This window comes from Pezoporus occidentalis, unplaced genomic scaffold (genome assembly GCF_034315485.1).
Source record: "Pezoporus occidentalis ecotype Australia unplaced genomic scaffold, CSIRO_AGI_Poc_V1 ctg92, whole genome shotgun sequence".
NCBI classification, from domain to species: Eukaryota; Metazoa; Chordata; class Aves; order Psittaciformes; family Psittacidae; genus Pezoporus; species Pezoporus occidentalis.
In genome coordinates this window covers 2,816,219-3,098,245 of record NW_026916284.1, presented here as the reverse complement: position 1 = coordinate 3,098,245, position 282,027 = coordinate 2,816,219, and the positions used below count along the sequence as shown (strand labels likewise).

The 282,027-nt window shown below is 43.3% G+C and overlaps 12 protein-coding genes and 3 long non-coding RNA genes across 31 annotated transcripts; 11 read left to right on the top strand and 4 right to left on the bottom strand.

Moving 5' to 3' along the window:
* Window positions 1-4,936: 4,936 nt before the first annotated feature.
* Window positions 4,937-95,640, bottom strand: LOC134156951 (uncharacterized). Its single transcript, XR_009962141.1, has 6 exons — window positions 95,536-95,640; window positions 84,694-84,791; window positions 52,631-52,810; window positions 14,199-14,269; window positions 9,943-10,025; window positions 4,937-5,160 (listed from the first exon to the last, which is right to left on the bottom strand). It is a non-coding gene; the product is annotated as an uncharacterized LOC134156951 (long non-coding RNA).
* On the top strand, window positions 32,571-68,317 carry NGF (nerve growth factor). Of its 3 annotated transcripts, XM_062605396.1 has the most exons (4): window positions 33,367-33,451; window positions 38,482-38,648; window positions 64,311-64,452; window positions 67,436-68,317. In XM_062605396.1, the coding sequence occupies exon 4, from the start codon at window positions 67,448-67,450 to the stop codon at window positions 68,165-68,167; it is 720 nt and encodes a 239-aa protein (XP_062461380.1). In that variant the 5' UTR covers window positions 33,367-33,451; window positions 38,482-38,648; window positions 64,311-64,452; window positions 67,436-67,447; the 3' UTR covers window positions 68,168-68,317. The 3 variants fall into 3 exon arrangements, with proteins under 3 accessions (XP_062461378.1, XP_062461379.1, XP_062461380.1); XM_062605395.1 differs by lacking the exon at window positions 38,482-38,648 and having other exon boundaries at window positions 33,321-33,451; XM_062605394.1 differs by lacking the exons at window positions 38,482-38,648; window positions 64,311-64,452 and having other exon boundaries at window positions 32,571-33,451.
* A 5,366-nt stretch (window positions 95,641-101,006) lies between the features above and the next one.
* On the top strand, window positions 101,007-125,669 carry TSPAN2 (tetraspanin 2). Its single transcript, XM_062605619.1, is given in 9 exon segments — window positions 101,007-101,130; window positions 102,682-102,784; window positions 115,232-115,329; window positions 115,755-115,829; window positions 116,356-116,457; window positions 117,590-117,664; window positions 118,343-118,426; window positions 124,449-124,551; window positions 124,996-125,669. Coding segments are annotated over 9 exon segments (1,383 nt in total). The 5' UTR covers window positions 101,007-101,061.
* LOC134157097 (uncharacterized) lies at window positions 119,594-121,725 on the top strand. The gene is made up of 2 exons (XR_009962179.1): window positions 119,594-120,230; window positions 121,449-121,725. It is a non-coding gene; the product is annotated as an uncharacterized LOC134157097 (long non-coding RNA).
* Window positions 125,670-127,793: 2,124 nt separating the features above from the next.
* On the bottom strand, window positions 127,794-135,380 carry TSHB (thyroid stimulating hormone subunit beta). Of its 3 annotated transcripts, none has more exons than XM_062605398.1 (3): window positions 132,895-135,380; window positions 128,803-128,965; window positions 127,794-128,106 (listed from the first exon to the last, which is right to left on the bottom strand). In XM_062605398.1, exons 2-3 carry the CDS (start codon window positions 128,962-128,964, stop codon window positions 127,864-127,866), a joined length of 405 nt encoding a protein of 134 aa, XP_062461382.1. In that variant the 5' UTR covers window position 128,965; window positions 132,895-135,380; the 3' UTR covers window positions 127,794-127,863. The 3 variants fall into 3 exon arrangements, with proteins under 3 accessions (XP_062461382.1, XP_062461383.1, XP_062461381.1); XM_062605399.1 differs by lacking the exon at window positions 132,895-135,380 and adding an exon at window positions 129,788-132,845; XM_062605397.1 differs by lacking the exon at window positions 132,895-135,380 and having other exon boundaries at window positions 128,803-132,845.
* Window positions 135,381-136,095: 715 nt separating this feature from the next.
* SYCP1 (synaptonemal complex protein 1) lies at window positions 136,096-159,177 on the bottom strand. Its single transcript, XM_062605401.1, has 31 exons — window positions 158,941-159,177; window positions 157,940-158,021; window positions 157,728-157,774; window positions 156,263-156,427; window positions 152,648-152,715; window positions 152,398-152,471; window positions 151,513-151,571; window positions 150,577-150,646; window positions 149,888-149,961; window positions 148,838-148,946; window positions 148,464-148,558; window positions 148,142-148,326; window positions 147,789-147,856; window positions 146,677-146,738; window positions 145,900-146,004; window positions 144,883-144,986; window positions 144,490-144,607; window positions 144,175-144,245; window positions 143,440-143,521; window positions 143,266-143,328; window positions 142,878-142,940; window positions 142,161-142,223; window positions 141,450-141,566; window positions 140,683-140,793; window positions 139,940-140,032; window positions 139,197-139,271; window positions 138,830-138,889; window positions 138,512-138,691; window positions 137,411-137,554; window positions 136,989-137,075; window positions 136,096-136,905 (listed from the first exon to the last, which is right to left on the bottom strand). Exons 1-31 carry the CDS (start codon window positions 159,046-159,048, stop codon window positions 136,762-136,764), a joined length of 2,946 nt encoding a protein of 981 aa, XP_062461385.1. The 5' UTR covers window positions 159,049-159,177; the 3' UTR covers window positions 136,096-136,761.
* Window positions 159,178-159,208: 31 nt separating this feature from the next.
* LOC134156946 (bile acid receptor-like) lies at window positions 159,209-169,622 on the bottom strand. Its single transcript, XM_062605393.1, has 11 exons — window positions 169,220-169,622; window positions 165,213-165,337; window positions 163,690-164,058; window positions 162,927-163,067; window positions 162,206-162,345; window positions 162,006-162,110; window positions 161,812-161,911; window positions 160,771-160,899; window positions 160,145-160,264; window positions 159,629-159,742; window positions 159,209-159,519 (listed from the first exon to the last, which is right to left on the bottom strand). The coding sequence occupies exons 2-11, from the start codon at window positions 165,274-165,276 to the stop codon at window positions 159,281-159,283; spliced, it is 1,521 nt and encodes a 506-aa protein (XP_062461377.1). The 5' UTR covers window positions 165,277-165,337; window positions 169,220-169,622; the 3' UTR covers window positions 159,209-159,280.
* LOC134156952 (uncharacterized) lies at window positions 159,219-174,098 on the top strand. Of its 4 annotated transcripts, none has more exons than XR_009962144.1 (4): window positions 159,219-159,268; window positions 159,956-160,117; window positions 163,618-163,706; window positions 172,987-174,098. It is a non-coding gene; the product is annotated as an uncharacterized LOC134156952 (long non-coding RNA). The 4 variants fall into 4 exon arrangements; XR_009962145.1 differs by lacking the exon at window positions 159,219-159,268 and adding an exon at window positions 171,074-171,220 and having other exon boundaries at window positions 159,855-160,117; XR_009962142.1 differs by lacking the exon at window positions 159,219-159,268 and having other exon boundaries at window positions 159,855-160,117.
* A 1,684-nt stretch (window positions 174,099-175,782) lies between these two features.
* Window positions 175,783-181,357, top strand: SIKE1 (suppressor of IKBKE 1). 2 transcript variants are annotated; one of them, XM_062605696.1, is made up of 5 exons: window positions 175,783-176,052; window positions 176,125-176,230; window positions 177,169-177,311; window positions 179,435-179,548; window positions 179,928-181,357. In XM_062605696.1, exons 1-5 carry the CDS (start codon window positions 175,894-175,896, stop codon window positions 180,015-180,017), a joined length of 612 nt encoding a protein of 203 aa, XP_062461680.1. In that variant the 5' UTR covers window positions 175,783-175,893; the 3' UTR covers window positions 180,018-181,357. The 2 variants fall into 2 exon arrangements, with proteins under 2 accessions (XP_062461680.1, XP_062461679.1); XM_062605695.1 differs by having other exon boundaries at window positions 176,122-176,230.
* A 418-nt stretch (window positions 181,358-181,775) lies between these two features.
* On the top strand, window positions 181,776-198,614 carry CSDE1 (cold shock domain containing E1). 2 transcript variants are annotated; one of them, XM_062605391.1, is made up of 20 exons: window positions 181,776-181,898; window positions 185,838-186,249; window positions 187,114-187,312; window positions 188,058-188,167; window positions 188,518-188,610; window positions 189,148-189,245; window positions 189,406-189,487; window positions 189,817-189,945; window positions 190,103-190,228; window positions 191,065-191,277; window positions 192,355-192,495; window positions 192,585-192,743; window positions 193,336-193,443; window positions 194,300-194,475; window positions 194,833-194,945; window positions 195,616-195,735; window positions 195,949-196,127; window positions 197,058-197,221; window positions 197,701-197,833; window positions 198,401-198,614. In XM_062605391.1, the coding sequence occupies exons 3-20, from the start codon at window positions 187,114-187,116 to the stop codon at window positions 198,446-198,448; spliced, it is 2,391 nt and encodes a 796-aa protein (XP_062461375.1). In that variant the 5' UTR covers window positions 181,776-181,898; window positions 185,838-186,249; the 3' UTR covers window positions 198,449-198,614. The 2 variants fall into 2 exon arrangements, with proteins under 2 accessions (XP_062461375.1, XP_062461376.1); XM_062605392.1 differs by lacking the exons at window positions 181,776-181,898; window positions 188,518-188,610.
* A 1,215-nt stretch (window positions 198,615-199,829) lies between these two features.
* On the top strand, window positions 199,830-203,978 carry NRAS (NRAS proto-oncogene, GTPase). Its single transcript, XM_062605681.1, has 5 exons — window positions 199,830-199,982; window positions 201,176-201,354; window positions 201,808-201,967; window positions 202,847-202,970; window positions 203,392-203,978. Exons 1-4 carry the CDS (start codon window positions 199,872-199,874, stop codon window positions 202,964-202,966), a joined length of 570 nt encoding a protein of 189 aa, XP_062461665.1. The 5' UTR covers window positions 199,830-199,871; the 3' UTR covers window positions 202,967-202,970; window positions 203,392-203,978.
* AMPD1 (adenosine monophosphate deaminase 1) lies at window positions 202,848-219,830 on the top strand. Of its 4 annotated transcripts, none has more exons than XM_062605678.1 (15): window positions 202,848-202,970; window positions 212,840-213,014; window positions 213,473-213,638; window positions 214,447-214,615; window positions 214,823-215,042; window positions 215,470-215,599; window positions 215,879-216,073; window positions 216,269-216,400; window positions 216,494-216,657; window positions 217,157-217,283; window positions 217,520-217,683; window positions 218,181-218,301; window positions 218,778-218,951; window positions 219,073-219,183; window positions 219,667-219,830. In XM_062605678.1, exons 2-15 carry the CDS (start codon window positions 212,842-212,844, stop codon window positions 219,820-219,822), a joined length of 2,202 nt encoding a protein of 733 aa, XP_062461662.1. In that variant the 5' UTR covers window positions 202,848-202,970; window positions 212,840-212,841; the 3' UTR covers window positions 219,823-219,830. The 4 variants fall into 4 exon arrangements, with proteins under 4 accessions (XP_062461662.1, XP_062461664.1, XP_062461661.1 ...); XM_062605677.1 differs by lacking the exon at window positions 202,848-202,970 and adding an exon at window positions 209,055-210,012; XM_062605679.1 differs by lacking the exon at window positions 202,848-202,970 and adding an exon at window positions 210,516-210,955.
* Window positions 219,831-220,604: 774 nt separating this feature from the next.
* DENND2C (DENN domain containing 2C) lies at window positions 220,605-242,346 on the top strand. Of its 3 annotated transcripts, none has more exons than XM_062605668.1 (19): window positions 220,606-222,536; window positions 226,047-227,041; window positions 228,843-228,991; window positions 229,541-229,653; window positions 229,987-230,154; window positions 232,653-232,749; window positions 233,440-233,484; window positions 234,668-234,849; window positions 235,894-236,003; window positions 236,444-236,513; window positions 236,858-236,935; window positions 237,756-237,896; window positions 238,736-238,884; window positions 239,268-239,445; window positions 239,750-239,791; window positions 240,668-240,773; window positions 241,192-241,431; window positions 241,736-241,822; window positions 242,168-242,346. In XM_062605668.1, exons 1-19 carry the CDS (start codon window positions 222,513-222,515, stop codon window positions 242,197-242,199), a joined length of 3,006 nt encoding a protein of 1,001 aa, XP_062461652.1. In that variant the 5' UTR covers window positions 220,606-222,512; the 3' UTR covers window positions 242,200-242,346. The 3 variants fall into 3 exon arrangements, with proteins under 3 accessions (XP_062461654.1, XP_062461652.1, XP_062461653.1); XM_062605669.1 differs by lacking the exon at window positions 220,606-222,536 and adding an exon at window positions 222,574-223,108; XM_062605670.1 differs by lacking the exons at window positions 241,736-241,822; window positions 242,168-242,346 and adding an exon at window positions 240,350-240,366 and having other exon boundaries at window positions 220,605-222,536; window positions 241,192-241,345.
* Window positions 242,347-242,466: 120 nt separating this feature from the next.
* On the top strand, window positions 242,467-245,016 carry BCAS2 (BCAS2 pre-mRNA processing factor). Its single transcript, XM_062605452.1, has 7 exons — window positions 242,467-242,625; window positions 242,718-242,810; window positions 242,893-242,963; window positions 243,055-243,216; window positions 243,563-243,613; window positions 244,000-244,080; window positions 244,588-245,016. The coding sequence occupies exons 1-7, from the start codon at window positions 242,533-242,535 to the stop codon at window positions 244,715-244,717; spliced, it is 681 nt and encodes a 226-aa protein (XP_062461436.1). The 5' UTR covers window positions 242,467-242,532; the 3' UTR covers window positions 244,718-245,016.
* Window positions 245,017-245,965: 949 nt separating this feature from the next.
* Window positions 245,966-278,732, top strand: TRIM33 (tripartite motif containing 33). 3 transcript variants are annotated; one of them, XM_062605638.1, is made up of 20 exons: window positions 245,967-246,428; window positions 254,131-254,249; window positions 254,351-254,498; window positions 256,728-256,860; window positions 258,965-259,081; window positions 261,620-261,734; window positions 262,792-262,938; window positions 263,452-263,569; window positions 263,859-264,103; window positions 264,348-264,512; window positions 265,379-265,579; window positions 267,090-267,222; window positions 268,343-268,406; window positions 268,694-268,853; window positions 269,242-269,588; window positions 270,089-270,212; window positions 270,938-271,012; window positions 271,772-271,924; window positions 273,646-273,696; window positions 273,779-278,732. In XM_062605638.1, exons 1-20 carry the CDS (start codon window positions 245,996-245,998, stop codon window positions 273,989-273,991), a joined length of 3,261 nt encoding a protein of 1,086 aa, XP_062461622.1. In that variant the 5' UTR covers window positions 245,967-245,995; the 3' UTR covers window positions 273,992-278,732. The 3 variants fall into 3 exon arrangements, with proteins under 3 accessions (XP_062461625.1, XP_062461622.1, XP_062461623.1); XM_062605641.1 differs by lacking the exon at window positions 264,348-264,512 and having other exon boundaries at window positions 245,966-246,428; XM_062605639.1 differs by lacking the exon at window positions 273,646-273,696 and having other exon boundaries at window positions 245,968-246,428.
* The last annotated feature ends 3,295 nt before the right edge of the window (window positions 278,733-282,027 follow it).

Sequence of the window (282,027 nt, the reverse complement as noted above, 5' to 3'; positions counted from 1 at the left end):
ATAAAATTGAATAAATTAAAATAAATTGTGCAATAAATATTTCAAGCTAGTGCACAACGAAATACCTCATCTGGAGTCCTGTCCTGTGTTCAGCTCTGGGGCTCCCAACTTCAGAAGAAAGACCAAAAAAAAAGCATTGTGATAAACATAAAAATAGAAGTCAAGTTCTGACCGGGTAACACATCTGATGTAAGACAAAGAATTCAGACAGACCCAGTAATCTGCTGATGGTTCTTTCCCTCAAAACAATTACTTCATTTTTCAAAAAGCAGCATCATCTGGCCTCAACATCTAAACTCGACAAGCATTTTTGCCTGCTGGGGTTTTCCAGGGGTTATTCTGACTACTGATAAAGCCTGCAGTGTTATGAAGTCACATTAAATGAATTCAACAGAGGGCATTAATCCTGGCAAATTACTTCCAATAATTAGAAAAGCCCAGCTGCAGCAAAGGCAGACAAGAGTTTCCATTAGAGAACAGAAAATGCCATAATATAACCTTCTTTCTCTTGGACCCTACAGCTTAAGGAAGGTTTTCTTTCTACTGTGATACAAGAAGACAAGAAATCTGCAGAGGGACTTACTACAAAGGAATATAGTGACAGAACAAGGGGGAATGCCTTTAACTGACAGAGGAGAGATTGAGATGAGCTCTTAGGCAGAAGCACTTCCCTGTGAGGGTGCTGAGGCGCTGGCACAGGGTGCCCAGAGAAGCTGTGGCTGCCCCATCCCTGGCAGTGTTCAAGGCCAGGTTGGACACAGGAGCTTGGAGCAAGCTGCTCTAGTGGAAGGTGTCCCTGCCCGTGGCAGGGGGTTTGGAACTGGATGAGTTTTAAGGTCTCTTCCAACCCAAACCATTCCATGATTCGTTCTATGATTCTATGCCTAGTCTTCCCTATTAAATTATCTGTAAGTGCCTGGGATGATGGGTGAAAACACAACTATTCTTTTGGAGAACCCTTCATTCTAGCTGAGGGGGAAGGTATAGGAAGAGAAGAGAAATATGTAGCATTGTTACTAGCTTTGAACTGTTGTCATTGGAAGTTAAACCCAACTGCTTACTTTCCTTGTGCATATTTACAAGCTTGTATTTTTGGCTGAGATGGTGCCATGTGCAGTAACATCTGTACAGCGTTAAGGTTGGGAAGAAATTCATTTTGCATTGAGGCTAGAGACAGTACAGAAATAGGAGAAATTTCCACAGATCAAAAGCTCCTGTTCTCCCCTGTCCACTTTTGGGATGTTTCTCCCGTATTTCATGCCTCCAATCAACTGCATTGAACATAGTCTTCTAGTCAACTGCTTCCAAGTCTGCTGCAAGACCAACTTTTCACCTATTCCCATGTTCTCAGTCTTTACTCTTCCTGACACCAGCTTGAACCACTAAAGATAACTACTATCTACTGCCTTCAGCATTTGCAGCCACACTGATTCTCCTTCCTTTTTTGCTTGCACGTGGAAAACTAATCTCTGTATTCTCCTAAAAACAGTTCCCTCATTTCATAAAAGATGCATCAGATAGACCTACAACCCTTGCTTAGATAGCCCTTAGTTTTTCTTACAGTGACCATGTTTTAGTTACTTTATAAGTGAATTTCAGGCAGCATTTGCATTTTGATCATTTACCATCAAAAGCCTATTGAAACATCTCAGCATATCAGCAGAGACTCTGTGAACAGCCACCCATGTTATTTATCTTATTATTAGAAAATGCTTTTGAAACACATTTAGAGGAAGTCCCCATTTGAAAACTCCCTTGAGTAAGTGTGTGCTTCTCTGCTGAGTTTCTCTGAATTAGCAAGGATAGAGAGTTTAGCAGTTTAATAGACTTCTGTATTAGTTCCTCTGGATCTTTGAACATGTAATCCCAATTTGGATATCAATGTGACAGATTATACCATGTCAGTCACCCTCCCTTCTTTTTGGACTGTCAATAAAGCACAGCAATACTACTGAGCATCACCACTCATACTTTGTGGCTTTGGACAAACCTGTGTGGAACAAATTATAAAGTGTGCAATATGACAGACCAAAGCATCCAAGAGAAAAGTCCTGAAGTCTTACATATGGCATCAGAATAGCTTTTCCAAAAGCATTATTGGTGGGGCATGTGCATCAGGCCCTGTAGAAGAAAAAGCTAACAGATTTATCCAAATGCTTTCAGGAAATGCCCAGCTCCATTCACCACTAAGCAGTTATTTCTAAACTGGCAGCCTGAGAAGAACCATTCCTGGTTTATGGTAGCATTTTTCATTCTGATCACCAGAAAGTTTGTGCTGAATGTTGAAGATGGAAACAAAGCTTTAATTGAGGCAAATACGGAGAGTGCCTCATTCATGAGAGTAGGAGAAAAGGAATCAGGAAGTTGATATGACATTTCACAGGCATGCAAAGCTCACTGAATAGCAGTTCAAGAGCACTTTCCTGAACTATCCATAGTAAATTGCCTGCAAACAGTCTATTCAAAGATGTCTTTGCTCTGCCAACATAAAGTAGCTATTCCATCAGTAGTTTAACAGTAAAGACATACTTATGATGCATCCAGATATCGCTGACTGCATTCAAGTGTCTGTCATACAAAACCACTCTTGAGTTCAGCAAGGCACTCTCAGGGACAGCAATGTTCTAGTTGTCAAAGGCCAGCAATGACAGCTTCATGTCACTGCTCTGTGCTGAGGAATTTTTCCATCCAAAGCCCTAGTGTTGACTGAGAGAGTGGTACAGAACCAGCTCTTCCAGCTGTAGAAGTAATAGGTTGAAGGCAACAACCTCTCTGTGCTAAAAAAAAAAAAAAAATGCTGTGACATGGCCCTCAAATGACAGAATCCACCTCAACAAAAAATCACTAGATATGTTCTGTAAGACCAACTCCCTAGGTTATTGCAGCTTTCAATGGAAAATGGAAGCTGATTGTCACTAGGTTCTCTTCCAATCCTGAATAATTACAGAGATACATCTAGAAATAATTACAGAAGGTGGTTCTAGCATGGCAAAACCAAATATATCCCATGAATTCACTCAGTGAGCCTGAGGCAAAGTGATCAGGATAAGAAGAATGTGTCTTAGGCAGCATCTTCAATTCTCCAATCTCCAAGCACAAGTGTTTATGAAAGTCTTTGCTTAAGCTTCTATTCTATTTTTAACTCTTTAAAGGGCTTGCTGCATTCTGTATCACTACAGCCACATTTGAACTTTCTTGACACACTATTGTCAAGTGCATTGAGAAAGAGGTCTCTTTGTGTAAAAATGTATATTTATGTCTTCATATGCTGTCCTCAATGGGAATTATCTACATTAAGGGGTTTGTACAACATACAATTGAGTATCTTTGAATAATAGAAGAAAGATGTAAGAAGTAAATTGTGGAAACTTGTGGGTGTTTCATCATCCAGTTTGTACCCAGAATTACGAAATCACATTCAATTCAGTTTGAATGCCTGAAGATGGCCAACCATCCCATGTCACTGGCATGGCTCACTGTCAGTAGAAAATGTGGTTTGCAGCACTGTCAGTGTCCATAGCAAAGGCTCATTTTTAAACACTGGATCACTATACATGGCCAGTGAATAAAAGGTCATTGGAATTTCAACTTACAATTCAATCAAATAATCCCTTCTGGCTATTTAAGCATTGAAAGTTAGAAACATGAATAAGACCTTGTATTGTGTAGAAAAATCACTACAGCATAGCTGCCATGAATTTGAACTACTTACTTACATTCATAGAAATGTAATGGAACCTTATTTGTGTTTGGTTTTGGGATCATAGGAAAACTCAGGTTGGAAAGGCCCTAAGGAGGTCTCTAGGCTCCTGCTTGAAGCAGGGTCAGGAAGAAGGTCAGACCAAATTAACCAGTTTGTGAAAAGGAATTCAAAGCAACCCCTAAATGAAAAGAAGGGGTAAAATATCCCTTGATTACACTACTGCTTCAATGACTGTAAAGAACTAACCTTAAAAGAACATTTTCAGCAGTCATTTGTCACCTACATTAAATTATTTGGTTCAAATTATTTAAAATTCCTTGTAAGGAAGTCATATGTATTAACAGGAGAGTAGAGTGAACATCTGGGGAAAAACTAGGAAATACAGCTTGCTATTATTTGTGACACTCATTAAAATAATCCAATGCTGACACATTTGAAAAGTGATCTTTTTCCTTTCAGTGTTTGGATGACAAAGTACTGCTTAAAACATTTTTTTCATTTATTAAATGCTTTAGAGAGCATCATGAAGATACAACAGAAAATGAAAGATTCCTCTTCATGACAACTATTACTTTACAGAACAGCTGTTTGGGGAAATAATCTGAATTCTGCTGTTTCAAACTGATGTGCTGTAGCAATGTGTTTTGGAAACGATGAGCGGGGTGAGAACCTGCCTAATTTGTAGTAGGCTCCTTTTGACAAGCATTCCAAGGATTGCAGCATCAAAGCATGAATGAGAAAGACTGAAGCATGTTTGCATTAGTCTGTTTAAACACACAGCCAGAAAAACACCAGTTTTCTCAATGGAAATAAGACTGTAAGCCTAAGAAGTAGGAAACCAAAGAATCTTCTTATAAGGGTGCAGAGATGGATGCTAAATGCATGTGGAGGTATCACATCAAATAGTGAAGAACATCAGTACTGCCTCACTATACACTAGTCCTATTGCTTAACCCAAGTTACTTGCTTTCCATCAGCAGAGGTTGAGCTGTGTATTCTAGAATACAAAAGTTACTCTATTATATAGTTTCAGCAGGCTGATTCCCTGCTGGAAATCAATGGATGACTCAAATCAAAGACAAAAGGCAGCTTTGTGTTAAAGTCTTGAGAGAAATGTGCAACACCCTACTGCCCAAGGCACTCACACACATTGGAGCATCAATAAGTTAACTTGAAAGAGTGCAAAGGGTATTTTCATCTTTGTTTTGCTCAACAGGAGCAAGTGGCACTATGTATGTTTAAATAATGCATTTATTCTTTCCAAAAGAAGTTCAACATTCATGCAGATACAATAAAGCAACCTTAACTGAGCAGCCAGAATTGTGTATTCCTTCCCTTGGATGTTGATTTTGCAACCAGTAGTAAAGAACTTACACTCAGCTCCAGAAAACTCCTTTGTTGCTGCAGGTACTTCTTTCTTTCTGGGAGAGAGATGATTCTTTGCGTACTTCCACCCTCTGAAAACAACACACACAGAGTACAGACAGAGAAGCTCAGAGAGGGTGAAAATATTTCACTGACTTGTTTAATTTCATTTGTGACAAATACACTTCAAAACCCCCTCAGTCCGATTTTCCTCAGTGAGCTGGTGTCTGCTGCTGGCTATCACAGAAAATCCACTCACAAGAGCAAGGAGTATACTCCTTTCATTTCAAAGACCTTTATGAAATGGGACGTTATATTCAGAACTTTAGATGAAAGTGACTGAAAGGGAATGACTGTTTCTTCTCCCAAGTGTCATACACAAATAAAACACAACACAACAATTTTGTCCTCTCATTACTAACTGGGATGAACCCTTGGGAGATGTATCCCAACATATTTCTTTATGTGAAAATACCTTTGTTACTGGGAATTAGCTATGCCTAGTTATGCATACTAACCTAATAATATATGCATACTAACCTATAATAACTATGCCTAGTTATGCTGCCTAACCAAACAGTAACCAGATTTTAATTCACCAAGAAACTTGGACTGTGTTATATGTAAGTTAAAGCACCACTACAGCTTGCAAGAACATGAACTAACCTGTTGAACAGGATACTGCATCATGGTGCACGAAACATCAATTCCTATCCCCAATCTGTTCTCAAATACACACGTGCATATGGAATGAGTAGATGTAACCTCACTGCTGAGCCTTGCAATAAACATTGCTAAATTTTATAAGAGATATATGAAGAAACTTCTTTTACAAAGTAACTGTAATAAGCAAACTTCCATTTGGTTTCTATTTTCAGACAAAATATGTTTATAGGAGCTATTTCAATTCACCCATAATCTTCTCAGCACTAACTCCATGCAGTGCTTCTAGCTGTTGTATAAAACCCCAACCAAACAGACACGAACACAAAACAAAACCACTTGTTTCTTGCTGTAGATGATGACACGGGCACTGATGAAAAAGAATCAGCCAGGCTGGAAAAGACCTTTAAGGTTAAGTCCAACCTTTATCACAGGACCACAGATACTCAATACATTTGGTGCATGACAGTTGGCATAGCAACTACAGACCACTTCATATCATTTTTAGTCCAGTTGGTACTAGGGTTACAGAAAGCAATGGGCCTTTGGGAGTTTGGTATGTGCTACTGCGAGTGTGTACTGGTAAACTACTCTGTGCCCCTTGTTAACATCACCTATAACCACGTATTTATTCTTATAAGGGATGACAACAAAAGGAGCAACATCGCTGACAGAATAAACTTGAGCACTGTAATGAAAACACTGCTCTTTTCATTGTGAGTTTTGTCAAAAGCCAATTGAAGAAATCACTTGTACATAGCTCAGAACATGACGATCAGCATGCTGGTTCATCCCAAATTGCTGATGAAATTTAAACAAACTGGCAGGTTTTTCAGGAGGTTTGCACGGATCCAGCTTACCAGATCAGCTTCAGCCCATATTAAATACAAGGCTAAATTGCTTTTTCCACTAAACTGATCTGAACATAGGCTATCAATCTAGCAAGTGGCCAGTTAAAAAGTGTGTTTTCTTGAATTAGCAGCCACAGGCAAACAGTCAGCTATGGCTGGATAGTATTTAAGAGTAAAAGACATTCAATTTGTCCTGAATTGCAATGAGCTTACAGTCTATGAATTTGTACAACCAACACAGAAGACCATGATAATATTAGCACAGCCTTTTGTCTCATATGCACAGTGGTGACCTGCTTTGATAGTTATTTTTGGCAAGTCGCATCTAATCCATAGTCTGACATTAGTAAATTGACTCATAGCTTATAACCAAAAAAAAATGGGGTTTGGTTACATTTCTGCATAAACATATTTTCATTTTTAAAGGTTGGCAAAAGCTTGTTTAATACTGACATGATTAACTACGACACTGGCCAGATTCTTCTACATCCATACTTGCATTCTGAAAGTTCCCAGGTTTTATTTCTAGCCCTTACACTGAAACTAGCCCATGGCACAATCTGTCACAGCATAGAAATCAATACAAACTGATGCTCTGTTTGCCACTTCCAGTTGATGGTCCAGGGTGTACCGTCAGCATTGACCAGCAAAGGACAAAGTAAAGGAAATGCGCTTGAGCATCCAGAACAAAGAACCTGCATGACTGCAACTGCCAAAAACTACAGAATAAGAGAAGCAATCTGCCTCCTGCTCATACCTATTGCATACCCCTTTCATCCAGACAGACCTCATGCACATTGCAGAGAACTCCTCTTTCATTAAATAGCTCTCTCACTTGACCATGCTCATTACTGCATAGAATTAGAGCTAGCGCTCAACTAGTTTTTCCCAATCTCAGACATTTCCTTAACTACATCTTTGTCATAAGATCTAGTAATATATTGTTGGTCCCTTTATGCACTGGGAGCTGCTCTAAGGTCTCCCCAGAGCCTTCTCTTCTCCAGGCTGAGAATGCCTCTCTGAGGGCTGTGTAAATACAAATCTGCCACCCAAAGGTACTTCCTACCCTGAACATGCCTTAAATGAGTTTTCCAGCAAAGCTGATCATTTCCAAGTATGCCTGCTCCTTCCAGCTACAGCCATAAGGGGCAACTAGAGCCATTCAGTACTTATTGGTAAGGGTTTTCAAGCATATGGCTTAAATATTACCTCATTCATACAGGTAGGTTAAGTGAAAATACCAGTGCGATGTTCCTCAGACTTGGACCTTCAAAAACCTGCTGCTAAGAGACATGCTAAGAGACATCTCAGACTTTAGAACACACAGATACAGAACAGATGTTCATGAAAAAAAAACCTGGTCAGGGAAGCACAAAGGGAAGAACAGCTTCTCTGTTCTGAGGGGCTTTTTCCTTTAAGTGTTGGTCTACTGCCTAGTCTCTGTCAGCCTAGTAGAAATCTACGTGCCTTATATGGTTTGTTCTGAATTGGATGGTTCTTTTCATGACTTTTCATGACAGATCTCTTCATCCTACAATCACATACAAACATTTTCATGTAATTGTCCTCATTCATTAAAATCTTCCATGCATACGAGAAATCTCTTTGGCCGAAGTTTGCTGTGAAAATCTTCACATGGAATTATTAATACTTGACTTAGCATTTTTATTTAGTATACTAGTATAGATCCTAGTACTAGTAGCTAGTTTAGTAAATAGCATAGATCCTAGTCTGGTTTAGGAGACAGCACAACTTGCTTAGCACCTCACCTTGTTCTGTCGCCTTGTCCTTGAGTAAAATGGGTTCTGATTACTGAGACTGCTGCTCTGCTGCTGGTTTTACGCCCTTTCTGGAAAAACCCAGAGAGGGTTAAAATAAGCCTGGGAAGGGAACCAGACCCTGATAGGCCAGACAGATTTCCCTCCCCCCCGCTGCACCCTTTTTAGACTTACAAATGGCAAAAAGAAACTCGGAAAGTCTTCTGCTTGTTTGGCAGCTAACAGGAAAATATTTCTGTTTGCACTTAGCAACACTCTGAATCACAATTTGTAGTACAAAAACAGTTTACGCAGCCCGTTCTTTTACTCCAAGCTCTCTACAACAGTTTTACTCCAGCTTTGCGCCTTTTAGAAATCTTCAGGGCTGAGAAATTTTCTAGAAGACTCAAGGAAAGATCTCCACAGCTTCCCTTTGGGATACTGCTCTTTCAGAGGATCCTGCTGGTTTTTTAAGAAATAAATTCAAAGGAAAGGCAGATAGCAATAAAAATACCCCCACAAAGAACACGGGAAAGTGGAAATACCACACTTCTGTGAAATGACTGTAATATGTTGGAGTTTTTGCTTTATGATAGAAAATTGATATTTACTATCTGTACACAAAAATAGGAAATTATTATTTTCAGTCTCTAATATTACACAGGAAGGATTTTTTTAATCATCAGCTTAATCCATATGCTTATTAAAAAGCATAAACTAAATTATTAATGTAGAAATGCTTGATGTATAAAGTTTTACCTTCTCACAAATGTGGATACCCTCTAAATTCCCCCAGTCTCTCCTCTAATGTGGCTTAGAACTAAAGCAAGGAAGTGAAGATCTGACATTGCTTCAGTTCAATAGAAAGACATTCATTGTGGATCCTGATCCTGAATATATTGTGTAACTGTCTGAAAACTTCTTGCCTTATTAAAACACAAAGAACAGTCAAAGGAAATAGCTGGTAAAACAGTTTCAAGACATCTGCCTAGAATTTTTCATGGTAATTAGCTCAGTTCATAGACTTAAAAAAGATTCATTAAATACAGAACAGTAACATTCTCTACAGTCATAAAATGATAGCTCAGCATTTGTAAGCGCTCATGAAGGCATCTTGCCCTCATCCTAATTAGATACGGGAGTTTAAAACCTTAAAAAAAAGGCGGGGGGGAGGGCAATACCTACCATTGATTTATGAATTGTGGCATTTTCTATTAGACTAAAATAATGCAAATAGGCTTTGAAAGACATAATCCCAATGGCAGTTTCTGTAGTTATGAATAAAGGCTGTCCTAACAACAGAGTTGGTTTTATATTCTGGTATTCCACTCGAGTGTCTATCTCCTCAGTTTAAGGGATGTGACCTGAGGCCACAGTCATGATAGTGAACTATATATAACACTGGCAATAAAACAAGTACAGAATTCCTGTAGGAACTGAAAAAACAAATCCCATATGCATACACACATTAAATTGGCATGCTAAGTCTACTTCATGAGTCTCATGCTCTACCTTTTGTAAGATACCAGCATATAACTGAAAACTTAAGCAAAGGTCCACATATGGTTTGTCAAAACATACATTAAATCAATTGTCTGCTTACCTACAAGACACACTTGTGACTGTTCTTTGGTCATGAGAATGATTCTCTATGGGCCATATGAATCTCAGGCTGATGACAAGAAGCTGCACATGTGCATAATGAGACCTGCTGTTAAAGGACAACTTCCCACTGGACACAAAGTGCCGTGCTGTGAGATCTTGTACTTTGGCAAGCTCAGTCATCAGTGAAATGGCATTTAATTAATATTTTTTTTAATCTAAAAGAGTAATTGGGTGAGCAGAACCCATCAGACTGAAAGCTTCCCATTGCCATAAGACAGAAATACACTTAGCAGCTATCCTGAGAGGAAACTGGAAATACCATGGCATTGTGCTGTAGTAGTTACACATCACTCCTTTGGAATTGCAGAACTGAGTTCAAAGAGACAAACTGCTTTGTTCTACTACTGGAGGGCAGGGAGCACAAACTTAGAAGACAATTACACAGTATTTGTCACTAAATCAAACAGTGATTGAAGTGGAAGCACTGGGAGCTCCAACACTCAGCTCTCTATGTTGGGGATTACTGCAGAAATCCCAAACATAGCACAAAACAGGTGGATTTGCATCAGTGAGGTATTGAGCAGGAGTTCATTACACTTAAGCTGCTCTTAAATCCTGTGCTCTGATTAAGATATAGCTTGGGTACATCTTGTCATGGGTATGGGCAGCTCAGGCACTGGTAGCTCAAGGCTGTGATTGGATCAACGATCCATTTGGCTAAACTGGAGCAAAAGGAGTTGAAAGAGTCACTAATTGTTTACCTATGAAAAGTTATAAAAGGGGAAACTGCAAACAGTTAAACAAGTAAAGAGGTACTGAAGAGAAGTCAGTAAGACAACTGAAAGTGGATGAACTTCCAAAGGAAGCAATGAACACATGTAGCTGACAAAGCACTCCATTACATGGAGATTATTTCAATAGTGGTATTTGATTTGAAAGAATGAACAGGCAGGTCTAACTCATCTCTCTACTAATGTTCATCTAATTTCTCTCTCTCCTCTTTAAGTTGTATCAGTCTGACATTTCAAATATCGGTGCTCTGCGTAAGTTCCAGAAGTAACTTGTGCCAGTGGGAAGGGAGACATACAGCATCTGAATGAACGTGAGAGAGCTTGATCCACATTTCAGCCTCGTATTCTTTGCTGAATGCTTGCTGTTCTCCTTTCAGATCTGGAAAGCTGCAGATTGACATATCTCTGGATTTTTTATGTTGTGATACTTTTCTCCTAGGATCTCTGCCCTGCTGGTTCTGGGAAACTTGTGACCTCTGCATTTTTAATTAGAACTCGTAACTTTTTCCATAGCAACATATTATGATCTCACAAGTACAGAATATGTCAAATTGAACAACTCCTGGTCAAATTAAGTCCAAATAGATATAAATACTGAGCAGCAACAAGATGTATGATACGGCACAGTTAAGAAAAAGAAAACAGACAGCAAAAGAGAGATGGAAGTCTTGGCTTTGGTTAATCCAGAAGTTTGACCTTAGTAATTAATGAATTGATACAAATAGAATAAGATTGCAAGCTGAACTGATTTATATGAAGAGTTCTTAAAACTAATTTCCTCGCATTGCGAACAGATAAAATCCAGCTGTCTGATTGGTGTGCTAGGGCTCACGTGAGACAGAGGAAATGAACTAGTCTCAGGAAATATTCTAGATGGGGACAAAGCATTACTCATAAGGATAAACAGTATAAGCAGGCTGTGAAAGGAAAAGAAATGCTCTGCAACAAAATCTGAGCTCAGATCTTAACAGACCCAGCAATAATGCAATTCAATATGATGGGTTAAGAAAAAGAATAGCATAATACAGCACTTACAGATGTATTTTTCAAAAACATTTATGATACATACCTTGCATATGCCAAAAACTATTTCCTTTCATAAGAACAGCTAGGAATTTTTGTCCTTCAGATACACTATTTACGTGTTACTATAATTTTTTCATTGAATCATGATTACAAACCTTTTTTTTGGTATTACTTACCATCCATGTGAGCTTTTGAAATGTATTTCAGTGTCAGCAGGGACTTGCACAGAACAGTACTTCCTGTCACCTTTTCCTTGTCATTACCAAGAAAGGCATTACCAGATTTCCTCTCTAATATAAAGAAGTCTCAGCCAAGAAGAATATATTTTTCTGATTAACCAGACTTCTGCTCACTTTTCCCACAGTCAGTTACTTGTGTTTCCTTCTCCTGCTTTAAGCTAAGATTTTTTAAGCTAAGTTCTGGTGTCCTCAACATGGATCTGTTGGAGCAAGTTCTGAGGAGGTCACGAGGATGATCAGGGGACTGGAGCACCTCCAGTATGAAGACAGGCTGAGAACATTGGGGCTGTTCAGCCTGGAGAAGAGAAGCTGCATGGAAACCTCAGAGCAGCTTCCAGTGACTGAAGGGGACTGCAAGGATGCTGGAGAGGGACTCTTCATCAGGGACTGTAGCGATAGGACAAGGGGTGATGGGCTCAAACTTAAACAAGGGATGTTCAGGTTAGACATAAGGAAGAAGTATGAAAACAGAGTCTCCTCATTATTGTCCCAAACACTTAGGAGGGCTGATGAGCCTGAGTTCAACCCCTGCAGGACTTCCTGGAAATCTGACTATTTACTCACATTTTGTTGCCTACTCTGAACGATTTTCATTTCAATGTGCAAGGACCACGAAGATGATCAAGGGCTGGAGCACCTCTCCTGTGAATACAGGCTGAGAGCACTGGGCTGGTTCAGCTTGGACAAGAGAAGGCTCCAGAGAGACCTTACAGCAGCTTCCAGTGCCTAAACAGGCCTCGGAAAACCTTGAGAGGGGCTTTGGACAAGGGCCTGTAGGGACAGGGCAAGGGGAATGGCTTTAACCTGCCAGAGGTGAGACTGAGATGAGCTCTTAAGCAGAAGCTCTTCCCTGTGAGGGTGCTGAGGCGCTGGCACAGGGTGCCCAGAGAAGCTGTGGCTGCCCTATCCCTGGCAGTGTTCAAGGCCAGGTTGAACACAGGGGCTTGGAGCAAGCTGCTCCAGTGGAAGGTCACCTTACTATGGCAGGGGTTTTGAACTGGACGATCTTTTAGGTCCCTTCCAACCCAAACCAGTCTATGAGTCTATTATTCCATTATTCTACTCATTGACCATGACACCTTAGCAGTTTTAGTACTGAAATACATCATTCGTACATCATTCCATTATTCTACTCATTGACCATGACAGCTGTCCTGGGTTCAGCAGTAGCAGTCATGTTTCTCCTTTGTGGTAGCTGGTGCAGTGCTGTGTTTTGACTTCCAGCCTGGGAGCAATGTTGGTGAAACCGATGTTTTCGGTTGCTGCTAAGTGATGTTTACCCTGACCAAGGACTTTGTGAGGCTCATGCTCTGCCAGGGAGGAGGGGAAGCTCTGAGGAAGCAGAGACAGGGCGCCTGACCCAGGTTAGCCAAGGAGGTATTCCATACCACAGCACGTCATAGCCGGGGTGGGGGGTAACTGGGAGTTACCCGGAAGGACACAGGCTTCCGGATGGGACTCGTTTCTTGGCCGGTGGTATCGTACTCTCTTCCCTTGTTATTTTCTCTTATCATTGTTGTAGTTGATAGTAGCGGTGGTGATTTGTGTTGTACATTGGTTGCTGAACTGTTCTTGTCTCAACCCGTGGGAGTTGCACCCTTTCGATCCTGCTCCCCGTTCCTCTGGGAGCGGCGAAGGGGAGAGCCCCGGTGGCGGGGGGGGGGGCCTCGATTGTTGTCAGCCCGGCACCACTCACTGGGAGTGAGTGAACAAGTTGCCTGACTGGGTTTAAACCACGACAACAGCTTAGCAGTTTTAGTACTGAAATACATCTTTCATTTCAATATAATTTCAGACTAGGAAATGTGATAATGTTTTTATTTGGTTTAATTAAAGTGCATTTCCCACTCTCAGGCTTTAGCATAAACAGGAATCAATTGTTCAGTAATAACTCCATGACTTTTCCTCCAAACAAGCAAGGTAACAAGGTAGCTTATTCCCCTGTTCTGCAGCTCTGTCTTCAATGCTAAAGGCTTCTGTTGAAACCTCAGCAAACTGCAAGCACAGAATTCGAGTATGCTGAAGAGAAGTGTAAGTAGGGAGTGTTCACTTCAACCCAAATTGATTGTAGGTTTAATTTATGCAGTTGCATTACTTACAAAACTTATGTAATTAAACACTTAAGCAAGAAAGACGCGTAGTAATGCATGTAGTTATGGTCTACATAGCAACATGAAATATTTATAGCTGTGTAGCACCTGTCACCAGAATGAATTCACTTCATGGAGACATCACGCTAAGGACAAGTGAAACTTTACTCAAAAGTCCCCTAAAACAAAGAGAAAACCCATGTGTTAGCAGGAGGTTGCTTTTGTCACTAACTGGAATAGTCAGTTTTGTGTTCATAGTCAGAGAGGCTGAGGAATCGTTTTTACTGAAGACAACCAGGTTTACAGCTGATGGGTAAATCTGCAGATTGCACCACGTCTCTGAATTATATTTTGTCAGGAAGTGGAAACTAATGGTGTTTCCTCAGAGAAAGGAACTTCTATACCTCCACAGCCTATATACTATGGCAGAAAAAAAGGGGAAGGGCAAGCAGAAGGGGAATAGAGGAGAATAACAGGAGAGGAAAATGGAGAGCAGTTGCGGAGCTCCTCTGCGTTCCCTGCTCTTACATTCAGTGAGGAAGAGAGATTACATAAAGATTATGAACTTCAATTCTATGCTGTAATTTTACATGTATTCTTGTGAAGCAGCTAAATCGTTAAACAATTAAACTGATGAAAAAGAGTGATATCAAAATTTACCAGTGTTGCCAATAATTTCCAGGGAAAAACTACCTCAGCTGACGTAAATAATCAGAGTTCTGTTGAATTCTGTGTGTCTTCACCTTCCATCTTTCCAGACAATTCTAAATCAGTGATTGAAACAGGAAACTTCTGTGCATTTGATCTCACGTGGAATTCAGAACCATGGGCTAAGATCAAATGTACCATAATGTGGGGAACAGGCACTCCCGTGGGAGGTTTGACATCTCAGCCTAACAAGCAAAGACTACCCAAAAAGTGACAATCAGGCAAGAGCATATCTGAAATCTCACAGCTCAATGGGAATTGAGTATTTCACTCAGGTCTGCATGGAACCATGCAAGATTCACAGCCTGGAAGCACTGGCTCAAGAGCAGGCACGCGCAACTTTGCTTTCAACTTTCTCTAAAGCCCCATTCACTGGAAAAGTGGCAGTGAATGCAAGTGCCTGCACTGCAGTCACTGCACTCATTCCTTACACCACATTGGTTCTTACTGCACCTATCCAAGAAGCAGGAGGCACAAGTGAATTTCTTCTTTCTGTAAAAGCACAATAACCCACATCTTCCATCTTCTGAGAGAGTGTTGTAGCTGTCAACCTGTTCTGTTAAGAGTAGGCATTACTGCAGAGCAAAGCCAAGTCCACCCCATTGTTTCTGAGGACTTTAACCAACAGGGCAGCATTAACCACATTCTGAGAACATTTGCTGGATGCAGTCCCTTGGGATCACGAGAGGAGATCGTCACATTTTTAGCATCTGATCTGATTCACCTACTGAGAAGTTCAGGGAAGGCAAGCACTTCATTTGAGAGCCTCATGGATCTATGCACTAACCAGCTAAGTCTTTCCAAGACTGCTGTGTCTCTGGGGACTTCAGTAGCTTTAAAATAAAAGAGAAAGATTACAACTGATAGTAGTGCAGCACAGACACAGAGGTTTTTCCACATTGCTATTTTAGGACCAAATTTAGTCCTCAGACTTTTCTGCGCTTTTGAATCTTTATTTAAAATCTTTCAAATATGAAAGACCACATACAAACGCCACCTGCTATCTGGGCTGGACGGGAGGTGATATTTTTGGCAGCACTGAGTTTTTAAAGAACTTCTTATATCCAAGATTTATTTTGTAGTTCTGTGTCCGTGCCCTCTGGGAGTCTTGGTCTGAGAACTTTCTGCCGTGGTTTCGTTCAGTATTTTAATTAACATTCAGTTTCTTTCTCATGTCATGGAGTCACACTCCTCCCACCACCCACACCCCAACTGAAGTCTGGGTTTCTTTACTCCTTTTTGGAGAATTTACTATCTGACACGAATTGCCTGAGCCTCCATTTAACCATCCTGGTATATATAAAGCGTAAAACTTCAAAACAATCAAATGAGCAATAAAGGTGAAAGATGGCACTATCTGAGAATAAATGTTACATTGATGGATCAGCTGGAAACATTTCAGGAGCTGTATGGAATTTGTTCTCATTTCCTAGTGGCAGTCAGTGATTTTTTTTCCAAGGGAATAAATAGGGAATTAATTGCTAATACTAGAAGGCTAAAACATATCCATCTATCAAAAAGTGATCTGCTACACTGCACTTCAGTTTTGCAGAAGGAAAGACACTGTTCCTCAGGATATTAACTCCTCAGAAGTGCCACTCTGTACTTTCTTTGTTCTTGCACGTAAGGATGAGTGCAGGCTTTAAACAAAGGCAATCATCGTTTGTTTCTCTAAGTGGAAGACACTGCAGAATTCCCTTCATGAAACAGCATATGGAAATAAGAAGCATAACCTCAGAGTATCCAGTAAAAGGAACAAAAATCCACAGGGCTGCAGACCACAGAACTGCTTCACCCACAACAAAAAGATGAAAAAGAAATAGACTCCACCAACCTGTGCTATGTAACCAGATATTTCTATTTCAGTCTGATCCTTTTTGAAGAGCCAAAGTTGTACTCTAGGCAAGAGGCTTGTCCTTTACCAGAAACAGCATCCAAAGAAAACCAGAGAATGCTGTACATCAGGTTTACTACCCTTAAGTTTTTTAATTGCTCTGACTGCATCTGAAATTACTCCATGTTTTACACTGCTTATTGGTCTTGCTTTTAAGAGTTTCAAGTGACAGTTTAATACTGTGAAATGTAATTGCAATTGTAATAAAAATAAAAGCTATACTTTCAAAATGTTGCCTTAAACATCTCTTAACAGATGCTGATACTTTGCCTTAAGGTTAAAATGCATGCATTCAGCGTCTGTTACTGAGTCACCACGACAGAGATTAGATCATTATATTTGTGTTTAGATTATCTGCTGTAAACACATCCGTGTGACTGTCCTGGGATTAATTTGATGAAGTATGATTTGACATCTGGGGACTGTCATCTTATTGTTATCTGCTCCTCACAGGGTTTGTTGGCAATTCCAGACCTACCTCCCCTGTCCAACTAAAGGGAGGGAAATAAGAAAACGGAAAAGGTCAGACATCTGAAGCAGACTTCACCATGCACTTAATATTTACATCACAAGAATGAAGGGAATAACTGTAACTGCAGGCACATCAGCTAAAGGACAGAAGCTCTTTTTCCTTTGTGGTGCAAGCACCTTCTTGCACAGAATCTGGCACTGATTCTTTTCCCAACTGCACGACATTTATTTCCCATTCTCTCCCAAGATGCCAGCAACCCAGCCTCTAGCTACTTTGCTAAAACAATTAGTTTTGACTTCCCTTGCCAGAACTGTTGCATCACATTCTAAACACTTGCTCCTCCTACTGTGATAAAACTTCAGGCAGAGAAACAGCCATGTGCTGGAGCAGCTCTGTGGTGCTGGGGACACATACAGGTTTACAGCAGTATGTCTGCTAAATCACTAGGAAACCAAATACTGCCAAATTTTCAACCAGCCTTTACTGGGACATGGTATTAGCCCACATATAATTAAATGCAAAGATCTTCTGACACTGAGCTATTCAGAGAACAAAATCTTCTTGAAACTACTGGACCCAAATAGGCGGACTGTTACTGGTATCTTCTTTCTCCTGATGCCAGTTCCAATCTTGTTGGCAGTGGGAGTATAAAACATTTGTAAGTACAGATTATTATAGCTGAACGGAGCTTGCCTTCCAGCAAACTGGAAGCTCACCTGCCTGCCATGAAATCCAGGGGCAATCATGCTATGTATGTCACTTAGGTAAAACTGAACCCTGAAGTCTGAAAACTGCAATATTCTGTGTGATTCGGACTCCCTATCAAATATCCTCAGCTTCAAAACCCCACTTTGCAACAGGAGGGTTTTGAACAGGAGCTCAGTTCCGTATGTGGTCAACCAACCCATGCTTCATTCAGAGACCTTTTACCTTTTAATTGTGACATTTTAATGTGGGCAGATGACACATCTGGATCCTTTTGTTTTGTTACTTGCATCCACAGAGCAAAAACTGCAGGAGAACATTGTGTGCCTTTAACAGAACAGGGTGGGGATAAATTGTGGCTATTATAATTATGCTGATTTAATGTGGGATTTTTCGTATGTATGAATTTTCTCAGGTGTTGTGTAGCAGTTCCAAGGGACAGCCTGAGACAAGTTGTCTATGGAAGTGTTTGTAATGTCAGCCAAGTCCATTCTCCTCATTGCATGAGCTACAACAGAGATAAGCAAGGTCCAGGTCTGCAAAGTGATGCACTTTGGCTGGGATACTGAACATTACATTTCAGTGTCAGCTTCATAAAACTTCAAATCATAGAATCACAGAATCGTTAGGGTTGGAAAGGACCTTAAGATCACCCAGTTCCAACCCCCCTGCCATTTGAACTTGGCATGGTTAAAATCTGAATGATCTGTCTCTGCTGTTTCTTTTCTAGTATAGTTTCCAGTGTGGCATAATGGCTTTAACAGTCAACAGAACCTGACACATTGTAAGGGCTCTAATCTTCACTTCCTTCTGCAGTTTTACAGTGCAAAACCAAATTCTGAGGTGCTTATGAAGTCCACAAGAATAAGTTTTAATACAATGCATTAGTTTCTCCCCATTCGATTCTAGTGAGGGCAACAGGATTCCAGGAATGTGCTTGGTCCAAAAGTTTCAATGTCACTGAAACCCTAATCTTTAGAAAACACTGGAAGATGAACTTTGACTGTACAGACCTTTAAATAAAAATAGCATTCTTATTAATGTATTCTTCCCAAGTGCCTGCTTCTTCCTAGCATGTTTCCCATCCTAATACTGTATGTTTTTGCAGCTGGCAATTGACATTGCCAATGAGCCTTTATGTTCAATGTTATTTAATATATTCCCATCAGAAAGCTATTTTTACTATATAATTTCAGTATCTTCTTGAAGTGTCTTGCATATAATGTTCATATTTTAATTTGCATTTTTCCCATAGGATAAGTAGATAAAGATTCAAACAACAGTATTGAAAGAATTTCAGCTTGTTTGCTGAAAGAAGGGATTTTATAGAAACTACTTTGTTTTACAAAAAAAAAATGAAAAAGTGCAACTTTATGCTTAAGATGGCTATTACTTGAGATAACCAAGACAGCACCATCATAAAGGACCATTTGCATTTAATTTTAGATGCATGGGAAAATAATATGCTCAGTTATCATTAAAAATGGTAGGATTTATAATGATAAATCCTTACCCTGAAAAGTTCTCAGAATATTGGCCCATTCTATACAACAATCTCTTCAACAGCTACAACTGGCCCTTTAAGAAGCAGCTTGCGTGGAGCTCCTATGAAGCCAGGCTGAGTGAGCTGGGCTGGTTCAGCCTGAACAAGAGAAGGCTCCAGAGAGACCTTACAGCAGCTTCCAGTGCCTAAACAGGCCTTGGAAAACCTTGAGAGGGGCTTTGGACAAGGGCCTGTAGGGACAGGGCAAGGGGAATGGCTTTAACCTGCCAGAGGTGAGACTGAGATGAGCTCTTAGGCAGAAGCTCTTCCCTGTGAGGGTGCTGAGGCGCTGGCACAGGGTGCCCAGAGAAGCTGTGGCTGCCCCATCCCTGGCAGTGTTCAAGGCCAGGCTGGACACAAGAGCTTGGAGCAAGCTGCTCCAGTGGAAGGTGTCCATGCCCAGGGCAGGGGTTGGAGCTGGATGAGCTTTAAGGTCCCTTCCCAAGCCCAATGGTTCTATGATTTGCCCTGTGATTTGATAGTAGGTGTCTTTCAATGTATTAATGCAATATTTGTAAGCTAAACCTTAGAGGTTATATCTATATACTATTCAGTGGTCTCACAATCCTTTCTAGCTGTTCATACATACAAAATTCAAACACCTAGCAAGGTGGAATCAGTTCCATCTGAGAGTACAGCAGCAACTGTAGGCTACAAATGGTTCAAGACCAGGTTGAACAGAGTCTTGGGCAACCTGGTCTAGTGGGAGGTGTCCCTGCCCATGGCAGGGGGTTGGAACTGGATGATCTTAAGGTTCTTTCCAATCCAAACCATTCTGTCATTCTATGATTCTTTCCTTTACACTTCAAATCTACTTTGCTCATGAAACTGTAATTGGCATTTTGTCCATATCACTCTCAAAGGGAAGTTCCTGATGACTGGGAAAAGGGAAATATAACCCCCATTTTTAAGAAGGGGAAAATGGGTGGCCTGGGGAATTACAGACCAGTCAGTCTCACCTCTGTGCCTGGCAAAATCTTGGAGCAGATTCTCCCGGATGGCATGCTAAGGCACATGAAAAACAACAAGGTGCTTGGTGACAGCCAGCATGGCTTCACTAAGGGGAAATCCTGCCTGACCAATTTGGTGGCCTTCCATGATGGGGCTACAGAACTGATGGAGAGGGGTAGAGCAGTTGATGTCATCTACCTGGACTTGTGCAAAGCGTTCGAAACTGTCCCACACGACACCCTTGGCTCTAAACATGAATTTGATGGATGGACCACTCGGTGGACAAAGAACTGGTTGGATGGTCACACACAAAGAGTTGTGGTCAATGGCTCAATGTCCAGCTGGAGACCAGTAACGAGTGGCGTCCCTCAGGGATCGGTGTTGGGACCGGTCTTGTTCAACATCTTCGTCGCTGACATGGACAGTGGGATTGAGTGCGCCCTCAGCAAGTTTGCCGATGACACCAAGCTGTGTGGTTCGGTTGATACCCTGGAGGGAAGGAATGCCATCCAGAGGGACCTCGACACGCTTGTGAGGTGGGCTGATGCCAACCTCATGAGGTTTAACCATGCCAAGTGCAAGGTCCTACACCTGGGTCAGAGCAATCCCAGGCACAGCTACAGGTTGGGCAGAGAAGAGATTCATAGCAGCCCTGTGGAGAAAGACTTGGGGGTGTTGGTCAATAAGAAATTCAACATGAGCCAGCTTCAGTGCGTGCTCGCAGCCCAGAAAGCAACCGTATCCTGGGCTGCATCAAAAGGAGCGTCTACTCTGCTCTCGTGAGACCTCACTTGGAGTATTGTGTACAGTTCTGCTGTCCTCAACATAAAAAGGACATGGAACTGTTGGAACAAGTCCAGAGGAGGCCACGAGGATGATCAGGGGACTGGAGCACCTCCCGTATGAAGATAGGCTGAGAAAGTTGGGGCTGTTCAGCCTAAAGAATAAAAGCTGTGTGGAGACCTCATAGCAGCCTTCCAGTGTCTGAAGGGGGCCTATAGGGATGCTGGGGATGGACTCTTCATTAGAGACTGTAGTGACAGGACAAGGGGTAACAAGTTAAAACTTAAACAGGAGAAGTTTAGATTGGACATAAGGAAGAAATTCTTTCCTGTTAGGGTGGTGAGGCACTGGAATGGGTTGCCCAAGGAAGTTGTGAATGCTCCGTCCCTGGTGGTGCTCAAGTCCAGGCTGAACAGAGCCTTGGGTGGCATGGTTTAGTGTGAGGCGTCCCTGCCCATGGCACGGGGGTTGGAACTAGATGATCTTAAGATCCTTTCCAACCCAAACCATTCTATGATTCTATAAAGCTCGCACAGTGTGGGATGATTTACAGTGTTGAAAGAGTAGATACCATTTCCATAGGTTTGTTCATATGGACATAGCTCCACTGCTGCATTACAGTAAGATCTAAATTTCTTTTCTGCTATAGTCTATTAAATAAGCACAATCTGTCCCTTCCCCTGGACTGAGAAAATTTTTTATTCACAGACAGCCAGTATAAAAATACTGTGACCTCTTTACCAATCTTCAAGCCAATACTTTCTGCTGAATTGGAAAAATAATCTTATGTGGCTACAGAAATAATGTTTGTGTTCTATCAATGTTGTTCCCACCCAAGGCTGGATTATCTGTTTCACATCCATTTAAACACAGGAAGGTTATGACAGGGCAGACAGCAATCTGGACTTTATTGGCTGGGAAAACTGACCTCATAAATCTGATTTGATACATCTGTCCTTTCGGCTGTCTGCATACATGCCCATGCATCCAGTTGGCCATGTGCCTGCTCGGTGGTAGATCAGCTTCTGTGGCTACTGCAGAGACGATTTTCCATTCCCCCCCCCCCCCCCCCCCCAATAATAAACATACTGAAAGAAGTGCAGAAAGTAAAATATGTTTATATAGTAGCTCTAAGAGCTTAAGAGAGACAATGTACTGTGATGATCAAGGGTCAGGAAGCCAGTCAAACTACCTAGGGAGATGTTGGTTATGTCTATCTGCTTCTGGAACCAGACATCAGTGTTACTCTCATTAGCACACTTTGTCTATGAACAGAGTACATCACAATGTTGCAGGCCATCTAACACTTCAAAATACCAGACTTCCAAAGAGACCAAGTTTCAAGTAGGGAATGATCAAAACTAGTGCTATGTAACTACAAAACAGGTACTATGATGCAACAACTACTTCAGGTAAATGAAGTTGCATTTACTAGAGCGAAACATTCCAGTTTGCCACGAAAGACACCTAAAGTCTGTTGCTCTGCAGCACAACGCAGATACATAATGGTGAGTTTCTTGCAGGGAGACACTACTGTTCTGGGCATTCCATGATTTACAACTATCTGTACAAGCTTACACCATTTGTTGTCCATCATTTAATATAATTAATGAATAAAAGAGAAAGAAAAAAATCAACCTAAACCCCACATTTAGAATCACAGAATCATAGAACAGTTAGGGTTGGAAAGGATCTTAAGATCATCCAGTTCCAACCCCCTAATTTCATCCATTGCCTTTTCAAAATTAAGACTGTCAATCTATAAAAAGTCCCTGTACCAAAAAGCAGTTTTAAAACAGCTCATACTGGCTCAAGAACATGTTTTCTTTCTGTTCACTTCCACTAGTCTCTAGGCACTCTGATGTGAAACTTCAGAAGTGCTGCTATAAAACTACTTGGAAAAGTGACACTATATGATAGAAGTAGGAACAAACTAAAAATTGAATATTGTCATTTAGAACGCTTCTCTCCCACCTTAGATTTTCTTTTTCAATAGACACTTAGGTAACTTCATGACTGATAAACCTTTCTGTTCCCAATGTACGATTTAGTTGCTAGATGCATACAACAGCAGTAAAATATAGACCTAAGAGGCCTGGCTTCTTTACTGATTGATGCTTATTTCAGGTACTGTTGTTTAACTTCACAGTGGGAGAGCAGATGATTAAAAACCAGATTAGCCTCCACACTATGGATGGATTTGCAGTCCAGCTTAGAAGGAAAGCAAGTAAGAACAGGCTCATGCTATTGATCCAATTTTCTGCTATGAGCTGTGAGGATGCAGCAGTTAGATCTGATTTTACAATGAGCTGGTTCCCAACAGCTCTTGTAGTAGTGCAGGGTAAGGTAGGAAAATCATGGGAACAATAGCTGATAGAATAATCCACCCATTGATTTCTACTCCCTGCTTATGTGCCCTGTGTTAATTGCACGTTGTGGTTTAGCACTGCTTTCAGCCTGTGCTTCCTGAGTCAAGTAGAGTACGAAGTAAAGCAATGGGAAAAATCAAATTCTTGAATTTAGTCCAAATGGAATTGGCCAAAAATAGACTCAAAGATTTGCACTGCAAATTTGATTCTGGAATGAAGGTTGGGTTGGTTGTTTTGTTTTGTTTTTTTTTTTGTTCTGGTTTGGGTTTTAATCCTTTTCACTCAGCTCTTCTTTGCAATAAGGGCAATGTGAAAGGAGAATGCTGGGAAAGAGAAATGTTCTTGTTCCCAGCAAGCAGGTTAAAATATTAAGGGAGGTGGAGGATTTGAGGAACTCACTTCTGACACAGAAGTCACAGAAAAAACTTAGCAGGGTGGGATGAGCTGCTGTCAGTCACCTCTTCCATAAATACTTTCTTTGCCAGTCATGCTAGAACTTGGTTTGCTGTCTCTCATCAAAGCACTACGTAAATGCTGATAAATTTAATGCTGGACATCTAAATGCATGACAATGTTAAATATAATCCTAAAGGGATTAGGGTTAGGGTTAGGGGTTAAGGTTAGGTTAGAAAGGGAGACATTTAAAAATAGACAATAGCTCAGTTCCACTCCAGCACTGGGCAGAGCCTTTGCATGCCCTGCCTTCCCCAGGTTTAAGTTAAAATTCAGACAACTAATAGCATTTCCTGTCACACTGGGAACATCCCTCTTTCTTCCTGCTTTACCTGGACAATACCTTTAAGAATCTAGGAGTTCAGATTTACAAATCTGAATGATGATTTGTAATGATGATTTACTAATACTATGGATGATCAAATCCAATTCAGTATCTCCCTATTCTCCAGCATTTCATGCAAGCCACAGGTAATGAATGCCCTGGTAAAAAAGTATTTGGTTTCATTCCAAAAGGACACTTTGTGACTGTAGAAGTTTTCAGCAGCTCATGTGGCTGAGGAACTGACAGTCCACATGTAAACAATAAATACATGATGGAACAAAACCCCAACCAAAAGCTTTTCACACTGACCACAACATTGTACAAAGACTTAGGACCAGCTAAAAAGCTGCATGCATTAAATCAAGCTTAGAGTGAATAAGCAGGCACTCTTTGAATATCCTTTAATTTTACCTGGACCTCCAGAACCCCTTAGGAGCTGTCCTTCTTTATAGGAAAACATTAAGCATATGCATTACATGAGCTTTGTAAGTTTGAGTTCTGCTCTTAATATAGTAACACAAATCCTAGGTTAATTTCCAAGCAGAATTACTTTACCATTCTGATGGCTTGCATTTGGAATGATACAAATTTTGGAAAGGCTTAATGGAATGACGAATGCAACATAAAATTGGATTTGCATGTCCTGAGGAGAACAGTAAGAAAAGGAAACCCCAAAATACCAACTCCCCCTTCTTACATAATGCAGAACAGTTTGAAGATATAACGTGGTTCAGCATTTCAAAAGAATCACAGCATAGCGAGGAGAATGATGCCAAGACACACAGGAACTCATACAGCACCAAACCTTTTACACTTGGATATTCACAGAGAAGCCAGGCATGATGCTACGCACAAGGCAGTTACACATCCATGCCTACTCACTGACTCCACTGCATGGTCTCTCAGATTACAGAATGAGGCAAGAGCCTTTAGCAATACTGATTTATCTGCACATTGTTCTAAACATCAACCATAGATAGGATGGACAATCAAAATTCCTTTTTATGGCAATGACCGCCAATGTCTTGTCTTCAGGTTTGGAAAGAGGATATGAGGTGTGCATTGCATTAAGAAAAGTAGGAATAAGATTGATATCCAGGGTAGAACCAGTAACTCACTCTCATTTGGGGATCTAAGTGGGGTTCCTCCTGCCACCCAAAGACAGCCCAAATGAGTTTCATAACCTCAGCTCAAGATGACCTGGCCAAAACACGTCTTCTGCCCTTGGTTCCAGAACATTGTTATTGAAACACTCTGTACTTCCCCAGACTCAGTGCAGTGCTGGGAAGATAACAAATCCATTGATCCAGGCACAAAATAGTGTGCAAATCTCGTAGTGGTGATAACTGCTTCATCCAGTTCTTCAAGAGCATGCAGAGTAAGTTTTTGTTTGCTGAGCACTACATGATTACATTATATAAAGCTGCTGCTAGCAGTATGAAAACAATATTAAAAGTTTAACTAAGACAATGTGTTTCAGAAGAATTTGCTTTCTTTGGAGCTGGAATGTCCCCATAAAAAGGCATGATCTGTACTAGACTGAGCTGTCCAATGATCTGCAAATGCTGCACATTGTGTCCTGGAGTAAACCCTGCTTTCTTCAAGCCCAAATTAGTTTGGATTACTCCTGTGCATGCAGAGAGCATTTTCAACTAATGCTAAAACTACATGTCTTAAACCTGCAGTTTGATCTGTGGGCTTGACTTTCACAGATGCACTTTCACTTTATAGTACTGCATGTCTAATGACAATGCCAAGGATACCGGGTAGGGAGTGTGTGACCGTGTACCTGAAAAGCAGAGCTGGTTCCATTTTCAAGGCTTGATCTACTACCCTGATTTGGCAATAAAAGGGTTTGGTTTTTTTCCCCAGATTCCTCCCTCTTTCTGCTAGCCTGCTGAAAATACTATTATTTATGCAGATCTGTGCAGCATACAAAATACCATTCAGAGTTTCTCCCTGTGTCAATACAGACTCATAGTTACTAGCAGCTTCCTGCTTCTCCCACAAGCCTCTCTCTCCCCACCTCACCTGGCTTTCCACCAGTACTTCACCCCATCTCTACTGCAGCAGAACTATTAGTAATTCTAATACTATACATAGTACTATATATATATTAAATAGTACTATTTCCTCTTAAAGTTTGTATTGCCAAGTCTCTCCCACCTCCCTGTTAATACTTGTGGTCTCACATTAGCACACAATGAAAGAAAGTCCAGGCTGCACAAAAGTGAGTCAGTTAAGATCTTCATTCCTGTTAAAGGCTGAGGTATTTTAATTTTGCAGACTCTGAGAAGATTTACCCAGCAATACAGAGATGAAAGAAGATGAGAAAATGTCTGTATTATTGAAATCAAAACCCAGTGCATGAGTGTTACAGCCCTACCAGGGATTGACTTCAGGACTAGTTTTCCTCATAGCAAAACTGAAAAGCTGTGCCGTCATTCACTTTTCAATTTGGAATAATTCTCACACACAGAACTATGCCTTTTACTGCAGAACAACTTAATGTACATAAGCCCTTCCACACTGACACAGATCAAAGGTAGTTCTAGCCTGGCGTTCTGTCTCCAAGTGTCCAGAAGATGTGTAGAAAACAAGTACAAGAAACAGGGCAACTGCAGAGCAATTTATTCCTTGATATACCCTCCCAGTTTACTGCCTTTTTTAGTAGTAAAACCAAGTTGTAACACTGGCAGAGTCCCAGCTTTTTAGACTTTCATCAGTTCAATTGTTGCTACATAATTCAGAGTTCAGGTCCTGGAAGGCAAATATGATATAAAATACTTTCAGAGCATTACTTTAAATACAATCATTTGCAATTCTTTTCAGCCTTTTCCCAAAGCCTCTTCAAGATTTAACACTAAAGGCAAGAAGATACTGGACACAGAGATGGTGAAGAGCAAGTCCATCCTTGGAGTCTTCTTGTGTCAGGGCAGGATCCCCCCAACTGAGCACATTCCTTAGGCTATTTTAAAATGTCCCACCCTTAATGGTCAAATGCATCTCACTCCAAGTTCAATGTTAAGCCTATGATTCCTAATTTCACAGCAGGACTTCCTACTACATCTTTTTTATCTCCCCCAGATAGTCTGTAGGGACTAAAGCTGAGCGGAGAAGCAAGGATCAGTCATAGACAAACACTGATATTTTTCCTTTGTGTGTGTACACATATGTATGTGCTTGGGTATGTGGACATTTTCACATACATTTGTGGGGATTGCCTATGGGCCAGAGTCTGATAAACAATGCATTCAATGCAGCCACACCTCTAGCAAGCCCTGCTGCTGTATATGAAGATTCAGCAAGCCTGAAAGAAGGAGAAATTGTGCTATGATCACGTGTCATTTGCCCACATGTCATTTGCCCACTAACATGGCAAAAAGGATCAGATTATAATACTCACTCCCTGTGGATATAAAATCCCTGAAGCATCTGCTAACTCCCAGAGGTCATAAGCAAAGTATGGCCATCCTGGCAAATTATCCTCATTATCTCAGCACGCGTTATGCACATGTGATGGAGCCAGACTCTGACAAGGAGCCATAGTTTCTATTAGAGCATAGTACAAGAGTGGTAGAGAGCAAGAATATGAGGCTCGTTTCATAGATCACAGCAGAAAGAAATCATTCTACACCAGAGTCTGTACTCTTCTCTGGTCCCAAATCCTCGGCAGCAAAGCAGAGGAGCAGTGGTGGAAGCCATGGCCTTTCAGGGAGCGTGCAAATCACAGCCTTGCACCTGGACACACAGGTGGTATGTCCAGACCTCCTGGAGAATGGCCTCATTTCATGCTGACACTGGATGAGGGAGTCTTTAAACAGCTATGAGCTGTGCTGACAGTGCTAATTACACCCCAGAAGAGAATACCACTGTCAGACTCTGTGGATCTTAGAAAGATTCATGCTAGCACAGTGTTAGTAGTGTATAACCTGTCAAAAAAAACCAAACCAACCCAAATCAGGGAAGCATGTGCATTACTAGCTCTTGAAATGCCCGTCACAGAGAGGAATATGAAAGGGACACCAGATCATGTGTTCATTATGAAATTGCACTGAAGGAGCTTTTGTCCCCAGAGAGAGACCTCACACAAAAGTCCATCCGCACCTTGTGAGCTCTGACTGACAAACTCCATGGTTTACAAGGAGAATTCAGACTCCAGCCCAGGTCTGGTTCAGACAAGTGCAGAAAGACACATACTAGGAAAAATACTTCCAGCTACTAAGCAGTGTATCTTAAAGCCTCTTATCCTCTTGCAGAAGAGCATGGAATAAGCATCTGAGAGCTGATTTTCAAAATCCATAGTTCTTTTATCATTTTAAATAGCATTTACGCTCTCATTTGACCCTCACTGCCAACCAACAGCTGAGTGTCAATAATAAAGGCCTTGTGTAGTCCGGAAGCATAAGAAACATAGTTACTCTAGTTAGTTATAGTTCCTCTAGTATCAGTATAGTTACTCTATAGTTACTCTGTCTTTCCAGGCAAAATCTCTGCTGAATCTGAAGAGTAGTATAAAGTTTTTCTCATAGCTCTGCTCTGTCTCTATGTCACTGCCATTAGAATCATATCCTCTACAGCAACACTTAAACAATCAACAGACATTTGATTTTTTAAGCTCAGGCTTTTGAGATGTTCTCATTTATAGTAAAATGGTTTCTTTCTATTATATAACTAATCACAAGTGAAAGAAAGGCTGCATATCACTTCCTTTATCCATTCCATAATAACTGAACATTTCTAATCAGCACTTGGTTTGAATTGTGGTATATTGGAAACACCTCATGTACAAATCAATGTTCTAGAGCACCCAGGTTATATTCTGTATGTATGGGGGTTGGACTAGATGAGCTTTAAAGGTCCCCCTTCCAACCCAAACTATTCTGTGATTCTATGATTCTCTGTATTATCGATTCAACTGTGAAGCCATGTGGCAAAAATGGTTATGAAAATATTTACAGGAGACTGAGTCCTCCAGCAAATCAGTAATGAACTTGTTTGTCTGACCTATTTGCTCATGACCTATAAGTGAATGTCTGCTTTTTGCTACAAACTTGTATCATACACATAACACTATCAAGTGATGCTACCTATACTAACAAAGTAGACCCTTTAATCCCTGTATCAACTTGTTCATTTTTTGTAACCCAAGAGGAGAATCTGCATTTTGATTATTCCTTCCTACTTCTTGATTAATTCAGGCAACCATGGTTAAGCTTCCTCCAGATGAGTATTAAGGGAAAAGTTTAGTATCTCTTTACATTCAATTTAGCCCTAGGAAGAGAGGTCTGAGACATGTTGATGCAGGATAGCTATGTTCTATTTTCTGGAAACGTTTAAAATTGGAACCGATAAATATTCCTTTAGGTAAAACAGACACTGTCTCACAGTTTGAATGGCTCATCTGAGATGTTTAAAGCTTTCCCTGTATTCACACGGAAGCTAGTGATCTAGGGGAAGTGGGTTATTCTTGATACACCTTTTTTCATGTAGGGACAGTATTACAAGGAAGTATTGAATGTAACTGTTTACACACACAAGGTGTCTCTGAAGACAGTAAAACTTGTTAACCTTATCCCATCCCGTATACTTTCATGGGATCTCTGAAAACCATTGTGCTCTGTGGGCCCCCTTCTCAGTGACCTGACACATCTCCAAAGTGTCAGGATTTAGGAACAGCAGCTGTACACACCTGTGCTACTTGCAAACTCACAAAGATTTCAGAAGGAAATGAGGAATTTCATCATTTGGGGCAGCTTGTTTTCTCGAAGAGTGTTGCTCCTAAACAGAAAAGCCCAGCCACTTCTTCTCAAGTGCCTTCCCTGAGCCTTTCAGCAGCACAAAAAACACTGACTCCGGGAGGAATCCACCTTCAGTCCTCAAGCCCTCTTACAATCCTGAGCCCACCATGAGCATAAGGCCCTATTTTCCTACATTGTGCCCCCTCCACCATCCAACTTACCTGAACAGAAATGCTGATGCAGAGAAAGAGACTGTGATGATTCACACTCTTGCTGTTGTGGGGCTCAGTGTTAACTCCGACCTCAGCTCAGAGGTCAGGAGAGTGCCAAACATTTTCCCAGTAGCCATCACTTCCAACAGTGCTGCTCTTCATTTTGGCTGGAGCACTTTTCTTTCCCTGCACTGTGCACTACACGGCAGTACTCAGGCACACACTGGACAGATTGACTCTTAGAAGGAACTGGAGATACTGTTTAAGGAAGCCCATACAAGAGAACATGGGAGACTTGAAATTATTGTAGTAGAAGCAGAGAACGAAGTGGACGCAAATCTATAGAGAACCAGGGTCCATTAGTTCTGTGCTCACAGAACTCTTTATGCAGATTCGCTGATTCCAGAGCATGTGATATCACCATAGAATCATGGCATGGTTTGGATTGGAAGGGACCTTAATGCTCCTCCAGCTCCAACCCCTGCCACGGGCAGGGACCCCTTCCACTGGAGCAGCTTGCTCCAAGCCCCTGTGTCCAACCTGTCCTTGAACACTGCCGGGGATGGGGCAGCCACAGTGCCAGTGCCTCACCATGCTCAAAATAAGGAACTTCTGCCTAAGAGCTCATCTCAATCTCCCTTTTCCTTTCTCAGTTTAACATTACCAGTCTCTCACTGTGTATGCAGTGACCCACTAAAGCAAGAAAATCCTCATCTCATGGAGGATCACAGTTAAGCAACCACTCATGTAGTAAGACTTTTCTCTTTAAATCTAGTTCAGACCACTGCTAAAAGAGAAAGACCTATGACCTCTGTACAATGCACATCTCAGAGTACAGCAGTCCACCTGGAATTAGGCATTCTTCTGGCACTGAAACTGTGCCTATAGGGCAACACCTACACCAAAAGCCAGGAATGGTGTGTGTTTGGGCTACATGGGAATAGAAGAAAAGCAAGTGCTTTTTCCTAGGGATTATCCCAGCTGTTTGGCTTGCTGCTGTGAACTACCAAGGTACAAGAAGAAGGTACAAGAAAAGGATTTCTTCAAGACAGAAATAAGTGCTCATGATAAAGATTAAGTACAAATGCAATATATCATTGATCACTGTGTCTAAATGAGGTTTTGTGACCACAGTTTTAAGGAAAAATGAGGCAGCTCTTGCCAAGAAATCAATTGTAGAGATGCTAAACACAAGGGAAACTTTTTAGTAAAGGGAAAAAAAGCAAAGCATGTCTTTTTATATCTCTGGTTTGATGCTCTTTGCTGCACTCACAATGGGCTATAATGTGCTTTCTGATTTTCCAGCATGAAGTCCTAATCTGATGATATTCTAATGAAGCAAGACAAATGCCCAACACAAGAATAGCCTGGCAGTTCTGCAGTAAAATATGAAGCTAAAGCCAGAACCTCAGGTAAAAGTTTTACAGGCTGAACTTTCAGAAACTCTGATGGCTGGCTGTGTAAATAAAGACATCACCTTTGGCCCATGGCTGCTGTCATGCATGAAAAGCAGTTTTCTGTTAGAAAAAATAAAGCACTCTGCATAGAATCATAGAATCCCAGACTGGTTTGGGTTGGAAAGGACCTTAAGATCATCCAGTTCCAATCCCTGCCACGGGCAGGGACACCTTCCACTAGAGCAGCTTGCTCCAAGCCCCGTCCAACCTGGCCTTGAACACTGCCAGGGAAGGAACATTTCCCACTGGGATGCAGCATTTACTCCCGGCAAATTGGGAAGGTAATATTAGCATTTGCATCAAGCATTTTGTGCTGCCATTTCCTGAAGGATATTTCAGGCAATTTTAAATGCACATCACTTCCAAAAAACAGTTGAGCACTGGAGCCAGTTATCTTTTGACTGGAAATAAATTTAAGGTTTGCCAGCTAGTTATAATAAAACATGAAGATGTGCCTGCTTCAGGTTTAGAAAGAAGCATAGCCGTGTGGTAAATAAGAAGCATTATTACCTTCAAGCTACTCTGCCTTCTTGCTCTACACCTTCATGTAGTACCTTCCACACATCCTTCGCTTCCCCAGAGGATTAAGGACAAGGCTCTCCCTACGGCTGCCCTCTTCTGGATGGAATCAAACAAGTTCCATGATTTCCACACAGATAAAATGCTGTGTCTACTTTTCAACAGAGGACGATCTAAATTCTTTCCTTATGTCTGTGTAATCACGAAGGTTACACTATGCCAGAATGAGAACTACGAAATTCTAAGCGGCTGCTTCACAGTTCCCTACATAGTTAGCCAATATTTTTTTTTACAGTTTTTAAACAACATTTTTTTTTTCCCTGGCATCTTAAAAAATCTTTGCTTTTCCATTTCTTTCCTATATTTATCAGTGCTTATAGACCACACTGCTGTTTCCCTGTAAAGTACTTAATTCTCCTCCCCATACATAATAGGAAACATTTCCATACCTCTTTGTTGCTTAAGGTAAGCATGTTAAACACTGAATATTATGTCTGGAAAGGTTCTTATATAATCTTTTCCTCTGCCCAAGTCAGGGTCAAATATTTCTTTGCTACTGTAGATCAGCGTTTGGCTGACCCTTGTTACAGCCAGCTGATAACAGGGACTGCACAGTTCCTGCAGGGAACCCAGTCCACTGCTTCACCAGTTAACTATTAGTGTTCCTGCAGGTTCGTTTATAGACTCCTCACACAAGTAAATGCCTCCACAGATGATTTTCAAAAGGACCCATTCATCAGGGAGCATGAAGTTTCTTTCTGTGAACTCTCATCTTTAAAGGACAGCAAGGATTAAGATGCAAAGTAGAAAGGCTGAGGACAAAACTTCCCTTAAAGAGGGTTTCAGTTCTTGACAGTGGAACCAGGAAGTTGGAGGTTTTCCTCAGTATTCTGTATGCACAGTCATACCAGTGCACACTTTGAAACTTTCACTGCACATCTGTGCATCACTGCATGGTCTAGGCACCACGCCAGAGGCTGAATTCCTGCGAGTCCGTGCAGCTCCCACACGTTTACAGCACTAGGACCCAGAGGGAGCTTCATTTCTGTGAGTCAGTGCAGCTAGCTGAGCCCTGTGAGCAGTGAATGAGGCTGGAAAGGCAGAGGGAATGTGAATGGCTCTTCTGGCTTGGGAAAGTGTCCACAGACTGGGGTGCTACGGACAACAAACCAGCTCGGACAACCCTCCGGATTCCGGGTACTGCCGGCGTCCAGTGCCGCTGCTCTGAGGTGAGTGCCCCACAAGAGCCAGTGTTCAAAAAGCAGGACACGGCTGTTGCACCAGTTGTGGAAGTTTGGGATCTTCAAAATTAGCCAATGTGGGTTTGCTGTACAGTGATTTTTACTCTCTTGAGGAGAACAGAGCAGATGGCTTTGAAATACAGAGTGCTCATTTCTTAAAAATAGCATTTACAAGGAAAGCATGGTCTAGGGAAACTGAAAATTGCATCTGCTAAAGCAGGTTAAACAGCACATATATCTGGAAGGTGTTCATAAAGCATTTGTATTTAAGCTTAAAGCTCAAAAACCATCTCTAGTAAGAACAGCTTAATCTTAGAGAAATGTAATATTACTCTTACTCTTTTTATCCAGGTATATGAGAATTTCTTTTTATTTGTATCATACAGCAGTCACACCTATATGAAAATTCTTTACTTTGTTCTGAATATTAAAGCTTACTTAACACTTTATTTCTTTTTCCTATAGCATAATTCTAATCTAGATAAGAACTCCTTTCTTTCTTTGCTAATATAAATAGGAATTCTGGTAAATCAAAGCATGACTGGGCCAAGGCAGAAACCTTTAGCTATAGGCAGAGTAGTAGATCACTAGAGACTGTATCCTCTAGGATGTCCACTTGGAAAAGCTTACAAACTCTCTGCTGCCTGCCAGTGATGAAACTGATAATGTTTATTGGTTTATGCCAGGTTGTAACACTGTTTTATCTGATGCACCAGGCAGAAACAAAAATGAGGACCCCAGTCAGGGAGATGGAATTTGTGTACTGAGAACAAAAAGTGTTTGTGCTGCAGTTGCTTTCTTCACTTTAAATTCTCCTTATATGCTCAAGAAGTTTTGGGAAAACAGCAAAGTGAGCCTGCTTGTCAGGCTGGTTTTTCCAAGTTGTCACAACTTCGAAGCTGCACTGTAACTGTTAGACAGATAATTTATGGGTGTTTTCATGCATTAGAGTATCACAATAAAGTCTTTTTTTTAAAGGCTTTTTTTTTTTTTTTTTTTGCTAAGACAAAGTAAAATGTGACAATTACCTGCAAAAAGAGAAAGGAGCAGCTAAGTTGCCTGTACTTTCATACTCTGCAGCTCTGGGCTGTTTCAGATATTATGGAAACCAGGCTTTTTCAAATTACCCTGACAACTACCATTACAGACATTCATCTGAAACTCAGGTTACAATATTTTCTGCCCTTCCACAAAGAGGTTACAGTGACAGAATGAAGAACCATATTAACTGGAGTGTTCACTGGAGAGTTGTAAGTAAGATTTGGCCTTTAAATATATTAGTAATTATAGATACAAATCATTTTCTAACAAATCTCAGCAAGGACTGGAGAGGAGCCCTCCTGATGAATCTGTGCAGTGGAGTAATCGTGATTTCACGTCTTTACCAATCCCAGCCACTTACCCTAAAGGGATCTGTCAGTCTCACAATAAGGTAGTAAAGAGAGTAACTGTGGTTTTCTTTTTGTCATCCGCCTAGCTAAGCAGTGTCCATTTTCTCCATCAAAAGCTTAAATTGTCTTTTCAGATGTCTTCACTTAAGTTCAGTAGAGAATTACAATGAGCACAAAGGCTCATTCTAACCCATACCCTAAGTAAACAGTTGTCACATAGAAGAACCAAGCAGTCTATTTAATCACTGTAAGATGTAAATTTAAAAGATCACGTTAGAAAAATACCTAAAATAGGTATTCAGGTTAGCATTTGCAAATGTAAAATGTGTTTCTTTAATGGGATACTTAGAACAAGGCTCAGATAGAACACATTGAAAAACTAGATTATTTCAATCAATAGAACAAGTCCCATAAATTCCCCTACTGCTCCATGGCTTTGGCCATCTAAAAATGTTCCTTTAAATGCAAGTTCTATCAATTAGTTTTGTGATTCCTTAAGAAATGCTTTTAGGATTAACAGAGTATTGAACACATATTAATTAGCATTAATTGAATTACATTAAAAGCATGTGGAAAAAATACTGCTCATTTTAAGAAGTTAACATAATTCTGCCTTTTTCTTAGTCTATATTCTAAGAGCAAAATCTGCTGATAAAAAATAAAGGGGTAATAAAATGAATGCTTTTATTCCCAAAGATTCAATATTCTAAGCCTGGAAGTCAATCCTGGATTGCTGGGTTTAGAAATATTTGTCTCTCCTTCAAATCTGAGCCCAGCTAAAGCCAGTGAAACTCAAACTGGCCACAGCAACAATGACATCTGCTGGCAAATGCCCTCTGTTGAATGGAAGTTTCAAGGGCTTATTCAGAAAGTGACCACGAACTAAAACATTAGATCAGCTGAGATACACTTAGAGAAATGCAAGATCACACCTCTGCCCAAGAAACATGCCCCATGGTAAAGAAAGTGAAAGGCACGTGTAGCAATGCTGATCCAGCTGCATTGCTCACACAGCAAGGAGGAAACTCTTCCTGTGCTGGGTTTGACTTGACCCCGGTCAGAGAGGCTGATGTGTTTAAGAGCATTTCTATGACAGAAGCTCTGGGATACATGTTCTATGGGATGCATGTGGCTTGCTCTCCTGACACAATGCCCTTTGTGCAGCTCTGCCAAATTCATGGAATATTTGCCTGTGCATGTGTTATTTACACCCAAAATGAACATGGCCAAGCAAAGCAAAATCATTTTTGTTGTTGCCAAGAGACTGTAGTAACGTCATGTGGGTTATGTGCACTCTTATCTGCCTGGTTCCACTAGTCTAAAGCTATGGAACTTGGTGGAAAGAAAATCTCAGACTGCTGACATAAACCTATACTGTCCCCAAATCCTGAACACTAAGTTCCAGTCATCATTTAGAATCATAGAATCATAGAATCGTTAGGGTTGGAAAGGACCTTAAGATCATCTAGTTCCAACCCCCTTGCCGTGGGCAGGGATGCCTTACGCTAAATCGTATCACCCAAGGCCTCATCCAACCTGGCCTTGAACACTGCCAGGGATGGAGCATTCACAACCTCCCTGGGCAAACTATTCCACCTTTCCTGTTAGGGTGCCTCACCACCCTAACAGGAAAGAATTTCCTTCTTATATCCAACCTAAACTTCCCCTGTTTAAGTTTTAACCCATTACCCCTTGTCCTATCACTACAGTCCCTAATGAAGAGTCCCTCTCCAGCATCCCTATAGGCCCCCTTCAGATACTGGAAGGCTGCTATGAGGTCTCCACGCAGCCTTCTCTTCTCCAGGCTGAACAGCCCCAACTTCCTCAGCCCGTCTTCATACGGGAGGTGCTCCAGTCCCCTGATCATCCTCGTGGCCCTTCCCTGGACTTGTTCCATCAGTTCCATGTCCTTTTTTATGTTGAGGACACCAGAACTGCACACAATACTCCAGGTGAGGTCTCACAAGAGCAGAGTAGAGGGGCACGATCACCTCCTTCGACCTGCTGGTCACGCTCCTTTTGATGCAGCCCAGGTTACAGTTGCTTTCTGGGCTGCAAGCGCACACTGCCAGCTCATGTTCATTTTCTCATCAACCAACACCCCCAAGTCCTTCTCCACAGGGCTGCTCTGAATCTCTTCTCTGCCCAACCTGTAGCTGTGCCTGGGATTGCTCTAACCCAGGTGTAGGACCTTGCACTTGGCATGGTTAAACCTCATGAGGTTGGCATCAGCCCACCTCACAAGCGTGTCGAGGTCCCTCTGGATGGCATTCCTTCCCTCCAGGGTATCAACCGAACCACACAGCTTGGTGTCATCGGCAAACTTGCTGAGGGCGCACTCAATCCCACTGTCCATGTCAGCGACGAAGATGTTGAACAAGACCGGTCCCAACACCGATCCCTGAGGGACGCCACTCGTTACTGGTCTCCAGCCGGACATTGAGCCATTGACCACAACTCTTTGCGTGCAGCCATCCAACCAGTTCTTTATCCACTGAGTGGTCCATCCATCAAATTGATGTCGCTCCAATTTAGAGCCAAGGATGTCGTGTGGGACAGTGTCGAACGCTTTGTACAAGTCCAGGTAGATGACATCAACTGCTCTACCCCTCTCCATCAGTTCTGTAGCCCCATCAGAGAAGGCCACCAAATTGGTCAGGCAGGATTTCCCCTTAGTGAAGCCATGCTGGCTGTCACCAAGCACCTTGTTGTTTTTCATGTGCCTTAGCATGCCATCCAGGAGAATCTGCTCCAAGATTTTGCCAGGCACAGAGGTGAGACTGACTGGTCTGTAATTCCCCAGGCCATCCATTTTCCCCTTCTTGAAAATGGGGGTTATATTTCCCTTTTTCCAGTCATCGGGAACTTCACCTGACTGCCATGATTTCTCAAATATGATGGCCAGGGGCTTTGCAACTTCATTTGCCAGCTCCTTTAAGACCTGCGGATGGATCTCATCAGGACCCATGGACTTGTGCACGTTCAGCTTTTTAAGATGGTCTCAAACCAGTTCCTCTCCTACAGTGGGCGCAAGGGCTTCATTCTCACAGTCCCTGCATCTGCCTTCCAAGACTTGGGTGGTTTGGTCAGAGCCTTGGCCAGTGAAGACCGAGGCAAAGAAGACATTCAGAACCTCAGCCTTCTCCAAATCCTGTGTAGCCAGTTCTCCCGAGAGCTTCCTGAGGGGGCCTACATTCTCCCTAGTCTGTTTTTTATTTGCTATGTCCTTGTAGAATCCCTTCCTGTTATCTTTAATACCTCTAGCTAAGTTTAATTCTAACTGGGCCTTAGCTTTCCTAACCTGGTCCCTATCTTCCCGGACAACATCCCTGTACTCTTTCACTTATTATAAGCCTCTTTTTTCAATTGAATTTTCCTCAGGAGCTCCTTATCCATCCAAGGAGGTCTCCTGGCCCTCCTGCTGCACTTCCTGCTGCACCTCAGAAAGTGAAACATGTAAGGGTGAGAATGATGACAGCCTGGAAAATTTTCCATATTTAGAGAAACTATAGAGCTTATGATTTCTACGTTGCATTAGATGTGTTTTTCAGCCTGTAGCATTGCATAAAGAAACACTCCAATGACACAGAACTTCCTCTGTGTACAAGTAGGATTCTCCGTCCACAGATCTTGCTTCTGTGAGATAATTAAGTGCTTGCAAACAAGTTCTGATGTACTGGAACATCAACACCTGCCACTTGGAAACAATTACTGGGACACATGCAGAGGGATGAAATCCAATTTAGTGGATACATAAATGAAGACGTAAGATGCTGACTGCATTGGCAGAGCTGGTAAGTCACTGAGGATGCAGAGTTGGCTACAGCAGTTCACTAGGCAGCACATCTCTGAATGCATTAGCCCCAAGTGAAGCACACCCATGTACACCACACTGCCCAGTGCTCTCATTTATTTAGAAATGAGAGACAGAAAGAAGAATGCAGTACTTGACTACCTTCAGGCATAATCTCTGTGTGACTATATTCACGTGGAAGACATTTAGATTGTACCACTACTGCACAGCAAGAGAAAATATGCAAAGTGCTGACTGGTATTTTGAGCCTTGCATACAGCTATTAAGATGCAAATTGCTATTTGCCTGTAGAAATCATACATATATATGTACAAGACTTGTCTGGCATATTATTTAAATTCAAAATGAAAATAACTGCATGGGGGAGTTTGAAATAACATGCTCAATGGCTTTACTGCCAGCTTCTGGAGCTTCACTTGAATTTCCTGTGCCATTTTCCAATGAATGAAACACCTTTAACTTTTTCTTACCTTGAAAACAGCATTTATTTCCCAGTAAAGAGCCTTTCTTCTTTTTCGCCTAAGCTCTTGCGTTCACAACAATGCTTTGAGATTTTATGGCACAGTAGCTGCCATTATCAGAGAACAAAAATCAAGATTGATCAGACACACGTTTTCTGTTGCTGGGATCAGTTTTATCACATTACTATGGCTTCCACATTACCTAGAGATATTCCCTGGAAGAAACTGTGAGATGGTGACAACAGAGAGCAAAAATAATAGAATCATATAATGGTATGGGCTGGAAAGGAGCTTAAGATCATCCAGTTCCAACCCCCACTTCCACTAGAGCAGCTTGCTCCAAGCCCCTGTGTCCAACCTTGAGCACTGCCAGGGACGGGGCAGCCACAGCTTCTCTGGGCAACCTGTGCCCGCGCCTCAGCACCTTCCCACAAGGAAAGAACTTCTTCCTTGTATCTAACCTGAACTTTCTCTGTTTCAGTTTGAACCCATCACCCCTTGTCCTATCGCTACAGTTGTTGATGAAAAATCCTGAGGAACTGCCTGTCCTGACCTTTACAGCCCAAACCCTAACACAGTCTCCCCTCAGGGTGACAGTCCCTACAGATGTTCTCTGGACACAGATCTGATCGCTGTCAGAAATCAAACCTGCAGGAGCAAGGCCACTCTGTGTAGTTCAAGACATTTTTTGTTCAGAGATTTTCCAAAACTGAATATTGAACCCAGACCACTAAAACTGATTTCAAAACCAACTTTCCCTAATTGATGTTCCTGGCTCCAAAATCAAATTTCCTGTTCCCACAGGGTCCATAACAATGTGCTAATAAAAGATCAGATTCTGCTCCCATTGACTTGCTATGTATCAAAACTCTCATTGATTTCAGTGGAAAAAGATTCAAGCACAAAGACTGAAAAAGTCAAACAGAAGGTTAAGAGTTTGACTTTGTTTTGGGCCTTGGTTTACATATTATTGCCAAAATCATAATGACCATTTCTGTGACGCAAATACGAGGATCTTTCCAGGAATAAAATCAATGCAATGAATGAATAATCGATTAACTGAATCTGTTCCTTACACTATGTCATTTAGTTTGGAGTGCCCTATTTGTGAGAAATAGTGCTGCCTTAAAAAGTATGTGACAAAAACTGATTTAGCTCAGTTAGTTCTTAACTGCTCTGAAAAGTAATAAAAGGTTAGATTCTTTCTAGCAGTTCTGACCCACAATGAGGAAATTAGCCCAGTATAAGTACAGCTGGTAAGCAGATTATTTTTTTGACAACTTTCTATATAGGCTAAGTATGGCTTTGCTAGTCTAAAAATTACTACTTTGAATCATTCCTATTCTGGATAGTTTCATATTTTGCCCTCTGTACTGTGTAGGTATAAAGGTGACAAATTTTTTTGTGGTCTGGTTCACTGATTTACTTCGGTGAAGCACTTTGGTTTGTTCTTTACACAACCATATGTGATCCAGGCTTTTAAAAGGAAACTCTTCAGAAATTTTGGGGATGGAAATTCACCAAACACCTCATTGCTATGTGTTCTTTGATTACAATACATTTAACAGCTCTGGCTCACACAATATGTGGGGGTTTTCTTCTGTTTTGAAACATATCTTTCCCTTTTTTTGTTTGAAGCCTTTATGTGCTGGATGACTCAGGTATGGAAAAAGACCTGTGCTTGTGCACAGAGCCATTTGCCCTGTGGTGAATGACACAGCCTGCATTTTCTGAAATGCATCATTTCCTGCCCATTATTTCACGATCTCTTTTTGATGCTCTATGTATGAGCTCCAGAGCAGCATTTACGGTGCGTGTATTAGCACAGCCATCCAAATTGCTCATTTCAACTATTCATTGCTTAACACATTGCAAGAACAGCTCGAATTCTGATGAACTTAACTATAAATTCAGCCCCACTTAGGAGCTGTACTTTCACTAATCATCAAAATAATCATATTGTGGCCTTTAAGGAGGGTCAGCAGGTCACATCAGCTGCTTGAGTCAGTAGGCAAGAATGAACTGTCACACTGTGCATGGATGTCTGGTCACTGCAGGTGTGCATATTCCTAACTTTCTGGTGCTTTCATATTTCAGACTGGAAAATAACACTTTTACACAGCAGCCTTTGAACAATTTTCCCTCATTAAGAATGGGCAAGGAGGCATAGAATAGCCATCTCTGAAAATGTACAAGTTTTTCACCTTATTTAGATGTAGGAAGTGCATTTTCTAACTGCAGCTGATGGACTGTGACAGTGCTCAGCCTGCAGACAGCTGCTCCTCAGACAGTTGTGACTTCAGGGTTTTAAGCTTGAAATGGGAGACCTGAGATGAGCTCTTAGGCAGAAGTTCTTTACTTTGAGCGTGGTGAAGCTTCAGCACAGGGTGCCCAGAGAAGCCATGGCTGCCCCATCCCTGGCAGTGTTCAAGACCAGGTTGGACACAGGGGCTTGGAGCTGCTCTAGTGGAAGGTGTCCCTGCCCGTAGCAGGGGGTTGGAACTGGATGAGCTTTAAGGTCCCTTCCGACAGGAACCACTCTGTGATTCTATGATATGACTCATAGGACAACTTGCTTCAGGGCAGAATGTTCTACAAAAGATAGGGCATTTTTTTGTTTCAAAAGCAGCTACCAATTCCCAGTTTCACTGTACTTGTGCGTCACATTAAGAACCCACTTAGCAGATTCTGAAGCATCTGAAAATCAGTATAGAATTAGGGAGCTCAAGAGCTTTGGAAATTTTATTCCAGGAACTGAAAATTGTGCATTTAAAAACTGAGATACCCACAGGTAATGTGTTCTATCAGGCACTTACAAAGTGCTAAGTTACACTGCACTCCTTATCAGCTTCCTTTTACATTTCTGGAAGCCCCTAGGAAACAAACTATACCTGCTGCTTTTGTGCTTAAATTTGTGCCCCTTTGTTTCTAAGGTTTTAGTAAGTTAGAAATATTCAAAAGAAATGCTTTCTAATAATTCACATTTAGTAGAGTTTCATACTCCATTCAAATTTTACTGCTGTTTGTCTCAAGGAATCAAGCACACTGTGATTGATTCCTTGGTGAAGTGTTCAAAACCTATGAGACAAACACACATGCATGTAACCTTAGGGGATTTAAACGTTTTGAATTACATTTACACATTCCTTCTTTTGAACTAAGCATGCAAGTGGATATAGGGCTTGTTGCGTTTACTTTGTATAGCTACAGTCCATTAAATTTGAGTGATTTTTGGATTCTTTAGAAAGGCAATGGATTCCAAAGCGACCACTGACTTTATTCTGGTTTGTATCAAGCTTCTATAGCTTTGTTTGGTTATAACTTCAGTAACCCAAGAATTGTGTTTCAGAAGTTACAGCTTTCTTTCCTCATTAAGAAAATCATTTAAGTCTTTTATGGTCAATGGATACAAGCTCCTTATGTACCAGTAATAGAAGAGGATATTCTGCATCCAAAGTTAATAACCTAGAGGATATCTGAAGTTTTCCACGATTTTCTCTCTTTTTTGTGTGTGCTAGCTCTTTATGAACACAAGTAGAATTATGGACACCACGTACAGAGTCATGTTTGACAAGTTTGTTCAGATTGCTGATCACTAGGAAATGTCACATTTGTACACTTCCATTAGTTTCTGATCTCCTAAGAATTCTTAAGTAGCAGGAAAAGTAAATGCACAGTTCCATCTTTTTTAATTATTGTTACCACTTTCACACGTCTAGAAAAGGACTATGCCTTCTGCAGGACTTTCAACATGGAAAATACTTCATAGCAACAGACATAAAGAAAAGTTTGTTAAAGCAACAGTGTACAGAACAAACCAGAAGTCAGTTTTACAGGGTTCCCTGAGATGAAGGTGGCCTTCAAATACTGACAAGTATAGCATCTCTCTACATCACTACAACTACCTGAAAGGAGGATGGAGCCAGGAGATGGCTGATCACCGGTCCCAAGGAACAAGTGATGGGACAAGAGGAAATAGCCTCAAGCTGCACCAGGGGAAAGTTAGACTGGAGATTAAGAACAATTCCTTCCTCAAACGGTGCTCAGGCATTGGACAGGCTGCCCAGGGCAGTGCTGGAGTCACCGTGCCTGCAAGTGTTCACATACCGTGTTGATGAGGACTTCAGTGGCAAGGGTTAGTGGTGGCCTTGGCAGTCCTGGGGAATGGTTGGACTTTATGACCCTGAAGGTCTTTTCCAACCTGGTTGATTCCATGACTCCATGACTGCATGATCAAAGAACAGATCAAATTGGATGGGATATCAGGAGGTCCTCTGTGCATCTTCCTGCTAAAGAAGGATCTCTGTACCATTTACTAGAGGACTAAGACTGGGAGTCAATAACAAGCAGCAAACTTTCTGCAATATTATTTTCTTGGTAGATGTGCTCAGTGCAGAATTTTAGGGATGAGCGGGGTTCATCCAAGGTCTTTAAGGAACTCGGAACCAAGGAACAGCATTATGGTTGACATTCAGTCTCCTAGGTAAGATTCAAATTGGCTTCACTATGAAGGATGACATCCATGTGATAACAGCCTGTATTTATTACTGGTTTAACACCTAAAAGGTTTTCCACATGAGAAGCCACTCATTCTTTCTCTCATTAGACAGTTTGGGGTTTGGGGCTTTGGTTTAGGCATTTCTGGTTTGCTTTTCCTTTCCAGCTGGCTGCAGTCCACAGCCATTAGCTTTGGCATTTTCTCTTTTTATCATATATTGCCTTTGACCAAGAATTCAGGTTAAGTACTTCCATCACCTATAAAAAGGATACCTTTTCACAGGCTAGATCCTTTCCCCACTATTTGGCTGCTGTACTGGGGATTAGGCCCGGTTCCTCAGCTCTTCCCACTACCATATTTTTGGACTTATGCGAAACAGTAAAAGTCCAAAGGGGATTTAAATCATGGGCAGATTCAGAAGGCTCAGCTGCCTGGTGCCTCTTCTACTGCAAAAGCTAAGTGCACCAAAGGGAACCACCAGATGACAGGCTCAATAATGACAGAGAGCCATTGCTCCACACCATGGAATTAAGCTGCAGAACTCCCAGCCCTTTGCTGCTCAAAATGTACATTGACTCAAGGAATAGGTAGACAGGGACATGGATGGGAAATACACTGAGGATTTTAAACACATAGAAAATCCTGCACAGAAAGCTGCTCATTCAAAAACTGCAGGAGAGGAAAGTGATTGGAAAAGTACCACTATATGCTTATGTTTCTCTTAGACACTTCCAGAATTTGCCTCTTCAAGGAAACAGGATTGACAAGATTCTTTCATCTGGTCCATCTCCGTCATTCTTACGTACTGATAGTGTGTTGAAGGGGTTCTCTTTAATGGGGAATGCACTGTGATCTTTCTTCTGATCACAGTGTTGGCAATTTTATCAATTTCCCTCAGCAAAACTGACTGCACTACTGCATTTCTTACCTGTAAGAAAAGGTACACAAACCATCAAGGGAAATAAATAAGAACATAGGGAAAATAGCCTCTTTATCCTGTTCTGTTTTTACCGTGCTTACAGTGTAGAGCCAGTCATTTTTCAATCAACTATGCATTCAAGGTTGTTTTATACTCACTTCTTCCCCTAAGACTCCAGTCCTGTAAATAAGGCTGGTATCCTCTGTTCATCTATGGATGACATTCTTCTGTATTCCTACCACCGGCTGGCTGTTTCATAGTGTTGTTTGCTAAGATTACCAAGCAATCCATAATGCTCTACAAAAAGGTTTTTGCCTCTTTTTTGTTTGTCATGCTTTTTGTATTACCATTAACTGCAAATATAACTTGTTCCTGCAGGTCACAGACACACATGTTAAAAAGCTCGGGGTCTGCCCTTCTCTTTTCCCCTGGGTTCATAATTTTACTTCAGTTCCTTGTATTAAAACCAGAATAAGAAGAAATAATGAAACCTTCTTCTCTGTGGTGATCAGAGTTTCTGGCATGTACTAAATTTGTAACCATCTGCGAGGTTTGAGTAACTTCTAGGACATAGAGATACACATGTCTAACACAAACTCCCTAATCAAACAGACCACTAACACCATAGCTTTTATTCTGGTCAGGACTTCCACCTATCCTACATTTTAATCAAACTTGTAGAAACATTATTTAGAAAGCTAGTAGCTTTAAAACCTCCAGCCTTCTGTGAGATGTGAATGGCACTCAAGAATTTCAAGGGTCATTGCGTCAAGGGTTCACAAGACAGTGTAATTTCATAAGTGTCATTTCCCTATTAAGCCAGACTAAAACCAGGTGATGCTCTGTGTTGCCCCCACCTTGAAGTCTGCACAGCAACTAAGAACTGTGTACTCAATTATGCTTTGCACTTGTGTACCAACTTATGTTTTAGTTACAAAGATGTCAAGCCACACAGCCTAAGCATGCTTTATTTTGCATGTCAAGGACCCATTCCATTCCTCTGCTTGTTATTGGTGTTTCTTATCAAAGCTCTAAATATTCAACATCTATTATTTTGTTCCACCTGGATCCAAATCCTCCAGCCCCAATCATTCTTGCCAAACTCTCCTCTCATTATTTTCTCAGGCACAAGCAGTAAACAGAAGAGTGCAAAGGTTCACTGCTCAGCCTCACATTCCAGAACACTTTATATATGCCAAAAGTGTGAGTTTCTGGCTTTGCCAAAGCATGCAGAATCACATCACATGCATTAGAGGGACTTTGATCCACCAGCTCTCCCTAGATGTGCATTCCTGCACTGTAAACTGCCTTTGTGAACAGCGTAGTGCTGTGAAGGGTTGCACTAAACACCACTTTTTCCCCTCCGTGCTTCAAAAGAAAAACACGTAGCCTTTTCCTTCTCCGCTCTCCCACTCCTTCTGTTCTATTTGAAAGCAAAGAAAGTAGAAAACTACTTATGAACTACAGAATTTCCTACCTTTGTTCAACATTTCAAATTTGCAAAAGCATTCAAATCACAGAATCACAGAATTTGTTTGAATTCAGTCATCTGAATTCAGTCTTCAGCACTGTAACCAGGATTGTTCCATCACTTGAAAGGAAATACTTTCTAAGAAAATCACCCATTTCCAATGCCACAGAAAACCTGATGTAATGTTGTTCAGCAGATTTAAAGTTCATCTCTCTATCTTTGCAATAAAATTTTGCAAAAGCTCTTTTTCAAGAGACATCTATTTGAAGTGTGACATTGCACACAGAAAGTAGGTGCACATCTGATCAAAACTTCCCTCTGCTTTCCATTTTAAGCTGGCAGAAAATGATGTACAAAACTTGACTATCTGCTTTGAACCTAATATTCACAAAAAAAAAACCAAATAAAACAGAAAGATTACACAATATGTACCTTTAAAAAGATTTTTAAGTCAGAGACCTGTTAGGCATATGTTATTAAAAAAACCCAAAACCCAGCCCAACAGTTATTTTCCTTGTGTTAAGCAACCTAAAATTGTCATGTAGTCATCATCTGATGAACAGTGTAGTAAAAATACGCAAATACCTAAAAAAAATCTACTCCTAATGCTATAATTATGATAACAATCTGTGGAGTACCATTCTTGACCATACAACATAGCCAGATCACATCTGGCTACAAATGTCATCTTTTGTTTCTTTCCACCATATGCTCATGCATACTACCTTCCAATTCGGAATATAATTGCTTTCTTGTCACTATTATGCTTGGACTAGAGGATCTCCCTTCCAGTTTTACCACTTCTGTGATTCTGTGTGATTCTGTGTGATTCTGTGATTGCTCCTGACAACTGATTCAATAGAAACCAGCATTCCCAAGTAATACAACAAGATGCACATCAAATATCCAGACAAAGGAAATACGTGGTTACAGTGTTAAGTGATATAATGACAATGAATTTCAAGTATTTCAGGTTAATGTAATTAATATTGGCATACAAAACATGGAAATACCATAATGGTGTGGGGAAAGAATTCTGCATTTTATTATGTTTTCTCTGTTCTGATTAATGACTAGACAGCAAAGACCAAAATGGTAGCAGACAGCTCGCGTATCACCAGCAGGTTCCCAGCTGACAAGCTGTAGGTGCAGTATATAAGCTTTAGAGCACATGTGCCCAGATTCCTTACAAAATGCCAACACTGTTCTTTGCAGGGTTGAACATAAAAGCAGAAAAAGAAACCACTTACCCAACACAGAAAACCAGAACTTAATATTAGTATTATCAACCCTGTGTGAGTTAGTAACAAGTTTTACTTGTTAGTAAAAGGTGAATTTCGAATGAGAATTTACATCCCTTTTGCATCTTCCCCACTCATGTGGGGGAGCTCCAAATTCCCTGTTGCAGGTGCAGCATGGACCCATGGCAAGGCACAAAGCAGAGGAAAAAAAACTGCAAAAAAAGAGCTCTGACAAAACCCTTTAACCTGCTTCTCCTATTTCCTGCAGCTTTACTTCCCTCTTTTCCCAGCAACGCCATCATTCAACAAATCATGAAGTAAAAAGGAAGAATCTTCCATTTCCAGCATTTTTATTGAGTGAAGCCTTATTGGCATGAGATAAATGTATCACCTTTATCCACTGGGGAAAGAAACAACCAACTAAACAAGAAAGAAAAGCAATTGCTTACTCTTTAATGACAGCTCTTACCTAAGGTTCTACCACCTGCTTTGCTCCATAATATAGTAGAGCCAGATGGGAAACTGTTTAATCCAGGTGCATGGTTGCAGCCAGATGTCTGTGTTGTAACTTTTATCTTTATGTGGCTGGTATAGACTACTGTGTCATACTGGGTCACAAAATGAGTATGAATCCATGAGCTGTGACATGGTGTTAAGGTGTTCAGTGTGCTTGGAATCTCTCATATTACAAAAGTGATGGAATAGCTTCACATGACAAATACCAAATATTCATCAAAGCAAGCAGTCAGTAAAGCTGTGCAACCATGTGGGAGCAGTAAAGAAGATGAGTCATTTATGGATGTGCTGATGATCAGGTTTTCATTATTGCACACAACCTGGGGCACATAAGGAACTAGACACGTATTGAAACAATCACCGTTAATTTCAACTAGATGAACTCTTGCAAGAAAATTTAACATAAGCCGTCTTCAGCTCCTATTTGAAACATTTTTTTGCTAGATGCAAGAAACAAAATCCACAGAAATACCCTTTGGGGATTAACTATCTAAAAATAATAGATGAAAAAACCTACTGACTTATCTCTAAAATACCCCTTTTCCCTTCCAGGCGTGATTTTTGCCACTTGTAGTAATATCTGCAAGAGGTTTTGTAGGTTGCTATTGTTTCTCTTTCTAAAATATTCTAAAAGCCTGTTTTAATTCCTAGAGGCTCTGCAAATTATCTGTCCCAGAAACAAGGCAGCATTGCAGAATCATTCAGAAAGAAGAATGTGAGAGAAGGAAGGTGCCATTTTTCATCTGTCAGTCTATATACTGAAGTGGAACCTAATGCAAACCTGCACAATGAAATAAAGTTCCTCTACTCGGAAAGAGTCATAGTGAAAATCTTCAAATTAAGAACATCACAAGTATAGGACAAGAGGGAACAGCCTCAAACTGCACCAGGGGAGGGTTATACTGGAGATTAGGAACAATTCCTTTACCCAAGGGCTGCTCGGGTTGGAGTCACCGCCCCTGAAAGCGTTCACACACCATGTACAGGAGGCCCTCAGTGCCATGGGTTAGTGGTGGCCTTGGCAGTGCTGAGCAATGGTTGGACTTGATGTCTTGAAGGTCTTTTCCAACCTAGTAGACTCCATGATTCTCTAAGTGTTCAGGAAGAAATTAACTGCTTGACTGAGAATATCCCTGGCTTTTTATTTTATCTAAAACACATGAGTGATATTTTGAAACATTTGATTGAACTCAGTCACTCAATCTTAATTTGGTATTTTGAAACATTTCATTGAACTTGCAGTCACTCAGTCTTAATTATGGTTTGGCATTTGCCTCTGTGTAGGCTGATCCATAGGGAACGCCATTCATACCAATCCTGAAGTAGAACAGGATGACGCAGCTGATTAATCAACTTTCTTTTCTTATTAAGAAATGAGTTGGCTTCCCCAACTAAAATGATCATTGCCAAGCTCATGCTAGAACTCACATGGTTTGGGTCACCCCTAACACATTCTAGGAGAAGGAAATTAGCCTGTACAACTGATGAACACAAAAAGCAATACTGCACCCACGGTTTGCTGTCCAGCATCAATTCCACGGCATTTGTGAGAGAAATGTTCCTGTTCCTGTTGCTTTCTGATCAAGATTTGTCCCTAACTTGGAAGCACAAGCCCAGGGCTTATGGGTTCTGATGGTGGTATCAACTGCTATCTAGACAAGTAGGTACCAAAACCAGAGCACCTGTAGTTTTCTAAATAGATCTAGCCAATTCCTTAGCTAAAGCACAGCACAGGATCTGCAGGTGAGCCATGTCCCTGACTTCCAATCCAGAAATTTCCTGAATCTATTAACCAAGTCAGCAGAAGGAAAAAAAAAACCTACTTGTAAAAACCTTAAGTAAACATGGAGCTATTTTTCCCTTTCATTAATAGGTAAATTACAACAGAAAAGCAGCCACTCTACAAGCACAGTATGTGATCACTGTCATGAAATGCCTTCAACATAAATGGACTTCATGACAAAGTTAAGCAAACCTCAATTAAAGGCACAATGCTTTGAGACAGAAACAACCCATCACTCTCCCAGCTTCCCACTAAGTAGGTCTCCAAGCCTGGAAATGTTGCCAGCTATGGGGAAGTTTAGAAAGCTAATGACAGTAAAAATAGGATTCACTAGAAACTGTAATTCTGACTCCAGTAAGCATTGCCAGAGGCCTGACATGAAGAAACAAGTACTATTTCAAGCCGACTGCAAAGCCAAGGGAAAGATTAACATCTGTCAGAATCAGCCACAGATGAGATTGTTATTGATCCCTGAATGTCACAAGAATTTAGAAGGGCTAAAAGGAAATAAAAAATACTCATGCATCTGGGGATTTGCTTTGTAAATTCAAATACCTTTCCCTGCAGTTCAGCTGTGTATTTTCAAATTGCTGCGTGTGAGGCAGCTCAATGTTATAAGAAGAGGTACTTCTTCCAACTTATTCACTGTCAAGCTTAGTCTTGTATGAAAAGAAGGGACAAGAAGCAGTTCTGTTGCTGCAGCAATCACTGCAGTTACTAGTCTTCAAACCATTGATTTTTTGTGTTTAGGCCCTGTCGCTGTGGATTTTGTTTCTGTCTTATCCGTGTCCATCCCTAATAACAAGATTAAGACTTCGCTCACATTCTTCTAATTAAAATGCTGTAATTCTGAGAAGGGATTCCAGGTCTTCTTTTAGCAGGATAATCAGGGTATCTGTGAGTTCAAGTTAGCATTTTTTAACATCTAAGTTAGCACAAAGATGGCACTCTTCCATGCAGGCCATAACTCCTTATCCACAGTGGTTTTAACAACACACTCCATTTTATAGCGGTGGTAGCAACAGCACTGCATACTACAGAGAGCTGCTACGCTGCCTTGAGCTGATGAGTTTACAGGTTTTGAACTTGCCATCCTTCTCAGTAGTTTAAGCAACCAAAGGCTGTACACATTTTACCATGCTAAGAACATAGATGCATTAGTCTGCAACATATTTAGAATCAGAGAATGGTTAGGGTTGGAAAGGAACTTAAGATCATCAAGTTTCAACCCCCATTTCCCTTACTAAACTGGAAGAAGGAGGATCTGAACTTCAAGCTGTATTGCACTTAACCAGCTATAGCCTTCAAATATTATTTACAAGTTATTATTTCTGTAGCTTCTTATTCCTACAGCAAGTTACCATTCCACAGCTTTCAGAAGTGCCTCTTCCCACTCCAACTCCTTCTCTAATATCTTCTATAAGGGATGTGATACAGAACTAAGAGAAGTTTTGGTATAATCGGCTTCCACAAGATTGTTTTAATCAATGTAGGTGAGAAACCTTGTTACAACCATTTAGTCAGCTGTCGTGGGGTTCAGCCCATTTGTCCTGGGTTCAGCCCATTTCCAAGAGCTTACAAATTCAGTCTATTGATGGAAATAATAAAGGTTCATACCTAATATAATAATAACTAATATAAAAAAATAACCTGATTTAATAGGTGTCCCTGCCCATCTTCCAACACAAATCATTCTATGATTCTGTAGTAAAAGACAGCAAGGAAAATAATACACTGGTAAACACAGTAATAGTGATCTTCTAATCCTGGACTACCTTTATTGGAAGTCCCACATTTCAAACTCTGCCTAGTGGGGAAGTCAGTGAACCCCATGGGAAGGTGAAGAGTGAAAAGTGTAAAGATGTGTGATGACATCAGCGATTAGCATTGCTTTGCTATTTAGGCATTTAGATTTATTCAGATTTACAACAAGGCCAAAGAGTTCTAGAAGGAGTGGTAGAAGCATTCAAGAGCACAACTGAAATAAAAGGGATGCCTCTTCTCCATTATACTTTCTGACTACAGCAAAAAATGTATTCAGCAATCAGATGACACCAGCAAGCAGAAAACGAACATGTAAGAACCCCACAAATGTTCTTAACATGAGTTGCCAAACTGAGACTTTCAAGAATTGTCAAGGCTGACAGGTTAGTCCAACTCCCAGTTTCCTGTTCATAAGCAGAAGCTGCTGAAGCCTGAACTTCATTTAAACTTCTTTGCACTTCGTTCTTTGCTTAAAGAATTCCATATAAAGGAAGTGAAAAGTACACGAAAGGATCAATCTTTTCTTTACAAGCACTTTTCTGTTTTAAGTGTATGACCAGAGCTGCTCAAAGACACAGGCATTTATCTCAGAGACAGCTGCAGACTCCCAGCCAGGGAGGACATCTTGCACTCTATCACCAGTCACTTCACTGTACATTGCACAGATTGCCAGCAAGCTTTCTGTGAGGTAAGGATGTTGCAGAGTGCTCAGGCTCCAGAGGCCACTGGTTCAAGATTCAGACATTTATATTTCACCTAAAGTGTCTGGTTAGAAAAGAAAAACCTCCTGTCTTAAAACATTCACAGCAGATGCCTCCCCTCAAACTCTGACATAATACAAAGACAGAAAACTCCTACTCACCCACTGCTCACTGGGTCTGCTCCCAGAAGCCCACACAATACAGCTAAAATATGGACCCAGTTCAAGCTCTCTTTGCTCTCTGGGAGCATTAGTTAGATTTTTTTTATGCAGCAGCTGCCTGACACACTCAGGATGCTGGGAACTTTGCATAGTGCAGAAGACCAGTCTGTATTTTTCTGGCCTCATAGGTTTAGTGTCAGGGTGTCAACTAAAGCAGAGCTGAGATTTTCAGGGCATAGGAATGAAGCAACCTCCTAAATCAAGACACTATAATTGCTTATTCAGTTCAAGGAAATGCAGTTTGAATTCTTTTTTTTCTGATTATATATTCTGTTTCTAATGTAGAGAATCCACTGCATTTTGTTTCTACCTCTCTTCATGCTTGCCAGCAGTTGTCTAGCATTAAGAGACACTTTGCAATGTATTAATACAGTAAAGTGTAAATACCTTCCACAGAAGATGAAAGCCAAATGCTTAAGACAAGAGGTCTAGCATACACTGCAGCAAAGCTCAGGTGGGGCAGAAACTCTGAGGCAGCTGGTCTCAACGTGTAGAAGGAGAAGGCAGGGAGACTTGCAGATAAAGGAGAGGCTGCAGTCAGAAAGCACGTGGAGCAGACACTTGGTGCTGGAGAGGAAACAAAAAAAGCGTATGTCAAGACATAGGTATGATCAGGGGCAGGACCGAGTTCCAGAGAATATGAGATTTTATCAGCAGGAATATATTGCTTGGTACTTGAGTGTGCTGCCCAGCAAATCAGTATCAAGCCAGCCCAACTGCTGCCCAGAAGAGCAGTTCTGTTTAGACAGGGGATGCACAGGTCTGTCCAGCCCAGAGGGAATGCAAGTGCCTATCTGCACTTAGTCATAGTAGCAGTCACAGGCTGGACTTGGGGATGACAATTCCATTCTCCCAGTGCTTTTTAATCTACTCATTCCATGAAAAAAGACGCAACAAAGGATTACGTAAAGAGAAAAGGATCTGGAACTCATATGGGTTGCAAACACTCATGAAAACACACTTGTTTTTCTACCACTTGAGTCATGCACGCACAAAAATACAATGAACAAATGAGAATAAAAAGGCAAATAAAAGAGTGCAAACAAATAGGTTCTGTTTCCCAGCATCCTGAAAACTTCTGCAGATCAGCTTTGCAATGGTTTACTCTTCTGCCAATTAACCAAAGCAATCTTCTAGGCTTAACACACTTCAGAACAGAAAACAAGCAGGCAAAAAAACAGAGGTATGGAGCCTTTTGCATAATGTCAACACATTTACACACAAACCTTACTTTAATCCTAAGTAAATCCTGAGGATAAACGTAAGAAGTATGAAAGCACATGGGCAAGAATTCCTGAAGCACCACAGTCTACACAACAGCTCTGTCTCTTCATGGAAAATGATCCAGCATCAAGTGCTAGAATGCAAAGACAAAATCCTATTCGTTTGTTTTCTTTTTCTGATCATGTCCAAATGAGCCAAAGTATAAGAACAAAGATGGCTTAAAGATCTAAGCAATCCTAAGATCCTTGTGTTTTCCTTGGTAAAATACCCTAGATGTCAGGAAACTTTCATTTCTCTCGTTAGGAACTACTTGTGCTTCTAGGGAGCATTACAACAGTTACACAGGTTTCTGTGTAACTCTTTCAATGTTTCCCTGGTTGACCTTGTTTTATAAGGCAGTATTTGCAGATTTTGTTGTGGACAAGCTCTACTCCAGACCCTGTTCCTAGGAGACTTCATCCTCTTATGTCAAAATGAAACCAGATTTTAAAGGGTCAGAGAGAAAAAAACCCTTTTATTCCACCTCTTTAGTAACTTCCAATTTTAACATTACTAGGAACTACTAAAACACCTTCCAAGATGAAAGCTTTTCTTTCCCCCAACTCAAACATTTGCTTAGTGTATATGACAAAACCCACCATATTTCACATCTCTGTATCAGAGAACTTAGAAATTCTAAGGAAATTGTTTTGAATGCAAATTAAATGGGAAAGGCATGCGGAGTAGAGGGGTTTGAGCATCCCTACATCTTCACAATCTTCACAACGAGCTCAGGCTTTGCAGTGAGGAGATATACAAATACCTGCCCAATCTTTGCATGTCAGCTCATGCATAGCAGGTCACAGCTCACTGCTATCCACTGCGTATGTCCAGTAGTCATCCAGAAATGACATATTTCTCACATTTACAGGATATGTCAAAGAAGGTAAAAGTCAAACCGCTAAAGAGCAACTGCCCAGTTACTTGTTGTTTATGCATTCAGTTCAACTCGGGGCATGTTGATTTAAAGGAAAGTATTAACATTCAATTTAAAATATCATTCCCATACCTTATGTGGACTTCTAACAAAATGAGTTCAATGTAGTTACAATAAGGTAAAATGAATTTGACTGACATGAGTTTTCTTGTCAAGATTTCCGTATTGCCATGTAAAGTAAATCATTAGAGAGGGAATTCAATCACTAAGAAGGTAACAGAATTCCACAGGTCTCATGAAGGTAAAGTAGATTTAGAAATAGGGAATACCCCAAATTCAAGATCTAGAGAAACATCACAGATGATGGTTAGATCTTAGGCAGAAGCTCTTCCCTGTGAGGGTGCTGAGGCGCTGGCACAGGGTGCCCAGAGAAGCTGTGGCTGCCCCATCCCTGGCAGTGCTCAAGGCCAAGTTGGACACAGGGGCTTGGAGCAAGTTGCTCCAGTGGAAGGTGTCCCTGCCCGTGGCAGCGGTTGGACCTGGGTGAGTTTTAAGGTCCCTTCCAAGTCGAACCATTCCATGCTTCTAAGGAATCTATCTTTGGGAATCTGATCATGACACACCAGCTCATTTTTATCTTCTCACTACACTACAATTGCTAAAAACCTCATTCGCTTCAGATTTCTTTGTACAGTGGTAGAAAAAGATAGTGAAAAAGGACAACACAAATGAAAATTATGAGCTTGAGTCAAAATTAAATGCTGGTATCACTGTTAGGATTCAGCTTGCTCTTATTAATAAGGGTTTGGACAAGAAGCAGGATTTATATTCCCTTCTGAATAGCTGGAATAAGATCACTAGCTGGAAAAGTTTATTGGCACTTAAAGATACTGTATTTTTCTGCCTTAACTACTTTTGGCTGTAAGATGGGATAGTAATCTTGCAGACTGATTAACTTCATACTTTCCTTTCCCAGATGAATTTCAGTTTGATTTTCATAAACTCTCAAAGTACAGTTCTTTCATTTCTGGTCATTTTGTATTGGAAACCTTAGGACCAACTACAGCAAGCTAGACACTTCCCTAAAATAGCTCAAGATCCATCTGGGAAAGCTGTAAAGGGAGAGGAGGACAGGCCATGCACCCCCCTTCATGCACTTCTTTCAACTTGCTGTTTTAAGCAGCACATGGAAGGGCTCCTTGTGCTTAGACAGGAAATGCAGGTGAGCAGCAACCTTCCATGCTGGCCAATACTTGGGTAGCATGGAGGCACGTTTTCATAGACCTCAAAGGCAAACAACTTTATATGGGTGGGATGGATTTATCCCCATTTTGCTGCAGTAGTATTCCTATCAGTTAGTGCCTGAGATCTTTAGTTACTCCTTTGTGCCTGTGAATTAGGAGTTATGAAACCCTGGAGTCCTATAAAATATATATATACAGTTTGAAGCCTATATTGAAAGTTCCAAAGTAATCATCACATGTGAATCATTATTTTAGGGTTTCCTTTATAGATGATAATATGGGGGTGATATACAACCATAGTATGCTCAGGTAACTTATTTCTAACCAGCATTTTTATTTCTAGCTCATTTAATTTTACCACCTTTATGCCATTGAGCCCACTGACTTCAGGAGAACCAGATTCACCTGCTCCTTCTAAAGCTGTTCTCTGTCATTTATTTTCTGAGAGATTTCTCACTGGTTTTGATAAGTGACCATTATTTCATTTTTCCTTCACTAAATTTAAAGAGATTTTTATCCTGAGAGAGGCAATTTCTGACTGTCAGTTTGTCACCGTTATCTTCAATAGGATAAAATTTTCTCTCCTGTCAGGATGCTCTGTGCATGTTTAACACTGTACTAACAGCCCATCTCTCACAGTAAGAGCTGCATCCCACTGCAGGTTTTTACTAGTTATGGTCATCATGACCTGAAAACCACATATTGTTTTCCAAAAGAAGCTACAGTTCAGATAACTGCTGATGACTAAATTCCCATGAGTGTAATCTATGTGTTGGAGTATCATGATGCCAAGCATTACTTTCTTAGAAACAGAAGTCCTGATTATGTTTTAAAATGCAGTAGTTGCAACGTGAGTGCTTTAAAACTGAGCTCTGTTTGTCCTGTGTTGCAAGTATCACAAGTATTATCTTTGGCAAGAAACCACATCTGTTGCTGCAGGCTGATCTCTCCCATCAGGTCCCTTCACTCGGCACCCAGTGCTCTGAGGGAATGGGGTGTCAATGAAAGTGATGGGCAAGAGACTCGGACTTGCTTTCCTCTTTTGAGGCTTCTCTGCAATTGAAATATTTATGTATTGGTTCAGGAGAATAGAAGGGATAAAATTAGGCTGCTGCAAATAAGGCATTCCCATTACTTATGCCCCAAAAAGTATAAAATAAGCCCTAAGAAGTGTTTTCTAAAGCTTTACCAGTTTCTGATTTGGTGAATCCCCTTCCTCCAGGTCAAGACTTACAGTGCTGTTTTCCCTTAAGTACCCCGAAGAGAGAGATGCATCACATGTTACCAAGCATTCTTGTCATTACCCTTGCCTACACTAAGCTTGAGTCAGAAATCTAGAGGTGGATCTTTGTTGCACATCCTGTGATGATGACGATCACACTGACATGATACATGCTCATCGCTGCAGGGCAGCATTTTTCTCAGTCTATTGCTCTCCTTAGAAATACTCATAGGAACATTTCAGTACTGGAGGCATTTAGAACAAAAGGAAGTGTATGAGACACAGGCAGCTTCCAACTGGCTCTTCAGCATACATAAAGCTGCTCTTTACAGGATGAATCACTGTAAATATAGAGGAATGAAACCTTAGGTCCACCAGAAATACCTATTTTCTTGCTCATCAGCTAACATCAAGGGAGAGCTGAAATGCAGAGCCTCTGACACTGTTCTTAGTCACAACGGCTTAAGGATTCCCTTAAAGGCCTCACAGGTCTAAGAAATTTGTTCCCAGAACTACAACTGCTAAATTCTAATTTATAGACCTGTTGAAGTGTTTCAGTGAGGAAGATGTGCCAGCAAACCCCTTCCCTTGAACAGCAATTTCACCAGCCTCTGCAACACTCATTTCTTTCCTACCATCAGAAGCAGCAAGATAAAACTACTGCTTGTTGCTTATTTTGGTGACCTCCGTGATCCCATTGCTGCAGAGACAGCCAAGCACATCATCCATCACTGCAAGTAACACTAGAAAACAAGCAGTAATTTACTGGCTGCAAAACATCTGCTACCAGTAGCGCCAGCACAGTGTACATGCTCCATACTGTGTTATCAGAAAGAACTGCACAAACTTCATTGCTGGGACAGACCCTATGGACTACAAACTTCTTTTGTCATTCCTGAATAAAGCATAATCATTGATTTCTGGGCTCTAGCAGCCTAACCAGTACTCTGCATGAAGCAACGAGTAAATATCTAGAATAAAGACATAAACATAATGGAAGTTGTATTGGTGCATTGTGGACAGCAAACAACTAAAAGGCTTGCCAAAGCAGTTTGGAAGGTTTTGTTCCCTCAGTTCAAGCAGTAGCACTTCCCACAAGCTAGGATGCTCCCACCTGTTTAGTGCTATGACAGTGATTACAGGAGGTGTCACAGATGTCCTGGTATAAAATCAAGACTTGGTCTTTAGTTTTCACTTCGTGCTGGTAGAACTGTAACACAGCAGTATGGCTTTAAATACTGGTTGCTCCACCAGGTTTTTATTCATTTCCTTGGTCTTTCAAGTATCACATCATAAGATTTCACAATGCAATACTGTAATACCTACAAACGTGTAAAATGCTAAGAAAAAAACCTCAAAGGAACCTCTTCAAGGAAAGCAACATTCCAACCTGACATGATGGAATTACACACTTCTAATAGACAGAGTGCATATTAAATTCTAACAAAGTAACAATGAGGAAATTTTTCCTGCCCATTCCATCCTCACTCATGTTTGGCAGAAGCACGTGGCAATATACACGTACATCATGCTGTCAGCAAAAGGGAATTGGAAAACAAATTGGGCTGAAAACTGAAAAGTTTCACATCCTTAGAGTTCACTGTGTTTATTAGTGGAAAGTAAGTTATCATTCTGTCAAAAAAGCACATTTGTTTAACCTGTTTCAAGAGAATGGCACTAAATTCTGCCATAGTGCAGTCTTACTATTAGTGATTGTCGTTGTTTAAGCCCAGCCAGCAACTCAGAACCACACAGCCGTTCACTCACTCCCCCCTATCCTTTCTCCCCCCCCCACCCAAGAGGAATGGGGAGAAGAATCGAAAGAATGTAACTCCCATGTGTTGAGATAAGAGCAGTCCAGTAACTAAGGTATAACACAAACCACTGCTGCTACCACCAATAATGATAAGGGAAACAATAAGGGAAGAGAATACACTCACCACCCACCGACTGATACCCAGCCTGACCAGAGCAGTGATGTAGCCCTTCCAGGTAACTGCCCCCAGTTCTACATCCTGGGCATGACGTGATGTGGTATGGAATACCTCTTTGGTCAGTTTGGGTCAGGTGTCCTCTCTCTGCTTCCTCACAGCTTCCCCTCCTCCCTGGCAGAGCACGAGACCCAGAAAGTCCTTGGTCAGAGTAAACATTACTGAGCACCAACTAAAAACATCGGTGTTATCAGCGCTGTTCCCAGGCTGAAAGTCAAAAGCACAGCACTGCACCAGCTGCTAAGAAGGAGAAAAATGACTGCTACTGCTGAACCCAGGGCAGTGACTGAGTCCCTTTTTTCAGTTTACAACATTTGGAGGACTCAACCAATATACCAACACTAGGAAAGGATAAAAATGCTCTGGGAAGATCTTAGAGCAGCCTCCCAATACTTAAAGGGGCCTACAAGAAGGCGGGAGAGGAGCTTTGAATAAGGGCCTGTAGGGACAGGCCAAGGGGAATGGCTTTAACCTGACAGAGGGGACACTGAGATGAGCTCTTAGACAGAAGCTCTTCCCTGTGAGGGTGCTGAGGCGCTGGCACAGGGTGCCCAGAGAAGCTGTGGCTGCCCCATCCCTGGCAGTGCTCAAGGCAGGTTGGACACAGGAGCTTGGAGCAAGCTGCTCTAGTGGAAGGTGTCCATGCCCAGGGCAGAGGTTGGAGCTGGATGAGCTTTAAGGTCCCTTCCCAAGCCCAAACCATTCTATGGTTCTATGATTTGCCCTAAAGGAGAAGACTGTGATTTGATAGTAGGAGTCTTTCGATGTATCAATGCAATATTTGTAAGCTAAACCTTAGAGGTTATAGCTATCAAAATGTTGGCTGACTGTCAGCAGGACAGCTTTACATACACTTGTGGCTAAAAATTCTATTGTTTTGGTCATGACAAAACCATTCTGCTTTGCCTCACAACAACTACTCCTGAGGTACCGCACTGCATAGAAGAACAGCATCATTGTTGATCCTGCAGAAGGCCTGGGTGACTGGTTTCTTCGCACTGTTCCTAGTTTAAACAAGGCAGTATAATGAGACTGCAATTTCTGCTGAATTACCAGAATTCATGTTCCTTTGAGACTTAAATATATCTTAACTGCATTGGCAGCAGATAAGAAAGCAGCTGGTTTTCTTTGTTCTATAGGTAAAAAAAGAAAACTGTTTTAAGATGAAGGATGCCTTTTCTCAGAGTGATCCCAATGACCTGGGACTGACAGATACTGGGAAGTTCTTATAAGCCCCCAAGCCAATTTCCTTACTGAAAAGCTGTGCATCATTCATGACATCATGGTCAAATAAGACCACGAACTTTCTGACATGTAATTATATGTTTTTCAAGTAAATTTCAAGTAGCAGCTTTTCATCTGTCTCCCCCAGCCTTTCCTGTGGAGTCAATGAAAAAGCAAAATCAATCCACTTCAAACACAACTGTAAAAATACCTCTGAAAAGGAGCAAATCTGGTGCTTTTTCCAGTTACCATCAAGTATGTATAATATTATTCTGTGAAAACAGCTGCTTTTAGAAGAACACGTAACTAGAGTGGACCCTCCTGGGTTAAGTCCAGTCACTTCTGTTTAAGATAGAACCCCCAGAAAAGCTATTTAAACATTAGGATTGTGAGAGATGTGCTTTTTTCTGACAGAGCTGATCACCTGAGGGAAGAGTTTATGCTGGTCAAACAACAGCACTATTGGTCTGCTGGAGTTGCTGCTGTAAATCAAACCTCTGTTTTGAGTTAAACTAAACCATGAATGTTCTTGACGTGAAAAGCTGAACTGTTCAGTGTCCAGGGGAAAAAGAGGGGGCGATGTCCTGGAGTCCCACCTTCCATGCTGTATTTCCAGTTCATGAAATAGAACTACTTCAACACTGTACACCCTTTCTTCTTCCTACTGTAATGCTACTTTATCAATGCTTCCAGGTTTAAAAGAGCTGTATTTCTGTATTCTAGGAAAAACAGAGATGCCAAAATTCAGTGGCAGTTTTCACAAAGAAGTGTCAACCTGCTCTTGGAATTCCCAAACACTCACATACATCTTTATATGCTTTACAGCCCAGTTACTAACAGTCCAGTAGACTGAATTGCAATTGATCTGGAATCAGGAGGTACAGGTCTGGGGGTTACATGGAACAGAGATTTGGCAGTGATTTTAAGCACTGCTATTGTTATTGGAAGCAATTAATTTAGTAAATCCAGTAAATTATCAGTTCTAAATAAGTTTTCAGGCAATGTAACCCTTTTCATCTGTTCTTCCTCAGATTCTGCAGGAGAATTGTTTAAAGAAATAGAGATTCCCCCTCTATACTTGTTTTGTTTGGCATTTGTTTCCCTTAGAGGCGCCTTCAAGCAAGTTTTCAAGACACAGAACCACTTGCTTTTTGGTAGAGTTCATTTCTCCACTCACATTAAGCACCTTGTAACATTGCTTTGACACTTTCCAGCTTTTACTGGTGGCCTCTTTACTGTGTGACTGCCAAATAAGCAAAGAAATTGATCATCTATACTTCAATTATTACCTTTTTCAGACAGCCCTTAGATCAGCTGGTAAATACTGTGGTTTACTGTGAACCCTTATAAAGAATTCAAGTGCAAACAGCATTTTACATGTTTATGGTATGTCCCGACTCCTACTATATGTGTTGAGACTAAGAATTAAGAATGAAGTGGGGTTTTTTTATCCCCTCCAGATCTATAACCATGAGTGCATGTAAATGATGAAGAAATACTTCAGTAGGATATTGTCTTAATCTCTGGGAATGGTAGGTAGGAAATGAATAGTATAGATGCTGCCTTCAGCATCATTTGAATAACACTGCATCATTTACTGGATTCCACCACAACCAGGAATCCGGGAATTCGGTGAAAGAACATTAAAAAAAAATAAAGGAAAAAAAAAAGAGAGAGTCCTGCTGAAAATAAACTCTTTTGTGGTTAAAAAGCAGCCAGTTGGAACTGAAGCAGTGTTTTCTCAGGGTGGCAGAACAGTCGGAAAAGTTGTTGGATTATTTTTGGCAGTGGCCAGCATATTATAGCTCTCTCATTACTGTTACTGAACTGTCAGGAGTCCACTGAAAGGGTTATTACTCTACTAGTACATTCTTGTAGGAATACCACATTCTGAGGCTGGTAGCATGAAGCTTTGGATTTTAGAACTTTGACTTCTCTTACATATTCCTATCACTGAAATTAGCTTAATACTTGAATATTTCATTCAAGCTTAATGCTTGAATACTTCAAGCACACAGGTACATGAGCAGAACATGAGCCACGATCTCCAGACAGCAGCAAATCCAAACAGTGGCCACATATAGGATCCCAGACTGGTTTGTGTTGGAAGGGACCCTAGAGCTCATCCAGCTCCAACCCCTGCCACGGGCAGGGACACCTTCCACTAGAGCAGGATGCTCCAAGCTCCTGTGTCCAGCCTGGCCTTGAACACTGCCAGGGATGAGGCAGCCACAGCTTCTCTGGGCACCCTGTGCCAGCGCCTCAGCACCCTCACCGGGAAGAACTTCTTCCTTATACGTACCCTGACAGAAGTGTTGCACAGTGGGATACAATGAGCGGCTGACTCCTGTGCCCTGCACTGCCTGGAAATGGCCTTGGGAGATTTCTGTTAGATTTTAAGAAACAAAGTAGCTTGGATGTGGTTCCTGGCAGGCAGCTTTCCAGTGGACAGACACTGTGCAGGTATAAACCAAGCCCATTTCATGCTTTGGTGTGAGCTGTGCGTACTTGGCAAACGCACTTGAATCTCCACACAGAATACAGCAGGATCTTGTACAGTGCAGAATTACTTTACCAACCCTTATTTACCGTATTAAAGGGAACAGATGAACTATCTAAATACTTATGGTTAATGAAATATTATTTCTATCACTTTCAACAGCACTCATGAATTTACAATCGAAAATGTACTCTGCTGAGAAGGCATCAGCATGACAATAATGGTTTTCCTTTGATTCGGGGCCAGGTTTGATACTATCTAAGCACTATGAAGGTGCATAAGTCCATGGGATGAGATGCATCCACAGGTCCTGAGGGAGCTGGCAAATACAGTTTCCAACCCGCAATCCATCATACTGGAGAAGTCATGGCAGGCTGGTAAAGGTCCCACCGATAGGTAAAGGGGAAACATAACTCCCAGTTTTAATAGGGAAACAAGGAAGACACAGGGAACTAGAGGACAGTCAGCATCACTTCGGTGCCCAGCAAGATCATGGAACAGATCCTCCTGGAAAATATGCTAAAGCACGTGGAATATAAGGAGGTGATTGGTGACAACCAACATGGTTTCACTAAGAGAAAATTGTGCCAACAAATTTGGTGGCCTTCTGTGATGGAGTTACAGTGTTGGTGGATAAGGGAAAAGCAGGCTTCTAGCACACAGTCTCCTTCTCTGGCACCGTAGGAGCTTAGAATTTACCTTTTCTTTTCCCATGTATGAATGAAAGATCTCAGGCATCATCTCCCCTCTGGAACAGATGCTCAGCACTCTTCTGACATTGCTCAAGAGGAACTAATGTTTCAAACAATCAGCAGAGTCCAGTTACTATCCCTGGACAACCTGGGAGATGCTATCACTCCTGCCTGCTGAGCTGCACACTTGCTTTTCTCCTTCACTCACTTTCACTAAATAAAAGTGACATTACTGCAAAACAGGTCAGCCAACTTCACAACTGCATTTCTTCATACAGCTTAAGCAGTGATGGGGGGCAGGGGAGGCTGGAACTACCCTGTAGGTAGCTGGTATCTCATGTGGAGTATTACAACCACTGATGACGTTACCATATTGGTTGACAAAACTCAAATGAGAAACAGAAGTTCCTTTTCACTGCAGACTGCAGGGTACTATGCATAGGTACCTCTATGCAGAGCTGGTAACCCTCCCTCTGGGCCTCTAAAGGCCTTCCAACATTAGGGGCATCAAAAGAAAGAGAAAGCATGGGCCGCAAACTGCATAGTGAGATGTGTGCACAGGAGATTTGTGGACAGGGCATAGATAAGTTCTTCTGCAAAACATCTCTGGTTTTGAGTTTTGAGTACTGACAACAGCTGTACACTATTTTAAGGTACAGTGACAGAAGAAGGGCACAGGGCTGGTGGTGCTGCTGGTTAGACCAATCTGGACAAGCAAGCAGAGGAGCCACTGAGTTTTACACTGGCTGCATTTACTGGCACACAACTTGTGGCTTGTAACCAGACTTGCTTCCCAGACAAAGATGCTGGGGGGTCTGAGCCCTCCTATGTCTACTGCTACTGTGCAAACAGAGCTCAGACGGTAACATCAGCAGGTGCAGCTCTTGAAAGCTGAGAACCATATTTTAGACAACCTCAACACTTAAGTGCAAAAGGCATAGTCCAGACAGTCAAACAAGTGGATCTGTCCCTCTACTCCTGCTGTCAAGTGGGGAATGTTACTGAAAACACTTCTTTGGTGTCTAATTATTGAAACAAATACTTCTGCTTCTAGTGGAATTGCAGAATAAGCAACTCCCAGACTGAGCAACGCAGTCAGACTGGCCCGATGGCATGCGGCAGCCAACCCCAACTCGGCATCTGGATGAAATAAACATCTTGCTGGGGGAGCAGCTTTCTGTGCAGTACACTCTGAGGTAAGCACAACACACACAGAGGGGGAAATGTCCTAGTACCATCATCAGACCGCAGCCTTAACAGATAATACCAGGAAAAGTGTTTAAATGACACCTGACCAACACACTCCATCCCTGGTAGCGTTCAAGGCCAGGCTGGACAGAGCCTTCAGCAATGGTCTAGTGTGAGGCGTCCCTGCCCATGGCAGGGGCTTGGTAAGGTCCCTTCCAACCCAAACCATTCCATGATTCTATGAACATACAGGTGGTGAAAAAAAGACGTTACCTTGAACTTCAAAAATCAGTGGTCTGTCTTCTAAAGTATGAAGATGAGAGAAGTTTGCATTTAATGCTCTTATTGTTTAAAAAGTTTAGTTCTTGGACTTTGTAAAGCATGTTGCTTCAAAGATAGCCACTAGCTAGCTGTTGTCTGGCTAGAATGGGAGTTTCTTCTGTCTTCTTTTGTTCTGTCTCTAGACATCAACTCTTTTGTGAGGAATGGTTACTTACAATGGGGACACTTCAAAGTCACATTTCTCATTAAACATCCTCTGTTTTAGTAGCTGTAGTGGCACTGAAGTGCCTGTGATAACCTTTGTGACCAATTTTACAAACAGATACCCATGGACTACCAGCCCCAGAACTGGCAAAACTTTAAAAAAAAAAAACAAAAACTCCCCCAAAAAAGCAGGTGAGATCCTTCTGATTTTGTGTTAATGGCTTTAAAGCAATAATCTTAACACATACAACATCAGAAACTCAGAGAATGGTGATAGCTGCATTTTAGAATCCAGTTTTGAATCCAAATTGATTTTATGACTCTCTATCTGCATTTGAGACCAGTGAATCTTGTGTAGCACAAAACCAGAAACAGCTCTTTGCTGACATTGCAACATCTCTTTCCTATAGAAGGAAGTCAGAAAAAAAAGGGCTGATGTCTAAACACAATAGGTTGAGGCTGCTATTGGCAGTCCTAAATTGTGCCTGGATTTTGTTCTGCAAACCTCTTCCATTAACATTTCTGTGGGGAAAGCAAAGTCTATAGAGCTGTAATGAACCATCTGATTTTAATTTGGTTGCAGAACAAGGGGTTACTCTTTGCATCATGCACAGGCAAGCTATTGAGCTACACCGAGCTCTATTTCCTTATACGGATGATGACGACTGCTAAAGCATGAGCAGCATGTGGGAAAGCAGCAACCCTCAGCCTTGTTTTAAGCAAATTAAAGTAGCTTTGGAACAGTAAAGATTTTCTCTGTAGGAGAGATTTGACTCTCCTTGTCATCGTTTTGCCCCCAGTTCTTCCACACCGACTGTTGCACAGACAACAGCTAATGCTGCTTTTGGCCTTTCTCTTCTGTTGATGCTGTAGCATCTTCACCCTCTTCAGTCACTACCTTCAACTGGTGTCTCCTGATTTCCTAAATGCTGGCCCAGTCCTGCACAAACACAGCTGTTTATTTTATTCCAGCTCATCTAAGACTACCCACACAAGATCCTATGTGAATCTGAGGGGTTCTGCATTTCCTAGATTGTGCTCTAGCAAAGCTAAAGCCCCGGTTGAGCACTTTAGTGCTCCTTGGTATTCCAGGCTGAGAAAGCTGAACAGAAAGGGGGAACTTCAACGGTAATTGACCCATACCCAGAAAAAACATTAAGACATGCTGGGAAATCACAGTGGAACTGCAGAGCCTGATTCCTGCTTTACAAAACCCTGTTTGTCCAGTCCCTGCACAGCTGCCTGCCTGCCTCCTGGCCGGACACAGTGTAATTCGGGGCCAGCTGAGACATGTCAGGCAAAACAAGGCAAAGAGACAGGGGAGGAGCCTCGCTGGGGAGTTTTTGTCTGTTTATCCTGTCTCTGCTTATGAAGTCTTTGTAGAGGAAATACAATGTCTGCCCTTAAGTGCAATTTCAGGTCCTTTCTGAATGCCTTTTATTCCCAAGATGCCTGCTGCTGATTTGTTAACAAGAGGCTGAATTAAGCAAAACACGATAGTTACCTAACAAGGTATTACTGCTGCATTAAATTGTTCTCAGTGATGTTTTAGACATTGTCTTACACATTTCCAACCCCAACAGAGGTGCATATTCTCCAGTTTGAAGGAAGACTAGCACTGGATCTGCTTTGCAGCGACACTGCGGAGCTTCTTGCACATGGCACTCTGGCAAAAGGAAAGTGTTTCCCTATATGTAATTTGCATTACTATGGCCACAATGGTTTTAGCTACACTGTTCCAACCCAGAAGTAGCCTGTCACAAACAGTGCTCCTATGTAATACCCATATTTGTCCTAGTAGGCTGCTTGAACATGGCAAAAACCCCATCTGCCCTTGTGACATACAATGCTTGAGCTCTTGGGAGAAGGAGCCTGAGCCTTATCTATTGAAAATCATAATGTGGTGATGTGCTGCATCCCAAAAGAGCAGATGGGATAGATGGAGGCTGCTGGAAGCTGCTGAGCCTGCCAGAGGGGTGGGGCCTGTCCATAGCACATGATAAGGGCAGGATTCCCCAGGGCTCCCCCCTCCTTCCACAAGCACTGGCTTGGTGGTCTCCACCCTCACCCCAAGGACACCTCTGCAGGCAAATGAAGTGAATGGAGGACTATTCAGCCACGGGCCTGCTCCCACTCTCACTGCTCTGCAGGCTATTTACAGCCAAGAGGCCAGCCCTGGCCAAGAAGGTTGCTGCAAAAATCACTAGAGATTTTTACTCTTGGGAACACACTGTCGCCATATGGTCTCCACATTAATAACACCAAACAAGTGCTTCATAAACAGTGTCCTAATAACAAGTACCAGAGGAATTAATAATAATCTAGCTCTTATTTTCTAATGCTCTCGCTTTATTAAGAACATTTATGCTGTCTGAATGGGCTCTTCTGGACAAATAACATCTGGCACCCACATGAATACCTGATGAAATTTGTATGATCCTGGGTATCTTATAAATTGATTGTTAGCATGGCTTCCAGTAACATTACATTTTTCTTCCGTTCTAGGTGCATAGCGTAATGTCCATGCTGTACTACACTCTGATCATAGCTTTTTTGATCGGCACACAGGCAGCTCCAAAGTCAGAGGACAATGTTCCACTGGAGTATCCTGCAGAACACTCCCCGCTCAATACCCACCGGAGTAACAGACACCACATTCCCAAGGCAGCTCCACAGACATCCCAGGGCCACTCTACTTGGACGATAAGTAGAACAGAAGCTATAAATATCACCATGGACCCCAAGGTTTTTAAGAAGAGGCGATTCCGGTCCCCTCGGGTGCTGTTCAGCACACAGCCCCCCCCAGTGTCAGGGCAAGGAAACAACATGGGATTTCTCAGCAGTGCAGGTGCTCTCAACAGGACTGCCAGGACCAAGAGGACTGCACATCCCGTGTTACACCGGGGAGAGTTCTCAGTATGCGACAGCGTCAGCATGTGGGTTGGGGACAAGACCACAGCCACTGACATTAAAGGCAAAGAGGTGACGGTGTTGGGAGAAGTCAATATTAACAACAACGTTTTTAAGCAGTACTTTTTTGAGACCAAGTGCAGGGACCCTAAGCCAGTGTCCAGTGGGTGCCGAGGGATCGATGCAAAGCACTGGAACTCTTACTGCACCACCACACACACCTTTGTCAAAGCGCTGACCATGGAGGGCAAACAGGCGGCCTGGAGGTTCATCCGCATTGACACCGCCTGCGTGTGTGTGCTCAGCAGGAAGTCAGGGAGGCCCTGAGGTACATCTAAACCCCCTGAGAACATCCTCCTACCCCCCTACCTCAGCCTGTAAATTATTTTAAGTTATAAAGGACTGCATGGTATATTTATAGTTTATACAGTACAAAAAAAAGGAACCTCATTATTTATTAAACTCTTTTGGAAACTTTCTATGTTTTGCTATTTATTTAGTGGCAGAAGCCCTCAAAAAGATGATCACTTTAGTCTTGTTCAGCCCTATGATTCTGAAATGTTCACAGGGGTTGTTCCCACTGAACAACCTTCGCTTGCCATCTTACTAAAATAGAGCGTTTCCCACAGTTTTTACACACATTCCTCTCTTCCACAACAAACAAACTTTTCTTCACAAAACCTGACACTTTACTGTGAAAATCTGGTAGGTTTATTTTAAATGGAAATAGCTTTGTCCAACTACCAAGCGCCTGAAGAAGACCTTTCTGAACCTGCTTCCAGTTTTACTAATTATCCATTAAGATATTAATTTTCTATAATTAGTCATCTTAGTGAACTCCTGCTGGAAATACAAGTTCTTCATGTTGCAAGACATGTTCTAAGTAAGCCCTGTAGCACATTTTTTAATATTCCCAAATCATTTTCACTGCAAAAATAATCAGTTCTGAAGGATTTGGGGATAGTTGTCTGCACAAGAGTATCATGGTCTAGTGTAGGCATCCCTTCCCATGGCAGGGGTTGGAACTGGATGATCTTAAGGTCCTTTCCAGCCCAAACCATTCTATGATTCTATGATCTATGATCATGTAGTTTTGCATTTAAATGCTGTTTTACAACTTACCACTTCTGATCTCTGTTAAGAGTGATGGGGTTGCAAATGTCAGTATAAATGTATAAAAATAGTTCATGTGGCTTATAATTAACATTTTAAATTCTCTCCAGCTAGTATTTTGGCAACAGGGACTTGACATGGTGAGAGTATTTTCATGCATGATAGAAGAAAAATAAAACAAAAACCACCAAAAATGACTATTTAGAAGGAGCCCCAAGTAACACTATGTTCATTACTTCTGTGCTTTGGAGAACATTGGTCTAGAAGTACCCAGTGAAGCCTGAAGCCTGTGATGGGTGTTTCAGTCAGTGAATACTGAGAAAAAGCTGTACCTTCTCTCCATGTTTCCTTTGGAAGAGCAGCTGTTATCCACTACAGAAACTGGTTCAAAACAAATACCATGAAGGTTTTTCTTCCTGGTTTCTTCTAAGTCCTAGAGGACACACTTTCACCCTTGCCTTCCCTTAGGCAGTTCTTTCTTTAATGAAAAAAGCAGAGCTGTCATTTGCTTCCTCCATGTAAACAGCAAAGGCAGAAAATCTGTAGAGAAAATGCGTTTAGTGTCGGTGGAAATAACCAAACCTAGGCAAGATCTGTTCTCTGGTATGATGGTGCCAGTCTGCGTGAAGTGGAAGGCACCAAGACAGAGCCTATTCTCAAGAATCACTAGCATGCCCCTTTGCTGCACTCTCTCATAGGTGGTTCTGGTGTGGGGCAGCAATATTCTAGCAAGAATGCTTTGCTCTCTCCAGAAGAACATATTTGCAATACTTGCATGAACAGTCAGCTATCTAAAAGGTCAAGGAGAAGGCAGGCTCCTGGCTGTCCTGTGTCCTCCAAATAACGACAACTTGTTCTGGCGTAAGGGGAGGCAACGGAGGCTAAGAAATACTCACAGTGCAATCATGTATGCATCAGATGCTCTGACGCAGTAGAGCACAACAGCACACAAACACAGCAGCAACAGCCACCTGCCAGTCATCACAGGAAAGATGGAGGGAGATCAGTGGAACACACAGTATTCCGAAGCAAAGGAAAACAGATTTGAGGAGAATCCTGTCTGTGCTCTATGGTGGCCTTAAAGCAATTGAGAGAAGTAACAAATCTGCTTTAGAAGTGCTCCTTACCATACGTGACACAATGCAGCTAGGGAAAATGAAGCTGCTTGCTCATCCAGGACTACCAGATTTATTGAGACTGACATTATTGCTTCATCCTTTGTGACACTGATCTAGTGAAAAGGACAGTTCAAGACATTCTCACTTGACCTTGATCCCACTGTTAACTGCAGAGTCTGGAATTCCAGACTTAAGAGGTACAAATCCAAGCTGGTAACTTCAATTTGACGGGTATACATCATTTCTCTCCCTGCACATCTGTTGCTATGCCGGCATGACATGTAGATGTGACCAATGATGTGCTGAAAAGTGCTGAAGTATTTCAAGAAAATAATGCAATGATAACATGGGGGTTTATGATTAGAGGGCAAGAAAAACCTGGAAAAGCTCATTCTTAGAAAGAGAATTATTGCCATGTTTAAAGTTTTGCATTAACTGCATGTTTAGATGGCAAGATAAAGGTCCATCTCTGACCACAGCTACACAAACCCAGCCTGTGGGATTCCCCCTGCAGCACTCAAACGTTATCCACTTACAGATGTTTGCAACCATGTTTAAAGACTTGGATTTAAAACAACAGTAGCCTAAGCCATTCTTGTAGTAACTGGCATTATATTTTCCTGCTGCCTCCAACAACAGAAATACTCTTGATAAAGCCCAGGTGTGGAGTTTCATGAAATCTGAAGAGGTTAGTATCATACCATGAGGATACCCTGAACAGCCAGAAATGAAGTACAGGACTGACTGAATCTCTTAAATGCTGCTGCTCTACAGCATGACAGCCTAGGTTAACCAAATCAGAACAAACCCTGGGAAAAGCAACTGCTGATTCTCTGGAGCTTTCCAAAACACCATGAAGCCATTGACAAGACACCTTTCATAAAGACCTTCTGATTATCTCAATAAAAAGCATCTCTTAGCATTCTACAGAGACAGGTGAACTGACATGGAAAATTCCTCTACACAAACACAGTGAGAGCCAGTGCCTCCCATATCATACCAGCAACTTGGCCTCAGAATGCAATGCCTCCAGGAGGTGAATTAGTGTGTGCATTTGTGACTGATTATCCTGACTGCTCTCTGCTTCCTTGGGCAACAACTGGTTATCTTAAAAACGAAGGGTGACATCAAGATTTAATTAGAAAACTAAGTCAGTGCCAAGCTTTGTTCGTTTTTTCCCCCCCCCCCGAGATAAAATCCAGCTAAAGATACCATCTCAGTTGAAGTGATTTGGCCTTTTACATTATTAGGCTACAGCAGACTGCTGTTTACAATGATTCCATGTACAACAGGCTGGGAAACTTGGGGCTGTTCAGCCTGGAGAAGAGAAGCTGCATGGGGATATCAGAGCAGTTTCCAGTGTCTGAAGGAGACTACAAGGATCAGGGACTGTAGTGACAGGACAAGGGGTGACGGGTTCAAACTGAAACAGGGGAAGTTCAGGTTAGATATAAGGAAGAAGCTCTTCCCTGTGAGGGTGCTGAGGCGCTGGCACAGGGTGTCCAGAGAAGCTGTGGCTGCCCCATCCCTGGCAGTGTACAAGGCCAGGTTGGACACAGGGGCTTGGAGCAAGCTGCTCTAGTGGAAGGTGTCCCTGCCCATGGCAGGGGTTGGAGCTGGAGGAGCTTTAAGGTCCCTTCAACCCAAACAAGTCTGGGATTCCTGCCAGAGTACAGAAAAGGGAACAAACCCACCAGTCTGCAGTTTGCTCTTCTGGAAGGCAAACCCCTGAGGAATTATCAGCCTAATATGAGAGTGTCAGAAGATCAATTCAAATTTATGTATTCTAAGCTGAAAAAAATATTTTCAGTGTTGAAGTAAGTAATTTTCCGAATACTCATTCTGAATTGATTTCAGTGGTGGTGGTTGCGAAGCTGTGACAGCCATTAGCAACTGTCAGCATAGCTGTTGTGTTGATTCTGCAGTCTGTAAATATTTTCAGGACCTGTCCTTTACTATGGTTAGCCTTTCTCTTTGATTTCTTTCTTTTTTTTCCCCTCCAGTCAAGCATGTGGTAATCTACCATTTCACTGTCTGCCACTGACACTGTGATTGATGCAAAGAATCCTGTAGTGCTGCAAAAGTCATGTACAAAGCGGCCTGAGTGTCGTGTTTAAATGCCTTCCTATTTTAGTTTTTTTTTGCTACACATTCCTGGCTAATGTCTGTCATGTCAGTGGTGTTACTGATTGAGAAACTTTCAACAGTGCCCTCTCTCAGTGGCTTACAGTTACTGAGGAGAGGGCAGCATGTTACAGGCTCCTCTGCTGGAGAAAGCAGACTGATGGCAATTGCAGCAAATCACAGAATGATGGAATCAACCAGGTTGGAAAAGACCTTTAAGCTCATGAAGCCCAACCGTTCCCCAGCACTGCCAAGGCCACCACTAACCCGTGTCACTGAGGGCCTCATCTACATGGTGTGTGAACACTTCCAGGGATGGTGATTCCACCACTGCCCTGGGAAAGTTATAGTGGAAAGGTGGAAATCCATTTCCTTACATGATTTTAAGGGAAGAGGAAAACAATTACAGGATTACTGCCCATCAGGAACTTCCTGGATTCCAAATGAGATCTCCTGTGATCAAACCTGTACTACAATGGCAAGAGAAGGGATGAGGGGCTAAAGACCCAGGGGACATCACAGCACAACTTACACTGCTGAAACACTGTTAAATACACTAAAACTGGCTTGCTTTGCTATTCATTCCACTGTATCCAGTGAATGACAAGAGCATCCATATTTGGATAAGCTACTTTCATTTGTACTAGCTGTACTTTGAACATAAATGTTGATTCAAACCTGCAGTTCAGCATGGAGAGTGGTACACATATGTTGTTCACTTCTTTCAAAAGAAGTGCTCCAGACTCTTTGCTAGATTCTCTTCTGACTGTTTAAGAAGTTTACTAAGTTTATATATTGATATGAGCTTGAAAACAAACTGCTTCCCTAAAAATTAAGAGCGTTCATTTCTTCCTAGAGCCTCACCTGTAAACATCAGAATTGAAAACAAATATGGCTAAGGAAAGCTACTTCATAGCAAATAAGATGAACTAAATGGACTGCTATGAAACACATTTATTGGAAGAACTGCATAGTCACTACTACAAGAATCTGAAATTCATCCCTTTAGATTCTGAGGAAGGAAAACCAAGATCCTTATATTTAAAAGCAAATCAAACCAGACTTGGTTTCAACTTTAATCAAACACCACATGCAGAACACCAACAATTTCACTGCTGCTTATTTGGTCTGACTAAGGAGTGCAGGATAAATTTTGCCTGCAGGGAAACAGATCCTTCTCTAGAAAGATGAGGAAGGTGTGGACCATAATCAGTTTCCATCACCTAACATGGGACTCATCCTCTCGTCACTGCTGTTATTACAGTTTTGGTTTGGTGGTGGTTTTTGTTGGGGGGAGATGATGACACATGTCTGAAATCCTGCTGATTACTCAATCATTCCTTAGTGCTGAGCTCATGCCAAAAGCCTGGAATGCTAGAAAGGCCACTCTGATGCCTAGACCTGCAGTCAGGTTACACTTCACTGGGGCTTCCCTCGATTATTTTGACTTTAACTGCCACACAGACAGGAAATTTTGACATTGAGAGGGAAAGAGCCAGGTTCCATAGCAATGATGCTTTGTCTTTGTGCCTCCTTCCATCCCCTGCAAGACATTGTTGCTTCCTTATCTAATCCCTTATTTAAACATGCAATTTAATGCTGGAGAAGCCACACCCTTTCCAGCTTTCCTTTTGTAAGCAATATCTTTCATTAGAGCAATTACAGCCTCTGTCAGAGAACTTAGTTGGAATCACTGTGTACTGCATTTTAACTTTTCTCTGACTGGATTCTAGAGGAATTTTTTGCTCTAGAAAAGTCAGTTCTGTCTGCCTACAAAGAAGCCACTGGACCTGATACACAATCTTCAATTCCAGCTTTTAGTCTGTATAACCAGTGAGGATTGGACACTGACACTTCAGTAGCACTCTTCAACCAAGCTGCTTTATGAAGTGAAAAGAAACTAGCAAAAGACTAAGGAACATTGTATGTCACAGCCCAACATGGAACAAAATATGGAATAACCACTCTACAGCAGTTTAATATTTAAAGAAAACAGTCCAGCAGAACACCTGAGCACAGGGCTGAAACCAAGAAAACACAAGACAGAATTATCTAACTTCCAATCTGGATGAGAGACGGTATCCAGTGGTTTTAGACATCATAAGAGTTTCAGTGGCAGGACCAACATCTCGATAGAAAAATGAACGTTCCTTTGGGTTTGCTGGTGTTGAAGAGCAAAACAACTCCATAATGGTTTAAATAAATAGCTGACAACATTCGGAGATGCACTTTCCTCAGCTGACAGCTTTTGGTATTTCCTTGGATCAAATAAGAGAATGTAATGGTCACAGGCAGCATGTAACAGAAGACAACATCCCAAGCTTGACAAGAGCAGACAAGAAGGGGCTTTGCAGGTAAAGGTCTTGAGAATTCTTCATTTCTCCAAGACTACAACAGGTCCCAGCATTGGCCTCAAATTATCAAAGTATTTTGTCCTTATCCTCCCAGTTATAACTATTCCTACAATCACTGTTTTTCTTATCAATCTAGTAAACGCTTCCTCAATGTTGAGTTTTCCTTCTAGACTTCAAACAGCACCAAATACTTCCTGATGGAATCAAAAATTCCTACCTTTTGTAGGGTTCCCTTAAACTCTCAAAAAAATCAAGAGGAAGGATGAAGATGCAAAGCTTTACTGTGCATCTCTTTTCAGGAAAACCATCATTTGCTACCTGTTGTCCAACTGATAGGGACCCTACAATCTAATTGTAATTGAAGTCAGCAGGTGAGGTAGGAGGTTCTTCTGCTGTGCTTCTGCCAAACTCTTCTGGAGGACATTTTTTTCTTGCTTTATTCCAAAAGAAAACAAAACACCCTAAAAATGCCCATGTCTAAATCAGTTCAATGGAGTACTGTTTTTAATGCATATGGCTTTTTCATTTGAAACATTGCTTTTAATGGCTTTTAAACAGAATACTGCAAGGCAGCATAAAGCACAAAATCTAAGTGTTATGTGAAGCACAAACTTGTGTATTCAATTCAGTTACTGTGCAATTGCTCCTTCTGTCTGGAAAAGGCAAGCCTGTAATGAATGCACTGACTCACTGATTATCTCTTTTGTATCACTTCTATTTACATAATCCAGCCACATAGCGGCCCCTTTTCAGGCATTTAGCAAGATCTCGCCCTTAAGTTTGTGATCCAAAGTGTGATCATTGGAGAAATGAGTCACACAGTTGTAAAGCTATGCAATAACATTCAGCTTAGGTAATACCTCCAGCTTCTGATGAAGGCAGTGCAGAGGCTTTCAGCATCTCTATGAAAAGCACATCTGTTGCTACTGATCATCTGTTACCACCTCTACCTCATGAAGGAAAGAAGGAGGCCATTAACCTGGGAAGCTGGGAATTAGTGACAAAAAAAAACAACAAAAAAAAAAAAAAGAAGGAAAAGGACAACCAAAAGGAAGGGACTTCCCCCTAAATCCCCTGTCCCCACACAGAACCGCTTTGCTGTCCTGCAGGGAGCTAATGAGGAAGCGCACTCGAGCCAGAACAGCCGGCTGATGCACTGCTAAAGAAGATCTCTACTGATGCTGCTAGGAAAAAGCAGCGGGTCGTAGTAGTAGGGGACTCTACACTGAAAGGGACAGAAGCACTTGTCTGCCGGCCAGACCCCGTCTCAAGGGAGGTGTGTTGCCTACCAGGGGCACGGATCAGGGATGTGGCAGAGAGGCTGCCTGCTCTAGTAAGTTCCACGGACTATTACCCACTCCTGGTGATACATGTGGGTGCTAGGGATATAGACAGTAGTAGCCTGGGGAACATAAAGAAGGACTACAGAGCCCTGGGGGAGGTGGTTAGGGGCTCTGGAGCTCAGCTGGTCTTTTCATCAATTCTCCAGGGTACAGGGGAGGAGCTAAAAAAAGCTAGGAGGATTGGCCAGGTTAGTAACTGGTTAAAAGGGTGGTGTCATAGTCAGGGGTTTGGGTGTCTTGAACACGGGACCCAAGCTTGTAGGCCAGGTCTAGTGGGGGCTGGTGGAGCTGGTCTGATAAAGAAGGGAAAGAGCAGTTTTGGTAGGAGGCTTGCCAGACTGGTCAAGGAGGCTTTAAACTAGATGTGTTGGGGGAGGGGGGCATCATTCCATTCCAACACACCCAGTCAGTTGCCAGAACCTATAAGTGCTTGGAGCAATGTACAGATATCCCAGCCGCTCCAGCCAATGAGCCGGCTTCATTTGGAGCTTGGCTCAGATGCCTCTATACAAACGCCCAGAGCATGGGGAACAAACAAGAAGAATTAGAGATGTGTGCACGTCTACGGGGGTGTGATGTAATAGGCATCGCAGAAACATGGTGGGATGGCTCCTATGACTGGAGTGTTGGGATGGAAGGTTACAGGCTACTTAGAAAAGACAGGACCGGCAGGCGGGGAGGGGGAGTTGCCCTTTATGTTAGGGATAGGCTGGAGAGTATGGAACTCTGTCTGGGGACAGGTGAGCAGTCCACAGAGAGTTTGTGGGTCAGGATTAAAGGGAATATAGCTATGGGAGACATTACTGTGGGGATCTGTTACAGACCGCCTGATCAAGGAGAACCTGCAGATGAAGCCCTCCATAGACAGATAGGAAAAGCCTCACGCTCGCAGGCCCTTGTTCTCATGGGTGACTTCAACCACCCTGACATCTGTTGGAAGGACGGTACGGCCCGGCACAAGCAATCCAGGAGGTTCCTCGATTGTGTAGAAGACAACTTCCTTCTGCAAGTAATAGAGGAGCCGACAAGGAGAGGTGCCATGCTTGACCTCGTGCTCACCAACAGGGAAGGTCTCGTTGGAAATGTGACGCTCCAGGGCAGCCTTGGATGCAGCGATCATGAGATGCTCGAATTTGAGATCCTCAGGACAGCGAGAAGAGCGTGCAGCAAGCTCACTGCCCTGGACTTCAAAAGAGCAGACTTTGGCCTCTTCAGGACCCTGCTTCGAAAGGTTCCATGGGATACAGGCCTAGAGGGCAGAGGGGCCCAAGACTGTTGGTTGATATTCAAGTATCACCTGCTGCAAGTTGAGGAGTGTTGCATCCCAACCAGAAGGAAGCGCAGCAGGAGGGCCAGGAGACCTCCTTGGATGGATAAGGAGCTCCTGAGGAAAATTCAATTGAAAAAAGAGGCTTATAATAAGTACAAGCAAGGACAGGTGGCATGGGAAGAGTACAGGGATGTTGTCTGGGAAGCTAGGGACCAGGTTAGGAAAGCTAAGGCTCAGTTAGAATTAAACTTAGCTAGAGGTATTAAAGATAACAGGAAGGGATTCTACAGGTACATAGCAAATAAAAAACAGACTAGGGAGAATGTAGACCCCCTCAGGAAGCTCTCGGGAGAACTGGCTACACGGGATTTGGAGAAGGCTGAGGTTCTGAATGACTTCTTTGCCTCGGTCTTCACTGGCAAAGGCTCTGACCAAACCACCCAAGTCTTGGAAGGCAGATGCAGGGACTGTGAGAATGAAGACCTTGCGCCCACTGTAGGAGAGGAACTGGTTTGAGACCATCTTAAAAATCTGAACGTGCACAAGTCCATGGGTCCTGATGAGATCCATCCGCGGGTCTTGAAGGAGCTGGCAAATGAAGTTGCAAAGCCCCTGGCCATCATATTTGAGAAATCATGGCAGTCAGGTGAAGTTCCCGATGACTGGAAAAAGGGAAATATAACCCCCATTTTCAAGAAGGGGAAAATGGATGGCCTGGGGAATTACAGACCAGTCAGTCTCACCTCTGGGCCTGGCAAAATCTTGGAGCAGGGATGCTGGAGAGGGACTCTTCATTAGGGACTGTAGTGACAGGGCAAGGGGTAATGGGTTAAAACTTAAACAGGGGAAGTTTAGGTTGGATATAAGAAGGAAATTCTTTCCTGTTAGGGTGGTGAGGCACTGGAATAGGTTGCCCAGGGAGGTTGTGAATGCTCCATCCCTGGCAGTGTTCAAGGCCAGGTTGGACGAGGCCTTGGGTGATGCGATTTAGCGTAAGGAGTCCCTGCCCATGGCAGGGGGGTTGGAACTAGATGATCTTAAGGTCCTTTCCAACCCTAACGATTCTATGATTCTATGATCATAGGCATCCTCTGGGGATTTTGTCCCGTTTTCCATTTTCCTCTTGAATCATTTGATTTGGTTATATTCCAACTCGAGTGCACAGAATACAACTCTGAGAACAAGTTAAGCCATGGCAGGAAGGAAGGAACATGCACAATCCCAATTCCCATTGGGATAGGCTATTAACCAATAAATAATGAGACTTGTATTACAGGTTCTGATTAAAACAGAACTTGTCTGATTGAGGAGTTAATCTGTCTGCTAATTGCAATATTCAGTTTGATAGGTTGCAACAACATTCAAGCTCTATTCATTTTCATTTGCTATTGATTTGAAGGGAAGGAGCATTGATGTCATGAACTGCAGGTTACTGCTTTGGTTCTAGGTTCTTCACACAGACTGCATGTCTAGTTTCTAAACACACATGCTCTGTGAGTCTTTAGGCACCATGGGATGACATTTTAAGTGGAGTGGAGTGTGCTGGCCATAGGAAATTGCTGCTGAACAGGTAAATAACAGAAGAGTGAAGAGTGTGTACAACGTCCACTATGTCAAACCTCTGTTTGCAAGACTCAAGTTTTTATTCTGTTTTCCCAACTATAAAATCAGAATTGAGAAAGAGACCAAAAAGATTTTGGGATCATAGGAAAGGCAGGATCTAATGGGAAAAGGCTATTCTAAACTGAGACTGTTTACTAATGATGGAAACCCAGTTTTGTCATTCTAGGAAGACAAGAGTTCTTGAAGTTCTCTTTCAAAGTGCACTCCCAAAGCAGACCATTGAAGCCAAACACAACAAACTCTGCAAGGGCTATTGTTAGCCTGAAGCAAACAACTTTTCCGATGTCTGACTGGAGCAAGTTATTAGACAAGCTCAATGCAGAATGGTTAGGCACTAACACCATTTTCAACAGCCATTTAACATATATCTCTTGCAGAGTTATTTGCCAATTACACTATTAGAATTACTACACACGAGTGTATCAGTGAACTGTAATTACCAGGCAACAACCAGGCAACATGCTGCTACTTTTTGCCACAAGACAGCAAGCTGATGCAGAGAAGCTGTTTGTGACAGACAATATCATTATCTTGCTTCACTCTTTGCCACATAAGGATAGTGGCCTGCACATAACACAGCCTACTATATGTTGAAGGTACTGTTACAATTAATGAGTAATTGCTGACATATGAAAGGGAAAACAAGAATGTTCTGGTTACTTGCACTTCACCTCCTGTTGGAGTTTCCATGATGCCTCCTTGCTGCTCTGAGAGAGTTCCCAGCACCAGAACTGTGTCAATAAAGTTTCTGAACATAAAGTTCAATGCTTTCTGCTGTGTCCCAGGTTGGCTCAGATGCGCTGATTACAATTCCCACAGCCAGCATGAGGAGGAAGGTGGCACTATGAAAATGAGAGCCGTGCATTCCAGGAGCAGCAGACTTGTGTATAACTGCTGACACATGCAACACTTCCATCCACTGAAGTTACCAAGAGATTTATCTTTCTGAAACTGGAAGAAGATGTCATCCCCAGCAACTTCAGTTAGAACCAACCAAGAAGTTTCCTTCCAACTTGCACTTGAAATACTGAATTGCTCCCTATTTCACCAGTGTTTAAGACATTCCAGGTCCTAATTTTCTGATGTGTTTAAAAATAACCAGACATTTCTTTGGGTAATTTAGCAAACAGAATGGTTTATCTACCATGGATTTGGCATAGATTGAAACAGGTAACATTTAGCTCATCTTCCCTAAACTCGGGTCATCTTTAACTTGATCGTATTGCTCAGACACTGAGCAATGAAGGTGAACAGATGACTCATTCAGTGATTAATAAATTCCAACACAGTTGTCATCTGCAGTGAAGCTTAAACACTGACTGCTGAACATCAAAGCTCTGCAAAAGCAAATAGGCAGAATCACATTAATTAATGAGGTTTGGCAAACTGGAGCTGCTCCCAGCTTCTTCAGTGCTAGCCTGAAAAATGATGTTTATTGTCAGAGTTTATTCCTTCTGTTCCTAACGAGTCATTCTTCAGCTGAATTATACACCCACAGCATTGATCATGCACTGCAAGACAAGTCAACAGATGATGGTTTCCCTTTAACTAGTTTGAACAGGATCTTGTGTTTGAGCGTAGATTCAACATTTAATAGTGTCACTTTCTCAGCATTCCCTGTATTTATGTACAAACTGCTGCCTTTTTTGCTAATGCTGACATACTTAGGAAACAGCTGTAGTACTGACACCCAGCTGGTGCTAACAATGCAAGTCAAACAGGCTGTCTTGCAGTTGGAAGGTTTCCTTTTGGTTTAGCAGATTTTCCCCATGCCGTTTTTATTTCTATTTCCATGCACCATTTTTTTGTGCTCAGGATCAAGCTTATTATCTATGAAATGTTCTAGGACTTTGAAACAGGTCTCATTCTGTACATAAAGCATCTTCCCTGTCAATACCCCAAACTGAAACAGCAGTTGGAGGCAGGAGCAACCAGGTCACAGTTTTAGCTGTTTAAGATAAAGTAGTAGATGGAGGAATGAATGCACATTTTACCCTCCAAAGTTCATGCAGAACAGGCTGCAACAACACCAGCATTCCTGCCAACAGGCTTCACTCTTGCCTGACAGAGCATCTGTCATCCGAGTACCTTAGATCTTCCTTTCAGCTATGTATTAAATGCTGTATTTTGCAACTTGAGCACCAGCTACAGTTGGAGACAAATCCACCACTCCAGACTGTTCAGAGCAGCCCATGGAAACAGCAGACTTTCTTGGTCATTTGTCCTGTGTGAGTGCTCTGCAACCCACTCCACTGGAAAACTGTTAAATATACCTCTTTGCAGAGCTGCTCCTTTCCACATACCTTGGAGATGTCAGGATGTTTCTGTATAGGAAATGAGCAGTGATTGAGGCTAATCTGAAGCAGGTCTGAAAATGAGCAAGTACACTTACGGCATTTATGTTTGACAGATCTCTCCTGGCAGTTGTCATGTAGGTCCCACATCTCAAGCAATCATTGTAAAGCTCTAAAATGCTCTTTCAAAGAACATATGCATTTCTGAAAAGGCTTTTTCTGTGTTTTTTTTCAGTGGGTTTTTATCCTGTTTGTTTCTTTGAATCAATAAAGTGGCTCTGAAGATAAAAAATATTTCTGGGCTGACTCCAGATGCTTTCCTGGCTTTTTTCCAATGATGTTCGAATCGGGGGTTGTTCAAACAAGCAAACAGTAGTTTTGTGGTTTACTCATAGAAAAAAATTGGGAGCTCTGGTATTTTTTTAGCACATATTACTAACAGGGTTCAAGAGGACCCTCTCCTCTGTCATGTGGTTCTGGCTGTGCATAAACATTGCTTTGACCAATAGGGGCAAATTTAGATACTTCCCAGAATGATTTGTTGCATTCTCACGACAGTTGAGATCTCAGACTGGATTAGATCCAGTGGGAAAATGTTTAGACAAAGTAGTGCACCAAACAACACTCTTGAGAGATGTGCCTGTGGTTTGCCTGTAGCAGAAAGTAAGGTTACAGAAAGACATTAAACAATCTCCTGTTATGATTGTGTGGTTCAGCGTGAACGACCTATTCACAGGGAATAATACTCCAAAGAGATTGCAGGCCAGAAAAACTGAGCAACCAGCAAATGTGCTTAGGATCTCTAACACCAACCATTTGGTTCAGTTCTAACTCAAATATGAGAGTCTGGAAACAGAAACCACAGCAAGAGAAGACGTACATGGGGAGACAAGAAAAGAAAGCTATTGCTTCAACCCCTCCTCCAAACACCCTCCCTCCTAGATGTCAGGTTTCAAGAGACCTTAGGACAATATTTGTCTAAAAAGCCCGTATTCCTCATTCAGTGATCAAACAGGAGAGGTAGGCATGTAGGGACTGAAAGTTAGAAAGTGCAAATGCAGCATGAAATTGGAAGCAGGAAGATGGTCTTAGCACTTCTACGATGCTGCACAGCATAACCAGCAGGTTGAGAGAGTAACTATTGCATATATAAATATCTATGTATATACAGATACAAGAGGTTCCACAGCAAAGTAAAACAGATGAAGAGTGAGACCACTGTGATCCAAACCACCATGGGGGAGTACCAGGGGCACATGGTCACTGTTCCTGAGCGGATGAGCTGAAAGGTCCCTTCCAACACAAACCAGGATGGAATTCTAGGAATATTTAGCTTTTCTTATACTCTTTTTTGCTGGAATGTTATCTAAAGCTGTTTAGAACCTAAAAGATGTAAGAAATTGAAATCATCTGGAAACAGCTTCTTGTCTGCCATCCATCACATGTAACATTACAAAACCTAACTCACTGTTATTGTTAAACTGCTGTTAGATGTAGTGCTAGTTACTTTCATTCACATCTTTGCTGTGAATACACAAAAGATTCTTTGTAAACCAGAGGCTAATCAACAGCAAAAGATAAATAGCCAGAATATGTCAGAATGACTTAGTAGTTCTTAAGCTGTATGTCCTCCATTGCATGTTTATTCTCAGTGTTTAAATTCATTTCTAAGCCAGAGGTCAAAGTGAAACCTCTTGTATTTATTTTCATAGTGTGATGAAATAAGCAGAATGTTACGGTGTTACTCCATGACAGATCATGTTAACTTACACTGCAAACAACTGCTTACACTTTCTCTGAGGTGGATTTTGAAGCAGTAACAGGATAAAGCTGAGATCACTTTTCTCAGTGTGGGAAGCTGATGATCTTAGTGGCTCTGTGGACAATCTGGTCCAGGAAGGAGAGGTTAACCTTCAAGGTCCATGGGCAGAATGGTTCGTTTGATCAGGGTGGGAAAAGTTGTTAGTTAAAAAACAGAGATAAAAAATAGAGGATCTCTGAGCCAACAGCAGCGAACGCAAAAACCTTCTTAAGCTTGTCAGAAATAGTTTCTACAGCTTTTAAGACCTAAGCAGGATTTCGGCATTACTGAAAAAGTATTTAAGCCTTTATTTAGCCTCTTCCTTTTGCATCGATGTAAGACACAGAGGGAGCTAGGAATGAAAAATGAATCAAAGAAACATGTCAGCCTCCTGGACTGGACCACATCATCACAAGGAGCATTACCTGAGGGGGTAACCCTCAGCATCCCATGGCAGCTCTGGAAACACAGACAGTATCTCTATAAGAAGCAGGCAGTCCTCTTATATGCAAAGACATAAGAAGTAAAAGTGAGAGGAACCTTGCAAAGAGGTCTTGAGACTGGTTAGTCTGACTCAGCAATACTGTGATGGCCTATTTTGAACACTTAACTCTAGTAAAAATAGTTAAAGCTGAATTGCTACTTAAGAGAGTTTAGTGTGGCAGTTGGTTCCACTATGGCTATCCAACTCATCTTACTTCTTCTGCATTAGATGAAAGGAATATGAACAGAAGTCTGTTCCCAGAGCATTAATAATTTGTTTTCCTTTTTCAGAGGCAGGTATGTTTGAATGCACTCATCACTCTAAGACTGCTTTTGCACCTTTGGAAACTAACACGTACTCAATATACTACCAGGAGTTGATCTTACTCATCCACACAAACGTATTTCAGGGATGCACAACAGGATGCTACGGGAGTCTGGTATAACACACAGTTGTAAAGCTATGAGTAACATTCAACCCAGGTAATACCTTCAGCCTCTGATGAACACAGTGCAGATGCTCCCAGCATCTCTATGACAAGCACATCTGTTGCTATTGGTCACATGCATCCTCTGGGGCTTGAGGATACACTCATGCTACCAGGAGTGGGAAATGCAGATCTGGGAAAGACAAACGCACTTCAACAGAGGAAAGAGTTCAGTCCCTCTGAATTATGCAAGACACAGCAACATGCATTCAATTGCATGACACAAACCTACTGTAGCAGCAGGCAAAGTGCTATGGAATGCGCTTAGCTAAGAGAGAAGGACATACCACCCCTTACTATCATTCTTGCCATGGTTGGCATATTTGAAATAATCATCCATTACCATGGACTGCATATATCCTATAGCATTATCATCATGCATCACAGGCCTTACATGCTGTCACACCTTTGATACTTCTGCCATTGAGCTGTATCACTCAACATGTTAACAACACTAACATAGATCAACAAACTCTGGTGTGTGCTCATCTCACAGGGCAGCCTTTTCCTGTTTTAAACAGTAGTGACATTCAGCAATTCACATTGCTGACACCACAGACCACAGACCTGGGTGCTGTTATGATACAAGCTGTGGCTTATCCCAGACTCGGAATGCAAGGTGTGCAGGCAGCAAAGAAACTTGCTACTGCCCAATATTGTGGTGTGTTGTCCAAAAAAAAAAGATACTATATTACTCTTACATTTCCACTTTGGTTCCACTTTTGCTGTCTACTCTTTTTATTCCCCTTTCCTTTCCCTTAACATTTCACCATTTTTAATTTCTCTGTAACATTTAAGTTTGCATTTCAAAGCACGCATATTCTTGGCCTTTGAAAACTCACCAAGAAATCACCTTTACTTCCCACAGTGCAGATCCAGAGCACCAAAGGAGATTTGCTTGTTACCTTAATAGAATTCAGAAATTGCTCCACAAAAATCCCTAAGAGAATCAGCGCAAGTTAGACTTGGCATCTGCACAAGTCGCAGCTATTTTTTTAAATACTTTGACAACACCCTTATGTTATTGTCTCCCAGTTCATTTTCTTGCTCATGTATTCCCCAAAGAAGGAAAGAATGGTATTTCTGTGCACTGAATAAGGACACATTCTGCTTGTTAGAGGGAATTAATTCATTATTTTCCCTTCTCCTTGGTGGATCTTTGGATCATGACACTTCAAATCCTTCTAACTCATGCTTTTCCACATGACGGCACGGATGTCATCCTACTGCCTCGAATTGAAAGAAATAAGAACAAAACTTCAGCAGCAGAGGAGATCTTTGCTTTCAATCTTTGTCTTTTCAGCTGGAAATTGCAATGACAGCCCTCAGAAATCACAGCAAGCCTCTTGGTTTCCTAAATATAATTTAATAACACAGAAAAGCTGAGGTATTCAGTGCTGGCAGGAGCTATGCTGCAGTGCATAACCCCACCTCCCTTAGGCTCTACTTTGTTTCACCTGTGTGCATCTAGACACAAACTAAAGGCGAAGCATCAATAGGCTTGCTCTCCTCTAAAGCAGCTTCTGAAGAAACTCTGCAGTCAGTTGAGAACACTTTAATTTTCTTTCTTCCATTTGATCTTCCCTGCAACATATTTTTCATATTACTCGTCACATTTTACTTCCATCTGTTTTCAGCTTTTGATTAGAAACTTGGAAGTTCAACTTTAACAGCTCAGTGCAGAGACATGAACTTCTTCCAGCCCTTTTCCTCCTTGCAGGATCTTAATTCAGTCGTATGGTTCTTTTTACTGTACCTCTGCCCACACTGGAGGCCATATCCTTAGTAAATGGTTTGCAACTCTTGCAAAGAGCCCTAACATCTGCAAACACAGGAGGGGTTTGTTATTCTGAAAACCTTCAAAACCAAATGATATTACTTCAAAAAGTTAGCTATACACAGTATCATTATAGAGAAGCTGCAAATTGTCAGGTTCATCGAACAGAAACCCATTTAAATGTTAGTTAACAGCTTCACCAATAACAAAGGACCAAAGTACCTCAAATATCTGAACTCGGTCCAGAATTCACTACAGAGACACCAAAACCAAATGGCCAAGCTACTGGTCAGGAACAGGAATTCAAAATGTGCAGTAATAGGCACTGTTTTGATGGGATAACCATGTCCTTCCTTGTGCAGGAACAAGGCAAGCTGGCAGTCATGTAGTCAGGTCAGGAAGGGCTGGGGGACAGTCCCATCTGCACCACTAAAATAACATCATCTTTCCCGTAACAGCATTAAACAGCACAGAGTCAGAACAAGGACTGATCTCCATCGACTCAGCTGTGTGCACCAGGGATACCTCTGAGGTATACAACAGGCAGACACGTAAACGCCCAACAGAAATGTGGATGTCAAGACACTTCAGTGATTTAGGAACAGCGATTCTCCCCTAACATCTCAATTCCAGCTGAATAGCCACAAGGGCTTAATTCTCAAGGACCCATGAATGTCACGAATGAAAAGCAGAGAGAAGCCAACACACGGAGCATGAGAAATGCTGTGATCTCAAGCATCTTTTGAAAAGCACCACAGACAGTTTTCAAAAGCATTCTGAAGCATCCATGAAAAGTTCTCTACCTGGACTGGAAATGCAGGAGACAGCTAATTAAAAGGCATTCAACTGCTACCTATGAGAATGAAGCCAACAGATTTAGACTTCCTACATTTCTGAGCAACCAAACCAAGAGAGCTAAAGAAAGAAAGAAAGCAGCATTCTGATCACAGTGCTAGGAAGAAGCAAGTGTCTGTACTCATCCTGCTTCTGTCACTTGTATATTTTTTTGTCTACTTTCTGAGCCTGGTACTGCACTATTTGGGCTGCACTTTTATATTATTCTTTGCCATATTTGTTTGCAAAGCTCATAGTTGAAAGATTTGACACATATGTAGGACATATGAGGAGATATCCTGGCATTATCTTATGTTTACAACTCAGAGAGGGGTAAGAGAACTCAAAGTTGGTCTGGATGGATCCCTAGAGATCCCCACCTTTCTTGGGAAACACAATCCAGAAGTGCCTGTGTGAGTGCTGTCACGTTCACCTCACAAATATCTGCCTATAACACACAGTATATTTGCCTCTTTCCCTAAAGCCTTCTCTGCTCAGCTTGTAGCATCTCCCAGATTCTTCACTACGGACCTTACCTGCCATTTACTTCCATGTGTGATGTTGCTTATTCTTACAAAAGTGCATGATTTTTTATGTCATTCTTAAGTTATAGCTGCTCTTTTAGAGGTTTTCTGTCAGTCATTTATAATCCTGCTTCTGTCCTTCTCCATTCTGGCAGCTCTTTGCAGCCTGTTCTCATTCACAAATTGCTTACAGAGTTTCCATTGTAGTACCCACGTTATGTTCAACAGAATACTGGCCAACAGCACATTAACTGCCATCTACCCCAGTAACTTCACTTGATACATCCTTGTATGTGCCAAGAAGCGCAAGTAACTGATGCAGGTTATTTTACTGAAAACATTCAAGGAAAACCCCTCATTTTCCAGTAACTTGTCACAGATCTTTGGTCACATTTGTCTTTTCTTCAGCTATATAGCTTAGACAAAACCTGAAATGCTAATTCTTTGTAACAGGTTACAATTTGGAAACCAGATCTGCTCCCATCTCTGCCCATTTGTTCTAATTACCTCTTGTCCAAATCAAACCAGATGCTCTCACATGGTGGTGTCAGGAGGTTTTCTTTCTGCATGCTTTTCCACAAACAGAGCACTACTCTGTAATGTAGCTGGAAAGCTGACAGTTCCACACATCCTAAGGCTCCTCATAGTCAGTCTCCTCTATGTTTGACCTCAACAACTGGAAGGACTCCTACGTTAAGAGCTCTGTAAAGAACTGTTTGTGTTTCTTATCTTCCAAAGAAGTTTTTGCACTAGTTCCTTCCTTTGTGTCAAATTCATCTCCCAACTGCATGTGCAACCCAGCAGTTTTGGTCATTCTAATACTTACTTCCATTGTTCTGTTATTCTTCCTCACTTCTCTTTTTCTTTCCACATTCTATGCCTTCCCTGATGCCAATTTCAGCTGTTTGTCTAAGAAAGCTCATGTTCCACACTGCAGACAGCAGCAGGCCACCCATGCAGCAGCACAGGAAGCCCAAAAGAAGCTGTGCTATTAAACGGCTTAAGTACAACTAACTTAAGGATCATCTTGGAAGTGCAATTCAGCACCCCAGAATTTCACTAAACTTCCATTTCTGTTCTCCATTCTACCCCAAAATATTAAGACAGGAGGAACTTCACCACAAACTCCAAGTCACGTTTTTGCTTTAAAGTGCACATGTATATTTAAAAAACTCCACTCAGCAGAAGGAAGGGGATTCCTTCTTAGTCCAGACACAGAAAGCTCCTCCTAGATAGGCAAATGCTCTTCAGTCTTAAGCTCCATCTTCTAAGCAGATGAAGTTGTGCAGTTACACAATAATGCAATACAATAATGCAAAACCATAGTGAGCATTAACTCACTGTAGCTTGCAGCATCATTTCACTGACATCTGTGAGAGAAGACACCATGAACTGGAGTTCAGTTGTATCTGGTGTCAGGGCATAAGCACTGTTTGAAACTCAGCCAGTCAAATAAAAGCCTGTTTTGGAGACAGCTGCCAATTCCCCAGCAAAGTTTGATTTACAAATACATTACAGTCATCTGCTGGAAGTGCTTTTCCAGTTGTGCTGTGCAACAACATCTGGAATTAGCCTCTGCTAACAACGGATTCTATGAACAAGCAGAGAGTAAATGCTGAAGGAACCACCCTGCTCCGGGGCTGAGCTCCAGGACCTCAGCCTCAAAGTGGTGGGTCCAGATGCTAACGGAGGCCTCGATCTCAGAGAGATAAAGCTCACTTTCTATAGTTGCTCAGTCAATAAAACTGCAGACAGTGAACAGGTTAACTTGAGGGTGTGTAAAATAGGGGGAACTAATGGGTGCTGTTAGTCCCTGGCTGCTGCTGGCAAGTTGAAAGCCCATAGTACCATCAGTGGCACGGTGTATTCATACACAGGGGATCCTGCTTTTTAATTCATGGAATTTTATGATCACATCTTTTTTTTTTTTTTTGTCTTGGTGAACAAGGGAAACATTGGATTACAGAGGAAAGCTCAAAATCGTTATCTCCATAAACACTAAATATGAAAAAACTATTTTTAAGAAGGCTACGTGGATAAATCATGATCTGACTTATGAGTTCAGAGCACTTCAGCCTAGGGTTGTTGATTCTCAAAGACGGCCAGTAATTAAGCTCAAAGACCTTGTTTTCATTGTGTGCTCCCAAAGAACAATGAACACTTGGGTCATGATACAATCAAAATCTCAAATCCTTATAGTACAGAACTTCCGCCTAAGAGCTCATCTCAATCTCCACTGTTCAGGCAGGTTAAAGCCATTCCCCCTTGGCCTGTCCCTATAAGCCCTTATCCAAAGCCCTTCTCCAAGTTTCTTGTAGCCCCTTTAGGCACTGGAGATGCTCTGAGGTTTCCCCAGAGCCTTCTCTTCTCCAGGCTGAACCAGCCCAGCTCTCTCAGCCTGGCTCCATAGGAGAAAGGGGTTTGGAATTTCCATAAAACCAATCATTTTAGGGCATCACACTGTACTTGGGGAGGGGACAGAACTGGAGCAAGAGCAATACAGTGAGAGCAGACTCCAAAGAGCAGCTCAACTCTTTGGATATTAGCTCTATTTGAGACTAGATTTTCTTCTAAACTCCCCAAATACCTCACATTTCTGTGGTTGATCTATGTACAAAGACAAAACACTACTGTAGCAATCTTTAAATTATTTCATCCTAATTACTTACACTACTTAAAAGCCAAATTTATACCTAGAAATTCAGACCTACTCCCCCAGAGCTGCTCCTGAGGAAAATGCTGATAATTCCTACAATTCCCCTGTTCAATTCTGTCCACTGCTGCTCCTGAGTAGGCATCCTACTACTATAGCCTTTACCTAGTCTCCAAGAAACAGCTCAAGTGCCCTCTAGTGTGGTTTCAGAATACCTAGTCCATGCTTTCCCCAGTTCTGTGGGACTACATGAGAGGATTTATATTTGGTTTAAAACATTCTTAGAAGTCCATAGAACTTTAGGACATAAGTCCCTCTGAAAAATATTTTCACAGACTGAAAAATTGATGGAGATTGTATTATTTTATACATCCATTGTTTGATAGTTAGTCATTTCACAGGCATGTCTGTACCTGCATTACCCCAACATGCAGAACAGCAAAAGTTACTGCACATGACTGGGTTTTGCATACCTGTTCTATCTGTTTATGAAGTAATGCTGCTGTTGGATTCTCTTTCTTGATATAGATTGGTTTAGAACATCACCATTCTGGAAAAATATTATGGTCCTTCTACTATAAAAAAATACATATTATATATAATTATATGTGTAATATATATACTATAAAAAATATATTTAAGGACCGGAATGGTCCTTAAATATGGTCCTTCTACTATGAAATCCTGGCCCAGGCTGCCCAGAGAGGTGGTTGATACGCCATCCCTGGAGACACTCAAGCCCAGGTTCTGGATTGAATGTCTCCTGGATGTGGCTCTGGGCAACCTGATCTAGATGAAGATGCCCCTGCTCATTGCAGGGGGGTTGGATTAGATGAGCTTTGAAGATCCCTCCCAACCCAAACCATTCTGTGCTTCTATACTTCTTACCCTTTCAGTTTCTTGTATGTCCAAACTTTTCATACAGATTTATCAAAGTAAGTTTAATTATTTTTTTCTTTCTACTACATTTTATAGCTTTTTGGCCACAGTAACAATTCTCTGAAATGCTCGAGTGATTCTTACTCTTCTGTGAATTCCTTTCCTGGCTGATTCAACCCTAAGAAATTTGGTCTTTTTTACACAGCTCACAGTCTGAATAACGAAGATGCTGAGATCATCCCAGAGCACGTGTCCTGATGCTTTCCTGGCTGGGGTGCACAGTCCTTGAAATTAGCTCCGTGTTTAAGATGATATACTTGTTTACTAGTTCACACACCATGAAAGCTGACAGACTCAGCACCAACAGGTTTGGGTTTTCCAAAGTGAAGGTAGAAATGGGAATTGTGCAGGCTGTGCATTAATATCATTGCATCAGACATCTTGCAGAGTAGTGAAATTCTCATAACGGACTTAAAAGAAGTGCCATATACACAAAGATATGTTCTGGCCATACCAATGGCCCATCTACTTCTATCGGTAGCTGCCAGTAAATGCTTAAGGAAAGAGCTTGAGATGGAAGTGTGAGAAGGAAGGGAATACTTCCCTAGTATTAGTCTCTGAAATACAGTAATGTTTAAGAAAAACAGGAAAAGAAAATGTAGAGTGAGAAGAATGGAAATAAAGGACAGCTCAAACCATCCAGCTGTGGAATGATTTCAAAGGAACAGTGCTGTCATTTGGCTCATTTTTACACAAACAAATTCAAACACTAGAACTGGATCTCTGAAAATCTCCACTACAAACAGTAATGCAAGTCCAGTACCTTTTTCACCGTTTTTCCAGCACTCCATCCTATTCCATTCTTAGTGGCCTTTTCTATTACTTCTAAGACGTCGGAAAATGTAGGAGTCTATTTAAAACACTGGCAACTTTCCTCCAGCAGCAGCAGCTGTGGCTTGGCCCAGCAGCTCTCCCTGACAGAACTGTTCTCTTGTGGCACACACACGGCATCACAGTGTGACTGCATCAGCAGATTTCCTGCAAATTCTGTTTCATGTCTTCTTATCCTTCTATACCTTCTTTGCCTTAAGCTTCTGCATATGCTCCATTTTCATGCTGTGCATGCGTCTGTGTCCCACTATGGCATTTGCAATGATACCTTCCCCTCCCACAGAATCAGGGAATGGTTTGGGCTGGAAAGGACCTTAAAGCTCATCCGGTTCCAACCGCCTGGCACAGGCAGGGACACCTTCCACTAGAGCAGGTTGCTCCAAGCCCCGTCCAGCCTGACCTTGAACACTGCCAGGGATGGGGCAGCCACAGCTTCTCTGGCCACCCCGTGCCACCACCTCACCACCCTTTAAGGACTTGTGATGTCTGCTGGGCTACCCCATTCTCCACCATAATGAGATGAAAATGCTACTCAATCCCTGCTGCTTACAGTCTTCATCTTATGTTGCTGGAATGATCATGACAGCTCAAGGTATATCTGAAGCCAGAATCTGTTGGTGGGAGCACACCAGGTAGTACATTGCTCATTCAGTCACCAGGAGCTGACCCAATATACAGAACTCACTGGTGGAACTGTTATTTCTCATCATGTTACAAATCACCAGTGTCCCTTCTGTCAGTAAAGTGAAACGCAGAAAATACGTGGCACGTTTCACCACTGGGTTCTCTCATTTCACATTCCAGTCTTGATGCATTTTTGAAGGACCACAAGAATGTGTAGTTTAAAACCTGTCTAGTAAACTTCCTTGATCCCAAGGCATACGCTTTGAATTTAAGTGACTTTCTGTTTTCAAGTGCCCTTTGGAACAGTTTCCTTTTCCTACTTGGCTCAACTAATTTTCAAATCAAGACAGAAGCAACAGCATGTTCCATCCTGTGATGCAGACTGTGAGTGAGGACCTTTGGGACCTCCGTGCTGATTGGGTGAAATTACATGTGCCCTCAAGCAATTGCCCCAGAAGTATTCCTGGAATGGCTGCAATGCTTGCAGGACTGCATAGTACCCTGAATCTCTGCTGTGGAAAGACAGTACAGGAACACTATTACTTTCCAGGCAGAGAACTGCACACCCTCCCCTAGATCCTGGCTTATAGCCCAGAGATTAGCAGAGCTTTTCATAGGCTTTCTCTAATGAACAGTCACAGACCAGTATAAAAGAAGTCACTCTGAGACTCTTTTCTATGTCTTAGATTTTAGTTTCCTAAGGAGAACAGATTTACATGGGTGTAAACCACCAGGCTGAGTTAGGACAAGTACTCAAGAACTTAGGGTTCTGGGATCACTCCAGTAGCTCAGTCTCTGCAGAAAGTCTCCACTTTCATGCTGGGCCTCACACTCATGATACATGACATGTGAAAGCACCCTGAGCCCAGAATAAATGAACACACAGAAGCCAGCAGCTGTGGAAATCAGCCTCTTCATGTGTCAAGTGGACCAGGGAGCACTGGCAGCACCATAAGGCATTCAGTCTGTAAGAATGAGGGTTGTAATGTCAGTCCTTCACACAGAGAAGTCTGTAAATACAGGACAAAATACACATGCAAGTGTGTAGTCCAAGAAGAACGTGCAGTCTGTAAAGGACAGCACTGAATCCTGTGCTATCCCTCCTGCTCTACTCTGTACTTATATTCTCCACCATGGGCAGAATCACATTTTATTTAAAACGCATTTTTAAGGCTTGATGCTTCGGTCATATTCTTTACATTTTCTGAATATTACCTGAATTTGCCACTACGAGAATGCAGTTCAGGATATTCTAGTTTTGGAAAAGTAAGATCTGATTTATAATGAGATGTACAGGTAAGGATCTATCACTATCCTTCATCCAGTAGTGTATACAGCAAGGTTACTGCTTTCTACCTTGTGGTGGTTTTAGTTTCAAAGCAAAAAGTGGTGCATGGTTTGGTTTTGGAGGGATAGAGCTCAGGTTGAATCGGGCATTGGTGGCAGAAGGAATGCTAAGGCACAAGTATTTTTTAACATTCCATGTATAAGTGAACATACTCCAAACCAAAACATGCATTTGGATCCTCTCCTTTTATGTCAAGGAAAAAAAAGTGTTTATACTTCAGATCAGCACGTTTTCCATTGCAGAGCAGCATCATGAAGATGAAGATGGGCTCCTCACTGAATAATGATTTCATTGAAGAAATGTCCTTCAGTTCCACAACAGTTACAATGTGAAAAAGCACACAAGAAGTCTCCAAAGAAAACATGGAGTCTAGGAATCACATATGAAAGAGTTAAGGAACAGGTGGGCAGTGCCAGAATATGTTGTGCTTCAGGGAGAGCATCTCACCTCTTTAAATCAAGACCCATTAAAGACTCACCTACAGATGCCCTTTTCAACCCATGTTTTGCTTTGTGTTTAAAGCTTGCACTGTAATATGACATAGGTCCTGCAAACTGTCAGTTTTAAAGGACAGAAAGGCCATGTAAAGACACAGTTATCTCACACTATTATTGCAAGGATGTTTCTCAAGCCGTATAAGGGGGTTGTGTTTTAAGCATGGGAGAAAAGGAATGTACATTCAATAACATGGAACCAGGCTGTGCAGAGGCAAACACCATTCACTTCTGTGCTCTAAATGCTCATACTCCATAGCTGTTCACACTGCAATCCACAGTAGAGTCTCCTAGCCCTAAGCCAAACAATTTCATCCCTGTCCAGCTGTTCCAGACCCCCTCTGACTCATCCTAGAACCAATTCCATACCTCATTTTCCATGCTGACCCAACCAGCAAGATTAGCTCAAAACGACTGGAGTCATTCTATATAGCAGAGGAATTCCTGTAATTAAACCTTGAGCAACACTTTGATAACCCATTTTCCATAGTATTTTTCATAGTTTGACAGATAATGTTATTCCCCTCTAGCCCAGGTTTCCTGGGAAACAAAGCACATCCATGCTTTTCTAATCTTTCCAGGGAAATTAAGCCAAATTAAAGCATTTCATGGGCATTCATTACATTTTATCATAGATAGTTCATGGACTATCAACTTCAACTGCCCAGAATATGCTTCTGCTTAATGGGTAGCAGAAACGATTCAACCTGCTTTTTGTAACAGGCTCTTCTTGCCCAGGGGCAACATTAACCAGGGACAAAGCTTCCTTTCTGGGAAGTACTTTGTTCCATCCCAAGTCGATGAAACACTCCAATTCTGAAAACTGGAGGTTGCTATGGCAAAAATGCGTGAAAGGGGCCCTTCACAAACATGCAAGCCAACTCCAGCTTCCATTCCATATGTTAACATACACATGGAACAGTTGGAGAAATTCCAGGGGAAGGCCATGAGCGTGATCAGGGGCTGGAGCACCTCCCATACAAAGGCTGAGAACACTGGGGCTGTTCAGCCTGGAGAAGAGAAGCTGCATGGAGACCTCAGAGCAGATTCCAGTGTTTGAAGGGGGCTACAAGGATGCTGGAGAGGGACTCTTCATCAGGGACTGTAGCGACAGGACAAGGGGTGATGGGTTGAAACTGAAACAGGAGAGATTCAGAAATAAGGCAGAAGCTCTTCCCTGTGAGGGTGCTGAGGCGCTGGCACAGGGTGTCCAGAGAAGCTGAGGCTGCCCCATCCCTGGCAGTGTTCAAGGCCAGGGTGGACACAGGGGCTTGGAGCAAGCTGCTCTAGTGGGAGGTGTCCCTGCCCATGGCAGGGGTTGGAGCTGGATGAGCTTTAAAGTCCCTTCCAACCCAAAGCAGTCTGGGATTCCACGATTCCATGGCATGTTTGTCTCCTTTGATTTTCTGGAGGGGAACACATTGTTTTAAGTTAAAGCTCAGAGCAGATTGTTCAGCTCTTGCATGGAACCTTATTTCTGTTCTTCCTTTGGCTGGGGAAAATCTAGTGGAAATGTTCCTTCAGAACACATGCGGTCACACCTAAGAGGCTCTGCAAGCTGTGACTGTTCAGATGAGCCTGCAGATAATGTCAACTTCAAAACTGTGAGTTCACTGAACTCACACACCAGTTACTTGGATAAACATTAAGCCCCACTCACCTACACCTTGAAGAGGAGCTGCCCATAGCAGGAAGAGCTGTTGAACCAAAGTGGAAGTGTACAAATTCTATAACTGAAATCAGAGAGAAATCAGGCTCAAAGAGGAGAAGCAATCTGTAAAGAGAGTATGTTAACTGGCAATTGGAATAATGCCTCTTATTTAGCAGAGAGCAAGGAGGGGGCTCAAACAGCCAAACTGGAACTGAGAGCATCTTACTAGAGAGAAAAGAAAACAAGGTGTTTTCTACCCTCACTCCTATTTTGGCTACTTAGGGGAGGTGCTGGAAATAATATCAGGATCATTGCTATAGAATTTGGAGTGCTTTTACAGGATTCTGTGATCTTACAGACTTGCAATGCTTTTACTGAAAAGCAGCTTTCAAAGCTAGGCCAGCATTTGAAGCACAACAAATTCTGGACACTTCTAAAAAGAGAAAACCAGGTTGTCAGGGGATCCAACCACAGCTCTCAACAGCCTCATACTAGCTTTGCAGACTGATGTACCTGCAAGTTCCTTATGCAAAGAAATAAGTACATTTGAGAGAACTAAAAAGCGTGGAAGGAAACAAAGGAGCAGACTAATTGCTCACACAGTGGGAGAAGCACAGTCCCTCTGACCCCCCCCTTGTAGTCCATGGAGTGGTTCCTGAGCTGTTCTGAGACAGAGGCAGTGCTGCCAGGTCTAACATTCCAGCAATTACTGGAAATGGAAAGAGCAACACAGATGCCAAGGGTATGATGCAAGTTTCATTGTCCCAGTCAGAATGCGAGTCCAGTATAGTTTTGGGGCTGTTTGCTTGGAATTTCAAGTCAATTGTAATTCTATGTAAATTACACGTTTAAGACCAGAAATAAGATTTTTTTTTAAGGGAGCTCCTCCTCATTCCCTGCCCTGTGCTTCTCTGAAGGGCTATTTTGGACCCTGAACAGGGGGTTCGAGCCTAGCATGCACAGAAAGAGCTGAGAAACAGGAAACAAATAGGCCAAGAGGGAATGGTTTAAGCTGACAGAGGGGAGACTGAGATGAGCTCTTAGGCACAAGTCCTTCCCTGTGAGGGTGCTGAGGCGCTGGCACAGGGTGCCCAGAGAAGCTGTGGCTGCCCCATCCCTGGCAGTGCTCAAGGCCAGGTTGGACACAGGGGCTTGGAGCAAGCTGCTCTAGTGGAAGGTGTCTCTGCCCATGGCAGGGGTTGGGACTGGATGAGCTTTAAGGTCCCTTCCAACACAAACTGTGATTCAGTTTTATCATTCTATGAAACCTGAACAATCCTCTGCAGAGGTAAATAGCATATGAAAGTTTTGCTGTTCACAAAGCATGAAACCAGGATAATTGTGGGAGTGTGCTTGTAAAACACAAGGAAACAGCTGAACAGCAGAAAGAAACAATATTGTGCCCTCCTAATGTCCCCAGGTTCAGTGGGTTAGCAGAGAACAGTTTGGAAGATGATGAAAAACAGAAGAATAGGCCAGACCTGGAAGGGGAACAGTAAAATTCAGGCCTGTGGGGATACATGTTTAATGTTTTAATTCTGAAGTCAGTTTAGGGACGATCTTTATGGGATTGGAAACTCAGGCTTTCTTCTCTAATTGAAAAGAAACAGCACTTGCTCAAGTAAGGATAGTTTCTTACCCATCTGTCATTACAAATTAAAGTAATACCAGATGTTGAGCAGGATCTAGTGCTACAGTGGGATTAACACTTCTTTCAAAAGTTTCCCAGCATGGTCTGTGATGAGAAAATAACAAAACCAAATGGTCTTTGCCCCAGGATCTGCATAATTGTAAATGTAACTGCAAAGACATTTCCACATTAGAGAGCTGTTACAAATGTCTACATGCTTGTTCCAGCTGAAACGTACTATGTTAGAACCTGTAGGACAGGCCACTTTGGTAACAGAAGGCTCTTTAATATACAAATCAATACAACCCCTGGATTTTGAAGCTGGATGTCCTCAAGATGACAGTAAAATGTCCACCTTCATAGCAAATGTGACTGGCACAGCTCGTGAAACAATGTTGCGAATTGTCCATCAACTGAATGTTTCCTTCACCATTTGGTAATTGTATTGACGAGAATATTACTAATCCTTTCCTTAGTTACACTGATTTGTTCTGCAACAGCCTCTGAATGAAAATATGAATCAGCTTTGTAGTTTTCCTCAAAAATCTCTTAATGGGTGGGAAACCTGGAGAGCACAGACACTATTATAAATAAATGGCAGGGCTGCGTAGGCACTGGATGGCATCCCCTGGATTTGAGGTGGAGATCACAGAATCATAGAATCAACCAGGTTGGAAAAGACCTTTAAGCTCATCCAGTCCAACCATTCCCCAGCACTGCCAAGGCCACCACCAACCCGTGGCACTGAGGCCTCATCTCCACGGTGCGTGAACACTTGCAGGGACGGTGACTCCAGCTCTGCCATGGGCAGCCTCTTCCAATGCCTGAGCACCGTCTGGGGCAGGAATTGTTCCTCAGCTCCATCTAAACCTGCCCTGGTGCAGCTTGAGGCTGTTTCCTCTTGTCCCATCCGTCGTTCCTTGGGAGCAGAGCCCAGCCCCTCCTGGCTCCATCCTCCTGTCAGGCAGTTGTAGCAGCAGCCTCCCGAGGCCGCTGTTGCCGTGTAAACCCCCACCACAGGACACCACGAATGCTCCAGACCTCACGTCCCGTCCCTCGGGACTCCTCCTTTCCTCTCGCCCCTGTTCCCGTTCCCCGACCCGCCAAGCGCCGCGGCGCCAGCAGAGGGCGCTGCCGCACGCAAGGTCCGCGGGTGTCGCGAGCCGGTGCGCGCTGCGGAGATGGAGTAACGGGAGGTAACGGGGGAGTAAAGGGGGATAACGGGGGTAAAGGGGGTCACGGGGAGTTATGGGGCATTAACAGTGGGCTGAGCAGTGAGCTCTGCCTTTCCTGAGAATCAGCTCTGAAGAGAACACTGCAGAGAGCCTGTCGGTTTCTGTCCTACATGTTCTCTGGTGACTGGGACCCCCTCCCTGTGCCGCAGCCTAGGCTCAAATCGGAGGACTGAGGGCTCCGAGACCGATCTGGCAGCACTACAGAGAGCAGAAGACATGTGGTCCTGTAACTCAGACTCTCATAGTTCTCTCGGAGACCTCTGGAGGTCCTAGAACACTGCTTTTGAGCTCAGCTCTTGGTTATTTGGCCTTGCCATGAGAGACTACTCGTGAGGCACAGCAGGAGGAAGTGGGGAATTGCTTCTTAGAGAAGCTAAGAACGTGTGTGATTATCCCTACTATGAAGAGCACATGTACTGGGGAGATGAGACAAACCAGGCTCATAGGTTAAGTCAGCATCACACAAGGAGATGGCAGAGGTCAGGATCAACATGTCACCCTCCCACAGCCCAGCTCACTGCCAGCACAGGAAAACTGTGGATGCTAATTTAATCTGAGACACCCTGCCTCCTGAATTAGGTTTTAGCAACAGCTAAATTAAACCCCACATGTTAATTTCACTTGTTACCATTGTATTTTCTTCGTGGCTCCCTGTTACTGAAAACTGCCTGTAACCTCAAGGAACAGTCTTGGCTAGATTCACTGAGGCTAAAAATCTTGCACATAGCTCTGTCAGAAATGTGCAGCTCTGAAGGACAGGTTGAAACAGGATCTTCTGATCTATCTGGGGGAAGATGAGCCATTCTGTGCTACAGAACCCCTGCAAGAACTTGAGCTTCAGAGGCTAAGTGAGGGAAGTGGGATCATGACTGACGTTCACAGGCATTTTGTGTATGGCCTGTTTGCTGTCCCCCTTGCCATAGCCCTGGGAGCACATTTTAGGGAAGAAACCCATGCAGCAGCACCTAAATCACCGCTTCTGAAATGCTTCTGAGGAAAAATATCACAAAAAAAAGAAATTAATGCTGAATCAAGTCCACATGGAGTGATCTCACACCTCCTGAGCAGTCAAAAGAGCTGGACAAGAGAATATGCTCTTGTCCCCAGTGAGGACTTCATGTCAGAAGCAATCCAATACTAACATAAATGTGGTTGTAACAAGTGAGCAGAACAGCCCAGCTACATAGGAAAGAGTATCAAAGAGATGCCACTATTAGCACCAATAGTGCAGTTCCCAGTTGAACCTGCTTACTGGTAGAGCAAAATCTTCCTGATAAATTCAGCATCTGTTCAGCTGGATTTCATTCACTGCAAGAATGAGCGGTAACCTACTACTTACGAAGGCTGAATGATTCTTTCCTAAACTTCTAGAAGAAATTAGCATGAAAATTACTAGAGTAGAGAAACCTCATAAAAGACTTCCAAAATCTATTTTGCTGTCAAAACCCAATGCAAAACTGCACCCTTTAGTTTTTTTATTGCTTCCAATGTACTGGGGGATTCCCATGTCTTTTCCTGCTGTTTGATCCATCTCATTGTCATTAAGCTCTTTTCTCTATTCAAATGGATTTGTGGTTTTAGAAGAAATACATGGGACCTGGCAGGTCAATAGCATTGAGCACAGCATCACACTAAAGCAGAAAAGGGGAATTACAGGGGTTTCCTTTGTTTCTTAGAAAAAGAAAGTATTTCATTGCACATGGAACAAGAGATTCTTCATAAAACCCTGCCAGGGCAAATCAAACTATTTGGGATGATTTTCCCCAATTGCTGCCAGGCTTGAAAGCAGCTGTGAATAAACAGCAAAGTGAGTGAAAACAGAAACCACCTCCACCATCCTCCAGTGTTACCAGATCATTAGGTAAGTGTAATTGCAGTCGAAATACCACAGCACCTTTCCCTGTGCCTTTCTGCGTCGTTTCCATACACACCCTGTGGAAAAAATGATTCTAAACAACAATCTGGATGGGTAAAACTGTAGAGTTATCTCAGTACAGCACAAAACAGAAAATTAATGGTTTATTCCTTAAATACTGAGAGGAAATGCTTAACACAAAAACCTCACTCCTCAGGAGACTGCCTTACCTTGTGCTTCCACAGACACCTTCAGACTTGATTTTCTGAAGACTGGGAAAGAAAACGGCCACTGAAAAACAAAGCAGAGCGTTTGGGTTAAACCTTGAGAACAAAAGTGTCAGAGATTGGAAAATGAACTTCAGGGGCTGTTAGTTTGAGTGTGAGTGAAAACAGTCCTAATGAGAGTGGCCCTTTTCCTGCTACCCTGTCTTCGCCCGTCACATTCGCAACCTTGCTCGTAACTCTGCGGGTATGGATTCTGGTAGCTTCAGTATTTAAGGGTCTAAAGTCCTGGCCTCGAGCACACGCCCGGGAAGCACAGAGGGATTTTACTGAGCCCGCGCGGGGTTTGCTCCGCGTCCCCGCAGCCGCCGAGCCCCGCCCGGGAAGCGGCCAGACCCCATGGGAGCCCCGCCGGGTGGGCAGACCCGGAGCCGCGGGGAGGGCCGGGAAGGGCAGGAGAAGCAGCCCTGGGTCCGCCCCCGCCGAGCCCCGCGCTGCACCTGCCTCCCGGCACCGCCCCGCTGCCCGCCCCGCGCGGAGCCGCGCCGAGCCGAGCCGCTGCGGGAGCTGCTGCCGGAGCCGCCGCGCGCCATGGGCACGGGGCGCAGGGGGATGCGCTGCATCAAGATCCTGCTGTGCATCTTCAACACCACCTTCTGGGTGAGCGCCGGGCCGGGCCGAGCGGGGCCGGGAGGAGCCGCCGCACCTGCTGCGGGCGCTGCCGGGGCCCGGGGGAGAGCGCGGGGTGAGGGGTGCCGGGTGCGGGGCTGCCAGCGTCAGGGACCGGTCCCGGGACGGGCTGCCCGAGTCCTCTGCCTCGGCTTCTACTCGCTCCGTAGGGCTGCAGTTCTCCCTGGGGAAATATGTACTCGCTCTAAGAGTATTTCCACTGCTGAGGAAAGCCACCACCTTTCCTAACCGGTAATTTAGTGCCCATTTCCCCAACCAGAATTAACATTTCCAACAACGAGAGGCTGTGAGAGGTTTTCCAGCCTCCCACACTGTGTATTCCAGTGGAATACTCCACAGCATCAGGATGCTCTTTAATAATGTAATTTCAAATAGCAAGCCAACAGCCACTACTTTCCCAAGCTCATCCTAAGCCTTGCATCAGACTGCACTTATCTTGCTGAAAGCTACACTAATGGGGCAATAAAGTGTCTACTGCTGAACCCTCAGGAGCTTTAGTGCTATGCCCACTCTGCCCTCATTGCACCTTTAATAGCACTGCTGAATTCAAGCTTGCTTTCCTTCTTTCACATTCCCTCATGCTCTGTTCTCCCCTCCAGAAGGGGTAACAATCACCAATGTTATCTTCTTAAACGTCTTTTTCTTTCCCATTCACTGTTTTTCAAAAAGTCACAAAAGAATCTCGTTCAGCCTCTCTGGAGCAAAGAGTTTTGGGCTTTTGTCTCCTTTATGCTTGAAGCACAGTTAAACCAACTGCTGTTCCCTCTTGGTGACAGCACTGCGAGCTCCGGGTACACAGTGCTGCTGTGCTCAAGCTGGAGGAGCAGAGTGATGTTGCCCAGCTGCAGCTGCAAGTCAGGAGAAGGACAAAGCTTTGTGTTGTTTCACAAAAGTGACAAGTACTGTGTTATCTGCCTTTTCATTGAGATGGGAGAAACCATCTCCTCAGCTGGACTGGGGGCATTCATCACCATCACCACCATCATCATCATCACCACCATGGAATGGTTTGGGTTGAAGGGACCTTAAGGCTCATCCAGTTCCAACCCCCTGCCACGGGCAGTGACACCTTCCGCTAGAGCAGGTTGCTCCAAGCCCCGTCCAACCTGGCCTTGAACACTGCCAGGGATGGAAGTCAATTAAGTTGCTTCCATCATCAAAGTTTGATGTACATCACAGTTAAACAGGGCTTAACTCCTGGTCACACAGCACTTCCCAATAAGGTGCTTTTCCTACAGTAACAGCATCTTGAGTCCAGACTGAGGCCCTGTGTGGCCTCCTGCCTGGACACAGTAAAGTTCTGAGAGTCAGGAAGAAGAGTGGAAGTTCACAAACACCACTACAGTTAAGAGCTGAAAGAAAGAAGTACATTGCACTCTAATAGGAATTCATTGTCACCGAATTTTCCGACTGCAATCCTGAGTTGTGGGATTTCAAGAAAGTACAAGGTACCAGTGACACCTCTTTAATGCTCTCCAGCCAACCCTTCCTGAAACACTGATGATTGTGTTTCTCTTCCAGCTGGCAGGACTGGCTGTTATTGCCTTTGGGCTGTGGCTGCGATTTGGTGGGGTTATGGCAGACATTGCTTCAGACAAAAGGTCTCCAGAGTATTTCTTCATGGGTAAGTTAAAATGCTTGTGATGACAGTAGACTTTAGCCTTGGTTTCATCCTAGAGCATGTGACATACCTTATGCACTGAACTATATGAAGGCCAACAATTCCTGGCCTGAACTACACAAAACTGGACATTCTGGTGCTGTCATGTGCATGACGGTTTTCATCCTTTCTTTGCTTGGCATCAACTTCCTTAGGCCTAAGTGAACCCTTCTCTCAGACCTGATCCAGCCCTCACGGATCCTAAGTGAATTGTGCTGTTGGAATAGAAGCTGAGATGGGTCAGAGACTTGGAACATGGGGCTCACCAAAAAATCCTTCCAGACTTCTCTGTGCAGTTGCTAACCAGTGAAACAACTGTTGCTTCTGAATGCTGTTACCACCAGTGCAGCAGGAAGGCTTTTGCTTGCCATTCTCCCTGCGTCTGCACACAGGGGCCCTGAGTGACACTTTCAAGTATCAGAGCAAGTCCTTCCACAGCTGAGAAGTAAAAATACACCCCCAGTATTCAGTCATCTCAAGGGCTGCTTTTCCAGCCCGGAGAGAAATCAGTAGCTCCCCAGGCTAGAGAACTGGTATTGGTCATATCTAATTTTAGGCATTTAAGATAATCTTCTTTCTCCCAAGGATTTCCAGTGGGTTTTCTGGAAACACCAGCCCTGTTCCATAGCTACAGACATCCTTAAATAGCAGCTTTCTAGGACTGCCAGCAGCTGTATTTCTCTGTGCACTGGCAATTGCAACGTGCCTTTACACCAGAAGAGTCACACTTTTGTCTGTTTTAATGTCTCACACCTGGGGATGGACTCACTCAGTTGGTACAAACATTTCTGCCATCTACAAATGCCAAGTGTGAATGAATCCCCTGTCCTGCCTTGTCCATCAAACCACTCTGACAGGGTGCCAAGAATGGAAGATGACCCCAGAAGTCCTGTAGCCGTCAGTTACCCATCCTGGGAACACTGCCTGAGCTATGCAGTGACTTTAAATACCCCAGTTCTCTTAGTGGAGGAGACCTTGGCTCTGCCACACCATACTTCTAGCCCCAAGCTTCTTTAACATATGCAGCCAGGCTGAAGGCACAGAGCTGCCTGTATGGTGCCGTGGAACAGATGGGTAGAACATTACACCCAGTTAAGTTTTGTGGAAGTTCATGAGGCTGAATAAAACCATTCAGATGAAAATCTGACTGGGACCTGAGGGTTACCCTCTAGCACCTCCACTGACACAGAGCCAGGAAGTATGATTTATGTTTTCTCTTACATCTGAGCTGCTATTAGATCAACTTCCTTTCCAGGTCCAGTTTATACCTATTGGATTTATTATGCTCTATCTTGGAGCTCTTCCCTGCCTCATCCACTTACTCTTGACCCAGGAGATCCAACAGGACAGAAAGATGTTCTGGCCTTCAAAATCAAGTACTGTTGGTTTGTTAGAAGCCAGAAAATAATAGATCCTGTGATGTGAATAAGCACCATGGTCATTTCACAGCTTTGCAAGTGCAGACTGTAACACAGTGTTATTTGGTGCCTGTGTATTTAAATCTCTACAAGATTTAATCTGCTTCAGTCCTGTATGGGAATTGCAAAAGCAGATCAGAGCAGTTAATTTGGAGAAGTCCTGGGGCATGTTCTTGTAAAAGTTTCATCATATACAGCAACACTCAACTCTTGGGGCTGTTACATGTATTTATAGAGCTGGACGTTGTAATACGTAGCTGCTAGCAGAGGAACTGATAAGGAACAGGACCTAAATGTTGAAGATTCTTTTGAACTTGAACTTTTGACCTGCTAAAGCAAAGTGTTGGCCCTTTTTTGTAGTGGGCTTCGTGCCTACTACAGGGAGCATTCCTGTTAAAGAAAAGTAAAACATTTTCTGCTGCCCTCACTCTTTACAGATCATATTAAATGTTGTGACTTCTGATGGGGCAGCCCAAGTCTGAGGCTGGTAACAATCTGTGACTAAGATAGTGGTAAAGGAATGGTGATGAGTTCCATAAGGGTGGGTTTTAGCAACAGGCAAGGCTGCACTTGACCATCATGCTCAAGGGCTTTACCCCTCTGCGAGATTTCAGCTCCAAGTCCCCTGACAATTGTGTACTGGGCCCTTCTCACAGGAGTGGTGTTCAGTTGGCTGTATGTGTCTGCTCTGTAACATGCATTCTGGGTGAGAGCCCAATTTTTGCATAGGAATTCTCAGTATGGAACACAAGGAGCAGATGCCCAGAGGGTTTCAGGAGAAAGAGATCAGCAATATGACTTGGAGATAGAAACACATGGCAATAGATTTAAAAACAAGTCCTGTAGCTCTGTTCCACTGCCTGCTTTGTGTTTGCCTTGCGATAACACTGTGCTCAGCTCAGCTTTGTGCCAGTGCTTGGAACAACACTGCAGCTGCATTCAGAGTCTGCTTGGTAGGTTGAAGCACTGTCCAGAATCAGCATCTTGTGGAAAACAGCTCATTTTCTTGATTCTAAAGAGCAGCACATTCTGCTCTTCTTGTACCTGCACTGAGCTGCCAGCTGAGTCTAACCAGCTTCTCTCTCATGCTTCCTTGTGATGGGGTTTATATTCCTGGTTCTGAAATGTTTTAGTTTAAAATAATTGATTATATCTTTGCATTTTCCATTAGGGCAGAAGGAGTCTCCTTAAATAGCCTTGTTCTTTACCATCAGCCCAGCCCAGTCTGCCCCCTGGAATAGTTTGGGCTCTGACTTGGCAACCAGACATGTTCATCTTTTCCAGCCACTGAAATGTTTGTGTTGGTTTGAGAACAACTCAGAGGCAGCAGTGCTGAGGTCAAGCACACATATGTGTTCTGAGCTATCTGCTGCTTGTGATTTTGTGTTTGGTGATCCATATTTCCCACTGCAGCTTGCAGGTTTTTAACTTACAACTTTAAAGGTTAGATTTGAAACTCTCTGACCCGTAAAGTCTCCTCCTTCACTTTACCACATGTATCTTACACTGGAGTGGCTTCCTAAAATTGGCCATCCTCTCTCTGCAGCTCCCCAAGTTTCTGAGTTCCCACTGCACAATGTTTCTGTGTCACGTCACCTCACAGTATGTTTTGTGCCTGTGCTTCAAGTGGTGAAGCAAAACGGCAGCTTTCCTACTCTATGGCAGTTCAGCTTTGCTGGATTTCATACATTCCTCTCTTAAAGAAGAAAGATAAAAGGAAAAATAAAAGATCATTTAAAGGTCAGTAGAGGGGCAGTTACCTCATCTGAGCTGCCTGTGACACTATTGACCAAATGGAGAAAAGATCTGTAGGAAAAAAGAATTCCCTCAGCTTCTTCATCCTTCTCAAGACTCCTGTGCCAAGACTGTGCCGAGTTTTCTGCTGGGCAGGAAAGCTTGCAACAATCAGAAGGAAAAGAGAGATGTTTGTGTGAACCCCAGAGGTCAGCATTGCTGAGTGCAATGAAAACTAACACGGGGGTTTATAAGGGTTACTTCAAGACACCTTTTTTCCTCTTTGCTTTTGGTGGATGAAAAGTCTGCTCTGGTTCCTTGGGCAAAATGGAGGACAAACTATCCCTCATAAGTGGAGTGCAGAGGATCACATCACTGCCAGCAGCAATAAAAATGGAATGTATGTACTCAACAAGCCCCCTCAGGAATGCTAACAAAACCTGACAAACGTGAATGAATCAATCACAGAATCCTAGAATGGGTTGGGTTGGAAAGGACCTTAAGATCATCCAGCTCCAACCCCTGCCATGGGCAGGGACACCTTCCACTAGAGCAGCTTGCTCCAAGCCCCTGTGTCCAACCTGGCCTTGAGCACTGCCAGGGATGGGGCAGCCACAACTTCTCTGGGCACCCTGTGCCAGCGCCTCAGCATTCTCACAGGGAAGAGCTTCTTCCTTATATCTAACCTGAACTTCCCCTGTTTCAGTTTGAACCCATCACCCCTTGTCCTGCCGCTAAATGTGGATGGCTCTTACTCATAACTGCCAGCATGGAAGTATTGCTTCTCCTGCACAAACTTTCTGCTTCGCTACATCTTCTCTGCTTTCATTCCATGATCCAACCTGTGGTCCAGGCATCCATCAGGGCCAAAACAATTGTGGGCAGAACTTTCAGGGTGGCTGTGGCTTTCTCTGGGGGTCTACAAGAGCAGGAGTGATCATGCTGGCTTTGAAAGGTACAGTTAGAAGGCACATGCCTGAGGATATGAAGTCATGTCTGGAGTTGAAGGATATTAGTAGTTTTTCTCCATAGCAGTGGGTGCCCATACAAACAGGAACATATTGGCCAGCAGTTAAATTCACGTAAACAGCAATTCTCTGCTTCCGTGCCTCATTTTGTTATAGTTCTAGTCATTTATTTTGGAATCAAGCACTATATCCTTTGTCAACAGTGTTTTCTCTCAACTCCATAGCCTCAAACTCTATCAGCCTTTAAAATGAGAACCATTGGCAAAGCACCCTCTCTGTAGAGATGAGGAGCATCAAACGGTCCTGCTATCATGTGTGTTAGAGAGGCTTTCAGTCTGTACTTAAGACTTAAACAATGAATTTGTCTTTCTTCCTATCATCTTGTGTGCAGATCTCTTCTGTATTGAGGAAGAGTGGTTTAGAAAAGGCTGATAGTGGCTCCGAGTGGCTGCACCGGAAATTCTGCTTGAAAAACATGACAGCACCACCCCACAAAAAAATCTCACCCTTACTCAAAATGAAAGTTGTTCAAAAGTCCTCAGTCCCTGCACTGGATTGTAAAACCTGGCAGTCAGTTCCTAAGAATCAGTACCCACCTGCAAAGGAAAGGCAAGGCCAGCACAAAGTTAGTAGTCTGATAAAACAAGTTACTTAAGCCCATGGTTCAGCCCAGAGAAGAAAAGCTCTATGGAGACAGAGTAGCTTCCAATATCTGAAGAGACCTACAAGAATTCTGGAGCGCAGCTCTTCATTGGGGACTGTAGTGATAGGACAAGGGGTGATGGGTTCAAACTGAAACAGGAGAGACTTTAAGGAAGAAGTCCTTCCCTTGAAGGAAGGTGGCGAGGCGCTGGCACAGGGTGCCCAGAGAAGCTGAGGCTGCCCCATCCCTGGCAGTGTTCAAGGCCAGGTTGGACACGGGCTTGGAGCAAGCTGCTCTACTGGAAGGTGTCCCTGGCCATGGCAGGGGTTGGAGCTGCATGAGCTTTAAGGTCCTTTCCAATTCAAACCAGTCTGTGATTCTACTGGAATAATCTGTCCATCTATCTTGGGTTGACTGGTTTATATTTGCAGTATGCCAAGACTGACTTATCACTTGAGTATGATAATTGAGCAGGCTTTTTGCCTGTTAAATTGCCCTCCTGGTTAAACCTTTCTCCCACCCTGGTCTGGGTGTAGTTATCTAGAAGCTCTGCAGTTCCACACAGCAGCAAGAGTTGAACTCACAGTTATGCCACTTCCTTGTTGATGCGCCCTCTTCTGCCTCTAGACACCTGGCAGCCACCCTGGTGCCCGGTCACTGGGAATGCTGCTCACTGTGTGAGCCACCTCAGTGAGTGACCAAGCAGTTGTACCTCATTTCAGTCACACTGCCCATTGCAGAGTGGCACCACAGGCTCAACACTTCTGCTCTTCCAGAGACAGCCACCAGTAGCAAGTGACCTCAGTGACTGGGAATAAACCTGCCACTGGTTCTGTGTGAAGTAAAAAGACATCAAGGTGTTTCCTCTTGCTGTAGCAGCACAGTAAACTCCAGGAATCATAGAATCACAGAGTAGTTAGGGTTGGAAAGGACCTTAAAATCATCCAGTTCCAGCCCCCTGCCAGCGGCAGGGACACCTCACACTAGACCATGTCGCCCAAGGCTCTGTCCAACCTGGCCCTGAACAGTGCCAGAATAGGGCATTTACCAGTTCATGCTCAGGCTTTCTCAATTACATGTTCTGTTCTTCATACATGCTCTATTCAAAAGGCCAAACTGTGCTTGAGATACCAGGCTCTGAAGTGGCTTCCAGGAAAAAAAAACAACCAGTATAACCGATGGAAATCTCCTGTGTCGTGTTTCATTCTGACAGAGCTGGAAACAGTGGAACTGTCCACTCAGAAACCAGTAAGAGGAAAGCATTTTGTCTGCTGGAAAAGAATGAAACAGCAACAACAAACTAAAGCCCTTAGCTCCTTTTCACAATGCGTTAGTTCAAAAGAGAGGGTCTTCACAGAGTTGGCTTGTTCTGTTCCAACACTTTATCTGCAGTGGAGAGAGTAAAGACAGCTCTCTGCAAAGTCCTAACTTTTACTGCTGTAGGGGGAGAACACATTTGTGTTCTGGTTTGGAACCTGTACATTTAAGCGTTAGAACTGTGTAATTGCTGATGTCTGCATGGAAACATATTCGCATGCAGAATTATTCAGGGTGACCTAATCTAGAGAGGATCGTAGAATACCAAATGACTGAGTATTAAAAAGCCAGATGAAACACTGGATCAATAAAGCAGTGTGGCACAAATGATAACAGATAATCTAAGCAGTATAAAACACTGTCAGACTTTGCATTAACTGTAGCCACCCAGGAACATGACCTTAGACTGTCAGTTACTCTTGACAAAAGTAACTTCAGCTGCAGTCAAAAGGCAGGTAAAATGTCAGAAGTTCTTAATAAATGAGAATCCAACTGAAAAACTGTAATGTCATTGTGTAACTTTCTAATGCACTCAGTGTCTTTGAGTGCTGTATCTGGTCAAAAAGGATGAAATAAAACCAGAGAGTGCTAAGAAGTTTCACCAGATTATCGTACTGTGCACTATGAATAACTTTCCAGAGTAGGAAGGTTTTCACAGTGTTCACAGTATTCCATTGCCACAGGATTCTGACAGAGCAGATCCACCTAGTACAGGAATATTGGTTACAGCTGACTTCAATGAGCTTAGTATTGCATGAAGTAGGTATTGACAAACCAGTCTGTAATGCTTTTGTGGTTCCAGGAAGATTAAACCCAAAATACCTGTTGAATGCACACAAGACATCTATGTCTGTGCATTATGCTCAAATTAGTAAGTTCCAATTCTTGAGACATTTACCTGCCTTCAGAATACTGCCTCTCTTCTCCAGTTTTACAAATCTATTTTATGGATAAATATACTAAAAATCCCTTAGTACAGACATGGTAATCTCTAGTAATAAGCCTGTTTCAGAAACCAGCTTTGCTACTATGTGCATACACAGCTGTGCTGTCTGGCCTGTTACATCCAGCTTCTACATGTGCTTCTCAGCTTTTCCAATAATGCATTTGCACTACTGGGTCCTTGGTCCTTGAGAGCCTCAGTCCCTCTGTGGAGGATCACATCTCCCTCCTGGGCTGTAATGCACATACAACCTCAGGAAAACCTCTTCAATCATGGCTGCATTCTGGGGCTCCTGAAATCACTGCCTCTGCATCCCTTATAGCAAGAACAGAGCTGCCTGTTGTCTCAGAGGAGTATGAAGAGTTGGCAGCTTGTTTGGTGTTAGTTACTCAGCCCAGAAAAGGAAAAGCAGAATTATTTAGAATGGAAAGTGAGCACAGCAGCCAGGTAAACAAGAAAACCATGTGAACCAGACAGGGAGACAGTGTATGTCTGCTCCTGCTCTTTGCGGTAGGCTATAGACAGAGATTTTTAATCTCAAAGCCATCAGTAAGATTTTGGAAGAAAAAGAAAGAAAAACCAAACCACTGGGAGAGGGTTTACTCCAGACTCTGAAATCAGATCTCTACCAGCCTAGGTGGTGGTGGTGATGGTTCCTGCACTGTCTGCAACAGCAGTGGCTTTAATATGCATATTAGTAGGTTCCTACCTTCCTGGTTTGTGCTGTGGCGTTTCCTTTCTTTTCAAGCACTGGCAGTGCACAGCTCTGCCTAGCACGAGGCTCTACAACAGGAGCACAGGGGGACCCTGGACCTAAGGACAGTTGTTACTCTGTCCAAGCACCACGTAACAGACTAAAGAACTGGTGGCATTTCCTTTCAGATTAATTTTGCAGAAATTTGCACATTCCCTTTTCATTGCTCTCAGGTACAAAGAACAGTCTTGAATTGATATTACTCTAAAGATGAGGCTGATCCCTCCCTCACTTTTGATACATATAAAGACATATTGCAAACAGCAGCTATAAAATCCCATCCTTCTCTTATACCTAGTCTAAAAATGGTGGAATTCTGTATTCACTGCGAGTCACAAAGGTTTTGTTGATACAGAAATGGTACACAGAATCCTTTATTCTTCCTGAGAGGTGCTTCTTCACACTTGCAGATCCACTGTCTGAGTACAGCCCCAATAGGGTCTATGTACCATATCCAGAAGAAACAGTACCTTATGGAAGAACTCTGTGCCATGATCACAGATGACCACCTAGAGATCTCCTCCGAGTTGTGGATTTGCCATTCTTCACTACTGGGAGCCAGAGGTTGCTCTGAGATCGCCATGTAACTTGTTCATTTCCCTGGTAATTTGCAAAGCCTGCTAGAAAATGGGAATTCCTCCCATTGGGATTTTCACAGGGAATACCCCCATGTTACATTTTCCTTTCAGCAAATAATGATTTTCCCCATGGGATGAATTAAAAAAAAAAAAAAAAAAAATCAAGTGTATGGCAAAGCTGCTGCTTTGCTGCTTTCCAAATCTGTTCTTTGCTGAAGTATGGGCCTCCCCTCTTACACTTTCTGCTTTTTAGCCAGAAAGGAAATCAATCTGTTATTAGATGTCCTTCACTTGGCTTACTGCTAAAAGTACAAGTGTTAGTTTCCTTCACAGCTTATAAAAACGTGTGTGGTTAGGGTGTGTTTTAGCACAGCTAAAATACCAAAAACCAACCCACCATCCCAAAACCAGAGTACTGCCCCACAAAAGAGGTCAAGAGAATAGGCTCTGGCCAAAAATATGCCAGCGCTATGACATTCAGCTGTTCATTCTCTTGTCTTTACAAAGAAGCCCGTATTTCCTCCAGTACCCCTCAGAGTCAGCAGTGTCCTGGCTGCATCTGCTCCATCAACTGATTTTCTATTGCATTTTGCACAGGCCTCTCTACCCCTCTGCACTTAGGGACTGGCAGTGACCTGCTTTGTGTGTCCTGCACACAGCTGCAATATAGTTCTGAGCTGCGCGCAGTCACATAACATGGCTGTTTTCTGCCCCTTTTAGTGATGTAGCAGCGTGCCTGTCCTCAGGATCCCCTCTTCCTCTGTTGTCTGCTCCTGTGCAGGCTGTATGCTGCCACTGAACTCAAAGACTAGGTTGTTATCAAACTCTTCATTAGGAGGCACAGATCTGAGTGACAAAATTAAGCCTCAGGAAATGAACAGGCGAGAAGAGGTGAGAGAACATTTCACACAGGCCACAAACCTTTGCTTCCTTTCTACCTCATACTTTTTTACTTCTGCTGCACAAAAAGCTGCAGCTACAGAGTCTTCTCAACACTTCCTATTCACCTCAACCCCACTTGCATGCTTCTTTTGGCCTTGCTGAGCTTTGTGGTGAACTTCTTATGCGTCAGAGTTTCTAGCTGCAAAATATGTTCCATTTTGTGCCTATAAACTGCCTTTTCTGTTTCTCTGCTGTGCTTTACATGCCAGATTGGAGGTTATACCAAGGCTTTGTGTTTTACAATGGAAGCACTTATGAATAGAAGCTGATTAAGGCTTTGCTTTCCATCCTGCTTTTTGGAAAGGAATGGGCTGTAGTGAAGCTCAGATACTTCTGAGAAATGACACTACTGCCCAGTGATTCCTGGATTTGTCTGCTTTGCTGATCCTGACTGCGCTAACTTGATGGCTGTCATTGCATGATGGCACTAGGGAAGACTGTGGTTCTAAGGGGTGCCATATATTGCCACCCTTTCTTTTCCAGAGTCTCACTTTTCAGCTTAGATCTATTCCTATTAAGAATTTGAGGTGATTGTGCCTACCTTGCTGCATATAGCCCACTAGGAAAAGAAATATAAGTCCCTACATTATATACTTACAACCTCTAGGTTGGTTTTGAACCTATTGCTTTGATACCCTCCCTGGAAAGCATCTTCCACTTGAAGATACCTGGATGTGGGTGCCAGGAAACCACGCAGTGCAAGCTGAGTCCCCGTGGATTTCTTTCAAGCTACTCTCCAAGTGCCTCAGTCCTGTGTGAAAGATTACATGTGTGTCTATATTACAGACAAGTAAAAACATCTAGGTGGAAAAATAAGAATGACACAAATCTGAAGAAATAGCTCTCTGAAGATCAGCAGCTACCAGCCGCAGGCTGAGAGAGGGCAAGGTCTGTAAGGAACTCTCCTGAACAGAGGGTGGAAGAAGGTGCTCTGAAGCTCCTGTCTGGCTCAGCTGTGAGGCCAGACTCGAGGGGACTCAGCTTTGTTTAGTGAGTGCTGTGAGGCCTTCCTGTAACACGCCTTAAAAGGGAAGCTCTGCCGGAGGTGGCGTGAGTCATGCGAGGGAAATGTTCAGGCTGTTCCTCAGACAAAAGCAAATCCAAATTCCTGAGAGTGGTCTCACCCCTTTGCTATCTGCAAGCACCAAAAACCCAGGGGAAGACTTCTTCCCAGCCTTAATCGAAAGTCTCTCGGCTGAGCTGCCTGATAAGTGAGTACAGGGACTGGAGTAGGGAGGGATACACAGAAAAAGGCCCAGGAAACATCTTTGTAGTTACACTCTGTTTATTGCCGTGGAGATCTCAGGAAATGGCAGTTTTGGTGTTTGGCAGCTCAACAGAAGGTTCTGCACCTCCAAGGAGGTTTTATCTTTTCCAGTCCTTCTTCCACGAGGGGCTGACCTTTCTCTCCTGAGCCATATATATTTTGTATACCCCTCCTTCAGTAAAACCCACTGTGTTGTAATGTGTGTACAATTATTAGCTTAGTCCTGATAAGTCACAAGATGCTGAATATTAAAAATCTAGAAAATACAGAATATGAACTGCCAGAACATTCAGCAAGCAGCAAATCCCACATATCCCATCCCAGACCTGGAAAGCCATATTAATGATAACCAGTTTAGTGCTGTTTAGCAGAACTTGTGTCCTCACAGCAATCCTTGGGCACAGGAAAGGCACCAGGGCAAGAAGGATGGAGGGAGGAGAAGGATCACGATAGCTGGGATCAATATCTGGCTGATACCCAGTCACTGGACAGTGATGTGGCACTGAATGGGCAGCAGGCAGGAGTTTGTCTTCTCCAAGCAGGCTGCAGCTGTGTGGCAGAGAGGGATGCTCTGTACTCATGTACTGACTCTTTTGTTTGGGGTTTCATTTTCCTAACAACTACTGCACATTGTCATTTGTAGGGCTTTCTCGTGTAGGTTACACAAGGGCTGCTGATAGTAAATGCCAGCAGCTCTGTTAACCCTAAAGATCTGGGTCAGATTGTAAAACAATGTTTAAGTTGGTAACTGAGGGGACTAAAAGTTTCCTCACAAGTTTGGTAGTGAAAGCCGGGAGGAAGGCTCATTGTGCCCTCTAGTGTGCACAGCCTGGAGCTCCACTGGCCCCTCAGCATGAGGCATGAGGGAACTGAATCACAGAACCATAGAATCAGTCAGCTTGGAAAAGACCTTTAAGCTGAAGTCCGACCGTTCCCCAGCACTGCCAAGGCCACCATTGACCCATGTCTCCAAGTCTTCTGATCATAATACATTGATAACATGAACCTTTAAAAGCTGCTCCTCTCTCATTCTAACACTGGCCCTGGTATGCTGGAGGAAAAAGAGTAAAGATGCTGGATCATGCCTACGCAGCAGGCAATAAAGCAGCTATTGCTCATAAAGGAAGGTGCCACACTCCAAATCACTGTAGACAAGCTTCTATTCTCTACAGTGATCAAGCTCAGGACTATTGCTGAGCTTATGACCACCACACCCCACCCTTCCCAGGCTGTTCCTTGTCACTCAGTTCACCAGAGGGTGCAAATTTCTTGTTTCATTCACTTCTAACAGCTTTCAGCGTTTTTCCCCATTCTTTCTAATAGCAATCAGCTAAAGCATTGATTCCAGAGGAACATCACACTGTACTGCCTGGACCCTTGCCCAAAGGTCTTCAAAAGTCCTTTGTTATGTGCTGCCAGGCAATGGATAGAGCATAACTGCCAGGTAGCTTTTCAAGTTCCGCTCCTACACAGCAGCAGAGCACATTTGCATCTCCAGGTTTCACAGAAATAAGCCCTTTAGCAATGTGGAGGGGATTTTTTCCTTATTTTCCTCCCTGAAGAGTTGTAAGGTGCTTCTGGATGCTGTGGTGTCTGCTCCTCCTGGACTGAGCTGCTCTTGGGACAGGAAACTTGGGAGGCAGGAGTCTTCTCATTCATCTTCCTGAAATTCCCCAAGTATTCTGAAGAAATCATTGGGGTTTTATGGCAAAAGTTTCCTGTGGTACAGATGCTCTTTGTGAGAGCCAGAGACCATTGTTACGTACAAATGTGTGGTTTTCACAAAAGAGGTAGCAGCCTTTGGGAAGTGAAACCTTAAATCCTCCACTGACTCTGGTTTTCCACAGGACTCTATGTGCTGGTGGGAGCCGGAGCTCTCATGACCACAGTTGGATTTTTTGGGTGCTGTGGAGCAGCGCGGGAGTCTCAGTGCTTACTTGGAGCAGTAAGTAAAAGGTTTCAAGGGCCTGGGCTGCACAGCAAGATAATCCCGAAGCATATGTGTCACTAGTGGGAAGATATTTATTGTCCCAGACCTGGAATGCCTTCAGTCTTTTCACTGGCTGATCTAGCTATTGCAGAGATTCCATACATGAAGAAATTCCATTGCTTGTCTCATATGACATGCTGGAATTTCCTTCTGGCTTTTCTGAAGCTACCAACTGAGCCACATCTCTGCCACTTCCACCTTAGTTTGCATATAACAAGAAATCTGACCTGACTCTTTGTTACTGCCCCTGCTACCAGCTTCCTTTTGGTTACTGTGTGAGCTTCTTGAGGCTCAGGCCTGGATGAGGGACTGACTGGCAGTGCATGTAAAGCAGTATTGTGCAATGTTTAATAATGTAAGATTCTCTTCTTCATCTGCAGTTCTTTGCTTGCTTGTTGGTGATATTTGCAGCCGAGATCACTGCTGGAGTGTTTGCCTTTATAGGCAAGAAAGTGGTAAGTAGCAAGAAACTTCTAACATAATGAATGGGTACTTACAGACTCTGGCATGCAGTGACCTACAGTCTGGCTCTTACATTGCAAATCTTTCCAGAGACTTTTCCCAGGAAGACTCTGACTTTCTTATCTGGAGTCAGTGAGAGTTTGTGTTATCACCAGTCCAAAATGGGATGCATTCCTTCCCCCCCCGCCAAAGAAAATCTGCAGGTGTCATTCAACCTCACATCCACCAGGAACATCAAGTAGATCTGTATGATAAGAGGGCATTGCTTAGGAAAAGGGCAGAGATTCAAGCAGTGAACTTCTCCAACTAACAGTGTTTAACCAAAACATAGAATACAGCAGATGTAAATTCTGACCCATGCAGAGTGCCTCTGAATGCCATCAGGCCACAAAACCTCCTGTCTTTCCAATCCCGGTACCTCAGTTTACCAGGCATCATTTTCTGCTCTGGAGGCTGATGACACACCTGAAGTCTGCAGTGGATTGCAGGTAACTCACATGGAAAGTTTGATTTCTACAGGCAATACAGGAAGCCCAGAAGATCTATGAAGACATTTATGATGACTATATGAAAAACCCGGGGGGGAAGGTCAACAGGACTATCTATCACTTACACATGGCTGTGAGTAGTCCTCAACTTTAATACCTTACGTTGCTACTCTACCGTCACATTACCTTTTAAATTCAGAATGCCTCCCACTGAGGTATGAAAGAACAGAACTGAGTGTTACTTAGGATGGATCAAGAGGCTCACAACCTGGTTTCCTAATGGCTCTATCAGAATTCTTAAGTGATCCCTACCTCTGAAAGTGAAAATGGTCAGGCTTTTAAACTTCAGCTGATGCTTCTGGACCGTGTTGTGCAGAAGATACAACTCTTATGGCCCTTCTGGATATTAAAATCCAGGAAGAAATACTCACAAATGTAGAGGGAGATAAAGGTCTGAATCTCTCTGCATTTGTCAGAGAGAAAACTGACCCATGTCCTAGGACCTCCAGTGTGGCAGATCCTGTCACTGACTGAACCAAGTAGGTAAAGAAGCAAAAGCACGTGGGTGGCTCAGTTCAGGCCACCCAATAAGTTAGTGTGTGAATCAGAACTGGAACCTGCAACTTCCTGAATCTTGTTTATGTCCACCCTGTATCTACACTGCCTCCCGCAGAGATAAAGCCCAAGCTTTGTTTCTCCTTGCAGCATTCCCACGTTCTTTAGAACAAACATTTCACAACCTCAGACCCTCTTGTCCTTCTCCCATAGTTGTTATTTCTGACCCAAAAAAGAATTCCAAGCATTTTGTGGGAGATAGGCAAACAGGAAAAACAAACCCTCTGAAACACTCTGATTTATTACTGTCTCCAAACCCAACTATGTTTTGTCAGAACTAGATTCTGGCATTCTCTGCTGCAGCTTCTGTGTGTTGCACATAATTCTGCATGTGCTATTCGAACTTTCTGCTTTCTCCCTTTAACAACTCCTGTTTTCCTATAAGCCAGGGAGCTGCTTTCCCAAATCCACAAGTTTGCTCCGAGATCTGTAATAAAAACCCTACCTGGAAGTTGTTGTTAATACAAATCTGTTTGTTTGCTATGGCTTCAGACAACTGAAACCGATTTTTGAGTTGGAAGTAGCAATTAATATAGGGAATTTATTTATTACTTGTTCTGTATTGTTTGTTGTTATCTATTGTCTCACCTTCAGTATGAAACCAGTCTATGCTTTCTCCTTCCTTGATCCTTCATCTCTCCCTCATTTAGCTCCAATGTTGTGGTAAAGATGGTATAGAACAACAAATGGGACTACCCTGCCCAGAGAACATCCAGCTGCCAAAGGCAAGTATCCTCTGTTCTGGTTGATCTAATCACTTTTTTATGTCAATTGTTTAGTAAAATTGAAGATATTCTATAAGTAAAAGAAAGGAAGAACTTCCTTTTTACAAGTGCCAGCATGAAATTCCATATGAAATAGAGCAGAATGGAGGCAGAAATAAGATGGAAGTTGTACTGAACATACCCAGCCCTCATTGCTGAGGCCTTCTTACAGTACCCCATGGTAGCTGAGACAATATTACATCATCTGAAAAGTGGGAGGGATGTAGTAGAACAGCAGTCCTAAATGTAAAGCCCTGTGAAGGCTGCCTGCAAGGAGGTTGCTGACTAGGAACTTTGTTGGTCTTAAGAAGGATAGTTAGTTCTGTCTTGGGTGGAATCTGCTTGTGAGTGCAATGTTGAGCTGAAGGGCCAAACTTCCTGATTTGGCATGGCCCATTATAGAAAGGGTTTTAAATTTAAGGAAAACCGTAAGACGACTTGTCTGTGTCAGCTGGTACAGGGAAGAGATGTCTCACTAGAAAAGGGAATACACTGGGAAAATTGTCCTACAAAACACAAGACACAGATGGAAGAATTAATACAGTGTCTGCAGTAATATTTTTCCTAATATCTGTTGTTTAGAGCTGCTTGGAGTATATTTTTCTAGGAATAAAGATCTTTCCATGTTTTTTTTAACAGAGCTGCCTGGTTGAGATCCAGAAAGTAATTGATGCTAATCTGCATTTAGTCGGAATTGTTGGAATTGCAATTGCTGGCATCACAGTGAGTAAATCCATCTTCTCATTCTCAAATCTCTATCTGAGCCAGTACCCTGTCTCTTCCTCAAAGCTTTGTGGAAGGTCTTACAGCAACTGGCAAGATTCCTCAAAGGTGAAGCTATTCCTATCACTTTCAGTATATCTTCTCTCTGGGAACTGTCCACATTGGTGCAAGCAGACTTGCCTAACTTTGTTTTAGTAGTTCATTTTGTGCCCTTAGACAGGGTCCCAAGTATCTAATGGCAACCTTACTTTGTAATAGTAGGGAATGGAGTGCCCATGAACCAAACTGAAAATCAAAAGGCTGTAGCAGGATTTAATCTATTCTGCAACAACTACGGACTGACGCTTTAGGCCCTTTAAGGATCCATTCCTTAGATTTCATAAAGAATAGGGTGCCTAACTTTTGTACAGAAATGGCTTTCCAGGAAACTGCTGGCTCTAGCATTGGTTCAGTGCAAAGGATAGTTAATAACAGTTCTCCTAGGTCACAGACTCAGCACTCAGTAGGTATTTTGATAAAGGAACACTGCAGCATTTCTTTCCTAAACCTCCTTCTAGTTACAGAAGCTGTTTCACCAAACTGTGTCAAAGCATCAATAACTTCCCTTACAGTCCGCCTTCTCTCCCAGGCATGTATTGTATTCTCAAGGTCTGCTCCTCCACCACAGAGCTGTGACCAATAGATGTCACCCTGCCGCAAGGATGTGCCAGGTCGGGCAGTCTGTCAAACAGGCCTTTCCAGCGCTTGTGCCATGACTTCCTTCAGGCCCAGAAACCAACAGTAGCCTGAAGCAGCTTGAGGAACCAGAGCATGAGTAAAGAAATACACCTTTAGCTGCTTTGGTGAGCAGGAGGTTCCTGGACTTACGTGGACACTTAAAAGCAGATGAAGGTTTTATGCAAGTGAAAGAAACCATGGCATGGGGAAGGGGGATGAAACAATCTTGTGATTTGTACAAAATGTGAATGCACATTCAAAAATACAGCAAAGCAACACAGAGTTCCGGTAACCTCATTGCTCACCAAGCACTAGAAATATGAATCTCTCTTCTATGCCTTCCCACCTCAGCTAAAGCAGAAGTTATGGAATGATAACCCCTTCAGCAGCAGAAGCATGTCTGGACACTTTTTTTGTGCTTGTTTCTGACACTTCATGAGCAGGGTGAGATGCCTCCTTCTTCATTAGGGAGGTGTGTGGGGAGGGGATATGAACTCAGTGGTGTAACTGCCCAATAGTACTGCTCACCTTCAGTCATTAGCAATGAAGCTTCAGGAGGTAGCTGCTAAAACTGTAGCAAAAAAGCAATTTCTGGAGACTCTGGCAACACTCACTGTTCTTTGACATTCCCTCTAGTTACCCAGCTCCCTAACATGGATAGTTTTATATTTACTGTAGAGCCTTGGTCTTGAGTCATAACTGTTAAGAGCTTGGCTTTCTCTGCAAAACCACAATGCTCAGCACCAGACCTGGTTCCTCTGGAATCATCCTCTGCTCTTGCTCAAATATGTATACAATATTCCATGTTAAGCATTCTGAAATTCAGAACCTTTTGAAGCAATTCCAGGCATAACAGCAATAGTCACAGTGAAATTTATGTTGATAACATTAATGTTTGGGGCTGTTCTGCTGGCATTTACATTTAGGACAAAGAACACCGATAAAATCTTGGCTTTGAGTATCAGTGAAATCTCTTTGATGTTAACTGTATGATGTCTTGGGGTTTGTAGATGGAAGCAGCCACCTGCTACTCTGCAGTTACAACCTTCCGATTGCTCTGATATGCAGACTATTTTATAACTGTGTTGTAAGTAGATTCCTAAATCACATCCCTTCTCTTCTAGATCTTTGGCATGATATTCAGCATGGTTCTGTGCTGTGCGATCCGTAACACAAGAGACATGATCTAAAACTGTCACTGCACAACTGTGTCCCAGGAGTTCCAGACTAAGCTTACAAGAAGTGTTCTACCCAATTTAATAATTGTAATACATTTTAATCAGTATTTTAACATAATGAGGGTAAATATCCCATTAGAGGAGCAGGTGGATTGTATTAGTTACAGTAAAACAGAAGTGAACAAAAAAGGGGTTTTAAATGTACTTTGTAATGAAGAAAAGCAAAGGTGCATCTATGACTAATTGTTAATGTTTGTATATGTGCAATTAAGAGTTTACACATCAATAGACATGGTGTAAGCATATGCATATCTCTCTACATATGTGCATGAGTAGGTACCTGTCTAGGTATGTATGTGCAAATCGACTGTGCTGTGTGTGCATGTTTGCAGGCAGTCTTCCAGAGCCTCACTATGCAAGAGCGTGCACACCCCACATACACACAGTGCTTGGAACCCTTCATATCCAGCCCATTTGCCAAGGGTTAGCAGAGGAACAAATGCCACTTTAAAAAGGGAGATCTAGGATCTATTTTGTAATAGTTCTTTTCAAAGCCTCACAGAGTAGAATTAATAAAATTGGACTTTATTAAAACAAATCTAATGCCTAAAGGCCTGCTCCAGCAAACTCAAATTCATGTGAGGAGACCCACTGGCACCACTGGCATGCAGAGACTGGATTTGGTGTGGTTACCCTTCATGCAAATGCAGAAAGCTCTGGGAGAGGAAATACATCCAAGGAGATCCAGGCTAAAGGAAGAGGGGGAAAGAGGTGGGAAGCTGGTAAGATAATGCAGTCATTTGGGAGCAAGCGCAGTGCTAGCCTGAGATACACACCAAAAACAATAGAAATCTGAGTAAAAGGGACCACTAAAATCTTTATTCAGAAGTCCCTTTATCCTGCAAGACTCTATATGGGATATATACTGGTGCAGGACTGGAGCCTATGGCCAGAAAAGCAGCAGCTTTGTAGATAGTCTGTAGAATCTAACTGGCCTGGGGAAGCCAACTGAAGAGTGAGAACGGTCAGGGGAAGACACACAGCACTTTAATATCCTCTGTTTCTGCTTCTGTGACTATCACAGCTTCCATGGGGCTCTTACCTCAACCTCTCTCCCTTTCTTGCAGGTATAAGGCAGGAAAGAAAGATGGGACATATTTACAGAGCCAAAAAGTACATTTTTTCTTTAATGGCACCTTTCAATGGTGTGTCAGGTATAAATGTTACACTGTGTGCTTGAAATACCTCAGGGCTTGAGTTTACATCCTTTGTTTCTATATTTTTATTTTTCTATTTGTCATATTTATGAATAACAGAATGTTCCTTTTAAAACAGTCTAGAAGGGAGAAAGGCTGTCCCCAGAAGGGGAAAAATAAATTACATCAAAGGCTCAGAATCTCTTAATTCTTTTGCTTAAGATAATTCACCATTTCAGAAAATAGCTTTTTGCTGATGATACCCACAGACCAGCTCTGGTTCTCTCATGACCACTAGACCAAATTCTTGATGCACTTGTTCCATACGTGATGGGAAAGAATTCAGCTAAACTACATTTCTCATCAAAATGGTCCCTGCTGTCTAACAGGACTTGGATTTACAAGTCATGGGGTCTTTATGCTATGGAAACATGATGGAAAGAAATGGGATTTCAGAAAATGCGTGCATTCTGGTGCACATTTGTGTAGAATACACATCCCTCATCAGCTTTACCTCTCATTTCTCAAAGAGCCTCAACTCCCATCACTTTTCTGTTACTTCAGGACTGGAAATAGTGTTGCTGTTCCATGAAGCCAATTGAATCATAGAATCATAGAATCGTTAGGGTTGGAAAGGACCTTAAGATCATCTAGTTCCAACTCCCCTGCCGTGGGCAGGGACGCCTTACGCTAAATCATATCACCCAAGGCCTCGTCCAACCTGGTCTTGAACACTGCCAGGGATGGAGCATTCACAACCTCCCTGGGCAACCTATTCCAGGGCCTCACCACCCTAACAGGAAAGAATTTCCTTCTTATATCCAACCTAAACTTCCCCTGTTTAAGTTTTAACCCATTACCCCTTGTCCTGTCACTACAGTCCCTAATGAAGAGTCCCTCTCCAGCATCCCTATAGGCCCCCTTCAGATACTGGAAGGCTGCTATGAGGTCTCCACACAGCCTTCTCTTCTCCAGGCTGAACAGACACATCCTGCTGTCCTTTACATAGAGCTCTCTTCAAATCCTTCAAGCACAAGCTGTGAAAGTGAGACAGCCATGCATTAACGCTGCAACAGGCACTGCAGTTTCTGGGCCTAGCTTCAGGTACCCAGCTGACAGGGAGATGTTATATCATACACCAAAGAAGAGTTAGGCTTGTGTCACTGTTCACAGCCAATTAGCTACGGATGCCATGTAAAAGTCGGGCCTGGGACCTTATTCTGCCAACATCAGACCAGGAAATAGGGCCCCAATCTACTCTGTGCTTCTAGGAAAAACTCAACTGGGAGAATGACACTGGCAGCCAATCAGTGAGGGTCTTGAGCTGAAGCTAAGAAAGTTTCTCAGAGCAGAAAACTGACACAGCCGAAGCAATTTCCCAGATCCCAGGTACATCTGAGACTGCCCCTGCAACTGATTCTGCTCTAAGGAGATCACAGGACAGTACACAGCTGAGGTGGTTTCTCCCAAGCTAATACTGACAGAAAGAAAAACCTGTGAATAGTGTCACTGCCACTCAGAGCAGAACAGCCTTCCAGAGAACCAGTAAAAGCAGCCCATTAGGGCACACTGGTTCAGGTTCCAACATTATTGCCCTACAGGGATAGAAATTTACTGCAAACAAAGCTATGTCCTTCTGTTACAGTCCCTCATCATGACAGCATTTTATTTTAAACACATCTACATAAAACTGATTTCAGTTCCTCAAATGTAAGGCACTAGAATGTAATGACAGAATCAGAGTTTACTTGTTTACTGTTTCTTGAGCAAGTTAGAAGATGCCCACTCCTGCTTTTGAGACGCACTGACTAAAAAGGCAGCTTGCAGAACCTTCTGTTGCTTCCCCAGCCCCCCCAAACCCTCAGAAGCACAAAACCATCCAAGCGCCTTATGAAAACAGGCAAGAGTGGTATAAGAGGTCTTCTATATGTTTAGACTTGAAAAAACAAACTTTGTGCTCAAGTGTTTTGGGTCTGTGGGGTGGTTTCTTTCTTCATCAGTACATTTGTTTTTCTGAGCATAGCTACTGCTTATACTGTAGAGTTTACTGCTACATAGGTATAGGGGATATTTGCACTGCATATCAGGAACAGAATAATACCAGTTACTGGTTCACTTCTCCAACTTACTGGCATAATTTAAGCTGGAAATCAACATGTTATCAACTAGTAGATGTACTTTAACAGAATCCAGAGATGTAGCCTCTTTTGTTACCAAGTGCACAGTATATTTGCAGTTTTCTCTGTAACTGAAAGTCTTTTAACTCATTGAAGGACAGAAAGTACAACTGTTCCTTCCCTGACAAAGCTGGATAATTCTTTTCTAATGCTTTTAGATCACAGCTAGTTAAAAACTCCAGTTTCCATTGACTAGCTTGAGCAGCCCTTTTGAAATGCTCAGGTGTCACAGGCAGGGATATGCCTATCCAAACTGAATATATAGCGCCCATAGCTCACTGTGCTGCTGCTCTTTCATTACACTCTTCAAAGTGCAAGATCTTTGATATTTGTCAGCAGTACAAAACCATTTCCAAGCAACTACACCATGTCCTCAATAGGAAAGCTTTTCAAAGGTAACTAAACCCAAACCAGGGTCTAAACTTCCTCAAATACAGTTCATGCTCCAGAGTTGTATGCCAGGATTTCATTAACAAACTCCAATGCACCACATATATCAAAACTGCCCTATCAGTCAGCAGAAGTACCTGTTTAGTCCCATCCCTTGTACCTGCTTCAGAGGAAAGCCACAAAATATCCAATAACTCTGAAAGCACATCACACATATTTTCCTCATCCCCTGTCAGTTTGCTCTAAAGCATCGAAAGATGTAAATTGTTGATGTCCTTAATGTATGTCTAAGCATCATTATTCACATTTCACTTGTCTAATTTTAATAAGTAACTTACTTCAGTGGGAGCTTTGTTTCTTACAGGAGAACCTCAGCCGGTTTTGCTGTCATGCAGAGGTCATGCAGGTGCTGATGCTCAGCCCTGTAACAGCCCTGCAATGAAGAGTAATATTTCTTTATGCTGAAAGTGATAATTTTATAGCAAAATCTATTTCATATGTACTGAAAAAGAAATTGAGTTATCTTAAGCCTTAAAATGCTTTATTTTACAGCCTCTGGAGGCTACTGATTAACAGAATCAGATGCTGCTCACAGAAAATGTACATAAATAAAGCTTTTCAATTTTACTTTTTCCTCTGTATTGGTGCTCCTGCAACTAAGCTCTTCAAAATAAAAGCACTTCCAGTGTAACACATATGTTTACATGGTGCAAATTCTGATTCTGGACAGAACTGGCCTGTGAGTTTATGCTGCAAAGCCTGTGCCAGAATTACCTCGATGGCAGCTTTCTTTGAGAAACAAACAGAACAAACTCACTCTGCTACTGAAATCGGCTTTCCTTCGCCTTAGTCTCCTGTGTTCTGAAGCGGCGCGTTCTCAGCTTGAATGTGAAACATCTTTCTAATGACAGTAACCCGAAATAAACGACTGACGGAGCCCGCACCAGGCGCGGTCCGAACCAACACACCCCCCGCCCCCCCTCGGTGCCGCCACCACCCTCCCACCGCGGCAGGGCCGCCTCCGCCTCACCTCCTGCATCCCGGCGCTCAGTACACCGGCAGTCAAGGCCCGCGGGGCGTCCGCCCTCCGAGGGGCTCCTCAGGCCGAGCCGCGAGCACCGTCCGCGGGGCAGGGGTGGCCGGGCCGGGGCCGGGGCCGGGGGGGACGGGGACAGACCCAAACCGAGGAGCGCACCTCAGCTCCCCTCAGGTACCCGCGCGGCTGGGCGGCCCCACCCCCGGGGCGGAGCAGCGTGCAACGCTCACTTCTCATTGGCTATTCTCACTGCAGCTCGTGCGCGCCGCTCGTTCCGCATTGGCTACTGGTAGCGCGGGCGGCACGCGGGCGGTGCTGCGGCCGGAGGCAGCGGGGCGGGGCGGAAAGAGGCGGTACCGTGCGCGGGGCGGGCCCGCGTCCTGCCCCGCCCCGCCCCGCCCCTCTCAGCAGTGCCCTCCCCGCTGGAGCGGCGGGGACCACGAGGGGGGCGCCCCCTGGCGGCTGGGCGGGTGCAGCTGCCTGCAGCCATTCCGGGCGGAGCGAAGGCTGCGCGGTTGCGTTCTCAGGGCCCGGTTCCAGGCGCGCTGACGCGTTCGGGACCGTGGCTCCCCGCACGGGCCCCAGCGTGGGCACCGTCAGTGCCTGAGCACTTCTGCCAGGCTGCGGGCACCATGGATGCCGTGCTGCGCCCGCCCCAAGCTCCAGCGTGCCCGAGCTCCTCAGCATGGGTGCTGGTGGTCACACGAAGCCCAAGTGCTCAGCTCTAAGTGCTGAGCAGCAAAGACACTGGACAGAGAGAAGGACCCACGTGTGAAGCCTGTCCCGGGGAAGAGAGGCCTAATGTTTAATGTGACAGTAACAGCAGCGAAGAGGAGGCCAGGGATGTTTAAAGGACAAATTTGCCTCTGTGGGGGTTCTGTGACTGACCAAGTGCTCCTATGCTTCTCTGCGGCTTCCTCACTAGAATTCAGCTGTTGACAAGAGGGAAGGACACTGGGATTGTCTGCAGGACTGCTGCTGGTTTATGTGAAACAGCAACTTACAATAAATGTACGATAAAACACCTTGGTCATAAGGCATCATCACCTCAATGGATTGTTATCACTGGGTCTGAGGGTCATAGCGTTGAACACAAAGACCACTGAAAGGCCAAGGGAACAAAGTACCTCGGGGGCATGTAGGTGTGTATTTAAATAGGTGCAGGAACAAAACCCAAATGCCTTACTTTGGATTTTTCTTAAGCGTAAAAGAAGCCCAGAGAAGCTGCAGCTGCCCCATCCCTGGCAGTGTTCAAGGCCAGGCTGGACGGGGTTTGGAGCAACCTGCTCTGGTGAAGGTGTCTCTGCCCATGGCAGGGGGGTGGAACTGGATGAGCTTTAAGGTCCTTTCAACTCAAGGCAGTCTGTGACTCTGTGATTCCTGGTTAGCACTGCACACAGTTTGCCACAGATAGATTGACAGTTTATTGTCTGTCATCATATGCTTTGCATTTCATCTGAGTAAACTTTGGTTATCAGGTTAAAACTTCCTCTTGTTGGTCAGAAAATATTTTTCTGGACTGGTATGTTTCTGGACTGATTGATTGAATGGAGCAGGGATTAATTAACCTGTTTAATGCATGATAGTGGCACAAACAGGTTGTAACCAGTGCCATACTGTGGAGAATTAGAGCTGGAGAGTGAATATATCAGGAGGCTGAAAATTACCATTTAGATTTTGCTCCTGGACACAGGAATAAGGTTACATGTGACAAGTATGGTCAGAGAGCTGGTACCCAGCATCTGTGAGGTGCAGGTTAGTAACTTTTGCTCTTTGTAAGGGATTGCATGGGTGAATGAAATTGCACTTGGGGTGGGGATAACCTCAATGACAAGGAAACATTTGTTAGTTTATGGTTCTTTCTTCATCCTGGTCTGTACTGCTCCCCTGTGCAGGGCCAGAACAGGCCTGGGGCTCAGCTCACTTTAACACTCCCAAGAGCCCTGCTGACTTGTGTGGGGAAAAAGGTTTTGGCTGAGTTTCACTTTAAGTTCCCTGGTATTTCACTGCCCTTCTGGAGAACAGAGCAGCAAGAGCTGAAGCTTTGGTGCAGCAAGTTTTTCAAACAATATGTGCTTCAATAGAAAAGAGGCTTGAGGCTTGCTGCCCCAGTACAGAGACAACAGGATGTCTGAAAAACACGTCAGGCCAGCAGCAGAGGAAAAGAGCTGTAGTGTGCATAACCAACTGTATGTGCTTCATCAAAGTTGGCTACACTGGGGCCCTCAAAAAACCTGAATTACATAGATGAAACCTGAATTACATAGATGGAAAAATACCTTTGCTACTATGAAGGCTATAAATATATGTCAAAATCTAATTTAAAAGTTCAGTACTAAGAATATGCATTGCCTTTTTTAATCTCTGAAATACATCATCTGCCTCTGCCTCAGAGCATCTCTTCAAAAATACCTGGGATTTATGAGCAAACACTTACAGATACACTTGGTATGTTCTTATTCACTTATTAATTAACTTGCTCACTTATTAAACACTTATTCATACACATAATCATTTCTCCTTCTTACCCAAAGTAAGTTACAGGTGGATTCTAAGTACAAACCTGGAGTCCCATGACTCTGCTTTTGCACATGTCACAGGAGACGCGGTTAACTGAAGTAACTAGTGATCAACATCAGAATAAACACTTGTGCACACCCATTTGCAAACCCGTTATGAAATACACTTTTATTTACGTTTAGTTGTAAGCAGAGGTACATTCTGGCTACATTCTGTTGGAGACTTACATGTTACAGAGCTTCTGTGGTTTAGTGCAGTAGTTTGTCCTAACCTTCTCATTAACACAGTCACTATAGTCAGTGTTACATTTACCACACTTGCAGCTCACAGCCACAGGGTAGGAGTAATAAGGGATGGTGTGATGAGGACAGCCTGGAATCAGTGCTGTTTTATACAGCATCTCTTTATATGTGCAAACGTTCTGGGACAGAGCGCTTTTGAGTAGCAGCTTCTTGCCATTGCTGTCCTGTAAAGAAAAAAGAAATGCATTGTTTCACTGAAGCATCTACGAGTGTCAGAGACCTCTTTACACTTAGACTAGCGTGAACGCTTTCAGCATGCTGCTGTTTGGATCTGCAGTTTTGAATCTGTGCATGATTGGGGCTCTCTACCTCAGCAGTTCAAATCACACAAGCAAGGTGAACATATCTATCTGCTTGGCTCAGTGCTGACAGTGCTTTGTAAGCTTAGTGGCTACCTGCTAACCAAGGTGCAACATCAAATGCTACACTGAACAGTGAAGCTCCCATACAGTTTTTGGCATGTCTACTTGTGAGATACTCTCCAAGCAAGCTGTCATAGCAGTAATGGGAGTAGAAGTTACCCAAGGAATTTACATTAAATAAGTTACTAAATATGGTCTACTTCTCACCTGTTCAACCCTGACCCCCCAAACTGAGTACAGAGGCTCTGTAGTGGCAACAGCAGCCAGTTCTCTGCTGTGCTGCTGATGTTAGGAGCTCCCTAGCTCCAGAAGCTTAACATTTCTCCCCCATACCTTCACAACAAGCTAACTCCAAACCAGCATGACAGTGTGATTTTTCTGCCTGTGACAAACAGTATTAGATTTGTATCATTTACACCAATTTCCCAGTGAACATCACTTGTTCTGCAGTGATGGCTGTTACAGAAACAACTGCCTAAATGAGAGTAACCCTTGTACCCGAGTCATGCAGAATCCGGCACAGATGGTGGTGTTGATGGCCAGGCAGTAGGCACATTCCCTTTTCTCCACATGGATTATATACTCTGAAGGAGCACAAAGTGATGCTGTTTGACAAACAGTCAGGCCAAAGAGGAGAGACATCACGAAGAAGGGACTCATGCTGGATGGGGGGAAACAGACAAACAAAGCAAAGTGTCAGTAGAATTAGATGTACCTTCCAGCCCTCCTCTCAGAATTGACAAGAACAGTTATGACAGTCGTAGACTAGAAGTAATCTCCACTTTTTTAGCTGCAGCCAACATCTTTCCCATCTCAGACCTTTAATGGAAACAGTACTAACCATTGGCCAAAAAAGGATAAACAGGCCATCACTGACATACAATAAACTCACTTCCCACCCCACTAAAGCATATTACATGAAACTTCACTCACAAGTGATAAAATGCCGATACAGAAAATAACAGGAGCTAAAGGATTTTAAAATGTGCCATGTGAGAGAACATGAGCTCCAGGATTAACCAGAGATACCAAAATAACCTTGTGGGTTAAAAATAATTTTCTAAAGAAAGCATCTTATAAAATGTGCAAGAGAGAAAAGAAGCAGCTGTGCATAGCAGGCATTGTGCACCTCCCAGTTGGCTCAGAGGCATGAAGAGATGGGAACACTGCCAAGAGTTAAATAATAGATTCAAGCAAATTACAATAAAGAACATCAGCAAAGAGTTCAATTCAACATATCCCCGCTGTTGTGCTGACCTCACTCCTCATACCTGTGGGGGGATCCCGACAACAAAGCTTTGCTTAGCTCCAACACAACTCCAGGGTCTACCCTACATCCTCCAAATTACAGCCTTTAAATGACAGTGTGAACAAACACATGGACATCACCCTCTAGTCTCTTCCAGCTACCTGTTTCCCATTGCAAAAGCCATTCGTTCCACAGCCTGGTTTACCCTGTAGCTGCAAGTCTGGAAAGACCAACCTCTTGTCAGCTGAATTCTTCCCTAATACAGGAACCTGATTCTGCCTTGAGCTGGGAGAAGCAGTGACCCAGCACCAGATCCGTGTGTGCTTTATACTCCCCAGGCTAATTCCAGGCTGATCTTACTGTTTATATAACTGCATCTGAATTGCTGCTTTCTTATCGCAAAGTCATCTATTGAAAATTCATACTGAACCACAAAGCAAATGTGATAGGAACAAATGTCTCCGTAATATCCTAACCTGGAAACTGGAGCTGGAAATCTAATTATTTTAACAGTCATTCTCTCATCAGGCTTTTAAACTGGCCACTGCTTAAAATAAGTTATGTTTGATGAATTTAATCGCTACATAGGACGGCAACATCACGACAGGAAGGGTGGCATGGAAATGGAGTCATCCTGAATTACACAGGACTAATTCTACACCTGTGTTTTGTGGAAATTTAAGGAAGTGTGGCTCACCGTGTGCACTGGTTACCAGGCAGGTACCACTGCCAGAGCAGCACTACACACAGAGTAACAAATCTCAGAGCATTTGTACTCAGTGGGGTGGGTTTGGTGCAGCCTCGCTTATCTAATGAAACAAAACACACAGAGAAATTATCTGGCCTCTAATATATGGAGCAAATAGTAGGTAACAAAGCGATTTGCTCTGGAATAGCAATTGATGGGGGAGAAGCTTTGAAGAAACCACTTGTGTAGCACAATGAGAAGCAAAATACTTCACTAACAGTAGTGAAACTGAGATGTCCACATGGGGGAAAGCACTTATTTTTAGGATTTTGTGTGTGGAAAACCTGAGAGAAAGAAAAGTAAGAAAAGTTTGACAAAGCCACTGACCTATGCTGCTTCATCAGTCTGAGCAGCCTTCTTCCTGTGCTTATTCACTGCAGCTCTGCTAACATCTCCCTTCCGTAAATCAACTACCTGCCACTTGGACCTGGAACTGATACATATCTTAATGCAGGTCAACCACATGCCTGATTTATGTAGCCATAAGCAATATGATAGAGTTGAGTTTGAGCTGGTAAACATGGTCCCTATTGGTGTTTAGCTAATTCCTGAATAACATTGGCTCCTTTTCCTGAGGTTTTGGACTGCTGCACACAACTTTGGGTCCTGGAATAACTCTCCTTTTTTGGATAACATGACAGAGTTCTTGTTCCATTAAGACAAGCCAAATGCTTTCTGTTTTCATGGAGTTTCTACTTCTGGGTTAATTTCTACCATATAACTTCTTAGGAATTAAATGTAACTCTTTGTGGCTTAAGAACATGAGCAGAGTATTAATTGTACTCTCAGTAACATCTGTCCATCCACACTTTGCAATGCAAGTGTAACACTTACTTTGCTACAACTCCCATACATTATTTAACTCTGTTTTCTGACATATTTAAAATGCAGTTAAACATGCAGGTTATACGAGTATACACATACATACACTTGTGTAGATAACAGGTATACATATATACACATTACATATATGTGTATACATGACATAAATACATATGGGTTTGGTTGTTTAAAACTTTAATCAGAGAAAAGAATGTTCATTCTTGGAAATCTTAAAGAGTATTTTAAAGGAATCCTGAAAGGAAAAGGAAATAATTCACAAAACATAATCCTGGAGAGGACAAAAACTGCCCCAAATAAGAATAAAAACTGGCATTCCTAAAGCAGAAACAAAGTGTGCAGCCCTTGCAGCACAGCTGAGGTAGGTGCAGCTGATTCTTCTCTAAAAATTCCACAGTGATTTACAAGCAGTGCTTTAGGCATTTGGAGACACTGGTCACGACAGGAAGACCCTACATCCAGGTTTAACATGTCTTCCACATACCCCTTCAGAATCTAGGCAGAGGTCAGATCACAGTATGAAAGCATATGTAAATCTTTTGCTGCTTCAAAGTGCTAATTCCTCTGATTTGAGACAATTGGGTGTAACTGGGGAGGTTCAGATTAGGAGAAAAAAGGATTTGCTTTAACAAGGTTTAGGGAAATGTCTGCAAACAGCAATAGCAAAGAAAGTATAACAATGCTTGAAAGTCTGTCACAGTGAAGATGAAAAAGGGAATGCAACACTAAAAACTAGCAATGAAAAAAAGGAAAACAAACAACAACCACTGTTAGACGTGAGAAGATGCAGAAAACTTGCATGGGATGCTGGAGATTAGGAAACCAACTTCTGTCAGGCCAGAGGCCAACAGGAACATCCAGGGCCATTGCTAGACAAAGACAAGCTGTTGGTGCAGAGGAAGTGCAAAGTCTTCAGTAAGAACATGTGCATTTGAAAACGGAGTGACTGAACAACCAACATCCACGTTTGCAACAAAATATACTAAATAAATTGTATAAAGAATAAATATTTTTAAATGAACCCCATTAAGTGGCTAATGCTGATTTCAAGAAGTTTGCACCACTGAGGAAATTTCAAAACATTAAGTGCTAATATTATGGCAATATTTAAAGAGAGAATGCTGACCCAGGTAACTCTCCACAAGGAAGCCTGACATCTATCCCTGATAAATCAGGTAAAATAACAGAAAGTTGATACAGGATTTGAGCAATAAAGAATTAACAGATGAGAACATAATGCCAGTCAAGATGGTGTTACATAAAATAGGTCATGCCACACAAACCTGATTTATTCTTTGAGGTGATTACAAATTGGTTGTTAAGGCAATTACATAGATGCAATGGCCTTAGTTCCATCTGTCCAGAGCCCCACTGTCATGAAGATTTAGAGCTCTTAGGGTGGTGTGCTCTGAATGTCAGGAATTATTAATCACTGGAGCAGGTAGTGTAATTTCAGCAGTGAATTTATTTGCTGCAACCCAGCCTTTGAATGCCCTGCAGTGCATTACAGAAATCTCTGAGTATTGAGAATGGAAATTCATCTATATGGAAGCATAATAAACTAGTCTGAATGGACCCTGAGGCTGATGTAACTGCTGCTGCTCCTCACACTCAGGTTAGCTTCACAACAATAATGGCCACAGAACTTCTTGGCTACTACCTCTTCTTTGCTGGCATCATTTTAGCCCACCCATCTGTCAGAGAGGCACTATCACTAGTCATAACATACATACATGTTTCTTCAGTAACTTACACAAACTGTTAAGCTGGTAGGAAAGCTTTTCCTTGACTGTCCTGCTGGACATGACCATAGAGCTCGTTCATTACTGACCCCTCTGAACACTTGATGGGGGTGAGATCCCACTACCTCCTGGGAGCAGCAAGACAAAACACTGTGGCAGGATAACAAAGTCCAGTGTGGCAATCTGTGAGTGCCTGAGGCTTCTTTCATCCAGCTTCCTAAAATCCAGAGTTACAAGTCTGATGCATACAGATCCTTTTCTTTGGTTGCCCCACCACTGACCTGCAGACTGTTCAGTGATAGATGTTTTTAATGTGATTTTACAGCCACCAGCTTTGTAGCCCTGTTCTGGAACAGCCAGTTACACTGTTAATTATTTATCTTTAACCTTTCTGTTAACTAAAGCAATCCATTCACTGACATCAGTTACTTTACTTTTTCATTAAGTGAAAGACAGGATGCTGATGTTCCATTAGAAGTGTTTCAAGTGATCTCTGTAAACAGAATTCAGTAATAGTGAAATTCATGGGTTCATTACCCAGGAATCTCTCTAACAGGCTAGAGATTCAGTGCATATCACGAGATTATGCATACAAGTAACTTAGTAGGATTCTTTGTCATTGACCAATGCCTGAGATAAAAGTAGGAACAATGAGCAGGAGGTATCACATTATTCCTACTCACTCTTCCCCTGTTAGCACAAGGAAACCTTTCTGATCTTACAAGCAGGTTAACACACTAACTCCTGTTTCCACTGAATGCAGTGCTGTAGATATTAAAATGAAACCATGTCCATGCTTGCAAACAGCAGGGAATTAGAAGCTATGCTGATGAAAACCAGACAAAGCCCATCAGATTTCTAAACAGATTAGTATTCTGGTAGAGGAATTACTTCCAACCCCATCCTGTTGCAAACCTCCACTGATAAAAGGAAACAAGATCCTAATATGCTGTCATAGAAACAAGTGGGTTTGCCAGGTTTTGCATTTAAACAGAGTGCAGCTGCTGAATTTCCAAAGCAAGCCTCTGTAATAGCTGGAAACACAGCTCTCAGCTCTTCAATTTCCAGATCCACAGATGACTGCCATTCCCTTTTGTTCCTAGGATTAGATGCAGCATTTCCTATCCACCACAGATTAAGGCAGCAATTCCCTTTGTCATGTATCATATGCCAACAATCTCCATTTGTGGTCTGAAAATACATAATCCTTTTTGCTGTTTGGCTCAGATGATAGAACACTTTGTATTTGGTTTCAGTTCTTTGGAAAGGGCTGGACATTTCTTTTATTCTAAGATACACAATCACTATACTGAGAACATTTAAAACCCCAAACACCTGAGAAGCCTTCTGCAGTGTTCAAATGACTGGACCCACCCAAGAGCACAACAATGAATCCCTGATGAAGATCTGCTGTGCAGACTTGATACTACATGTGTCCATTTTCTAAGGATCTTTTCTTACTTTCCTGAAGGATTCACAAACACTTAACTAATTTCCATTTGCTTTTCCTATGCAAACTGGATTAATGCCTAACAAAGTTGCTTATATTTTCAGTTTCATTTACTATATATAATCTGTGCACAGGAACAGGCATCATATGAAGCAAATATGATTGACATCCTTCCTAGCTGATTATATTTCCTGTAGGATTCCTATTCGGATACTACCAAGATTTCTGTAGTTTTGCAGATGATTTATACATCACACTACCCAACACACTCATGGTATCAGGATGCACCACAGATTCGTAATGCAGCCATGACAGTACTGGAAAATGACAAGGTCCTGATTACTCCTGTTGTAGTCTAGATGTGGGCAGTTCAGACTTGAATTCATATCTGTTCAAGTGGCAAGACTTTTCTCCACCTTCCAGACATTTTAGTTACTGCAAGACTCACTGTGACATGCAGAAGCTCTTACAATAACCAGCATTTCTAATTCTTACTGCTTGGTCCTTGTCATTTCTTCTCGTAGTGTCAGATACTGTACCTATACCACTAGACTGGAAATCAGGTTTGGGAGATACCAAGAAAAAACTCTAATTTTTCATCTAAAGTCTCAATTAAAAATAATTTAAAACCTATGTTTTATAGCAAGGCATTCAAGTATGAATATGGGAAGGCAGCTTGATGTGGATTTTGAATCTTAACTTCAAGATTGGAAAACTGTAGTTCATGGGTCTCTGTGTGAGCCCTGGCTGAGCAGACTTTATAGTAGAAGTCTCGTTATATTCAGAAACACCTAGAATTCTTAGTTTTGCTTGCTCAGTATCTAGCTTAGCAGATGAGTCTGCATATCTGTTGAATCTGATGTCAACAGTCGAAATTAGACATAAGCCATCTTGAAATGAAGTAATAAACACTGGCAAGTGTTCAGGTCTTGTATAAAACACCAGCCCTTTTAAAATAAATGTCAAACTGCACATATAAGTTGTGTTTCCTTTTTCCTGCAGAGGAGCTGAAGAGATATAAGTCACATTGCAAATTAAAATGAGGAATAACTGACTTTGCATGATAGTCCCTGTATCCAGGCAAAAAAGAAGTAACTTGTATATCTGGGAGAGGTTTAAATGGATTATTTTACACTACTACAGTAAAAAAATCTTTCCTGGAAAGAAGGGACATCTGGAAGGTGTGTGTTACAAGCAGCTTCTCTGTTCTGCATTTGTCCTAATTTACACTATTCAAGCAGATTTATTATAAAAACTTAATATCCTGCAAACATTTGAAATCTTTCAAAGCCATTCAAACTTCTCAGAAAATCTGCTTGTGTAACAGATTCTATTTCCAAATATAGAGGAAAAGAACATTATATTTTTTCATATCTCTAGAGAGTATCTGTCAGTTGCATACAATAAAAAATCATTACTAATATCACTGTCAACAGATAAAGCATAAGGAACCCAAGCTACAAGCCTATACCTTAAAGTGCTACGCAAAAAGAATGAAATGCAGATGTTTTCCTACCCACTTCAGACACATTCAGGATTTTAATCTTTCACAGTAATTTAAGATGTACCTGTAGTTTTCTTGTTGTCTCTAAGCTCTGGAGCAGGTTGTTGTTGTGAAACTAGGATTAATCAAGGATTAACACAGAAATATATGTTGTTCTAAACTATTATGCCTGAGTGGCAGAAGCTGTTAGTCCATAGGAAGGCGGCCTAGTGATTTATATCTGTGTTCTTATCCAGAAAGCAACATTTGGTCCCACACTTTATGTTTCAGACAAACAATTTAATAACATCTTAACATTGCTTTTACAATCTTAAAACATGTACATATTTCTTTCCTCATGAAGCCAAAATCTTTTTGAACTGAAGTAGCTCTATTGGAAATTCAAATGTAAAAGTTTCAAAACTGTTTTAACATATTGAAATAGGAGCTACTGAAAACAAAACAGTCTAAAAAGACAATTCTAGTAACATTTAAAACGAACAGAAAAGCAAGATGATGTCAAGTAAAAGCACATGCAGTTTAACAGCTTCAAGATTTCTTTAAGTGATATCCTTTTGTGAATTACGTATTAAGATAATAAATTTAAAAGAACAAAACGGTATTTCTCTAAAACCAGTATTTCTAATGCCAGACTTTTGTATTTCATTTTGAAACAGCTTTCTATGTAGTTATACCAATCTCAACATTTACAAATGGGCTGATTTGTCTACCGACTTTGTGTAGTGTAGGGGATGAAATGCAAAACCTGCTCTGCAGGTGGATGGAGTTACATATCTCGAACATTTATGTGTATAAAGGAAACAAATGTAGTATTAAACATACTGAGTATGACAGGAAAATGCAACAATGTATTAACTCTGAGAGAATCCTACTACCGTGGCTGCACTCATCAGACCATGCTAGGGCACTGGTCAGTTTGTCATTTTAAGTAAAGAGCTTCTCAGCTTCTTTCATTTTCCTTTTTCTGTCCAGTTTGGAAACTGCTGTCCACCCTGCCTCACGCATCTTCCTCATGGTTGACAGTTTCAGTACAGAGCCTGGGGTCTTCACGTTTAATGCAGCTGGTTTCTAAGAAGAGAAATTAAGTCATTCAGTAGCTCCTATAATCCATTTAAGTAACTGGTTTGTTGTGAAAACAAACGCTAAGGTACCTTTTTTGGTGTCATGGTATATAATTGTGAAGCCTGAGGATAATCCCTGTACAGTTTTTTAAACATTTCTTCCTCTGAGACTAGGCTCTAAAAAAAAAAAGAAGTTACTTAAACTATGTGCAAAAACTATCCTTTTTTTTCCTTTTCTCCGGGGTGTGTGTGTGTGTGTGTGTTAGAGTATTCAATAAAAGTTAGGATGTTACTATGAAGCCTCAACAGTTCAATAAAAACAATATAAAATGTTATTCTATGACTGAATAGACTTCTTATAGCAGTACTGTCTCTCATAGAGTTACTCATTCTGTACATAGAAATGCAGTTCCAGAGAGAAACACTGAAATACAAATATACACATAAATATTGTCTTGGAACCCCACATGCTTTCTATACATTCTTATATATAGCAGTGTGTCGGATTTTACCAGGAGGTCACTGTGCTCAGAGCTGTCTGACTGCGTGTCCAGCTGGAGCAGCACTTTCTGCTTTTTCCTCATGCTCTGCTCTGAGACCATGTTTATGCTTTCACTCTGCAATTTCTGTACTGGAGGAGTCTTTATTATGTATGCCTGAGAAAGAGTATACTTGTAATTGTTCATTCTATTTTCAGTGTCGATTATAGAACATAAAACCCGAACTCATAACCCAGTTTACAGACTGAGTGCAGGAAGACTAGAGACATGCTGTGGAACAATTCATTATCATTCTATCCAGAATGTGGGGCATAAACCCAGACAAAGGAAAAAAGTCCCTTTTTTGCTGCCAAACAAGGAGAATGAACAGGAAGCTGTGGGAGAACTGAGTTTTACAGCTGATTGTATTTAACTTCTTCATGCTTACCTACAGAAACTCAGGGTATTCTGAATTGTAGCTCCTACATACAGCCTGTAACTAACAGCTAAGGAAACGCCATCAAACAAACTGCAGTAATAAGCTTCCAGAAAGACACTGCTACTGACACCAAGAACAAAATTGGTTTTACTTAAATAGTTCTTTTTCTAGAAGTTAAACTCCTCAGAAACATTGAAATAGAACCCTGCAATCCTTTTTTAAAAGGATAACAGAAAAATGGCAGTTGTATCTTAACAACAGAAACAAACATCGTGTGTGAGCTGCTGACAGGTTTTACATGAGGTTTTACAGTTCTGCTGAAGCATCCAGGAATACTCTGACAGTTTTTACAGCAACACAAGCTATTTTCTATTCCATAGAGAAAAAATGTGCCTTTTGAAAGAGACACCATTTTTAAGTAAAAAAATTCTAGTGGAATTATTCAACTCACAGTCCCTCTAGGACAAAAACTGTTACTGGTAATAGACAAGTTAAAGAACTGAGCAAGGAAAATTACACACAGTAGGAGCCCTTAAACAAGCTGCTTTTTGATATCCTTATGGAATACATTTTTGGGTTTTGTGGCTATCTACCCTTTAAATCCCTGCTTATCCCAACAAAAAACAAATAAGCAGCTACACAGACATAAGAAATTCAGTCAGAAAAGTACGAATTCACTGTTATGAGTTACAGACCTTGAATGATGGACTACCCAGGGGACTCTTTGCAGATACTGGAGGAGGCATTTTAGTCTTTTCCATCACATTGACTTTTGTAGGAATATCGTTTGGAGACTTTTTATTCTTTACATTAATTGATTCATAGTCCAGATCAAATTGACGTTTAGGAGTCTCAGCAAAATGAGTCTGTATTTTCTAACATGAAAGAGGTTTAAATTAAAAGCATTTCACTCTTTTGTGGAATGTAGACTATTTATCATGAATTTCAGTTAGATTGCACATGTATAAATATTACCAAAATCTGAAGTTAATTTATGATAAGGTTAAAGGTACCTTGTGCTTCTTCTCCTTTTCAGGAACCATATTTTGGAGGGCTTTTTTTGCAAGATTCTCCTAAAAAGAGTTGTGATAGGAAGTAAATACTGTATTTGAATTCAGCTGTTGAAATCTTTGATATTTTCTATTACTAATAGAATATTACTAATTGAGGAGTAATGCAGAACACTCACTACCACAAGGAATGAGACATAATGACTTCAGAGAACATCAAGCTCTTGAAATCAGACAGCAAGTGAGAGCAAGACTTGGAATCAAAGTGCACTTCACAGCTCTCATTATTACAGTGCCCAAGACCAGGCCAAGCATGTCACCCAAACTTCTAAATCTAATCTGAACCGAACCAAACCAAACCAAACCAAACCTTCTCTTCAATTTCTGCTTTAAGTTGTTCCTTAAGGGATGACAGTTCACTTTTCAAACATAAAAGCTCATTCTCCTAGAAACAATTAGATAGGATAGGATTAGCTATGGTTAACCTGGAAAAAAGATCATGGTGCAAAATGAGACAGTAATTAATAGTGATATTCCTTATAAACAAAAGAAAATTCCATTTGTATGAGAGAGCTACTTGTTCATAAGGTTATGCTGAGGGGTGATTCAATTGCTAGAATAGGAGATGATCAAAGAAGCAGCTGGGGGAGGATGATGCAACTCTAGATTTGAAGTTTTGTTTCAGTTTGTTTTTAAAAGTAAGAAACTAAGGTACTAAGAAACAGGCACTTGACCAGATCTGTTCAAGGTAAGAACTTCAAACACTTGTGAGAATGAGGGGGGGCAGGTGGAACCAAACTATTTAATACAAACGTTTCTTATTCAGTGAGGTTAAAACATGACACACTATCAGCAAAAGCAGACAGAAAAGCACAACTACTCAGATGTATTTTTAGGAACAGGTGTGGTTTTTTAATGCACAGAATAAAACCTGTAAATAACAGCAAACAGAAATTAGTGGGTTGATCTTTACTATTCTCTTCCACTAAAGCAGACACTTAAACCCCCAAGTGTTAAACAGGAAGAAGTCTAATATGATATTTATAATTGTATTACACTTGCAGGACAGTAGCCCCTCCATTGAATTACTCAGCGCTAAAGAGTTCACCTTACCAATGCTCTCTTTGATGAGAACTGCTCTTGATCTTTTACTTTATAAAGTTTTAATTCAGTATCTTTTTCTTCAACCATTTTATCATATTCACACTATGTTAAAAAACAAACAACAAATTCAAAACATGACTAAACGCTCGAATTACAGATCTACCATTAAATAAAACATTACTCCTTTTTTCAAATAATGCTCTTCTGAACATCTGAAAATTGCTATTAACATTGACACTTCACCAGAAACTGTGAACCAGAAAATGCAGAAGCAGTATTATTCTGTGGGCTGACAAAGAATGCTTTGTCTCTAGGCAGTGGTATGTGCTCCAGCACATAAAAGCCTTATTATTTGTATTAATGGTACCTGCTAAATATACTGCAAACCAGAGTCATTAGGAACGTAAATTAACATATGTTAAACTGCCGAAGGTCCCAAAGTGATCCAACTGAAAGACCCCAAACTGATACTGAACCACATGGCATTAGGATGGTACCAAAGGAAGCCTGACTATTAAACCAAAAACATCCGAAAAACTTAGATAACTGCAATGTATCTGCCAGTAAAGCATGTATTCACAATATGAATTTATTTTTAGATGAGATGTCAGCATATGTTCAACTTTATTTTCTGGACTCGAGCCTTTATTAAGAAATTTCACTTCCCAATCTGTAATATTCTGGGTTTTATAGGTTTTTACGTGGCACAGTATTACACATTACACATCACATAAATCAGTCACATCTCTTACCTTGTGCTTTTCCATAAGTGCCACCATTTCAGTTATCTTGTGCTGACATCGGATATCAGTTTCTCTCTGAATTGCAGCTGCTTCATGAGCAAGCAACTTCATCCTTTCTACCTGTTAGTAACAGCTTTCATTTAATTCATGAACAATTATCAACAACATTTTTTTTTAAAGAATCTTAGTTTCATTACTTTTTATTCCTGGGGGTGCAATGTATCTACAATGTAAATCTCATTTAGTGTAGTCTTCATCTGATTTTAAGATGCTTTTCAAATCTTACATCTTTTACACGGATTTAATGTTAAAATAGGCAAATAAACCTAGATTAAAACTACAGCCATTCCCCTGGGGTAGACAAGTGTAATTTCAAACCACACAGCCATTTCAAGCCCTCTGCCCTCATGTATTTAGATATTACCATTCAAAAAGTGAGGGCAGAAAAATACTGGGAAAAGTTAGTCTAATTTGCTTATGCAGTATTTATACCAAGAACAGAGTTTCTGTGAACAATACCTTGACAAAAAAGGTTTTTTAACTGGCTTTTTATTCCTAAAAGACATATACAAATGCTTCAGCTTATGGCTCTAAGATACTAAAGCATTGCATACACAAGAATCATAGAATAGTTAGGGTTGGAAAGGACCTTAAAATCATCTAGAAGAAGTTCCATTTATGTTGATAAGACTGCTATGTAAGAGCAAGACTCTGGTTGATACAGCTCCATAAAAGCAACATATTACAAATGTTGCAGTAAAATTAACAGCTCTCACCTCTTCAAGAAGTTTATTTTCATTTACTTTTTTTGCTTCAATGTCCTTCTCATAGATGTCAACTGCTTCCTTATGTTGCTTGTTCATATTTTCCATCTCTAACTCTAATTTATTCACCTTTTGAGAATGCAGAATTATTGCTGTTATTTGTTCAGGAACAAATATGCCAATAATTTATTTTTACCTCTAATGCTCAAGCAGAACAACTCTGCTGTTTTTCAGGCATGTGATTGAACTGTTCCCTACTTAGTGTTCAGGATTTTTCATAGAATTGAACTTTGGCCTGTAGTGAGTTAGAAAATGATCATAGAAACAATGGCATCACCACAATGGGAAAGTCAGACCACACCAGTTTTGTGCACCTCTGTCAATAACACAGTCTTCAAGCTCAAGGCTCCCCTCTGTTTCAGTGGGTGGTATTACTCAATAATGTTCAGTGCACTATCAATCAAAAAAAAAAAAAGGGACTGCTTAGGAACATAATTCCTTGAGATGTGATGCCCATCTATTATAAATGTCTGATAGCCCTGGCAGTGTCCAATGATTAAAACTGGAAACACCTCATGGGCTCTTTCCTGTAAAAATCTGTATCCCAGATCCGTAAACTAATTAAGAACATTTTTGACATCTATTATCATTAATTACACTGGGACTTCAAACATTCGGTCTTTATGCTTTACCCTCCTCTTGCACATACTTATTTAAACCCACCTTCCCTTCATAAATACTTGTCTTCTTGTTTTCTGCAGTAATTTTCTTTTTCAGCAGCTTATTCTGTTAAAATCAAGTAAAACAAACACTACACTTTAATAAATTCATAGAACTATGTAATGATTTCACTGCATCAAATAGGTTGGAATGTTCATTCCAGATTTCAGCAAGCAGGTAACTCCCTTTTTGTTGTGCAGTTCAGGTTCCAGATCAATTTTCTAAGCAAAAGAGTGCTCATGCTCACTTGAATAATACTGTTACTAGATGACCTTATGAATGCCTCCTCATGGGCAACAGCAGAGAATAACATGAGGGTGCTCAATGGGACAAAAAACCAAGATGCTGCTGACAAAAAAAGTGCAGATGTCATGACAAAAAAAATACAAGTGATACATTTTTACAGTACAGTTATTAACAACTTGTCCTAATGCACAATTCCTTTCTACTATTGGTAACTGAGATAGGTCACTAAACTAAGGATATCTGTGATACCATGTACTGTATTACAATAAAGTTATTATTTCTTCATTTGGATTTTTCAGAAGGATAAATTGAAAGATCAAGTCATTCCAAAGGTGACTCCTTGATTTACTCAGTTAAGAAATGTTATAAATTACATAGATATTTCTAAAGATATCACATAAGACAAAAACTATTGAAAAGTTACCACAAAACACCATGTTTTATGTATATGTGAATTTTAACAACTGTACATACCTCCTGTTGCAACTCTTCAATGCATTTGTTCTTATTTTCTGCTTGTTTCTTTAAATTATTCAACTAAAAAAGGTATTTGAAACCTTAGTTAATAAGATCCTAAAAAATTACTCTCTGTGTTAGAGATTACTGTTAATGTTCTTAAACATGCATTTGCATAGTCTGATTAATTCCAATGGGACTGAAACACATGTGACAATGACTGGACTTTCAACCATAAAGTACTACAAGGATTTTGCTAGCCCAGTACCACCAGCATTAGCAGCAGTGCCCCAGTTCCTCAGTGGTTACAGAGTTTAGGAAGAAAAGGAAAAAGGAGTAAATTCACAATGTAACAATAATCTCGTATGAAGTTCTCAACAATCCATGCAAAGCTAAATTTTCATACCTTATTTTCTAGAATTTTCAGCTGCTTTTCCTTTCTTGACATTTCATTTTCAATATTCTTAGCCTGGAATTAGAATTATACACTTTGATTTTTACAGTAAGATTTTGAAAACCATTATGGTGTTAAAAAGATGTGCTTATGTATTTTCATGATAAAGCACAGGATATGGCATACATTTTCTTCTCTTTCATCCAGTTTACTTTTAATCTCTTCACCTTTCTTTGCCATCTTCTCCTTCAAAGACTCCAGTTCATTTCTAAATGCCAAATTAAAAAGCATCAGTAAATATTTATTTAATAATTTTAACTTCTTTTCACTACTGCTATTTATACTTTATTTTCTAAGGAGAGCTGTTAATATTGATGAGAAACTTCATAAATTGTTCTATGAAAATGTTCTTAAAAAGATACAAAGTGACTGTGAAGTCAGTGTCCTAACTGGACAGATTTTTGTAAATATGGAAAGATGTTCCTCTTACTTGAGTAAAATTGTATTTCAATCTGTAATATCGTAACGCATCTATGAAACATGAAGGCTGCCTGTCTAATGGCTGGTGGTACGGAGACTACTTCAGAGAGTAACATCGAACCAGTTTTAACTTTTCACATTCACTCCATAACCTTTCATGTCTATTTTTATTTACTCCACCCTAAGTTAATGCAGAACAGGACAGCTCTCTGTACATAATATAAAGCTAGGGCAAAAATGGTTCCTGTAACAATAGGTATTGCTAATTTGTAGAAACTTCTGCATGGCCAATACTAATTTCTGTTTAGCTATAGCACCTAAGAAGATTAAACTAAAAATCAGAGAAAGCAGCATATGAACACGACATTGAAATGAACTGTGAAGAAAGAACAGAGTCTACATCCTTTACTGACATGTACATTGATATTTGGCTTTACTTGCCTTAGCTGGCCATTTGCTTCTTCCAGGTTTTCAACTAACTGCTTTGCATTTTCTTCTTTTTTCCTACTATCCTAAAGAAAGACCCATGGAAGTAAGATGGATAAAATTCACAGAGCCATCTGAAAAAATTCAAAGACATCTTAAGCAGCATCTTGACCTTCCTTATTCACAAGGGCAATTGTACTTCCTTTATATTTTAAACGCAAAAAATAGTTCAGATCCTCTAAATAACCATGTCATATTGTAGTTTCCCACATGATTTGTGTTTGAAATTGAATGTTGTCCTTTAAAAACAGCTGGAATTTTACAACTTGCCTCATGACTCTCTTGCAGTTTCTCAAGTTCTGCAGCCATAGCACTTTTCTCTTGTGTTATCTGCTCTTTTTCTAATGAAAGCTCATTGATATATGCTGTCAGTTGTTCATTCTTTAGCCTAACTTAAAACAAATGGTCAGTGGATTAAGAACATGTATTTTATAATTTCCTTTTAAGTTAAATTTATCCGGTACAAAAATGTTACTTCCCACTGTCCAGTCCCATATTGACAAATTTATAAATGTAAGTACGTAACAGATGTCATACTATGTGCACAGGTTCAACTTTCATTAGAAAGCAACCATAGATCATTTCATTGTGTATCAAAGTAACTTCTTTGTAACACACACACACAAAAACCTTAATACTATTCAAAAAAAACCATAATCATACGCCTCTTGTTGAAGATCTGTGTTCAGGGCCTTAAAGTGGTCTAAATAATTTCGTTCCTTTTCAGCTGTATTGCTCAGTTGGACTTTCAAATCTTGGATTTCTTTCTGCAAAAGAAAAAGGAAGTGTTTTGATTATAGATATGTAAACTACAAGTCACAAAAGCTACCAGAAATGAAGAGTAACACAAAGCTTTACAAAACAAAACAAAACGACATCCATGCCATAAACTAGCCAGCATGTATCTTTACATCTCTCTGGGGTGATGAGGAAGCTGTGTTAGATATTGAACTGATACAAGTACTAACTGTGTCACTATTATAAGTCCAACTAGTCTGCAAAGTTACTGACCAAAGTAACTTTAAAATTTAAATAAAGACATTTGTTCACCTAAAAATAATAAAAAACCCCACAGAAATGCAGTGACAGAATAAGCACATATTTTGGATGCATCTCAAACCACAAAGCAAAACTCTTCCCTCTGAAATCTGCTGCCATTACAAGCTAAGGCAAACCTTGTAATGTGGTGTAGCTCATAATACAGAAATGTTTTGAATACTGTTTCCTCCAAATAACTGGTGATATACTGATACCACAGGCACTGGCAGGCAGTTGTTGGGAGGTGAGGGGAGCAGGGAAGAGGAGGGGGGGAGGATTAGTTTCCAGGCACAACACATAATGGACTACAGGAATTTCGTTATCACAGAAGGCTCTGGAGACAAAGAGCATGAGGAGCATGAGTACGGGTGAACAGGAATTATTCCATAAACTGATAGCAAAGACAACTGACAGGGATGTGTCCTCAAACATTCTTAATAGAGCTACTGTAGGAAGGTGAAGGCAATGGACTATAGATAGCAGTCAGACTCTTCTACTTTGTATCTTCTGCTGTCATTATCATGAGCAGAGTGTAGGGTGGAGCACTGGTGTGACTATGTGGTATCTCTTACATTCTTCTATACAAGTGATAAAGTGTGACATAACTATTAATTACATGTTATTATCACTCTTTATTCAGACCTCTCTGATTTGGAGAATGTTTTTCGTTTCTTTTTCTCTCTCCTGCAAATCTTCTAAAGTAGCCTCAAGATCTTGCTTCTTCACTAGAAGTGCTTCAACTTTTCCCTGTTTAAGAACGTCAGTGAATCTCAGGTCAGAAAATTCAATGCACAGTACATTAAGGAACAAAAAACACGGTAAAATGCAAACCTGTTTTCACTCTATCTGTCTATAGCTGATCGAATTTCTTGTTAGAATTGTAAATACGGATCATAACAAAAATAATCCTGTCTAAAAACTGTACTTTATATATAGCTTAGACTTCATAAGAGAAAATGGGCCTGTTTCACAGTGCTATAGGGTTCACAGAGATCAGATCTAAATACCTCAGGAAACTTCCCTGTAAGTAAGAATAGAACACTCTAACAGGAATACATGGAACAGGGTGTTATACTCCGAAAAAGACCTTTCTGCAGACTCTTAAATGTTTTCTTAGTATGGAGGGTGCCTCACCATAACTAACACCCCACAAACAGCAAAACAATCACAACAGATTTGTGAAGTAATTCTCTTTACTGCCAAAAATGAGTAGATCCCTCAGCCTAAAACTTCACTCGCATGGTGCTCATGAGGTTTGAGCTAATGTTCACCACAGGAAAAGCCCCAAACAGGTAAGGAAGATTAATAACATTAAAGCACGTTAGACAGTGTTTTTATATGGTACTTAAGATCCTTCCAAAGCAAGAGAGACTTCAGGTGAAAAGCAAATCCCATGAGACTAATAAAATGAACATTTACCAGTTTTTCTGACAGCTCTTCCAGTTGCATTTCTTTGTCACATTTTAGTTTAGTCATCTCTTCTACGGCACATGTAATGTAAAATTAATTGAACAGAAACAGTTTTACATATTTAGCAGGAGTAGAAAGCATTTATACCTCTGCAGTACCCAGCTTTCAAAACTTGATGAATTAAGTTCAGAAACCGTAAAGCTAAATTAGGACTTAATTGAAACGTAGAATTGAAAAAAAACTATTCAGAAAGACACTAGCAAATATATATTTGAAAAGAAAGTAATGATTTGTCTTCAATAAAATCCAGAGGCTATTGTGTTTTCCACAGTCAAACTGTGGACTGACAGAATGGAGTCATCGCCAAGTATTGATACATCTGCACTTTTCCAGACAAAAATAATCACATGGATATTTTGAAAAAACAAATCACTTACCGGTGACTTCAAAAGGTTTTCTATAGATACTTTCACATTACTGGTGGTGTTTGCAAGTACTGGACACCAAATACACTTTTGCTCTGGAATTCTGAGGTCACATCTTACCTTGTCCCAATCAAGCATTAGCAGCTAACTTTGGAATGCTTTTCCTTAGATGGCCTCAGTATGTACAAGGACATAAAATTCTATTTCTCATCTATCATATCAGGACTAGGGACACATGCTGCACACTGGGAAAACAGTGCTAAAGAGAAAGCTCTTCCTCTGGGGGGTAAGCAGTGAAGATCTAAACATTTAAAACTAACTGCTGTCAGTGTGATTCTGCATCCAACATGGGGAGAGTGCTCTGCAGGAAAGTTTAATGTAAGTGATGTGTCCCTGCTGCAAGCTACAGAACAAATTCCTGGAATCTGCTGCTTAACAGTGTAACATCACCTAACAGGTCTTAACTGGAAAAGTGCAGAGAGACCAAAATGACTTCCAGGAGAATCCATGCACCTACGGTCTTACTACTAGAGCTCCGCACAGCACTGCTGTGAGACTGTTGCCGGCTACAACAACTACCAAAGGGAGTCAGATAAGTAAAAATGGATTTCAGTATTCCTGACAGGTACAGGGTGCTATAAAACCAAAAACCATTTTTATTACCTAGCTCATTTTCTTTCTTTCTATAAACCTTACCTAGTTCAGCAGATTTATTTCTGAGCTCCAAGGTCAGCAGCTTTGACTCATCGTGATATTTCTCCAATCTAAGGAAATGGTAATTGCAAAAAAAAGTATAGTACAAAGGGCTGCATTTGCAACTTAAAGGATAATACAAAGTCAGGACAAGGTGCAATGGCCATAAACTAAAACACAAGAAGTTTCACCTCAACATGAGTAAAAACTTTCCATTGGCAGTGGCAGAGCACTGGAACAGGCTGCCCAGGGAGGTTGAGGAGTCTCCCTCTCTGGAGACATTTTATCCTCAGCAGCTCTGTAATCTAGGGTTTTACCTATTACATCCTTCTTGGAATTGAAACTGTTTAATTTACCTATTTTGCTCTTTTTGCAGCAAGCTTTTCAAATTGGAAATGGAAGTCTCAAACTCTTCTCTCAGGGATGCATGCAAAGCCTTAGTTTTTTTACATTCTTCCACCTGTGCTTCTTTTTCTCCAGTCATCTCAATTAATGCTTTCACTGCAGTCTGCAATTCAGTTTCTAAGCTCTTTTGAACAACCTTCAAAGGAATTATATCATTTCCAAAGGTGTTTTGCAACAAACAGCTACAACTATTTCAAATCTAAAGTATCACTAATTATTTATGCAATTAGTCATCTAATCTATTTATACTAGAAAGCTATAAGCAAGCTGTACCTCTGTTTTTCTCAATGAAACTTTGGCCTCTTCCAGTTCTGCCCTCAGATGTTCTTGACTGATCTGGGACTCCTTCAACATTTCTTCTTCATGTCCTAAGCAGAAAGATACATGCTTAAATTTAACAAAAAGATGAGAATTACTAAAAAATGCTTGCATTCCTATTTTACAGATCAATATATTCCTTTAACTGAACAAAAGTTAAATAAAGTATTCATGTCATAGTTTGTCAGCAGTTTCTGTTCCACACAAAAATATGGCCTGCAAGGACCCAAAATTCTGCTGCTGACTAGTAACAGGGTAAAATTATCATCATTTTGTTCCCTATACTTCTATAACTAACTACATGCTAATGCAGCAGAGAGAGCTCTTACTTTTTGCTTCTTCTAAGTCAGCAATCTTATTTTTTGATTCCTGCAGCTGAATCTCCATATCTCTTATTATATCATCTTTTTCATCACTCTGTATGGTAAGAGCTGAAATCTGACAAAATTAAAATAATATCATCATGAAGTCTATAAAAAAGGACAGATTCTCATTTTGATTGTGCACTCTGTGTGACTAGAAACATACTACTGCCAGTCACGTTAAACAAGGTGGTCAATCCTAGCCAAATATTGACCAAGTCACATTTCTCGGCATGAAAAAGCTCTACAGTTCAAATTCAAAATATTAATTTCAATAGACTAAAGATACTGGAACATAACTACAGTTAGTGGAATCTGACTTAAATGCAGCTCCAGCTAATTTTTTTTTTGTCCTTTCTACTGATCCTGAGAAACATTCCTTGTCCCTTTGCAATATCATAGAATCATAGACTTGTTCATCCATCCTCAGAAAAAAACAGTAACTCTTGACCTTCCCAGACCCAGATGGGTGCCCAGCTTCTCAGACTGCTGCTTACAAACTAAGAACTCTTATCACAACTAACTTCCTCAAATTGATTAGTCTTTCCCTAATAGTACCTCATCACCAATACAAAACTCTACTCTAATCTCAGATTACTAAACTTTCTTACCAGCCTGTGATCTGATATGCACTATAATCCTTCTTCACACCTTCCTTTTACCAGAGATGAACCATACCTTCCTTAGCTATGAGGACTGATGGCTGCTTTGCTAATTTTATGCTTCTACACAAGCAACTTGATAAAGGCAAATATACGCATAGAGAACAAAAAGAGAATCCAGCCCTTACATGATGTTTTTAAATCCTGTCACTAAACTATCCCTTGTTAGGATACAGTAGTTTCATTTCACCCTTCCAAAATACAAATATGTTACAAACAACTAAGCACTTTTAAAATAATTGTTTTCATTTGAGCTATCAGTCACAAAACCAAAAAAGAGTTCAAATATTAAAGAAACCACAAGATTTGTTTCAAAACTAAAGCTGTACATACTAGATTGTAAAAGTGAGCAAACCTGCTTTTCCTTCACACTGACTTCCAGTTGACATTCTTTTTCAAGCTTGTCCACTTTTTCTGCTTCTTCTTTTACTTGTGAGAAACAGTAATATCCACAGTTAATACACGAGCTAAAATATACTCCAAGTTAAATAGAATTTCCAGTTTAAGATTGCTTATCATTTGCTGTATAAGTTGTTTCCTAAAGAGTAACTGCTGAGGTCATGCTTGAAGTTATTTTCTAATCAGACAAAATAATTTTTGTGCCAGCTTTCCACAGAATTAGTCCATTATTCCATTAATTGGTTAATAGTTTGGTATAAGAAACAAACATAAATGCACACGCAAAAATGAAACAGGCACAAAATATTGTAAAGAAAGCAAATATTTACTTAAAATTTCTGTGGCTGCCCACTAGTGCATTTTCATTTAAATACACTTGTACTTCACAGATAAAACTCAAGACTTTTGAGTGACTATTTGAAAAATAAAGTTTCAAATTTGACCCAGTGGAAAACCAATAAAAGGGATCAGGCATCTAAAAGCAGGCAGCATGAATAGAAGTGGGTCCAAACTGTCAGTGTTAACTGCTCACCACCTCAGCACTTTGTATCTTTCTGTCCTGAAACCCTGAAACTGAATGCAATAAATCTATGAAGTATGAAAGTGTTAATCCTGCAGCATCAAAACAATAAACACAGTTCTCACATTTGAAACACATTTCAACTCTGGTGTTCTCTGCTTGCACACGAAGCTCTTCAAATGCCACTACCATCCTCTAAAAATAAAACTCAATATGTAAGTTCATATAAAACTAAGTATATTCAGTAATGAAGAATAATGTTTATGCTTTGTAAACAGTGTTACAAGCTCATTTACAGTTGTAGGAGAAATTTTGTTATAAATGAAATTCAAAGCACAAACTTAACAGAATACTTTAACTTTTCAAAGTTTGAAGTTTAAGAATTTCTGTACTCAAGGTCTAAACAATTTCAAGGAACAAACATTTTTACTGGTCCGTGTTTGTAGATACTTAACACAATGGAAGAGTTTTCCTTTTCTTAGTTGTCACAGCAACCTATAATTAATATTTAAACATTATAGCACGGACACTCTGACCCTGCTTAATATCAGGTTCATTACTCCCAGACAATGATGTCCCGCATTCTTCTATTATAAATACATAAAATTATCTAATAGAATAAGCCTAATACACCTGACCCCTAAACCTGACTGAACACAACCTGTTCTAGCCAATCCTGCTTTTAGCAGGGGAGGCTCTCCAGAGGTTGCCTCCAACCTCAGCCATGCTGTGAAATCATCAGGTAGGGGAAACAGAGCACAGAAAGCAGACAGAAGTTATGGCAGTCACCTAATGCTAAGCAGATGGTATGTATCGACATCCACCCCAAACACTGCTGCATTTTATCCCATTACGATGCTCTGTGCGATACAAAAAATTACTCTTGAAAAGGGACTGAAAATCTGACTTCTTGGATCACACGTGACTGTTCTAATCGCTTTATCAATACAGGACATTCTCTGTACAAACAGTATCTCAAGATATGCATGTAACTCAGACAGCTCCACATATCCATATAACTCAGATCACATCTGAGCCTTGTTACAAGCTACATCACTTACTTCAACGTTGTTATTAAGTTCCTCATATAGTTGTCTGGTTTCTTCTCTTTCATGTTCATCTATCAAAGTAAGAACATACACTTTTCCTTTTGAAAAAGAATGTCAGCTGTCCAAGCCCTTACACTTAAACAGCATAATAAATTAGAAAAGTAATTACAGGCTCTTATTTAAAAATCAGGGTGCTAAAAGTTATATAATCTGTGCAAAATGTATGTTCCATTGAAATATCAAGCAAGCTCAGCTTTCAAATATCCTTTGAAATCTCACTTTTTCTGTGATGTAATTCTGGATCAATTTATATGACTATATTTAAATTTTGACGGAGTAATGTTGTTGAGTATTAATGGATCAAAAATGATAATGTTTGAATAACTGTAATACAAGGTGTAGCACTGAATTTCTTCCCATCAGCAGACACCCAAGACCACAGAACTGACATTACAGAAGTGTAACAATATTTCATCTCCACCTCACATATCTTATAACATATTCAAGGTATCTGGATGGGACTGAAGAACACCAGTGGACTTACAACACTTTAGGAGACCTGCACTCCTCTCAAGTGGCGGCTAGTGGCTAATAAGGGTTGCTTACACTGCTTTAAACCAGTAGCAGTATTCAGAGACCTAAATAGCTTCCAGGCATGTAACCTTTCAGCAAACTGTCATACTGACTTCAGAAACCCTCTAGATTTAACATTACAAAAAACATATGTGTATTAGTCCTATGGCTTCACTTCTAATCTTGCTCTGATGCAGAGCCACATACAATTTATCTGAACCAGGAAACAGATTTGCAGTGGAATGACAGCTTCTTTCCTTTGTTAGATTAGAGAAAGCTGGAAGTACCTTTACTTCAACAAATCAAAATTTAAACAGCATTTACATTTGGTGGACTTCTCTGTGAAGTGAGTACAGGTTTCCTTAAGCAGGTTACACAAATGCTTTGAGGCGCTGTTTCTAGAACAGGGAAAAAACACCAAAGTATGTTATCACAGGAATGCACGGTACTTTGCATACCTAAGTACTAACACTGTAAACGCCCTGACGAGCTTTATAATTTAACAGCTACTAGCACAGTTCTCAGCATGAAAACAAGTTATTTTCATAAAAATATATCTGACTGTATTACTTACTCTTTTAAGAGATCTTTATTTTCAGATAGCTCATCTTCCAGTTTTAAACTTAGTTTTTCATTTTCAAACTAATTTCATAGGGAACAAACAAAAAAAACACACTGTTACTGGAAAATGCACTAGAAATACACTCTCACTTCTCAGATCTCATATGGAAAAGTAATTTTCTGCATCAGAAGACAGCAAAACCCATTTTATCAGGCACTACATACTGAGCCATCTTTTGTTACAGCTGGCATGAAAGACATAACAATAAACAATAATTTACCAGTAACTGAAACCCTCACAGGTATGTTGTTCATCCACACATTCACACACTACAGGTGCACACCCCTTCTCAGAATAATCATTTTCTCAAAGCAAAAGCCAAGCAATCAGAGACAACTCTGTTACAGAACCAATGCCAACAAACAACAACAAAAAAGAAAGACAAATAAATAGTTTTAAATATGTATTTCAGTCACAAAGCTGTCCATCACTACCAGCAAGATTAGAAACTAGGATAAAGCTGAGTGCATTTCCTGCATATGTTGAAAACAGCATGAGCATACTTTACAGCTACAAGAAAGATGAAAACTTACTCAGTCTTGAACAGGTTTCAGTACACTCACAGTATGATGTGCATGTAAATAATACAAAGATGGAATGCATATTGTTAAAATGAGGAAAATTATTTTTAGAAACCAAAATGTTACTTTTTCCTTTAATAACAGTAGAGCCATAGGTCACTGGTATCCAGCAAAATGGTTTCTTTGAAGTCATCACATTGAAAGTTCAAAACTACTTCAGCCTCTGCAACATTCTTAAATATTTCATAGAATCATAGAATCATAGAATCCTTACGGTTGGAAAGGACCTTAAGATCATCTAGTTCCAACCCCCCTGCCGTGGGCAGGGACGCCTTACGCTAAATCATATCACCCAAGGCCTTGTCCAACCTGGCCTTGAACACTGCCAGGGATGGAGCATTCACAACCTCCCTGGGCAACCTATTCCAGTGCCTCACCACCCTAACAGGAAAGAATTTCCTTCTTATATCCAACCTAAACTTCCCCTGTTTAAGTTTTAACCTGTTACCCCTTGTCCTGTCACTACAGTCCCTAATGAAGAGTCCCTCTCCAGCATCTCTATAGGCCCCCTTCAAATACTGGAAGGCTGCTATGAGGTCTCCACGCAGCCTTCTTTTCTCCAGGCTGAACAGCCCCAACTTCCTCAGCCCGTCTTCATACGGGAGGTGCTCCAGTCCCCTGATCACCCTCGTGGCCCTTCTCTGGACTTGTTCCAACAGTTCCATGTCCTTTTTATGTTGAGGACACCAGAACTGCACACAATGCTCCAGGTGAGGTCTCACAAGAGCAGAGTAGAGGGGCAGGATCACCTCCTTCGACCTGCTGGTCACGCTCCTTTTGATGCAGCCCAGGATATGGTTGGCTTTCTGGGCTGCAAGCGCACACTGCCAGCTCATGTTCATTTTCTCATCAACCAACACCCCCAATTCCTTCTCCACAGGGCTGCTCTGAATCTCTTCTCTGCCCAACCTGTAGCTGTGCCTGGGATTGCTCTGACCCAGGTGTAGGACCTTGCACTTGGCATGGTTAAACCTCATGAGGTTGGCATCAGCCCACCTCACAAGCATGTCGAGGTCCCTCTGGATGGCATTCCTTCCCTCCAGGGTATCAACTGAACCACACAGCTCGGCGTCATCGGCAAACTTGCTGAGGGCGCACTCAATCCCACTGTCCATGTCAGCGACAAAGATGTTGAACAAGACCGGTCCCAACACCGATCCCTGAGGGACGCCACTCGTTACTGGTCTCCAGCCGGACATTGAGCCATTGACCACAACTCTTTGCGTGCAGCCATCCAACCAGTTCTTTATCCACCGAGTGGTCCATCCATCAAATTGATGTCGCTCCAATTTAGAGCCAAGGGTGTCGTGTGGGACAGTGTCGAACGCTTTGCACAATTCCAGGTAGATGACATCAACTGCTCTACCCCTCTCCATCAGTTCTGTAGCCCCATCAGAGAAGGCCACCAAATTGGTCAGGCAGGATTTCCCCTTAGTGAAGCCATGCTGGCTGTCACCAAGCGCCTTGTTGATTTTCATGTGCCTTAGCATGCCATCCAGGAGAATCTGCTCCAAGATTTTGCCAGGCACAGAGGTGAGACTGACTGGTCTGTAATTCCCCAGGCCATCCATTTTCCCCTTCTTGAAAATGGGGGTTATATTTCCCTTTTTCCAGTCATCGGGAACTTCACCTGACTGCCATGATTTCTCAAATATGATGGCCAGGGGCTTTGCAACTTCATTTGCCAGCTCCTTCAAGACCCGCGGATGGATCTCATCAGGACCCATGGACTTGTGCATGTTCAGATTTTTAAGATGGTCTCAAACCAGTTCCTCTCCTACAGTGGGCGCAAGGTCTTCATTCTCACAGTCCCTGCATCTGCCTTCCAAGACTTGGGTGGTTTGGTCAGAGCCTTTGCCAGTGAAGACCGAGGCAAAGAAGTCATTCAGAACCTCAGCCTTCTCCAAATCCCATGTAGCCAGTTCTCCCGAGAGCTTCCTGAGGGGGCCTACATTCTCCCTAGTCTGTTTTTTATTTGCTATGTACCTGTAGAATCCCTTCCTGTTATCTTTAATACCTCTAGCTAAGTTTAATTCTAACTGGGCCTTAGCTTTCCTAACCTGGTCCCTAGCTTCCCAGACAACATCCCTGTACTCTTCCCATGCCACCTGTCCTTGCTTGTACTTATTATAAGCCTCTTTTTTCAATTGAATTTTCCTCAGGAGCTCCTTATCCATCCAAGGAGGTCTCCTGGCCCTCCTGCTGCGCTTCCTTCTGGTTGGGATGCAACACTCCTCAACTTGCAGCAGGTGATACTTGAATATCAACCAACAGTCTTGGGCCCCTCTGCCCTCTAGGCCTGTATCCCATGGAACCTTTCGAAGCAGGGTCCTGAAGAGGCCAAAGTCTGCTCTTTTGAAGTCCAGGGCAGTGAGCTTGCTGCACGCTCTTCTCGCTGTCCTGAGGATCTCAAATTCGAGCATCTCATGATCGCTGCATCCAAGGCTGCCCTGGAGCGTCACATTTCCAACGAGACCTTCCCTGTTGGTGAGCACGAGGTCAAGCACGGCACCTCTCCTTGTCGGCTCCTCTATTACTTGCAGAAGGAAGTTGTCTTCTACACAATCGAGGAACCTCCTGGACTGCTTGTGCCGGGCCGTACCGTCCTTCCAACAGATGTCAGGGTGGTTGAAGTCACCCATGAGAACAAGGGCCTGCGAGCGTGAGGCTTTTCCTATCTGTCTATGGAGGGCTTCATCTGCAGGTTCTCCTTGATCAGGCGGTCTGTAACAGATCCCCACAGTAATGTCTCCCATAGCTATATTCCCTTTAATCCTGACCCACAAACTCTCTGTGGACTGCTCACCTGTCCCCAGACAGAGCTCCATACTCTCCAGACTATCCCTAACATAAAGGGCAACTCCCCCTCCCCGCCTGCCAGGCCTGTCCTTCCAGGACATTCATTTAATCGCAGGAATAATGTTTTCATACTACAACAGGAAGAACTTTCTCTTTACACGTTCAGTGGATATGGTACAATACTGGCCTGCAATTCCTGAATGGCTTTACGCTGTGCTTCTATAATCTTTCTGTTTTCCTGCAGTTTTCTTTCTTTCTGCTTTAGTTCTGACTCTACAGTTAGTTTCCATCGCTTGATCTTCTCAGCCTCTTTGTAGAGTTTTGAGTACAACTCATTCACTGTTTCTACATTCTATTAAAACAAATTCCACAAATTAATCTCAAATGCAATTTAATTAATAATGTTGTAGATAGGTATTTATCTCTTAGAAATATCACAGGAGTAATTTCTTTTCCACAGATGGTGACACAAGCTTATCAAGAACCAAGGTTTAATTCTTTATTCATCCTCTGTGCATGTATTGGCACATCACAGAAGAAGTAGGACTCAAAAACAAAAGTGAAAAATACCCCACTGCCCTCAGATACAGTGACATTGCTAAACAGATACTCTTAAAGATACAGATCAATGCACTCCATCAATAAAAGTTTTGCTATAATGATCAGTAGAGCCAGAATTCCTCCCATTCTGCGCACCACTTCTCCTTCTTACTTCAAGAGATACTGCTGAGTTAAGTTAAACTGCTTCGGAGATCTTGCCCAGGACTACCTGTGATAAGTTTCTGCCATTAACTCATACATAAAGCAGGAAGAAAAAGCAACCAACTTTGTGCTCTTTGAACGTCTTTAAAGCACTGTACAAGAAACATTCGTTCAGTGGCTTAGGCAGGTAATAGTACACAGCCCACAAGGCAGATCTGCAGCTTGTTTGAGGTATGATGTCAACTAACACTACCCATATTTTGGCTGCACCATGGTATTGTAAGAGTCCTGACTTTAATAGCTACTAGGGCTAAAAGAAGTTTAGTCCTCAGGGATATGAAAATCTTTAGGAGGACTGCAAGCATATTTGTCCCATTTTGTTGCAGCACACAGCATTTCGTATCTGGAAAGCACAGGATGCTACTGCAAAAAAACTAAATAGCTTTACTGAGTTGCACTAAAGCAGAGAAACATTGGTAGAGATGCTGTGAGAAGTATCAAATGCTTGAGGAAACCCCTACACTAAATTCACTGTTTTATAGATAAAATAATGCCAGACAAGGCAATTGGGATAATCTGCTTCAGTTTCCCAAAGAATACTTTGACTTCAATCCTTCTGCCTTTCAAAATATTCAGAACCAGTTTCACAAAGATACTTAAGTGCCTAAACCTTATTCTGATTAAAACTCACAGACCTACCAGGCCCTTAAAAAAAAAAAAAAAATCAATTAAAAAAAAAATCACCTTAATATTTAAAGGCTTTTCTCCACTGAATCACAAATACCTTCTCTATGTGACTCAGCTTTAAATAGAAGACAAAAAATTATTATTCCCCTCTGGCTACTTCCTTTAGCCCTGAAGTATCTACTGAATAGTGCTTTAGGTAGTGTTTCGAGAACAAATTATGAGGCCCTAGGAAATGAGATATGCAGAGTTTATACTTATCTGACCTCTTCATCTACCTCAGAGCCAAGTTTTACTTCCTGTGAAATCGCAGCTGAAACATGAAGAGATTTTGATCAATGTATCTAATAAAAAATAACAGTGGGACTGTATTTATAAGGGTTCCAGCTATGAAATAGTTAAACAATACATGAAAAATGACAACGATATGAAAAATATATAAAGAATGTGTCAAGTAAATGGCTCATTTTAGGCTTACCAGGGTCAGTGATTTCACCACGGTTTGGCGTACCCATTACAAACGGCAAATTAAAATCATCATCTGGGCATTTGTTAAACCCCTGCACAAATTAAAAAAATAGTTTCGGATATGTAGATTTGTAAAGAAGGATTATAAAAGCCAGGAAGAAAAATAACATGAGCTAACATGAAAATAGACTTTTCTGTTAATTAATCAACTGCCCACAATTTGCAAAGTCCAAGGTATTGGTAATGGCTTTGGCACTCTCATGTGGTTCTTACTTCACACTGGCTTTTCAAACTGTTGGTCTTACATAGATTGTTTTACAGACTACGCTGTGGCCAATGTGGAAGCTTTTGATGACAAGAACTTATTAGCCACTGCATGCCTGTGCACAGTTCACACACCTGCTTATGTTTTATCATGAACATTCCATTTTACAAAGCATCACAGAAATTTGCCTTGTAAATAGTGTAACTCATCTCTTGTCAGAATATCACACTGCAATCTAAACGTATTTCATAAGGCACCTAAACATGAAAAAGTATCTTGTTGAATTCACATAACTCAGCATAGAGACAGCACATTTCACTGCACACTTGATCTGGCCAGACCAATAAATCAAAGCTGGCAGGGGTATCCGAGCGGTGCACATCCCACTTACTATCTGAACTGCCCACGTCAAACATGTTTTATCACTGGTGATGCAGTTAAAATACACAACAGATGCTCAAGAAGATGATTCTTTTCAGTTTCGATAGGAACAAAAGGTAAAAGTCTTTGAAATTAAAACTTGAGATGTTCACCCCCCCAGCACCCATCTCAACAGTTGGCAGAAAAACGAGTTCAGCCCCCACACTTCACGTATTTACACGCATGTGCTTTCCGGGAGGGAGGTTCAGGGCTGGAGAGCCTGGTTGCTCCTCGGAAGACCCTCCACTCTTTCACCGCTCCCACCCCCCTCCTCAGCCGTCGCCTCCAGAGCAACACACGGTAAGGCAGGCGGCAACGCCGTTTACCTGACACAGCCCCGTCGCCCGAGCGCTCGCCTGCGGTTTGACTGCAGACACTTGGCCGCTGCTCAGGCGCGGCGGCACGAACAGTTTGAACGGTTTTTCTTTTTCCATGGCCTCGCGGAGTAAGAGGGGGCCGTCACCGGCAGCGCCTCATGACGGCCGCGCCGGGCCCCGTCTGCTGAGGGACGGCAAAAAGGCGGGAAGGGGGCAGCGCGCGACCGAGGAGGGAGGGGAGGTGGCTGCGGGTGGGGCGCGCGCCCGGGCCGGTGAGGCGGCTCCAGGCAGAGCAGTGCCCGTGAGGAGCGATCCTGAGGGGAGCGGCGCGGGTCCCGTACGGGCTCGCCTAGTGCAGGTCCCAGACCTCGCAGAGCAGCGGGGTCAGCCGCGGGTCCCTGGTTCTCCGCGTCACCAGCACCTCCGCGTGGGTGTGGTTGAGGGTGCGTAGTTCTGTGAGGCGGCCGATCAGGCGGGCGAAATGCTGGGGGTCCTCGGGATGATGGATCTTGGAGTACTTGTAGAGGAGGCCCAGGAGCGGCTCCTGCAGCTCTTCGACGTGCCGCTTGTTCCTCAGGAGCGGGCGGTCTGTGGGAGCGCGGCGAGAGAGCAGTGAGCGGGAGCGGTGCGGTTCCGCACCCGGGGGCTCGGTGGGTGAGGGCGGGCAGCGCCGGGGACGAGCCAAAGCTCGCATTACCTGAAAAGAACACCGTCGTTGCTACGAGCAGGGCATATTCGGTCTCGGTCACTTTCAGGTCACCCATGCTTCTGTAGAAGTAAAACAGCGCGGTAATAAACTCCTCGGTTATACCTGATAAATAAAATAACCAGAATGTTACTTCCATGCAGAAACAGGCACTGCTGTTATGAGTGGTCTTTGCCCTAATCTAAGGCTCCAGGCTGTTCTATTGCATGATAATCGTCAGCAAACGTGGTGAAAACAATGTTGATTCCTAAAGTAGTAACAGAAGTTGTATTGCAGTTGTGCAGCTTTTGATATATACAGCTCAAGGCTTTATCTTAGGATGTAAGCAAATGAACCTCTGCCTTCCACGAGGATGTAGTGCCTGTCCGTGTAACAGCATCTTGAGGGAATGGAGAGGAAGAGGAGAAGAGAATGAGCAGTGGCCACACCAACTATTGCTCCGTATGACTGAGAACAGGGCCAGCAAAGTAAAACTCCCAGGTATTTTGATTCTGAGACCTTCATTACCTGTGGTAGTAGTGGAAGTTGGACTCTCTTCACTGTGAGACATTTCCGTGGAGTAAATGTTGTTTCTATCAAGGTTTTGAATGTGACAGTATGTTGCATGATCAGAAAGCCTTACGTGACCTGGAACAAGACAGGTGACAGCTCCCAGATAAGTTTAATGTGACTGTAAATGTATTTCTGCATCGGCTTTTCAAATATATACACAAAAATGTGTGAACTTGTCCCAGAAGCATACAGGCAGAAAAAAAATTGTTCTTTTTATTATCCAACACTAAGTTCATTGGTTGCATTACTGTTGGTCAAAGTCTCTTGACACAGCATCTAATACATCATTAATATAGCTAATATCATCCATCCACCCAACAACTTGTGCTAGCACTCAAAAATGTTGCTCTTTATTTGTAACTAATGGGAGGAAAACAGAGATTCAGTTGATTTTTATTTTATTTTACTGATCTTTGGGGATAAAAAGCCAATAGAAGGTACGTAAGCATAACTGGCACTATTGTTAAGTACCAGTACAGTTGAATAGGAAATTATTTCAGTCAGTTAAAATGAATGGAAGTTGTTTCAAATTGGCAGCACCTCCTCCCGGTGTTAGTACAAAGCTTGTCAGTCAAACTTACTTTCACTTGTTGATGGTTGGCATTCACTGATTCTTTGGTTGTATATTTGGGCTGAACGCAAAAACATCGCCTCAACTGTTGACCCTTTTAGCAGTGCAATCTGATCTTCACTAGCTAAACTTTCAAATCCTGCAGCGAAAGATACATGTTAAGAGTCAAGGAAGCCTGTGGCTGCCTTTAAGCAAAATTTCTTCTTAATAGCTGGTTAGATATAAGGAAGAAGTTCTTCACGTGTGCTTACACCTAGTACCTTTTAAATTTGCAACATCACTTAGTGATTGTGGATATTTATACTTCTTATTCACTAGTATCTGATCTTTTAAAAAATTACGTTCATCTTTTGACAAGCTTATTGTCTGCACTTAGAATTCAAGAGTAAAGGAACTTTATTGATTCTTTTGTTTGTCCTGATCAAAGCAGGGTAGGAAAAGAGCTTATCTGTTCTTTCAGATCTGTTCCACAGTAGTGCTAAATTACATCAAATATCTGCTTTAGACATGCTGATTGGCTTTTCTCAGTAAGTTTTACAACCTAGAGTAGTGAAAGAATTATCACCCTCCCAGCCAAATGTTTGTCAACTTCACACTGAAATTTAATTGCATGTTCCCTTGTCCTTTATTAAAGGAAAATACGAATAGGAGCTGCTTAGTCCCTTCTGTGCTGTGTTTTCCTTTGAAGGAACATCTGTTTTTTTCTTTGATTATGATAAATTGCAAACTGAACTGGATTTCAGAATGTGTTGAAATAATAATTCACTCAGGATGGTAGTTTGAAGTCCATGTACTTTCAGAAAATGTCTCCATGTCAGAAAAAGAAAAATCTAATCCTAGCAAGCTTTTGAAGTGAATCCTTCTAATGTGTCCTTGTGACAAGTAAATGGTAACCCTGATCATTAGATTTGGAAGAAAAACTGGTCAGTGGAATGAGAGTTTTCTTAAAGCCTGTGGCATTCTCGGATTCATGCCATCTGTATAGTTCCTGTCTCTTGGGAAGAAAAGGAGTCACACTGTTCTGCAATATTTCCCAAAGGAAGAAACTTGCCTGGAAGTCTTTTTGTGAAATCCACTAGCACTTGTACATGGATGACTGCTGTCTCAGAGAGATAGAGAAAACTTTCCTCAGGACTTGCAGTTTCCTGCAGCTGCATGAAAGAGCATTTAGACATCTGATATAACCAGGGTGCAGTGCTTAGGATAACAACTTAGCAACACAGGTTGATTGTTCTGTGTACATACAAACTTCTTTGCTTCCTCCAGGGGAATTGTGTATTTTTGGTGTGCTGCTACGATGTGGTCCAGAAGCTGATGCTCCCTTGGAGTAAGTTCCATCTTCTCTGGGATCTGTTAAAAAAAAAAATATAAACCAATGAGGTGATAATGACTTGAGGCAAAAATAAATGATAAAAAGAGATCTTTTAAATAGAAAAATATCCCACTTTTCCAGATCTTGTTGTAGATGATACATGTCTACTATTCAGCCCCTCATCTTCCAGCTTTATATTGTAAAGAAAACTGCTCTTCTGTTTGAAATTCTTTCTGAGCCGCTTTGACTTGCACTGTACTTCAGTCAGCAAACCTGTGAGGCATGGAAGTGTGTGTCAATATGTGTATTTTCAAATAATTACAATTTGAAATAATCACTTATTAATGGAGCTAACACAAGTCTTTCATCACAGGAGCAGTCACCTATAAGGAACTATGCTTGCTAGAGAATATGGCAACGTGTTATTTATTAAATGACTTAGTGTTTAGTATCCTCCAAAGGCCTGAATGTTTGCAGGTTTCTTGCTTGTGGCTCTGTGATAAAACATAAGAATTTTTCATGAAGACTATAATAATAACTTCTTCTAAGCAAAAAAGCACATCTGATAGGCTTCCTACTGCCCTGTCAAGGTTCAGGGTATTTAGCTGTCTCTGGTTAGTGCTTTCTTGTAATGTCTTTGAATAGCCTCTTAACTTAAGGAGATACTTCCCGAGCACTGGTGGTTTCTGCAAATAAAGATGCTACAGGTGCCACAGACTCCAAAGTTCAATCTTCCTACAGCTAAATGAGTTTTAGAACAACACCATTTAGCTTTGATGAGGAAAAGGGATTTGCTTTGGAAAAGGTTTTATGGAGTTGATGAGTAAAGGAGCCATCTTGGAAGGAGCACTTACATTCTGCTAGCATTCCCACAGCTTTACACTTCTTCAGGCGACATTCCTGACACTTCCTTCGCATGTACATGTCCATTTCACAGTGACCACCATTCTTGCATCGATACACTGCATTTTTGGTTATGCTACGTCGAAAGAAGCCTACAGACAAGGATCGGGTTATGACTGAACGAATTTATCTCTAAGGAGCTTTATCTCATAATGATTTAAAGAAGTAAATGTTTTTTGGGGTTTTGTTTGTTTATTTTACAATGGAAACATTACCTTGATTTGACATTTGCTTTTTTAGCGACACAGTTATGTCTTGTACTTTCTGGTGAATATTAATTGCTGTGTTCCTTACCTGGTTAAGACAGCCCCCACATAGCAAGTTAAAATCAGTAGCAAGTAATTATTACTTGGGTTTATCTCATTTTAAAAATAAGTAAAGTTAGTAACACTGACATAAATCTACAATAAATGGGCATCAGAAAATCAGCGGCTGCTTAAACTGACACTATTCTAGTGAACAATCAATGCAAAAATGAAATGCTCCTATTAAACAGACACTGTGAAAGCATTTTTTCAAAAAATGGTATAAAATGGGAATCTGGAGTAAGCATCTTAGATAAAAGGTTTCTTTGGTAAATTAAAATCCTCTGTAGAAACACCAGCTTAAAAAACAATGAAAATCTGTTCATTTAAATCACAGATGTGGAACACTGTTGAGCACTGTGGGCCCAGGGTCCTGCCTAAGATACAGATCAGCCTGTTTTCTTCTTACCTTTGCAGCCTTCACAGGTAAGTGCATTGTAGTGATAGCCTGAGGCCTTGTCACCACACACCACACACAGCTCCTCCTGTCCCTTCATGCTCAAAGAAGAGTGGTTTAATCTTGGCCGTTTTAATGCTTGGTATCCACATCCATCATCCATATGGGATGCTATGAAAGGGGGTTTGCTTAATTCACAGCTGCTGATGACACACTGCCCATCACTATACTGAGAGTCCAGGCTGTACATGCTGTACTGGGAGTGGGAAGGTTGGGACTGTAATACCGGAGGAGGAATTTGAGCTGTTGAATATTGGCAATAAGGAGCAGTCTGAAAATCAGTGTCTTGCAGCTGATAGTTGATGTGCTCTGGCAGAACATCTAGATACAGAAGAAATTGGAAATGAAATAAAAAACTAAACAATATGTCTACATCAGCTACTTAAAAGTCTTAAAATGTTTTATAGATTAAAAATTTAATAACAAATAATAGAGGAACACATTTTCAGAAGAAGAGTCTGGTAATTTCTTTTTAAATGTGCTACCCGTAACGTTTTTAACTAGAATCTTAGATGTAGTAGAAATGGCTTGGTAACAGTTTGGGCCATGTCATGTGGGTGCCAGTAGATTCTTACTAGGACATAATTACCACTTGTCAACTGATGGTATTACACTTAATGGTTGTTTTTATTAGTTGTCCACATTACAGAATATTTCCCATAAGCAAGTGAAGTGTTTGTTACAGATACGTATATCATGCATAATTCTGGAAGTGTTGCACAAGAGTCTGAGCAGCATGGTCCAGAAATTAGAGGGGTTAAAATTAATATGACAGGAGACTTAAAGTTGAAATTCAGTTGAGTGAAAAGCAGAGGCTTGCTTTATTTAGCATTTTTCCACTTATAATCCCTTACAATTTTTATCTTGGCAAAATATAGGTACAGAATTATGAAGAGTGCTTCTTCCTGCCTTTCTGTTGTTAATTTTATCCACCCTTCCTTAAATACACACAGCTATACTGAAGAAAGCTTGTGCAATATGCATCATATTTCAGTCTTCCTTTGGACTTGTAAATCTCTGTAAATACAAATTGGAAGTTGTTGTGGGTTTATTTGGGGTTGGTTCGGTTTTGGTTTGTTTTTTAAGCAGTCTAGAGGGTTATTTTAATGGGCTTTGGGTACTATTTTTCCTCTTCCATAATCAAATTAGTTATTGCAATTATATAAGATATAGAATAACCATTATCTATTTATAATGTGTCTGGAATACTGCAATAAACCTTCTTCATGCAAGTCAAAGGGAGACAGCAGCAGTAATGTTTATGTGGAATGATCAGTCAGCATGATTGTGTTGTGTACCAAATCTGTCTGAGCACATGCTAATACTTTTCATTTTCAGTGTGGGCTTGATAGACAAATGTGTAGTTTTTAAGAGCTTGTAAAGACAAACTAAAATGAAGAAAATAATAGGCATTCCCACAGATGTTCATTTTCTATACTGCTTTTTCATAATACGGAAGTTTTGCTTTTACTCACCATAATACTGGATGGGCTCAGGCAGGCAATACCCATCCGGTACAGTGACAAATGTATTTGCCATGTTCTGCTCCCAGCTGTGCTGTTTCTTTCACTTGCTATGTCATAGACTTTCAGAGGGCAACCTAGAGAAATGGAAAAGTAAGAGAAATAATCATGCGAGAAACAACTGCTGGATAGGGTTAGCTACAGAGTTAAACCCAGAAAACTCCAGAATATGGAACATTTTCAGATCATAAGAAAATCTGTGAAGTCACATAATACTTTCAAAGAGGTTGCAAAATATTTCCTTTTCCTAACAGTACAGATTCAGAATAGAGAACATTCCTAAATGTGCAAGTTATAGTTAGAACTGTTTTGCTCTGAATTTTACACAAAACCATGTGGAGGAATCAGACTGATCATTGGTAAATTTTCTAGTTCAGGAAGAGATTAGAAGGAGCTTTGCTGGATAGAGAAAACTTGCTTCCAGAATGAGTTCAGGCATTTGCACTGATGTGGATGTGGTGGATGTTCTGTTTCTGCACAAACATGGGCTTTTAGTGAATTTGCTTCATTCACTTCTTCGTCAAACCTGAAGTAAATAGAAGAAAACAGCCTGGAAAGGCCAGAATAGAATATCTTCTTCCTCACATAAATACTCTTTTATGCAGTAAAAGTCAGCTTTGCCTCATTTAAGCACTGCCTGATTTACATTTAAGAGCCTGTATTCCTTAAAAAGTAAAAAGCATCCTGTGAAGACCAAAACACATCAATTTCCTATAGGATGTATTACCCTCTAGAGAGCTTTTCTCTTCCCCTTGGTTAGTGAAGGAGCCTGGGCTACACTTGGATGCTTTGACTTTCACTGTAAGGAAGTGTACTTCTTGAAAGACACACACCCCTTCCCCTCAATCTGGACTGATCTCTGGAACTGAACACTTTCTGTTCATGTTGTTAGCAGAAGGTGAAAAGATGCAGTGAGGCTGGAATGCTGGGGGTTTTTTTGTTATCTCTGTTAGTAAATATTTGTTTGAGAAAGAAGTGACTCACTGAATCATGAGGTCCTTATCAGTTAGATCAGTTTGGCCTGGGCAAAGTCTACATTTTTCCCCAAAAATGTGTATTTGCTTAAGAAACATGCTTCTGGGATCCAGTAGTTCTTTAAATAAAGATAATAGAAGAACAGAAGCTAATATAAAATGACACCAACCCAGTCTGAAAAGTATTATATTGGAAGTATGAAGTACATATGGCCAAACACAAGGTGGTGTTTTGATAAAATATTCTAAATCTTGGAAACAGACTTTGATTAGGCAAAGTTCCCTCAACTTCAATATTGTATTAGGAACAGATTTGAGGATTTAGACCTTCTTACCGATTTTTTCTGGCTAACAAAAGTTATCAGTTGCAACCACAGAATTCACAGCTTAGAACAAGACTTCGTAAATTAAAATTCTTAAATTAAGAGAACGTTATAGCAGTATTTATAGTAAATCCAGAAGTTATTTGAAGAATGCTATACTGTCCTGAAACAAGAGTAATGGTCATGCTTGCATATGAATGCCACTGTTTCATTTTCTGACACTCTAGAATTCACTGTTAACAAATTTGTTTTCCTGATATAAAATTGCATTGGGCTTTTTATAACAAAAATATAAAGATCAGATTAAGATGTGTAAAGTAGGAACTTAATTTTCTAGGACAGGATAAGTTTTGTTTATTTCTAAGATCGACTGTTGTAGTCATGTGTTGCAACCTTTGCCTCGCCCTTTGTGTGAGTCTATTAGCAGTAGGGAAACCTCCTCCAAACTTGAGAAGCTGCTGAAGGAACAGAAGCTCAGTAGCTGTCCCTAATCTCTCTCACCTCATAGGAGTGAACAGTGACCTAAAGGACACTTCTTCAGCCCACACATATGTTCAGTAATCCTTTGCCATGTAGGCAAGTAAATTCTGCACGCACACAGAGCTCAGCTCCACACTGAAGGCTGTGGGAATCCTGGACAGAATGTAGTACGTGCCTGATTGTAATTTTCAAAACATAATCACTTGGACAAAGTTGAAGTGAAGTTGGCAGAGAGCTCTGGGGGCTTAGGGCAGTTACAGTCATGCTGTTTCCAAACCAAAATATTTTGTGCTCATTTTTTCTGTTAACTCAAAATACAGCTATATGTTTTGTGTAAGTGTGCTTTAAAAAGGAAGCAAAAAGAAAGAAATATGTTTGGGGGTTGGAACTAGATGATCCTTTGCAATCCTTATGATTCTGTAATTGAAGAGAAGGTTCATAAAGGTCTTTAGCTTAAAAAGAACTGAAATCAAAAGATTTTAGTAACTTGTTTCATAAAATTACAAGTAGTAACAGAGGATTAAAGTCTTTAGTCTTCAGCCAGACATACTGACCTGAAAGAAAATGTCATCTGCGTAAAAGCTATTCCCTGCTTTTCCTTCTTTTCAGTTACTCCCGAGATGCTGTTTCAGCTCGGTATTTTCATGTGTGAAATCCTGATGGGGAGTGTGTCATATCTGTTTGGTTTCAATTTTAAAAGTCTCTGTAAGTGTGTAAGTGGAGTTATGGGTTTTTTCCTTTTTTTCCTAGACGATGAGTCCTAGGCTGTAGGTTGCTTAAGCACGTTTGAAAATGTTCCACTTTTCCAAGTTTAGTTTTGACAATAATCAGTCTTCTGAACTACTAATGTTCAATATAAACTGGAGTGGATGTTGATTCAAAGGGTTAATTACCTGTCTAATACAGAAATTCACCAACATTCAGTTCTTAGTCCTGCCCTAATGACTTCTCAGTTTATCAAAGAAGATGGAAGCCAGTAAAGAAAACAAAACAGAACCCAATAATCGATAAAAGTAATATAGTATCACAAAGCAGACACTTAATAGAATGTACACGTTCAGACTGGAACGTACAGTACATGTATCCATTTTTATTTATGGTGAAAGATGTTTTTACTATTTCTATTGCTCTAAAATACAGTATTATAAAGTAACATATTAACTTATCAAATTTGTTAACATGCAAAATCTACTTGTAGAAGAGGCTCTGGGGCGTCTTTAAGAGGTATGTATTGACAGTACTTCAACTGTTATAGTAAATATTTTGACAGTTGAGTCATAAGGAAATTTCTTGTTTACTGGGAATTTTAGGAACTCAAGCTGAAGGTCTCCAACATTTATTTAACACACCTTGTGGTACATTACTGATCATGCACTGGAGCCAGATAGCATGTTTCAGTCTCGGTGTTAAATCGCTGCACTCTTTTTGCTTCTGGAAAGCATAACTTAGTTTTTTCATTTGTGAAATTTAAACCAAAACCTGAAACAAATGATAACTGAGCACAGTTGGTGTCAATATGCTTGCTCCCAGATGAGCTATTCAGTTTCACTCAAGCAATTCAGCAATCACTGATTACTGTCATTAAAGAATTCTTTCACAGCATAAGTTGTAGGATCACTTGATTCATCCTGTATGCAGCTTACATGCATTATTAAGGTTATATCTGTTTCTCCCAGTTTTAATGTTCCAAGAAGCTCCCCAAAGCTGCTGTTTGAAGAAATCCCACTTTTCCTTGTCATATAATCACCATAATAGGAATTGACTTATTTCACTAATGGACTGTGTTGGAATTATCTTATCATCCTTTGGAATTGCTACCCCATGAACAATTATTTCAAAGGTATCATCTTTATATATTGTAAAATAAGAGGTTAGAGGTTGTTTGGAACTTAGTGTTTTCCAGGTACTTTGGGGAAGGGAAACAGATAATGGAATTTAAAAGTCATTTTACTTCACTCTGGATGTCAAATGAAGAACTGCTGGAACAAATTCTTGTCAGTAGGATGCCAAATTTAAAAGCCTCTTCTATTTTCATTTAGTCAGATGTTTAAAGGGGGAAAAAAGGAAGGAAAAAGAAGAAAAAAGCCCAATGCTTGAAATATTTTCACATGGCAAATTGATTTATGGCCAGAGCAACAATTTATAATCCCAGAGCAGTCAGGGAAGTACATGAAATACTCACGGTAGTTGCAGAATTTCTGGCTCCCAGAGCTGAGTCCGTGGAGCTGCAGCGCTGCTCCGAGTCTGAGTCCAGCTGGAGCAAACAGGGCCTTTTCCGTATTTATCAGTTTCTGAGCATACACAAGGCTCCAGACACTGCGCAGAGCAATGCTGCACTCAGAGACACAAACTTCCCACACAGCCTTTCCTGGGGTCGCAGCAAGGGCAGCTGCAAGTCCACATAAATCAAATAATAACTGGGTCATCAGGGACAGAGGCCATGGGACCCTCACGTCACTGCTTCCCAGAGTTCTCTGTGTCCACTTACTAAATATTCTTGGTAGAATTCTAAATTCTCCCATTTTGCTTGTTTAAGATTGCCATGTCTGTGTGTAAATGGATAATGTTCATTTCCTGGGCAGAGAAATACTGCAGCAGTATTATTTGATTTTGGAAACACTGATGAAGTCAGGATCTCCAAACACAAACCACTCACCTGGTTCTCCCTATTCTAATTCTGACACACCTGAGCTGATGCAGTGAGCACAAGGCTCATGTGCTCCCATAACAGACCACAACTGTTAGCAACTTCTGTTGCTGCTACTTCTGCAAAATTTCATTCTTAAACCCCCAAGTATTTCCATTCTTAATAATTTCTCATACATGAATCATTATGATCTGAGGTTTTGCTCATTTCCTAGATAAAGTATGTGATCTTTGGTAGGGCACTTTCTTGTTAGGTATCATGTCATTATGCTTGCTCCCCAACATGATGTACGGAAGGTTAGATGCAAACATACTACTTCCAGAAGGGTGTCACTTTTCTTCTGTGGAAGAACAATTCTTGATTTACATTAGGAAAACCTGGGTGTGTTGTAGACTTCATGGAATTAGGTGTCAAAGGGAAAAACTCAGTCCATGTTGGTTATCTTACTGCAAAGTCACTTAAAATAGTCTTTAGGGACAATAGGTTTTCATGGCATAGCAAGCTAATATTACCCTTCAGAGTTACATTTGTATTCCATAGGCTCCAGAGAAGAGCATGCTACTGATTTCCACACAGTCTGTCACCATTTAGGAATCTCCTAGTCTTTGGAGGTGAATGGTTGAGTCTGACTTTCAGGATCAAAAAAGATTGACTCATGGGTGTTGTTTGAGCATCTTACAGGGCTTTTTGAGCTTTCAAATGCCCGACATTGATGATGTGTGGTGACAGAGGGCTGGAATGTACTGTTTACACAGTACAGACAAAGATAATGAGCTTTTAAGTTTCATTATGATCAGCATTTGTCTTTCTGGTAAAAGCAGCCTTATACAGCAATTTACTAAGACATCACAAAAACTTCAGTAGTAACAGTGAAGACGTTACAATTGTTAGAACTCGGATTTCTTTTGCAGCAGTGTCTTTCACATACACCACTGGCTTTTCATCCAGTTTTTCAGCCTTTCCCATGAAAGTTGGAAAAACAAGCAGGGGTTTGTGAACTATTTCCTTTACCTTTTAATACTACTGACTTTTTTTTAGTACCTTTTCTGATATGATACCTTATTGGTAAGCTGGTCAAATGTGCCTGAGGGACACGGGCATTTAAAGCCTATTGCCTTCAGGAAACTCAAGTCTGAAGCTCAGGTTTTTAGAAGGTAACTAATCCCTCTTCTGTCCGTATTATAAACCCTAGTGGATTCAGAATAAATTCAATTTCTAAAATAAGAATATAGGAACCTAAAACTTAGTCATAGTATAAATCAAGTGCAGTGCCACGTAAATCATTAGCCTGTGGTCATTTGCTCCAACCCACATGCTGTCCAGTCATGCAGTGATTCACACCAAGTTACTGGTCCACGTTAAATACATACAATTATATTATTTTAACAGGCCCCTTCTCCTATTCGAAAGTTTGTGTGACAATAAAAACGGGAGACCTGAGAGCCCACTACAGTCACACAAAAGAACTGGTTAAAGGAAGTCATATCTACTCCAGCTGGAGCTTCTCTACATAACTGACCTGCTTGGCTTCATCTGGTATTGGATTGTTTACATAACTTCAGTAATTAACCACTATCAGCCTCATTAATGAAACATAAACCACCTCTTCTGCTCATTTATAAAGCACTTGTCAAACAAAACTTAAACAAAGGGCACAATCTCAGCAAAGTAACAGCCCTTCAGAAGCTCCTGAGGCTCTGACTACCAGTCCTGACAGTCACTTTGTTGTTGTTTGTCAGTAAGAATGAAACAGAAGCCATGGCATTGTATATTGCTTTTGGCTAACTCTCCACAAAAACATCTGAGTTCTGTCACAGGAGGGCAACGATGCCTGGACAACTATTTTGGCCATTTCAGTACAAAATCCTGATGTTCCAGCTCATTACTGTAAATCATTAAATGATGAAAGCGAGAGTCAAATACTAAACTGGGAGCCTTTGGAAAACTATTTGCTAATTGCAAATAACAACATTGTTGTTATATGTGAGTTAAAGGTTATATTGAAATACAGATTATATCCTATCATCTGGGGATTAAGTTAGTAAACTTTCAGAACAATATTAAAGAAAGTTGAGCTTTAACAACACAGCTGAGGTTCTAAAATGTTCCTTTACCTATTTTTGTTTTAGAGAAATGTTTCAGAGGCATAAAATAGACTGGTAGACAAATAGATAGCATGAAAAAGTAGTCCAAGAGCCACATGCATTTACAATCTATTAAGGAGCTCATGGAAAACCTGCAAACTTTTGTTCACCCTCTTCTGGATTATTTATTAATCTTCAAAAGGTGCGGTGGTTCTGGCACTGTCGGGATGTTCTTCATGGCATGGATGAACCTAAACCCTGGGTGAGAGAAGGCACAAAGCCTCCTGACTTAGCACTTCTGCATGTTGGTGTGCATTCCTGGCTTTAACAAGAGAAAGATTTATTTTAATGGGATGTGTACCTGTTGAACATGGTGGGTTCAGTTGTTGGATCACATGTTCTGAGAATCTGTAGGTACAGCAAAGAGAAGATAAATTCTGAACCTCATTTCCAAAAAGCAGAATATCTTGACATTATGTATTAAGCATTCCAGAATAATTATTGTGGAATCCCTTGGTCAGCATTTTATCAGCAGTGGAGTCTTGCTGCTGAGAGATTTAAAAAGCTGGATATATCAATTTATCAGCGATAATGTTTTCCCTTTTTTCTAGCCTGGATTTCATCTTAAGGACATTTGTTTTGATAGTAAAAAGAATATTAGACTCATAAACATGAGTGCTGTGATGCAGTGGGTGACTCTTCAAGATTTATCAAAGCAGGATAATTGAGATGAACAATAAGACTGAGTTTCTGGGTAATAGTTTTTGTCACAGATGAACTCTGGGTTTATGCAGCAGTAATCCACCTGGAAGTACAGGCTGGGAAGTACAAGAGGAGGATTCACTTGGCCTAATGTGCTGCAGATTTTGTGGAGGACAATATCAGTGACACTGTAACAGTAGCTGATGGTTGTGTTAACACCAGCACCAGATTCTAAAAGCCAGCAGTAAGAAGTGTTGGGGGAGTGGTGTGAGAGAGGCCTTTGCAAACAAACTGGAGCTGATGATATGTTTGGCTGTTAGACACCAAGTTTTTCAAGGAAGGACTTGTAGTGGACATGAAAGAAGCCGGTGTCTGCAGAACGATGGTGTGAGACCTGTCAGAGACTTAGCCACAAGTTTTCAAACTGTGCTGACCACACTTAGGATTAATATGATTTTACCTGAAACCCAAGAATTATCCTAGAAATTTGCCCTTTATTCTTTTATCTATTTCCAGCATTTAGATGCCACTTGGTCTGTTGCGGATGTTGCCATTTTCAGCCCATCAATTCCTCTGGGCATTATCATCCACAATTTACTCCACCTCCAGTTCCTCGGTAAGTTACGGGCATCACCTGGTGCACATTCACATCCTCTGTACTGATGCCCAAACCTGTTCCAGGTCTGGCTAGGTTTCCTTTCTACTTTCCTACTGTGAGCAAGAACCTGTTTATTCCATCACAGAAATACTATAAATACTACTTATAAAATTAAAACATAAAAATCGTAAGTTATTTTTCAAAGATGGCCTAGAAATGGTTTTCATGCTGTTTTGGAGAGCCTCAACATGCTTTGTTCCTGCTAGAACAAATCCATGTTCTGTTTGACAAAATACAGCCATGTGGTTAAGAGTTATTAAAAGCATTAAAACATTAACCTCTTGTACCCTCATTTTTCACTTTGTACACATACATAAGTGTTTAATCGAATTGAAGTTAAACACTAAAAAGTTTGAGAGGCCAAATTTATACATTCTCTTTAGTTTATACAGAATGGATGTGATAAGCCAAAGGAATTACAAGACACCACTACTCAGAAAAAGCTCATCCGTTGATTTAAGCTCTCTTGCTCCGTACTAGAACATCTGGTGACAAACATTCCCAGCATTTAAATCAAGGAGCTTTGTCCTACTGGGATCAGTCGGTGTCCTGGCGCCACACTAACTTATTCTACTGTCCCATGGAAGCTGAACAAATGATTCTGTGTCAAAAGATCTGCTGGAGAGGGGATGAGCTGCATCCCAGAGTGAGAACACAAGACTTAGTGCTTTGTGGCCGTAGTATAGTAGACTTAACTGATTCTCATTCTACAGTTTTATTTCAAAGAGCCTGAATCCCAGAAGGGATTACACTGGTCCTGAACTGAAAAGTCTGATAGAGCAGTGCTGACCCTTGTCTCCTTTGCTTGTCTCTACTTGGCATGGAAGGCCAGGATGTCATCTCTAAAGCCAGGGAGAAGCGTTTATTAAATCAGGAGTATAAAGGCAAGGGCCAGGCCAGAGATTCAGACATACAATCCACGTGCAGCTTCTGCTGAGGTGTAATGATCCTTCACCAGGGCTTTTGAGCAACCTGGCAACTGCAACTAGCAGTTGATATTTGTTGTTTTTCCAAATGTTTGTGAATTACCTGTTACAAAAAAGGAATTCTCATAACATGTTGTCTTAACTTTGTAGTATTCTCTAACAAGAAGAAAAATAAGGAAGGCCCAGAAGGTAACACATGGTGTAAAGCATGGTCTGGACATTTAGTTCATGCAGTTTACTATAAAGGAGCATTACACTTCCCGAATTTGCAAAATCTATATCCTACTTCACTTACTAATCTGATTCTGATGAAACACTCCAAATGCAGATGCTTACTCTGTCCTCTTCTGGACTGTAGGAATGGTTTGACATTGTTGCTTATATAAAATTGTCTTACTCAGCACTTCCGCACCGGGCTTGGTGGTGTCTGGGATCCCACAGAAACCTTCATCTGATAAAGCATCCTAGTTTTTTCTTGTGTGTCTGAGTGAGTCTTGTGAGTCTTTAACTTAAGTCAGAGGGAGTGCCATGGGAACCTTATTGTTGAAAACATGATTGATAAAGTTAGTGATATAAAATAAAGGAGCTTTGTGGCTCAAAGTTACTCCAAACATCAAGGACATCACAGATCACGGACAGTAGCTTTAGTTAGCAAATAAATACCAAAGGAGCAAGTCAGCATTGCACAGCTTGTTATTTTAGCTGGAGTGGAGGATGTTTGCAGTGAAGAGGGGCACATGGGAGCATAAGATAAGCAGACAGCCCAGCAGCCCTCAGCCCGGGTTTATCATGCGCTGTCTAAGGCAGGAGTGGAGAAGATAACAGCACCCTGGGTCAGGGACACAGAATCACAGAATCAACCAGGTTGGAAAAGCCCTTTAAGCTCATCCAGTCCAACCATTCCCCAGCACTGCCAAGGCCATCACTAACCCATGGCACTTAACGGCCTCGTCTCCACGGTGTGTGAACACTTGCAGGGATGGTGACTCCAGTGCTGCCTGGGCAGCCTGTTCCAATGCCTGAGCACCGTCTGGGGAAGAAACTGTTCCTAATATCCAGCCTAAACATCCCCTGGTGCACCTTGAGGCCGTTTCCTCTTGTCCCATCCCTTGTTCCTTGGAAGCAGAGCCCAGCTCCTCCTGGCTCCATCCTTCTGTCAGGCAGTTGTAGGCAGCGACCAGGTCCCCCGAGCCTTCTCTTCTCCAGACTGAATCCCCCAGGTCCTTCAGCCCTTCCCCATCACACTTGTGCTCCAGGCCCTGCACCAGCTCCGTTGCCCTTCTCTGGCCCCGCTCCAGCACCTCAATGTCTCTCTTGAAGTGAGGGGCCCAGAGCTGAACACAGGATTCGAGGTGCGGCCTCACCAGTGCTCAGTGCAGGGAGACAATCACTGCCCTGGCTCTGCTGCCACTCTGGTGGTGATACAGGCCAGGATGCTGGGGCTTCTTGGCTGCCTGGGCACGCTGCTCTCCCATCGCGCTGGCGCGAACCGGAGCCGCTCCGCCCGGGCACCTCCGGCAGCACCGCCGCTGGGAGCGCGCATCGCCCGCGCCTCAGCGCTCTGGGGCGGAGAGAACGCAGGGCTGAGCTTCCGCCGACACGGTCGCGGGCGTCGACGGGGGTCCGATGGCGCTGCAGCGCCCGCCCTCCTCCTGAGAGGCAGCCCGCAGCAGTAAAGAGCGCGGCGGCCCGAGCTCCACGTCAAGGGTCCGGCCCGGCACTGGGCCCTGGACCCGAACCCGGACCCACACACGGACCCGCCGCCTAACCGGGGGCGGAAGCGGCGGGGTCGCGCGCTGCCGGTCATGAGGCGGGCGCGGGGCTGAGGAGCCGGTCGCCATGAACTGCACCATCGAGAAGATCCTGACAGACGCGCGGACGCTGCTGGAGCGGCTGAAGGAGCACGACACCGCGGCCGAGTCGCTCATCGACCAGTCCGCCGTCCTGCACCAGCGAGTGGCCGCCATGAGAGAGGCGGGCGCGGCGTGGGCCGAGAAGGTGAGCCCGGTGTGGCGGGCGGCGGTGGGGTGGCTGCGGGGCGGCACGGGCTGATCGCCGTGTCTTCAGCAGGGCCAGGGCACCGCGGCGGAGCGGACCGACTTGTCCCGGCTGCGGCCTCACGCGCTCCTGTCTCAGGAGAACACGCAGATACGCGACCTGCAGCGGGAGAACAGGGGTGAGTGCGGTGGCACCGGGGGCTGAGATGTGCCGGGACCCGGGGGGGGGGGTATCGGGAAGGGGTGTTTGGAGCTCCCGGGGCCGTTGGGTGGTGCGCTGGGGTGTGATGTGTGGCGGGGCCTGCCGAGGGGACCGGGGAGCGCGTCTGTTCGGCCTTCTGCCAGGGCCGCTGGGTGCCCCAGGAGGTAGCAGGAGGTGATCCTGCCCCTCTGCTCTCGTGAGACCCCACTGAGTGCAGTTCTGGTGTTCTCAACATAAGGACATGGAGCAACTCCAGAGGAGGCCGCGAGGATGCTCAGGGGCTGGAGCGCCTCCTGTACGGAGCCCGGCTGAGAACACTGGGGCTGTTCAGCCTGGAGAAGCTGCGTGGAGACCTCAGAGCAGCTCCCGGTGTCTGAAGGGGACTGCAAGGATGCTGGACAGGGACTCTTCATCAGGGACTGTAGTGATAGGACAAGGGATAATGGGTTCAGACTTAAATAGGGGAGATTTAGGTTAGATATAAGGAAGTTCTTCCTTGTGAGGGTAGTGAGGCACTGGCACAGGGTGCCCAAAGAAGTGATGAATGCCCCAGCTCTGGCAGCATTCAAGGCCAAGTTGGACAGGGCCTCAGGCCACATGGTCTTGTGGAAGGTGTCCCTGCTTGTGGCAGGGGATTGGAAGGGGATTATCGTAAGGCCCTTTCCAACTCAAACTGTTCTGTGATTCTGTGTTTCTATGCCTTGGAAGTGGGAACTGCTGTTGAGATGGCCCCTTGGTCTGCTAATGGCTCCAGACAGCCGGTGGCCACAGGCCCGAGCCCTGGGGCTGCACTGGGAAGGGGAGTGATGGGATAGCACCAAGGAGGGGAGCAGCTGGTACGGGGAAACGGCAACGGCTGACATGGCTATGGAAAATGGCTTGTAGTTCGTGGCAATGAAATGCAGTGCTTTGCAGAGCTGTGGATCTCGCTGGAGGAACACCAGGATGCACTGGAGCTTATCATGAGCAAATACAGAAAGCAGATGTTACAGCTGTTGCAAGGGAGAAAAAGTGAAGATGCTGAACCAGCCTTGAACGTTCACCAGGCTAATTCTTTGGTAAGGTGGGATGGGGTCAGAAGAGGGCTCAAGACACCTGTTCCCTGTCTCTTGCTTTTGTACAACATTTGTTTCCATCCAGGGAACATCTCTGCTACAAAAGACATTTTCTGAAACTCCTGTCTCTCTTTGCTGGTATTTTTTTCTATATTCCTTTTCCAGGGATAGAGATTCCAACTGTTAATGGTTGTAACAGTTATCACAGAGGACACTGAAAAGCACAGCCCTTTTGCAGCTGGGGTGAAGGCTTATTCTTTATGCACTAGGTCCTAAATTCCCTGTGTTAAGCGTAATGCACATGATTCTCTACAATAAAATCAAAGGCATCAGAGTTGTTACTGTTCAGGAATTTTAACAGAGGGAGAAGATCCTTCTAAATCTCTGTGAGCTGCAGTGTGTTTTATTCTTAAGAGACCATCACTCCCAAATGTTTTTAAATCTGCATACTCAGTGGCCTAAAAGTTCCCCTTCATCAGTGACTTCAGACCTCTGAGCTGTGGCTGCTGAAAAATGCTGCCTATTTTATGTTTAGGCATCTAGTAATAACATTAAATCCCCATTTAAGCTTATGATTTCAGTTAAGCATTTGTTAAGATGCATTTTTATGTGATTAGAGAATAGCAAGCTGGTTAAAGCTAGTGACATATCATATCTTGTGGGGTTTTAATCGGTATTGGAGCTAACCTAACTCTGCACATGTGTTTTCCACCGATACGTGGCAACTTGTTCTCTAGTTTGTGTCACTTAGGTCTTCTGCAGTAGCTAGCTCAGCAGTGTCTTGCTTCCAATGCTTGCTTAGGGGCATGAATTGCTCTGTTTATCAAGTCCTAACATTTGTACAAAGCTTCCATCATTATTCTCTGTCACTGCTTTTGTTTCACTGGGGAAAAATCTTCTGTACTTCAGATTAAATCCATGAATTTTTCTCCAGCACTTGGAAAACAGTAACAACCTTTTAATGTCTTTTTAAGAGCTAAATTCTTGCTGTAACCGTCTTTCCGTTTAGGGAAAAACAAAGTAATTCTTTCTTCCCAGATTAAGTAATCCAAGGTTTTCTTGTTCCTCCAGATGTCTTTTAGATGCTCTAATCTGTTTACATATTTCCCGAATCATGGAATTTAAAACTGAATTCTTTGCTCTGGTGATATATTTATCTTCCAGAGGCAGTAGAATAACTACTGATGCTTAGAGGAAAAAGCCTCTGTCCTGTCACTTTATCTGGTATTCCCCAAAGGGCTTTGTGATAACCTTATATTTTTGTTGCGTTAAAATGCTTCAGAAATTCCAAGTTCTTAGACAGGGCTTGGAGCAAACTGCTCTAGTGGAAGGTGCCCCTGCCCGTGGCAGGGGATTGGAACTGGATGAGCTTTAAGGTCCATTCAACCCAAACCACTCTGTGACTCTATGATTCTTGCCACTTAACAGCATTTTTGTGTTTGCACATTTGAGTTCCTCTCTGAATACTGTATTTGGAAACAGAACACTCTCCAAACAGGATTTGTTGCTACATAATCAGTACCTCTTAGAACTTTTCAATGCTCTTTATATGTGTGTTTCTGAGCTTCAACAAATTCCATCTCCCAAAGGATTAGAGCTGTGTCTAGATGTGTTCTGTACAGACTGCCTCAGGAAGCTCTAGTCTGACATGGTTTACTTTCCTTGCTTGGCATCCTGCTGAAATGAAGCTGTTTACTTCACAGTTACTTAGTCATGAAACTCATTTGCCTTTATGGTCGGTGTTCTTAATTCAGTCAGGCTTTTCTAACAAAGCAATAGGAAATTTGCTGCATACTAAACTCTGTTCACATGAACCTGAATCTGTTGCCCCCAGTCCCTGTCACACTTGAAATTATTTCCTTCTTGGTAAGTAAAGATGCTTTATCTTGCTGTCTGATGTAATTCTCTTCGCTGTTTTCACTAATGACTCATGATGAAAAGGTACATGTTCATCTTTAAATATTATACCAGTTAGAAAGGGTTGCAGGTGCTTGGGAGGAAAGGATTAAAATTCAAAACAGGGAAATAATAAAAAATCAAGAAAATGAAAGTAATGGATTTAGAAGGGAAAAATTGCTGCTGCTTTTGCCTGAACATATTGAATATATTGCTTTTACGTCTTTCAGGAAATTGAAAGTCAAATAGACAGAATATGTGAGATGGGAGAGGTGATGAGAAAAGCTGTTCAAGTCGATGATGATCAGTTCTTTAAAGTTCAGGAGAAACTAGCTCAATTGGAGGTAAGAACAAATACAACTACTAAGGATCGAGCTTTGGGAGTGCCTAAACTCACTCTGGACTTGCATGTGTCAAGGATTTATAGCAATCAAAACGTTGGGGGTGGGGGTCAGGAAATGCAAAACACGATCTGTTAATTTTCAGGTTCTTAATGACTGTATTATGTATATTATGTCTACGCACATGTACACATGCACACATGTAGCCAGAAGCAAAATATTAGCTGTAAATGATGTAGTTCCTCTCTTGCTAGCACTGCCTTAATGCTTATGTTACAAAATCAGTTTAATTTACCTGTGGAGGAGCGGATTATTGAAAGATGATTGTCCTTTAATTGTGAATTAGCTCATTTCTATTTCAGCAAAAATATTGATTTTGCAGCTTGAAAACAAAGAGCTGCGTGAACTATTGTCAATCAGCAAAGAATCTTTTGAGGTGGGGAGAGAAGATCTGCCTGACTGTGAAGTTTAGGTCACAAAATAACCTTATCTCCAAACCTTGACTTCAGAAACTTGTGAAACTACCCTGCAAGGAGGGGGTTTGGTTTGTTCTTTCAGGTGTTTCTTTGTATGTTTGTTCTGTCTTTCAAAGTGTGGGGTTTTTTTTCTCTGCATTTTGATGAAATTACATACCGTTGATGTCAAAGGCTTTGCATTGCTGCTCCGTCTTAGTAATCGCACCATGCAGATGCTTAACTATGAAGTATTTGATTTGTACTCTTGAGTGATAGTTTATTTCCTCTCCTGTTTGTATTTTTAATGAGCTTTAGTTAATAATTCCAGCTGTGCAGATGGCACTTAGATCCACCTTGCCATTAGATAGAGAAGATAATATAGTTGTGATTATTTTGTTTGATAGAAGGAATAAGAGATTGTTCAAACCCGATGCAAATGGTAGTAACACGTTTTGCCCTGCCTGCACAAAGCAGGCGTGCAGAGCTTTTCTTTGGCTCTGAAGAGCTGACACTCAGTATTTGCCTGGGTTCACACTGTTACTTGGACAGCTGCTTAGAAGCAGGTCAACAGAACAGCAGATAGCCAAGAGAGCACTTTAGTAACTCCTCTAAGGAGCATTCTTTACCTTGTTTTAGGGGTGAAAAGCAGAGGGGACAGCTCTTTCTGACACCTGTGCATTTCTGAAGGACATTTATCCAATTAATTTTGGTTGTACATGTAGCCCTGTTCCAGCTTTACCAGTGCTCCAAGTCACATGTGTACTGGCTGGCTGTGAGCTCAAGGCGTGTGCTCTAACCCTGCACAAGCATAGGGCTTTCACATCAAAGCTCTTCAGCCTCCCACTGCTTTGGACTTCAGGAAGACTGTATAATTCTGCCTCAAAACTGAACCAAAACTAACCATATAGACAGGTTTTTAGTGTTACCTGACAGGTAAGTCTAGTACCATATGTTACATAGTTATGACAGAATAATCCTGTATTGAGTGAAGTTATAGTTGTGTTATTGTAGGAATGTATCAGTATTGTGATGTTTTTAATGACATTTTTATATAAAGACTCGTCTTTCTTACCTGTGGTCAAAGAATAATCCTCCAAGAACAGTAAATATCTTGTTTCCAATATTAGTTTAATTTTTTATGCTACTTTTCCCCAGTGAGAATTTTGATAGATGCAGAAGGTGATTTATGTTCCTGTTCTTATTAAGAGACATTTTCTTGCAAAACTTTGGAATATCCAGCAAGATTGTTTGGTAGATCTAAGGGATTTCTGTACAGGAGTAATCTTGTATATAATCCGTTTCTATTAGAAATTGTTGAAGAGGGAATAAAAGACCCCAGTGGACAGTCTTTTCTCAAGTGTGGTGTGCTTTGTGAATCCGTCTGCTCTGCATGTACCCAAGCTGTTCGCCCCCTATTTTTTACCTCATCTGAATGAAATATTACAATGACCAACAGTGCTGCATTGTATCTGTTTTAGCATCATCTGAAATGCATGTGTCGAGGCGCTGGCACAGGGTGTCCAGAGAAGCTGTGGCTGCCCCATCCCTGGCAGTGTTCAAGGCCAGGTTGGACGCAGGGGCTTGGAGCAAGCTGCTCCAGTGGAAGGGGTCCCTGCCCGTGGCAGGGGTTGGAGCTGGAGGAGCTTTGAGGTCCCTTCAACCCAACCAACTCCGGGATTCCATGAACCAGCTCGGGCTGGACTCTCGGCTCCCTCAGGCGGACAGGCTCGCGCCGCCGGCCGGCTGCTGGTCGCGCACGCGCAGCGTGCCGCCGAGGGGGTGCTGAGGGTGCAGGCGCGGCTCCGCCCCGCCGCTCTCGCGAGAGGCCGGGATTTATTGCTACGTGCGGTGCCGTGCTGCTCATGGCGGCGCTGGAGCGGGGGCGCTGAGCTGTTGGGGTGAGTACGGCTCGTCCGGCGCCGTGGCCGCTCCCGGCCGCCCGCGGGCAAGCGAGGGGACACTGCGGGCAACCGGGAGTCGCCGAGAGGCGTAGAGAGCACCTCCGGGTCCGCCTCCCGCTTGTCCCTTGTCGCAGCGGGCTTAGCGGGGCGGAGGTGCCCGCAATCTCCCCTCGGCCTTGCGGAGCGCGGCGGGGACGGATGGGTGGTGGGCACCTGCCTTGTAGGCCGCCTATCCCGGGGATGGGTGTTGTGCCAGTGGCCGCGGGACACTGGGCCGTGACGGTGTGCGCACTACGCTTCCCGGCGCCCCGCGGGCAGACGCCCTGCTGCCGGGGCTCCTGGGGGCTGGAGTTTCGTCCGGCCGCGCAGGCGGGGCCGGTGCGCCGCTGGAACTCGTCTTCCCGGCGGGCAGCGCGGCCCGGCGAGCAGCGGGGCGCCCTGGGGGCTGCAGGCTGCCGGGCGCCGGGGTGCCCCGGGGGTGGTGCCGAGGGGACTACGGGTCCCGGCAGGCCCCGGGCGGGGCTCCGTCGCTGTGGCTCCTGGGGACGGGGTGATGCGTCCGCTGAGGGGGGGTGCGGCAGGGACCGCGGCTCCCGGCGTGCTGCGCGCCAGCCCCGCCCGGCGCAGGGCCGAGGCCCCGATCCCTTTGTGTGTGGGGGAGCGGCCGCCATCGCCCCCCTTTGTGTGCGGGGCGGGCGGCGCGGCGGCCACTCCCTCCACTGGGCCTTGCCCTTCCCTTGGGCCGGGAAGCGGTGGTGCCTGGTTCGGCCCCTTTCCGGCCTTTGCGCTGTCATAGCGTAGGCCGCGGCCGGTGTGCTGTCCCCCTCCCGCGCACCGCGGCCCCCCCTCGGCGCGCCGCTGGCCGGGGCTGCTTTTGGCACCGCCCCTCTGCCGGGCCCCGCTCTGCTCCGCGGCCTCCATCTTGCTGCAGCGCAGCCGGGAGGGCCGCGCCGGGCCCTGGAGGCCGCCGAGCCGCCATCGGCCTGAGGCCGGCTCTCTGTTGTCTGGGTTAGTAATGAGCGCGGGACTCTTCCCACATCCCTTTCAGAGAAAACGCATTTGGGGGGTTATGGGTATCTTTTAAACTATTGTGTATGTATATGTGCTTTTGCAGATCTAAGAATCCCAGGTTGGAAGGAGCCTCAAAGATCATCTGGTCCAACCTCTCTAGGCAAACCATGATCTAGACTGGATGTCCCAGCACTCTGTCCAGCTGAATCATAGCAATGTCCAGTGCTGGGGAATGCGCCACTTCCCTGGGGACGTTATTCCAATGGCTGGTTGTTCTCATTGAGAAAAATTCGCTTGTGTCCAATTGGACTCTCACCAGGAACTTGTGCCCATCACTCCTTATCTTTTCCAAGGAACTCCTTGTCAAAAGGGAGTCTCTGTGGTCTTTGTAGCCACCCTTTAGATACTGGAACAAAATGTCTGTGAAAGTTCTTTAACTTTTTTTCCCCCCATAGATGTTTGAGGGTTTTTTTGATGTAAAATTGACTTCGCTGACACAGTAGATAGATGTTGGTGGCTGATCTTGTAGCAGTCAGGTATCAATTGGGGCGCTCAGGCTAGTGTTCAGTGCTGCTTTCTGATAGTCATACAAAAATATGAGGAATAGTTTTATCTCCAAGTATCTAAGAGCTGTGTTGTGTGTGCATACTAAAAATACAGTCTTTAGACAACTTGGTTATAGTCATGTAAGAGACAGCTGTTTCCAGAAGCACATATTACATCCAGTAAAATGCATGTTCTTGAAGTTACCATTTCTTCTGAAGAAAAAGTGAGATAAAGCAGTGGTGGTAATCTAGCAGGTTCTGCTGTGAGCCTGATGAGTGGTGGTAATCCAGCAGGTTCTGCTGTGAGCCTGTTTGAAGCTGTGGCCAGCTTTATGTGACTTACTGTCAGTTAGCAAAATGTGCACCTGAAAGGCTTCAAGAACAGGATGTGTATGGCTCTGCCCTGTCTGCATTAATCCTTTCAGCTGTAAATACACAATGTGAACCCAGTGTGACTTGGGGGCTGGGCAGCTGCTTCGAGTGTTTACCATTTGGAGGAGTATTTATAGCAGCTGAATTAAAAAGTAAAGAATTTGAGGCAGACGCACACAGATTTATTTTTTTTTTTACTTGAGTTGTGTTTGCTTGACAACCCTCTGAACTGTGGTAAACCAGCCTTGTTACCAGATCAAACTGGCTTTTGAGGGAAAAGCTGATGCCTGACTCCATTACCTGATACAGTCAGCTTTGGTTATCTTTGGACAGAAGAGGGGTTTTGATTATTCTATGGAAATGTAATATATTCTATGTCCAGGAAAATGAGAAATGTAACATGATAATTACAGCTCAAGTAGAGCTCTAATAATATCAGTCTAATTAGATGAGAGAGAAGTACATGGATATTCTGTGCAGTTCCTGTGATTCAGTGCATGTCTGCTTCACTCCTCCTCAACTTGGGCAGGGAAGGGGATGCTCATTTGAGATCTGAAATGCTGTCCAAGAAATACTAGTGTTGTGAGAGATTCTAGTAACAGTTGTGTGAACCTAATAGGGAGGTTTGTGCAAAGTTTAGTGCTCCTATTGTTTTTTTGCAATAGGTTCATGTCTTCTAATTTGTATGTTTTTATAATTGAATGTTTCACTGCAAATCTTTCAAACCAGATACTCAACCTCAGAACCCTCATCCAGTTCTTTATTTAACCTCATTCCTGTATGTGGAATGGTCTGATGAGAACTTATTTCAGATGGAAGTTTTTCAGAGTGGTGACTAAAAGAAGGTGCCTCATCTGGAGGAGAGGTCATTGAAATACCAACTTGTGTGAAAACCAGGTGATGAGTTTGCACGCAGCCATTGTGTGCTGCTGGGGCTTAGAGTTCTGATTTGTAATAGCTGCCTGCAGTCAGCATTTTCACTATGAGGAAAGTTAAATGTCTTTACATTCATGTTTCAGTCACTTAAGTTGACTCTTTCACATTCACTAAAGGGAATTCAGAGGTAGATGTAGATTGTGAAATCCGTTTTCCCCACTGCAGTGGAGAAATGGACTTTGTTCATATTTTTTTTCTCATTTGGTGTGGGACTTGTGAAATGGTTTGGGAGAAATTGTGTTCTGATGCTTTACACCTTTAGATTATTGCAGAATATTGTATTTTAGCCATAGAGTCATAGTTACAAGAATCTCCCCCCCCCCCTTTTTTCCCCTGTATCTACTGAGTAAGCAACAAACTCAAATCAAAAATGATTTTGATTTCTATTCCAAAAAAGTTTGTTTCTGTAAGATTCAGTTTCATGTAGTAGTGGCACTTTCTCATGAAGACACAAAGTAAGCTAGTTACTGTTGTAGAGAGGCTTCTCTGTTGTGTTGGCTATACAAGTATTAACTATATGTGATTAGTATTTTGCAGACCCTATCTTAAGAAGTCCAGAGAATAGCTCTGCAGTTCTTACATGCTGTGTAGGGTGCGTACAGCATCTGTACTTACTTTGTTTTTTTTGTACACAAAGGTAAAGGTGCTTCAGGTATTGTTAGTCCTAGACTTGCCTTTTGCAACAAAAACTATTCCTTCCCACACAGACACCCTGCTGCTACACTGAAAGTCTGTGCAAGCACTTAGTAATTAAATTATGGGGCAGCATATAAAGTAATTGATAGGAGGATTAAGACTTGTATTATCAAATGAAGTTGCTGTTTTAATGGTACCTTTCCTGAAATGCCCAACTGCATGCAGAGCTTAGAATGGGAAATGCCACATCACTGGCTTGGAGATAGTTTCTTGTAAAACAAAGCTGAAAATGGGAATGCCAAATATATCTGTAGGCCAGTCTTGCCTAGCATGGATCACACCTGCAGTATTAAGGTAGAGGAACTTTGTAGGAACACCTGGGCTGATGTAGAATTTCTTTTTAAAGTGATACTTTGTGTCTTCTCCCTTTCTCCAGTATGAAGTGGAACAGAACAGAATTTACCACCTGAAACTGCTGCTTCAAGTTCAGATCAGGAAAAGAATATACCACATTGTAACAACTCAAGACCAAAGAAGAGGAAACTTACACTGAAGACACAAGGCTTGATCTGAAACAAGAAGTTTGTGCCTACTCAACAGCTTCAAAAGAGCACGTCCCAGCGCTGCTAGTAGTCTTTTTCTCCAGTGCTGTATTGAAACTGCCAAGGGCAGCAGCACTTGTATTCTCTATTAGCTCAATAGATCAAGTTCTCTTGCTATCTTTTTTCTTTCTTTCTCATTTTCCTTATTTTTTTAAATAATAGCAGTCTTCATCCTTAGAAACTTGTGCTGAAACAGAAGAATCGGCTAATACTACTGAAAGTGCAATATTTGAATATCACTGCGAGGTTGGTATGCATATATAAAGGTTTTATATATATATATTTCAGAACTTAATAGGAAATAAGTTGCCAACAGGATTTATGTTGATTTTTACTGTTATGTTGGCTTTTTAGTAGTATAACAAATTAATAGTACTTGCAGTATGCTTCTAGTTAATGATGCTTATAACCCTAGAGAGCTGGTTATTAATGTTTCTGTCCTCTAGTAATGGTAGTGTTGTGATTCAAATCCCTTCTTTTCAAATAACTACTTACTTAGAAGTCAGCTGTTGGGAGTGAACTGTTGGCAGAGTTGGGCAGTCATCATGGTGCAGTAGAGAACCATTATACTGTAGGTCCAAGTAATTAATAGGTAGTAGCCTATTACTAGAAGCTTCTTAAAGCACAGTTTTATGACAGTCCTCCTGGTGATCTGTATAAATGGATGTTGTATTTGACATTTTTGTTATGCTCTTTTTTAACATGCTTGCATCTGAATCTGTTGGTTCAGAACTGTTGCATTTTTCCTAAACTTGCTTAATTTGGAAGAGCAGATATTTTGGGTATTTCCTGGCTCTGGTGTGAAACAGTGAATGTGGGAGTACTTTGAGGTGCAGTGCTTCAGAAAGTCAGAAGTTTGGTTTGGTCTAAACAGTATTTATTTTGGTGTTGTATTTCTGGCCTGTTTTATAAATATGTTGCCTGTCTAGAGATGATTGTCTTGACTGTTTTGGTGCTCTAGAATTTGCTTGTTACAATAACTTCTACAAGCCCTTTGTGTTTCTGTTAATAATAGTTACTGTATTATGTGGGCATGGAAAAAACAAACCTATTTTAAGTCAATAAGTGGGTTTTGTGGCTTTTTCCCTCCCTATGTTTTCTTTTAACCAGATGAGCTTTGATCCAAACCTGCTCCACAACAATGGACACAACGGGTACCCCAATGGTACTTCGGCAGCGCTGCGTGAGACTGGGGTTATAGAAAAACTGCTGACCTCTTACGGCTTCATTCAGTGTTCAGAACGGCAAGCTAGGCTGTTCTTCCACTGTTCGCAGTATAATGGCAACTTACAGGAGCTCAAAGTAGGAGGTAATGAGGCAACTTCCAGAGCTTCTTGAGTGAAAACCAGGCTCCTTCACTTGCCATAGAAAATACTTTTGTCTTGTGACATAATCAGATGGGTGCTGTTGCTTCTGGTGGGCTAAGAGACAACTGAATTAACCCACCACTCCTGATGAGAGACATTTGCAACACTTAAGCTTTGTGCAGCTTGCATTAATGTAGTTGTGACTGTTCTGGCAGAGGTATGGTGTTAGGTCAAATTTGTATAACTGAGATGGAAATAAGTGCTTTGACTGGGGAAGAATCTACTTAAAGAAGTGTTTCTTCTTTAGAATTAGTTTGAGGATGGCCAGTTGTGTTTCAGAATGGGCAGGCTTCTACTTCATGCTACTGATGAATGTGGCAGCAAAGGTTCTGAACTGTTCAATGGCATGTGTTATGTTGTCTGCACTTCCATTTGAACTCTGCTTTACATTGAGCAGGGCAGGAGGAGGGAGTAACTCAGGGGCAAGCCATTGCAATAGAGTAGTTTGTTAGCAGCAGGAGTGAATAACCAGATAAATATTTGCAAATAGCGTGTCCTTGCTTGGTAACAAAAGCAAGGTTTTTACTTTGTGTTTGGCTATGCGCTTTACTGAGATTTTACTTTGTGTTTGGCTACAAGCAGTGGATTAGCACATGTCACCATTTAGTGATTTAAAAAAAACAAAACAAAACCCCTAAACAAAACTGTGACACCATTATTGTGTGTGTGTGTGTGTTTGTCTTGTAGATGATGTTGAGTTTGAAGTGTCTTCTGACCGCCGAACTGGAAAACCCATTGCTATTAAATTGGTGAAGATAAAACCAGAAATATTACCTGAAGAACGAATAAATGGACAAGTTAGTGCCTGTTTGCTATGCATGCGTAATTTCCATGCTTCACTCTGGTACTGAAGGCTAAATTCATTTAGCATGCATATTAACCAAATATGGTGTACTGTTACACTGAAATACATCTTTGTTCTGGTAAAAAAAATCAGAGGTTCTGTTTGAGCTCTTCCTTAGCTCCAAACCATTCTTACAGTCACCAGATGCTCTGTAAGAGTGAAACTTGGCAATGTGGCATTCCCTGTTGCACACTGGAAGTGCATCCATGAGTGTATAGCAGGGGATACTGAGATTCATGTTGTATTCAACAGTGCTGCTCCTGAAATGACTAGCAACGGATTTTATTTGTTTTTGGCTGGTAGGTTGTGTGCGCTGTTCCTCACAATTTAGAGAGTAAATCTCCAGCTGCCCCGGGTCAGAGTCCAACAGGGAGTGTATGCTACGAACGTAATGGGGTAAAGCTTGCATGTTTTACTTGAACTCTTCACTGGTCCATCACTGTGGTCTATGAGCAAAAAATGTGATGCAATTTATAATGTAGACAGCTGACATTGCTAAGAGCTCTAGTTCTTGGCCAAAACCCCCTATGCTTTGGTAATTCTACAAGCAAAAATGTTAATTCCACAGCTTGCTAGCTTATATCTGTGGAGAACTTTATATAAAGCCACAGAGTTGTTTTTTCTCTTTTAAAACTTAATGAAGCTGGGTTTGTAATGTTCATGTATCCTTACCTTGAAGACTAAAGTTTAGAAACTGACATTTCAAGATGGCCACATAAAAACCTTCCAACTTAAGTTGCTTGTTAAAGACTCATCCAAGCAGCATGATGGGGAAAAAGGAGTGGTTTTGCATGCCATGTTTGAGCATTTTCCATTTTCTCAACTCAGTTTTTTTTTTAGTGCAGGTATTGTTATTAAAACTGTGTTAATCTTTCTTTGAAATTGTTATTCTGCAAATATTAAGTAATAATGTCAGTGAATGTTAATTTACAGGAGGTATTTTACCTGACTTACACCCCAGAGGACGTTGAAGGAAATGTACAGCTGGAAACAGGAGATAAAATTAACTTTATAATTGATACAAATAAACAGTAAGTTGGTATTGCTTTTCTGCCTTTGTACTTGGGGTAATAGGCAGGCAGAATTAATGCCTGTTCCAAGAATTGAAATGACGTTATGAAATAATCTTAACTTTTGCTGCAGTTTTAAGTTATTTCAGGTTTCCTCTGTTTACTTTTTTTTCCTCTCTAGTACTGGTGCTGTAAGTGCTCGTAACATTATGCTACTAAAAAAGAAACAAGCCCGCTGTCAAGGAGTAGTCTGTGCCATGAAAGTAAGTGGTGCTTCAGCTTTCAAGTTTGCTTAGAAAATGAAATGCTGTTCTGAAATGTGGTATTATAGTAATATATTTAGGGTGCTAAGAGCTATTAACAGCTTGGAGCTGTGGGTGTAAACTGTTTGAAACAGCTGATCTTTGATACAAATCTTAACAAATTAAGTCCTATTTATTTCCATTTGTATCTTAATTTCTCATGGTTGTCTGTTTGCTGTGTGCACTTATGAATCTGCTATGCTGGTGTGTCATAATCTTTTATTGTCTTTGATAGAACTTGCTGCGTTAAGAGAATAGGCAATTTATTAAACACTCTGTTCTGTTCTTAGGAAGCCTTTGGATTTATTGAGAGGGGTGATGTCGTGAAGGAGATATTCTTTCACTATAGTGAATTTAAAGGTGACCTAGAAGCCTTACAGCCTGGTGATGATGTGGAGTTTACAATCAAAGACAGAAATGTAAGATGAAATCCAGTGAAAACTGAAGACGATGCTAGAGCATAACTGGACAGCTGTCTGTTTTCTCAAATTCACTTGTAAAAGGAGGGAGGAGGTTCATGGGAGAATGGCTCTTTACCTCATCTCTATGGGTGTCTGACTGATTTTGTGCTTTTAGGGTAAAGAAGTTGCAACAGATGTTAGACTGCTGCCTCAAGGAACTGTCATTTTTGAAGATATCAGCATCGAACATTTTGAAGGAACTGTAACCAAAGTAATTCCAAAAGTACCCAGCAAAAACCAGGTGAATTTCAGTATTTACTGAAGTTTATGTGAAAAGTTTTTTTGATTGTGTTGAATTCCAGTCCAGCAGTAAGTGGTCCCTTTCCCTGTAACAGTCTGCTGCATAAGCATTGTATCAGAGTGAAGGAGTAAGTTTGGGCTTAACCTGTTACAACCACTCATAGCAGTCACAGTACACAATTTTTCTAAAGATGATGAAAAGCAAGAATTAGGGTAGTGCTACACTGGGGAGTGTTTTCTTTAATGTTTTACATACTTCCCATTGAATTTAATTAGTTTAGGATGAATCTTTAAGGCAAAAGGATAGGGAAAAGGGGAGAAAATACTTGCTGGAAATGCCTGATCTCAGGATTCCTGTGAAGATTAACACTTAAAGACATGTTTGACAGATAACTTGACCATTAATGTTTGCCTTAGAGGAAAGAGTACTTCCCTTATGGCTTTAGGCCAGTCTGCATTGTTGTTTTTGGAGGGGTTGGGGTGGGGTTTCTTGTGTGTTTTGAACACTTGGTAAGACTCTGCTTTTTGGAAGTGTTGTAAGCATGGTTATAAACTCAGTTCTTGAAATAGTCTTGATTTCTTTGGCAATAACATGCTTGGTGCTTTAAATAAAATACCCAAACCAGCAAACCACAACAAAGACACCTTTAATTTGGCTATGTACAGCAAATTTCAAATGAGGAGTGGTAGAAATGGAACATAGTGGTTTGACTCCAGCAGGCATGTGGTGTCATCCATACTTCTGTTAGAATAGCTGGCAGAAATACCAGTGCCTTGTGCAGTTGTGTTGACTCTTGCAGGTGAACTAATGTCTTCTGTTGGGTGTTCTGCCTATAGAGTGATCCATTACCTGGCCGCATCAAAGTTGACTTTGTGATTCCTAAAGAACTTCCATTTGGAGACAAAGATACAAAATCCAAGGTGACCTTGCTGGAAAGTGACCACGTTCGATTCAATATTTCAACAGACAGACGTGACAAACTGGAACGAGCCACCAATATTGAGGTTCTTCCCAATACTTTCCAGTTTACCAATGAAACTAGGGAAATGGCAAGTATCTCTTTTAATTCTTATGGGGAAGTCAAAGTAAAACATAGGGAGGGTTTTGTCTTAAACAGTAACTTGAATGTAAAAATCACTAGTGTGTTCCATTGCCTTTTCTGAAATCCTTAGATATAAGACTAAGGTGGATGTGCTAATCAGTATTATAGAGTATCTTTTATTCCTGTAGTTTGGAATACTGGTTCTGTTCCAGCTACACTGTGAGTTTGCCTGCCTTTTCAACTGAAGACCAGTTACATACCAGTGTGATAAGACTGCTGTGATTAGGGAGCCTTTGCTTTAAGAAAACCACTGAACTTCAGCCTCTTGGGTTTTGGCTTTCTATCCTATAGACTTATGTTTCTACTATGGCCAGGTATAGTTGCTTGCCTGAATCGAATTCTCGTTGGGCTGGCAAGTGTTAGCTGAATAGGAGCTAGGAAAGCTCAGGATGCTATGCAAGAGAATGTTCCCAAAGGTGGAAATTATCTTTGTGTTGCCATTTAAGTATTACAAGCCTTTGCTGAGACTTGCTGAAGGCTCTGTAGGAACTGGGTTGAACTGAGCATGCTTGTGAATTCTGTCTCGCACTGTGCCTCTGGCAGGATCTTGTTGTAGTTCTTCCTAACTTGAATAATGAATTCTTTCAGCAATTTCATTTGGAAATCTGATGGACTTTCTCTTAAACTTCCGTTTGACCACTGCTTTTATTTTCTCTTTGTATAAGTTCTTGTATGTTTAGTTTGCATATATGTGCTTTATGAATTTGTAGAGCTGTTCTCTGTGTAGTAGTAGTGCCAGGTTCCTTAACTGTAGTAGTCCTTGTTAATGGCTTAATCTTTTCCGTGTCACTCTTAAGAAGAAATTAAGTTGAGAAACCAGGTAAGTACAACTTGTTTGCATTTCAGATTGACCATAGCCATTAACACTGCAGTTTGCAAGGCAGCATATCGCATAAACCAATAAATGTTTTCATAGCATTCAGGCCTTGTGTCCAGATTATGTACTCCTCAAACACACATGGAGTACCTGCAGACAGGTGTCACGTAGTACAAAAATTGTAATTGTTCCTTTGACTGTTACCAGGGTGTGATTGCAGCAATGAGAGATGGCTTTGGCTTCATTAAATGTGTGGACCGGGATGCTCGCATGTTCTTTCACTTCAGTGAAATTATGGATGGGAATCAACTCCATATTTCTGATGAAGTAGAATTTACTGTTGTTCCTGTAAGTGAGATTAATACTTCTGAGAAATCTTTACTTTTAAAAGGTATTACATGCAGTCTGTCTACAATCGGATTGATCCTGTTTTCCAGGATATGTTGTCTGCCCAAAGAAATCATGCTATAAGGATTAAGAAGCTTCCAAAGGGCACGGTTTCTTTCCACACCCAATCAGACCATCGTTTTGTGGGCACTATAGACAAAGAAGCCACTCCAGCCAAAGCAGCTAGCCCAAATAAAGGCAAAGAGAAGGTAATGCTACTACTTGCTAATGCTCTTCTTGCTAAAGCTCTTCTACTTGTGGAGTACCTGTTCTGCATCCCTGGCTTTGGAGCCTGAGGCTGTTTGCTTAAAAATCTAATTCCATTTTTTGAAGCATTCTTACTCCTGTATAAATGTGAAATACATTGAATAGCCAACAACAGCAGTCAGCACAAACTAACCTGTGTGAAACAAGATAAGAAAAAAATCATTAATGATTATATTGTTGAGGATAATTTCCAGGAACTTCGGTAAGAAGTTTCTTTCTACCTTCTACTCAGTAAGGTACTAGATAGAATAAAAGTAAAGCTTCTAGGGCTAGAGGAGAACCTCTGCTTTGTCAGGTTGTTTTAAACAATACCAGAGTACTTAAACTGCCAATAAGTGCCTACTGGAAATAGTAGTAATACTCTTCTTTCCTTTATTGTATCATTTAAAACTTCTTAGAGTCATTTGCTCTCTTGCGTTTTTCACCAGTTACTGTCAAACCACTGTGGCTCAAATGATCAGTGCTTGAATTGTATACAGGGAACTTGCTCACTTACAAATGAGACACTGCTGAATTCTGATGTCTTATTTTTAGGAAGCTGAGGATGGAATAATTGTTTATGATGACTGTGGAGTAAAACTGACCATTCCTTACCAGGCCAAGGATGTGGAAGGATCTGCTAATCCCCAGATAGGAGATAAGGCAATATAACTAAGTATACCATTGGGAAATATTTTTTTTCTGTGCAGTGTGAGGTGGGAGCTTCTCTTTGCCTTGTTACTGGATTTGTTCTCCCTCTTGGAACAAACGAAGGGCAAGGCATCTGCATAATGTTACCGGTTTCATCTGTCCTAGGTTTGAGATGCGTAATATTTTGTATACCTAAGAATAATATCCTGAAACCTGGTGATACATATGTGAAAATAGTGTCCTAATGTGTAAATGAAGCTTTTAAAACAAGGAATTCTTATCATCAAGACACTGGGCTCTGCTTGGGAATAATTAAGAGGAAATTGGCATAGAGATTTTGAGATGAATGGTGAAGAGGGAGAACATACCATTGTGAGCAACTTAGCATGAGGGATAATGGAAGGGGAAAAAGAGCTTGGAGATCTGGAAGAGCAGCCTAAAAACTGCCAGTGATCAGGAGCTGTACTAGGAAGGCACCAGTTACTGTCTTTAAAAACCTGAAACAAGTGGGTGAAGCTCAGTACATGTTCACTGGGGGTTACTAATGGCAAGTGTAGTGTAAGGAGGCAAATCACAGGAACAGAAAGATTCTCATCTGTAATGGGTTAAAAGCTGAGTGCTGGAGGCTGGCTTGCCTTGCAGGTACTGCTAGTTGTGACTGCTACTCTTTGGAATGTAGTAAATGTCAATGACTGACAGATGTTTTGGTGAGTGTAGTGGCTAGAAAACTGCTTCCCTGGTGAGTGTAGATATTGATTAGAGCTACACAGCTTTGAAATGAGATGGTTTGGAGTTGTTTTTTTTTTTTTTTTTGTGGTGGTTTGCTTGTTTTTTTTCTGTCTAGTGTTGACATGCACCTCTTCAACAGGTTGAGTTCTGTGTGTGTGAAGTGAAGAGAACTGGGTTGCAGACAGCTGTTTCCGTCAGAATGCTAGGACGCAATTACAGCTCAAAGAGGCTTTTGGGATATGTGGCAGCCCTGAAAGATAACTTTGGATTTATTGAAACAGCAAACCATGATAAGGAGATCTTTTTCCACTACAGGTGAATGACAGTTTATTATTACTTGCTTGTTTGTGTGGGTTTGTTTAGTTGGGGGCCAGAGTTTTTTGGTTTACTGTTAAACCCATCTGGACTTCACACGTATGTGCTAGGTATCTCAAGTTCCATTTATTATCTTTGCTTGGCTGGTTCAGGCTTTTCTATTAGTCAGCAGCCTTGGTATTCTATCCCTGTGAATCCCAGGCCAGAAAATACAGTTAATTGTATATTTGAAATGCTTCATGGAAATGGGAGGTACTGAAGTAGTTAAATAGTTTCTGATCAACTTATGTAAATGTTGAATGAATATCATGTTATTACATAACTAAAGGAAAGTTGTCCATAATTCTGTTTGTCTAGTGAATACTGTGGTGATATTGATAGCCTGGAACTTGGAGACACTGTTGAATACAGCTTGTCAAAAGGCAAAGGAAACAAAGTTAGTGCAGAAAAGGTGAACAAAACACATGCAGGTAAGACTCTGCCTGGTATTTTCTGCTTACAAGGCTCTTGGCAGGTGTGGATGGATAAAGTTTGTTAATAATCCATTTACAGCTGCAGCTTAGATCAACAGGATGATGCTTAACATGGTGGTCATAGGTTTCTTGAAAGCTGTTACTTATGTTTCCAGAGAACAGACAAGTGTAGACCAACAGCCCTGTGGACAGTAGCAACTCTTTAGACCTTTATTGTACTTTGTCCTCTTCAATTGAAGGGTTGTAACAGGGGAGCTAATGGCAGAACAAGCCAAATTAATAATTGCCCTAACTGTGCTGTGCCTTGCAGGAGGTATGCAGCTGGGGTTATTAAGGATTTGGGGGGAAAAGAAAAAGCATACTTGAAGGTTACTGAATGGTTAAAATATGTGGGGAATGGGAATGCAGTGGAAAAGAAGTAAAATACTTTGATTCAGTGATCTCTAGTTTCACAAAAAAACAGTGGTTTTCTGCTTCAGTGTTTGAAATATCAGTGTGGTCTTTATTATAAAAGCTGTCATTACTGCTGTGTTAAAGCTGTTCCAGTGCTAGTGGGTGATAGTGCACTGCCTTCAGTGTCTTGCAGTGCAAACTAGTTTAAAAAGAGGAAGTTATTGACCACTAAAGTATGAAAAGAACATCCTGTTCTTCCATTGTCTGTTTTCAGTGAATGGTATCACTGAAGAAGCTGATCCAACTGTTTACTCTGGTAAAGTAATTCGTCCTTTGAGGAGTGTAGATCCCACACAGACTGAATACCAGGGCATGATTGAAGTCATGGAGGATGGTAAGATTTTAAGTAACAAGAGTTCTTTCACAAATGCACAAGTATAGAAGCTTAATAAACTGTAAATAGAGGTGTCGATAGATATCCTACAGAGTATATTCATACTACTAAGCTGATAGTAAAAGCAGCATTTCTAGTATCAGAAATAAGTTCTGAATGCCCTCAGGTAGGAAGGGATGCCTCTCAATTATCCTGTGCTTTTTCCTCCTCTAGGTGAGATGAAGGGAGAGGTTTATCCATTTGGAATTGTTGGAATGGCAAACAAAGGTGACTGTCTGCAAAAGGGAGAGACTGTAAAGTTTCAGCTCTGTGTTCTTGGTCAAAATGGGCAGACAATGGCTGTTAACATCACACCATTCCGCAGAGCTACAGTGGAATGTGTGAAAGATCAGGTGAGTGATGCACGTTCACAGGAAATACTAGTTAACGTGGCATAGAGCAGATGAAAACCCACTTCAGCACTTTAATCCAGGAATCTTGTTTGGCAGGGATGGATTGCTTTGTGTGCTGGTCCTAGGGAAGCAGGTTTGTGTCACCCAAGCACTGGCTTACGCAAACCTGTGTCATGTGGCTTCAGGGAAGGTGAACGCAGTACTTGGTTCTACTGGTTCATTGGTGCTACTGGGCAGCAGTTCCTGATCAAAATCAGTTGATTCTGAATGCCTGTTTCTGGGATGTCCTAGAAATTGTTCTAACTAGTTTTTGCAGAACAGGGTATTTAAAGAAGGGTTTTAAAAAAGAAACAAAATGGTGCAAACTCTGCTTTTAGAAGCTGCTTCCCAGCATTAAGCAGACAGTGCTTGCAGACCACCTGAAACACAAAGGATAATCGTAACCTGGCCAGCTGCATCTCACAATTCTTTGAAAATTAACTGCTGTGATGCTTTCTGGTTTTACAGCTATTCTGCAGCACTAAGCTCTAGTCATTGCCAGAGGGGTGAGTTTTGCCAAGTAAAATGGTGAATGGGAGTAACCAACTACTTACACCTGGGACAGACCAACAAGTGGAGTGGTTTCTGCTGTATAAAGAGGAGTCTTGGAAAAGAACATGCAGCAGCACTCTTCAGTTTAATACTGAGAATGCTGCCAGGACTTTGGCAGGTTTCAAAACTTGTTCAATAGGTTTTGGGGTTTAAATGTGACTTTACCAACTCAAGAGTGCCTAGACTTCCAGAAGTATTGCTTCCAGCAGAATGTTCTGATCAGTGTAGAAATTGCATTTCTACTTCTAAAAGCCATTAAACTGCAATAATGAGTAAGTCATTGAATCTGTTTAGATCCAGAGGAAAAAAAAAATAACCTTGTGATATGTTGGTTTTCAGTTTGGTTTCATTAACTATGAAGTGGGTGACAGCAAAAAGCTCTTCTTCCATGTCAAAGAAGTTCAGGATGGTGTGGAACTGCAGGCTGGAGATGAAGTGGAGTTCTCTGTAATCCTGAACCAGCGCACAGGAAAATGCAGTGCCTGTAACGTATGGCGTGTCTGGTGAGGATTTACAATTCAAGTGACTTAATCTGGCATGATGTCTGCATCACAGCAGGCTGGTGCAAGCCTCTTCTAAACTGAGCTGTTCTTAGACTGGGAGCTCTGAATTTCTGGCTTCAGTGAGAACCTCTCACCCAAGAGCTGCCATCATTTAGAGATGTTGATGCTATGCCATTGTGTACTGACCACTTGTAAGCCTTTTATTGTTGCAGTTAAAGGAAACAGAAACGTAGGAAATACTATTTAGATGTACATGAGAGTAAATGCAACACCTCTACTCACTACAGAATACCCTTTTGAGGAGTTTGAGCTACTGCTGTTTTGTAGCCCTGTGCTTAAAGGAATGGTTTTGAAGCAGAATTATGTGGCATCACTGAGGTCTGCTTTTGCACAGGATGGGTGATACTAATGGGGACAGTGAATAGCTCACATCAGCTCTGGGAAGTGACCCGTACTCTCTGTGGCTGACTCTGTTACAGTGAAGGTGCAAAGGCTGTCGCTGCCCCACGTCCTGACAGACTCGTTAACCGCTTAAAGAGCATTAATCTGGATGATGCCAATGCTCCTCGGCTCACAGTTCTTCGTCAGCCTCGGGGACCCGATAACTCAAAGGTATATAAGCTAAAAGGTTGCACTGTGGAGTAACTGCAGTTTGGGTTTGAACCTGAATGGCATAAAACTGACTCCTCTGGAAACATGAACGGTTGGAAGCGCAGTGTCCACCTTCATTCCGCAGTGAATGACTTGCCTGCTGTGAGAGATGAGATTATTTCTACATGATGTCAGGGTGCTGTCCCGTGTGTCAATCAATCATGTATGCTGTGGTTTGAAGAGCATGCAGCATCAAAGCAGCCAGTTGCTGCTTATGTTCTAACACAAGAGATGGCTCTCCAGGTTTGTTTATAAACCTCCTGCTCCCCTTCTCAGAGATAGTGAAATGTCTTCACATCAATTTGGCTTTCAAAGGAGGTTCTGCCACCACTTGATAAACAAAAGTGAAGTGGCTGGAATCTCTTGAGGCATCCGGGAACCCACAGAACCTGTGTTGTCTGTGTTCCTGAAGCCAAATGTGGCTAATTAGAAGCAGCGTGCTCAGTCAGTCCTGGATTGGAAGAGAACAGGTTGACTTTAAAGTGTGAGGCTGGAGCTAAAAGTTACTTGTTTGTGTTTTCCTTGCAGGGATTTGGTGCAGAGAGAAAGATCCGCCAAGCTGGTGTTATAGACTGATCCTCAAAGCCCATCCCTGATACACGGCTGAGTGCTGGGGGCTGGTGAAGGGTACTGAATATCTCCCTGTTAATCCCTTCCTCCAAATTCTAAGAAGCTATTACACCGGTTTTAACACCTTCTCATGTTATGTTTAAAATAAATTTATGAAACCATTTTAAAATTATGCACAGTTGCATTCTGGAGAACTTTAAGGTGGCGCCTTTATAGTATCACATTTTAGAAGCTTGTTTTGAATGGTGCATTTAAACGCAACTGGTTACTGCAAATCTACGTTGCCTCTGTGAGTAAACATTATAGAGAGCTCAACTCGGGTAGACCTTATGGAATTCTGCACTACAGTTCTCTTTGCTTTGTTATCTTGGCTGAGGTTTTCCTATGCCTTAGTGAGTGACTGCGTTGTGTCCACTTCCTAGTGGAAGCGGGAGGCTACCTTCAGCTCAGTGCTCCACTCCCAAGGACCATGTGAGGGTGGAATCAGTGCAACTTGATACAAATCTGTCTGAACATTCAGATAAGTTGGTGGCCAAATGTTACAATGTTTTCCCATTTCATTTAACTTCAGTCCTTCTGCCAGTGACCTTTAGAGCCCAGTGACAGCCTCTTTCTGAGCTTCACCTTGTGTTTGTAGCGTTCGGAACCACGTGCAGTGCAGAATTTCCTAAGGCTGAGGTGTGCCATCAGTGTGGTAATTTAAATAGACTTAAAACAATGCACAAATCTGCTGCTTCCAACACTGCAGCTTCCACCCCCCCTTTTTGTTGACTGATTTAATCTGAAACAAAGGACGAAGTTGTGCCTGAAGTGAATACTTTTTTTTTCTCTATTTTTTTGCAGCCAGCACCATGTACTGTAACAGAATAAATACTCCTTTAGGCTTCCCATACTAGCTGTACCGAGCCTTTCATCGAGGTGGGATAGTTGATCTCTGTGTGCTTTATTTTGCGCCCTCCCCCCATGTTCCCCTCACACTTCATCATCAAGAAACCGGATTGATCGGTCTGAGTCTTATTTACCCAACAGGATCAGGAGTTACAGCTCGGGATCGAGGCGAGTGCCGGGGTTTGGGGTTGGTTTCGTTCAGTTTGGGGGTTTTTGTTTTGTCACGTTACCTCTCTTCTCGCTGTAGGGGTTTCTCGGGGAGCCGCGTTATCTTTGTAAACCGGACGTTGCTTTCTCCAGGTTTTTCTGTTAACGGCAAAGAATGGAAATAGAATAAAGTTTTACTGATTTTGAGACAAAACGAACCTGCCCTCCCGCCCGTCTATTCCTTCCCGCGGGGGGGTGGGGGCCGCGCCGGCAGCACGTGTCCGGAAGTAGCTGTACCCGCCGCCGCGCTTCCGGCGGTGGGTGATGACGTAGCGGCGGAAGGCGGAAGCGGCGGAGGGCGGTGGGACGCGCCGCGGGGCGGCCGGGGCCGGCGATGACCGAGTACAAGCTGGTGGTGGTGGGCGCTGGCGGCGTCGGGAAGAGCGCGCTCACCATCCAGCTCATCCAGAACCACTTCGTGGACGAGTACGACCCCACCATCGAGGTGAGCCGCGGCCCGCGCCGGGGCTGCTGCGGGGCGGGGCGGCGCGGCGCGGCCGCCGCTCCCTTCACTCGTTTGGTTCCGGTGGGGCTGTGACTGAAAGCAGCCGGTGCCGGCCCCGCGGGCCTGGTGGAGTGCGGAGGGGAGGCGGGAGAACCGAATCGGGGAACCAGAAGGGTTCGGGCCACTGAGTCATATCGGTACCGAACACCCATTTAACGTTACCTTGTTAACGAGAAGAACGGGAGGAAGAATGAGAGACAAGGGAGAGAGAAGGGTTTATTCCCGTTATGCATCGGGCTGTGCTCGGAACAAGCCATTGCACTGCAGCCCCTGCGCGTCTCGGGAGCTGCAGGCACAAGTGGACCTGTAATCGCATGAATAGCTGGTAAATGCAGTGCTGGAGAACGTTTGGACTTGATGAGCTAAAAGGGCTTTTCCAGCCTGGTTGGTTTTATGATTCTAATGTAATACCGCATGTTGAGATAAGAATAGTTTATTGACTAAAGGGCTGTATAATAACGATAAGGAAAATAACAAGGGGAGGGAATATAAAACTAAAAGGGAAAATGAAAAAACAACAGCAAGCACAAGCGAGGCCCAATACAATTGCTCAGCACCTGCAGACCAATACCCAGCCTGACCCCAGCAGCGATCAGTCCCTTCTGGGTAACTTCCCCCCAGTTTCTATACTGGGCATGATGTGCTGTGGTATGCAATACCCCTTTGGCTCGTTTGGGTCAGATGTTCTGTCCCTGCTTCCTCCCGGCAGAGGAGGAATTCTCTTGGAAGAGAATTAACTCTGCTGCAGCTGAAACCAGGACACTCTTTCAAAGACCCCTTTGCCTGTCACACTCCTTGCTGCCCAAGGCAGGGTGCAGGTAGGCACAATGGCAACAAAAGAAGTCATCAGATGGTAGACTGGAGATTCCAGTCGTGGTGGTGCAGTGATGGTGTTTATAATTTTTCTACTGCTAAAGGAATTTCTTACAAACAGGACTCTGCATTTGAGTCACAAAGGTTGAGGGGGATTAGAGCAACAGTTTAATCCCTGACAGTTCTTAATACTGGTGTCTTTTTATCAGGCAGGGCTAGAAAAGCTCCTGATTCATGCTTCTCTTTATTCTTATTATATTTATTTTTCCTTAAAACTGCCCGAAGTGCTTTACCCTACAGTCTGCCTGTGTGTGTTCCAGGACTCGTACAGAAAGCAGGTGGTTATCGATGGCGAGACGTGCCTGTTGGACATCCTGGACACTGCGGGGCAGGAGGAGTACAGTGCCATGCGGGACCAGTACATGCGAACTGGGGAAGGATTCCTCTGTGTCTTTGCCATTAACAACAGTAAATCATTTGCTGATATTAACCTTTACAGGTATGACCAGGGGCTGTGCCACCGGAGCAGAGAGCGGAAAAGGCACGAGACCCATTTGCTCTTAAATCCAGTGACAAGTAAATAATAGACAAATATTAAATCTCTTGGTTATTTGAGGAAATTTTTCAAGCTTATCTGTGTTCTGTGTCAATACTTGAGTAGTCTGTTGAGAATGGGGCACTTATCTGGGTGGTTGTTTTAATCCAGTGACATTTAGAGCACACAGAACATGATCTCTAAGACAGTGGGTAAGGCGGCAAATAATGGAGTTACATGTGGACAAGAAGATGAAGTGTAGGAAATTATTTGATGTATTGCTGTATGTTAGAACCCCTGAGTCCTGTCCAGCTTTAGTATCTATTTTTGTAGTACAAGTTTGGTTGAATACTGAACTAAACAAGTCTTTATATTTAGAAGACAGTTCCTAACTTTTAAAAATTTGTCTTTTTTAAGAGAACAGATCAAGAGAGTGAAAGATTCAGATGACGTGCCAATGGTGCTAGTTGGGAACAAGTGTGATTTGCCCACGAGAACAGTAGACACAAAACAGGCTCAAGAATTAGCAAAAAGCTATGGAATCCCCTTCATAGAAACATCTGCTAAAACAAGACAGGTAAGATGCTTCTGTTCTCATCTGACCTCTTCCTGCATGATAAATGCAGAACAGTCTCACATTTTCCCATGTACTATGGGCAGCCACAGCTTCATGTCTGTAAAGAGAGCTTCATTCTTCCCTGTGAGGGTGCTGAGGCGCTGGCACAGGGTGCCCAGAGAAGCTGTGGCTGCCCCATCCCTGGTAGTGTTCAAGGCCAGATTGGACACAGGGGCTTGGAGCAAGCTGCTCTAGTGGAAGGTGTCCCTGCTTGTGGCAGGGGATTGGAAGTGGATGGGCTTTAAGATCCCATCCAACCCAAACCATTCCATGATTCTGTGATCTGCTCTTGCTAGGGCATGGTCAGACTGCCATTAATCATTGTAGACTTATTCAGTTTTCTTGGCTTCTTATCAAAGGCTATTTATAAGATTATGTTTACTGAAGGATTTCCCCAGTGGACTAATAAGTGTGTTCAGAGCTGCACTGGATACATGGCTTTGTCTGGTCAGCCTGGTTCTACCCGCAGCAGTGTGGACTGAAGCAGAAAAGCTGCAGTTATTAAGCAGCAGCCAGAAGATCCTAAGAATCCTAAACCAGAGATGATGACTCAAGAAGTAATTTTCCTGCACATGACCCCTCTACAGTTACAGTTTGCCTTGTTTCCTTTAATGGCTGTTCCTCTGGGTGTTTGCCACTGAGGAGGAGTTAAGATCATAAGCCAAGAGTTTGGGACTTAAGTGCTAGTTTCTCCTTCTTAAGAGCTATAGTGTAAGTTGGCTAGTACTCTTCCTGTATGGGTAGGTCTTTCAGCTATGTTAAGAGATTCTAGGATGCAAAGAATAGCCATCTCAAAAGCTTCAGGGAAGAAAGTACTTCACCTGGATCCTTTGCATTCAGGGCGTGGAAGATGCTTTTTACACACTGGTGAGAGAGATCCGGCAGTACCGGATGAAAAAGCTCAACAGCAATGAGGATGGGAATCAAGGCTGCATGGGATTGTCCTGCATCGTGATGTGATAAGGTGAGCTTAATGTCAGTCGTTTATTATTGATGATTATTGGTTTTTCTGTATCATTTTGTCAGTGTCTCCTTCCTTTGGGAAATCATTCTGACTGTTTGGAGAAAGTGTCATTTTTGTTTTATACACAAGAAGCACCTGAACTAGAAAGGGAATGTGCACAGTTCTACAGTTACCATTTGCTGATGGTTGATTGACCCCTGAGCAGCTCAAGTGGCTTTGCTCTGGAGTATTTCCTGTTTGAAGATTAACCAGTAAACTAATGCAAGTAATGAACTTTAGGAGTTCCTCAGCTGAAATTCTGTCCAGCAGTTACCTGAAAGGTGTTGCTCATCACCAGAAAAACAGGCAGATGAGTTCGGGACTGTTGCTCTGCACATCACAAGGTGGAGAGCAGCTAATTAGAGATGCCTTTCTGTTCCAGATGCCAAGAATACGTGGTTCAGATGTAGCTGCTGGACAAGTCTCGATGCTACTGTATTGCGTCTCATGCTGATGCCCTGCAGTATTTTGGTGCCAGTGACCAGAATCTTGGTACCAGTTAATTAGCACAAGGTCCTTTTCTGTGCTCCATCTGAAGACAACATCTGTGGCATCTACCTCCTTGCTCAGCTAACAGAGCAGTCGTATCTCTTGATGAACTGGGATTCTTTTTTCACTGTGTTATCTGGGTTTGGTCAAGAAGAAAACCAGTTGCAAGAAAAGTGAACTACAGAGACTAAATGCTGTGAAAAAGATGACACTTTACCTCTAGAGTAAAAAGCTAGAAGCGATGTTTGTCCCCTTTCGATTGGATTCTGATTTGCAGCACTGTCAGAGGAGTAGCACTGATCGTTGCTTGGCAGCTTATGTCAGAAATGCTTTTGCCACCATGGATGCTCCTGTCCCGTATCAGATTGGTATCTGCTCTCTGTGCACCCCTGCAGTATATTTGCAACATCTCCTTTGTGCCAGGAGTACCACTTAACTGATCCTTCATTTTCTGTAATAAAAAGGAATTCTCTTTCCTAACTTAAGTGCCTGTTTGCTAAGAAGATTGGAAGTTTTCCCCTGTTCCCTTGCATTGAGGAAAACCCCAAGGACTGGAATTTCTTGGGAGCTTGTTGTCTGAAGCAGGCAAGTCTTGTGTGGGTGATACCTTTACCTGACAGGATACTAATGAAAGAGTTCATAGACTGGAAGATCCAGCAGGCACTTGTAAGACTCTTGAACTAGGGAGGGGGGCATTCTGCCTCTGGTTTTTACTTTCTTTGTAGGTGGAACTGTTTGTATTGTTTTTGTGCAGCATTCAGATCTCTTCTGAGTTGGACCAAATTAGTCAGATGCTCATTTTAACATTAACTGCCAGCATTTATGGGCAGCTTCTCAATAGTTAATCCAATAACTGGAGGTTAGAGAACTTGCACAGCTGTTACTCAGCTCTGTAACTTGCAGACTACTTTATCCTGAATTACTTTCTTACCAGCAGACTGTAAAACACACTCTCTGCAAGTTGTCTCTGTAAAATGTAGCTGGAGAGTCTCCATGTCAGGGAGGGGTGTGGGATTTCAGGCTGACCCTGCTTGGTGCAGTGGTTGTCATGTACACCCAGGCTGAGGGGAGAAAGCAATGAGCTAGAACAGAAACAGAGCTGGCTTCTGATTGCAGCATCCTTGCAAAATGAGGGAGGCAGTGAGTTCAGCAATGACTGTGCAGGAGGTGGTGTTTTACTGATGGGAATTCTGGGCTTGTTCTAAGAGAATTGTACAAGAGAATTCCTGCATCAGCTGGGTGAGATCTTCCTAGAACAGCATGTCGTCACCTCCTATAATAGGGATGTACAAGTGTGGCCAATGTTGCAAAACCTACCAGCATTCCTTGGAATGCTGTGTCTTTCCTCAGTTCTCGTGCTATGGGGTTTTATTCTGTGTGGTCACTCAGTGTGTCCCACTGCAAAGCTGAATTCCCAGCTGGTATCTGGAGGTAAAGATTCTTCAGCCAACAGAGGGAGCATGCAGTCAGCTTGCTGAGCCAGCGTGAGCAGAGACATTGCAAGAGGTTTAATTCAGTTTGGTGTCAGATTCGTGTACCTTCACTTGGAGTTCTCAGTTTCAAATGGAAATTAGAAATCAGTGAATGCTGAGAGAAGAAATTGTTCCTTTTAACATTGCTCCCTTCACTACTTACATTCTTAATTCTCCTCCTGGAATGGAAGAGGCTCAATCTGCATCAGGTTTTCTTTATCGGTGATAATCCTTATAAGTACTTTTTGCAGTTTGTTTTACCCGTGACTGATGAGACACTGATGAAAAACTAAACCCACAATGTTTTCACACAACACATTATTTTCCAGCAACACGCACAAATGGTGACTCAGATTGAGTTCATCTGAAGATGATCTCATGCCTGCAAGTTAAATGTGACAGAATTACCCTCGCTGCAAGCTGTCCTGGCTGTAAGCAGCAAGCAGGGTTTATTTGGTGCAAGATGAGAAGTGACTGATGAAAGCATTCAGCACTGTGGCAGCAGATGACTGTCTGCTTCTAAAGACACGAGTGGCACGCTGTTTTCTACTTAATAAATTGCATCTGGAAAATGGCAGCTTTTGGGATACACATCTGGTTGCACAGGAGAGGCAGCAGTGTGGAGTTTGCACTATGTTTGAAGGGTGAGATCTTGTCATCTGGCTACATAGATGGGTTTTGCTTATTGAGAAACTTGGGAGTTTCTTTCCTGGCAAACAGGACTGCAGAGGTCAGAGCCTGTGACCATGGGAAACCTTTTTCATCTGGCATTGGATGTTTGGAGGTTGTGTGGTCATGTATGGAAAACTGTTTCTTTTGGATGAAGGCTCATCACCATAACTCCCCATTGCAGGGCATGTTATAGTTGTCATTCAAAAATCTACTAGCTGTGAAAAATCCACAAGTTGTGAATTCTCGGAGTTGTTTGAGAACTGGCAAACGCATCTGCCTTGGCTTTGGGATTCCCCCTTCTCTTGGCCTGTATAAAATCTTAGATGTGAAGATGATCTGGTAAGGATGGGTCAGTGTGGATTGACCTCTGGAGCCTTAGAGGGGATGCTGCAGAGCTGATCTACACAGGCTGTGCTCCCTCCCATCTGCATGATTTTAGTTTCAGATGTACAGTGATACAAACTCAGGGTTTGTGCTTCATTTCCCGGTTTTGGTGGCAACTGAGAGAGAACCGTGGAAGGACAAACCCCCAAGAACTTTGGGGGGAATGATTCAGACTTTAAGCACAGAAGTTTTTGCACAAGTCCCTGGGAAAGGGGAGCTTGTAGATTTAGTCCAGATGTTATTTAGAACTAACAGCAAAACCGTGTGTTTGTGCCAGGTGAACTGCCCCATCCTGCCAGGGGAAATGGGCAGGAACAACTTAGAGGTAAAATACAACAAAAGGGTAATGTTCTTGTTGAAAAATTACAAGTGCCAATAAGAAAACAAAGGTTCCTGTTGCTATGGCCCATGAGCAGCTGTTTAACTGTGAGACAGTGGAACTCTGTGGCTTGTTCCTGTTCGTGTCCCCACGCTGTGGTCTTGTTCAAACAACACTGCTCAGATTTTGTTCTTTCTGCCATCAGCTGGACTTTGGATGGTCACGATGATGCTCCAGCCATCGGAGCTTAGTGCAGTGACTTAGAATTGGATTTCAAGCAGCTTCAAGCCTATGTGGGGAAGGAGAGTAGTGGGAGTTTGAATTACGTGGTCCTCTTTACTCCCCAAGCCTTGAGTGAGTGTTTGTGTGTAACTTCCAGGATTGTAGGGAACTGTTGGGATCTGGACTTCTTATTCAAGGGCTAACTTGTTGTTGGTTTGTATAATTATTTGCTTCCAATAATGCATCTCATTTGGTTTGAATTGAAGTAAATTATTTTGCTTCTTAAATAACTTTTTTAAATAATAAAACTTTGAATTCTTTGGTTGTTTCTTTTGTTGGAGGCGAGCTAGGCACAGGGTCCACAACTGGCTCACAGAAAGCTTACCATGATACTCCCTGCTTTCCCTGTGGGATCTGGGTTTCCTTGGATTGTCCCTTCTGCAATGTGGCATGAACAGCTGTATTTGTATGTTCACTACAGCATGAACAAGCAGTGAGAGTGGCTTTGAGATGTGCCATGGGCTTGTTCCACAGTCCAGTTTTAGTGACTTCACCAATCTGCATGTCTTGAGTTAGTGCTGAGTCTCCACATTTGCAGTGGGGTCCCTAGGGCATCCTACTTTTGCTTTTGGAAAGGATGATTGCCGAGTCAGAAAGGGGGAGGAGGAATTTCTTTACTTGGCATTCCAAGAGTGAAATCATGTATAAAGTTGTTGCTGTGTCCAAATCATGCTTTTAAGATGCTTAATTCAGTCTTCTAAAATACATCCCCTTTGGCTTTCTTCCTGCAATAAGGGGTTGGACCATGCAGAAAGTGTGCTTTGAATGTGTTTCTCCTAAGCCATTGTGTCAGGCCTCTGGAAACACAGACTCCAGTCTGTTTTCTGTGCAAGGAACTTAAGAAGAGGGTATAAAACTCCCTGCACTGTGTAGCTGCAGTAGTAGCTGCCTGTTCCAAAAGGAAAGATTCAGAATATACGGATGAGTGCTTAAAAGCAAGGGATTTTCCTGGCTTGTTAGGAAAGCTTTCCTTCACTGTGAAGGTTAGCTGTGACAATCTGCTCCTAGAAACTAGCTCACACCTGAAGGATTTCCTGACTTATGCTGCATTCCAGAGCAGAGGTTGATTTAAACAGCCCTGGAGGGATCTGTGTAGGGAATGACTAAGGGAATGTGGGGAAAGAAGTTGCTGAGGCTCCTTAGTGCAAGGAGCTGTTGGTCAAAGGCACAGCACACCTGGGCATGGTGGGATTTCCCCCTCTGTTAATACTTTTCCTCTTCAGGAATTGAAACCATTTTCTCACAGCCCTTGCCCCCAGGCTTCTACGGGGACGGTTTCCCCTGTGACAGGGCTGCTCTGCTCCAGGAACCTTCAGCTCCAAAGTTCTGGCATTTTCCTTTGACCAGAGGGTGGGATAGAGGCAGCTCAGATAGAAAGATGGAGAGGGGGTGGGGTTAGAGCTGTGCTGAAGCCTCTGTGTGTGAATCACTTTGCAGTTGAGAAAGAGCAAGAAGATGGCTTGTTTGTACTCAGTACTTCAGCCTAAAGAGGCTCAGATCTAACTTTAGCACCACATACTCAAGCTTTACTCATATTTCTACCATGAACCCAACTACATTGACCCCGTGATTAAAAAAGCTGTGGGATCAAGAGACCTCCTGAGAAGGGATGACCCTGGCACCCTAAAGGTTAACTTTGGTTTCAGATGTGAATCCCAAGGTCTTGATTATCCAGAAAGGTCCCTGTGGGGGAGCAAAGCAGCAGGAGCCAATTATTATTGACCTTAAATGAAGCAGTTACACAATAACCTGATGTTGGGGGCTCAGAATCTGGGGAATAAGAACAAGAGCAATGCAGAAACTGAAGACTGCTACCAGCAGGGATGAGACCAGGTATTAGCGGTGAAGACTCTGGCAGCATCCCACCTTTGCCCTGTTGGCTGCACCTCCAAATGGGGGGGGGGGGGGGAATCTATTTATATTCTTGGGATTCTATGAACATGTGGGAAGCGGAGCTAAAACTCCCTCAATTCTGGAGAATCTCTTCATTGTAACGCAGCACGTTTGAAGTTGTGCACATCCAGTAGCAACCCTTGAGAGTTTCTGGATTCTTTGGACGTTATGTGATGCTGGGCCAGGTCTCAGCTCGTCTGACTTCACTGAATGGTTGTGCCAGTGGCTTCCCATGCACCTACAGCCAAAATCTATGGCTGGTTATTTCTAGATCTGTATCTTATGCAAGTCACTCATTCCAGCCGCTGTCGAGGACAAAGCCTTTTCATAGCTGTTCCTACGCCATCCAGCGCAGGAAGCCTTTAAATGCATGTACACTTCCAACCAGTGCTGGCTTTTCCAGGAGTGCTGCTTTTTCTGTTCCCTTCAGTGTTACTACCAAAGTCACATTGAAGTGAGCAGCAACCCTCTGCTGCCTGTAGCCCAGATAGTGTGCTTGGCTTGTCCTGATTTCAGTGCAGTTTGTCAGCTCCAGCAAGAGGTGAAGTGGAAACAAACAGGAAAAGACTGTTCCAAATCAAAGCTATTGTATCCCTCTGACCTGGTCCCGGTTTTCTGCTTCCCACCAGGAAGCTGAGCGGAGTCAGGTGCTCAGAGTTATCCTGGCAATATGCAGTGCACTACAAATTGTGGTCATTTCCTTCAGATGGGAACTGTTTTCCAGCTTCATGAGAGATCTGAAGTAGATTTGAGGAGACCCTAACGGACTGGGTACAGCCCTCAATGCCTGGATGCTAGGAAGAATCTACTTAAAGCAAGCAGAAGTACTTCCCAGACTGAAACCCTGCTCTGCTGCATCCAAGCATTATGTGTAGCTTAAAACAGCAGTTTCTTGTCACACCTTTGGTTGTACTAAGTGCTGGTCTCTGTGAGATACACCTTGGTTATGGCTCACCATGTACAGAACTGAGGATCACCCTTACTATTAAGATGCAGAGTTTTATAACAGCAGTTCCTGAAAAGCTTAGGAACAAAACACAGTTCCATGAACTTCCCTTTTGTTTGATCGATTCAGCTGGGAAGATGTGAGGACATTTCCTTTGCTAAAACCCCTCTCAGGAAACATCCTCTCTGAGCAGTGCACTGGTTAGTGAGAGCACATCATTTGTACCCATCCCCTGTGCTGATGAAAACAATGCAAACCTCAGCCTACTCTGCTAAATATAAAATGAAAGCCTCAGTTAAAGAAGTTAAATTTGAGCTGTGGCTTCACCTGTTTCAGTGCAAGTGCTTGTGGCTGCACTTTAAACAGGCTTAGAGCTGACCTCCCTTCTCCTTTTAGAGCAGGAGAGTCTGATTACAGGCAAGGGAAAGGAGTAAAATCAGTGTGAGGCTGTTGTGCCGTCAGTCATCTGCTTGTGCTCTGTTATAGTAGGGTGTTACTTGAGGCTCTGCAGACTTGCTGCAAGGATGTCCCAGCTGAGAATCCCAGGTAGGTCTTAAACTGCAGGTAGTGAGGCCAGGAACCACTGGGCAGGCTGGAGCCCCTGTGGGTCTGGTGGTACCTGTGCAGCCCAGGGCACTTCACTGGGGGCTTTAAGTGGTTTTCTTCCTATTTGGATGGTGCAGCAAAGAAACATTATTGTTTAGGCCAGGTTGGATGGGGCTTGGAGCAAGCTGCTCCAGTGGAAGGTTGTCCCTGCCCATGGCAGGGGGTTGGAACTGGATGAGCTTCAAAGTTCCTTCCAACCCAAACCAGTCTGGGATTGTTTAAATCTTGCTCTGCTCATACTGAATAAAAATGCTGTCTCTTCTGCAGTGCACTGGATCCTGTAACAACACCATTAAATCACTGTGGAAGGGGGCAGAGGGATTTCAGGAATCTCTGTCAACCTGGCTAAGCTCGGATGATGTGGGGTGCTGTGGTCCCAAGGGAGGGGGAACACGAACTGGGCAGCAGGCGTAGGGCGAGCCAGGCTGTGCAGAGCAGCACAGGGACATGTGATGCCATTGCAGAGGAAGATCAGCACCAAGCAGCTCTGATAAGAGCAGGTTAGAATTGCAGTGCTATGTGGTGTGATAGACACTGTCCTGGTGTGTGAAGCTTGTGTCAAAACCTGGCCCTGCAACACCAGTGGGAGTCTGTTGACCTTTGTGAGTGTCATTTTCATCCACTAGAGAGAGGAAAGGTCAAAGCAGGCATTTCTCGGATGCTTAGTTTGCAAATGAATACATGGAGTTCAAGTGCCATGAGTGCCTATTCTGCTGGCTGGGCTCTGCCAAGTCAGCAGCTGGTGACTTGTGATGCCAGCTCCAGTCTGAATTTGCTGAGTCAGATGCAAAGGGCATGAGTTGCACACCAAAATATTGATGCCACACTATAACTGTGCATGAAAATCTCTGCAACTGTCTCAGCAATTTGATCTCATCAGTGGGTAAGTGGAGATGTGACCACAAGCAGCTGGAGGATGAACTTTAGCATCTCTGACGTTCCCATCCACCCTGGTCTTCACAAAGGAGGTGGATGAAAAAACAGCAAAGCAGCCCCAGTGCTCTGAATCACTGAAATGTTTGCTCTCTGTTAAGCAGCAGAATGCTGCTCTGCACTCATCAGTTCTTCCTGCTCTTCTGCATCCCCAGGTGCAGGGAGAGGCATTCTAAGACAGCTCAGTGTGATTAGATGGTCGGGTATCTGGTAGTTGCTTATGGTGTTGGCTGAGGTGATGGAGATTCTAGGAAATGCTGTTCCCTTGGAGAGCTGCAGTGCAGAAGCTCTGCCAAAGAGCTCAGGTCTGATGGCATCTGCTGTGTGGTTCATTGTGCACACACTGTTAGGGTGCTATTATGGAACAGTCAACACAGAATTTCCATCTATAATGTACAAAGAGACAAATTCTTTCTTTTGCAAGTGGAAGGCTTTGCCTAAACTTGTCCTTCACTCATCTCTTTATAATCACTGATGCGATGATTAGGCAAAAAGGCTTAAAGTTTGAAGAGCTGATCACATGTGTTTCATTTTGTTTCTGTTTTATCTCAAACAGCAGAAGGCAAAGGTGAGTATTTCCAGGCATTTTGTATGCTCTTCCATGTTACTGCCTAGACATGATCACTGGAAACAAGCAGCAGTTACAGGATCATGGTGATGTTCCAGCAGCTGGAGAAGGTGCTGTTTCTCAGCAGTGCCAGCTGTGCCCCTCACTCCTCCGTGGAATGGTTCCAGCTTTTTGCTCCTTTGATATATGAAGCTCTTTGTTAAACATTGTCCTTGAGGCCTGAGCTCCTGCTCAGGAGATAAACATTTCGTAAAGGAGTTCTTTCCACTGTGGCAAGAAGTGAAACATTTTGCAGTTTTCCTTGAGTCTCTTCACACCTTTGTTGTTTATTTGGTTGGTTTTCCCTTTTTCTTAGCAGAGATCCAGCCTAAAGTAACTTCTTTTAAATTTACTTTAGGCTGGAGCATCCTGCTCCAAGAGGATTTGATCCATGAGGGGACAGATCCAGTGTTTCACCTCATTTATTCACATTGTCAGTCCTGTCTGCTTCGATTGTCATCCACTGACTGTGTCCTGTCTGAGATGCCGGTGGTGTCCTCCATCTTTCAGCATGTTTCCTCACTATGCTTCATGCTGAGCTGTCAGCTGCTGGCAAAACCTGCTCGATTACTGTCCAAACATGCACTTCAGAAACTGGTACCACAAGAGCCCTTGAGGTTCACGTGTTGTTGGCAGTAAAAGAGCTTTTAACCTTCTTTCTCTTTCTTCATAAAGCTCCAGTCAACCTTATCTCAGTGGTGGCTTTCATAGGGGCATGTTAGCTGGCACCTTTGCAGCACACTGCACATGATGGGCTGAGAGGGTTCTCCAGCTAGGAGCTCTTCAGCTGCATGGTGACGGGGGCAGCTGAGTGCTTCAGCTGCTGGTTCTGTCTGTCTCCATCTATACCTCGTCATCATCCTGGCTGGATGCCTTGTGAAGCAAGTGGGTCTTAAGCTTCCTACAGCTGTAAGGGCTCTGCCAGCCTTCCCTTCTTTGTCTCTGTGCATGCTCTTATCAGTGCCCTTTGCAAGGATGGGCTGCTTTCTGGGCTTTTTTTTCACTCTTGGACTGTGGTTTGTACCAGAGGTATCCAGGTATGTCTCCAGCCCTCCATATGTGGCCCAGGCTCTGTTAAGCTTGTTGCAAACTTTAGAGTCTTGCAGGCAGCATGGAGGTGTAGGTGTCCTAAGGACACCTCTTAGCTGAGAACTAAGATGCTGCATGGGGCTGTTACGGTGGCTGCAAACCAGATGCCTGTGTGACCTTGCACTCTTCTCCCTTCAGAGATGGATGAGGCATTGCGCTCCTTCGCAGAGAAGGTCTTTGCCTCTGAGGTGAAAGATGAGGAGACCAGGCAAGAGATCTCTCCTTTTGATGTGGAAGAGATCTGCCCCATCTCACGCCAGGAGATGAGAAAACACATGATACTTCAGGAGAGCACTGTCACGTCAGAAAAGCGGTGAGCAACAACCAGGGCAACTGGGGAAAGGAGAGGAGTGTTGTCTGCACATCCCCAGCCAGAGCGGGGGAATATAAATCAGTGCCTGTGAAAACAGCTTACACCACCCCTGGGATAAATCCTTGGTAATCCCAGGGCATCTCTCAGGTACCTCAGGGTTTCCTCTCCAACTGTTGCCGCTGTTGGACAGAGGGACACCCATGGCCTGTTTCTTAGGTGTCAGCACAGCAATGGCCATGGAGCTGCTGGAGAGGGAGACTCAGAGACCTTTCTCTGGAAAGGTGCAAGTTCTAAAGACTGTGCTTGAAAGTCTGTGGCTGCTATGTGTGCTGTGAGCCCTACTCCTGGCACTGCCTGTTGGAGATGCTTAGAAAGCACCAGTGAGGTGGTTCATGTAGTGCACAGCTGGAATGTGGCTGTGGTCAGTCCTGTGTGCCTGAGGTTCTCCTACCTGGCAGGAAGAAGCGCTTGTTCCGCATGAAGACGATTGCATTGGCAGTGCCTGTGGCTCATAAGTCTATAACCAAACTATCCGCTATCGAAGAGGTCATCTCCACCTCCCCCCTGTACCAGACTGTGCCTGACTTCCAGCGGGTACAGATCACAGGGGATTATGCCTCTGGGGTAGGTATTTGCATGGCTGTACCCTTCTGCACGCTGACCACCACTTCATACAGTCACTGCCTGTCCCTCAGTAGTGCCCAGTGTCATTGGAGTCTGTATGAGTTGCAGTGGGGTTAGTCTGTGTCTCCCAGCCCAGTTTGTGTCTCGTGAGCATCTCATGGTACTCTGCTGTGTTCCTGGAAGATCCAGAGCTGAATTCCTTAGTAGAAGCTTGTTGAGTGCTGCATGTTCCCCATGGGGTTGTCTGGACAGGGCAGAGGCGAGGGCATGGCAGGACGGGCTATGCTCATTCTGTTGTAGCCTGCACTTGCTTGCACACAACTGTCTGAGATCTGCGCATGTCACAGAATCCCAGAACGGTTGAAGTTGCTGCACAGTATTCTCAATGCTGCCACTCTGACTTCTCCTGACTGAACAAAGCACTTGCCTGTGCAGTAAATCAGGAATTATTGACACATTAGGTCAGTGTATGTTGCTGGTCTTGCTTCAGTTACAGCCTGTGCTCTAAAAATTCCTTCTAGTGTTTTGCCTAGACCTTGCGTCCATCTCAGTTTGCAGCAAGGAATGTAAAAGATGATGACAGGGAATTCACTGGTTCTGGCACAAGGAACTTCCCTTTGCCATGTCTAGGACTTTGCCTATCGTCAGCACCTTCCACTAGAGCAGGTTGCTCTAAGCCCTGTCCAACCTGGCCTTGAACACTGAATTGCTGTGAATAAAATCGTCCTCTTTCTCTCTTAGTGCACCAGCTATGTCTCGGGCAGGCAGGCTCCCTTGTGAGGTTGCTTCAGCACCAACTCTCTTGCAGGTGACAGTGGAAGATTTTGAAGTTGTCTGCAAAGGCCTGTACCGTGCGCTGTGCATCCGGGAGAAGCACATGCAGCAGTCCATACAGAGGTTCCCCAGGACCCCGTCCCAGTACCTGCGCACTATCGAGGGCGAGGTCTGGAGGGCTAGTGATACTGGCCCAGGCCCATGTAGGTGCTTGGGGGTTTCCTCTCTGGCTTCACTATGGGGTGGGCAGGGTTGTGGGAGGGCTGCACAAGAGAGTTGCTTGCCCCGGTCTCCTCTTCAGTGACAGTGGCAGGGATGTCTCTGTCCTCTGCCTGTGGTGGAGGAGCAGGGCAGGCTCATGGGGTTTTGGCTGGCAGCATGTGCTTCATAGTATTGTCCTTTTGGTCCAGTGTTCACCTCGCCAGTGAAGGATGGAGAGGATCCCTTTGACACTGGGAATCTTGGTGAGGACCTGGGATACCACGTTCAGATGAAGGATGGTGTAGTTTACGTCTACGAAGACAAGGCAGCAGCCGACAGAAATGAGCCAAAGAATCTGCCCTACCCCAGCCTTGAACACTTCGTTGATGACATGAACTTCCTCTTGGCCCTGGTTGCACAGGGGCCTGTGTAAGTGCACAACCCAGCACTGCTGGATGCAGCTGAACAGGTCCTGCCTCAGTGGGCAGAAGGAGGTCAGGGCAGAGCCAGGGTTGCCCCCTCTGCTTCCTGGGCAGAGGGAGGAACCCCCAGTGACATACCTGCAGCCTGCTGGTTTCCAAAGTGTCCTTGGCTCTTGTCATCCATCTTGATTGGGGTCTTAAGCAAAACCAGCATTGAGGGATTGGAGACACACTCTGCAGGTATGCTCACAGCTGGCCAGGCCTTCCTTTGAAGCTCTGTAATAGAGCCAGGAGAAGCATCTTAGGGAAGCAGGGCCAGGCCAGCATGAGCAATCCCACTTCAGGAGAAAGCTGCACCCTAGTGTTTGATGTGCCATGCTCCTATGTTGAGGGGGAAGGAGCCCAGTCACTGTTCTGCCCTTTGCTTTCACTAGTAAGACCTATGCTCATCGGCGCCTGAAGTTCCTCTCATCCAAGTTCCAATTGCATGAAATGCTAAATGAGATGGATGAGATGAAAGAGCTGAAGAACAACCCCCACCGGGATTTCTACAACTGCCGGAAGGTAAATGGCAAAGCTTAGAGCCCTGGTGACTCTGCAGATGAGCTGTCTGGGTGCCATCCCCACCCCACCAACTGCATATTAGAGTCAAGGTCTGTGGCATCTACACTGTTGCTGCTAATGGGATGGTGCTGACTGGGGTGCTCTTGGCCTCATCCTGTTGTGTTCATCTGCTGAGCTCCCCACGCATATTGGGCTCATATATGGGGTTTGTTGGCCTCCGTGTAATGGTGCCTGAGCATTCCAATTTGAAACTAGGTAGCTGTCCCTCTGGTTTCTCAGGTGGACACACACATCCATGCTGCAGCCTGCATGAACCAGAAGCATCTTTTGCGTTTTATCAAGAAATCCTACTTTGTGGATGCTGACCGCATAGTTTATGATGCCAAGGGCAAACAGCTTACTCTGAAACAGCTTTTCCAACAGCTCAATCTGCATCCCTATGACCTGACAGTGGATTCTCTGGATGTCCATGCTGTAAGTGGTAGGGCATTTACTACAGGACCACTCTCAGGTCACACTTACCCACCACTGTAGGCACAGCTTTCCCTCTCCCGTGCACTCATGACATCTGAGTGGTTGTGGCAGGATGCAGCAGCTCCTGGCTACCCCATTTTGGGTTATTTGGATCAGCAGTGTGTGTAGCCTTTACCCTGACCCTCCCCTCCCCAGGGACGTCAGACATTCCAGCGCTTTGACAAGTTCAATGACAAGTACAACCCCGTGGGTGCCAGTGAGCTGCGTGACCTCTATCTGAAAACAGACAATGCTATCGATGGCGAGTACTTTGCTACCATCATCAAGGTGAGAATACAGAGAAGGAGAGCACAGTTAAGCTGCGGTGCTGCTGTGCTCTGAGGCTGGAGGGTCCCCAGGCAACTGCATCCTGGTTTGCAGGAGGTTGGATCTGATCTGGAGGATGCCAAGTACCAGTACATGGAGCCTCGCCTCTCAATCTATGGGCGATCAGCTGAGGAGTGGCCCAAGCTAGCCAGCTGGTTCACCAAACACCGCATCTATTCCCCCAACATGAAGTGGATGATCCAAGTACCTAGGATTTAGTATGTGCTGTGGGTCTGAAAGAGCCCTCTGACTTATCATAGACTGGTTTGTGTTGGAAGGGACCTTAAAGCTCCTCCAGCTCCAGCCCCTGCCACAGGCAGGGACACCTTCCACTGGAGCAGCTTGCTCCAAGCCCCTGTGTCCAACCTGGCCTTGAGCACTGCCAGGGATGGGGCAGCCACAGCTTCTCTGGGCACCCTGTGCCAGAGCCTCAGCACCCTCATAGGGAAGAGCTTCTGCCCAAGAGCTCGTCTCAGTCTCCCCTCTGGCAGGTTAAAGCCATTCCCCTTGGCCTGCCCCTACAGGCCCTTGTCCAGAGCCCCTCTCCAGGTTTCCTGTAACCCCTTTAGGCACTGGGAGCTGCTCTGAGGTCTCGCCAGAGCCTTCTCCTCTCCAGGTTGAACAAGTGCACTCTATCTCATTTTTTATCCTGAAGGGATTGTGGGGACAGTGGGACATGTTCCTCTGCTAGCAGCTGATCCCTATCTGTGTCCACAGTGATGTATTCAGGTCTAAGAATTTCCTCCCACACTTTGGGAAAATGCTGGAGAATATCTTTGTCCCTGTGTTTGAGGCAACTATCAACCCTCAAGCCCACAAACAACTGAGTGTCCTTCTACGCCATGTGAGTCCCACCTGATGATGTTGTTGGGGTGTGATGAACATTCACTTTCCTGTTTGTGCACAAGAAATGGGGTATTACCCATGGGAAACCTCACTGGCGCCAGTTGGGGGTGGGACAGGGCTACAGGCTGCAGTGGGGTGATGGCAAGCTGCAGTGGGGCAGGGCGAGCTAGTCTGCCTGGGCATGAGGAGGAGGGCAGCTTTGAGATGCAGCTTCTCTGTTGCCTTGCCAAGCAGATCACTGGCTTCGACAGCGTGGATGATGAATCCAAGCATAGTGGACACATGTTCTGCACTAAAAGCCCAAAGCCAGAGCAATGGACTTCGGAGAAGAACCCATCCTACACCTATTATTTATATTACATGTATGCCAACATCCTGGTGCTGAATAACCTACGCAGGTGAGGCCCAGGATCTGCTAAGGGATGTGTGATGGGCTGGCAGAAGCAGGGCTGCCTCATGAGTTGTCTCAGCTCTTTGGTTGTTTGTGTGGAAAAGTGGGGCCCCCCATGCTCTGCCACCAGTGTAGTTTGGAGCTTTATGTCCCAGAGCCATCCAAACACTCTTCTGTAGGAAGTGTCATGAACTGGGGTGAAAACTTTGGAGTTGCAGAGATGCATCTATTGCATGCACAGATCATAGAATCCCAGCCTGGTTTGTGTTGGAAGGGAACTTAAAGCTCAGCCAGTTCCAAACCCCTGCCACAGGCAGGGACACCTTCCACTAGAACAGCTTGCTGAAGATAAGGAATGATGACAAGTAATGTGCTCCTAGGTCAAGCTGAATTCTTGGGGACTCACTGCTGGGGGCAGAGCTGGACCTGAAGTCAGGGAATCTTGCACTATGGCCACCTACCCCTGCTGCTTGCTTGCTCTAAGTTCTTCTTCCATGTGCCTAGGCAGCGTGGCATGAACACGTTCCTCTTCCGCCCACACTGTGGGGAAGCTGGGGCCATCACACATCTGCTTACAGCCTTCATGACAGCAGATAACATCTCACACGGTCTCAACCTCAAGAAGGTAAGTGGAGTAGTATGTCACAGAGCAGCCCAGGCATGACAGAGGAGCACATGCACACAGCTGGCATCCACTGTAGCTGTGTTAATTGCACCTCTGCTTTAGACTGACACAGCCTGGCTTCCAGAAGATGTTACATGATTCTGTGGGTTCCTCGAGGCATGGAGGGATGTTCTCCAGGCATGTTTGGGGATGTAGCTGAGAAACATATTCAGATTTCAGAGGTTCAGCCTCACAGACCTATTACTGGATATGTCTGTTGTCACTGGAGCCAGACGAGTGCTGAAATCAGACAGGTTTCAACTTACTTGGCCTCTTGTGCTCCCTGGAGGACTGCTCCCTTGCCTGTCTCTTGCACATGTGAACTCTCTTTGTTGGATTTCCTAGCTGGGGCACTGGGCTGATTAAGGAGGGACCCCGGAAAGGTGAAGGACACAGCAACTGTATTCCTAACCTGGCAACTCTGATCATCTTTGCAGACCCCTGTGTTGCAGTACCTGTACTTCCTTGCCCAAATTCCCATTGCTATGTCCCCACTCAGCAACAACAGCCTCTTCCTGGAGTACGCAAAGAACCCATTGCCTGACTACCACCAGAAGGGCCTCATGGTGTCCCTTTCTACAGATGACCCCATGCAGTTCCATTACACCAAGGTACAGCGGGAGCTGATCCCTGGGCTCATTTCTCTGGGAAGCCAGCAGTGTTTGCCAAGGATCCAGTGTGCCGGGGTGGCCCTGGCAGCAGTGGAGCCTCTAACACAGCCTGTGCTTGCAGGAGGCCCTCATGGAGGAGTACGCCATCGCTGCCCAGGTCTTCAAGCTCAGCACCTGTGACATATGCGAAATTGCCAGGAACAGCATCCTGCAGTGCGGCCTGTCCCATGAGGTGGGTGCCCCTCTAGGGGTCCTAGAGGCCTGGGGATGAGGAGCAGCTCCACAGCACATGGAATCTGATACTGGTTTGGGCTGAAGAGAGACCTTAAAGCTCCTCCAGCTCCAACCCCTGCCACGGGCAGGGACCCCTTCCACTGGAGCAGCTTGCTCCAAGCCCCTGTGTCCAACCTGCCCTTGAACACTGCCAGGGATGGGGCAGCCACAGCTTCTCTGGGCACCCTGTGCCAGCGCCTCAGCACCCTCACAGGGAAGAGCTTCTGCCCAAGAACACCCCAATGTTCTCAGGCTGGCTCCAGGCCCTGATCAACCTCGTGGCCTCCTCTGGACTTGCTCCAACAGCTCCATGTCCTTCTGCTGGGGACACCAGAACTGCGCTGAGTGCTGCGAGGGGGGGTCTCACTGCTCCCGGCTGTGCTCAGGGCAGGGTGCTGAGGGCGCCTCAGGGCTCTGCAGTGCTTGTCCTGTTCTCTGACAGGAGAAAGCCAAGTTCCTGGGTGACAACTACCAGGAAGAGGGGCCCCAAGGCAACGACATCCGGAAGACGAACGTGGCTCAGATCCGCATGGCCTATCGCTACGAGACCTGGTGCTACGAGCTCAACCTCATCGCCGAATGCCTCAAGAACGACTAGGGGCAGGGCCGGACCTGTGAGGGGACGGACCCGGGGCAGGGCCGGACCTGTGAGGGGACGGACCCGGGGCAGGGCCGGACCTGTGAGGGCACGGACCCGGGGCAGGGCCGGACCTGTGAGGGGACGGACCCGGGGCGGGGTCGGACCGGAGAGGGACGGGCCTGGGGCGGGGTTGAACCGGGCCGCGCAGTAAAGCCGGGTCTGTCAGCGGCGGTGTCAGTGCCCCCGTGCGGCGGCGGCGGCGGCGGCGGCGGCGGCGGCGGCGGCGGCGGCGGCGGCGGCGGCGGCGGCGGCGGCGGCGGCGGCGGCGGGCGGGGGTGGCGCTGAGGGACGGCTGCGAGAGCCAATGGGCGGGCGGCTCGGTGCGCGCCGGGAGCGCCCAGGCGGAGCGGAGCCGAGCCGGGGCCGGGCGGCGGCAGCGGGTGAGGCGGGGCGGGAACAGCGGCGGCCCCCGGGGGGCTCGGGGCGGGCGGCTCGGCCCGGCCCGGCTCGGGGGTTAGATCCGCCCCTGGGGCCAGGCTCGGGGCGGCCGGGCGGGACGTGCTGGCAGAGCCGGGCGGGCTCCGCGTGCTGCTGCTGGCAGCGGCCCGATCGCTGCCGGTTCCCGGGGCTGCCGGGACCGGGTAAGGAAGCACCGCGGCGGCTTTTGCCGCCCCTGAGCGAGAAGGGGAGCAGTGCTGCGGCCGGGGCTCGCCATCCCCGGCTCGGGAGCGCCGGTGCCGGGTCCCGCAGCTCCGCCCCGTGGGTCTCGCGGAGCAGTGACCGGAGCGTTCCCCCGCGGGCAGGGCAGGGAGCTGAGCGGAGGATGTGGGTGCCCCCTCAGCTGAGTCACCAGCCCCGTGTTCTACCGCGGCCCCTCGTCCTCTTCCGCACGGAGAGGACACGGGCGGGGGGGGAGTGTGGGAATGACATCGGTGTGCGCCCAGGGCTCCCAGCCAGGCGCTTTCCAGTGATGGGCACTAGCTGGGACACGGGAAGATCCCTCTGAACATCAGGAAACGCTTCTGCTGTGGGTGGCCCCGCTGGGGCAGCGGTTGGACGAGCTGAGCTCCAGAGGTCCCTGCCCACCTCAGCCGCGCTGTGATCCTCCGGAGTTTCGTTAAGGCAAATGATTTACTAGGAGGTTGTGATGGTTTAGGTAGCGCTCGGTACCTGTGCTTTGCTGCACTGAGGTATGCAGGCATGAGGTGTTGCAGAGGTCCTTTCTGGCAGGGCTGCCTGAGGGCACGGTGTGTAGGCTGCTATGCCGGACCTGCCTCTCTGCCTTTCCTGGTCACTGCGTAGATCCCTCTGTTCCAGTTACCATGGCTGAATGCAGCTTGTCACCTGGCTACCAGGGCTCTGATAAAGCCCTAGGAGTGGTGGGAGCTCTTTCTCCTGACAGCTGGGGCTTGCATCAGTCCTAATGATAGGAGCATAAAGAGTTGCAGTAAAACCAGCTCCTGGAGATGTGTATTTGGGCAATGGTGGTTGTGGTTTCTGCCGTCCCTGCCTGTCAGTTACAGAAAGGAGGGATGGGGAGTGAGTGGTGACCTTGCTGCATGAGAAGGGAGAGTGGGGCAGAGAAATGAGAACGTGCTGAACAAGCCAGTGTGCCCGCTGTCAGGCGAAGCGGGGATGCAGGGAGTTGGTCCAGTGGTGAGGGAAAGGCGTTGAGCAGGATGCCTGTGGTGGCCCTTGTAGCATAAAGGTGGTGGTGGCTTTATGGTGATGCCAGCCCTGAGGGAAGCCTGGAATCTCACCTCCTACAGCTGCACCAGGAAACAGCTCCAGGATGACTCCTGTTTGAGTTTAACTTTTCCTTTGTCACTACCTTGGGTCTCAGTTCTTGTGTGAGGCTGTGGCATTCCTGGGGCACAGAGCCAGCCCGTGGTGTAGTGTGAGTCAGTCCTGCTAACACGAAAGTTCAGATCCCGTGAGTCAGGTTAAAACCCATGACTTTAAAAATAGTACGTTGTGGGTTCTATCCGGGTGTCCTCTGCTGTAGCAGCCTTCAGGGCTTACATGCTTAAAGCAGTTTGGCTTTTAGCATGGGTAAAAGCTTTCAAGAAGTTGGATTTCATCACTTGAAAAACAGACTGGAAGTTGAGAGATCCATCTGTTTCTCAGTACAAAAGTCTTGGGACCCATGCAGAGGTCAGACTTAACCTTCTTTTGCCATGCGCTTAAGATTGACATCACATTTACTATGTCCAGGGGGCTGTGTGTCTGATGAGGTGGAGCTCTGTTTCTCAGCATGACAGGCAGAAGCTTTGAATGAGTTAATAGCTAGAGCTGCTCTGAATCGAGATGGAAATGACTAAGCACGCTGCATTCCTGAAGTGTTACTTATTTTGATATAAAATCTGCATGTTTGGTACTGCCCATGTCCTTCAGGCATCAGCATGGCAAGAGTTTGGTTCAGAAAAGCTTCAGGCTCCTCCCAGAGCTGAACAGAATGGGAGTAGCTGAAGACTCTAGAAGGGGTCTTTGCTGCTGTGCTGGCTGCCCCCTCATCCCTCCAGCGCTGAGCTGGCAGCTTCCCTAGGCTCCAGGAGACCAGAAACGATCTTTTATTTGGCTCCCAGCACAGGAGGCTTGGTGAGGAGGAGGTCTCCTGGGTGGTTTGGAGCGGCACGGCTCTCACAAACGGAGCGAGGGATTGCTTCAGGACTGCATGGGCTTGCCAAGGCAGTGATTTGCGTGCTCTCATGCCCGTGGTGCAGCAGGATAAGGTAAGGTGGTGTGTTCGTGCTTTGTTTAGCTGATCAGCTACTGGCATGAGGGTGGTAAGGGGGGTTGTGGGGTACCAGCAGCACCTGCAAGGAGCGGGCTTGACCTCAGCATCAGAGTATTTCATTCTTGGAGAGCAGTGGCAGCATTCTCTCCTGGAGTGTGTGGTTTCAGGAAATGGAATTGTCTCGAGACGCTGCATGGAAAATGCTTCGTGTGCTCTCTGGCTCTCAGAACTGGAAAAAAGAGTCAGGGCTATCTATCATGTGGTGTGAGTGTGCCTCATTCTGCTCGGGTTGAAGAGGTGGGAGCTGTGTTCAAACAGCATGGATCCAAGAGGCTCCCTTTCAGGAGAAACGTGTGATGCTTTGTCTGGAAATTACTGTATTTCTCTTCACCCCAAACCCCACTTTCAGTGAGATAATTCAGCATTCTCAACTACATCAAGCTGCTGGAACTGCTCATGCAGTAGAGATGATGCATTTGGCTTCTGTGGAAAGACTGTGAAGCATCCTGAAGCCACTGAAAGAATTTGGAAGTAGAGGTCAGGAGAGAAGCAGTCATGTTACATCTGGTTTGTTTGTGAAAGGAATGGGGTGTGTGGTCCCTGAGGTGCAAGTGCTGGCTTTTTCACCCGGGTGGTCTCTACCAGTTCTGTGTCCCTAAGCTGGGTTTTGGCTTATCTGAGGGTTATTTGCTTGGATCAGACCATCTCAGTCTGCTCTTTCCTCACCAAAGATCAGTCTCTACTCTTGCCCTGGCTCGTGTAATGAGCTTAGATTAAATGCCTAGTTCTTGATAGCAGCTTGCAAGCCTGGGCAGGTGAAGGGCTGCACTATTCTCCTCCTCGGATGGTTATTTCAGAAGACATGGTCCAGGGCTGTGGCTGGTGGAGCAGTGCTGAGCAGGAGAGGGGTGGTGCTTTAGGCTTCTGCTCTCTGCTCTGTGTTCAAGATGAGCCAGGAGCTGGGTGTTTCTAGTTGTATCTGGTGGTTCAAAGACCAGTGACATGCCTTGGAAAGACCTGAACAGCTTCTTAGGTGAGTGAACCGTATGGCTTCACCTTCTAAGTAGTACTGCTTCTCCAGGGAGTGCGTGGAGCTTCACTGGCTGGAGAAGTAATATTACTTGGTAGGTTTACAAAGGAGAGAAAATGAGCTCAGTGTGGATCCTGTTTCTGCATATGGGTCTGTGTAGTTCTGGATGGTAGTTGCGTGATTGCTTGAGCACTAGGTGAACTGCTTGAACTCTGGGTATTCATCAGTGAGCAGAACCAGAGGCAGCCCTGCAGAGTCTCACCAGTACCTGTATGCTGGCTGGGACTTGTTGGTTGTGCCTCATCATGGAGGCACTGAAGTAGGAGAGGTCAGGAGCACCAGGCTGACCTGGACCGTGGCTCTATATCGGAATGTGTCAGACTGTCTGAGGAAACTACAGCAAATGCACTTGTTATTGCACCGTTACCGTGTGAGTGGTTGGAGGGAGGATCTGGGGCAGGCTGGCAGCCAGCAAACCTGAGCTGCCAGGGCACAGGCAGCCCTGCATGCTCTGGGGAGGGACCCAACTAGAAAGAGGAGCAGGGCTGCTCCACCTGCTCTGCCTGAATGGCCTCATGGATGCTGCATGCAGATGTTTTGCCAGGCTGTTGTTCTGAACCCCAGGGTGTATTCAGAGAGGAAAGCTGCCAGCGCTGTTGAGAAGCAGGGGAGCCACGTGGACTTACAGTCAGCATGAAGCTTCACATGCTCCATCAATGCGTATGGTGGCCTTGAACTGCTTAATCCTGTGAATAAGCCCATTGCTCCACACTGCAAGGTCCTTTGTGGTCCTGTCCCTGTGTGAGTTGTCCCTGTGTGAGTTCCTCATCCAGTGGTCCCGTGTTTGAAGACATGGCAGGGAGTAAAAGCTCTGAAGCTGTACTGGCTAAAAGGAGGTTGTTTCACCCCTCTGCTAACCTGCTTTCCCCATCAGAGCTTTTGCTTCTTTGCTGGTTTATGCTTCAGGTCCTCAGGAGCAGCACTGAGAGTAAATGCAATGGTGTAGGAAAGGGGAAAGTTGCTTTCCTGTCTGCTAATCAGAGCTGTGCAGGCAGGCACTGAGGAAGGATGGCTCTGCTCTGGCTCAGGATGTGTTGGAAACAATGCCTATTTATAGGAGGGGCCCCTCGCTGCCTGGAGCAGCCTGGCTGGGCAGGAAGAGGGTCTCGCAGCAGGGCACAGGAGCTCTGCAGTACCCCAGGCCAGGGGTCTGGGACAGGGGTAGGTGGGGTTTGGATTTTGTGTGTTCTGTGTCATCCTTCAACTTGTTCTGCCCTGTCCCTGCCCCTCTGTGCTGGGGTCAGCAGGGGCCTGCCTGCAACTCGCTGCTGGCAGGAGTGCGGAGGGGATGCTGTGCCATGCTGGAGCTGGCACTGGGGCCATCTGCACAGTGGTGGCGTCACCTCACTTCTGCAGAGACAGGCTTGATGCTGGTCAGGAGTTCTGAGAATATGGGGGATCCCAGAGAGCTACAGAGAGAGCCAGAGGGCTCTGAGGCTGGGGACACCACGTGTCTGTACTAAAGTCGTGTTGAACCTGCAGGTGCTGGGTCTGTGTAGCCACCCAGGGTCTCCCTGGCAGTTTCACCCACCTCTTGTCCTGTACTACCTGGAGACTGTTTGCTCTATCCTCTGGATTACACCTTGGGGTAGTCTCAAAGAGCATAGCTCCTGTTTGTGCAGGCTTGGCTTGGGTAGACGTTAGAGTGTTTCTTTAGCATTCCTTCTCCTCTGCTGATCTAAACAGGGTTGTTTTCCTCTTGAGCGTGAGAACTCACCAATTTCTTCTGCATTTTGGTCTCTTGTATGCTTTTAAAACCTGCCCTGGCTGCAGACCACAGGCTGGGCAGCACTGCCCTCCAGTCCCTTTGATGGCAAATCTAGGTCAGGTGTTGACAAGCAAAACATCAGGCAGGTTTTTACTTGTGTTGTGATGCAGGAGCACGCTCCCAGGAGGAGGAACTTCTTCTCCAGTCATCACAACTGGCCTAGTCCTTCTGCATGAAGCAGCAGCAGTCCTGTTGCTGCTGACTCTCTGGAGAAGTAGATGGGGTTCCCTTTCTCTGGAGCTGATGCGGTACCTTGCTGTGTTGGGAGCTCTTGTAAAGACATCCTGCTGCAGCAGTCCAAGCAAGCAGCAGAGGGGCTGGCTGTGGGCCCTGCTGCAGACAGGCTGTGCTGCTGTGTTCCTCTGCTCTAAAATGCTTTCCTTGAGTTTGGACCCTTGGGATCCCTGGCTGGGTTTTGTTCCTGTTGTGGTGTTGCGTTTGGTTTTTTAAAGCCAGTGGGACCTCTCTTTCCTTTTGTTAGCCCTCCCTGAAGTGTACTACACAAACAGGCTTTGTGGGCAGCGTGCTCTGGAAACCAGTCTGGAACATGTGATTTGGGGAGGAACGTTCTTCAGCAACTGCCAGAGCAGCAGTGATGTGCATGGCTGGAGCTCAGCTGATGGCTCTGCTCTTCTCTTTCTCTGCAGGTTGTGCTGCCAGGCTGCCCTTGTGGAGCTGACACCCAGGGGCTCTTGGACACCAGTGGGTGCTTTGGAGCCTCATGCCAGCTTGATGTGTGTGGGGCACAGGTGGATGTGGACAAGGCTGGAGATGGGGTGTTTGTGAGCTCCTTGGCACTTGCCATGCACCCAACAGGGTCAGTGGACAACAGCTTCTCCCGCTCTGCTGTGCAGACCCTCTCCCGGAGCCACTGCCGTAATATCAAGCAGAAGATCTCCCAGTGGGAGGGGAGGACACGAGGGTGCTCCAGCAATGAGAAACAGCAGCTGAAAGACTTTGGAGTCAGGTATGATCCTAGCTGCGATGCTCTGCCCAGAGTGAAGCCAGATCATGCAGAGGAGGGCAGAAGGACTGGGTCCAAAGATCCAAAGAGCTTGGGCTTGGACTTCAGGGAAGATGCACGGGGCTGCTTGCAGACTGGTGGCTGTGGTGACCTCAAGCCCTGTGCATACAGCCCTATAGCTTCCCAAGCCAAGGAGAAAGGAGAGTTGCAAGCTGGCCTAGACCCAGAAGCAAGACTGCCCCCAGGGAACTTCTACACCTCGCAAGCTCTGTGGAGGAGAGTAGATCCCCATCTGCCTGGCAAAGCCCCACCAGTTCCCGTGGACCTTCAGAGGAAGCAAGGGAGCTGTTGCTCCACAGAAAGAGAACTTAAAGTCAAAGGAGCAGAATCTCTCTGCAGGGCAGAGAGGAGCTTGAAAAACATTTACCCTGAGGCTGAGGGGCAAGAGGAGGTCCCACCACCTCCTGCTGCTCTCCCACCACCTCCTGCTGCTGTCCCACCACCCAAGCCCCGCAGGACTTTCCGCTATCTAGCAGAAAAGGGTGCTGGAAGCTGTGATGATGCCAGTGCTACCAGGGAAGCTCCTGTACAAAAGCAGCATGGAGGAGACTCAGTGTCATCCTCCAACAACCCTGAGAAGAGAATAGCCAGCAGGAGGATCAGAGGGAGAACCCAGAGGTACAGCAATTCATCTCTCGTGTCTCCTTAAATGAGTTTCTAGATGGTTTCCAACATCTTGCTTGCCAAAGTGTCCTTGTACAAGTGCTAGTACCAGTGTTGTTGATGGAGAGAGGATATTTCTGGATGAAAGCATCCCCTTTCCAGCATTGCTTGTGCACTGCTTTTGCTGCTGATAATCACAGAATCATAGAATGCTTTGGGTTGGAAAGGACCTTAAGATCATCCAGTTCCAACCCCCTGCCATGGGCAGGGACACCTCACACTAGACCAAGGGTCTGTCCAACCTGGCCTTCAACACTGCCAGGGTTGGAGCATTTAGCACTTCTTTGGGTAACCTGTTCCACTGCCTGATAATCTTGCAAAGAAGGGTAAAAGCTCCAAACAGATGTCAGTCCCACACCCTAAGGTGTGTGACTCAACAGAGTTGAGTGACAATATGCTGGTCCCAAGGAGGGTGCTGCCTGCTTCTTGCTCTGAGCTTGTCCTTAGCTGCAGTTTATGGATTACAGAATAGCTTTCTCTTTTGTGCAGTGTGCCTGCTCAATGTTCCAGCTTTCCTATTGCAGTAGGTTTGGCTATTCTTTGCTTTTCCCCATCCAGAGGTCCCTGTTGCAGAGTAAAACACCTCTGAGCTGGCTTGCACTACTTCTGCTTACAGAGGAGCTGCCTAGGGCAGCTGTGGTAGAGGAGTGTGCACGTGATAGGTGGAGATGTGACTAGGACTCCTGAAACATCCTTTCGCCATGGCCAAGCATGCAGCAACAACCCAGATTTTATGATGATGGGCTAAATCCCTGCCACCTCCTTTGTGATCTCTGTGCCATGAGTTTGAAGTGGCGGCCAAGTGTATGAGAACTGAAGCTCACAAATGTGGTAACACCTTCACAGAAGTAGTAGGTGAGCTCCAGTAGAAAGCAGTGCCCTAATTCTGAGGATTGCAGCAAGTGCTTAGTCTGCAAAATGTGGTTTGGGTTCTTGCCTCTCTGGCAGGATGGGACTCATGGTACCTGCTTGGAGTGTGCTTGGCCATGGAGCCTCTAACCATGTTTAAGTTAGAAATCTCCCAGTGTGAGTAGGACTCACTTGGTGTGCTGGCTTTGGCTGGGATAGAGTTAATTTTCCTCATAATCGCCTGTGAGGTGCTATGTTTTGGATCTGTGGTGAAAATAGTGTTGCAAACACACCAGTGTTGTCGCTGTTGCTGAGCAGTCATCACACGGCCTCAAGGTGTTTTCTGCTTCTCTCACTGCCCCACCAGTGAGCAGGCTAGGCAAGAGGCTGGAAGGGGACACAGCCAGGACAGCTGATCCCAACTGAGTCAAGGGATATCCCACACCGTATGTTAAAAGCAATGAATATTTGGAGAAGAAGGAAGAAAGGGGGGACTTTTGGAATTACAGCTTTTGTCTTCCTGAGTCACCATTGTGTGTGATGGAGCGTTCCTGGAGATGGCTGAACCTGCTTGCTAAGGGGAAGTAGTGAATGAATCCCTTATTTTGCTTTGCTTGTGTGTGCAGCTTTGGCTTTACCTATTGAACTGTCTTTATCTTGACCCAAGCGTTGTCTCACTTTTACCCTTCTGTTTCTCTCCCCCATCCCACTGGGTGGGAGCAAGTGAGCAGCTGTGTGGAGCTGAGCTGCTGCCTGGGCTTAAGCCTCAGCATGTAGAAATCAGTCTAGAGTGAAGCATCCCTGTGTTTGGTGGCCCCAGGGAGACCATACTCTCTGTGGGCTGGAGACAGCAATTCACTAGTACATGCAGTTGCCTTTAGAAGAAGTTACACTGGTTTTCCTCTAGGAAATCTTTTGAGTTTGAGGACATCCAGGGCTTCCGCAACCGGATGGCAACCACCAGGTCCCACAGGCTTCAAGAAGAGACAAATGGCACTACAGGATCCAGGCTTGTCTACACACAGTCAGAAGACAACATCTATGAGGACATTATCTGTATGTGCCTGTGCTTCTGGGGGATGCACTCGCTTTATTTAAGGGTAGTAAATTTGTTGGGGAGGGAGGAATGAAGATGAGAATGCATTGAGGCCCTTTCCAGCTCTGCGACTTTTAAAGTCTTCCCCATCCGGGGTTCCTTGTTGATATTAGTAACTGCATGTGAACAGCCTGGTTTCAGGTGTCATGGAAGAGCTCTAGAATTGGCCTGTGCTAAACTGAGTTATAAGTTCTTCAAATGCTTTGCTTGAGTGCTGCACAGAGATCAGTGTGAACACTGTCAAAATCAGCTGCTTTGCAATAGAGCTACTTTCTCTGCAGTGGTAGAAGTGTTTTGTTTCGCTGAATCTATGCACAGTTTGCCAGGTTGATGGTAATGGGTTAGAAGGGTCTTTGTGTGGTAGGAACCTAACCCATCTTCAACCAAGTCTCTCTCAGGCCCTGTTAAAGCTTGGCAGGCAACTGCACCTGGTCTCTGCTTACATTCCTTGCAAGAGTGCAAGACTTGATCTCCTTTCCTAAATCCCCTAAAGCCCAATGCTTTTCCAGGTCCTGCAAAAGAGAACCCATATGAAGATATCGGAGCGCTGCCCTTACCCCTCTGGAAGGTCCCATCTGTCTGGAAGCTGCCACCCCCCCGGAGCACCAGGAGAGCTCCCAAGGTAGGATGAGGAGATTAAGTTGTCATGTCTTTACAGAGAGTCATCCTCACCAGGGCCTTGTTTGTGCTCTCTCCTGGCCCCACATTCCCATTGTTTTACCTTGCGTTTTATTGTTTGTTATTGATGTAAATGATAATGAGCAACCATGGCAATGGCAGTTGATTAAGCTGCTAAGGAGCAAAAGAATAGGAACAAGAGAGGGTTCATGAGATGCTTGAGTATGTGGGGTGGGATGGAGAGCTTTGTAGAGCAGGAGTTCATCATTTATAATCTGACTCCTTGGGCCAAAGGTTAATCCCATGCTTAACCATCTCTTCTGATGCTGTTTTCTAGCCTCCCCCAAAACCTCCCTTCCTCAGTCGCAAGACTCTTGAACCAAAGCCCTCCCAGTCAAGTTTCCAAGGGAAAATGGTGAAGGACACAACCCTGCCTGTCACACTGTCTGAGTGGAAGCTGTTCCGAGCAGTAGAGGCTGCTAGCAGGAGAAAGAACTTGCCCTGGGTGAGATTAAAGTGTGAAACCTTACCTCTTGCATGGAATTTCACAATCTTGCTGCTTTTGTGGCACCTTGTAAGTGCTTTGTAAGTGGTCATGGCAGGTGAATGCTGGTTGGCCCTGCTGTGTGTGTGGACAAGTGGTCCTGCTCAAACCATTTCCCCTCCAGGTAGCAAGGCAGGTATTTGGGGATCAGAAACCAGTGTCAGTTCTAGCTGGGGCAGTGCTGGGTTTGTTGGCCAACAGTCTGGAAATGGAGTAGTGGGTGCTCACCTGGCAATCAGTGCTGTGTGTGAATACGAGCTCTTCCTTGTGCTTTGTCATTTAAGCCTTGTTGCTACTGCTTCCATGAAGCGTGGTGATACTGGGTTTGTGTTGAATGTGGTGCAGGAATGCGAGAAAGCTCTCTGGGAGCTAAAGGGCCAGCTCTGTCCAATTGTATGTACATGTCTCCTGTTCCTGATGACTTCTCAGTCTGACCCTCATCTTCTTGCTCCAGGCACTGGGTTGTTAGTGGCTGACAGTGTGGGGCTGCTGTAGGGAGCTGGTTGGGCCCTTGGTTACTTGGCGTGTTGGCTTGGAGCTCCTGACTTGCCATCAGGACCATACCCTTGCAGATATCTCATAGTCTAAAGGTGAAGAGTGGCTTTTAGGGAGAAGCACATTTCACAAAGCCTTCCTACCCCTCTGCTGCCTCTTCCTGCTCCCTCCTACTTGTGTGCCATGTGCTTCTGAGGCTAGAGAAAGACTTTTAAGCCACTTTCACAATAGAGGACTCCACTGTAACTCTCATTTGATATGTGGAATCTTTCTAGCTAGCAGCATCAGTGACCAGCTCATGTGCCTCAGTGCTAAAGAACAGAATGTGCTGTAGAAGTTTGGCTGCAGGTACCACTGTAGTGCACTTTGTGCATAGGCCTCAAATTCCAGTTGTGGAAATGGTAACAACTTACTTTTGCCACAGAAAAATAATTGAACTTCTGCAGATCTTTATTTCTTGTGGAAATTGGGTGCATTTGCTCAAATTGCACAAGACCGAGAGGCAGAGCTGGAGAGCTGCACAGCACTGTTCAAACATGAAGTGCTTCAGATAACAAACAACTTCTGCCTGGTTTTGAATGAACTGTAGCCCTGGAAAATCAGGAAGAAGATGGCACTATCATAGCAATGCTGTGATGTAGAGAATCTTCCATTTGGAGGGGGAGCATACAACATTCTCCAACAGCAAACCTGTTCCAGAAATCTGGTAGCAATTTGCATGCAGGAAGCACACTTGACTCTTTTTGCTCACAAGGAATCGAGCCAAGATTGCTTGAGAGGTTGAGGAAAAGGTTGGAGTGTAAGAAGGAAAATAGTTATTTTTTCTTAAGAAACACACAAACACACCCAACGTCTCTCCCTGGTGACTCAGCTGCACAAAACCAGAGAACTCCCACAGAAATCCTTTAGGTAAGGCTGTACAGGAGGGGGAAGAAATCAGGTTATGAAGCAGGAGAGTAGCTTTCTGCTGTGGGCTCTTCTCCTCCTTGCAGCCTCCTCATGCTGGGACTGGCTAATGCAGAAAACGGGGAGGAATAGATCTGAAAAGGAGAAGAGCCTAAGCTTGGTTTGCTGAGCTGGGGATGAAGGATTGAGCTGAAAAACAGGTTCTCTTGCAGAAGATCTTTTTATGTAGCATTTGTGGTGACAAATGGCTGGGCCCCACCCTCCTACATTCAGTGGGAGCATTTAATGAATTCTTAACTTGAGACAAGAATGGACTTGACCTGCTCACTGCATTTCCTATAACTCTTCCTCTGACAGACAGAACCAGAGCCACCTACAGCATCTATACCTGGCAACTGAGGGGGGAACCCAGGGAGGCAGTGACAGGAGTAACAGAAAGCGTTAGGACTTTGGACCAGATATGTGGTGTCCCTATTCTGTCCCTCTGCCTTTCTTCACGATGCAAAACAAAGACGCGTAATCCTTCATTCCTGGAACAAGGACTGTGTTAGAGCAGCCTTGTTCTGCGCCTGATTTGTGCTTTGGAGAACTTTCTGTAGCTGTCTGACATCCAACTTCACTTGAAAAGCAAGCAAGCAACCAACCCTAAGCTACAATCAGAGTGCTCTGCTCTTTCTGGGCTTGGAAAGAATTGGGATGCTTGAGAGCATGAAGAGTTCAGAGTCCTTTGTAGCGGAGGGCTCAGAAGATATTCTTGCAAGTGCCTTTGTAGTTGGACTTTCTAATAAAAAATGGAGATCTGATGCCAGAATGCTTGTACAGTTTGGTGTCAGCTCTGAGTTGTGCTAACGGGAATCTCTCTCATAGCAGAAATTGTGTGTGGATTCATATTCACTGAGCTGTGCTAGAAGTACTCTAGCAAGCAGTCTGTCAGCCTGGTAGGACTTGGGCAGCCTTTCCAAGTGTTGTGGTGCTAGATGATTGCTGTTGGGCTGCAATCATCTGGGAGCCCTTTTCTGGACCTCCACATTAACCTCTGCTTCTGCTTTGGATTTCAGCTGGTACTAAAAATCCAGGAGGTCTTTGATTCTAAGCGTGGGAAGAAGAGGGTGAAGTTGCTCAGTGCTGCTGGGAGAGAAGCACCTCCAGTGAAAGGTACAGAGTCTCCAGCACCATAAACCTCTTGAGCAGCCCAGCTCCTGCACATGCTGGGGTACTGCTGGCAGGCCGGGCACCACCACCTCCAGCACGTCCTGCTGGGCTGACCCAACAGTGCTGGCCCATGTCTTGCAGCTGTAATTGCTGAGCTTTCAGCACTGCTCAGATCGGGAGCACTTGCTTAACCCAAGTTTAATACTGGCACAAGTGGCAGATTCACTGTGATCTGAGCCTGGGCTGCTGGTTAATAGTGCTGTTTCAAAAAGGCAGAACAAACCCCCAGGTTGCTTCACCTCTGACTACTCCACTCATCGCTTTTGTGCCTCTAAAGTGAGGTTCTTGTGTTTTTCTGATTTTTGTAGCCATGGTATGGTCTTTATTTGTAGTATATTCTATCCAGCAGCTCTGTTAACTTTTACTGTGGTATCAAATAGCCACTTGGTTTCTGTTCTTTGTCTATGTTCAGCCGACCTGCAGGTGGTTTACTAGAAACAGGGACGTGGCATCAGCTCTGCTGTAGCACATTGCCCAGTCCCGGCCATTCTGTGCTGCTGCTTTGAGCAGGATAGGTGGGCAGTCCTGAACGGTGCTGGTGTGTTGAGTATAAAGTTCTTTCTCTTGCCCAACTTTGGGTGTTGCCCATCTTCCTTCTGCATGGCTAATAAATGAAAACTCTGTGTGTTTCAGGTGAAACCAGTGGGAATGAAAGTGATACGGAAAATCAGCCAAAAAGTGAGTGAATCACAAGGGCTGGTCCCATCCCCATAGCACTACACACTTGGCTAAGGCTCTACTGGGATAAGCACACTGACTAGTCATTGCTTCTGTCCTGGCTTCTGCTAAGATAAAGAAAATATCTAAGAGGCAGCATGGCCAAGGCTGGGAGCTGTTGCTGTGGCAAATCAACCTCTATTTCTGCCCCTTCTCCTGAGGTTTAACACCATTAATCTACCAGTTGTCAGAATTGGATTAATTTCTGGGTTGGTAGAGGCACACTTAACTGTGTCTTGCAGGAGGTTGTCTCTGGATCACCTTTGCTGCTAGCACTTGAGGTTATTTTACCCTACTTCCTTCCTGTGGTTGTATTTTATGTGTATATTGTTGTGAAATGCCCTTTCCTCTGGGGAGAAATCCCTTGGCTATTTGTCTGGTTCCACAGTCCTGAGTTTGATCATAGGCCCAAGCTACAGACTCAAAATCCATACTTTCAGATGTTTCATTTGCTTGGAGGGGAGCATAGATGAGGCCTTAACTTGGAGTCAGTAGTGAAGTTCCACTGTTTTATGTTGAGAGTAATGTGAAGAGTCTCTGCAGAAATACAGTGACTGAGTCACTGCCTGATTTCAGAGTTGTCCACAATGTGTCACGGTGCCTGGGCCACAGGAATTTCTTACATCAGGGTGCTGTGCCTGTGCTTGTGAGTTGGTGCTGCCTGTCAGGACATCACAGCCTGGAGGTTCCTTGGCCAGGAAACTGGCTCTGACTCTCTTGATGCCCATGCTGCTTTAGTCCTGCCTGCCTGAGGCCTGGCAATTACTGAACTGGTGAATCTGGGCTTCCTCATCCTAAGCACAGCCTGTCACTCTGAGATGTGTGGAAACAGCAGAAGAATGCTAGCTATCAGCCAAGAGGGGTTGGAACTGGATGATCTTAAGGTCCTTTCCAACCCAAACCATTCTGTGATTCTAAGAGGAATTTGTAGAGCTGCTGCAAGGCCAGTGCTCCCCTGTCTGGAAGAGTTCTGTGCTTGAGGAGCTGATGCAGGAGTCCTAAGTCCCATAGAGTGCAGCAGTGGTAGACGAATACACCCATCTCCCTTCCCCCTTCTAAAGGTAGTGACAAGTCCTCTTCTGTGACCTATAGGTGCTTGGCAGTGGTAGCCACAGCCTGGTTTTGGGTTTGTTCCTTTCTTCAGGTCGACACAGGTGCCTGATGAGGTCAACCTCCAAGAGGAACCCACACTACCAGACTTTGGAGAGGGATCTGATAGAGCTTCAGGAGCAGCGGCTGTTTGAGCTGTTTGTGGTGGTGTCACTGCACAAGAAGGCATCTGAGATGACCTACACACCACAGATCATACAGCAGTTTCCCAGCAAGGTAGGAGCTGCATGGAAACCTGCCCACAAAACACACTCAGCAGCTCTTTGTTTCCTCTCATGGTGTGTATCCCTTCCTAAACTCTTCACTAGTAAAGCAGGCCACTGGTTTGGATACAGGTGTGCAATATGAAGCACTTTGCTCTTTTACAGACAAATTACAGTGTTCTGATGAGTTACTTTACATGGGACAGTCTGTCATGCTGGGATTGTGCAGGAAACATTGCCCAGGAATTGTGGAGGTGTTCTGATTTGTCTCCCTTGTAAAAATAGCCTTGTTTCCAAGTAATCGGCTTGTCACCCTCTTCTTTGGGCTGTGTGCCCAAGGACATCAATGCTTTTGTGCAGCTGTTACTCTGAAAATGCTGTGCTGTTTTCCAGACTGCTCCTTCATGCTGTCACAGCTTGGGACACTGGAATAACCTGGATGCACTGACTGAGGGTGCAGGGTCTATAATCAACTTTGTGCAATAAACTTTCAACTTCTCAGGGCCATTTCCTACTTAAATATGATCTCTCTTACTTAAAACCCTTACTTTTGCTCCTTCTGGGCAGTTTTGAGTATGGAAAGTTGTCCTGTAGTCATTGAGGGGTTTGACTTGAGCCCTCTCATGGTAAGTGGGACATAGGATTCAGATCTGTTTTCAGATAGGATTCAGAGCTGTTTTCACAGCTGAGTGATCTGCACATCACAAGTTTCAGATCTCCTAGGACTAGAACTGAGGCAAGCTGACACAGCCATCATTTGGGGGGATCAGTTCTAGCTTTATTCCCCAGTAAACTTGGCCGTGCATGTAAATCCTTACTCACTTTTACCAAGACTTCTTACCAGGTGGGTAATTTTACAAAGGTCCAATCAGCAGGAAAGACCCAAGAGGGAACTGGAAATCTGTTACAGGCAGAATGTGTTCTCCTATACTTGGGCATTAGCCATCTGGTGGTTCAGCATTGGGAAGTGTCAGGAATATGCTGTCTCCCACTGTTTTAAATGCTGAAGCTGTGTACCACACTTAAGTGACTTCAAAAGCATGTGTAACTCCTCCAGACTGAACATCCCTTCAGACAGTCAAAGGATACTGAAGAGAGGCTAAAGGTCATTCCCAAGTTCTGCTTTCCAGATCCCAAAGACTGGTTTCCTGCATCAGACCTTAAAAGGTAAAGACTTGGTTTTGAATACTCATGCCTGAAACAGTCAATGCTGAAAGCTTAGGTAGGTGCCAGTGTGCTGGACCAGAGGAACTGCAGAGCAAGTTAAAATGAGAAAGGCTGTATCCCTGATGCTGGTGGCAGGGGAAATGCTGTTTCTGCCTGAGCCCCTTCTTTCCTGCAAGAAGGAAGTTTGTAATGTCTGTTCAAGACCAAGTGCTTCTGCTGTTCCTTGGCAGAACAGAGAAGCAGCTGGGAAGGAAGAGAGCTGTAGTAGTTCAATGGGAGTCCATGGGCTGCAGGTTTCTACACTGAATAGAGATCAAAGTAGCTTGCTAACCACAGCAAGGGGTCTTCATGACAGAAAGAAAATGGCTTGTAGTCTGTGAGCTTTGTCAGTCTCTGACCTGGCTGGTGAATTCAACCCTCACTGTTCTTTGGTTCCCCAGTGAAACATTTTCTTTCGTGTTGACGGGGGAGGATGGCAGCCGCTGGTTTGGGTACTGCAGGAAGCTCCTGGTAAGCATCTGTGTGTTGGGTTGAGGGTAAAGAATGCATTGATAAATGCACAGTTAAGTGCATGATGTGACTCAGCAGTCATTTCCCATGTGAGTTACGTAGTGCCTGTGCTGCTGATGTTACCAGCCCTTTGAATGAGTAAAGGAGAGAGCACGATGATGCCCCTGTAGAGTGAAATGAGCTCTGGGCTTGAAAGACAGCTCCTGGAACTCAACATTCCTCAGGAATCCTAAGTCCGAAGTGTAAAGGGAACTCCAGCAGAAGGAATTGTGTGAATCAGCTGCAGTGTAGGTGCTAGGTGCCTTATTGCATCCCTGTTCTCACCTGTTCCTGTTGTCTTTCAGCCAGAAGGGAAAGGGAAGCGCCTTCCTGAGGTGTACTGCATTGTTAGCCGCCTGGGCTGCTTCAACCTCTTCTCCAAGGTGAAGTGGGGGGAACCTGTTACTTATTGGACTTGAGTCTCTGACAACCTGCAAGCTCCAGAAAGTAACTGCGTGCTTCTCTCCGGTCTAGAACTGCTTAGTGATTGTGGTGCTTCCTCACTGCCTTTGCTTTGACGGCAGATAAAATGATGCTAGTGCTGAGACTTGTCAGCTGATACACAGATAACTATTCCTTCATCCAAATTACTGTCAGGAAGTGGCTCCTCATCAGCCTGATAAGACTGATGGTGCCCCTTCATCCTCTTCTTCCATGACTTGGAAATGGAAAATCAGTTGGGGGGTGGGGGGGTGGGAATCTCAGCTTGTTTTTCCTGTCGCTATGAGGAGAGTAGATAAAGAGGTAGAGCCTGGGGATGACCACTGCAGGAGAAGAGCTGCTGTTGCAGAAGAACAGCAGGAGGCAAACTTACGATAAGGAAAAAAGCTCATTTCTAATCTTTGGAGCACAGAGTTTCTAGAAGAGTGTTTTAGAAAGATTACTGGGGAGGAGGTTGGGGTGTTGCTCTTCTTAGTCCTCTGACTACTCGTGATAATTCAATTACCATGTACAAGACATTTTCTTACAGTGGCAAGAGACTGGATTTGAGAATGGAAAGTTGTACTCATAGGTATCTATTCCCATTTGATTGCTCAGACTTTTGAGGGGAGCTTTCAGGGATCCCAAGCGAGGGAGGAAAGGGCTGTGAGTCTGTTTTGGAGCCTTCACATGTAGCTATGGCATGGGATACTGTAACAGAGGCTGGTATCTCCTCTGGCCTCAGCAAGCCATTAGACCAATGTCTAATGTATTCTCTTGCAGATTTTAGATGAAGTGGAGAAGAGGCGAGAGATGTCCCCAGCCCTGGTGCACCCATTCATGCACAGTGTCATGGAGGCGCCTTTCCCTGCTCCTGGACGCACAATTACTGTGAGGAGTTTCCTGCCAGGAGCAGGAAATGAGGTAATGGAAACCAGGAGCAGCTTTGCTGTGCTGGAGCACAGCGGCACTTTGTGAACTGACCTGTGGAGAGATGCTGCCTGCAAAAAATCAGTCTGATAATCATAGAATCATGGAATGGTTTGGGTTGGAAAGGACCTCAAGATCATCTGGTTCCAACTCCCTACCATGGGCAGGGACGCCTCACACTAGACCTGTCCAGCCTGGCCTTGAACACTGCCACGGATGGACATTTACCATGTCTCTGCGGGACCCATTCCAGTGCCTCACCACCCTCACAGGGAAGAACTTCTGTATCTTCAAGCTGAACTTCCCCTGTTTCAGTCTGAGCCCATCACCCCTTGTCCTGTCACTACAGTCCCTGATGAAGAGTCCCTCTCCAGCATCCTTGTAGCCCCCTTCAGACACTGGAAGCTGCTGTGAGGTCTCCACGCAGCTTCTCTTCTCCAGGCTGGACACCCCAATGTTCTCAGCCTGTCTTCATACAGGAGCTGCTCCAGCCCCTGAGCATCCTCGTGGCCTCTTCTGGACTTGCTCCAACAGCTCCATGTCCTTCTGTTGGGGACACCAGCACTGCACACAGTGCTGCAAGTGGGGATAATGTCTTTAAGTCCAAAGAGGGGCTGCCACAGAAACCCTGTTGAATCATCTACTGTAGAAGTGATTCCCTGCTTTTTAAGGCAAATCTGTCTGGGAGTCCTCTGGGCAGTTGGACTGTCCAGGCCACGGGGTACCACTTGCAGGGAGCCCCCATTCCATGTTCTAGCCAGGCTTCCCCTCCCCTGGCCTTGCTCTGTGATGGCTTTTCTCCTCCAGTGCTCTGCATCTCTGATTGCCCGTAGGTGCTGGAGCTCTGCCGCCCACTGGATTCCCGACTGGAACATGTTGACTTCGAGTGCCTCTTCAGGTGTCTCAGTGTGACTCACACAATTCGGGTCTTTGCCTCTCTCCTGCTGGAAAGGAGGGTGATCTTTGTCGCTGACAACTTAAGGTAAAAGTGGAGTCTGCATAACTGCTTCTGAGGGACACTGTTTTCTTCTGCACTGGGGCTGTTTTCATGTGCAAGCTTGTCTGACTTGTAAATAGTGACATTTACAAGCTTTTGCAGAATTTTCACACAACACGTGCATGCTTGGAATTTGGAGTATACTATTTACCCAAGACAGGAGATAAAGGAATGTTTCCTTTACCTCTTTAGTCTGGGTTGATGCTATTCCTGGCCCCTCAGAATTGCCTTTAAAAGTGGATGCATGGGGCTTGTGCTGATGTGTAAATGTGTGAGTTATGTTCCCCTGAGCATTTCTAACCTGTGTCTGCAGCCTGGTACTGAAGGAGAAGTTGACAATCAACTCTGTGCTTCTCTTACCTTTCTAGCGTTCTGTCTAAATGTGGCCATGCTGCAGTTGCAACGCTTTATCCTTTCACTTGGCAACACACCTACATACCAGTCCTGCCAACTTCTATGATTGATATTGTGTGCTCTCCGACCCCATTCCTAATTGGCATTCTCTCCTGCTCATTACCACAGCTCCAGGACCTGCCCATAGAAGAGGTGAGAATTGGGTGAAGCGCAGTATAGGGCTAGTGGCAGTGGTATGAGCTGACCTCTGGAATCGTTTCTGTGGGTTCTGTCTTAATATAAACTCTCAAACTTTGCTGAGGTTGGTGAACTTGCCAGGTACATGTCAGGGTGTCCCACTGGTATCAAGGATCAATACTATTCACTGTCCTTATGGACAGGCTGCAGTTTGTGTTGGGTGTGTGACATCCTCTAGCACTCAGAAAGAAAAGTTTTTTTTCTGTACAGCAGCATACCTGGTTATAAGAGTCTGTGTGTTTTGTACATCCTTCCCTAGGTGCTGATCGTTGATCTTTGTGCTGACAAGTTCTTGCAAGAGGTGAGTGAAATAACAGGAGCAGTCACTCAGTGTTACATGCCAGGAAAAGGCACCAGTGAAAGAAAATGAGAACAAGACCTCAGCAAAAGCTGGTATTCATATGGCAGCTCCAGTGGCTGAAGAAGTATCTTGCATTCCTTTCTGACCAACAGAGAAGGGGACAGGCTTACAAGTTCTTGTTGTAAGACTGAAGTTGCATGAGGTGCAGAACTCTGTGAAGCCGAAGATGCTGCTTATCTGAGCCTGATTTGAACAGGGATGAGTGGGTTCCTTATGTGAAGTGGACCACTAAGGCTCTTTGCTGCTTTCTGTCTGGCTGTGTACATGTTGTCCTCTCTCATCTATCTGGGGTGGGTTTCCTTTGGTTGCTTGATTTTTCTGCCCAGGGTGATAGTTGAGGAGACAGATCATCATCACAATTCACTTGCGGTTCTCTGCTGAACTTCACCTCATGTGCTTCTGCATCACAAGTTGCTGTAAATGTATGGGAGTGTTACTAGTTCAGGAGGATATTTGCATCTCCTTTTCCTTGCCTTACTGTTCTCTTTTGCATTGCAGCCTGCAACTGGAGAAAGGTATTAAAGGATTTGGGTTATTTTCTGTTGGTTTTGGGTGTTTTATCACTGATAGTGTAAGCGTGAGTCTGTGTCATGGATATAGCACACATTGTTGTGTGTGTGACTCCAACAGGAGGATCTAGTGGGAGGGTGCTGAGCAAATGGTTTTCGTTTCTGTGGCTGCAAGACAAATGAGTGTTCTCTGCCAAGACAAACCATATCACAGAGTAACTTCCCTCAAGCTGTTTTAGCCATGTTATGAGTATTTCTCATCAGTTCACCATGAGAAGGTTCTCAAAATGGCGTTTTTTCTCTTTAGGTATCAGATGAAGATGAGATCCTGCCCCATAAACTCCAGGCTGCTCTTGTCCAAGTCTTGGAAGAACGAAGTGAAATCTTGTCTCATCAGCAGAGTGACACACAAGGTACTTGTGCGGACAAGTGTTTTCACATTAGCAAATCTCCACAGCTCTGATGGGAAAATGAGTGAGAGGAAATACGCAGTTTAGAAAGGTATTTTCCTGTGACCCATCAGTGTGTGCTTGAGCCCAGAACCCCCCCATGTGCTGGGCTACACCCCCAGAGCGTGAGCAGCAGCTCAGAGAGGGGATTCTCCCCCTCTGCTGCACTCTGGGGAGACGCCTCCTGCAGGCCTGATCCAGCTCTGGGGCAACAGCACCAGAGGGACGTGGAACCTGAGCTGGGCCTTCCTTGGTATCAAACACGCATCTGGGATTTCATGTCTGAGACAGCCTAAAAAGTAACTGCTGCTCCTCTTGCAGGAGAGGAAGGACCAAAGTGATGAATGCGCAGTGAAAAGTCCCTCTGTTGTCCTCCTCACAGGTGACGTGCCCCTGAACTCCCTGGTCTCTGAGGCTTTTGTGCAGTTCTTTGTGGAGATCGTTGGACACTATTCCCTGCACATGAACGTCACAGAGAGAGGGGAGCGCGTGTTCCAGCGGGAGCTGTTCCGCAAGTCTCACGTCTCGCGCAACGTGCGGCACTTCCTTCACTTCTTCATGGAAACACAGATGTTTGCAGGCTTCATCCAGGACCGAGAGCTGAGAAAGAACCCGGTCAAAGGTGAGGCTGGATCTTGCTTTCTGGTTTTGATTCACTTTCAGAGTATCATGTCAGGTGACTTTAACTCTTAGGACACCTTTTGTCCTGGTGAGTTATTCCATTGGCATTTTGGTGCCAGTGGTAGCCCTGGCCCTTCTAATCAAGGGCTGAAGCAAAGGATTTTTACATCTCTCCTCTCTCATCCTGTAGCCTACATCATACCCATGATTTCCTTTTTGTAACCTCCTTGTTGATGAGACAAGCTGTCACATGCTAAAAGATGGAATAGCTCTGTTTTTATTGTTTCTTTTTTTTTCTCTTTTAGGCCTGTTTGAGGTCCGTGCTTTGGAGTATTTGGAGAGTATTCCAGGGACTGAACCGACTGGAATGAACAAAATCCTTCGCAGTCTCGGTAAAGGGACACCCTTGCTTTTTGTCCATTTGTATTTGTTTAAATGAACCATAGAATCCCAGACTGGTTTGGGCCGGAAAGGACCTTAAGATCATCCACTTCCAACCCCCCTGCCAGGGGCAGGGATGCCTCACCCTAGGCCATGTTGATCAAGGCTCTGTTTACCAATTCTTTGGGTAACCTGTGCCAGCGTCTCACCATCCTCATACCCAAGACTTTTGCTATTGACCAAATAACTGCATGGGAAAGAGAGCAGAGCCTCTTTGTTGCTGTGTGCGCCCCTGTGTTGTTTTTAGTTGCCCCTTCAGCGGTGCTGAGGCCTTTGTGTCTCTTTCTTCTCCACAGGCACTAAAATGAAGTTTCTCCAGAAGAGATGAGTGGGCGCTGCTGCTGCTGCTGCGGGCCAGCGGCGGGCCGCGGGTGCCGCCTGCCCTGCGGCCGGAGCCGGCCTCCTCTGTGGCTGCAGGCGGGCTGGGGCCGGGTGCGGCTCCTGACTTATTAAACCGTCAATTCAGCGTTACCGACCCAGCCCGAGCCTCAACCTGCTCCTGCCGCGCTGCGATGGGGCGGGACTAGGACCGGGAGGGGCGGGGTCTCGGGGCGGAGGGCGGGGCTGGGCGGGGAGGGGCCGCGAGGGGCGGGGCCGGGTTCGCTGCGCGGTGCCGTGGCTGAGGTGCGACGCGCAGGCGCAGTGCTGGCCCGGGCGCATCATGGCGGGCCCGGGGCTGGTGGCCGGGGACGTTGTGGTGGACGCGCTGCCCTACTTCGACCAGGGCTATGAGGCGCCGGGCGTCCGGGAGGCGGTGAGTGTGGGCCGGGCCGGGCCGGGCCGGGCCGGGGAGGCGGGAGCGATCTGGGCCAGGAGCCGAGGTGCCTGACGCCCTGTGTGCGCTAGGCCGCGGCGCTAGTGGAGGAGGAGACGCGGCGGTACCGGCCCACCAAGAACTACCTCAGCTACCTGCCGGCGCACGACTTCAGCGCCTTCGAGGTGAGGTGGACCGAGCTCCCCCCTTTCCTGCCCCTTGCCCGGGCTGGGCTCCCCCCGCCGCCTCACCCGCGCCTTCCCGCAGACCGAGATCATGCGGAACGAGTTCGAGCGCCTGGCGGCCCGGCAGCCCCTGGAGCTGCTCAGCATGAAGAGGTAAACGGGGTGGCCCCAGGGCCGGGGGGCACCGGCCCGAGAGCGGAGTCTCCCGCGCCCCGTCCTGAGGCGGGCGGGCGTTCTGTTGCAGGTACGAGCTGCCGGCGCCGTCCTCCGGGCAGAAGAACGACATCACGGCGTGGCAGGAGTGCGTGAACAACTCCATGGCGCAGCTGGAGCACCAGGCCGTGCGCATCGAGAACCTGGAGCTCATGTCGCAGCACGGCTGTAATGCCTGGAAAGTGTACAACGAGTAAGGCTTTGCGGGACCTCGCTGAAGTTCTGGCTTCAGCTTCTCTGTGGTTGAGGTGTTTCCCTGTGTACATCAGTGGGGATCTTCAGAACGTATCATAAAATCCCAGACATGTTTAGGTTGGTTGGGACCTTAAAGCTCATCCAGTTCCAGCCCCCTGCCATAGGGGGCAGGGTGCTCCAAGCCCCGTCCAACCTGGCCTTGAACATTGCCAGGGATGGGGTAGCCACAATCGCAGGTTCTGGACTCACTCCTGCACGACCTTTTTGTGGCTTTTTGTATCTTAAATGGGTCAGAGCCAGCAATTGTATGTGTTCCTAACACTTTGCTTCCATTGCGCTCTTAGGCATCTGGTTCATATGATAGAACAAGCCCAGAAAGAGCTTCAGAAGTTGAGGTGAGTGATTTTTTTCTACATTTTTCAGAATGAAGTTGGAAGGAAAGTGAGCCTCTTCCCCCAGGCTGTGCAAGGCTTGTGTGTGTGCTGCTGCCACAGTCACAGGAAAAAAGACCCAGTAACAACAGTAATTAACAGATCTGACCCTGCCATCGTCAAGCAGTGGGTTTGAATGTTGGAAGTTTTGCTTGTAGTACAGCGGAGGTTTTGTGTTTGTGCTTTTATTGTTTCTGTCTATCTGTCTGTCTGTCTTAGGGTTCTGTACTGGGATTTGTCCATCTATCTGTTGCAGTTACAGCCCTGGCTACACAAATGTTTTATGAAATTAGAAATTACAGCTTGTAAAGAAAGGAGATAAAAAGAAATTCATCTTTTTTTCTCCCCAGGAAAAACATTCAGGATCTGAACTGGCAACGAAAGAACATGCAACTCACAGCTGGGGCCAAGCTCCGAGAAATGGAATCCACGTGAGTATCTCAAGTTCTCTGCTAAACCTTCCACAAGTAAAGCTTCTGCCTGGAATTCTTCCGTGCAGAGCATCTGTGATCTTTCCGTACTGTTGTGGGATGTTACCGTGGGAAAACTGCTTGTTGCTTTGCACAAAGGGTTTGTAATTCAGGTCTGTGTGAGAGTCACTACAGTTAAGTGAATCAGTGAGCAACAGATGTGGAAGGAGGACACATCAGCTCCTTCAGAGTGCCTAAACTGTTTTTTAAACTCTTTAAATACTGGCAGTCAGTGGGGTTGATTCTAGTAAATCTCTGCATACAAAATCTTGACAGGGTTAAAACCTACGTTTTTTAACTTTGGTTGTTCAAACCACCATTGCTACTGACGGATGTTTATCGTGTTGAGAAAAACACTGCATTATTCCATGCCTTTGTGCTTTTTGGAGCAATAATTGTCTCTTTATTTTAAAGCAGAGGATGGTTACATAAAACTTAAAGGCTTTTTAATTTTTTTCTCCCTTCCAGATGGGTGTCTCTTGTCAGTAAAAACTATGAGATTGAACGAACCATTGTGCAGCTGGAAAATGAAATCTCACAAATCAAACAGCAGCACGGTGAGGCGAACAAGGAGAACATCCAGCAAGACTTCCAGTGACTTCACCCTTGGTGTCTCACTGCAGCATGTGTTAACGCAAAAACCTTTGGAGATGCTGTGTCTTTGTAGACATCTCAAGTTGCAGTTGTGTGATGTTACTTTCATTGTTTCTTTTCTTTGTTTTCATTTCTAGGACTCAAAATGCTCTGTTCACATGTGTTATGTGCATAGTTAAATGTATTTTAATTGGTTTGTGAATTGTTTTGTTTTTAAATACCAAATGTAGGAGCTCTTAAAAATCTATTCATGATTTTACATTTTCCCCTATGCCTTTAATAAACACAGTTTTGCTATCTTTATGGCTTTTGCTTCGTGTTCAAAAGCCAGCCTGCGAGCAGTCTGCAGAGTAAGCCTTGTCCACTGAACCCAGTGACTGGCACTGCATGGCTGATGTGTGTGAACTTGAACCCACTGTGGGAGACTGAGCCTGGGTGGAGGTTGCTGCTGTTAGAGTATTTGTAACTGGCCCATGCCAGCCTGGGAGAAAGGCTAGGACAGGGTGTACAGCATTGCACAGGTACTTCTTTGTGCATGTGAGGGGTCCCAGTTGGACTGTGCCATGCCTAAGGGATTTTCATGGAATCACAGCCTGGTTTGGGTTCAAGGGACCTTAAAGCTCATCCAGGTCCAACCCCTGCCACAGGCAGGGTCACCTTCCACTAGAGCAGCTTGCTCCAAGCCCCTGTGTCCAACCTGGCCTTGAACACTGCCAGGGATGGGGCAGCCACAGCTTCTCTGGGCGCCCTGTGCCAGCGCCTCAGCACCCTCACAGGGAAGAGCTTCTGCCTAAGAGCTCATCTCAGTCTCTCCTCTGGCAGGTTCAAGCCATTCCCCTTGTCCTACTTTGCTGTCGCTTCACACCCCTTTTCCCACGGGGTTTTGTGCCCCGTGCTACACGGCTGTCATGGGAACGCGCATTACCTTCTTCCGTGTACTTCTCACCCTCCACCGGAGCCCGGTACGGCGCACTGCCTGCAGGTCTTAGCATCGTAACACACCCGCGTTCTCCGGTGCTCCACCGCCATCAGCTGCAGGGCCCCAACTCCCGTCTCTGGGATACTCACTGCGTTCAGAGGGCTCCCCACAGCGCTCTGCTGCTTGTTCCTCTGTGGGAGCGGGTGGTGATGGGGACACAGCCCCTCCCGCCCGCCGGGTCCCCACCGTTCCCTCCGGGCGGGAGCTGCGGGTCGCAGCCGGCCGGGCCCCGCCTCCATTGCGTGAGGCGCGCGGTGACGCCGTACGTGAGCGGAGCGGGGAGCTGGGTTCAAAGGAGGAAACATGGCGGAAAACAAAGGAGGCGGCGGCGGCGGGGAGGGGGCTGCCGAGGCCGGGCCGGGCGGAGGCGGCGGCGCGGAGCCCGCGGCCGCCTCCCCCTCGGCCGCCGTGCCGCCTGAGGAGCGGGAGAGTCCCGGCGCGGCGGCGGCGGTGGAGCGCGGTCTCGGGGAGGCCGAGGCCGAGGCAGCGGCGTCGGGGCCCGGTGTCGTTCCAGGGCCTGGCCCCAGCCCGGTGCCTCCGCTGACACCGGCGGCGCCGGGGCCGTTTTCGCTGCTGGACACATGCGCCGTCTGCGCGCAGAGCCTGCAGAGCCGGCGGGAGGCCGAGCCGAAGCTGCTGCCCTGCCTGCACTCCTTCTGCCGGCGCTGCCTGCCCGAGCCCGAACGGCAGCTCAGCGTGCCCGTGCCCGGCGGGGCGAACGGCGACATCCAGCAAGGTGAGTGCGGGGGAAGCCGGCAGCGCTGGCGGCTTCTTCGGGAGGTTCCTCTGCGTTGCTTGCAGGTTCTTGTCTCTGGCATCGAGCGAGCTTCAGCTTTTCCGGGCTTGAGCCCGCAGTTTGTCTCGGCCTCGTTTGACAGCTCTACCGACAGAGCTTGCGTCCGTGCCCGCCGTTGCTGCTGCTGCTCTGATCCTCCGGGATCTCTCTTACCACGCCCATCAGCAGTTTGCGCCGTGTTTGTAAGCCAGGGCTGAAACTTGTGAGGTCTTGGAATTGCAGCGTGAATTGCCTTGTACATTGTGTTCTGGCTTTCAGGGGTGCTCCAGCAGAGGCGTGTCTGTGAGGGAGTGTTCGGCTGGTCAGTACTCGAGGAAAAATACTGTCGAGTGAGGTGTAGCTCACTGTTGTTACAGTATGACATGGCTTGCTTGGCAGTGGTGTGTGGAGTACACCTGCTTTCCGTTTCGTGTGTCCTGTGGTCCGAGTTAAACCACTGCAGTGCTGTTTGTCGCTTGACTTGCTGTGCCTGTGTACTCTACGCATGTATAATTCCTGTGCCGTCGAACGAGTGTAAACTGCTCCTTCCAAGTGTGTGTATTGAAATCGCAGCTTGATTTTTCTTTTAAAGCATTCAGAGATAGAATTGAAAAGCTTCTGAAGCTCTTCATAGAGCGACTCCCATGCTGTTGTCTGCAGACCAAATGAGGGCCTTGGGAAGTGGTTTTGCAGCTCTTAATTGGGCCTTGTGGTCACTGAGACCTTGTTTGGTGGCATCTTTCTGGATTTAGCAAGGACTTGAGCCTTTCCTGTGTTGCATAGTGAGGTAATTAACCTGACTTGGTAGTGCTGCTTTCATCCAGACTGTCCAGAAGCAGTTCATCTAGGATGTGGTCTTTGAAAGTCCATTGCTTTTAAAAAGCTGATGAATTCAATGTAGCTGATAAATGCAGTAACTAAAGCACTTGGGCTTGTGAACCCTCTTGTTAAATTCCAGATTTTATATTTTGCATTATAGATGCAAATGAAAGATACAGAACTTGAAGCTAAGTTGATTTTATAGCCATCAGCAGGATTATCTGCATCTTGCTGTTTCTGTCAAGATACGAGTGTAGGAACACCGCAAAGCCTTAGGTTCTGAAGTATGTGTAAACTGGAGTTTCACTTCTCGCTACATGTATCTTAAGAATGCTTTAATCTGTTATTTGAAGTAAGAATTCCCCTTTGGGTTGCTGCATCAAAAACTTTTGGGTGATGTGAGCATCATGGGTGTCTTTGCTCCAGGAAACTACACTGGTAGAGACATGTGTGATCTGTCGCGGTGGTACAAATGCACGTTATGTACAAAATGCATGCATGTTTGCATGCACAAATGCATTAGCCCAGCAGGTCACTTAAGAACGAGGCGTTGACCAGACAGAAGATGCAGGTTTGTGGACAGTGCTTGCCACTTGTAAATGGAATCAGTTAAATGGCACTTGAAGTGCTTACCAGTCAGTCAGGTCCAATATGAGCATTCTCAGCATCCAGAGAAGTACTACATTGCTTAATCATACAGGTTCCTTCCCTGCTGTCATGAGTTTTGATGGTCATGATGTGTTACTTCCCATTCTACTGCTTCTCTAGTCTCCTTAAACACGAGCAGGTATTTTTTCATGAAGGAAGAATTTATGAAAAGTGGTACCTATAGCTATACCTGAAACAGGTTACACTTAACTGCAGGCTCTCAGTTCTTGTTTATTTGCTGTACTATTCTATATGCATTTAAATTTGTCTGCTGCCATTTTTACTGTCTCTACACCTAGATAACGTAATTACAAGTGTTATGGAAAAGAACAGGGGTTTCTTTGTCATTTTCCTGGTTTCTTTGTTAATTAGCTTTAGATTTTGCTCTGTAAGAGTTGTCAGTATTAACAGTAATAAATACCTGTATTGATTGGGTAATAACTGTGGAAGGCACTTACCAGGAGTTGAGTGCAACCTCAGTACCTACAGAACAGTTCTGTGTCCTCTCCTGGTGAAAACATGCTGTTGCTCTTGGGGAAAACAGAAGGATGCTTGAAGGCAGGAGTTTGTGATCTATATCAGCATCTCTTCTCCTACCCTGTTGCCACTCCCTTGAGAGACACTGCTAGTGAAGACAGAAGAATGGTCTCAATTCCCACAGGTTTAAGAAACTGACTTAAATTTAAAAGCACAATCTGAAGTTGTGGCTGGCTCTGTTATAGAGAAGTCACTGGTGGGATCATACCTATCGTGGTAGTGACAGATTGTTTTGGCTGTTGTTTATGTTGGGGGAAAAAGTATTTTGTTTTGTGTATTTAAAGCATACTTTTATGCCACTTGTTAAACATAAAAAGTAACATATGCAGCTTAATGACTTTCTAGGTCATTGGAATGTGTGTTTATTTGGTGGATAGCTGATTGCTTAATGCCCAGTGTTTCAGCTGTCCAGCTGCGCTCTTCCTTTCAGAGTGAACAGGTTACAAGAAAATGCCACCTTCTGTTTGATCACAGTGTTCTGAAAAAGGCTTACGTTGAAGTTAGAGATTTCAGACTGTTACAGATCCCACAAACCACCTTGTTCTGCACCCACTGCTGCAGCTGCTCCTGGGAAGAGACTTGTTTGGAGGTTTCACTCTCATCGAGATATTTACAATCTCTCATAAGAAGATTATCTCAACAGAGGGAATGTGTGGCCCTCCCAGCTCCCTGAGAATGGCACAATCTGCATTAGCTGGAGGATGCTTTTGGGGAGCCTAAGGGAAACCTCCACAACTTAATGTGCATGTATGTATAATTTGAGGAACAGTCCATTTACTACTGAGTGCTGTCATACCTAGTATCATAAATTATTTTGATAGCTGAATTCAGCTCCTGTACCCACTGTTTGTGTATTTAGAAACCATGTATTAATCACACCTTAAATTGTGCAGGAAGTAGTTTTAATTTGCTTTGGGAGGGGGCCCTAAAACCAGTATGATGGCTGGGAGAGTCTGACACAGCACTTAAACTGAATTCAGTTGTAGTTATTGTATTTTCAGTCTCGAAAGCTGAAAACTCCTGCATCAAATAGACTGCTTTAAGCTGTCTCAGTGCAGACCATCTTGGGTTTAGGAAATGTTAGCATACGTCACCTGAATTTTCTTGGTTCTTTGGCTTTCTCCTGTGTTGATAAGTGAGGGTCATGGATTTATATCTGCTGGATCCCAGCAAAGGCCAAGTCCTGACAAATGTTCAGTTCATCTGGGCTTATTAAAATCTTGGTCTGAAACTTAAATTTTGTTCTAAATGTAATTTCAGTGTATTTTTAAAGGACGCTTTTGTCTGGTAACATTCTAGAGCATGTGTCATTTTTATAAAAATAGATGTCTGTGACTGCTATAAATTGGTTTTCCTCACTAAATATAGCATGTTGTCAGGTCAATGCATGACATTTGTGATACAAGCAAGGGTTGTTTGTCAAAAGCAAAGGCAGAGTTAGGAGTGGACCTTCAAAGCAGTTATTTTTCTTCCAAATGTATTTATATTCTGATAGATTTCAGTGGGATCGTGTCACTTACCTGACCCGGGAGGGTTTATTTCAAGGTCTAACCCCTGACGCTAGATTAAGGTTGTTAATGTATAGTTATATGGAGGAGTATTTGGACCCTTACATTTCTGTGAGAAGTAAATATTACGCATGTGTAGTAACTACTGTTGGTGCTCTCAGCCAGTAAACGAAACCTGGCAGAGATGCGTTCCTTGGAGGACTGCAAACATGCCAAGTCGGAACTTCAAACGGAAGTCTGAGTTATTAAATCGCATGAGTGCTTGCAAATATTTTCTGCCCTGGGAAGCTTTATCATTACAATAGTGTAAATGTCTGCAAGGATGAAGCCTCTTTTGCAGGCTTTGGAAACTCCAGTAGGGAGGAATGGCTCATGATGTGAGAAGGTGGCAAATGAAACCCGCCTCTCTTTGAGTGGGGTTAGCAATGCAAGGCAGGCTTTTCTTACCTACTGAATTGGTGGGGCTCAAACCAAATCTCCAGGCAAGAAATTATTCCTGCTCTCGCTGAAATCAACCTCACATAGGGTAAGAGGAGAGAAACAAAACCTGATTTATACTACATGCAGCAGATGAGGGGCAGTAAACCTGATTGAGAATGTTTTTGCTGTTCTGGATAAAGTCTGAAGAAGTGTGTGACAAAAAGTAGAATCTGATTTGAACTGCACGATTGACTGGGAATAGGATGTAATTCACAGTGTGACTGGAAATGGCAGGGAAGGGGAAATGTGGTACATACAGCTGTGTATATCAAGTATGGTGTGTTTGTGCTCGTGGTTGTTACAGGTCTTATTATGAGGTTTGTGATTAAACAAGTAGAAAAACTGGTGATGTGAGTCCTCCTCAATGCAGTGTAAGAAGCTGGAAGTCCACTCCTTACCTGCAGCTCTTACAAAACAGCTCCTTACTTTCTGTGGCCTTTTAGGTCCAAAGGCTGATTGTTCTTGGATTTCTTCATGAAAGTGATACTTCCCCCCAGAGCAGCTGTGGATGGTGACATTTGGGGGGGGGGGGCTTTTTTTTTTTCCTTTTTGGCACCTGAAGTATAACTCTATTCCTGGAGTTAATGCTGATGAAGGTATTTTGATGCCAGTGTACTGTAAATCAGATGGGAACTGCTGTTCAAAACAGGCCCTCCGAGTTCCATGTCATGTAGTCAATACTTACTATATCTCCTAATATTTTTTTGCCAGGGAAGAAGCATTTCTGCTTTATGGATTAGTAAAACCAAGTTGTGTAGGATTTGAAATGGGAAGTGTGAAAGAAACTTGCCGATTCTCAACTCTTCAGTGCTGCTATTAACCTCTTGAGTGTTGATGTATGTGGCTTTGTATTATTTTGAAGCCGTTTTTTAGAGTGTGGGATGTCTTTACGGTAATAGTTTGGATTGGGAGAGATGATAAACCAGTCTGAGCTTCCTAATTTCTATGAATGTGTCTAATTCTAATTCAACTTTGATCTTTTAAGAATAGGGTTGGGATTTTTTTCTGTGTGCTGTCGGATACATTCTTTGGATGTAGGTACATGCCCTTTCTGAAAGCAGAGTTACAGTGGAAATGTGTATACTGGGGCTAAATACGTTTGTGTTGGGGTGGGTGGTTGGTTTGGTTTTGTTTGTTGTTTTTTTTAATCAGTATTAAGCTTCTAAATTAAATGGGTGCAGAAAACCAGTGCAGTAATTTCTGCTGTGGGATGATACTTGTGTTTCATTTCAATTTTCTTACATAAGAAGTATTTCGGACTGAAACTGGCAATGAAACCTTGTTTTTCTAGTAAGTTATATAAACATTTGAGCCAAGCTTGTCCTAAAATGCATTCACATGAAATCCTTACCATAAACTTCATTAGATGGCAAATGACCTCCAGTTTTGTCAGGTAAGGATTTCTTTCTGGTTTTCTTCTATGTGTGTGTTATTTCAGCATGATCTTTATCTACTTTTCCCTCTCCCCTCACAAAATTAGCCACATCTGTATGTTTTCCATTTGGTTTCTAGTACAACCGATGCTGCATTAATTTGGCTTATATTAGATTCAAAGAGCAGGACATGAGTACGAGTTGCTCATATAATATTGGAAAGCTACTTTGGAAGTAATTGAGGGCATTGAGATGTGAAAATGAAGTGTATATGCTAAATAAGAATTGCAAGGCCTCATCTTAGGGTTATGTTGTATTGAGATATGTGCAGAATGCCAGTGAGTACTGGTGTGCAAAGTGTGCTTGAATATGGAGTTGCGGAATGTGGATGTTTGACTGTCAGCAGTGTTTGTGGACTCCATGTTCCCTGTGTCCTTCCAGAGAGATGCAGTGGTCAAGGTAGAATTACCCATGGTCCAAATCCAGCCCATGGGCTGCCATTTGTGTTGCTCTTCTGACATGAAAAGGCTTGAGTTTATTCAAGCTTTTAGTGATTTGTCTGGTTTAAAACCGAAATCCAAACCTGCCTTACAGGAAGCGCTTTGCTTTGGTGGAGTTTGACTTCTCTTTGTGTAAAGATTATAAATCTTGGATGCTTTTGTGCTTCCTGCAGGATTTTTGTATGATCAGCCCAAGACAGCACTAAAAATTAGATTTAACTGTGGCCTGGTTTTAGATGGAGCATTTTAATGGTTAGAAACTTTTGGCCTGTAAGTATAGGCACATCAGCAGATAGGTGACTTTCATTATAGTATTCCCTAAAGAATGTTGTCTCTCAGTAGTAAGAAAATCTGAAGGCTCTGCATATGTAGAAGCTTCATTGTATATGTGAAAGCTTTTGTACATGTAGGTACTAGAACACTGGCTATTTTTCACATCCTGTACTAGAAGCATGTTTGGTTTGATGGTACAGGGACTTCTTACTTGGATTCACATTGCTCTGCAGTGAATCCTGTGTGTTCTGAAGCCATTGTTAATTTTAGCACTTGAAAAAATTAACTCATTTACTACTAATGTAATTAATCTCCCTGAAATAAGTCCTGCTGTTTTAACTGCATATCCACAAAGGAGTTGAGCATCATTTAATTACACTTACTTTCCAAAGTCATTTCAGGTGTCTCTGTGTATAAAAATACCCAATTGCTTTGAAAGCTTCTCCTTGAAAATGGTGATGACAATGAAGTTGTATAGCAACTTCAGACTAGGTGTTAACCACTACCTCAGAGGTAACTTAGGCTTTCAAACTTTTAATGTCTGTTGTTCACAAAACATCTTTAAATGTCAGTTTGGATCATGTAGCAGGTTAGTGCTCCACTGAGGACTTCAAGCTCTAGTTTAGCAATTACAGAGGATAACAAAGCTGGATACTGGAAAGGAACTAGTCTCATCATATCCGGTGTTAAAGCTACGTGTGTATGCATTTACATCTGTATGTGCAAAGTGTTGTATGTGCTGCAGAAAGGTAGGTGTAGCTGGCATAAGAGGAATTTTTGATGTCAAATTGTGGCTTTTGGTATTTGCCTTCCCTGCAAAACACAACTTGGAAAACCCCTGTAACCTTCAGGTAGTTGGTCTTACTCATCTGTATCCCTTTCCTAATGTTTGTCTTGAGACAGACTGCACAGTAGATGGTTGTAAAAATTAATTAACATGTGTCTTGAGTTTATTAAACTAAAATGGGGGGAAATGAGGATATTTGCTTGGGGAGAACAAATGACTGGGCTAAAAATACATGGTTTATACATATTTTGGGGGGAAGAAATCAGTAGTAAAACCTGAGTATGATGTAAAAATTATCACACCCTCATCTTAGGAAATGGAGCCTCTTCTGAAGAGAGATGCATGTGGTTTGTGGGGGTTTTCTTGTTCATGGTTTGTTGTTGTTGGGGTGCTTTTTAGGAGAAACTGTTACCTGTAGGTAATGGCTGCTTTTAAGGGTAGTGTCTTTTATCACAGAGTCAACCAGGTTGGAAAATACCTTTAAGCTCATCAAATCCAACCATTCCCCAGCACTGCCAAGGCCACCGCTAAGCCACAGCACTGGGGGCCTCATCTACATGGTGTGTGAACACTTTCAGGGATAGTGATTCCACTGCTTCCCTGGGAAGCCTGTTCCAATTTAGCCAAGTGAAATGAGCTGTCCGAGGGTTCTGTTTTCATTCTTGTGATCTTTTATTCCGGGAGTGTTGTTTTTTATGTTCTTTATCTTAAAATTGGGAAACACTTTCTGTCTTGCAGTTGGTGTCATCAGATGTCCCATATGCCGCCAAGAATGCAGACAGATAGATCTGGTGGATAACTACTTTGTAAAAGACACATCAGAAGCACCAAGCAGCTCTGATGAGAAGTCAGAACAGGTATGGCACTTTCCTGCTTGCTGGAATTCGCTTGCTGGCTTTGTCTATACATGTTAATGCTTTCCAGGAAAATGATGGTAACTGCCTGTTTCCCTTCGCAGGTGTGTACAAGCTGTGAAGATAATGCTAGTGCTGTTGGATTTTGTGTAGAATGTGGGGAATGGTTGTGCAAGACTTGCATAGAAGCTCATCAGCGAGTAAAATTTACTAAAGATCATATGATCAGAAAAAAAGAGGATGTTTCTTCAGGTGAGTGTGTGGGTATCACTATAATAAGCTCCTTTTCTTTGGCACATATAGAAAGAGACAGAATTATCTGGGTAAGAACCAATTGTATGTATGGCTTTCTCCAAAGATTTGGGAAAAGTTTAGTAAAAAGCTCCCAGTGCAGAATTTGTAGCTCCAAAAATGGAGGAAAAATTAAATTTTAAACTCAAGTGGGTTATTTACTCACACTTTGTACAGTGTGATATCCAAAGGAAGAAATATCTTAAGTAGAGAATGAGAGAGCAGTCTTTGGAAAGAATTTAGATCTTTGGAAAGAATTTAGATCTATTCTTAATAATCCTTTACTTTAGGAGAATAACTAAATGGAGGATTTAAATCTGGAGAGTACTGACATATCCAGTGGCTAAGGAAATTCACCAACTACAGCAAAATGTATAAGGAGCAATTAGAGAAGTATGCACAGATAAGCTCATAGCCATATTCAGTGTGATGTTACTGTTGTATTGATATTGCTGAGTAAATGTGGAGTTCAAATGTATTTTAGGTTAGCAAAATTTAATGTGTGAACTGTGTGTGCACTTTGGTTAGAAGTACAGCTTTATAGAACTTCTTAAACTGTTATTTGACTCTGTATTGTTTATAACCTGCTGAGGTAATGTGGAAAACATTCCCGAAGCAGGTAAAAGGAAGCTGGATTTTAGCTTAGAAGGTGTTATCTGTAAATGGGATTCAGATTTAAAGGCCTGTAGGTTCTACACAAGCTGAATGTGCATGAAGACTGATCTGACTGAGGAGGAGAGATCTTCACGTTCTGCTCTCTCTGTCTCTCCATTTAGAATTAAGATCCTCATGATTGTTTCATTGTGCTATATCAAAAGGGTAACTGCTTTGCTTTCTGCCAACTCTCATCAAAATCAGATTAATAGTTAAAATTTGCTATTGAGCTTAGTTCTTTTAGAAAATGATCTTATTTCACTTGCTCTGTAAAAAACTTCATTTCTGGAGAGGTTTCTCTGTATGTCTTATTGGGTGTTCTTCAAAAAGAAGTATTACCTGTTTTAAGTTTAAACGTATTAATCCTACTACGTGAGAAACACGGTGAAATCAAAGTATAGGGCCCTGCAAAGTGTTACTGATGTTACTGATGTTCCTCATTAGGAGAGCTATATTGTGACTGTCAAGGTGATACTGTAGCTCTGCTTCCCCTTCACTAAACCTGAGGCAGAAGTGCCAAAAATTGGCTGTTCCAATAAAATAAACCTTGTATCAGAAATGTAGGTTGGTGTTTGTAGGAAGCCAGCTTGGAGCTGGTGTGGTAGCCTATGGCAAGAATGTAGCCTTCCTTTGACCTGACCTAGTGATCCTTAGAAACTGTCTTGACTGTTGGGGATGGCAGTTCATTATTTTCTTGGAGGAGCTTGTGCCTTCTTTCTTATAAGAACCAAAGATACACCCTGGAGACTTTAAATTCCTGTTACTGAGTGTCAGCTGTAGATTCATGAGCTCTCTTTTCTTTACAATAACTTGCATGATATAACAAGCTTCAGAAATGTTGGAGACATTCATGTTTAAGACATTTAAGACATTCATGTTTTAAACCTTACCTGCTGTATCTTCCAAAGGCTGCTTTCCTCTGTGCTAAGCTCAAAGTATTCTTAGAAGACTGCAGAACTTCTTCGTAAGCTCAACTGCTTTTTGACATTATCGTCTATTATTTGCTAAAGTGGAAAAGGGAAGCAGATCAGCTGGAGTTTAAGTAACCCTTAACATGGGCAATGTTTGCTTTGCATTTACCACTTCAGTTGCATATGACTTGATGAGCTTTATAAAGGGTTTGTAGTGACAGTTTAGAAAACCTAAGGGTGTTTGACAGTGTAAAAGCTCGTGAAGTTTGATCCGTCCTTCAGTGCATCAGGTGAAATTGCACACAGTTTAACTGTGACCATGTGTACACGATCCTGGTGTTGTGTACAGGCTTTGCATTCTTACAGATGCCAGTGTCTTGAGTGGTTGTGATAGGAGAGGAATTTCTCCTCTTTCAATACAATCAAGTAGAAGCAGCTATAAGCTGCTGGCACTGTAAATACTTCAATGAGAACCTATTAATGGGAACTTGAGCGTGAGAACAGGTCTATAGTTGTCTTTCTCCACATTCTTGGTTGTTACTGGGCTTGGAAGTGAGTTGTTTTGCTCTTCAGATCGTGTCAGTTTGATTTTTACAATGCAAAACTGGTTTATTTTTAAAAACAGAGGCCGTGGGAGCATCTGGTCAACGTCCTGTTTTCTGTCCTGTCCACAAACAAGAGCAGTTAAAACTTTTCTGTGAAACATGTGACAGGCTGACATGCAGAGACTGTCAGTTACTGGAACACAAAGAACACAGGTACAAATATTACCATGTCTTAATTCCTGTGGTGTGCTTTCTCAGAGGATGAAATGGCATTTTATGTTCTAAATACTGTTGTATGTGCTCTTTGGGCTGAAATGATCCCTTGCTAAGGAAAACCTGTGTGGAGTGCTGAAAACTTTGAGCTTCATGAAGTATCCTAAGAGCAGATTCAAACCAACATGGGCTGAGGTGACTTGGTGTGATTGTTACTGGCATTTACCAATGCTGTCAGGATTTGAATAGAAATTGCTACAGCCCTGAGTACCTGGTGCTGTAAAGAAGCAGAAAGTGAAATAGTCGTGGATGAGGTAATTTCTTAAAAGGGCATCTTTTCTTAGGCACCAGTTGTTCAATTTAGGGTATTTTTGTAAGGTATAAATTTTGCATCGTAGATTAATATATTCTTATGGTATTAGAGGGGAAAAATTGCATGATTTTAGTTTGTTGAACATTGCCTCACTCCAAGTAAAAAGTAATGCTGGTATTTGTTTCCAGAGCTTGCTGGTAGAAATAGGTTGGAACTTCTTAAGATCCATTAAAACTTCCTGCTCTTTGGCAGCTCTGTTGTAGAGTTGTTTGAATGTTTGAAAAAGTAGTTTGCAGTGTTATAATAGAGAACCTGGGGATAAATAAGTATTTATCAGCCACTGCAGCACTGGTTTTCCCAGTCAATCTGCAAGGGAGATTTCTCTGTCAAAGGGATTGTCAGTATGTTGCAATATTGAATTTAGTGTGTGTTTTACAGAGTAGTGTTTGCTCTCATAGACTGCTACAGCAGCCTAATGGGGCGCTTTTACTTCTGAAATGAATACTGTTAACAGCCTGTTTCATAGGCTTGATCATAAATACCCTGAAAGATGTGTCCAAAACAGTGTGGTCTCCTAGGATATGTAAACTAACTTGTTCTAGTTGGTTTCTTTGCATCTGTTTTGTGCCTGATGCTAACTAACAGATGTATCTTGTTCTACTGACCTGTTCTCTTCCAGTAAGAGAATACTTTGCTATTAACATGCTACCTTGCAGAATCTTCTTTTAAACTGAGTTCTGTCTGCAGATGTGACTTACATATGGTTAGGGTGACTGCTTCATCTGCCATGTACAGCTGAGATCTTTATGAAGGTCACTAAATAAAGTGGAAACAAAGATTAGTTTTAATCTGTTTACTTCCTACCTGAAATACCAATAGTTTGCCCCAAAGGAGGATGAATCACCACTTTAGCAGCAATGTGGTCCAGTGTTCAGTGCAGAGTTTCAAGTGAATTGCTGGTACTTCTGTAGAAAGCATAAAGTTTACTTACTGGAGACAAGAAGTGGCAAGTGACCGATAGGAATCTTGGGGCTTGAGGGGAATCTCTGGGTAGATGAGAAAAAACAGAGAAGATTAAAACTCTTGGAGCTACTTAAATCCCAGTGCTGTTTCCAACTTAAGTGTTCTGCTTCTGTTGCACTGTTCATTCCTCTTGTATGTTAGGAAAATGCAACTAATTTCAATAGTTTCCTTTGATGTAGCTACTTGCACTCTTTTCAGATGAGGTAATGGAAGGTGCCTTTGATATAGAAGCTGTTTTCTTGAAGGACTTGGAAGGGAATGATATGTTCTTCACATGGAAGTATGAAAGAGTTTAGGTTTTTATTTAAATAGGACTGTTTTCTTTCAGATTAAGCTAATTCAGTCAAATATGAGCAGTATAATAGCAGCTGGAAAAAATAGTTTTCTGTGATAGCGGTTTTCTGTATCATTTAATGTACGTTTAAGCTATTAGTGCATTTTTCTCATCTAACGCCAGCAAAATGATTTGCCAAGCTTTGAAGCTTCTGCTGTATGCTTTAGCTGGGGCTCCATTGCTTGCTGTCTGGTGAAACGATGCAGCACATCGTCTCCCTGCATAGTTGGAATTAATGTGACCCATAGGAGTTCAGTCTTCTGGACACTTGCAAAGGATTTTATCAGTACTGAATCATTTTACACACTGGTGTACACAGTTTGATTTTTCTGTGTCTTTTGTCATATTTTTTCCAAAAGTTTTGTATCTAAATTGGAACCTTGAGTTTCAGCCCATTCCTCCTTGGTAATTGCTATCTTTTGCATGTTGAAAAGGTATCAGTTTCTGGAAGAGGCTTTTCAGAACCAGAAGGGTGCAATTGAGAACCTATTGGCCAAACTTCTTGAGAAGAAGAACTATGTAAATTTTGCAGCTGCCCAAGTTCAGAATAGGTGAGTACCCAAAACGATGAATTGTTACTATTACATTCCTTTGAATGCACCGCACTAAGATGAGTGATGAACTAGAATAATACTTCACATTTTAATTGATTTTGCATCTTAAGTCATATTGGAAATTGCGTAGGAAATCGTGGATAGTTTGCTTTAAGCAGGCAGGCAAAACTTAGTGTCATTACCTGACAGGAAGACAAGCTTTTCCTCGGGTAGCTTAACATTAGAATTCCAGAATGAGTGTAAATTCATTGTCCTGTAGAACACTGAATATAGAGACAGAGAGAGCACAAGATCACTGCTGTTTTTTTCACCCTCTCATGGTGATGTGGTGTGCTGGAGGTCAGGGAATTCCACTGTAATTCCAGTGATTTCATGAGCCTTCTGCACCTTTTATGTCACTTGCAGAATGACACCTCATGTGGAGATGGGAAGTACAAGGGAGAAGGAAGTGCCCCAAAGATAGAAGGGGAAGTTCTGGTGCAAATTTTTAACTCCTAGTGATAACATGTACATTTAAAAAAATCCCCAAAAGACTTGCAAGGGAAGGAGAACATAGAACATGGCAGAGGCAAGTGTGCAAAGGTGGAAGTAATGGAAATTAAATTCTTTGCATTGACTCAGCATGAAACTCTTTGAAGTTTCCCAAAAGTGAACACCATCGTGAAGGAGGAAGACAAGCTGTAGAATTGTTACATCTTTGAAGAAGAGACAGAGACTCGGCTTAATGGGAAATAATTAAACTAAAAGGCCAAGGAATCATAGAATCATAGAATGATTTGGGTTGGAAAGGACCTTAAGATCATCCAGTTCCAACCCCCTGCCATGGGCAGGGACACCTTCCACTAGACCATGTCACCCAAGGCTCTGTCCAACCTGGCCTTGAGCACTGCCAGAGATGGGGCATTTACCACTTCTTTGGGCAGCCTGTTCCAGCGCCACAGCACCCTTACAGGGCAGAACTTCACAAAAGGTTCTGTGATATGAATTCAAGGCCAATAATGGCTGGGGCATATACAAGTAACACGTTATAATGGTGGGTTTTGTCTAAGAGTTTCTGGCTTCACTGAAAATTCAGTGAATTTCTGCAGCATGTGGTTGGGTTGTGTAAAGCTTATGATTATCTACTGAGCCAAATGGATTCTGCAAGTGAGACAGTAGGTTACTTTGCCCTTCTATGCAGTGCTGAAGTGTAGGGCACAAAATATGTTATCATAAATCTTCAGGGAATGAAAAAAAATGTATATTACAATAATGTTGTCAGTGTTAGCAGATGGTATGAAATTGCCATCCTATGTGATTGTAAAGCATAAAACAAGGTAGAAAGAATAACTGCCTGGAATAATTGGTAGGTGCCAAGCCCAAGGATGGATGTCTACTGACTTAATGAGGAGTTGGTTGAATGCTTGTTGAAGACCAGGTTGTGCTGTGAAAAAGCACAACTTGTGTCCAAGGTGCCTTAAGCGCCATTTAACACCAATCGTGAAGATGTCAGACAAATGAGTATTGGTCTTGTGATCCTGTCAGAATGAATGACATTGTGAGTTCAGATGCTCAATCTAGGAGTGAAGAAGCCCTTCAGAAAAGGACAGCTGAAGTCTTTGCACTCAGACTGGCTCATGCAAGGTGGTGCGTTCTGCTGTCTACAAGCGAAGCAAAGAATCCTTCTGCAACATTATGTCATCAGTAGATTTAAGGCAGCATCAAGTAAATCCCAAATTTGCAGTGAGGTTTAAGAAATGCTTTATTTCAAATTCTGTGGACAGAGATATGATTTAGTGTGAGGTGTCCCTGCCCACGGCAGGAGGGTTGGAACTTGATGATCTTAAGGTCCTTTCCAACCCTAACGATTCCATGATTCTATGATTTGCTTGAGATTGAAGTTGAGAATAGTGAAGACACTAAAACTGAGGAAGAATGGACAGTGATGGAAATGAAGAGATAGAAGGGCAGTAGTAGTAAAGCACAAGAGAATATAACCTAATGTTGAGCAAATTGTTAGTGAATTGTTTGTCCTTGTGTATTGGCCTGTAATACCTTACAGGCATGTAATAATCTTTTTTGTTACAAGATTTTCTGGGGGAGGTGGAGGAGCCAATCTGAAACTCATGATTCACTTCCTTTCTGGTTAATATACAATAGCATAAAAGGTTAAGGCATCATATATAAATTCTTCACAGTGAAAAAGACATGATATAGAGATAAATATATGCATGTACATACGCACATGTCTTGGCTGGGTATGTCTCTGTATAAAGCACATAAACCACAAGGTCTGTTTCATATAATTTTAAGTCAAACCCGAGTTGTAATTGAGACACCATCTTGATCTCAGATTATACCATATTTTTTCAAACCTGAAATTTTAGATGGCTTCTTTGATAAAGCTGATTAATGATTATTTCTCTTAGAACTCAACCAAGCTATATGTTTTGCATGTATCGGAACTCCTTCAATAACAGAAGTTTCTCCTTCACTCTCCAAGGGTCAGTGGTGTTGAGTATTGACTGCCTGACAATACATTTCTCTTTTTTTTAGGATAAAAGAAGTAAATGAAACAAACAAGCGGGTAGAACAGGAGATCAAAGTGGCTATATTCACCCTCATCAATGAGATCAATAAAAAGGGAAAATCTCTCTTACAGCACCTTGAGGTACAGTTAAGAGAAAATCTAGTAGTGTTGTTTGCTGTTTCCAGTTCCCTATTCAGAATTTATATTCCATGTTTATTCTTCACAGTGTAAATTCCCAGAGGTTGGTCTGTAATTTATCTTGAGCACATAACAAATTGCAGCTTTACATCATGATTTCCTCTCCTGCTTGTTGTTAAAATCGGATTTCCTCCTTTTGCTTGCATAGGGTGGTGGCATCAGGCGAAAAGGGCAGGGAAGTGACAGGTGATCATTTTAACTCCTGGTGTCCTAGGGGCACTTGTTAGTATTTGTTCCCTTAGTAATTCTCATAACTGGTGTTGACTGCTAACAAATCCTGACCCTTTAAGTACACCTAGGTTTTCAAAGATGTGGTAGTCATACGTGTTTGTATGTAAAGGTATTTTAAGTTCTATAGATTGTCATTGTAAAGGAGGCAATGACTTTAAGCATACTTTCCAGCATATTCTGGTTAATAATTATATTCACTTTATTCAAATCTCTGGAAATTTAACTTATGATTTCAGTTTTTACCTGAAGAGAGGAAATCCATCAGAAGTTAGTGCAGAACATGCTGCCAGTCTGCATGGTGTGGCTAAGAAAAATAAGACCGACTTAATTACAACAGATTTCTTCTGGTTAAGGAGCAGCTATTTGGCAATGACATCAAATATTCCTGGAAGAAAAGAGTATTTGATCAGGACTGAAATACAGGTTTTAACATTAGATGAGTAACTGAATTTTAGCTTTTTCTGTTGACATAGCATTTGTTACAAGCTAGAAAATTCCATTGGAAAGTTGCCTTTTGTTGTGAGGTTGTAACAGTTGCCCAGTCCTGAAGATTGAGCTTCCTGTTTTCCCTTTATATTGATACCTCTGTGAAGACTGATAGAGAGGAATAATAGCTATCTTGCTGGTTCTAGCCGCTCTGAATATGAGCATTAGCATAAGCTGCTTTGCTTGTGACAGTTTTCTTTTGCTCCAGGATCTGTGATAGCAGTTCACATTTTCCTCCTAAGTCTGAAGCCTCCATTGTAATTAAGTTTTTGTTTCTTTGTAGAATGTAACAAAGGAGAGACAGATGAAGTTAATACAACAACAGAATGACATCACTGGTCTTTCCAGACAAGTGAAGCATGTGATGAACTTTACTAATTGGGCTATTGCAAGTGGGAGCAGCACTGCTTTGCTATACAGTAAACGGCTGGTAAGGAAACATCCTTTAATTTGTCTGTGCAGTACAGAGAATGTTCAGTCAAAAGAGTGTTCGAAGTATCCTGTAGCTTCACTAGATTATATCCATGGAAGAGACAATGAGTTATTCATGCTTCATTTAAAACAGAAAAAAACCCCTCTGTAATAATAGAGTGAATTTCCTGAATTGCACACCGCTTTTCATTTGTAAAGTAAGGACTTAACAGTAGCATCATAAAGGAATGGGGTCAAGCTCTGTAAAGGCACCTCAGTGTTTTACTTGAGTCATTGTAGTAGTATTGTGTAACAGCACTTCTCCGTAATCCTCTGAGTCGAGTAAAAAACTAATTGTACAAGGGATGTTTTTCCTGGTGAATTGTGAATTTCCAGGCTAGGAACTAAACTTGCTATTGACATTCCTTGTTGGTGATCCAGCAGTTTAATCTAGCTGGGCAAACACATACTTCTTAATGTCCTCATTCTTTACTTCATTGTCCTCACCAGTCTTGTTTCTGATTCCCATTAGATAACATTCCAGTTACGGCATATTTTAAAGGCACGTTGCGATCCCGTTCCGGCTGCCAATGGAGCAATCCGCTTCCATTGTGACCCTACGTTCTGGGCCAAGAACGTTGTCAATTTAGGTGAGAAAATGGTGTCTATTTGTTCTGAAAAACTAGTTACTTGAAAAAAACAGATTGAATTGGGGTTGTTCATCCAACGTGAGTGAGTTGGAGTACAATACATCTCATAATGCAGAAGACCAAAACTCTCTTGACATAACCCATCCAGTCCTGGTTACTCTCTGTGTCTGCTCTGTTCTTTCTGTTAGCAAAACTAATGTTAGAAACATCTGAATATTCTGCATTTATCAACCTTCAGATGATCATGGAGATTTAAGTGTTTACTGGTTCTTCTTTTGGCTTTCTTTAGGTAACCTTGTCATTGAAAATAAACCAACTCCTAGTTACACTCCTAATGTAGTGGTTGGACAAACTCCTCCAGGAACAAACCACGTTAACAAAGCTCCAGGACAAATCAATCTAGCGCAGCTTCGCCTTCAGCATATGCAGCAGCAGGTGTATGCACAAAAGCATCAGCAAATGCAGCAGATGAGGATGGCACAGCCAACTGGGTCAGTTCCCAGGCAAACAAGTCCACAAGTCATACAGCAGCAGGTAAGTATCTTGTATGTTGTTATTTCATGTTTTACAGTAGCACTGAGAGTTAAAATAGCTCTATCAAATATTAATCTACAAAGCAGTTTATGAACATGAAATTCTTTTGAAATTTACCATACTTGAAATGTGACAGCTCTTGGCTTTTCTTGATGTTTGTAACTAATAAACCTACTGTGGAAAGAGATTGGCTTCTTTTTAACATGTTCAAAGCACCAATTTTAAAACCCAAAAACCCTTGCAGCCTCCCAGGTTGATCAGCATGCAGACCATGCAGAGGGGTAACATGAACTGTGGGGCTTTCCAAGCACATCAGATGAGAATGGCTCAGAATGCTGCTCGTATACCAGGAATACCACGCCACAATGGACCACAATACTCCATGATGCAGCCTCACCTTCAAAGACAAGTATATCCTGTGTACACGCTTCATTTGTGCCATTGTGCCAATCTGTCATTACAATAGATGATACCTCCAGCTGTAAATATATTTATGTAGCGTGTAGAACTCGCAGCTACACACATGTGCTTTTTTGTGTGGCATATTGTACTGTGAACATCAGAAAATCCAAACCATAGGACTGAAAATGAGTTCTAATGTTTGTGTTTCATTTTTGTTCTGGGAAACAAAACATTTCCTTTTTCATTTTTCCATGACATTCAGCTTTTAGGTTTCCTAGAGAACAGTCAAAGAGTAGTGAAGTTCAAAGTGATGTAGTTGAGGGTTTCTAATGAAACCAAATTCAAAGCGGTTTTAAATTTAAACCTGAAGCATGATGCCGAGCTCTGCATACCATTCAGAATGAAAGTTCTTGACAATGAATGCTAATGTGACTGGAAAATCAAAAATTACTCTATAATACTTCAAACAATTACTCTGTAAGTTTGTAGACAGACGTGGACTCTGAAGTTGTCTTTGGAGGAAATAATTAAGAAAATCGTATATGAACACGATTTTGTGGAATACGTGCTGTATGTTTAAACATCTAGCCACATAAAGTGCTTTTTCTTTCCAAGTAAATAAAAACAGCAGTTGCTTTGCATTCAGTGCTATCAGGTTATGTTGATAGAAATATAAGTTTATATATTTCCCCCTAATTCTTTATTGAGGACTATCCTATAATGCACGTGTTTTACATGCAGTGTCTGTCCTATTTGTCTGCAGGAATTTTGTGGAATACGTGCTGTATGTTTAAACATCTAGCCACATAAATTGCTTTTTCTTTCCAAGTAAAGTGCTTTTTTCTTTCCATGGTCCCTTCTCTTTTCCTGCAGCATTCTAACCCTGGGCACGCAGGGCCTTTTCCAGTTGTTTCTGCGCACAACACCACTATTAATCCAACCAGTCCCACTACAGCAACAATGGCGAGTGCGAACCGTGGTCCAACGAGTCCGTCCGTTACTGCAATTGAACTCATTCCTTCTGTGACAAACCCCGAGAACTTACCTTCCCTGCCAGATATCCCACCCATCCAGGTCAGTGGAGGAGATCAGGCTGTGGGTGAAGTAACGATCTGCTTTCCATTCTCTTTTTTTATTTGGTTATTGGTACTTGTCTGTGGAATGGTATAAATTACCATTTAGAGTTGAAGAATTAACATCTTCAGCCCTTGTCTTGGGCATGTAACTTATTTCACTATACAGGGCTGACCTGCTTGACCTGTGTTAGTGTTTAGATTAATCACTACTTAATGGCTGTCCTGTAGTGAAATTGATACTTGGATTAGTTAATCCCAACTACTGTTTGCTTCCTTTCTTCCACAAGACTACTGTATGCGAAGATATCACTGGAAGAGTTGAATAGTTACATATGTTGAATGACTTGAATGGAGGTTTATTTAAAGTTACCTGGCACTTCCCTGGGATGTTCCTAAATATGACACTCAAATGTAGGAAGTACTGAGAAAAGGTGTCCCACTGCCCTACTTGTGTGTCTGCTCTCCATTTCCTCTGTACCCCAGTAGAGTGGCTCTAATAATTTCCTTGTATGCAAGAAGCCATTTACATCCAACATTTACGTCCAAGTAGATTTTCTGGTGTAATACCATAGCAACTTGTTTAACTCTTAGAGTCATGTTCAGGGGGTTGTATGCTCATGTTTTCTCACAAGGCTGCAAGTAATTTGCATGTAAACATAGTGAAGGGGGGGAAGAAAGGATCACATCTGAATCTGGTTTATGTGCAGTGCTGAAGCTTTATTTAGTCACTAGAACAAAACACAAGTATAACCAACTGGTTATGACTGTATAACATCAGGACATCACCTGTATGTGTCCGAAGTTTATGATACACCAAGTTAGAAACTTTTGGCAGTGGGATGTATAAAATATAAGCATGCAGCTTCTGGGTACACTGAAAAAGCAGAATTTGGTTCAGATGCTCTTTTTCTATACTTGTTTATAGCTGTCATGGATTTCAAACGCATTATTTGCAATTATGCTGTTTTGCAGTTAATAGCTTTAAGGAGATAATAAGTAATAGGGTACCTGTGTCCTTGTTTTAAATGTATCAAAATCTGCACAAAAGTGAGTGGGAGGGAGCAAGATTTTCACATCATCCTGAAGTAAAACCAGTTCATGATTTCCCTTAGTATCTTAACTGTGGAATAACTCATCACATTAGTAATCCGGTAGTTCATGTGACTGACCACCGTTTGTATGACTAACATACTGAGCATCTGGGAACCAAAAAGTTTGGAATGACCTAGAGTAAGTGTAGCCCATGACCGTGGAAGAACTTCCATGACTGGAAGAACTCAGATATTTGGGAGCTATTGAGAAATCTCACTTTAAGTTTCTGGCTGTGGGTTTCTGTTTTGAAAGTCTATCTCTGTATGAAAGTGATAGAAATGTTTGCTGATGTCCTGAAACCTTGTGGGCAGAGTGTACAATTCTGGTAAAGATAGTGATCACAGTTTGAAGATGTGGAACTATTCAAAAGGTTTACTTAGGCCTCACTGATTCAGACTTTTGGTTTTTTTTCTTAGCTTGAAGATGCTGGTTCAAGTAGCTTAGATAACCTTCTAAGTAGATATATCACAGGCAGCCACCTACCCCCACAACCCACAAGTACCATGAATCCCTCCCCAGGACCTTCAGCTCTATCGCCAGGGTCATCAGGTGAGTGTGATGGGGATTTCTAATGATTCTAAAAAGCAAATGGGTATTTCTGGCATTTAAGTTGAAAACAATTACCTTCCATTTCCTGCCACCAGGGAAGTTCTGCTGGAATTTGATTTGCTCAGAAATAAATTCCTCTGGAAATTTCGATGTTACCCTCCTTCAGAAATATCTTTACAGTAAGAAACTGCCAGCACATGAATGCAGTATTCCAGATACATGTAGAGACTACATTGTTCTATCTCGTCTTACCATGATGACTGGCTAGACTTTTCTGAGGTTTGGGAAGTTTCTAGAATAGCTTAGGATGCCGTGGAGGGACTCTTCATCAGGGAGTGCAGCAATAGTATAAGGATAATAAGTTCAAACAGGGGAGATCTAGGTTAGATATAAGGAGGAAGCTCTTCCCTGTGAGGGTGCTGAGGCGCTGGCACAGGGTGCCCAGAGAAGCTGTGGCTGCCCCATCCCTGGCAGTGTTCAAGGCCAGGTTGGACACAGGGGCTTGGAGCAAGCTGCTCTAGTGGAAGGTGTCCCTGCCTGTGGCAGGGGTTGGAACTGAATGATCTTAAGGTCCTTTCCAACCCAAACCAGTCTGTGGGTCTATGATTCTTAGTCACAGGAATATCATTTGAGCAAGGTCACACTAATAGTAGCAGACGGATGATAAAGCTTTCGTTATGGATGTGAACAAATTAAGTCACCAGTACCTAATGTTGAGTTATTTAAACATTGAAAATGTCCATTTCTATTAGTAAGAAGCCAATTTAATTTGATAATGTGTTTCTCTTAGTCTTCTCCCTGTAAGATTATTGTAAAACTCTGTGAATGAACGGTTGCAGCAGTGGAACTTATGTTTCTCAAAACCCAAGTGCAAAACAATCTGCTTTTCGTGACTTTATTGGTGGATGTCAGTGGACAACATTTGAGGACTTAATAGGCTGAGGGCTACAGCACTGTTTGGATTAGGTGAAATAGATTTGTACAAAGTCAACTTCTATGATTCTATGATTTAGCGTAAGGTGTCCCTGCCCACGGCAGGGGGGTTGGAACTAGATGATCTTAAGGTCCTTTCCAACCCTAACGATTCTATGATTCTAACTTGTATGCTGCTTCTTTGCAGGTTTATCCAACTCCCACACTCCTGTGAGGCCACCTAGTACCTCCAGCACAGGGAGCAGAGGAAGGTAAGTGTGCTAACACTGCAGGCTGAAAAATCAGACATGAGTTCAAATAATGAATTGGCAGTGGGTCAGTATGGCTTTGATATAATTGTGACCCAGTAATGGAAGGATGCTTGCATGAGACTGATTTGCCTCCTTCACCTCTTTCACTATGATTCTCTGCTGTCTTTTAAACTTGATCTACCTCATGAATGTTCTGACATGCTTTGACTTTGAAATTGTACAGGAAACAGTCACTATTTTTTGCTGTGATGAGTTTTCCTCTTATTTACACACTGGTATCTTTCTAGCTGTGGCTCCTCGGGCAGAGCTGCTGAGAAAACAAGCATTAACTTCAAGTCTGACCAAGTGAAAGTCAAGCAAGAGCCAGGGATGGAAGAAGAGATATGCAGTTTCTCAGGAACAGTTAAACAGGAGAAAACAGAGGATGGCCGAAGGAGTGCTTGCATGGTAAAGTTAGTTTGTGCAACAGTGTGTAATGGCTTGCCTTAAGCATCAAATTCTGTGATTTAACATGGTTTATGTACTGGGAGCAGGGTGATGGATTTGGGGATTTTTCCTAGTGACAGTGAAGGTATATTTTTAACCACTTACTGGTGTGTTTGTCTTGAAAGTTTGATCATGTTATATCAGTAGAAATAAGTCTGTTCTTGAAAAGGGTGGACTTGTGAACAAGTAGTATTCAATACTGTATGCGACTCAGGTCTTCATGATTTGCCATGTATTGTGGGAGATGAGTATAGTACCTCTAAATGGTGGGAATGCTTTTGACTTGCAACATAGGAAGAAAGATGGCTGTGTAAAATTGACTGATTTTCTTGTGCTACTTTCATTTCAGCTTAGCAGTCCTGAGAGCAGCTTGACACCACCACTGTCCACCAACTTGCATCTGGAAAGTGAATTAGAAGCATTAGGAAGTCTTGAAAATCATGTAAAAACTGAACCAGCAGATTTAAGTGAAAGCTGCAAACAGTCTGGACATAGCCTTGTAAATGGAAAATCCCCAGTGCGGAGTTTAATGCACAGAGCAGCAAGAGTTGGAGGAGAAGGCAATAACAAAGATGATGATCCAAATGAAGACTGGTGTGCTGTATGCCAAAACGGAGGGGATCTGTTATGTTGTGAAAAGTGTCCAAAGGTGTTTCACCTGACTTGTCACGTACCGACACTCCTCAGCTTTCCAAGGTACCAGAAAGTCTGTAATGGTTCCTGAGAGCAGCTCTGTGCTCTCATTCATATGGTAGATCTCAACACAGTGTCAAAACTGGTGCTTCATCCTCAGCATCAGCTAGTTCTGGATGACTTCCTGTCAGTAAAAAACAATCTGACATTTCAAAGGCCTGCCTGAATTGCTTAATTTTGCATGTAAGTGGTCGGCGTTTATCTGATAAACACATGGTCTCTCAAAGTAAGATTCTGTTATTTAAAGTCAATTTTAAAGTCATGGTAAGAAGGTGTTGTAAAGTATTACTACATACTTGGGAGAGAAATGTGAGGGCAGGAAAAATGCCAATGACTGGCAGAATTACCTTGAACATTAAGGGTTATTCTTTATCTTTGAGTATCCCAAGTCTTTACTACAGTAAGATGTGAATCTGTTAGGGCTAACAAAAGAATCGTTGTAGTCATCACTAAAGAGACTTTGTCCTTGGATACCTGGAATAACAGTGTTTGTTTCTGTTTAGTGGAGAGTGGATATGTACGTTCTGCAGAGATCTGAGCAAACCAGAAGTAGAATATGATTGTGACAATTCACAACACAGCAAGAAAGGGAAAACAGCACAAGGCCTGAGTCCTGTGGACCAAAGGGTATGTCTCACATCTGTGGGAATCTGTCGCATAGGCAAATGTGTCTTCTCAAATTAGCTGTCCCCCCACTGCTTCTTGAAGATGTTTTTGCTGTGGCTGCAGAAAATTAAGTATAGTTGTGGCTTTAGCAAACAAAGCCCTGACATGAGTACTGAGACTTTTCCTGCTGTCCCCATGTACCCAGATGTCGATGACAATGTGGGAGTGCTCCATCACATTGGCACTGTAATCATTTTGTTGCTAAAACTTCCATGTAAACACCTATTTTGTATTTAAATACATCCTTTAACATGGATGAATGTTAATGTCTTCAGTGTTCTTAATTAGAAGTTCTTTGCATTTAACATTGGTATAACCTTATAAATAGCTATGTGAGTTTGATGCATTAAGTTCATGCTGAGAGAGGTGCTAGCAATATTGAGGGGCATTCTTGTAGAAGGTGTAATGACCTTGATGGTGAGAATTGTCCTGAGCTTTATCCCATCAGTCTGTGCATAATGAAATTGAATTCCTCCAAAGGAATTACAAGTAATGGAGGGAAAAATATTTCAACAGGAAATTTGTAAAAACATTTACATTTGATAGTTAAACTTGTGGGGGTTGCATTTCAGTTTTCTAGTATTAAGCTGATAAAGTACAAACCCGCTTAAAATAAGGAGATGGGAACTTCTAGTCTGAGGATAAATTAAGGATATTAATGTGAAGCTGTTTATTTCTTTCTTAAGAAATGTGAACGTCTCCTGCTTTACCTGTATTGTCATGAGCTGAGCATTGAATTTCAAGAGCCAGTCCCAGCCTCGGTGAGTCTCCTGAAAAGTAGTTGGTGATTTAGTGATAGTTTAGATGGATTGGTTTGTGATGGTTAGTGCCCCATCCCTGTCAGTGTTCAAGGCCAGGTTGGATGGGGCTTAGAGCAACCTGCTCTAGTGGAAGATGTCCCTGCCCGTGGCAGGGATTTGGAACCAAATGGTCTTTAAGGTCCCTTCCAGCCCAAAACAATCTGGGATTCAGTGACTTCTTTTTGGCATAACATCCCTCAAAGTCTAGAGTTGAGTTCAGAAAGGAACTGAGAGCTTTTACTTGAAGAATGTCCCCCTTCATCAACCTAAAAGTTCTGGTGGTCATCCAGTATTTCATGATTCTGAGAGATGCAGGAGCTGATTCTGTTGCTTCTCCATGCAGAGGTTCTACTCCTAGTCTCAAACCCAGATAGTTAAATACTTTCAATGAGCAGTTGTTGAATTTGGAACATAATGTCTTGGGATACCCATGAAATTAAAAATGCTGTAGGATGTTTTGGTCAATCTTTTAAATTAAAAAGGAAAGAAACTACTTCTGTTTCAGCTGTAAAAGAAGTAACTATATTGCAAAGCATTGTTGTGCTATGATAGACACTGAAGGTTAGAAAGAACTTCTTAAACAGTTTGAGGAAAGGCAGTTGTGGAACATACATACAGTGCATGATGGGATTAGCTGATTGTTAATCTGATAAATGAAGAAATTCAGCTGCTTCTCTGAACTGTTTAGTCATCATAGTGATGAATTACTGTGTTTTGCAGATACCAAACTACTATAAAATCATAAAGAAACCAATGGATTTATCTACAGTGAAAAAGAAACTGCAAAAGAAGCATTCCCAACACTACCAGACTCCTGAGGATTTTGTGGCAGATGTGCGGTTGATCTTCAAGAACTGTGAAAGGTTTAATGAAGTATGTTAACTTCTAATCTGTACATGGTTTTTTACATGAAGATCTGTTTTAATGTATTTTGATGTTTTACTCCAGTTAAGGCTCTGCTTCTAGTTTTAACTTCTGCTTATGGAGCAGATGCTGAATCAGACACTTAAACCCAAATGAAACAAATGCAGTTACAGGACTACCTCTCAGTTTTAGCCAACTGGGGAGATCAGGCTTTAACAGAGGGTGCTTTTTAAAGTGCATTCACTGGTATGGATATATATGATTGAGGAGCAGGGTGACCTTGTTTCTGTACATCAAATAGACTGAAGAAGTGCTTAGGAAGTGTGGTAATAAAGATAATTGAGCAGTCCTTAAAACTGTCTCAGGCTATACAGGTAATTGCTCCTTCAGTGATGAAACATGGGAGACCTTTACTGAGGAAACTTCCTTTACTGAGAAGTGCCTTTCTGGAGATTATTCTGCTGGTTCTAGTACCTGCAAAGCATTGTGTTAATTGTGGCTGCAATTAAGCTTAGTGCTTTAGCTAATGGGTAGTTGGGCTCTCACAAAAATCAGTTCTCAGTAGATAACTTTTGTATGGAGCACTATTTCTGATGATTGTGGGAAGTTGACTTATTTTGCAGTGAACCCATCTGATAATGATGTATTTGCACTTAATGTGAAATGTGACTTCAGGAGGAATTACCTCAGTGTTATTAGTAGGTTAAACAATGGGGAAAATATTCTGAGTATAAAGAAAGAATGCTTGTATTGTGCTGAAACAGAGAGTGGGAGCTGAGATCAGAGGGTATCCTCATTTCTGAAGTGCCTTAAAGTAAGATGTTGTAAGGAATGGCTTCCTTCAGACCTTTAGAAATGCATAAACCAGCCAGTATTTTTCTGAGTTTTGCAGTGTTTGGGCTGCATTTCTGGCTGGATGAAGAAGTAAATGGAAGGAATTACACAAACCTGTAATTAAAATCTCAACTGTTTCACAAGTGCACTAGTAAAAATCAAGGTTAATGATGTAATGCTGTAAATGCTCACAAGCATTTGGGACTTTGACTCCCTTATGTCTCTGTATTAGGTGGAGGTTAACGAGCACTGTGGAAGAAGTTGCAATTATGTGAACTTCTCAATCAAGGGAATTAATGAAGCATCTGCTGTAGAGGAAAACATGCTGCAGCTCTTAGGGACAAGAGTAAAATAAGGGAGCAAGGACTCATGGATGTGTTTTTTGTTTTGTTGGTGTTTTTTAAAACAAAAGATGTTTTGGACTTTTCTCACTGTTTGAAATGCTGGCTTATGGCAAAGGATGGGTCATCCTGACCTCTTATCATGTCTAGTGTCTCTAAGCCATATGCTTTTGAAAACTAGAAATCAAAGTGGGCTAAGATCCCCAAGAAAGTCTCATGAAGCATTTCTCTCTCAAGTGAGACTTCTCCTCAGTTGTCTGGACATTATTGTGATCTATACTGAAGAAAGCAGTCAGGAGTAGAGCACAGTTCTGAAATGGCTGGGAGACACTTATTTGTACCAAAGTTGTGTGTTTTGTTGAAGTTTATTTACTTCATGCCCCTCTCCTAAGACTGTTTTAAACCTGCTTCTGCTAAGTTGGAGAACTAAAGAGGTGTAGTCCATAACAAACTGTTCTGTTGTTATGGCTGACTTTAGTCATCCAATCCTATGCAATCTCATAACTTTAGGAAGGATTATAATTTCTTTTTTTTTGACTCTGGTATCCTTTTTAGATGATGAAAGTTGTTCAAGTTTATGCAGAAACACAAGAGATTAATTTGAAGGTAAGCGTTTCAGACCATGCACACTTGGTGAACAGATGTGCATTTCCAACAGGTGAATATTCCTGTCTTCTTTTGTTTACAGGCTGATTCAGAAGTAGCACAGGCAGGGAAGGCAGTTGCATTATACTTTGAAGATAAACTTCCAGAAATCTACCCAGACAGGACCTTCCAGCCTTTGCCTGAATTTGAGCAGGAAGAGGATGATGGTGAAATAACTGAGGACTCCGATGAAGATTTTATACAGCCACGTAGAAAACGCCTAAAATCAGATGACAGACCAGTGCATATAAAGTAATCTAATGATATGGACCTAAAATTTATTGTAAAAACTGTTATTTAAGTGTTCCTGGAATATTATCATGCCGACAGTGGCTACCTTGAAGAAGCTGATAGCTTTTTAAACAGTATTAGATGACAAAAAAACCCACTTGTACAGAAAAGCATTCTCATCAAAAGGGGAAAAATTATATTGTAAATTTTTTGTGGTTTATTTCCTTTTTTTGTTTGTTTTTTTTTTTTTTTCTTGATTTACAGTATGTTTTCTTTTCCTGGTGGAGGGGGCACACTCATCCGGGTCTCACAGATAGAGGTGGATGAATGTAGAAGAGAAGCAGATTTGACAAAAGATGTTCCATTTGCAGATAAGACTCCTTAGTAAAATGTTCCACAGCGCTGGAACAACACAGTTACAGTGTCTTGCATTCATTTTGGACTGCAGTCTAAACTGTAAGCAGTTTTCCTGAGCACCCCTCTTTGTATGAACTTCAGTGCATGTTGTTCATTGCTTTTTTTTCATCTCATTTAAGCGGTATTGTGAGTAACTGGTCTTCTGTGTTGATCCAATTACCTAAACTTGACTTTCTTTACAACATTTTATGTATAGCAAAAGGAAAAAAACCAATATCATTAAACTGTTCTGAATTGGCAAGTGCAGGAGTGTGAGTTCTTGACAGATGAAAGACTAAACTGGTGGCAAGGATCTCTTTTCAGTAGGGCTAGGTATATTTATGATGAGTCCTGTACACAGAACATTTTAATGGCAGAAGTCTTAGCATCGTGTCATCTGTCCCTGCTCCCCCTAATGAGGCAGAATGTCATCTCCAGTATTCATCAGCTCATTTTCTGTACTTCAGATATTGACTGAAGAGGTAGTAACTGGTTGGGGTGTTTTTTTTCCAGTCTTCCTAAATATCAGTTTCAAATAGACCACTTGGCAGACAATAACCTAGTAACTACCAAATGTGTAAAATTTCCTGTATTCACTTTGTCTTATTTGTAAATAGTGAATTGAGATTTCTTGCAGATCAGCAACATTTGCTGACCTGTTTTTAAGCTAATATGTATTCTTACTAATTGTTCCTATCAAGAAAAGATTTGTAATATATGCTATTTCTAACATTGCATTCATTTTGAGGTTCTGTCTTATTTTTATCAGAGTACTACTCAGAACTTTCTTCAGAAGCAGCTTAGGAGCGAAATGTCTCAAAAGAATTGGAATGAATCTGTTGATTGGGTTATTTGTCCATCCATTGAACAAAGAACTTGCGGAGACCAGGATTTGGCTTGGAGTGGTTTGTGGTCGGTAGTGAAAACAGAAGAGTTTCCCTAAACCCTGTGGCAGGCATCTCTGCAGTGCCTTCCCATTGCACACTGCCTTCATTCCAGTATTTCTGGCTCAAATTAGGCCATCACAATGGAATTATAGTTTGAACAGTTGTTTCCTTTACTGAGAGACATCCTAGAAATAGGAACCTTCACATAGATCTGAGTAAAGGAAGCTGAAGAACTAATGTCATCAGATGAGCTCAAGTGGACAGACTATAAATTTGCCATGAGGTTTTGTGTGACTGCAGCACTTCTGTGGTAAATCACAGGGGTTTGGGTATACTCAGTGTGAGCAATTCCTGTGACGTTGTATAAGCTTTACCATAATGGTAAAGGTAAATATTGTAGCACAGTGTATCAAATTGAGATGCTCTCAGCAATTTTTGTGCAAATCACTTAAGATTTCATTTCTTTTATAAGAACAAAGTATATGTACAGTGTGACTGTACCTCTCATAATGAACGAGAGAGCTGAAGGTATTTGTACCTTCAAGCTCACTTCTTTAGGTTACACAGATGTTACACTTAAAACTCAGACTGGTGGGGTTTTTGTTTTCAGTTCTCAGATGTTAACATAGTGCCAGGTTCAGTTGGGTTTTTACCAGTTTGTATGTGAAAGGAAAAGTAATTCTACTTAAACAAATTAACAAATAGCAAAACCTTTGCCCATAGAAAAGATGACATGTGTGAATAGGACACTAATATTAACAAGGGATCATTTAATAGCTCTGTGTATTGCCTATTTCTGCACTTCTAGTTTCTCAGCTTCATTTTGCAAAGGAAGAATATTAAAATTATAATGAAAATAAGTTTTTTTGTGAATTCTCTTCTATCGGGGTTGCGATTTTTTTTTTTTTTTTTTTTTTTATGGCACTTAAGCAGGTTCTGTCCCTTCAGGCTTCAGCCTTTTATCTGTTCACTTTGTAAGGCACCAGTCATGGATTCAAGTACTGCAGACACCGGAGCGTAGGACAAGCGTGGTGGCACCCTAGGCTGGGCCACAGAGCTGCAGTTCAGGGGTAGCACATGCTCCTGGCTCCTGCAGGTACCATCGTTGGCCGCCCAGACTCCAGGTACCAGACCCCAGAGCTGGTGTCTGTTCTGGGGGAGCTTCTGGCAGCTTCACTCCCTACAGCAAGACAGAAGAGGCTCACCTACCACTTGCCGGTACTCCACTAGCTCACTTGCAGACCACAGGTGATGCTGAGCTTTGGCGTTGCTTGAGGGTTCAAGCCCTGCTCTTGCACATAACCCCCTGAATTTTAGAATTGGCCCTTCCATTCAATTCATCAGTGCTCAGGAGGTTGAATCTTCTTGTGCAAGAAAGTGTGTTTCTTCTTTATAGAGGAAACCAACAGTCTCTTTTACTCTTCCCACCCCTTCATTTTGAGCTCCCAGGACAATTCAATGGTTGTTTTGCAACTAGCTAAATTCTATTAATCCATTTGCAGATCCTCTAGTCTGTAAGTATTCTACATAGAGCTGGTAAGGGTTTGTTCAGTCAAACGAAGGTTTTGGTGCCACGCTGTATGCAACTTGTTCAAGAGCAGTTTAATGGGGTTTAGGCTGCTGTTACTGAGCTTCTTCTTTGGGCCAGATGATGTGTGTGCAATATGTGCAAGTGATTGTGTCTCACCCTGGGAATTAAAGTGTGGCTTACACAGATACAGCTTCTCCAGACCAGAGGTGTGGTGGATGCACTCTGTGTCCCATCCCCTTTGTCCTCATGGTCACAATGTTCTAACCTGGTCTCAAGAAGATAGTCTGGCACATGCTGTAACTATATGCTCTCATTTAAGGCAGTTGTGAAAAAGCCCATTTGTGTCTCAATTTTCTGTTGTAAATGACCCTGACATTTAAGTTAATCCAAAGAAGTAAAAGAGAACTTGCTTTTGAAAGAAGAGTGAGAGGTGTACAGTATGCTACTTGTGGGTTTCTCAATTACCTCAGCAGGTATCCTGCCATGTAATTACTAGTGAGTAGTGATGATTTAACTAGCTCAATAGGTTCAGGTCTTGTAGTAAGCTGTGCCCTGGAATGAAGTGGTCTGTAGCACATAAGGCAGAGTTACTATCCAAAAAAGATGTTCCCAACTGTTTGAAAATAGCAATGCTCTGTTAAATGTTGAGAGTTGGGTTGGGGTTTGTGGGGATGTCGCCACTGCTGGTGCATCTAACTGTGTCTGCACACCAAGTGCTGGATCACTGGAATGTTTCATGGACATTTCTGCAGATTTGGGTGGATTTTAAGGACTTGTGAAACAGAAGTCCTTAAATTTAGGCCTTAAAATCCCCCCAGATGGAGTGTTCTGTATGACCGAGTTCAGCGGCTGACCTTTAGAAGTTTAGGGAATGGCAGCAGTGTTTTAAAGCTCTTGTGGATTTGTTTTCCTTACTCTCTTCCTTGGAAAAAGCAATAAACCTGCTTTGTCTGTTGCCTATTAGCATGCCAGGCATCCTTCCCTTTGGCTGGTGGCTTGTATGCATATCACGAAGTCTAGCTTTTAAAACCACAAGTGTGCAGGAGTTGTTGAGAGTGGGGCATTTGAGTTTGCAAAATGGGGAAAGTTCCATATTTCTCTAATGAGGAGGTGTTTGGGTAAAATAACAGAGGTTTCTTTTGTTAAAAACCAGTTCCTACACCGCAGTGTACCCAGACAGATTCCAGCGTGAGCGCTGTGTCCTCGGATAGGGAGGGTTCCTGTTTCTCAAGGTGTGGGTGCAGCAACTTCCACCTTTATTACAAGGGGACTGTTCAATGTGCAAGATGCGATTCTGGCCTTTTCTACTGAGTGATCTTCCAGCTCAAGGCTGTTTCCTTTAGGATTTACGGACTTTCTACAAGGAGAGGTACTAAGGCATTTTGTAAGTGTGACTTGTTGCAGCATCCACTCTAGAGTAAGCTACGTGTCAGAAAAGGAGGTGCATGTCTGCTAATGGCCTACAAACGGGGTATTCCTTCAGTTCAGACACCATCAAACATGTATATAAGCCTATAAAGACTTGTGCAGTTGAAAGCCTGTTTTACATGTTAACGTGCTCATGGAAGGGTTAAATTCACGCCATTCTTTGATTCTTTCTTGCTTCCGGTAACTGAACTGGTTCTTTTTTGCACATAGTAAACTCCTCTCATCTTTTAATATGATTCTTCAGACAAAAGTGCTGTTTCTGTGGTATTGTATTTCCTGAATAATCATATGGAACTTTTTTAAACCAAGTTACTGTTTCTAATTGTTCTGTTCCTGTGTTTTTTGCTGGTGTGTACTAAAAGTTTTTCTTTACCTGGTTATTTAATACATTACCTGCCTGTAAATACTTCCTGTTAAGTGCTCTGGAATGTGCTGTAGAAGTTGTATTAGGTCAGTTTAAAGCATTGTTTAAAAACCATTTTGTTTTGGTTATTTCTATTAAATTAGAGAAATGACTCTTTCAATTTGAGCTTCTTCTTTGCGCATCTACGTTAGGTCCTTAGATACTGGTTCGTGCCTGGCAAGAGGCTTTTCTGGTGCTTGCAGCGTGGAAGTACCATGATGAAAGCTTAAGGGCAGCAGCTCAAGTGTGACCACACGAAGCTGCGTAATGTGCCAAGATGGAAAACACTGAAACTTGATTCAAAGGTGTTGGAGATGCTGGGATTTCACCACTCGGTGCTTAATTACCCATAAAATGACCTTTATATTCACCTAGTTCATGAGATACAAGTATGTTAAGGTTTTCTCTAGTGTTTTTTGTGCTGCTGTCATCCTGGACACACGGGCTTGGAGCAAGCTGCCCTTGTGGAAGGTGTCCCTGCCCATGGCAGGGGCTGGAGCTGGATGAAGTTTAAGGTCCCTTCCAGCACAAACCAGGCTGGGATCCTATGAACTTTGGTGCAGGAGGTGTGCAGCTCATGGGTGTCTCATTCCAGGAGCTGGGATGCTTTCCAAAGACCCAGTAGACCTGACAGCAAACTCTAGGGGATGGCTCCGAGGCATTGCTTCTGCCCCAGTAAGCACTGGAGAAACGCGAAGGGAGCTGAGCAAACTTGCTAACATCCCACCCAGAGCTGGATGATGCTCCTCATCTGCTGTCTCTCTGCCCTACTCTGCTCTATGAGGTTCATGGTGCATTCTAGCTGTTGGAAACGAGTCTGTAGTGAATGTGTAGCTGGGGTCAGCATGCTCATCTTGGGAGTGAGGCTGTGGCAGTCTTTACAAGTGAGGAGGAGGAGGAGGTTTCTCATGCATCCTGTGTGTTTTGCATGCAGTGAAAGGCTGTGCACAAGCAATGCTGTTGTGTTACCTACCCCTGAGCTGCAGTTTAGTGTCTGGAGCTCCCTCCAACTGATCGATCCATCTTGTGTGCTGCTACTGACGCAGCCTCATGACTTACCCTCTCCAAACTAAAGGCAAAACTGGGCTTTCACACCTTGGGGTATGGCCTTGTTCAGCTACAGCTGTGCAACTTAAAGTAGGAGCCAGTCTGGTTTGCTTTACCGGAAGTCAGGACCCTGGCAGGTCCTTCCAGGCACCGATCTCAACTGGACTCGAGCTGACCAGAGCTGCAAGAAGTGAAGTGAGCACGCACAGAAGCGAAAATGACCCCCTGAATGATCTTTCTGCAAGCCATGAGAGAGGTCTCGCATCCTGGGATGCCAACCACCTCGAAGGTGTGTTTGTGCTGTCGGTGTCTGCAGTTGGCAAAGGCTCTGACCGCAGAATGTCTGTTCCATCAGAGCCCTGACTTCGGGCTGTGAAGAAGTTGGATTTGTCTGGAAGTGCTTGCTGCAGCAGGGCTGCTCTGAATCTCTTCTCTGCCCAACCTGTAGCTGTACCTGGGATTGCTCTGACCCAGGTGTAGGACCTTGCACTTGGCATGGTTAAACCTCATGAGGTTGGCATCAGCCCACCTCACAAGCGTGTCGAGGTCCCTCTGGATGGCACCTTTGGCCTCTTGACTTCACTCAGGCCCTGCTTTCCCCCCTGGACTCACTTGGCTCCTTTCCCTCCTGGGCTTCTCCTGGCTTGCTCCAGCCACACGGACTGGGCTGCTCAGCAGGTCAGTGCTGCAGCTCCCTGCCAGCGTTCCTGCCTTGGGAAACCTTCCCCTCCTGAAACTACCAAGAGCCAGAACCTGCCCCTGAACCCTTTCAGCAGCTGCTGCCGCTGGAGAGCTCACACCTGCAGCTCTGTAGGCAAGTGTGTGCCTGGGATTGCCCTTGAAGGCTGAGGTCATGGACCCGTATCCCCAGAGCAGTGGCTGAACAAACCCAGCTCTCAGCCTTTCCTCACACGGCTTCCCAGTCCTTGGATCATCTTTGTGGCCCTTCTCTGGACTCTCTCCAGCCCATCCACATCATTTTTGTACAGCAGGGACCAAAACTGAACCCAGTATTCCATGGGTGGCATCACAAGACAGGGAACAGGGGCTGGAATGTGCCATTGGGGTGTGCTGGAGCTGCGGGTCTGATACCGGGGTCCCCATCCACCTGAAATGGGGTTGGGGATGCATTCAGTGCGGTTCTGCAGCAGGGTCTGTGCTGTGGATCTCCACAGCAGGTTTGCTGTTGACTTCAGGCCAAGATGCAAAGTGTCCAACTGAGCTCTGTGTCTCCGGGGAGCCCCAGATGTCCATCATTCACCTGCTCCACCGGCTCCCGTGTGCTATGGATGGAAGGTGTTGCAGCCACAGGTCTTTACTGACCGCGTGCTGCAGGACCATGCCCAGAGATGGATTCTGCTTTCCGGATGAAGGCAGATTATCTACTGATCAGAGCTTTAATCAGCTCAGCACTGCAGGGAAGGTGCGGGTAAGTCAGAGCTGCTCTAACTCCGTTAAGAAGCACAGAACAATCTGTGGACGATCGGCCTTGTGCCATCAGCTACGTCCTGCACAAGAGCAGAGGCCATGAGCTGTGAGCTGCCCCTCGCTCTGCTCCCAGCCTGGTAAACTCCCGGTTAGCTCTTCAAAAGGTCACTATGGGATGTGTCACCAGGTGGTGCTCTCAACACAGCTTCACCAGAGCCGGCAGAAAGCCGATCCCCTCATCCCCCTCTTCCTTTAAACTACGCAGTGCTCTGCCTTGTCTGCCCCTGAGTTTGCACAGAGATGGCAGAGGGCTCTGGCAGGGCAGTTGTGAGGGGCTGGACAAGAGGCTGGGACCACCGGCATCCCGGGGGCACGTACCCACAGAGACAGGGGCTTTGTGCACCCAAGGCTGCGCCCTGCTGTGATGGTGGAGGGCACTTCGCTGGCTGTCTGGGGACGGAGGTGGGGAGAGTGTTTGACTCTTATCTAAGCAGACCTACAGAGCAAACGGCTCTGCCGGTGCTAATGGCTGTGTCCTGCCTCACTTGGAGCCTTGGGAAATAACGTGATCAGTGAACAAACAGAGTTAAAACCAGAAACAAACCAACCCGGTGGAGTCTATTGGCAGAGAGGGGTTGATGCTGGCAGCAGCAGCAGCAGCAGCAGCAAAGCCCTGCTATGAGGCAGGCACCATCCTCTTTCCCCATGTCCCACCTCCTGGGTACTGGGGCTGGGCTGTGAACCCTCATGCCTGGGGAGAGCAGCCTCTTGCTCTTCTGTTATATGGCTCTTCTATGGGCAGCTGGCAGGGACGCCCTTAGTCCCTACTGCAGGGCCTGATGCTCCTCTTCCTTCGGGACAAGAAGAGGCAACAGAAATGAACGGTTTGGAAAAGTCCCCCATGCTCCAAGGCCGATGAGTGAACTGGGGCTGCTCTGTGA

What these genes read in the sequence shown, in the direction of transcription:
- LOC134156946 (XM_062605393.1), bottom strand. Translation starts at nt 165,276, where the DNA reads ATGGCAAATACATTTGTCACTGTACCGGATGGGTATTGCCTGCCTGAG. An exon ending in TACCTGTGAAGGCTGCAAAG is followed by an intron (nt 163,068 to 163,689) that starts GTAAGAAGAAAA and finishes CCTTGTCTGTAG; the next exon opens with GCTTCTTTCGACGTAGCATA. An exon ending in AACTTCCACTACTACCACAG is followed by an intron (nt 159,743 to 160,144) that starts GTAATGAAGGTC and finishes TTTATTTATCAG; the next exon opens with GTATAACCGAGGAGTTTATT.
- TSHB (XM_062605398.1), bottom strand. Translation starts at nt 128,964, where the DNA reads ATGAGTCCCTTCTTCGTGATGTCTCTCCTCTTTGGCCTGACTGTTTGT. An exon ending in CCGGATTCTGCATGACTCGG is followed by an intron (nt 128,107 to 128,802) that starts GTACAAGGGTTA and finishes TTTTCTTTACAG; the next exon opens with GACAGCAATGGCAAGAAGCT.
- AMPD1 (XM_062605677.1), top strand. Translation starts at nt 209,991, where the DNA reads ATGTCCCAGCTGAGAATCCCAG. An exon ending in GTCCCAGCTGAGAATCCCAG is followed by an intron (nt 210,013 to 212,839) that starts GTAGGTCTTAAA and finishes TTCTCCCTTCAG; the next exon opens with AGATGGATGAGGCATTGCGC. An exon ending in ACTGTCACGTCAGAAAAGCG is followed by an intron (nt 213,015 to 213,472) that starts GTGAGCAACAAC and finishes CCTACCTGGCAG; the next exon opens with GAAGAAGCGCTTGTTCCGCA.
- SIKE1 (XM_062605695.1), top strand. Translation starts at nt 175,894, where the DNA reads ATGAACTGCACCATCGAGAAGATCCTGACAGACGCGCGGACGCTGCTG. An exon ending in CCTGCAGCGGGAGAACAGGG is followed by an intron (nt 176,231 to 177,168) that starts GTGAGTGCGGTG and finishes AGTGCTTTGCAG; the next exon opens with AGCTGTGGATCTCGCTGGAG. An exon ending in TTCACCAGGCTAATTCTTTG is followed by an intron (nt 177,312 to 179,434) that starts GTAAGGTGGGAT and finishes TACGTCTTTCAG; the next exon opens with GAAATTGAAAGTCAAATAGA.
- CSDE1 (XM_062605391.1), top strand. Translation starts at nt 187,114, where the DNA reads ATGAGCTTTGATCCAAACCTGCTCCACAACAATGGACACAACGGGTAC. An exon ending in GAGTAGTCTGTGCCATGAAA is followed by an intron (nt 189,488 to 189,816) that starts GTAAGTGGTGCT and finishes TTCTGTTCTTAG; the next exon opens with GAAGCCTTTGGATTTATTGA. An exon ending in TGGAATGTGTGAAAGATCAG is followed by an intron (nt 196,128 to 197,057) that starts GTGAGTGATGCA and finishes GTTGGTTTTCAG; the next exon opens with TTTGGTTTCATTAACTATGA.
- DENND2C (XM_062605668.1), top strand. Translation starts at nt 222,513, where the DNA reads ATGCCCGTGGTGCAGCAGGATAAG. An exon ending in CCTGCATCAGACCTTAAAAG is followed by an intron (nt 236,004 to 236,443) that starts GTAAAGACTTGG and finishes TTGGTTCCCCAG; the next exon opens with TGAAACATTTTCTTTCGTGT. An exon ending in GGTACTGCAGGAAGCTCCTG is followed by an intron (nt 236,514 to 236,857) that starts GTAAGCATCTGT and finishes GTTGTCTTTCAG; the next exon opens with CCAGAAGGGAAAGGGAAGCG.
- BCAS2 (XM_062605452.1), top strand. Translation starts at nt 242,533, where the DNA reads ATGGCGGGCCCGGGGCTGGTGGCCGGGGACGTTGTGGTGGACGCGCTG. An exon ending in GAGCTGCTCAGCATGAAGAG is followed by an intron (nt 242,964 to 243,054) that starts GTAAACGGGGTG and finishes GTTCTGTTGCAG; the next exon opens with GTACGAGCTGCCGGCGCCGT. An exon ending in AAAGAGCTTCAGAAGTTGAG is followed by an intron (nt 243,614 to 243,999) that starts GTGAGTGATTTT and finishes TTTTCTCCCCAG; the next exon opens with GAAAAACATTCAGGATCTGA.
- TRIM33 (XM_062605638.1), top strand. Translation starts at nt 245,996, where the DNA reads ATGGCGGAAAACAAAGGAGGCGGCGGCGGCGGGGAGGGGGCTGCCGAG. An exon ending in CTGATGAGAAGTCAGAACAG is followed by an intron (nt 254,250 to 254,350) that starts GTATGGCACTTT and finishes TTCCCTTCGCAG; the next exon opens with GTGTGTACAAGCTGTGAAGA. An exon ending in CAGATATCCCACCCATCCAG is followed by an intron (nt 265,580 to 267,089) that starts GTCAGTGGAGGA and finishes TTTTTTTCTTAG; the next exon opens with CTTGAAGATGCTGGTTCAAG.
- SYCP1 (XM_062605401.1), bottom strand. Translation starts at nt 159,048, where the DNA reads ATGGAAAAAGAAAAACCGTTCAAACTGTTCGTGCCGCCGCGCCTGAGC. An exon ending in TGGTGAAATCACTGACCCTG is followed by an intron (nt 157,775 to 157,939) that starts GTAAGCCTAAAA and finishes TTCATGTTTCAG; the next exon opens with CTGCGATTTCACAGGAAGTA. An exon ending in CACTTATGGAAAAGCACAAG is followed by an intron (nt 140,033 to 140,682) that starts GTAAGAGATGTG and finishes TTTTTAACATAG; the next exon opens with TGTGAATATGATAAAATGGT.
- NGF (XM_062605394.1), top strand. Translation starts at nt 33,308, where the DNA reads ATGAGGCTGGAAAGGCAGAGGGAATGTGAATGGCTCTTCTGGCTTGGG. An exon ending in TCCAGTGCCGCTGCTCTGAG is followed by an intron (nt 33,452 to 67,435) that starts GTGAGTGCCCCA and finishes CTTCCGTTCTAG; the next exon opens with GTGCATAGCGTAATGTCCAT.
- NRAS (XM_062605681.1), top strand. Translation starts at nt 199,872, where the DNA reads ATGACCGAGTACAAGCTGGTGGTGGTGGGCGCTGGCGGCGTCGGGAAG. An exon ending in AGTACGACCCCACCATCGAG is followed by an intron (nt 199,983 to 201,175) that starts GTGAGCCGCGGC and finishes TGTGTGTTCCAG; the next exon opens with GACTCGTACAGAAAGCAGGT. An exon ending in CATCTGCTAAAACAAGACAG is followed by an intron (nt 201,968 to 202,846) that starts GTAAGATGCTTC and finishes CTTTGCATTCAG; the next exon opens with GGCGTGGAAGATGCTTTTTA.